At 32.3% G+C, this 229,566-nt stretch overlaps 8 protein-coding genes and 1 long non-coding RNA gene across 18 annotated transcripts; 8 read left to right on the top strand and 1 right to left on the bottom strand.

The window, feature by feature from the left end:
* The first annotated feature begins 8,804 nt into the window (after window positions 1-8,804).
* LOC128192074 (uncharacterized) lies at window positions 8,805-19,126 on the top strand. Its single transcript, XM_052864508.1, has 10 exons — window positions 8,805-8,888; window positions 9,037-9,076; window positions 14,403-14,462; window positions 16,719-16,799; window positions 16,911-17,159; window positions 17,256-17,339; window positions 17,980-18,093; window positions 18,266-18,463; window positions 18,722-18,820; window positions 18,956-19,126. Exons 1-10 carry the CDS (start codon window positions 8,881-8,883, stop codon window positions 19,037-19,039), a joined length of 1,017 nt encoding a protein of 338 aa, XP_052720468.1. The 5' UTR covers window positions 8,805-8,880; the 3' UTR covers window positions 19,040-19,126.
* A 12,129-nt stretch (window positions 19,127-31,255) lies between these two features.
* LOC128191463 (uncharacterized) lies at window positions 31,256-37,368 on the top strand. The gene is made up of 8 exons (XM_052863542.1): window positions 31,256-31,366; window positions 34,051-34,131; window positions 34,235-34,483; window positions 34,584-34,688; window positions 35,036-35,149; window positions 35,428-35,625; window positions 36,562-36,660; window positions 36,764-37,368. Exons 1-8 carry the CDS (start codon window positions 31,364-31,366, stop codon window positions 36,839-36,841), a joined length of 927 nt encoding a protein of 308 aa, XP_052719502.1. The 5' UTR covers window positions 31,256-31,363; the 3' UTR covers window positions 36,842-37,368.
* A 7,710-nt stretch (window positions 37,369-45,078) lies between these two features.
* LOC128191944 (uncharacterized) lies at window positions 45,079-70,800 on the top strand. 4 transcript variants are annotated; one of them, XM_052864324.1, is made up of 18 exons: window positions 45,079-45,232; window positions 47,025-47,090; window positions 47,219-47,257; window positions 47,392-47,463; window positions 61,912-61,950; window positions 62,105-62,170; window positions 62,297-62,350; window positions 62,441-62,488; window positions 63,743-63,829; window positions 65,649-65,714; window positions 65,826-65,910; window positions 66,049-66,074; window positions 66,253-66,291; window positions 66,399-66,485; window positions 66,657-66,770; window positions 66,952-67,149; window positions 67,356-67,454; window positions 67,581-70,800. In XM_052864324.1, exons 2-18 carry the CDS (start codon window positions 47,052-47,054, stop codon window positions 67,659-67,661), a joined length of 1,239 nt encoding a protein of 412 aa, XP_052720284.1. In that variant the 5' UTR covers window positions 45,079-45,232; window positions 47,025-47,051; the 3' UTR covers window positions 67,662-70,800. The 4 variants fall into 4 exon arrangements, with proteins under 4 accessions (XP_052720284.1, XP_052720282.1, XP_052720283.1 ...); XM_052864322.1 differs by having other exon boundaries at window positions 65,826-66,074; window positions 67,581-70,799; XM_052864323.1 differs by lacking the exons at window positions 45,079-45,232; window positions 47,025-47,090; window positions 47,219-47,257; window positions 47,392-47,463 and adding an exon at window positions 55,079-58,249 and having other exon boundaries at window positions 65,826-66,074; window positions 67,581-70,799.
* Window positions 70,801-80,422: 9,622 nt separating this feature from the next.
* Window positions 80,423-82,637, top strand: LOC128191947 (uncharacterized). 2 transcript variants are annotated; one of them, XR_008244483.1, is made up of 5 exons: window positions 80,423-81,332; window positions 81,668-81,743; window positions 81,833-81,945; window positions 82,170-82,261; window positions 82,553-82,637. It is a non-coding gene; the product is annotated as an uncharacterized LOC128191947 (long non-coding RNA). The 2 variants fall into 2 exon arrangements; XR_008244484.1 differs by having other exon boundaries at window positions 81,814-81,945.
* Window positions 82,638-92,530: 9,893 nt separating this feature from the next.
* LOC128191941 (uncharacterized) lies at window positions 92,531-144,121 on the top strand. 6 transcript variants are annotated; one of them, XM_052864314.1, is made up of 18 exons: window positions 92,534-93,029; window positions 94,413-94,488; window positions 94,600-94,674; window positions 110,443-110,508; window positions 110,980-111,033; window positions 111,246-111,305; window positions 111,394-111,432; window positions 111,581-111,628; window positions 111,847-111,894; window positions 112,058-112,105; window positions 112,269-112,316; window positions 140,389-140,448; window positions 140,544-140,792; window positions 140,895-140,981; window positions 141,154-141,267; window positions 142,389-142,586; window positions 142,838-142,936; window positions 143,045-144,113. In XM_052864314.1, the coding sequence occupies exons 2-18, from the start codon at window positions 94,468-94,470 to the stop codon at window positions 143,237-143,239; spliced, it is 1,509 nt and encodes a 502-aa protein (XP_052720274.1). In that variant the 5' UTR covers window positions 92,534-93,029; window positions 94,413-94,467; the 3' UTR covers window positions 143,240-144,113. The 6 variants fall into 6 exon arrangements, with proteins under 6 accessions (XP_052720277.1, XP_052720274.1, XP_052720275.1 ...); XM_052864315.1 differs by having other exon boundaries at window positions 92,896-92,968; window positions 143,045-144,115; XM_052864316.1 differs by lacking the exon at window positions 92,534-93,029 and adding an exon at window positions 93,506-94,323 and having other exon boundaries at window positions 143,045-144,116.
* LOC128191945 (THAP domain-containing protein 10-like) lies at window positions 94,990-96,594 on the top strand. The gene is made up of 4 exons (XM_052864326.1): window positions 94,990-95,639; window positions 95,969-96,079; window positions 96,210-96,330; window positions 96,438-96,594. The coding sequence occupies exons 1-4, from the start codon at window positions 95,205-95,207 to the stop codon at window positions 96,446-96,448; spliced, it is 678 nt and encodes a 225-aa protein (XP_052720286.1). The 5' UTR covers window positions 94,990-95,204; the 3' UTR covers window positions 96,449-96,594.
* Window positions 96,438-99,245, top strand: LOC128191943 (uncharacterized). The gene is made up of 8 exons (XM_052864320.1): window positions 96,438-96,513; window positions 96,655-96,868; window positions 97,067-97,586; window positions 97,717-97,903; window positions 98,040-98,300; window positions 98,410-98,581; window positions 98,686-98,834; window positions 98,942-99,245. The coding sequence occupies exons 3-8, from the start codon at window positions 97,110-97,112 to the stop codon at window positions 99,106-99,108; spliced, it is 1,413 nt and encodes a 470-aa protein (XP_052720280.1). The 5' UTR covers window positions 96,438-96,513; window positions 96,655-96,868; window positions 97,067-97,109; the 3' UTR covers window positions 99,109-99,245.
* On the bottom strand, window positions 99,105-100,303 carry LOC128191946 (P2X purinoceptor 7-like). Its single transcript, XM_052864327.1, has 3 exons — window positions 100,087-100,303; window positions 99,534-99,749; window positions 99,105-99,261 (listed from the first exon to the last, which is right to left on the bottom strand). Exons 1-3 carry the CDS (start codon window positions 100,299-100,301, stop codon window positions 99,105-99,107), a joined length of 588 nt encoding a protein of 195 aa, XP_052720287.1. The 5' UTR covers window positions 100,302-100,303.
* Window positions 144,122-199,855: 55,734 nt separating the features above from the next.
* On the top strand, window positions 199,856-201,395 carry LOC128155848 (protein IMPACT homolog). Its single transcript, XM_052817725.1, has 2 exons — window positions 199,856-199,878; window positions 201,056-201,395. The coding sequence occupies exons 1-2, from the start codon at window positions 199,856-199,858 to the stop codon at window positions 201,393-201,395; spliced, it is 363 nt and encodes a 120-aa protein (XP_052673685.1).
* Window positions 201,396-229,566: the final 28,171 nt, after the last annotated feature.

Below are 229,566 nucleotides of genomic sequence, written 5' to 3'. Positions count from 1 at the left end.
GTTGATAATTGATGCTATTTCAGGTAGAGATAACCGAGGACTCGATTTCTGAGGACAGGAAATATTAAATATAATCGAGAGTTATCTCTCTTTTGCATATGTTTGCACATGTAGTCATGCTGTCTTTCTCTATGTCAATTGTAGATCAAGATGGAAAAGAAACGTACAAGAAACCAATACATCGCAAATTTTGGCATTTAATATAAAACATTGACTTTTAAACAAATACATAACGAAAAATAGACAAAGCTATGAAAGCCAACAAAGATATTAGTAAAAAAAAATTATCTGAGCACAAGTAAATTTAAAGTCGCTGTAAATGTAGATTTTGTTTTAATATATATAAATTTTTCTGACAGTTGTAAATGCACTACAAGTTTTGTAATTTGTTCTGTGTGTTTTGATTTTATTAACGCGTATTTCCAGTGGTTAAGATTCATTTAAGTAATTTTTCCTATGTGTTTATATGGAAATTTGAGCTGAATTATTAATGTCATTTGAATTTTCAATAGTCCATACATGATATAAATTTGAAGAGAGGACATTTTGACCGAAAGATTTTTTTGATGTTAAAAAATAACAAGCCTTCAAAATCCCACGTGTACCGTAAAATAAGACAATTTGGTTTTTTCTTCTAAGACTGCCCTATAAATAAAACGTAATTATTTCCTCTTATTTAATGATACTTGAGGAACTGAACAAATCAAAACCAGTTTAGAGCTCGAGATGCAACAAGAACGGGGAATTAAAATTGAAAGAAACTAGAGACGAGCTCGTTGCAAGCAACGATTAGGTTTTCCGTCGTAGCTGCGTCATACTTGTGACGTATTACAAAAAATTGATAGCTGACCATAGTACAATATTAGATGTGTAAACACTGAGAAACAAAGTATTATATTTCTGTGACCGCGTAGATTTTACGGTGATAGAGAATTCGTCTGGATCTGCATCGGTCGTGTGCAGTACGAACCGGGTGAGGAAATGTTGGCGTAAAGTGTATAAGGTAAAAGGTTAGGGCGCGCTGTGGGCCGTAAGCTAAAACGAAGGGTAGGTTTGCCGTATTCCCGAAGGTCCACCAGTATACAGTTCCAGAGAAATAAACAGGCAATTGATGCAGGATTCCACATTATTGGACGAGACTCAACGATGGCAACATTATAAATAACAATTTAACAGACGGACATGTTACAAACAAGTCGGATATGGCCAGAAGTGGCCTCCGGATTCAAGACTCTGGGAGAGTCGGACGTGGCCGGGGCTGGCCGTCGTATTCCAGACTGCACATTGAAAATTGTACATAACTATTTATAAGAATCTTAACAATGAGTATAAATTGCAATTGACAGGTAATGATATAAGTAAGCTGAGTGAAAGGTTCACAGATATAAAATAATTAAATAAACTCAATGAGTCTTTGATGTCCAAGAAATGAAACTCTAATAATTGCACAATGTTGTTTTAAGAGATTAACAGTCCTTGAGACATGACACTCTGTCTCTTTGAAATCACATATAAAGTCTGAAAAGTGTCAATCACTAAATAAAAAACGTAACTATGTAAGAAATAAATTGTGAGAAAAAAATACGAAACAGATGTTGAATTTTACAAGTAAAGTTAAAAAAAATTATAATTGAACAGTGCATTTTGCACGATGATACTACATGTTTATAAGCAAATACAGATCTTAACACGTTGTCTCTAGTTTGATTCGCTGCATTTTATTCACAGAGTGGGACTGTGGTTATGCCCAGTACGAAGGTAAAAAGACCATTGGCAAACGTTTTACACGCATTTTTATCGAACGCAAGCGCCAATGAATCTCTTAGTATATATGCGCTCTCGGTGAGTATTGCGTCCGCGTACGAAAATAATGGCAATTTTCAAGAAATTCGGATGGACGATCTGTGTCCTAGGTCGTCCATCCGATTCTTTTTCTGACTAAAAGCTACAGACCTGCAGTTAGAGATTGTCAAACTCTTATTGATTATGTCAATTTGTTTGTCTCAAAGAATCATTTTTTAAATCAATAAAGTTTTACCTTAAAAAAAAGAAAGAAATCGGGCACAATTTTCAATGTTAGCATTTATAATTGTATGGTCTAATAAAATTTTAAGAAACAACTCTTCATTGCTTTATCCGAAATATTGCATGAAAAAAATCTACATCGCATTTTTTAAATTACAAAAGGATATTTAAAATGAACTTGGATTAACCGTTAACAAACAGGCATAAAGAGAGACTAAGAACCAATTTCTTCTCTATTTTTTACATCAAAAGAAATTCAAAAATAAATCAAAATATATTTTTTCTTTGTATGCGTTAATGAAAATGTAGATCAGCAAGGGGTTCTTTTTCGTGCAAGCACCTATTTAACAGATTGTTACACGGGTCTACAACGTTGACAAATATCGAAAAGGCAATATTGTGGGTGAAGGATGAATATGTAGTTTGTTTTTTAAGTTTATTTTTGATACATGTAATTATATTTATCTGGATCGGTTATGTTTGTTAGTTTGTTTTGTTTATTAAAGAGGGGAATAAAGAAATGAGTAATTTTCAAGCACGTAGCATCGTTTTGGAAAGTGTGGGGCAAACTCATCCAACAAATCTTGACAAGCAAATCAAGATTTTATTTTTTGAATTTTCCACAATTTTCAAAATTTCACTCATATTTTCATGATTTTCATACCATTTTTTTTTACATGCTACCAAAATGGGGGAGGGCAACTCCATGATACTTCAATTTTTTTTTTATGTAAATTTTATAAAAATAGTTGCTTCGAGAAAAAGTGGGGAGAGGACATCTTTATGTCATATAACATGTGAAACTGATTTCATTCCACCCACAAGCTTGAAATAATGAAAACAATCTAAATAGACGTCATAAATCCCATATCAAACGACATATTACCACTTCATTCTGCGCGTCATTTTAATGAATTTATAAACAGCGGCAAATTCTAAAATGTTTTTTTTTAAAGGTAATGTTAGCTGCAAGTCTGTAGACCTTGTATGAAAAATTTCGGATGGTAGTCAATTTTTCCGGGGTACAGACCGAGCGGTACATATATGCAGCTAAGGTAACTAAGAATGATTCCAATAAATTACTTTGTTGAGTAATGCAAGCTTTTAAGAAAGCAATACTTATATTTGTTTAAAATATAACACCCAAATACTTCGTCTTACATTCGCTATTTGTAGAACAAGCAGTATCAGTCTGACCGGCCTCACCATATACATTGTTGGGATTTTATTGTCCTAGCATTGCATTGCTCTGCATGTACACAATTTCTTTTAAAAATTAAACACTTAAAGTGTTCATCTATATGGCTACACATAACGTACACACGTGACTCAAAATAACCCAGACGGAAAACGGTAAAGAATTCAGTCATTGAGTCTACGTTAAATAGAACTTGTAAGAAAACACATTGCGGGTCTGAATGTTTGTTGATATGTCAATCTATCAATATACAGTTTGTTAATTATTTTCGATTGCTAAGGCTACAGCGTATTTGATAAACATTGAACAACATTTTTTCCATGCCACTTTTTTCCATGGAAGATAGCGAATACAAGTATAAAGCATTTATAAAATTTATTTAATTACCTCTTTAGAATTGTGTATGGAATAAATAATTTATAAGTTGCTGCTGAAGGTTGTTTGGTATTTCCGTTTGTAGATGTTTTGCAAGTAAAAAAACCTGAAACGCGGGGCAAGTCATAATTAATATCCCTAATAACCGTAACTTAAAACTAGCGGCTTTGGATTCAAATATTATCCTATACGAATATTAAGTTCACTTTTTAAAATCATCTCCACGATGATAATTATATTATATCCATCGCAAATCAGTATATTTTTTTTTTGCTTTAAAAGAATTGTTCTATCGGGAGCAATCCCGCGTTCGTTTAAATTGCCAGCGTACATTTGTCATGTCAGTAATTCACATTGTGCTTTATATGACGGCCGTGTATACGTATTGTAGAAAAGTTGAGTTTAATTACCATGCATTGGAACCATTTTATTAACACATCTCCCAGTACTGAAACAATTCAAAATGTATCTGTTACAGTAACACAGTGGGGCGTTAATCGTGTACGTCCAGCTCTACAAGCACATGCGCTGTCGTCTAGGCGACGGCCTGAATACAGCTAGCGACTCTCCTATCGATCGGTTACCTGAGTCTTGTAATGCATCTAAATATAGACAGGGGCACAGTTATGAAACAAACAACAAAAATAAGGTCAAAGAGGTTTATCTATATGAAATGAAAATGTACATATGTATAAAATCATTTGGGAATTTTATGTGGAATTATTTTTGCGCGCTACATGTATCAGTTAGTGCATTACAAGAAGCCCTTTCATAACCTCATAAACGTGCGCACCCCCACACAAATGGAACGAACTGACAACAATTGTTTCTGCAAATACTGACTATAAATTACGAAAACATTAAATTGAATACTATAGAAGGATTGAAAATTAATTTCTTTACAACTTTGCTTCAATAATGCATTAGAAATGTTTATTCCTTTTTAAGTTATTAAGATGAAACTTTGGATGCCTCTAACTCCCTAATTATAAGGGCCAGTCCCTTTTTCGGTATACCGAATGAAAGGTCTGGGTAAGACCAAGAACTTTTAATATACATGTTATAACAAATTTTTATCAGGTAGAAAATTAACTCGGAAAATACGCGAATTTTTTTGATTGTTTTTCTTTCCTTTGTTTCAACATATATACCACCCCTTTTATTTGCATTTAAATAATAAATAAAATATATCTCGCACAAATTCAATGTATTAGCTTCCAAACCAGCCCATCTTTGAGACTCTGCCAGTCATCGTTAAAGCTAAACCCCCTGGACAAAAGAAGTCGTTAAATTTTACTAAAAGGGGAATAACTCAAAACCGGATAGGGATTTTCCACAACTAAAATATGCAACGACAACAACACGCGGCATTTTATCAGTCCTGAAAATTTCAAAACAGTCGGTGAACAAACGAGCGAGATATTAAGGATCAAAGTTGGCGTCTAGAAGAAAAAAAAAATAATAAGAAATTTGAAAATTTTTCAGAATAATAGTAAGGTTTTCCGCTGAGAGCGGAAAACCTTAATAAACCTTTATATCAACAAAACCATCTAGCATATATCATAATTTCAAATTTAATATTCATGCACTGAGTACTAGGAAAACATGCAATTTGATACAATCCATAACCCCACATATTAATTTCACAAAAAATCTTACAAGTTGTTTACGATATAAAACAAATAGCACATAATTACCCTTTAAAACAAATTTGATCCAATTTTCAACAATAACTTTTTTTTTCATTTTTTACCATTTATTAATACCTTACAAACAAGAATATAATAACATGTTCACGATAATAACATATCAGTACTACCACACAACATCGCAAATGGTGAAAAAAGATTTACAATATAGATCACGTTTTTATGACATGAAAATGTAACATGTACACTATACATGTTTAGGTGTTTATCAGAAAGAAAATATATGTTGTAAAAAAGATTTACATACCCGATATATATCATGTTTTTATGAAATAAAGATTTTACATGTACACTTTACATTTATATGTGTTTATCGAGGAAAAATGAAAAAAAAATCTTGCATTGATAATTTACAGTGCATCATCGTAAATACACAGAAACATTATTCATACATATGCATGTGATTTTTTCTGGCCTACATACATCAAAGGGTTTCACCACCATCTGTCAAAGTCAGTGTCCATGTTAGAAACCCTTGGTATATAAACAACTGAAGGACTGTCTCCCTTGGAGGGTGGGCGTATATTTATACATAATAGTTATAAGTATAAATACATATTCATAGCATAATAGAAAAATTTTGAAACAGATTTTTTCCTTTCATTTGAGGTAAAAAAGCTAGAACTGAACAGTATGACAAAGCATTCTCTTTAATACACATTCTCAACGATTGACTTGTTTCTTATAAATTTTCAACTCTACAGATTATTTTATATTTGCAAATTCTGAATGCAATAAACGAGAGGAAGATATTATAAAGCTTTGTTGTTTCGTTGTCATCTACCAAAAAACCAACAATAATTAAATTTGCCTCGTTATCCTAATTTGATAATGCTTTGTGAATCATTTTTGGCATCAAAACATCTTAAAAAATGTTCATGATATTTTCAGAAAGAGTCATTTATCTTTTTTATTGCTTGATCTGAATTTTTTTTTGAAATTTAATCAAAAATATCTAATAATCCTAAACTTCACTTAGGAATAATAAATTTAAGCATCGACACAGTAGAATGAGTTTTCTATATCAATCCATGGTTAAAATATCATCAACGTGTTGAAAGTGCTATCATATGAGGTAATTTGGTTTTAAAATTGCAAGTCAATGATCATCATTATTTTTTTTTCGTGTTTCAAGGTGTCATATCTATACTGATTAGATACTAGCCAAGTGATATATTAAGCAAGGCCACCACTTTGTAATGTGTTCTAAATAACATATTTACGTCATTCGAAATGCAATAAATACCAAAATACATCATTTTAATAATGTTCCTTAAAAAAAAAAACCCTTAATTCTTGATGAGAACATATTTTTATGAATAAGTGTCATATGACTAAATTCTCAAAACCTGAAAATAAGAGTAATACACCCGAGTTACTCTTCTATATATTGTTAACGATATAAATAATAATTATTCAATTAAGAGTGTAAAGATCCAGATAATGAATGTCGATGTCATGTGTGGTAATATTGCCTCAGAAAAAAGTAATAGGAAATGTAAGCTGAAGGTAATAAATTATAAGAGTGCATTGTGAATTGAAAATCGTTTTAAAAACTTAAAAACAATTTAATTTTAAATTTCAAATTTACAAACAACTAGAAATGCCTAAAAGAAGATATTATTCTTCACTTGAAAACTAAAACGTATACCTTTATGATCATTGTAAATAATCTAAACAATGATTTGTGATAATTGAATTACAGTTAAAAAATGATAACTAATTATGATACTTCGTTTAGGGACTTAATCAACAGAATTAACTAAAAATGTTGTAAATACAAAGTGAAACACAAAAGATATAAACTGGAAAATATGTTTCATTTGAAAGGTTTGTGCTTTTATCTAATTTTTGCGATTTCATTTCTTGTAAAAGAGTCTTTGAGTATATAATTCGTTGCTAAAACAGTTTATTTATCTACTATTCAACAAATCCTGTTTTAAATATGTTGGCAAAGGTTTAATTTGTTACTTAATTTTCTTCCTGTTTAATTCTTTTATTTACTCTCACCAATGCACAGTTTCTTAATCACATCAACAGCACTATAGGGTTTGATAGTTGTCCAGGTACATTATTGATTTTGATTTGAGTTATACAATGCATTGGCTTTAGACGGAAGAAATTATGAACAAAAACTGTCAGTAGAAATTGAAAAAAGAATCTTTTGATAAAAATTCTGTACTATTAGTAGTCAATATGAAATACAATTTACAGGAAAAAGGTATAATATCTTATTTTCTCTCTAATTATATTTGCCTTATGCATGGTAATCACATAATATATATCTAATATAAATGTTTTTGTGCACAAAATCACAATTAGAAATGTTAAATGGTTGTCATCCTTATTTAAAATTGGAAAGCTACAGTCATATCTAGTATATTGTGATCAAAATTTGTCGCTGTTTTTATCGTCATAAACGTTCCATTTTTTCTTCTTCTTTAGATCCGCTTAGTCAATTTCGACCAAACTTGGCACAATGCATCCTTTTGATAAAGGAATATATTGTTTATTACAATAAAGAGGAACGCCCTATTCAAAATTAATAACACCTATTTAAAAATTATTGGTACTTGTAAAAAGTTAAAACTTATATGGAAGCATCTTCAGATAAAGTTGGTTCAAGTATATAATAATATATAATATTATATAAAATGGCCATATAGTGAAGGCTTTTAAGTCTCACAAAATTCTCGTTAACAAACTTTCTTTTTACTCATTGACAAGCGACCATTACAGGCCTACAAGTTTGCAATTTGTAACTCCTGAGGAGCAAGGGTATTAATTATTCGAGATTCCTTCGACTCTTGCACCCCCGCCCCTTTATGGGTTGATAGTTGCAAACATCAAATATTAAAAGTGGAAATTACTTTAACAAGCAAGTATTCTAACAAATATAAGCTTTTTTGCAGTACAAGTATTTCATATTAACTAAATTATTTCAGGATTAAAAACAGATTTGTTAAGATTGTATCTAGAAATACAGAGATTTGCAGGTATATTTACGAGTGTGGGATAAAGATACTACAATAAGTGTTTAAAGAATGGATGTCTTTCCTGCATAACATGTAATTCATATACATATATATGAATCAACGAGCGAAAATGATGTATCTATCATTTCTCTGATTAGGAATGAAAAATTCAAGATTTAAAAGAATTATACCTAGAAATATTTCACTTAAAGTATGCAAACCGAAATTCAGGAACCTCATTTGAATTCATTGATATCGTTTGGAATATATTGTAGAGGCCAAAAATGTCCTCATGCTTCATATTATGCCAATAAAGGTAATATATGAAATATTATTTTTGTTTTAAATAGGTTAGTTTTTAAATACAAACTTAAACAAATGAACTAAAGTTCCAACCTCCTCAATTATTTATTTTTTTAATGGATATGAGAGACCTCTGTGCTGTCTCTCACAAGACAAGTTGTTCACAACAACAATAACGAAATCAAAGAAACTTGAAACAAATTGATCTTATTTTACTCTTAGCAGGAATTTTTTCAAAAAGGAAACTAATAATCATCAAAGCACCGAGACAGTTAACAAACCTTGGGATTTAGAGATGGAAAAGTAAATTATTTTGTATGGATTGCCTTTTAACTTTTATTAACGTTTTTATTAATATCGTGTTCTAATTTGCATTGATTGATACCTGTAAATAGATTTCATAGTTTTTAAACAGGATGTTTTTATGATAGCATTTTGTTATAACCAACAGAGCACTTAAGAACGCAGCACTAGGCATGGCAAATGTAAAGGTATGACTTATTTTGATATAATAATTTAATCTGATTTTGATTGCTTTTTAATGCCTGCTGATAGTATGTCTGTCTTCATCTTTTATGAGTGTCTGTTGAAAAATATAATTATTGACCTTTAACAAAAATATTATTTATACTTTCATGTTAAATACTGAAATTTAATTGGTTAAGACGCATTTGATAATCCGTTCTATTACCCTCAGCGTTAGCAACACACTTGGCAACGGGTAACACAACAAATTGTTACATGCGCGTAAACTATGCACGTACGGTTCGCCATAGAATTCATGTCATTCAGATATAAAAGCAGTTAAGTTTTCTTTAAGAATTAAGACATTCAGTATAATAAAAAAAATAGTGCCTGTTTAGGAGGGTAAGAGTTGAAATTGACACCCCTCAAAAACCATTGTCAACCTCCGCTTCGCGTCGGTTGACAATGCTTTTCTCGGGGTGTCAATTTCAATTCTTACCCTCCTAAACAGGCACTATTTATATAGTGTTACACTATCCTGAGCAAAACATTTGTATAATATGATATTTTAATGTCATGTAATAAAATCAAAGCATCGAAAAAAATCACTGGACAAGAAGAATGAAAAAGAAAAGATAACATAATCTGAAAATTAAGATTTTGACAACTTCCCTTATATCAATACCCACTATTTTATAATGTATGTCGTATTTTTCTTCTTAACATTCTAAAAATAAGTTACATACTATCTTGAGCAAGATAATTCTATTATAAGAGACAAAATCAACAACAAGATACATATATTTCTAAAATAAAATACACCAAAACACAATTAAAATAAAAACGAGCGAGGTTAAGACTTGTTTTACCGTAAGAATTATTTTCAGCCTTTAAAACGCCTACTATTTTTTGCATTTTTAACACAGTTAACACGTGATTTAGTTTTTAGTTTTCTTGGGTCAACAACGAAGTTCATAGAATACTTTTTAAAGGTGCAGATCAAATACATTATAACACTTGGACATTGAAAACATTTGTATTGTGATAAAAGTGCATTCATAGAAAGTTTAAACCACATTCTTAAAGAAAGTACTTTTTGTTTTTTCAATATCTCACTAGCGCAACATCCCCCAATATCTAACGCCAAGCAGTTTCTTCTTTAAAAAAGAAATATTTATACCAAAGTGTACAAAAATCTATTAATTATTCTCCAAAAAAGAGATATTTTTTTAATCCGAACTATATTCGTCTTTCCATATTAATACATTCAAGTTTCAAAATGTTTGATTGCATGTTCCTCGTGTATCTAATTCATTTTCATATATCAAAAATATATCAAAGGTTTTCTAATACACTTAGATTTAAGTCTTTTTGTGCTTTCAAAATCAATATTATAGTCTCAGTCATGCTGAATAAAATTAAAAATAAAAACAAATGAATTTTGTTGCATTTGAAATTCAATTACCTCTAACCCTAATATAATGGCATGAATGGAGAGGTTTTGTGATAAGTATACGTGTCACTCACATTTAAAGGATATATTTGATGATCGTCAATATCTAATCCCTTTATCATCATCATCATCATCATCATCATCATCATCATCATCATCATCATCATCATTATCATCATCATCATCATCATCAACATCATCATTATCTTGCACATATAGAATAAAAAAAACCTCAAAAATTTCACAATTTCTTTACACTTAATTATGTATCTGATATCATTATGCAATCATGAAGTATAAAAATGCTGTGGTCCTAATCTTTATAATATCAAATTTGACTTGTAAAATGCAGATGATGTTTATCCTTGTAGTGAATTTTTTCATTCAAAGAAACAAAACTATTTTATTAATTAGTTGTGGACTGGGACTTATTTACGGTCTGACGTCGTTAGCTTGGAAGAAATGTGTCATAGAAATATTTTAGCTATTACTAATAGGTAAACATGACGAAGTCTTACATTGTATGTAATACTGGCTATAAGATTTTATAACGGTATTCAAAACTTATTATATGTTATAATATGTTTATGAAAACTTGTAATATGGTGTTTGAAATAATATAAAAAAACCTGTAGATTTGTGAGAAAGAAGCTTCCTTAATCAAGAACATACTTATTAGTAAAATGCTGACATTGCTTGGTAGTTAATGTTGTTGTTCCTTATCTGCAATACGAGTTTTAAAATTCTCACACCACACCAGTGATAAAGTCTAGGAAAGTTTAAATTTACATCTAAAAAGGTGTCACTCAATAAAATCACACCATGTGCTAATTATTTGTTAGTGTTCAAACTTAAGAGGCCAAATACCGGGGTATTTTAACCTAATCAACGAAAACATATTACATTTGTTAAAAAATTTACTTTACAACAAATAAAGATATAAATTATAATTTAGAAAAATGATATTTGTATTTGATTTTTGAATGTAATATCCTCTTTGAGTGTCACGTTTTTCGAGAAGAAAATTCTAATTTAAAGCTAGTGTTAACTTGCCTAGAAAATTTGGAAGAGATTCAAGAGCTATATTTTATTTGTTGTTTGGAGGGAGAGGTGCTTTAGTGGAAGTCTTCTCTAGTATTCTGGAACATGTTTAATGACTGCAATAATATCCATCTTTTATTGCATTAGACTCTCGATCAAAATAATAAGACATCTACCTAAACGGATGATTTAATGTGCAATATGGAACTGCGTTACCTTGGATGTATGTCGCCGTCTGTCTTATAGTTTTCACGAAAGTCACACCTACCACATTAACTTATGCACCACCATTTATTTCGTTGATATGTAAAGTTTCACTGCAATTGTTTAAAAGGGATTTTTGTTACCCGATTTAAAAATCAGCATAATTTGTCACCACAGAGCACGGTTATGTGAAAACACGACTTAAGGACGTTGGATCCTGCAATCAAAAGTCTCTAAGTTTTTTTCAAAAGTATTTTTTAAATATCTACACACATATCTTAACCAAAATTCAAAACAAAATTTTGGGGTCTATATGCTCCTTTCGGTGCTACGGTGTATTTAATATGACCTTTCTGCACTGAAAGTGCAAATTGCACAGAAATCGCTTTTTTCTCTATAATTTTTTATCGAAATGAACCATGGTATCAAATACAAATTAACATTATTTAGAATTAATCAAATTAAAATTATCATAATGAAAAAGTTTGCAATTTCTTCACCTTATTGATATTTTGACCTTTTTGCACTGACAAAATACTATTTTTATTCATAAACGATTCAACATGCAATTAAATAATTTAAAAGTCTCAAACTTTTTCTCAAATTATGACAGACTTGTCAAAAGAAACTTAAATATTCAGAAAATAAAACCAAAAGTATGGGTCTATAATGTAAATTTTTAGAAATATGGCATGAAATAAGTTATTTTGGGGGGGGGGGGGAATTGGAGTTGATTTTTTATTTACTTTTATGAATTATCACTTAAACATGCCAATATATGTCGATAGAAATATTGAAATATTGTTGAAATATGTTTTTTGAAACAATACGAAGATATCCCAATGCATAAACTATCTGAAAATTTGGTCTGCACGGAAAATAAGAAAGCTAAAATTACGGTACTCTAAATCAACTGAGTTATGAAAAATGTTCATTTTCTTCTTAAAAACCTTCCGCCACAAAATATAGTCCCTTACTACACTCTCTAAATATGGAATTTTTTCTTCACTATTTTATTCAATAGAGTTTATTTGGCAATGTAAAAAAGGAATTTACAAGTAGAATTCATATATGACACAGAATTTTCAGACTAGAGGTGACACAAAATGGCTACCCAAAATCACAGGATCGAACCTCTTTAATGACGAAGTATGTGCAGTCTATGAAATTGCCTCATCTTTATTTCATGATTAATGTCTTGTGTATCTTCCAGTGTATATTAACATTACTCTACACTACATGATATCTTATTTGCTGACAATTGATTTAAAATGAGCCATGTGTATTTCCTTGTTCACAAAAGAGGAAAGCCTTGAACGTAAGAGGACATACTGTGGAATCATTTTTATTCGTTGTGGTCAATGTTCGTTGGCAGCCAAAATTTTCCTGGTTCGTGGGGACGCATATTCGATGGTAGTGCAATCGGGATAATTTTAATAAATATTAAATAAATGATTCTGTATAGGTTGGTAATTCGTGGGCACCCTCGAAAGCCACTAACTTTAGTCCACACCAATATTGATGATTCTACAGAAATTAACTATTCGGCAAAATATTTACTTATATTCTAATTTCTTTCGGGCTCCTGTGATGTCCGAATCACAGTCTCCACCACCTAAAAAGTTTATAAAATAAAGGCACAAATGCGAAAATTACTTTTTACATATTATTTTCATCAACGTGAATTCTAACAGCTTTCAGCGGTGTTTTTCAGAGTTGTTCTCATAGTTTTATCCCTTTTCTGCCCATAATAAACGATGTCTGTTTAAATAAACAATGTATCCTATTATAATTTGATACATAAAATATCATAATAATACTCAGTTTGATGTTTAAGTATTACATGTATTCTATTTTAGGCCCAAGGTTTTAAAAATAAGACTTTCGATATTATATAATTTATTGTTTCCATTCCACAAAAGTTGACTGTGCGCCATGGCTTTATTTTTGCAGTTTTTCAATCTGTATAAAATCTCGATATAAAAGGATATTTTTAATTTTGTGAGCTCAAGTAATTGAAAAAATTATTGCTTTTTATGCCTACAAATTAAAGTTTGCAGTTTTCCAATCTGAATAAAATCTCGATATAAAAGGATATTTTTAATTTTGTGAGCTCAAGTAATTGAAAAAATTATTGCTTTTTATGCCTTCAAATTAAAGTTTTGTTATTATATGACGCTAAGTGAGTAAGATACTTCAAAAGTCCTTGCATTTTTTTGTACCCCGTATTCAATTAAAAGTATTAGCACTTTTGTTTATATTTCTTGTTTCAAACTGCTATATTATATCTTATTTCAATATTTTTGTTTAGTTCTTGTATATTTTTTCACATTGTATTTTATTTAAAAATACTAACCTCAACTCTACCATTCAATATCAAGGTGTCACAGAACTTGCTGATATAAAACCAAAAGTATGTAAACTATTTAGTGTTGAAGTTAATTCTCTTAAATAAGTTGATTCATTCGGAAGCGAGCATTTCGTCATCATTGTTTAAAGATTTCCTTTGTTACAAAGTCAGACCTGTGCAATACTTCTCGACAATAACTGGAAACTAACAGTCATTGCGAACGTAGATAAAAGCTTGGTGTAAAGTCATCTAAAGACTTTAAAGTACTTTTTGCACAAATGACGCTCAAAAGTTTGAATTGTAGAGACCCCTTCCAGATATACCAGTTAGTACAAAGCAAAAAGAAGAAACTGCAACCCCCAGGGTAAATATTGTTTATTACCTCTTTTAAGAGTTTGCATATGAATAGCACACGCTTAAAGAAAAAGAGTTTGTTGAAATGACATCTGAACACATTAGTGTATATTTTAAGAAATAACGCTCAAAAGTTTACATTGTAGAGACCCCTTCCAGAAATACCACTTAATACAAAGCCAAAGCAAGAAAATTCAACACCCCAGGTGAATATTGTTTAACTAGTATTGTATGCTCAAAGAAACAATGTTTGCTGAAATGACATATCCAGACATAAGTGTATATTTTGGTAAAATGATATAAAAATATGACATTTTAGAGACTCTTTTCACAAACACCAAACGATAAACAGCAAAAACAAGATAATTTAACGCTCCATGTGAATATTGTCTCGCCTATAGAAGTTTGTATAGAAATATATCATTTATTTTAATCACAATGTTTATATAAAACGATTTTCCAGATACACATTCCAAAAGGAACAAGATCTCACGCACAAAAGCCTTTAACAGAGGTCAATAACTCTTATTTTGTTTTGTTTAATCACACAAAACACATCTCACGCCATGTTAATGAATTGTTAAATTAAGATAAATATGAAAGATTTAGATATATATTTTCAAGAGCTAAAAACATCATGGGAAAGTTAGAAAGTGAGTCAGTCATAGATAATTAAATGTCAATCAATTAATGATCAATTCTAATCATAACTTTTTATAATTCTTACTAATTATTGTTTTAAGAACTTAGTTGAATTTGTCACAATAGGCAAACAATTTATAATTATATAGATTTATCTTCTAAATGACATATATCTACTGATGAAGAGCGTGTTTTGCTAAATCAAAGCCAAAATCAAATATATATATGTATAAAACTATGAAGACATGCAATTTATGTCATATTTTCTTGGAAACCTTTTGGAATTGATTGGTTTGTAAGCCTAGTGATATTTCTGTAAACGTCATTAAAATTATTTAAAAAAAATAAAGTTATGTCACTATACAATTTTTTCCCGAAAATATCGAGATACCAAAATAAAGATTGAAAGTTGAAGTTCCTTACACAAAGATCGTTATTTGTATTCGAAATAAAAATATACTAATAATATCCAATTAAGGGCCCTTCCTTAGATTATCAAAACTAAAATTCAAACGGTAGTTATCCCGTTCATAAATTCATGCTTGATAACTATTATTATTTACAGACTAATGATTGAATAAATATATATGATTAAGGTGGCTCGACACACAAATAGTATCTTTGATGAATGTATCGTGTATTTAAAAAAAATGATATCACAATTAAAAGACCAAATTAAGCTCTTAATTATTCATATGTATAGTAAGCTATTCATGAAACCCATTTAGATATTCAATAAGTGCTATTTATCGATAATTGATTTCCGTATGAAGGGGCTATAACTTATGTAGTTGACGTACATAATTGATTCCGTATGAAGGGGCTATAACTAATGTAGTTTACTTGACGTATGACCATCAGATTCATCTTTCAATACATAATATATAAACAAAACAATACATATTATATGTTGCTTCTTTCCACAAGCGTGACTTGATTTGTTACATAACAGTGTAACACTGCGTAAAGTATATAAATTGATATTACGTAATACTACCATTGAAATCTAATTAAATTATGTCACAATTCTGCATTTGATCTTAATATGATGTAATTATAATTAATTTCGGAATAGTAAATAATTATCATATACAAAAATGACTTTTATTAATTGGCTGTATCGAGAATCGTTATGTAATATCGTCAAACAAATTCCTTGTGGTCTGAAAAAGCCATGTACAACAACAATAAAATGCATGAATGAAAAAAGAAGAAAAAATGAAAAATAAAGAAAATGATATAAAAAATTAACACTGAAAAGGTGGAGAGGAGGTAATTAATTTTTAAAGAAATGGTCCGAAGGAACAGAATCAGTATTCAAAGGTGTTACCCGAGCGGCGTCCTGAAGGAAAGTGAATAAGCGCGTCTTTCTAACCAAAGAGAGTCGCTAGAATTCCCGTGTTTAATTTCATTGGTCAAATGATGACACCAACGTTACGTAACCAAATAGAGCACTCTCTATTTCTTGATAATATACATTAAAAGTGCGATAACTTGTAAGGCGAAAAAAAGTAAAATCAATATAAGAAAGCATTTTTATGTAGACTAGTATTAATGGAAATCTGAGCGGTACTGATTTTATTCAGCAATCATTCTCTTTTTAAAACTATCATTGAACTTTCAGCAACACTACATTTGGAATAAGAACAACTCAATGGAAGGCAAAGCATTCTCCATCATATTGGCTTTTAAAGGCATAATTATGGTACATTTCCATCGTTCATATTTTTTTTGTTTCTTTAGAAAGGTCAAATTTCCTCAATACTATTATTTATTTATTCCTAATGCCGTTCATAATTTGTTACATTTTCTATAGGTTGCAACTATTGTGTTAATATCATTAAGCGAGGAAATTGCCAGGGCTAAATCATGTGATTTAGAGAAGGCTCTCAAATCAATCAGTTTAAACTATGATTTTCCCTGTAAATACCACGACATAAAGGATAATTCTACAACTCTGCGTAATTTGGGAATAGCATCCTTGGCTGTTGACTTCATATTTTCCCTTTTGATCTTGATTTTCCCGTTGCTGTTTTCAATATGCAAACTGCTAGTACGCACATTTGTAAGTAATTCTTAAATTAATTTGTGCATTTTTAATGTAAATTTATTTTAAAAAATATAATTCATAATCTAATTGCTAAATTTACCCTTTTTTCAGCTTCCGCTCGTTGCAATATTTTCGGTATTCATGATCATGGAATATAATGATATTCTTAACTCAAAAACAGCGGAAAAAAATATGGTTTGTATAATTTTATACTATGTTAAATTGTTTTCTGCATATATTGAATTGTTAAATAAAAACATACTATATAAAAATTGATACTGAGTGACACCATACCAATTAACAAGGAACCTGGCTCTAAGAAAATTTATTTTTGATACAAAAGTTTGAATGAAATCGATATTTCTGATTTGATAAAACTAGTTATCATTCACATTTGACATGCATATTTCTGTTTTTTCTTCCCGTCACTCTCTTATTGCCTTTACATAAACGCAATTTAAGCTGCATTCTTTCACTGCAAAATTGTGTTTTGTTTTTAAATGAAGAAATTGTTAGTGGTTTATTAACTTATCATGACATATTTTCCTTGTAAAATCTATTATAGGACCTAAATGAGCAAACATAGCATTATTTTCGTCCTGTACAAAATTGATCTCCTTTATACAACACATTTATCTTTATTTAGAAGAAATGTAACGATTTGTTTTTATATTATCAATTAAAAAAAATTAAGTTGAATCCACATACAGAATTATTATAAAAGAATATTATTGCAGCAAAATACAATTTTAAAAAAGAAGTTAATATCGATTGAATATCTATTTTAGATACTTTGAATGATTGAATGAAATTGAAAGGTTGATTTGATTTTCAGAATTATGTTCAATTACAATCAGATCTGACAATTTGGCTTGAGAAACATTATACTTCTGATGATATCAGTAGTAGTGATGAAATATCGAATAGCTGGAATAAGTTCTTTATTGAGGTAAGATATTCAAATTCAAGACGGATAAATATCATGATTGCAAATCTTTGTTATTTAAAGAATACTCAAAATGTTAAAACGAATAAACCACGATGTTTAAATGTATTTAAAGTACGTGAGATTAATTGTTCAATATTTATATCGCTTTTTCAAAATAACCACTTTTTTGAAGTACGACTGTTGTGGTATAAACCAAGTTCAAGGAACGACCAACGACTTTGACAGCACTCCATGGTGTACAACATCAGGTTCATGTCAGGCAACATCATCCCAGATCCCAAAGACCTGCTGCAATGATGTCTCGGAGGACAATTATGGAAGTGCACCAACATTCTGTCATTCCTCTGTAAATCCTGGGACTTTTAAATCGGTAAATTTATACTTTGGGCTTTGTGAATATTTTTATATGGCAATCATATGCAAGGTAGTAGATATGTCGATGAAATTAAATTGATAGATATAATTAAAGAAAACTTACTTGGTTATAATGATGGAAAGATGAAATTGTGAATGAGATGGTATAACGTTTGGTCGTTAAAACAATTGAATGTATTCCTTTGATACATAATGAGCTACATACAAGAAAATTTCTAAACAAAAAACATTTTCTGAACAATTTTTTATGTAGAACTGCATGATCCCGATCAGGATGCTAAGCGTTGTAGGCATTGAAGAGTACCATGTAAGCCTGCTTCTGGCCTTCTTACTAATTATTGGGACTTTAAAAGTAAGTTTTATTGATAACTAAGTAAGTGATATGGGTCACGGTGCCATTGAATTATCATTTAACTCTAAATAACTCATCTATTTACTATACTGACATTATTTTTGTCATAAGAAATGTCTCTCTCTCTCTTTACAGATAGCTGAATTACTCATTGAATTGTCGCTGATATCAGTACATATTTACTTTTTGGTCGTTGGATTTGAAACAAAATCAAAATAAGAGAAAGAGAAGATATACACTGAAAATAAAACGAATTGAAAAACAGAGTAAAGTATGTAACTTGTATGAATGCTGATTTTAATGCATAAATGTGAAAATCAACTTGCTTATTCATTTTGAATGTTTTATAGAATAAAAACCCTAAAATGTATACTGATGTATTCAGATTATGCAATCTACATATTTAAAGCACTGCAAAATAAGAAGAAATTAAACTGAGTATATTACACTGCAAATGAACTTTTATTTCACTTATTGCAACTATTCAGTTATCGTAATAGATATATTTCCAGTCAATGTTTATATTCTTACTTTTAATTTTAACGAGTTGAAAAATCTTTAAAGGGGCATGGTCACGATCTGGTCAAAAATTATTTTTCCGATTTTAATATTTACAATGTTTAAGAAAGTCATTTTTAATAGGCAACCGAAATTTGAGTGTCATTTGTTGAGTTATAATCGAGTTACAGAGCTTGAAATTCTTTGCTATGTAAACAAAGCGTTTGTTTACACTTTGAACGTTGAAGTAAAAAATTCAGTTTTAATTCTAAATCGAATGTTTGAAACGTTAGGAACTGTTTATCTATGCTTAAGATGAATAAAAACATAGACAAATAAGGTGGAAAAAGATTTTTTATTTGTATATTGAACCTATGTTAACAAAAACAGGGCACGAGCCTTGTTTATATGATTAAGAATTGTTAGTTCTATATCTTGCTTATAATTCTACGATAACTCTCAAATTTTATTTTTGATCATTAGAAATGCATTTCCAAAACTTTGTAAATAATAAAAACATACAAACAGTATTTGACCAAAATCGTGGCCATGCCCCTTTAATTAAACAGAACAAAGTTGATTCCTTCTGTAATGAACAACTTACATCTACATGCGATAGCACAGATGACTCATTCAAGATTCGACATTTTATATACGGAACTCGAAATACGAAATTCGAGATTCGAAATTCAATATTTAATATCCAAAATACATGTAACCAATCAGTATGATCACTAGTATCCTAGCGACACCAAACTGTTAAAAGATCATCCGTACATGGACTTACAAATAAATGCTATTTTATCCCTTGTTAAATGATGACTTGTACGAATTATTTCAAACAAAATAAATATCATTAAATTAGTACGAATACTGTGTGCATCGCGAATCCAATTGATGTTGCTCGCCAGATGTGTAATTCCCCCCATGTAAGTTATAATCCTGGCTGTGTTTCACCCTTAGTATGTATAAACCCGGGACACATTCGCCTTAATTGTGCAACAATGTGGAGTATGAAGAGTTATTTCTATTTAAGTCTGGTTTCAGTAATAAATCTAAACATTATTTACCATTTTAACGTCTCTCTCTCTCTCTCTCTCTCTCTCTCTCTCTCTCTCTCTCTCTCTCTGTTACATATCATGCATATACCTCGATGATAAACGTTTATCTTCACATATCATTGCCGCGTTTTTATATTGGAGAAGTCTGACGTACTAGTATCAGGCGGAGATCCAGGAAAATAGAACACAAACGTTCCGTTCATTTACAAGCTTCTTGTTGTTAACTAACACAAAGACAAAAATGGAGGAAACTACAGTGTAATTGAGATCAACGTTTATTTCATACAAAGATGTTTTTATAATATGTATCTGTAAAAGCACTCTTATATACAATAATTAACACGATGCATAATCTTCAAAGAGAATCAAACTGAATACATATTATCATGTACGCATGTACCCCAAATATTATTTATTTTTATTATTTACAATATTATATATTATCAATCCGTCATGTACTTATTCTTTAACGGTGATCGGTGATGACAGTGCTACAAGGATGCATCTCGAATGACAAATTTTTTGAACACAAAAGTACTATCTTATAATGCAAATACTATTTACTGATATATTAAAATAAATAAGAATCAATGACTGACTCTTCTTTTTCTTTGTATTTAGCAGAATTATTTTCAAGTTTTCTTTTAAGAAATACGCAACATAAACCTATACCTGAAAACACTCTCATGGATGATGAAATGAAGGTTTTTCCGTACCCTACCCCTTCCATGAATAAAAGGTTTTTACCGTCTATATTTTCAAATATAGTTTTAATTTGTTCTCATGACTCATGTGTAGAATAATACATGAAAGTTAATTCAACTATGATTCGTATTTTCATAGTATTAGATCGTCACTTGTGGTCCTCAGATATAACAGATTTTATGTTTTTGCTTCTTGACAATTTTTCTCAAAAAGTATCAAACTCTCAGCGATTGTATGTAGTGTTTAGCCACAGTGCTATTGTATATATGATGTCCGCTGTCACTTCCAGTCGTCACCAGATGGCAACAAGGAACCCTACTTTTTTACTTTAAAACATTTTTTTAAAAAAATGTTGAAGGTCATTTGAGACGCGTTAACAAACGAAGAATATGTGATTTGTTTAAGTTCGATCAAAGCATTCACAGGATTTTGGGGTTTCTGCAGTGAGAGTTCCCGTGGCGTAATAGTTAAAGTCGTGGACGCGCCAAACCTGGGTAAAATTCCTGAGGCCAAATGTTTTTTCTTCCTTAATTGTATTTCAATTTATGCATTTATTTTTGAAATGATTAATTTTTTTGTATGATACCAAGACTGACCTCTAAAATAGGGGCCCAAGAGACGCATAAATTTAATTACAAATAACTTTAAAACAATTAAGACTTTGAATTGCATTTGATAAGCAAAGTTGTTGATCGTAACATTATGTTGAAAAATCACTTCAATATCCATTTATTACGTAATTAGGGGCTTAGGGGCTGAAGTCCGCATATTTTGACTCAATCTATCTAGAGAAAACAACACATTTTGTTACTCATTGTAGAAGAGGGAATGTTTGTTCTGATGATAAATCTGATAATCGATTTATCTAATGAAAACACCAATGTCCGTCTTTATTAGGAATCTACAGAGCTGGTCCCTAAAATATTCCTATAAAAAATGAACAATAATTTTAGTTAGGCGTTATAACAACAAATGTTAATTGTTAGCATTCGAGATAACTTTCGTATGATAACATAATAATGGACTGGCCTCTTGATACAATAATTATCTTATTGTCCATTCATTACATAACTGGATATATTTAGGAGACTAACATATTCAATCTTTATTGTGCCGCATGTAAATAAAATAGAAAATACTCTGTTTAGCATTATAAAAGAGTTGAAGATCCTATGCATTATTAAAGTTGGGGCGGGGATTTTCTTTTCATCAATATTGCATCGCATCATTTTTGAAAAATCGCACGGGAGGCCTACTCGTTACTTGTAACGAGATAATATCTGATAATATTATTGTTATATTACTTTTGTTAGAAACTTGAGGGTCGAAGGAAATTTTCAGACTATAGCTTCTGAAAAAGTTTTATTATAATCAAACAATACCATTGTTATATTGGGGAATCAAAAATACGTTGTATGTTTTAGTAATTTCAGAAAATTTAACACTATTTTAATTTTGTAATTCAAAAGTTGATACATATTTTTTGAATTCAAGTCGTCAAGTGTTGGCATATTCTGCACGTTTATTTGAATCTGAGAAATTAATAAATGAGACGATTTATGATGGGTTATCACGTACAGTACCGATCAGACCCAAACTAACACCAGAGTAAACCCCAAATAAACCCTGGGTTTACTTTTTGGGTTTACTTGGGGTTTACTCTGGGTTTACTTTTTGAAAATTTGGGTCCACTCGGGGTTTACTTTGGGTTTACTTGCGGTTTACTTTGGGTTTACTTTGATATTGCTTTTAAGGTCAACTGTAAGCACTGGAGTGTGAAGCAGACAAGTATTTTATCTTACCATCCTACTGCCTGTAATTCCTACCCTTTGTATATTCCGAATACACAGAAAGCGTCTGCTTTCAGGGGTATACTTCTGACTGGGTTTACTCTCTGTGTCCACTCTGGGTTTACTTTGGGTTTACTCTGGGTCCACTCTAGTAAACCCGAAGTAAACCCAGAGTAAACCCAGAAAGTAAACCCAGGGTTAAGTTGGGGTTTACTTTCCGTTAGGTTGGGTCTGATCGGTACTGTATCTCATGGCTTATGCTTCTTCGCAAGTATATAAAATCTATCGCTTTAATAGCGGAATAGTGTCTGTAAATGTATTATATTTAACATGTATGGTATTTTGGCAGAATGATTTTGCAACAAGTTAGCGTTGATTTATGAAGTGCATTATAAAAAGTACCTATTTATCTATACACAAGTGTTCACTTTGGCAATGTTCTTGATTTGGCGGAATGACATACACATCCCACTGTAGTTTGAAAGAATTGCTTTTCCGATATACTGCATTAATTTGATAATAAAAGAATTTATGTTTAGGATATCATTCAAAATGGTAGTGCTCTCTTTTGTGACTTCTTTTACTGTGGAAGAACATGTTGGACTATTGGCGAATAAGAGACGATAACTCCTTCGTGTTAAAACTCTGGTTCTATCAAACAGTGGTTGTTGTTCTTTGTTAGATTCACTGTGTCCTGTTACAGAATTAGTTTAATGATACCATGGCTCCCCAACCTTGGCATTAAACTTAGAACGATATTTATGGGGCAATAAAAAAATTTTCGAAAAAAAAATATTCTCTTTCGTTTTCTTGCTTTTGGCTTTAGACTAACGGTAAATGAAAAACTTCTTTTGGAAAAACATATATTTTATAAAAAAATAAACATTATTTTGTTTGCCATTAAAAAATAAACAAAATAGTAATGAAGAGAGCTGGTGAATGTTAAGCATGTACGCAATACGTCATATAAGCCTATGGTTAGTTAATTTTCAAGTATTTTACCGGTATCATCTCTATGTATGTTTATTCTCCCTGAGATTCACCTTTAATTTTTATTCCTTTTTACACATTCCTTTTTTAAACAAACATTGAAATAACAGGAAGTTGTGAAGTAACAAAGTCCAATATAGGCAAACTTACATGAAACATACCATTACGGAATAAGCCACATAAAGCACATTATATATTGAAAAGCTTTTATGTCATATTCTTTGAATTTGTATGCTAATTGGTTATTTTACTTAGGAACATGGGGTAAAATGCATTCACTTTTAGGTAGTATTAGCTAACTCATTAGCCCAAGAACTAGGCGAAAGGATGATATCCAGTGTTCAACAAGTAAGTCTTTACGTGCATTATTTAAATAAAACGTAAAAATGAACGAGTATTCCTTTTAAAGCATGATCGGCAATAATGATATATAGATAGCTAGAAGCAATCAACATGATCATTTGGATGTAAAAAAATTAAAAATGTACTGTATTATTACAAAATATAGAATATTTTGAATCTGTACACCATAATTTCATCATTATAAATCGTCAACAAATTTAATTTTGAAATAAATTTGGGGAAAGCCGTTCGTAAACTCCTTGTCTAGTTTTATATTTTTAACACAATTATTAAATGTTAATGTATCTTCTATTTCTTCAGAATACTGAGTACGGCTCTTAAAAGAGCATTAACACGTAGACAAAGAAAGAGTTGTATTAAAATAATTTAATGCGACTGAAAAACATCGAGTGCCATCATAACTTGCTATTGAGGTCGCATTATAACGTAACCTTGTTTATAAATCAAGCCGTCTTCCTAGCTACTATTATGCAACATCAATAGATCGAGGTCAGTTCATGGACCATCTTCTTATAATCGAGGTCAGTTCATCGAGGTCAACTGCATTATTGAATGAATCTTTCGATCAAAATTCTTACGTGTGAGCCAAAATGTGTATTCTTGAATTAACAGGTTGAACTGTATTTAATGTATGTTTGCATCTCTTAAGGTAAATGAATTGAAATAAAACTGTGTAAAATATTATATAAATACTAAACCAAAGCTTTAAGTTTTTATAAGAACAACTAATGCAAGCGGAATGTGTGTGCACGTGGAAGCATTTGCCGGATGCCTCATATGGACACAACAGTTCACAAAAAAAAAGAAAACAAACTTATTACTTGCTTGCTATCTTCGATAGTTTGAAAGAATTGCTTTTACGATGTATTGCATTAATTTGATTATAAAAGAATTTTATGTTTAGTATATCATTCAAAATGGTAGTGCTCTCTTTTGTGACTTTTCTGTTACTGTGGAAGAACATGTTGGGATCTTTGCAAATAATAGACGATAACTCCTTCTTGTTAAAACTCTGGTTCTATCAAACAGTGGTTGTTGTTCTTTGTTAGATTCACTGTGTCCTGTTACAGATACATATCTAGTAAAGTGTTATTTTAAATGTTTTCATCAGTGTTGATTTTTGTTTTGTCATTAGATATTAAATAATTTTGGATTTTACAGGTAACGCAATTTTTTTTTTTTATAATTTATTTTTGTTTGTTTTCATTTTCACAATCATATATGATTTCATAAAGAGGTATTATATATAAGAATTATTTGGCATTCTCACTTTCACACTCTTTCTCTCCCTTACATACTACATTCTCTTCAGAGCAAACACAAAGGATATATATATATATATATATATATATATATATATATATATATATATATATATATATATATATATATATATATATATATATATATATATATATATATATATATATAAAATTTAAAAATGATAAATATCCAGAATAAAATCACAAATTGATCCTATTAACCGCAAACGTTTTCGCCATTCCTGGCTCTTCAGGCAGTTATGTACAAAAAAGGTACCTTTTTTTTTTTTTTTTTGTACATAACTGCCTGAAGAGCCAGGAATGGCGAAAACGTTTGCGGTTAATAGGATCAATTTGTGATTTTATTCTGGATATTTATCATTTTTAAATTATTTAAAACTGTGCCGATTTATTTTTTGTTGTATTGGGAAATTATATATATATATATATATATATATACACAAAAATATAAATAGAACAGTTGTTTATCATGTTTAAAATTATATCTTAAATATGTTTTTCCAATTTTCCCAGAGTTTATTAAATTTTGTAATCTCACATGATTTGATAGCTATATATTTTTCAACTTTATATTTGAATGACAGATGATGTAACATTCCAACAATGTCAGGTTTTTTGTCTTGTTTTGAGCAATTAAAAATGTATTCCTTGGAGTACAGAATTATAAAATTAACTACTTTGTTGTAACCACTGAATGGAAGTTCATCAAATAGTACATATTTAATATTACAGCCAACTCTATTTGAAGTTTTTCTATAAATATACATACTAAGATTATTCCATATAGGAAGTATTTCTGAACATGTCATAAATACGTGCTGAATTGTTTCCACATTTTCCTTACAAAAAGCTCATACATCATATGAAATAACATTAATCTTTTTCAAAAAATAGTTTGTTGGAAGAATTCTGTGAAGAATTCTGTATTGTAGCCATTGTATTGAAGTATCAGTAGTTGTCTTAAAACAAACTTTAAAAAAATCTTTCACAGAATCATTTATATCTAAGTGAAGTGATAGTTCAGTGTTCCATTTCTGAATTGCTTTGGGAACAATATATTTACTATTAATAAGTTGATACAAAACTTTGGAATATTTTTCATTCAACAGTATATATTCAAAATAAAAAGGAATAAATGGTGGAAAATCTTTACTCACTGACATGGTCTTGAAAAATTAGATATTGCACTGATAACACAATTAACGCAAAAGTTATGATTCCAACAGTATGGGAAGCTATTGAAATGCTTCTATTGTTCTTGATAATGAACGCAGTATAAAAATTGGTGATCATATACCAGCAGTTTAAAGGTGTATAAACCTCTCAGAAAATATTTTTTCTACCTTACAAAATTTTTGTATTAAATCTTTGATAAAAATTGAGAAGTACAATTCATTGACGAAATATTAATGACAATGTAAATCATATACATTCACAATATGTTATCATAACTTCTATGCTATTTCTTATATTAGAAATACATGTGAGTATTTACTTGAACTACGATTTGCTCTGATTGCATTGATGAATACAGTGTTAGAGGAATACAGTAGAACTGTAATATAAAAGTAGAAGAATGGAATTTTTGCGAAAATATGATGTATTACTTGCTCAGAAAATATGTTTAATTAACATGATATTGGGATTACACTTCCTGGGATGATGCATATTTTAAATTTCAATATAATGATAATTGTGCATAGAAATTTTATGCATAGAAATCTATTCAAATGTTTTTGTACCATATAAACTGCTATTGAACACAATGATAAGAGGATCAATCTAACATAAGTACATGTATGAATGTCAGATGAATAAATTCAATAAATACGAACTAATCAACCCATTGATCTGTTGCTTTCTTTTTGTGATATAATTCTTAACTAGTATTGGATTTCTGAAGACATGAATGTTTGTTGTTGATCTTGAATATTTCAATATTTACTAGTTTTGTACATGTCATTACGAATTGGTTGTTTAAAGTATCACATTTGTTTTTGAAATAGAAACCTCTCTAACCTTTCAATTTGAATGAGCTGTGTTTAAATATAAGTTCTTTGATAAGGAAATAAATTAGCAGTGCCTACCATTTATTTCTTTAAGAGTTGTTTTTTCATACAATTTAAACATTATTTAAAAAAAAGCTGCATTCATGATCGGTTTAATTGCACTAGATATGGTTGATAAGCATATGAGTCAGTCACTAACAACAATGATATCAGATCCTCAAAGCAGAAATTGTGCTCTTATCACGAAACCGGTGCATAGTGCCGCGGAAAATAGTTATACAATAGTCAAATACGCAATGGCTTTTCTTGGAGTAACTTATTTTTGTTGCATATTATGGATTACAGATATTATATATTAATTGCGTGAAGGAAATATGAAGATTTATTGCTCCAAAAAATCATGTTTCCTGAGGGCTTTGTCCAAGGGAAATAAAATTTTTCTTTGGGAATAAATCTTCATATTTCCCTCAAAATCATGCAATCTTTTTTTTATATTACCGAACGCCGAGAGATAATACAAATACACCGGGTTTTAATTGTTTATAAACTCTAGTAAATCTATAACGAAGTGAATGTTTACCGGTTTCTCTCTGTGTCAGTGTTCTGATATAAAAAGGATTTAAACCAATTTTTTAGAAGAATCAATCATTTAATCACATCGTCTGCCCATCCTTGGAATTTTTCATAAGCATGGAATGAAAATTTCGAAGGGCTGAGATATGATGAAATAAGACGATGACAGGTGAATATGAATTTTTATTGCCCTGTCATGTGACTGTCTAGAACCAATCAGATGTCACAGTATATAGTTTAATCGTATAATAATATTTTTTCACTGTGAACAACAAAATTGTTTTTCTCCTAAGATTATTAATGAAATACATAGTTAATATAATCTTTGCAATAAATTCTTGGCTCTTAAATACAATTGCTAGTTCAAGGCCTACTGAAATTGATTTTATCATTGTGACCACACGAACAAATTGCTGCTATGGACACTTTTATTATTTTTATTGTGGACAAATAGTACTAATACAGTCATTATGAACGAATTGTAATGTAAATGTAATGAATTACATTGTAGACCTAAAACAACGGTTGCTAATTTGTAAGAGATTAACCTTCAATGTACTGATCTTATTGCCAACAACATATGGACCCTGTTTGAATCAAATTTGCTCAAATGATACATGTTGTTACATAAAAAAACTAATGCTATGGATAATGTAACCTACATAAACTGGGTGTGTCATTTACAAAAACTATTTAATCGAACTTTTCACAGATTATGCATAATAAAAGTTATAATTAGGATGTTGGGATGCTGTTAGATAATTGAATAGACAAATATGAAAGGTCACATTCCAAAGTATCTGTTCGAAAATATTTAAACAGAATATATACATATGATGCATCTAGAGTTGATTTGTAGATAATGCATGCAACATGTCTCTTTTTTAGAGACTAAATGTTAAAAGAAGGTGGTTTACTCTCGACTCCTACCGTATCATATATTTATTAAACATGCTTCGTAAAATATGTAAGATATATTGGAAAATATATGTGGAAATAATAGTTATTTCATGAAAATTTTAAAATGTGATTGATTTATCTTCATAAAAAAAAAAAAAACATTATTATAAAAAACCCCAAGAAAATCCACTCTAGAAACCCAATACCAACATTAATACAACAATTACTTAGAATGTATTCGAATACATTAAATTTCTATTATCATTATACCTGACTGATATTTAGGAACCAAGTGTTCAGGAGTAAAATGTAATGATAAAAAAAAATAAAAAATTACCATTCATTTAGAAACTAACCTTAATTCTTAATAGAAATATTTTGACATATAATGTAACTTCACGGTTAAGTGGCTTATATTTCTTTAATGTTTCATATTTACATGTATACCTGTTGCATTTAAAAAGTAAAAATTTAATGTCGAAAATCAAAACATTAAAAACATACAGGCACCAACACATTGCTATTACTACAGCTGCAGTTCCATTGCCTATTCAATAAAAATGTTTTTCTCCAATGATGATAAAAAAATTACATATTATTGAATGCAGGTAAACACATCAACATTAATGATGACTACCCTTAAAAACATAAAAAAAGTACTTCTATTAATGATGCTACGTAATCTATTTTCAAATTGAGTTCGGAATCTTTTATCGTTTGTCAATAAAGGGTAATCTGAAATGCTTTTATAAGGTTGTACCTTCCTGGTTAATTCTTGTTTGTACATTGATATACGCGGCATCTAGTTATATGTTTAAGTTAAATTGTAAAATTGTTCCATTAGAGTTCAGATTTATGTGAATGTTGTGCTAATATTTCGTTTGCTCAATTTTAGGTGTTTTAAGAGAAAAGAAGGAGACAGAGAGAGAGAGAGAGAGAGAGAGAGAGAGAGAGAGAGAGAGAGAGATTTGTTTATTTTAAAGATTATATCTTTGTGTGTTTTTGTAAAAAAAAAAAACAAAAACAACTAAAATTCATTTATTCTACATATTTGTATCATATTCGAATTACACAAAGTATGGGCATGAAATGCTTATGTGTGTTTCAATTATGATGAGGTCTCACATTATTTTTTTTCCATAATTGATATTCGACTAAAGTATACACTTCGTCCAAGATGAAATGTCAGAGTGTAAATGGGTTTGTTGCAAAACACAGAAAGAATTAATTGATGGATATAAGCATTGTTGAAATTTTGACATATTATAGTCTAAAGATTTCCAATTAAGGTAAAATATTGTTCTTGATACACTGTGTTTTAAAACATATTTGATCAAAAAGATGTTGTTTTTCCTCGTATGGTTATTAAAAAATCGAAAAAGAGAAAAATATGCATTTGATTTATGTAGAAATGCCGTATCTTTAAAACCATGTCAAATATTCGAAGCAATGACGAAATACATATAACAAATCATTTTTCATGCCTTAGTAATTATCAACACAAGAGTAGTTTGCTAATATAAGACAATCATTTAGAATGATAAAATGAAATATTTAGTTACTACTGGCTGGATTTTGTTTCTGTTCATAACATTAAAAAGTTATAAGCACCGATATCTTCTTTATCTTGTATGAATATGTCTGATCTTTTTGTTTAGCAGAAAATTAACAGTCATAGTTACCTCCAATATGAAGTTTTATTTCAAGGTTAAATATAGAATACAGTCATTGATATGAAAAGGAAACAGAAACTAAACACCAAGCTATTTAATCATTTAATCACAATGTCCTATAACTAATCTACTTATAGCATTTTTATTTACATGCCTTGCTTGAAAACAGCCTTAAAGATGAAAAGTTCACAAGAGTGGAATAGATATATAAAGTATAATAAGAAGTGTTGTATATAATCAAGACACAAAAAATCTCAATTTCTTAATATGTTTGTGATGAAAGAACTCACAATACGAAATAGTTAATTTCCTAAGTCAACGACTTATACCTTTTTTCGAATTTCCATTTATTTTCAAACTCTTATTTCATTTTATACATAAATCCTCGTATAATGCAACCTTCTTCGATATCCTTCATGCATTTAAAATAGTGCATTTATTGTGTAAATTGTGTGGGTATTGGTAGAGAAAAGCATTTAACCTTGAAAAAATATTTGTGTAACGAAAAGTGCTGGTTTTTTCTGCGTAGCCTTTGTTTAAATGCCTGAATTTTACGCCCATTGCGCAGTGCTTGTCTTGTATTTAAAACCAGCACAAACACGAGGCTAACGTGCGTCGTCGGCTTACATAACGGTATTGATTTTTGCAAGTCAAAACAGAAAATTCTGCGCATAGCCAAAACGAAAGTAGCTTATATTATGGTGAGTATTGAAAGTATCGAACGATATCTAACCACTCAATCGTATTTTAGTCAAATATGTAAATGTCATATCCTAATAATTAACAAAGATAATGACTTTTTATTGTTTACATAAGTGATAAAAGTAACAATTACTTTAAAACCTTATATCAGTATTTAGCATAATTGATTTACATATGAAAGCAAAACGGCATTGTTATTCTACGTTCAACATGTAAATGATAGACGTAGTATTGTTTAAAAATAAAAGATCAGAAAACGCAGAACAGAAACATGAAAAAAGATAAACAATGGAACAGTTTATCAATATTTGAAATAGTTCATCTTTAATCAATGAAGTTGTTTTAAAGCTTTTTAGGACTGCTGTATGTCGCGTGTTTAAAGTAAGATTGCTGCTATTGACGATCATGTAAATGATTAAAAAAAGTATGGGTCAACTAAACGACTATATATTAAGTATGAGCAGAATTTTTCTTGAACATATTTTATTGGGAATGGTACTGATATTTACAATTTAAGTGTAAACTATGGTTATTATATAATTATCTTAAAGAGGTTCGCTCCTCGGGTTTTGGGTAGCCATTTTGGGTCATCCCTAGTCTGAAAATTTTCCAAGATGTATTAATTCTTTTAGTGTATTTATATTTTACAATGCCAAATAAACTTTATTGAATGAAATAGTTAACAGAAAAATATATATCTAAAGAGTTTAATAAGCGACTATCTTTTGTGGCGGAAGGTTTTCTAGAGGAAAATGAACATTTTTCTTAACTCAATAGTTTTAGAGTACTGTTACTTTAGCTCCCTAATTTTAGTGCAGACATTACCTCAAGATAGTTTGTGCAGTGAGATATCTTCATGCTGTTCTGAAAAAATTATTTGAACAATTTTCTAGTATTACTGACATATATTTGCATTTTTCTCCAATTAAATCAAAATACTGAAAGTTATTAGAAACTCAAAAATTCAGTGAAATCAAAAAATTCGGGATAACTTTATTTTTTGAAACGTGACCCCAATATTTTTTTACTTTACATTAAACATTAGATTTATGCCTATTTGTATGCAAAGTTCTGGGAAGATGGCATTATTATTAATTTTATTTTTAATTTACATTATAATTTATTCACTCCAACATTTTGTAACAATATTAACATATACTCTTGCGTTCATTATGTATTGGCATATGAAGCACATAGTAAAGCAAGGTTGTTTTAACTTTGACTTAAATGTCACTTTAATATTCACAACATGCCCTCAACTTCATACCGTATCAAAATCATTATCACTTGATAGTTCAAACTAAATATTTGATGGATATCTTCAAATAAGGAATTTCCACGTTGAACATTCTCAAGAGAATTATCATTTCTGTTTGGGACCCCATATTTAAAAAAAAAAATGGCATGTGGCATGGGTCACAAATAGAATAAGTTAACATTGTATGTATCCATCTTTATAGGAGATAGTTGTCGGGTTATTGGCATTACTTGTATTTCAGGTGCCAACCTCCTTAAGCTAAAACCTTTCACCATCACTTTTGTATTTTAAGTATCATACATAGCGACTCCTTTAAAGAAGAAGGTACAGTTTCTTTCAATATTTGCCCTAAAATTCAAAAGTTGTTTAAATCTCATAAAAATACATAAGTACCATCTTGAACACGTGTGTATATAAAGTACCAAGTTATACACTTTTATCTTGTTTCAATAAATAGTTATGACCTAAACATTTTGGCATATTTCTAAGATTTGGTAAAAACTGATGAAAAATGGCATATTTTCATATAGTTTTTTGAAGAGGAAAATGTGTCCGCAGCTGTCGCCCACAACGAATTTAATATATATTATGTGACATCACATAATAAAATTATTATGTGAGTTTCATCGTTGTCGACAGCTGCGGATATATTTTTCTATTAAAAAAACCACTTAGGAATTGGTGTCTTCTGCTCAGTTTTTTGAAAATTACGGGAAAATGCACTGTTTGTGACATCACAATTAAAATTTTGGAAGTCTAATCGGGTAACTATATATAGATTCTTAGTTTATGGGTATGCTTGTGTAAATAAACGTTACATTTCAATTTCTTGTGATATCTTTAAAAATCACTCTAAAACAGGACAAAATATGATTGAAACTGTACCTAGTTCTTTGTTAATTGTCTGGCGGATGTTATATTTTTTCAAAGACAAGATCACTTTAAGTTAGGATTTAGTGTAAAGCTTGCAAAATATGAAATAAAATCAATCAGTAGAAGAGGGTTCTTAGGTAGTTTTTTTTTAAAATAAACATTGACAAGATAGTAATGAATGCATTAGGGAGAATATATTTGTTAAAGGTTAAAAGGTATATTTTAAAATCCTACACACTTTTTTTTGTTACCAAAATACCACATGCAATGAACCAGATTTTTACCAATTATGTAACAAAGCAATACTTAAACACAATTCTTATTTATGTAATGTTCTATTTCATGAAAAATATGATATTAACAAACTATACAGAATACATAAGACAAAAAAATCTTGTTATTTAAGTAAAGTTAGAATAGAGTATATTTAAAGATACAAATAATGTATGAATTTTACTTTATCCAATATGTAACTTGAAATATAATTGCCAATGTCATTGGATCTATCAAGAATTCAATAACATTACAATTACATGTTTTATTTTTCAACAGAAAAAACTTTCAAAGGAATTATGCAGAAGCTTAGAATTCAGGTTATTCCATACCTTGCTTGCTTTAAAAGGAATTCTTATGGTATAATTGAACATTTTTAACATTTTAAATGTTATGATATGTTAAGAAATTTCGAATTATCTTACTGTTTGTTAGTAGTGTGTTGATAAAATGCTTTCTTTAGGTTTTAGCAATTGTGCTGGTATTATCTTCTGAAGAAATTTCAACAGTTAAGCCATGTGAATTAGAAGAGGTGCTTGTTTCTTTAAGTGTGAGCAATACTTTACCCTGTAAATACGATGCCATTAAAAACGAGTCAACATGCATACGCAATTGGGGGATATCTCTTCCAGTTCTGATTTTACTAACTTTCCTATTGATATTGAATTTCATATGGATACCTAAGTACAATGGAATCAGCATATTCATCAGAGTAAGTACACAGAAAATATCAATGACAATACATTATTCATGTTCAATATCAAGAAACCCCAAATGTTATTTATCGGCCACTTGAAATACTCTTTTCAAAGTTTGCAGGAATTATTGTCGTTGGAGTTCTTGCTGTCTTGTATGCAGGCATAATGATATATTTCTACGAAAAAGTGCTTGACTACAAAGAAAAGCAAATGGATACGGTTCGTATAATTTCTTAATTGCATTAAACAAAACTATTTTATTCTCGTTGCATATGAATGTGTATAGTGCACATGGTTATATAATTTAATTTACTGTGTGCCTATGTACATTTATATTTTGATTTCAACATAACTTGTATTACGCTCTTCTTTACAAAAATGGAAAACTAACTTATTTTAATCCGATGAATTCAAAGTGAATTTATTTATGCAATTTTTTTATTTAACGGAAAAGGAAACTTTATGACTTATATCGTTAAACATTTAGCGCCCATTTTCTTTCCACAATGTCTTATGAAAGAAAGTTTATTAATTTACCAACAAAGATTTAGCATGTATTTTTATAGAACTATGTCGAAATAAAAACATCAATGATAGCTCGACTCCAGGAGAGTTATAGTTCGGATAATGTAACCAGCGGAGGTGCAATATCTAATAGTTGGAACAGGTTCTTCATCGAGGTAAAAATAAAACTAAAAAAAATCAATGAAAAGCTTCAAAACCTGAAAACTGTCTTATGTTCCATTTTGTTCAAAACACAAAAAGCATGAAACGATAAAAGACAAACAAAATTCGGTGAACCATAGGTATTTTGATCACTGTCTTACCAACTGTATGACTATCATTAAGTTATGATATCAATTGTTATGAATAAATCATGTTTTTTACTTCAATGCTTCTTATCTGACTCATTAAGCTTTGAATATTAATTTTTTCTCTGTTTTTAATATAAATGAAGTACGACTGTTGTGCTATAAACCAAGTCAAAGGAACAACTAACGACTTTGACAGCACTCCGTGGTGTACCACAGCAGGCACATGTCAGTCAACTGCATCCCAGATCCCAAAGACCTGTTGCAATTATGTCTCGGAGGACGATTATGGAAGCGCACCAAATACCTGTCATTCATCTGTCAGTCCTGGAACATTTAAATATGTAAATCTTTATAACACATTGCTTTTTACTAATTTCTGTAACGGGTGCTTGAGGGCAGGACCGACCACCCCTCCCCTTTCATCCCCTCTCTTTCAGTATCTAGATTTTAAATGAAATGATCCTTTATGACATATTTATATATTAATTAATACATTCATTACACAAATGTATTAAAACAAACTTTCATTTAAAAAGTCAGACTATCTCTATATACAATACAACAAGGTTTCAAACTTCGTCTTCTAGCCGAGAGGCACTGCTGATAATATTTGATGAACTGTATTATCAAACTACAACAATAAAAAAGTGATGACCACATGTCGTAGCTCAAAAAATCAATTCACTGAGTATCTGCATGTGATGACCCTGAAATAAATTTATTGAATAAATTGTGACAATTTCGACTAGTTGCAAGTTTTTAAACAGATAAATAGCTCGTAACATTAATTTCATATTTTCCTTTTTCTCTTCCATGGCATTCTTTTAGATTTTCTAGTACCCAAGAAGATTAAAAATGGTTTTAAGTTCTTCTGGGCTTGTTTAGAATTCGTCCTTATAATAAATGATATTTTTTCCGAGTTTTCCATGCAATTTCATAAAAATCGTTTACCTTTTTTATCGCCTGTACACTCATGACTTTCCCCTTTGTGAGCGGAATTATCTTTCTAGATGGTCTAGATACTTAGGGGATGGGGTGAAAGAGGATGTTAGTCCTGTCTTTCAGCACCCGTGATTTTTGTATCACATTATAGTGTTTTAATGCCTAGTTTACAAAAACGTTGATGAAAGAAATTGACTTCAGTTGTGATTATGAACGAGTTAATTTGAGACGGGTGTGCTATAATGCCTATTAAAGATGGAGTATAAAACGTTCTGTAACTAGAGAATTTGCAATCAGTGATCCATTTGATAACTTTATTAATCTTGAAAATGTAGAACTGCATGATACCTATCAAGTCACTAAGCGTTGTACACATTGAAGAATGGCAAGTAAGCCTGCTACGAATCACCTTATTGACTATTGGGACTTTGGAGGTGAGTTTTTTTTTAACTCAAAGGAAACGTTACGAGACACTCAGTAAATTAATACTACTTTAAAACCTCATTTGATTATAATACGAATTTTGTCTCTTTACAGATAACTGAATTTATCATTGAAGGGATGTTGTTATCATTATATATTTGTTGTATTCGAAAGAAAGTATGGCCTGAATAAAGGTCGATATTAAGAGTTAAATCAATGTAATGAATGGTGAAAACCAAGTACACTTTGTCAATGGCGTTTTTTTAATGGCGTGTTTAAAAAAAATCTCGATTTTTGTAATATAACGACAAATTTAACTATACATAATACACTACGTATGCATGTTTTTTTAATCATTGTCTTTTAAGATTTGTTATCAATGTTATCATACAAATATGATTTTTTACAGGTTGATCGTTTTTTCTTTTTTAATTTAGTTATTTGAATAAAAATAGTTGACTTAGTAAGAAAGTGGCCATAAATGGCTTTAGTCATTTATCATCATATATAGAAATCCATTTCTTCAGAAAAACGTAGTCAAATTTTTCAAAAAGACTAGATGATACCTCGTGCAAGCGGGGGAATTAACACTTTTAACATCATTATAACATAATGCTTAATATGTTGAACTAAACTTTTTTTTTTCATTTTTGTATATACTTTGTCCAAATGTTTCCTTATCTTAATCCTTTAAAATTGAAATAAAAAAACGAACTGCATTGTTTGATATTTAAAGGAGCGGACAGGGATAAAAAATCTAAACAGAAATGGATAATATACAAATGTACATGTACGTGGCCTCAATCCAGTTTGTTTCAGCTGAATTAGAAAAAAATATTATTTTTTTTTATTCAACATGTATTTATTTCAAACCAGTGAATAGGTATTTAGTGTATCTCTTCCTAAATTTGGTTCTTTAGGTCAATTTTCAATATAATTTCTATTACTGTCTCAAATAAGAATTTCAGATAAAAGAAAAACAATCTGGAGGGGGAATCCCCATTAAACATTCCTGTTTTATGTATACATCATTTATCCATACAGTACAGCAATCGCAACTTCATGAGAAGTTGCGATTGACAATATATAGACGTAGAATACAATTGTCAGTTCATTAATGTTTAAGGTTTACAACCAATCTGTCGTGTTATGAAAATGTATAAAATAAAAACACGCTAGTTAATACATTATTTTCCATTTGCATGCATAGTTTAATCTAAAGTTGTCACATTCAAAGTAGCTGGTCAAAACCGGTGGCATGATGTCAAATAGTTCTTTCCATTAATACGAAAGTCGTATTGATTGTTCCATTTTATTTAATAACTTTTTGTATTAGTCAAAGTCCGATCCAAGGTGTCTGCCCGCGATACATGATGAATTCATCGTAAACCTTTCCTTATTTAGTCAATCTTCGTTCTTGGTTACCCGTTCTGGAAAGTTCTATCCCATTCTCTCACCAGGCCGTACTTCGCAAGCGAATGAGTATCAAATCCAAAAATCGCCCACTCAAACAACGAATTGACTTATTTTATTTATTCAACATGTGTAAAATCTTAACTTTTATGTATTCTGTAAATAGGCTCACAGTAAATATATTCACTCTATATTGTAATTAATCAATATTACTTCATTGCAAGTATATATTTTGATGCAAACTATCCCTGACTTGGATCCGCCAAAGCGTGTCCACCACCTTACTCTCTGTTTTGCTATTTCGAGCTTGTTTATCGAAAATGAGAGTACAATAGGTTTTTGACTAATTTCACAATAATAACTTATAAGTTAAAATTCAATTATAACTTACGGACATCATTTCACATGTTTTCAAATACCAGAGGTGTAAACAACTAGTCTGGTGCAGGCATTTTGTAGTTTGTTTGCAAAATGCCTTAATTTATAAGTATAGATGTAGCTAAATCAGTTTCAAATTTTATTACCGATGTTTTATGAAATATAAGATGCAAGATTTGATTTCATGTAAAACTGTGTGGATAAACATTTGCAAAAATATTCTATAGGAAAGCTTCTGAAAGTTCTATTAAGCATAATTAAGCAGTGACGTTGACATAATGAGGGATCGCTAAATACAGTGAATGCTTTGAAAATAAGCATTATGTATAAGCTACTTAAACGCTTAATAGTTTGTATGTTACAAGAAAATTCAAGTCTTAATACATATGCAAAAAGGAAGGTATTGACAGTATGAAATGTATTGAAAAATTAATATTTGTTATTCTTGTTGCAAGTATAATCAACTGACAGTTTGGTACCCTTTAAACGAATTTGTTTGATGTTCATTTATGTTATATTTGAATAACATAGAAACATGAGGTTTTCAATTCTTCTAGTAAAGATAGACTTCTAAGTGTACCTTGTTGCATAAGAAATGTTGAATTAGTTATTTTGTATTACGTAAGATATCTTTATGTTTTTAATGGAATTCGTCATATCATACAACCAATTGTGTAGAATATTTGTACACTTTTTTTGTTTGCTGATATAACAAATTTCTTTATGCTTGGGCTTTTACCATTGTGCATTGGATTTATGTGTATATTTATAAAAGAGAGCGCAGCTTGACGTCGCGAAGTCCAGGAGTTTTCTGTCTTCAGAAATGTACCCACAATTCCGTGTAAATCACATTTGTTTGTGTTTATATGCATATTATTTCACTCAATTTGTTCTGTCCTTTCTCAACCTCACTAAAACACATAAAACAAACTTTCAAGCCATTGTGAATGATTATATACCTATTCTTGCATGTATATTGTAAGTAAAAAAATGTTCCAAAAGAAATGTAGTGTCTAAGAAAGCTGCGAAAGTCATGAATAAAAATATAAATAAAAAAAAAAGATCACACGTGTGCTTCTTTTAAAGTCTATTTACAACAGCCTGATTTAAATGCTGCGATTGGACCAGCTACTCCCAGCTGCAGCCAATCATAAAACAGAGCGTATCAGAGTTTTCGGAATGAGATCTGCCAAAGGGTTATGGGGAGCGGAGTGGACCGAAAACCCTTGGCTAACAAAGATGCAAGCATCCTCAAATGATGTAGATTCATAATTGTTATAATCTTAACATCTGCACAGATACTGGGGCCAACAAGATTTTACGTTAAAAATTTAACATACGGTAAAAGGAATAATAAAGAGATGGATTAAAAGAAAATCTTCTCAAGAATTAAATTGCTACAATTTTTTATATTAATATGTAATCATAAATGGACTATTACTTGGGGCCCCAAGAGGGATTAAAAGTTTCATAGAAATATATACCGACGATGTTTAAAAATCTTATTCTCAACAACTACAATGCTACAGTTACTATGCAAGCATTCTTAGAAAGGTTGTATTCTACATTAATAAAATCATTATCCTAGACTAATGCTGGGGCTCTAAGAGGGGTTTAATGTTTAACATTGAAATATATTTGGAAAATATTCAAAAACTAAAATAGAACGATACAATGAACTGTTGTTCAGGGCAGCGATGTGGCCCATGAGCCTCTTGTTTTATAAATTTATAAAAAATATATTAGAAGAGTAAATACTTGTTTATCTTCAAGGAACTATTTCCGTGTGTAAGGTTGTTGACGTTTTGTAGCAAATGTGTTGTTCGGCTCACAATGATAATGCTTACAGAAAATATTGAAGTTTAATATAATACGTGGTAAAACGTAATTAAAATAATATCTCAGGATTTGTGATTGTATTGATTTTTATCAAACCCTTTCTATGTTTTATATCTTCTTGTCAAGGCTCGGGAATAGAAAACATACAACTCGTTGGATACAAATCATTTACCATCGCCAATCATGAGATATCCTTTATTTACGTGTAATAAGTACTCGCTATTTCAGGGTTATCCGCGATCCCTCAGCTATTGATATTTTTGTTTTTTTATTGGATAATATACACGAAAGTTTCGTGCTTTACTGTCCTATCGATCCAAGCAAGTGTTTGGAAAATGGAAAATACACACATATGTGTACTATTTGTAAGTGGGGAGTGGATAAACACAACAAATAGACAGAATGTATAAATGAACGAATTAAAAAAAAACCCAAATCTATGTAATAGGTGAAAAAATTAAATATCAGATACCTTCATTTATTTGTGAACAATGTTAATGAATGGAATAAAACGTTGCCTATTTTACCAAGATGGAATGCCAATTTTTTTTAAAAATCAACACAGATGTATATCATGTGTTTATAAGTGTCTGTAATACTTTTGTCAAACACGAAGAAAAATTGAAAACTCTACTTAACCTAAATGATTCATTCTGTTGGAAAACAAAACATAATACACTTTTTAAATGCTCAGAAGACAGTAAGCTCCTAAAACTGGACTACAGAAAACTTCACCGAATTACGTATTTATTCAATTGTGAAATAACCACCAACAACAAATGTACACAAATTTCACGAAAACGAGAACCTGGTACTGACTATAGTTAACAATGATGTGAGATATGTGTAGTTCCTGTTTTGCTCGCCCCACAGTTGGTTTGAATAAAAAAAACCTCAACACCGTTTGATGAATACTTAACTCTGTTTATTTGTGTTTACATCATTCGATTTCATCTGTTGGCATCCAAATTCAATATTTATCAAATATTGTGACCTACTAGTAACTTATTTTCGGCAGTTAGTCATCACATTGCAAGACCGCACTATTTCACAATTTGAAATAAATTTTTCATTCATAATAAATATCACATGATAAGACAATAATAACATTTGTAAAGAGCGTAAAATAATTACTCCCTCTTTAAGATTATACCAAAATCAGCACATTATGATAAACATCTTGATTTGATAAAGTCAGACCAAGAAATAGCTAATAATGTATGGACTTTGCTTCAAAAGTCTTTGTTCCACAGAAACACAAAGGTGCTTTTTCCAGAATATAAGAAGCGTATAAAAGCGTTCGGTTGAAGATGTTGATAACAACAACAGAAATACAAAGATGCATCAAATGCGTGTTATGTTATGTTATCCTGCTTATCCTTCTTGAGATAATAGGATTTTAATTGTCTTGATGAGTAATCTCTCTCTCTCTCTCTCTCTCTCTCTCTCTCTCTCTCTCTCTCTCTCTCTCCTTTATAAGCGCATGCAATGAGGCGTTGACAATGCAACTGCCGATATTTTTTCCTACAAAGAGAACTGACGAGTGTGATTTGCAGTCGAATTTTCTCTCTTTTTAAGCACCGTGTTCAATGTTTCATGTTTTCCTTCTCTTTTCACAAAACAGAAAAGCTACCAAAACAAGGCTACTACATGTATGTAAAAATTATAAAACCATTTTTTTCAAGTCATTGAAATAGGGAGAGAACTGTGAAAAGGTCTTCTGTTACAGCTTCAAGTCAAGAAAGGATTGTCAATCAGTCTTAATAAAGCCATCCCCCTTCCCCTTACACTTGACATGGTCTTACAGATATTAATAGGAGGTCATTTTCACACTTTTGACCAATCAGGGCTTTAGAAAATCAATTTGATCTCTTGAAAATTAGTTCATGCCTATTTTCTATATTTTAATGTTACCCCCAGACTGCAGAGTATTAAAGAGTTAGATCTCTTGAAAAAAAAGATAAAGGCATGTCTGTGATAAGTTGGCGATATATTGAAACAAGAAAAGTATTGACTGCTATTTTAAAACACTATTAGGCACAGGGAGCTATTCCCAGTTAGCAAAATGAAAGCGGGTATGCATGTCTTCATGTGAAGCTTTTAACTCTCATATTACGCAATATCCAAACAATACTATATTATAATTAGATTGATAAGATAACGAAGAACAACTTTTCCAGGGAAATCATTATCGTAGCATGTATCGTTTTTTAATTATACAGCAAAGACTTTCAGGGACCTAGATCCCTTATTTAAGGGGCCAGCCCTTTTCTTTTGGTCTCAAATGAAAGACCTTTAATTTATGCACAACTTACGAAGCAAAAACATGAGTAAAAATTAGCAATTTTTAAAACATAGATTTCAATTATATAGTTTAAGTGGTACAATTGGAAAAAACTAAAATACAAAAATCAGAGGACAATATTCAAGGAATCAATTTTAAAGATTTCTAACTTTGGATTATTTGCTACGAACCATTTCGCAGCCTTTGTCCGGAAACGAGTGCCCCTAAAAATTTTTAAAAAGGGGAATAACTCGAACCCGAAAGTTACGATTTCTCATTTTTTTTACTTAAAATGTTAATCTAATTTACAATACAACCTGAAAATTTTAATAAAATCGAATGCCAAACAAAAAAGTTATTAAGGTTTAAAAAGCGTCTAGAAGAAGAAAAACAATAATGAAGAATTACCATCAGAATCAGTACAAGGTCTTCCGTTGGAAACGGAAGACCTTAATGAAAACATTATCACATATACTCACATCAAGAGTTGTGTGAAACACGTATGCTTCCTCCGTTGGAAACAACCTGACCTAGATATTATTATGATAAACTACCAAACTTCATTTCAAAATTATTACATTCCGTTTGCATTGGGAATCTGGGACATTCAATTTGCTATGAATACACCTAGCTAATATCATGCGCCATGAGCACAAATATAAACGTCACCAAGCGTTTTGAGTATTTCTATTTTTGTAATATTAATACAACGTTCAATTTTACATAACCAATTTCATATATACTTATGGAAAATAATTGTTAAATCATATTTATTCGTTATTAATAAGAATTTTCTCAACACATTTCCTAGCACTATATTTTTAGTCGCGAATGAGAGCTTAATAACATGGCTGTTCCATGAATGTTTCATATTCCTGACTCAGAGCGTATATAATGGCTTTTCAGCGATGATACACATTTATTTCTTACAAAAATATACATTAGTATGAATAAAAATATAGAAACTGAATTTTTATTTTTGGATGTCGTCGGTCCTATAATACACCAAGTGATGCAGACAAATTATCATACCCCGCTAAAGCGCGCTTTTCAATTTGTCTGGACAACTTGGTGTGTTATATGATCAATCACATCCAAAAATAGGCATTCAATGCTTAAATGTGCAACCTCTGCGAAGAAAATACACGGAAACTGTTGGTGGACCAATCGATCGACAGAGAGACAGAGGGACAGCAGCAAAGTAATTTTTTCTCCCTTCTTCGAGGTAGGGGGGGGATGAAAAAATTTTATGAGAAAAATACCCAGGAAAGGTTTGAAGACCATTTAACCAAGGATAAAGGTCACATTCTTCCATTTGAACTTTACATATGAAGTTTATTGGAAAATCATTTGGAGAGTATGGGTGATAGAAACGGAAAGCTTTAGCATACCTTATAATTTTTTTTTTTTAATTTTATTTTTGCTTTACTCGATCATCCTGTGCGTACACAGGTTAAAGTCAACAAAATTATCCTAATTTTAACAATAACGAAAACTGTCTCGTGTTCGTAATTTTGTAATGATTTGTGGATCATTTTCCATCCATCGAGTTATCTATGAACCTTTTCATGATATTTTTTTAAAAGAATCATTTGCTATGTTTTTCTTAAATCTTGGTCTGTTTTTTGTTTAGATTAATATATATTAAGAATTTTTTTTATTTCATTCGCAGCATTTTCGGACATAAAAGTAATACATCAAATTCATACACGAGTTCTCTTTATCGATTTGTGGTTTAATACCATCTCTTTAGTATTCAAATCAGATGCTCTTAGAAACTTTCCATCCATGGAGCAAGCTCTACTATGAGTTTTCACTTGGTGTCTTCATTTGCGATATAGCTCTGTATATCTGGATCACTGATGTCCATGTTTGTACTATGATATTACTTGCCAACTTAAAATGTCTGAAATACTGATGATTATCCTAAATTGCCTTGAATAAAAAAACACCGTATTTTTGTAATTTCATATAAAATATAAATAATAAATAACAGCAACATTATAATTACTTGAACTTTAACAAGAAAAATAAATAAAATGCACTTCCATACATTTATTCTACAATTAAAAAAACAGATCGAAAGTATTAATGTTTCTTAACTTTGCTGAAAAATATTATCATTTGTTCATCCGAAAAAATATAAGGAATGCTATGTTTTATTTTAATTTATATAAAAATATCTTTACATCATAAACCTTTGCTACGACACAACTCTCATTACCTTATAAATAAAATAGCAAACGATATAAAACCAGATAATATGCTCTTTGAAATTTGCCAGTAAGAACTAATTTTTGAAATTACATTTTGTGTAAAAAAAAGTCTCTACAATTACAGTTTCAATGACTTTGTAGATTTTTGTTCTCTGCAATAGTATTTAATAAACAGCCCATTGTGAAGTATGTTGGCAGAGGTTTAATCCATTATTGAGTATGCTTCCTGTTAAATTCTTATGTTCACGTTCCATATCGCGCAGTTTTTTAATCACAACCATATAGTGTGGTTGTTGCCAAGGTCAATTACGTCATGTTATTGATTTTGGTCTAAGCTATGCATACAATTTAAACAAAAAAACTGCACAAATACAAAACGAAAGTAGGGAGTATAAAAAGGAGAGAATAAAAGTTTACAATTATCGGAAAACATCGGTGCGATCTACAATTTAGGTAGAGTATACTGAATATATCTTATTTCTTCTCTTTATATTTGCTTAGTTACGTGTTCATTAACTCATATATATTTTCTTATAATGATATTTTTGCCTCATGTTTCGAAAAATGTCAGCCATATTTTGTATACTTACAATTGCTTGTATTTCTTGTATTGCTAGAACTGCACAATACAGTTAGTGAGTTTCATCCAGTAAATTCTCTAGCACTTAATATATTGTATAAACAGCAATAAACCGCAAAAAAATATATTTTAAGCATTTCCTTTGTTAGAACAAAAAACCGGAACGTGAAAGGTTTATTTCTATGAAATTGGTATTTATATTGGTATATTTATTTTGATACATGAATCAATATATTAGAAATCTGAATGTGGATATGCTAATTCTAAACACCTGAACACTTGCACATTTTCTATTATTCAGGCTTATCTTAATACAGATGTTAAATTGCGTGCAAAATGTATTTAAAATTATCATTGCTATTATTATGTATTACTGAATACACTTTATCTTCCGTTCAGTATACTAGTGCATATTTCAGAAATTGTTATTTTCTACCGAGAATTGACATAAACCATGCAATATTTGTATGTGCTTCTTTAAGGTTGTTTAGCGATGTATCAAAATATTTTGAACTTGAATTAAACGCCACTAGATTAAAAATGTTTCGACTAACAAAATGACTAACATGTATTATTACGAGTGTAAAAATGATATCACGGCTCAAAGTCAAAATCTGTTATGTATAATAATAAAGTAATATCTCTATGAATTGGGCTTAAGACCAAATAAAATTTAAACCCCATTTCAAGTATTGCAATGATATTCCATGTACAAAATAATGATACATTGTATCGCTGAACAGAAATCAGTTACTTAAGACAGATTGTCCTCTTTAGACATGTTTGAACAATTTGTTTTTCAAAATTAAATAGAACTAGCAATCATGGCCTATTTTTGTCCTCTGTTTAGAATTAACCAAACGTTGACGTTGCCGAATGTCATGGTGCATTAAAAAGTACATACAGTATGGATAAAACTAAGTAAAAAGCCGATACACACTATGAAAACGCTAAATGGTTCAAATAATAATTGAAAAAGTTTTGGCACATTTGTGTTTAACTAGTACATTTTGTGGGTGTGATGGTAATTGTACTTTAGACACCAAACAGTCCGAAAGAGAATTGGATATCTGTAAATATTTGATCAAACAAATAAGTAACGTCATCTGACGTTCAGAGCTTTCTTACTGTAAACTAAGAAACATATGATAAAAAATGAAAACATAAAAAACTAACTTACTATTGTCGAACAAATGTTAGCAAATAAGATATCAATTGGAATAGTTCAATGTTAAATTATAAGGTGAAAGGCACAAGAGACTAAGCGTGATGTGGAGATGGAGCATTTCTCTAATTCTCTGCTTGAATCATCTTGACGTCATGTTTTACTGTGCTTCTTGATGCCAAAACATGTTATTTTGAAAATCGGGTAACAAAAATGGCGATCCATATATTGGATTGAAACTTCACAAGTCAATAAAATAAGTGTCGGTGCATATGTTAATCTGTTAGTTATGACTTTTGTGAAAAAGAAATGATAGACAACCGCTTTGTTTTCTTAATTTTGATTGACACTCGTATAAGTAGCATCTTTTAAAAACAAATTCTTTTCATTTTCATCGTGCTTGTTAGTTTAATTTCTGGGTTTTTTTTCTTCACACCGAATGCAAATTGATGCATATAGATTAGTTAAATACAACTTTAAATATGATATTTTTATTTTAGCATTTTGTTATAATCAACAAAACACGAATGGACACAACACTGAGCATGGCATATACAGACAGAAAGGTAAAGCATGTACATTCTATTCAATATTTGAACATTTCATTACCTCCATAAAATGCTTGCAAATAAATTATGTACTGAATGATGTATTTTATTATCCTATGCAAGATTTTTTTTTTCTTTTATTATAGGAAGATTTAATGTTAGATAATGAAAACGAAGAAGAAGAGGTAACACAAATTTTAAACTTTAGATTTAACCTGATTTTTGCAAATTCCTATAAAATATAAATGCACTCTAATTCTATATAAGTATAAATGCTTGATATACATGTGTTTATTGTCTCTGAATAATTTTGTTCTAGGAGGGTATATTAACCAACAAGGCATCAAGGAATACATCACCGGACATGGAAAATAAAGTTAAAAAAAGAAAAGTAAAACATTTCTTTTGAATTACCCTGTCTCCTTAAGTATTACCAAAAACTTACTGAGAAGGAAATTCCTTATTTTCCTCCTAACGTGATTTTTTTTGTAGATTCGATGTTTTTATTTGTGTTTCCAATTTTACTTTCACCTTTTTATTATGTGATCACATGCAAAATCAATTGGTTTTGAGGCGATTTCAGGAAAATCTTTTATTATACCGGGACCTATTTCATAAAAGAATTTAAAGCCTTATTAGCCCACCTGAGCCAAATGCTAACTTGAGATGTTTTTGATCAAATTTTGTTTCTTTCAAATATCGAATGTTATGTCAAAACTAATTTACTTTATAATTTTTTTTTTGGTGATTAGAACAAATTTTACTCATAGCATTAAACTTTATAACAATCTATTCTCGACATTTCAAACCCGACTAAGCAAATTCCTTATTATAAACTTATGTGGAAGCATTATCAGGTAATATAGATTCAATTCGTTCAAACTTTGCTCCATAAGAATAGGATGGGGTTACAACTGAGCGACAGGGGATGGGGAGCAAATTTTATTTACGTTTTTGTAGAGAGAAATCGTAAAACATATTGTTCACTAAAAATCCATAAAGCACTCTATAAATACAAGTTGTATCAATCTAATGCTGCATTATGATGCCAAGCAGCCGTTGTGCGCTACAATTGCTGCTCCTAAAGATCCATAAGTACATGGCTAGCAAGCGGCATACATATAATGAATTGGTAAACATAGATAGGTACCTATGGGCAGGGCCATGCACTCCCTCTTTTTCATTAGGTTTAAGAAATATTACATATACAATGAAAATGAATGTCACTGAGTCGTTAATTAAGGTCTTCTGTTTCCAACGGAAGACCTTATTGTTATTGCTTTGTTTCTTTTTCCCTATTATTAGGGTCTTCCGTTTTTTTAGCGGAAGACCCTTCTATTATTCTTCGAGAGCATTTTCGCACAATTATTTTTTTTCTTACAAATTTTGTGCACGCGATTTCTCGAAAACGGCTCGGCCGATTTTTATGAAACTTTCAGATCTGATAGCTACTCATCCGAACCTTATACGTTTTTTTTTAATTGATGACGTCACTTCCGGTTTTTAGATTTTGACGTTTTAGCATTTTTCAGAGGGTCGGTTTGTCCACGCATCTCCTTCTAAACCATTGAAGGTATTGAGTTGAAATTTTCAGGGATGATTGTCAGAATATTGTAGATGTGCCATTAGGCATCCGATTCTGTCTGGCGCATAAAGTGCCGAAGCTCGGCAGGGATCGAAAAATGAGATGAACAAAGCGCCGTGATTTTTTGTAGTTTTCTGTCATTATCTTTTTACTCTGAATTATTTTCTTAAGATATGTAGAACAAAAAAAGTTTATACAGACAATTTCTTTCATTTGCCGTCAAGAAAAAGGGGCTGGCACTTAAAATGAAGGGTTCAGAGGGGTCTTAAGTCTTTCATTGATAGCTCTTTATCTAAGAATATTTTGTTATACATTAAAGAAGGAAAACTGTTCGTTTTAAAGTTATACGCCTAGACATTAAAAACTTTTCTCAAATCTTACGTAATTCGGGATTGAAAGGGGCTAGACGTCCAATTGCCCGCTCTATCATATCTCTAAACGGAGAAATATTTTGAAAAGCAATATTGAGCAAAAAATGCTCAGAATTCTGCTCTTAACAATATTCTTCCTATCAATCTTCAATATACAGCCCCAATAAGTACACGAAAAGCTAGACCCTTAAACGTTCTTCTCCATATATATCTCAAGAGCTGATCATGAAACAGAAATTCTAAACACTTGAAAAACAAAATAAATTTCAAATTAAATAAGTAATCAATTCACATCCAAAGAAAGGGGTTGACCCTTTAAATTAGGGGCCTAAAGGGCTCTAAAAATTATTTTCACATATGAAGTTGGTACTAATATGTAAATCCCGATTTCATTAAAATTTGATTTGTAATCTTTTTTCCGATTATGCTGAAACACTAGAGATAATTTAACAAAAAGCCCTTATATTGACCTTCATCATGTTATTCTCAATGGAGATCATGTCAACGGCCTCAGTCCTTGAACAATTTTTACAGTGTTTAGAATATTTCCGCTCTTTTAAATTTCAATTAACGTTTTAGCCATGGCCTCTAGAAAATAATTCTTACTCGCAACTTATAATATGAAACGAAATGAAACGTTTAGGTACTCTTTCTTACACCATAATCCAACTGTCAGTCAACAATAAATTTAATAGAATACTCTCCTACAAAAAATATTAAGTCCAAACGGCAGTACATGCTCTAATCACCGTCCGTTATGTATAAATTCTGATTGTACAATCGTATGTTCGAGGGCTGTCCCCCCCCCGCCATCAAAAATCGCCGTCTGGTTGTACATGTAATTAATGAAATTCTGACATTTGAAATAATTTTGTTTTACGTATTTCCATTTGCATTTAAAATTAATTTACATTTTCTATCTATTTCCCGTTTTTCCGGGAATCGCTAAATATTTTAATTTACATTTTCTACATGCATTAAAGTGCTCTGTGTGTCAATCGCACACACGGGGATTGTGCATATGAATTGTTTACATCGTAATGAAGTTCGCTTTTAGCATACAAAATTAGCAGCTCACGCCGAAACGTACACGCAGCGTATCTATATTGCACGAAGTAGCACCCTTTTCAGCTCTTTATTTGCATAAATCATGTTCTCAAAACAAATACCCCTTTACGAGACGTAATTCTATTCATTCACACACGTTTCGGGTAAATACAGCTAGGTGTGTATGCTTCATTGACAACGCGTGTTGCGCACCCCATATCTTAATGATCACTCTTGAACACAGGTAATGCATTTCATATTTATCATATTTTTTTTCTTCATCAAATATCATATAAGATATTGTATATCTCAATTTTAAAGAAATTTGACCGGGTCTTTAGTACGAAACTATCTCTTACCATCTATACTTTACTTTAGAAGCAAGCTTGAAAGAATATTATAAATGTGGAAAACAAAATCCCGCCGTGGAGTATTCGTTAGAGTGTTCGACCCCACATCTAACGGTCCCGGGATCGATATCCGCCTTGGGCAGATTTTTTTCAAACAGAAAATATGTTAATGCGCTATTTAATCCATGTCATTTATTTTAAGTGTATCAATGCGTATGTTTATTGCTTAATACTCATTTCTCTCTTTATCTTTTTTTCTTACCCCTTTTATTATTTTTAATTATTTTGATCGACCAAATCTGTGGAAGGGAATTCTCAAAACGGCTTAGTCGACTTCAAAAACAATTGCATAATCTATTGATATTGCTATAAATAACCTTTGTGTATTTTATGATAAAACGTCACTGTTTGTCTAGATAAATGTAAGATATAAAGGGAAATCTCGTCTAGGTACGAATATTAAAGGTTAAAAATTAGAGAAAGATTCTACACAAAAGTTACGGTTCAATAACTGAGATCTAAAGTGAGTCTCAGTTGATTAATTTGTATAAACATTTCCCATTTTCATTAATTTTCTTAATATAATTATACGAATTACATTTAGAAATATATTGTAGTTTACTCTAAGACTCTAAGACAATAACAAAATAATTGATACAAAGTTTCCAACATTTTGTAAACATGTTTTCCTCTTAACAAATCTATACTTTTGAATTAAAAAAATTCGCCAATAAACTACGAAACGCCTAAACCAGAGAAATTGCTTATACCTTTGGAATGTTAACACGTATGCTATGATGTCCATAATCTATATTCAAAGTTTACTATAAAGTTCCTAATAATAACTTTTTTAATATGCTATGAAAGCAATTATCTTCATCGTAACGTTATTTACCTATGCATGCCAATTGTTTATTCCTTTGTTACGTAATTAAGAATTTAAGGGGGAGGGGACAAGACGTTGCAGTGTAAAATTATTTGTCTATGAATTTTTTTTTTTTTAAATACATCAACATTAAGATGTCATCTACAACATATATTATTTTCATGACTACGTTCTTACTTTGCAAGGGAGATATTTTAATAGGGATTATTCCGGATTTTTTTTACATTTCGAATTCTTCTTGACATTTCAACTTTCTGTAATAGTTATTTCATATATGGAATTTATTTACAAATTATATTAATTATTTGTAAGAACGGAAACAAATTCCAAATTATTCACATCATTGGCTTCTTTACATACATGTAGCATTATATTGCTAAAATCAGCACTTAAAATTAGGGAGTTTTATTCTTAATTTGAACAAAATGTGATGGCACATGAAAAAAAATCTCAATAGAATTAAGGATAAAATCAGTAATTATACTTAGCATGTGCTTTTTAACTTCTAAATTTTCATAGCAAATGTTTAGCATTCAAGAAAGAGTCGTTAGAGTTGTGGACATGTGCCCAGGCGACCCGGGATCAAGCCCTGGGTGCCGAATTTTTTTTCTCTAATTTTTTGCTTTAATTAACAACTTTGTCTTAAGAGTGAATTTTATCTCATTTACTCAAAAATCGGACGGAAGACCCACTCGTTGCTCGCAACGAGATCGAATCTAGTTATTCTTGTTTTTTTTTCTTACGCATTTTTGTGCAGGCAATTTCTCGGAGATGGCTCAATCGATTTTCATAAAACTTTCAGATCCGATAGATATTAATTTGAACTAAATACATATTTTTTTATTTTGACGACGTCACTTCCGTTCTTGAGATAATGACGTTTTAGCGATTTTCAGAGGGTCGGCTTGTCCAGGGATCTCCTCCTAAACGGTAAAAGATATTGAGTTCAAACTTTTAGGGATTGTAGACAAGAGATTGTAGATGTGCTATTTGGCATTCATATTTGTCATGCTCAAACGGCGTTAAAGCTCGCCTGGTCCTGAAAATTGAAACTAAAAAAACGTCGTAATTTTTCATGGTTTTCTTAGTTTATCTCTTTTCTGAAAAATATTTTGTTAACACATGTATTGCAAAAAAAGTTTATATTTAGAAGACCTTTCACTTGATATCAAGAAAAAGGGACTGGCCCTTAAAATTAGGGGACCAAAGGGTTCTAAAGTCTTTCATCTGTAGCCCTTTACTGAGGGATATTTTGTGAACAGTTATAGAAGCAAATATGTTTATTTTACAGTTATGTATCCAAGCAATGTAATGAGTATATCATGTGTTACGTAATTAGGGGTTTTTAGGGGCCAAAAGTCCAGAATTTTGATCAAATATATCTCAGAAAGGAAAAATATTTTGAAATGCAGTAAAGAAGAAAAGATGCTCAGAATGATATATTAAATTATATGCAATTTTCAAAATTTCGTTAAACGGCCCCTATAAGGAGTTAAGGGATCAGCCCCTACAATGTTCTTTCCCATATATCTCAAGAACGGTAACGAATTTCTAAACAGTTGTTAAACAAAATGGGTTGGGATTTAAATGACCTTTTATTTGATATCAAGAAAAAGGGGCTGGCCCCTAAAATTAGGGGACCAAAGGACTCTAAAGTTTTTTATCTGTAACCCTTTACTGAGGGATATTTTGTGAACACTTATAGAAGCAAATATGTTTATCTTACAGTTTTGTATCCAAGCAATGTAATGATTTTATCATGTGTTACATAATTAGGGGTTTTTAGGGGCCAGAATTATAGAATTTTGATCACCAATTTCTCAGAAAGGAAAAAATATTTTGAAATGCAGTAAAGAATAAAAGATACTCAGAATGATGTACTAAATAATATGCAATTTTTAAAATTTCGTAAAACGGCCCCTATAAGGAGTTAAGGGATCAGCCCCTTAAACGTTCTTTCCCATATATCTCAAGAACGGTAACGAATTTTTAAACAGTTGTTGAACAAAATGTGTTGAGATTTAATTGACCTTTTATATGATATCAAAAAAGGGGCTGCCCCCTAAAATTAAGGAACTAAAGGGCTTTAAAACTTTTCATCTGTAGCTCTTTACAGAGGGAAATTTAATGAAAGACTATAGAAGCAGATATGTTTATCTTACAGTTCTGTATCCAAGTAATGTAATGATTTTTTAGGGGCCAAGAGTCCATAAACTATGACCAGCTATATCTCAAAAAGGAAAATATTTTGAAATGCAGTGTAGAAGAAAAGATGCTCAAAATAATGTACTATACAAAATGCAACCTTCAAAATTTGGTTCAGCGACTCCAATAAGGAGGTAAGGGACTGGCCCCTAACACTTTATTTCTCAGATATCTCAAGAACGGTGACGAATTTCTAAACACTTGTTGAACAAAGCTCTTATCCCTGAAACAAAATAGTATCTGGCCCTTAGAATGTAGACCCCGTTTTTCTATTCTAAATCATGTTTAGCTATTAAATAGCAAAATCAAGATCGAACATATATCTCAAATTCTAAAATCAGACGGAAGACCTCCTCGTTGCTCGCAACGAGATCGTGTCTAGTTTCTGTTATTATCGATTTGAGCCGTTACTATGTGGTTGTTAGAGACAAGAAATGAAAATTGTTTTTTTTTATTAAGGAAAAAACCGGTGTTGGGATGGTGCACGATTCCATCCAGAAGTAACTGTAGAAAATGTGGATGGAATAAAAATAAAAGTTAAATTAAATTTAGATAATTTTTTTTAAAACAATAAGATGGTCATGATACGTATTGCTTAGAAGTAGGTAGTCCAGTATTCTAGTACGTGTGAATAATGGTTATAGTCTTGCGATTTGGCACAAAACGGCGAAACCGCAGAATTATATATACTCGGTAAAATTAGCAAATGTAAAGTATTAGTTCGACTATACACATTACAAATTAAACAAAAATAAACCAGGCTAAAGATATCAAAATGTGGTGTGTGATATTATATAAATATACGTTATATCTAAATCAAATCTTAATTAAACTCATTATTTAAGTTATAAATAAATTATTTTTTCTTTCAAATACAAGACATAAATTCTTTCTGTTTCACATTCACACAGGTTTTCGAAATTGGAAGAAATGTATATGTATCACTAACAGCCAGGCTTATATTTATTAATCATGAACATATGATTAAATGTCCCTGTTTCCCTGGTTAGATTTGAATGTGTTTAAGTTATCATAACTTACAGATATGAACTTCATACGTGTTTATCCGTGTATTGGTCTTGTTTGAATGATGAATTGAATTGACCGACTCCCATGTAAAGCAAGCGAGGATGATGATGATGATGCGGGTGCTATGTATGAGAACTGTGAGAATATATCGTCTCATAAAATAACTGATGCCTGGACTTTGAAGTTTTGACGGGGAGATCCAGTCACCCCACCATATTAGAAAATTCAAACTTTTTTAAATTTACAAAGTAAACTTACTGAAATAGGCCTTGGACACACACTCCCACAAAAACATAAATTATTCCTCTGATTATCTACTTCTCCCAAGCCCTCCCGTCTCAAAAAATATTGATGTGCACGTGAATATATAAAGACTGGAGCAAAATATCCTGGTGCAAAACATCCCGTATTTCTATTATGTTAAATCATTGTCTTTTTCGTATAGGAAGCAGCAAGTGTAGCGCAGACATCGCCACCTGACGTCATAATGCAACATTAAATTCGTACAACTTGTATTCATTCATACAACTTGTATCTAACTAAATGTAGGAGGAATAACCCTTCACAGCTGTAAATGTATTCATTATAACGAAATCAAAAATAGTGAGAAAAAAAAGATACAAGTAATTAAAAACATTTATATAAAATGCATTATCCATAACAAAAACAAAGTAATGATCAAGATACAAAATAATGCATGCATTATAAGTTTTAAGGGGCATAGTCACGATTTTGGTCATAAATTATTTTTCCGATTTGAGTATTCACAGAGCTTAAGTAAGGCATTTTTTCAGGCAACCAAAGTTTCAGTGTCATTTGTTGAGTTATAAGCGAGCTACAAAGCTTGCAATTCTTTTGGTTTGTAAACAAAGCATTTGTTAACATTCTGAATGTTGAAGTAAAAATTCCAGTTTAAGATCTTAATGAATGTGTTAAGCGCTAGAAACTTTTTGATTATCCTTAAAATGAATCAGGCGATGATAAATCAGGTTGTTAAAGATTATTAATTGGTATATTGAACCTATGTCAACAGAAACAGGACACGAGCCTTGTTTACATGACAAAGAATTGCGAGCCCTGTATCTGGATCATATCTCTACGAATGACTCTTAAATTTCATTTCATTGTTAGAAATGCATTCCTAAAGCTTTGTAAATAATAAAAACAGAAACATAGAATTGGACAAAAATCGTGACTATGCCCCGTTAATACGTGTAATTAATTATGATTGTGCATAGAATGTAACACATTTCATATAACATGTACGCATCAAGTACTGGCATAGGGTTAACATATTGCCTATAACTTTATCTGTATAATCTGATGGTGATTTTTAATGTACATAATGTTAAAAAGCACATTCAATTTTCCATTTCCCTAACTCTTGTACAATTTTAGGATCAATGTTATTGATCCTCTTCACGTTTCGTCCCGATCCTAAATATCGCTTATATTTAAAAAAAAGTAGTCGTGTATTTTGTTTATCCTGCAACATAATATCACATATAACGCCTTTTTGACAAATTTTGCTGCATATCTGCAGTTGAAACTATGACGCCATGGCGTAAAGAAGCAAAAAAAGATGGGGAATTGACCAAATGTAGCTTTGATTTATTGGGTAACCTTTATTCAGACAATACAAGGGGTAGTTGCAGTATAAATTAAAATACCATCCACATATGCCAAAATACGAATGTCACAGCACCTCAACCAACTTTAAGAAATCAAAGGAAACAAGGTTATCACAATTCTATTTGTGGTAAGTACTAACATAGTCATATCTAAATTTAGGGGTCTGACAAAAAATATTTACTTATCTAAAGTCAGTGATCAGTCTTAACTTTCCATTTTTTTAATACAACCAATAGGGGGCACACAAATTGAGTTGTAATTTAAATTGGATATGTAGCCTTTACAAGAGAATTCTTCCACTTTTTCATCAACAAAAGTGTTTTGACTTTTAGACAAAATGTGGTTATCAAACTTTCTAACATTAAGAATTACAGTGAAAGGGATTTGATTACAATTCTTTATCCACATTTAGATAGAGTCAGACACAGACAACCTTGATCAGGCATTACAGACACCCTTGATCAGACATCAATATGCTTTAATAAAGCAGACATCTACAATATGTAAAATGTGTGGAAATATCAAATGATTCTGAATATCAAAATAATATACAGCATGTAATGTACACATATGACCTATTGAAACATGCGTAGTTTTATAAGTTTATATATGTTATAAAGTAAATAAAAACAATTATTTACTGTTGCACTATGCATTTATATCTGTGATTATACTAATCCTGCGTCGAACTCAATTGTGCATCGAATTGAGCGTTGGAAACACTATTCTTCTGTCTATAACAGTAAGATCCAGCAAGAAATTACTTCCGCCTCCACATGCGCGATAATAATCTGGTCGTCACGCGTGTCATGTTCTCCGACCTCTAATATTTTGGCTTCAAACGTTGGCTGTCGATATTGTAGTGGCGTTCTCTAACAAGGCCAGAAATTTTGGCCTTAATCCCGATGTGTTTTTCGGAAGTGTGGGATACAATCTGGCGATGTCTGAATTAAATTGCCCCTGCACTAGTAAAGCAGAATGCTCCTTTTCTAAATGTTGAATTTGTGCAACCTGAACGTGCCACAGATCTAATTAAGTCTCATTACCTACCTCGATCTGTTCAATAGATATCAACTATTTAAACGTTGTCTCAGCGTACCGTTCGCACCTTGGGATAACATTGGCGAATGGTTGATCGGCCGTTTGACACTCCTCGTCGTGCCGGATAGCTTCAAATCCGCTGGAAGTTTAACAACAAGTAAATTCCGATTGAATATCCTACCCGTCGGCACAGTAGTAAGGTACTTCGGAACCGATCGACTCTCTTATACCCCTCTGAGTACGTGGTACTATTCCCTGGCCAAATGGCATAGATCTATAATGGCGACTTCTATTTAAACCCTGCAGTCATGATGACACTGAAGTTTCAACGGCGTTTTTATTCAAAACCTCTTCCTTAGCATCGTTTTTCTGGATACTGTCTTTAATTTCGAATGTGCGAACCCTTTCAAATATTTATCTGCTGGCCAAGTCTGTCTAGTTTTTTATCAATTTTTTCCTCCATCCGGAGTTGATATATTTCTTGCGGGTACGGGTTTACCCCCCCCCCCCCAACTATGCTTCTTTTTGAAAAGTGCTTAATGGTTTTGCGTGATTGAATTCACGTTTAAAACAAAGATAGAAGTCAGAACCTGAATAAGAAGAGAACATGGAATTAAGCAAACCATTAAGAAAAACAAAATCAAAATAAGCATGACTAAGAAAACAAAGTGACATGCAAATGTAAATGTACTGAAGAAAAACGAAATAAGCATAACAAGAATAAAAGCAAGAAAAGCAGACTTTTTGGCGGCGATTCCTTTCCGTAAGAAACATCCTCAAGTAGTGTAGATTCGAGTTTGTTCAAATGTTAATTGCCGAGATAGTGTGGGGCTACAATGAGGTATATTCCTGTTTTTTTTTTAAATCTTTAAAACTCTTTTTTCGTGTATTGAAGTTTGTTCAAATCATGATCTCCAGAGGTAAGATTGGACTACAGTGAGGAGGGAGGGGACTGGATTTATATTACAGTTAAAGCATTTTTCAGGCAGTGTAAATTTTGATTTGTTCAAATCATGATTTCCGGGATTAAGGTAAGGTCACAATGGGGGAGGGTGTGTGTATGAATTTCTGCATACGTATAAACAGGAACTTTTTTTTCTCCAAAACAATATATTCGGCTTGATAAGCTTAAAGCTGTTGGGATGCAATTTTAGGAAGTCTGGTTCTATTGTGAACCTCTGGTTAAAGTTGTATATTGAACAATTGATTTTGAACTTGACGTGTAGCTTTATAATGTCAAACACTATAAGTCAAGTTTAAACTTTGTTAGGATTGATCGACAGGTGATAAAAAAAATCGACTCCAGCTCTCCCAAACGATTTTGTCCTTTGAAAAGATTTTTTTGCATATAATTCAAAATTAGTGGTGTCGGTAAGTACAATTATTAAACCTAAAATGCTTGTTAGTCCCCTACCGACTTTCACTGGAGGGGACTATAGCTTTCCTCTGCGTCCGTCAGTCCGTCTGTCCGTCCGTCCGTCCGTCTGTCTGTCCCACTTCAGTTTTCCACGCTTTTTTTCTTTATGCGTTTGAGGAATAATATGAAATTTGCTGAACAGCTTCACAATGTTAAACTACAGATCAAGTTTACACTTTTGTAGCATAATACATGTAGTAGCAGTAGCACAATATAATGGGATGCCAGCATACATAAGTTTGATTACTTTCACTTTCTAAATGGGATCTCCCTTTTGAACTGTATCATCATCTTTTAATATTTAAATAAGCTTATCATGGTTACATATCCTATCGCATTTGTAAAGTTTTTGTCATTGGAAGGAAGGAGTATTTCTTTCTTAATGTATTATAATGCATCAAATACAATGTCGGTCATGGTCATGGGACTGTTCTGACCCCACGAAACAGGAAAATACAAAATATCTTCTAATGTCAAATTGTATATAGGTTATGCCCCCTTGGAGACACTTTAACATTCTAGAACTAGAAATAATAAAGTATTTTATCTTATTCATATGTAGTGTTTGATCCATGTGGGTAATTCCTAGCCTAATGATGACACTGCTTTGTTTAGGAGACTTTACAATTGCCCCAAATAGGCGAATACACATGCATATAACATTTTGTTTATAAATCTTAAAAATTGAATTAAGCAATTTCCAAATTGTTTATGTGCATCAGGAGAGAAAAAGCAATCAAGAAATGATTTAAAATCTGCTACTGTACACATGTAAGAATGTATTAAGAAGACTGAATCTTTTGAACCAGGTTAGATGGGGGGGGGGGGGGGGGTTAATGTGAAGTATAAACATTTATAATTTGAATCATTGATTGTTATTAATTTTAACTTGTCAACAGTTTATATTTGAGTTTGTTCGGGCGTGGGCGTTCCAAGTCTTATATTTGACAATTTTTTAATGTAATTTAAAATAAGAGTAAGCCATACTACAGTGATGAACATGAATATAGTAGAGAACAAAACACAAACTAATACATGTATATATACATAGGAAGTATTACAAAACATAGATGATTGATCTCTTTCTGGGTTTTTAAATTGAATCATTTCATGTACATATTATATTATTGTTTCTTTGTTCAAGGCATTTCAGATGGTATGTAGGTCATGATCCCAAGTGCTTTTCCTGAAATTATCAAATATTATAAAAACCATTGAGATCCCCACCTTAATCCAAAGATATTATTTCTTCTTGGGTCTTGGCGCATCAGATCATTATGGCATGTAAGTCATGACCCCAAGGGGTCATCCTGACCCCCTTAGAATCAGATATTGTCAATTATCTTTAAATGATTGATGTTTGATGATCGTATCTCTATTTAATCTTTATTATTAAGTCTCCCGAATGAAATTTGGAGAATTATTGTTTCTGTACGGTTCTTAATACATGTATTATTATTATTCGTCTTCTTTTTTTTCTTCTTTCCCGCTCTGAACTTGTTTCTCAGAGATGGCTTAACATAATTGTATAAAACTCTATGATACGATAGGCCTGCATATCTAGTTGTGCACCCTGGTTTGATTTTTCTCATTTTCGGTTAGACAACCACTTTTCGGGTGGGGGGGGGGGGTGGTCAAAAGGGTGTGGGGTCTAACATTGAACTTTTAAGGAAGAATCGTAGACTCTATTGTAAATGGTAACTTGAAAACGGACAAAGATGATAATATAGGGTTTTCATAATCATATATTGACTGTTACTAGCAATATATAGGGTTTATTAGATTTGACCCCTGGGATCATCCCACCTCCCAGGAATTTGAAATTACCATATATCTCAGAAACTGTTATAATCATGACCCCTAAACCATATATGTTCATGTTTCTGATGTCAAGGGGCATCAAATGTTATGTAGGTCATGGGCCATGTGGGTAGTCCTGACCCCCTCAAACAGCAAGTCCCTTAATAGCTTCAAAACCGTGGAGATCCCAATCTTTAAACCATATATATTCTTGTTCCTTGTGTCAAAGGGCATCAAACGGTATGTTGGTCATGGGCCCTGGGGGTTGTCGTGACCCCCCTCGAACAGGTGCACGAATATCTCGAAAACGATTGAGATCCCCACCATTAACCATATATATTCTGATCCTTAAAGGGCATCAAAAGGTATGTAGGTAATGGGCTTCTGAAAAAAGGGTTAAATTTAATTTTTCAAAACCGTAATGCACATCTATGGAACAGTTCCTAACATATCCCAAGATATGATGTGTCTATCCATTAAATCATAAAAGGAGTTCTAGGATCTATGTTTTTATGAAGTGATAAACGTCAATTTTCGGCTACTTTTTGACTCCCTGGATGAAATTTAAATTTTTTAAACCTTACTGCACATCTATAGAACAGTCCCTATCATATCCAAAGATATGATGTGTCTATCCATTAAATCATAAGAAGAGTTCTGGGATCTACTTTTTTTTAGTGATAAACGTCAATTTTCTGCTACTATTTGACTCCCTGGATGAAATTTAAATTTTTAATACCTTATTGCACATCTATAGGACAGCCCCAATTATATCCCAAGAGATGACGTAGCTACTCCAAAAGTTGTAAGAGAAGTTCCGGGAACCATACTTTTTTGCAAAAAAAAGTCATTTTTTGTTTCCCACTGATCCCCTTAATAAAAAAAAATTATGGAACCTGATCGCACTTCAATATGGCACCCCCAATAATATTCTAGAAGATCATTTGGCTACTGCCAAAAAAAAATGACGTTTTTGAAACCAGTTTTTTTTGTAAAAAAAAAACACGTCATTTTTCAGCCATTAAATGACCCCCAGGACAATATTGAAAATTCCGAAACCTTATTGCGCATCTATAGGATACCCTAAAACATATTCCAGGAGATGATTTGTCTACTGTTGAAAATGTAGGAGGAGTTCGAGGAAGAAGGGTTTTTTTGTGAAAAAACGTCATTTTTTACCAATTATTTGACCCCCAGGACTAACAGAGAATTTTTGAAACCTTTTTACAAAACAACATGATACCCCAAATCAAACTCCAAGAGTTCAGTTTGCTGGTTTATAAGATGTGAGAGCAGTTTGAGAAAGTAAAACGTGACAGACGGACGGACGGAACAGGGTAACAACAATATACCCGAAATTTTTTTAGAAAGTGCGGGTATTATAAGATATAGATAATATGATTTGCAATGCTAAACCGTATGTTTTCATATAAATGTTCTACAGTCGTAAATTTCGCGATGCAATTTTTTTTTCAGAAAAAGAAGAATAAATTCAAACTATTGAACGACAACGAGGTATCTAGATTATACATAACAATAAAGTCATTTCTAATTATAAGCAAACTTGTTCTTTTTCCTTATTTCAAACTTCTCTATATATTAATGAAATTTTATGTGTAAAAACTTTGTTTTGTCTTGCATATGTATTGAACATGTTAATTTCTTGAAGATCACTTACTACGACAACCCTAATCAAAACAAATGTGTCATAGAACTCATTGATATAAAACCAGTCGTAAGTATCAGACCTGTTAATTACTTTACAACAATAATGAGAAACCCATAAACTTTTCAAACATAGATTAAAGTTTGTAGTTTGGACATCCGATTAAACGTGTAGTTTTGCAAAAATTCTTTGTAGCCTATACCCGACAAACCACTACGTATAAAAGAAAAAGCGAATCCATTACTAAAGGTGATTATTTTTCCCCCCATAGAGGTAAGATAGGAATTATATGATATATATTTCGTTTCATTTAATCAAAATGTACATATGATATTCTAGATACACCTTCCAGAAGAAAGAAGATATGGCAAACTAAAATTTCGAAGGGTAAAGAATTCGTATCTGTTTTGTTTGGGATCAAGATGTAGTAAATTAAAGATGCTTTAAGTTTTATGAAATTCAGACTATAAATTCTTTTAATAATGCATCATAACAATACCTTTGTTCGACAAGTGTCCCGGGGCTTAAATTTTGGTTAACATGATAAAAAATAGTTTTTAACGGTTAATTTCGAATGTAATATAAAAAACTTACAAATTTTGGACTTTTGTCACTTTTACAGTAATAAAATATATCTAGAATGCCTACAAGCTTTCAAAAACGGCATCAAACAATTATTTGACCTCCTCTTTCAAATCATGCAAAATTGAATATATGTATCGGGATTACTTTTTTATGATTTAATATAGAATGTCAAGAAACTTTTTCATTTTCTACATAGTTCCTATAAATCCGTTGAAAACGGGAAAAAGATTTAACAAATCAATTATGACGTGATAATGGTTCTGGTACCAACAATACACTTTGGAACCATTTTCTAGATCTTGAACCTAAACGTGCATAACACATATTATGCAGTGTTAATTGAATTGTATCATACCTATTATATTTTTATATTTTGTATCTCTATCGGCATAAAACATTAACAGTTAGAAAGTGAGAAAGTGAAAGATAATTAAATTTCAAAACATTAAGTATACCTTTAAAGGTGCATGGTCACGACTTTGGTCAAATCTTTTTTTCTGTTTTATCATTTACAATGGTTAGGGAATGCATTACTAATGATCAAATGAAATTTGAGAATCAGCCGTAGAGTTAAAAGCAAGATGCAGTTCTCACAATTATTCGTCATATTCAAGACTCGTGCCCTGTTTTTGTTAACATCGGTTCAATATAGCATTCAAAAAAATTTTCAAGCTGATTTGTCTATACTCTTTTTCATTTTAAGCATAAAGAATCAATTTCTAACGTTTATCACATTCATTTTAGGTCTTAAACTGGGATTTTTACTTCAACATCTAAAATGTAAGCAAAAGCTTAGTTTACATAGCAAAGAATTGCAAGGTCTGTTTATCGCTTATAACTCAACAAGTGGTACTCAAATTTAGGTTGCCTATTAAAATGCCTTACTAAAGCATCGTTAACATTAAAATTGGAAAAATAATTTTTGACCAAATCGTGACCATGCCCCTTTAACCATTCTCTCTTTGTATTGTTTTAAGGACTCGCGTTCAAGTATATTTTTAATGCTTGATAACTTGCCTTTAAGTCAGTTTATTCTTTACTGAAATGACATTGAAGGGAAACACACCAGTTGAAGTTATTTATACCAAAGACCAAGGCACGATGATGCCAGTGATTTTTACGAAAGAGCAAGATACACAGACGGTAAACGAAATTCAATTGTAGACTTACCTTTTAATAAATATGTATTTAACTATGAAGAGTGCGTATAACTGAGACAAAACTAAAATCAATAATATTCTTTAGAGGTGTAAATATAGTATATGTATATAGACATGTATTTATCATTTTTTTCGTATGGAACTTTCATAAATTGATTCGTAAACAAGCCAAACTGAAATATATGTATATATCGTCAGAAGGTACACCATTAAACAATTTCTATCAAAATACTGAAACGTCAAATGCAAGTTTTTGGTATCTTTTGTTTGTCCGAAGATATTTTTGCTACACATTTAGACGAGTTTTAATATAAATACACATACATGCGAAAGAAGTGCAATCGAAATCGAGGAAATGGAAAATTTGAAAGATAACTTCATTCACAAATTATCATTTCCCCTCGAACGAAAACAGATTTTTAACGGAGATTATAATGGGAAATGTTGACATCTTTTCTCCATTCGGGAGTCACTCGGAATACCTCGCACAATTTTTCAACGTTATCATCCGGGCCTTATTATGGTTGATGCAATGCAAAACCCCCGTAGATTATCTATTTTAGCCGTGTAATGAAACCTCTCAAGCTAGGTGTTTTGAAAGGGAAAACTTGAGATTGTTTAATTTTATTGAATGAACATTGTCTGAATAAAGAAGTATTTAAAAATATCGAATAATTTAAGAAAATATTCGGCAAAAATGTCTTGGGACAGACTATAAGTAAATACTTTTATTCGAATTTTCCTACTTGCGTCCTCAAACAATGGTCATTCTTAAGAAATTAATACGCTATCGATATCCACTTAAGCGTTCGGTCTTAGAGTATATGAACAGTATCAAAATTAAGCCTCGTTCATTCACATGATGACTAATATTAATTGACTGTTATGACCATCATTTAACTGTCAGAGTAAAACACATTGGAAAGCAATTTCAACAATTTATCCCTTCTAATAACTTAATTAAACCACACCTAGAAAGTATTAAAACATTATTTTCATCAATTTTAACAGTGTTTCAAAAAAGAACCCTTATACACGGAAAAAGTATAAAGCACGTCATTTTGACCGAAAAGGTGTAAAACAAACAAAAAATTAACAAAATGTATCTAAAGTAATCGTAAGGACAAAGATAAGTTTAAAGCACGTTAAATTCAAATTATACATGCAAAATCTTCAAGAACAAGTGTTCAGGAGGAAAGTGGAAGAAGAAGAAATATTAGCTGCTTTTAATAATGGCGAGAGATTAAACAAGATAAAAAAGTACTGAATTCTGATCGATTGAAAATTATGTTACATTACACGAATATTTCATAATTGTAATGCAGTTCTTTAATGGTGTTAGTGTCATAAAATGTTGTACATGAAACAATCTAATGAACCATTCACTGTTTATTTAGAAACTGAAATTTTACAAATGCTGGCATTCGACAAGTCGTTTTTACCTGTGAAATTAAGACAACAAATTTGTGTGACTATGTCATTTGTTGTCATTTAAACAAATGACGTATTCGATATTAGTACATACACACATTTGATCGGCTGAAGTGAAAATAAAAATAAAAACTTAACATATGTTTTATATGTAGCTTAAATGATGAAAAGGTCACTCTTCTAAACCCAGATATTAAAAACCAAGCCGGAGAAGTATACCACCAAAGATGGTATTTTCATTTTAATAATCAATGTATTAAGATTCCCAATATTCAGCTTTATAGTAAATGTCGTCTACATCATTTAAGGATATTTTATTCTTTTAAATATCTTTTCCTTTGATAAAAATACCACTATTTTTCTATTTACAGCAACACAAAAGCTCAGTAGAAAAGAAGACATCTTTCATTGTTTTGTGTTCAAAAGGAATAATTATGGTATAATTATATTAATTGTTCATAATTTTGTGTTCTTCAAAAATGTTAAAAAGTTCTTGAATAGTATTTTTTTCAATCCTCATGATATAAGTTATTTCAACATTTTCATAGGTTGCAGCTATTGTGTTAATATCATCAAGCGAGGAAATTTCAAAGGCCAAGCCATGTGAGCTAGAGAAGGCCCTCAAGTCAATCAGTATAAACTTTAATTTTCCATGTAAACACCACGCAATTAAGGAAAAGACTACAAATCTGCGTATTTTGGGAATATTTCTGTTGATTTTGAACTTCATTTATTTTATTTTGATCTTGATTTCCCTGTTGCTGCCTCAAGTACGCAAACTGCTACACCCAAAATCTGTAAGTAAATTTAATTTTAAGTTAAATTTTGCATTTTCAATGCTAGATTACTTTTAAAGAGTTTTTCAGGTTTTAATTGATAAACTCAATTCTAACTTTTTTCAATTGTTTGTATAAATACATTGTATTTGGTGATTAATGTAGATATGTTCACAGATTGCTGATATTATTTTTCAAGTTGATGCCTAAAAAATTAAAAAGAGCATTATTTATTCTTGTGAGTACTACCTTTCTAATTATTTAAGGCACTAATTCTCACTTTTTTAAGTACATTGTATTTATATAAAAACATTTTTTTGTGACGTAATGTATATTTGTTCACAGCTTGCTTGCAATGCAATCATTTTTTCGATCGCAATGGTAGTTTACTACAACGATATTCGGAAAACCAAAGCAGAAAAATCAGACATAGTTCGTACCATTCTTTCTTTCTTTTGTTGTTTTAACTTTTTTGAAGTCAGTTCAAATTAATTACGATTTGTTATGCTTATTGAGATCAAATGCAACAAAATTTTGCTTGATTGGGATCAACAATGCAAGTCAAGAGTCATCTTACTTTAATTTTAATTTTTCTCCGTTTAGAACTTTGTTCAATTAAAGGCAACAATGTTCAATTTGCTGGAGAAAACTTACACCTCAGACAACATCAGCAGTAATGATGCACTATCAAAAAGCTGGAACAAGTTCTTCATTGAGGTAAGATTGCAAAATGTTTTAAAGCACAATCCTTCAAAATTGAGGGACATACATCATTTATAAGATATTAAAATATAAATCATGCAAATAAAATTGAATCTGTATCTGATACCAATTCATATTTTAATTATTTGTCTGATAATGATAGATTTTACAATATCTATGTTGTTCCAAATTTAAGTATGAGTGTTGTGCTATAAACCAAGTTCAAGGAACGACCAACGACTTTGACAGCACTCCATGGTGTACAACATCCGGTTCCTGTCAGGCAACTGCCTCACAGATTCCAAAGACTTGCTGCAATTATGTGACAGAGGACGATTATGGAAGTGCACCGTCTAACTGTCATTCCTCTGTCAGCTCTGGAACCTATAAATCTGTAAATATTTATTCTGCAATTTTTTTTACTATCCATGTTAAATGATCAGTTAAAACATTTATTTTTATTATAATATGCTGCTGTAAAACGAATCGCATACATGTAGTAGTAGGTAATGAAGAAATAAACGTTTTGATTTTTTTAACTAATATTATACAGTAATATAATTTTTTCTTCCATATCTTACTGTTTTAAAAAATTACCAGAACTGCATGAACGTTATCAAGCGTTTAAGTGTTACAAACATCGAAGAATACAAAATCAGCCTGCTACAAGTTTCTCTACTCATTATAGGGACTTTGGAGGTAAGTTTGTTCCAAATGTAAGTAATAGTTCTGATATTTAGTGGCAAATAGAAGGACAATGTTTATTTTTAAAATTAATTTTTGCCAATTAAAAACATTATTTTGGAAAACCTTGTCGATTCACAGATAGCTGAAGCAATCCTTGTGCTGGTTTTGACAACAGAGTTTGCTATATTTTTCAAATTTAAAATATGTCTGAAGATCTAGAGAATAGAAATATCAACTATGTCAATAGAACTACAAGAAAGAGTATTTTGTGGAATGGAGATTCGCCAATTTGTTTGAAAAGAGAGAGAATGAAATCCAAAACGATGTAAATAGATAAACATTTTACTATAACATTCTTCATAATGTTTGGCGCATGGGAAGTACGTTACTTAAGTTTCAATATTGCGTTAGAAATCTTTTATCACATGATGGTTTATTAACCGCTTGCTGTTTACTTTATTAGGTCTTTCCACCTTTTAGGCCTAAAACCTTTTGTATTTCCTTTTATTTCTAGAGATATTGAAACAATTTGTTCTTTCTGTTATTGACTATTAAAAGTTATGGTACCATATGACCCTTTGCTTAATAACTCCCAGAACTTACAAAGTATTGCCCTTGTGTACGAAAAACTTGTTATCGCTACTCCTCTGAAACCATGAGAGATAGAGACTTGGAGCTTTTACCAAAGTCTTCAGTACACTTTGAGGGTTCTCCAGTCTATTCTTACCAAAAGGATCCGATGCCCCATCTACTAGTTATTGCCCCCGAAATTATTCAAATTTCCATAAAATTCCTTCCAACTTTTTATTATCTATCATAGGGACGTCAGACCAATTATTTAATGAGTTTGTAGATCTTTTTTGTTGAGCGGGGTATAGAAAAACTTTTTCTTGGATGTAGTAGAACTTCTTGAGACATTTCAAAATATTACCCTTTAGCCCCTATCTTGAAAAAATTATAGAGTTATTGCCCCTATTGTACAAAATGCTTGTTATCGCTATTTCTCATGAACCGACCGTTAGAGGTAGAGACATGGAACTTTTACCACGCGGGCATGTTAAGGCTTTCCAATGCGATATGTAGAAAGTCACTTGTCTGTACCTCATACGATATGACGTCATAATTAACTTTGACGTCACGATCTGCATTCCTGTCGATAGTTCTCAGGGAATGTATCTTAACGTTAAAAGTGAATTATATAAAACCAGTATAATACCGCATGTTTCCTTTATGTAGATGCTGCAGTTAATTCTAGACGTACAGAATTCATTCATATTAAAAACCAGTATCAAATAATCGGCAGTTATAAAGCTTCGTTTTAAGTAAAAGACTATTTATAAACCAGTGGTTTGGAGACTCTCCCTACTACGTGTAAACAACTGAATGAAGAAATTTTAATGCATGTAAAACCAGCTTGGCGCAGGTGAAAGATCAACACAATTTTAGAATATTTTACGTAAAATTGGTAGAGAATATAAGTACCAATGTGAATTGTGCTTGGGAAACCTACGGATTTACCCCAATTTCTTGTATATCGCTTTTGATTAGTAAAAATGTGCATTATTTTGATGATTTTGTGGAATGTTTCAACAATATCTTCTATAAACGAAATATCTATTTCTTTCCCAAGCAAGAACGTCAAAGTTTATGACTTAACAAAGGATTTTTCTTTAAAATATGTATGATTTAATGTCATTAATCACCTGCGCCGATGCGTTTTAACTACATCATTTGCAATATTAGGATTCGCCTGTCACGTAATTATGAAGTACATATGACGTCACAAAATTGCATCAAATATAATGTTTAACATCGATGTCAATAAATGTAACATAGATTTTAACAAATACTCCCGGTCAAAGTATTTTTGCGATGATTCAAATAATATTGTTTCCAGCCGCATTTTAGCATCGGGACGCCTAAGCAATGCTGCGCAATGTCTTCAGTACACTTAGAGGGTTCTTCATTCTGTCATACCGTCAGGGCCCGAAACCCCCTTCTAGCAGTTATTGCCCCTGAAGTTTCTTAAATTTGTTAAAAACACCGTAAGTTTGTTAAAAACACCTACATTATTTGAAACTTACATTGTAAGGCCATTAAACCACTTTAAATTGTAATGTTGACCTTTACCTGTCAATATGAAATAAAGGTCAAAAGTCAAGGTCAAATAAAAAAAAATACATATTTAAGTGTTTTAACTTATTTTTTTAAAAAGTAACGCAAAGAAAATGTTTTATTAATTATACTCAAAGAAAACATAAAGAAATAATGAGGTGGAAAGACCTTTAATTGTTTGAGAACAATTAGTCTGCTAGTATTTATTTTGTTTTTTATAACGTCATTTTTTGGATTATTTTTCATCTTGATATCATGCATAAGTTATATGTACGTCTTGGAAGGAAAAGGAAAATACGTTTAAATTTTGCATACTGTGAATGAATATTTTAGAATTTGACATCACATTTATCCATTTGTATACCATACGTTAATACATTTTTATACATTTTAGAACTTTCTTATAACAGAATCTGTGCATAAATTTTCGAATTTATCTCGAAAGCAAATATAATGAAAATAAAATTCAATTATTTTTTTATTTACTCGTTTTATTCTAAAGTTAAATTTAAAAAAAAGATACGGTAGCGTTACAGATCACGAATTGTTTATATTTTTAATCTAAATACTGTATAATATATATGTAGTAGTTTGTAAAGTACATTGGGACAATTGATATTATTTTGCTTGGTTTCTGAGGTACATATGAATGTCCAGTTTCAGTGAAATAAGCAAAGGTACCCATTTTAGCTTCAAAAGAGTCTTTGTTTTAATTTATTTGTCCTTAATACTCTTTCATTTATTGAAAACATTAACATTGTAATTTTATTTGTATTAATATGCTTTTGATATGGAACTTATATCCAGTTACCTGGTATAATGCACGTTTTATCAGGATTTCAGAATTTTAACAAAGTATCAGATTTTTACCAGGCAAATAATTTTCCTAGTGTATCAAAATGCAAAATGAGATATCTCTATAAATGCCATTTACAAAATGGTAAACATAAAAGAATCATTTACATGTTTTCAACATAGATGAAATATACTTTAGGTACTTTAATAGTCCTGCTGTCTTTATACTCCATTGTAAGATTCAGTTGATGTTTTTTTAAAAAAGGCTTAGATTACAGTTTGTATATTTTTTTGGATGATTTCTCTTAATTTTGTTTATTATTTTGCGAGCACTTTTAACTATACTGGTTTAATATACCTCATCATTTAAGGTGGTTTTCTATACCAATAAAGTGTAATAACTTTTTTGAATCATTTATTTGTTACCAATTGTAGGCCAAGTATTTTACAATATAAGGCTCCGAAGTTTAACAAATAACTTTTTTGAAAGTTTTAAAATAAAAGGTTTGTTTTAGACAACCCTTTATTTTTAAAATTTTGTACTTTTCTGCTTATAAAGTCTTATAAAATAGAAATTTTATAAAAATTTGAAATAAAAAAAAATCTTGAATTTTATTTGCATAATTTTCATTTATATCCACTAAGATATGAAACTGAAACAAGAAAATTATTTTAAAGCAAACTGCTGGATGAAACTATACAAATTAAATTAATAAAAACGATTTTCACGGGTTTACAAAATGAACAAAAGATTTAAATGAAACTAAATTATCTAAGGAAATACAGATTTGTTACCAAATTTTTGGTATGAAAGATCCTTTTAAAGAAAATTGATCTTTTTCTAAGTTTAAAAAAGTACTTATAACAATGTTGAACCTGAGAGGTTATATTTTTGATTAATGTATTCTATTTTCAATTATTTAAAACAAAAGTTAAGTAGTTAATTGTCACTTACGTTTCTATATACATACAATAGAAATTATATAAAACAGCCATGAGCATAATAACACAAAGATAGTTCCCATAAAAATGTAATTGTGGTGGTCCAAAAATGCCTTTTTTAACATCTGTTGTTCCCTCATTTGGCTTGCAATATTCTTCCACAGCTGTTAGTACCTATAGTTTTTTAAATAAATATACATTAATAAAAATTACAATAACAGACTGTCCACCATCTCAAAAATCTAAAAACGAAATACAAATTCAAAGCAGAACAACACTGACCCTTAAAAAAATAGAGGTACGATCACAGGGCGAAAAACCATCTTTAAGCAAGTCCTTAAAGGTGGCTTAAAGGTGACTTAGAGGAGCTTAAAGGCTATACAACCTTTAAACCGCCTTTAAGTCACCTTTAAGCAAGTGCTTATAGGTCCTTAATGTCCAAACTTCTTTAAGCTACCTTTAAGCCACCTTTAAGCCACCTTTAAGCATCTTTAATTGGCATTTACGCTCTCTTTACACTGCCTTTACACTGTCTTTAAGTCAATATTGATCAAGCTGAACAATAAAAACATATATTAAATGCAAAAGCTCTTTTATAGAGATGGGAGGGGGTCATCCGAGTGATAATATAATTTCCAAGGAAGGGGGGTGGGGGTGTTCCAGGCGGTTTTAATCGTCGCTCCATTAAACACAGATCGCTATCATCAGCACCGCTCTGATGGACACAGATTGCCGTTATAAAATTCTTTATAATTTTTTGGGGGTTTCAAAATTATTGTAGGTATGAGCGCAGTCTCTGTATCTTAATATGTGCATAAAACTAATTAAAGTATATTTGTTTCCTATTATAAATTAATCCGATTCGGTGAAAAAAATCTCTCTCTCTCTCTCTCTCTCTCTCTCTCTCTCTCTCTCTCTCTCTCTCTCTCTCTCTCTCTCTCTCTCTCTAAGTTCATCCGGTTATTAAACAAAATAAAGATAATGAACCAAAAATGCATGATTTAATTTGTTAATCGGTTTAAGGTTTGTATTTTTTTTTCAATTTTCATTATTTTCTAACTCTAGATCTGCTAGATACATGTTAAAGATGAAAAGACTCTCAACTGCCTTTGTTATATCGGGCAGGATATTACTGCTTTGTTTGTCTAGACATTGTTTTGTTCGTTTGTGTATATCTAATTAGAGTCTATTGTTTGTCCAACTTAAGAAAACCCCTGGAACTAACACAGAATATACAAGATATACACAGCAGTTGTATCGTGTGCCCAGGTGCATGTTTGTGTATATCTAATTAAAGTCTATTGTTTGTCCAACTTAAGAAAACCCCTGGAACTAACACAGAATATACAAGATATACACAACAGGTGTGTCGTGTGCCCAGGTGCACGTCAGGGTTTCTAAAGGCGTTGAATCTTAGTATGTACGAGTATACGATAAGTCTAGTGAATAAAAGTTAATTTACATTTGTAATTCATTTTCAAAGTATTATTTCCTAGCTCTGGGTTTCAAAGATGTTACGTCTACAAATTAACGATACATGTATGTAAGAGTAAAATCTTGAGGCTAATTAATTAATGTACCGGTGATCATAAATAGGGGTTGATTATTTAAATATATGTATAAGGGTAAATATGTCAAATATACCCGGCCTGGCACATCATACAATTGTATGTACAAGTCATTTGCAATTGCCACATGCAGTAAATACGTCACCGGTAATTGGTAATTTTGTTTGTTATAGAATTGATAGTTTAAAAATCATGTACATATTGGAACGGCGCCACGATCATGAAAACCGGGAAATTGCGGGAAATTGAACAAATACCCTAATAGTATCAATGCATTTAATAAAAGAAATGATTTCATTTTCTTTCTTACATTTTTATAGCTATAAATTAGATGAACGTATATCTACTCGGTTTAAATTTATTAACTAAGAAAGCCTAGCTACTTTAGTGAACCTAACGGTTTCCATTTAGGTATAATATATTTTTGTTCACTGAAGACCAAGTTCCGTATTTCATTCTAAATACATGCATGCATGTAATTTATAAATTAGATATAATTGATTGTTACAAACTGAATGGTTTGTCAAAATCTTTTCAAGTAAACAAATTCAATACAGTGATTCAATATCCACTGATATATAGGATATAAAAACGTTACACATATGTAAGTTGCCGTGGCGCAGAGGATGTGTGCTGATGCTAGTAAACTAAGGGTCCCGGGTTCAATTCTCGCCGTGGCCGGGTTTTTTTGTGTTTTTTTTTTTCATTTTTCTTTCTAGAACAAAAACCGTTTTAATACCTTTTCTTTCATAAAGTTAATACATTTTGTTGGAAATTAAGCACAATATTGAATTAATTTTTTTTTTAATGGCTTAAAGGTGGCTTAAAGGTAGCTTAAAGGTGGCTTAAAGGTGGCTTAAAGAAGTTTGGACATTAAGGACCTATAAGTTGTCCTTAAAGGTGGCTTAAGGGTGGCTTAAAGATAGTCTTTAAGCTGCCTTTAAGCCATCTTTACGCTTTCTTTAAGCCACCTTTAAGCAATACTTATAGCTTAAAGGTAGCTTAAAGGTGGCTTAAAGATCATCTTTAAGCTACCTTTAAACACCTTTAAGCTATCTTTAAGGAGGACTTAAAGATGGTCATTCATCCTGTGGATCAGGTGCCTAGGAGGAGTGAGCATCCTCTGTTGACCAGTCACATCTGCAGTGTGTTCTTTGTCGTAATCGGGTAAAAAAACCGGAGAAGTCCGTAGACAATAAGGTGATTGATTATGGTCTAACAAATAGTATGAAAAACGTCAGTCAGCATGCGACCCAGTGGAAGATTGCATTTGCTGACAAGGTCATTGTATCGACCATAGAACTTACGAGAAGATGACTTCAAACGAAACTGTTGATAGTACTAGTCCTGTTTTATCGACTTGTTTGTGAGTAACTTGCCTCGCCTTAGAAACTGTTCATACAAAAAGCATGACCTTGTGTATCGAATTAACTAAGAGACACAAACACTATATGCAGGTGATGAAGGTAAATTGCTAAGTAAGGAAAGTTGACTATAGAAAAAAGTCATCGTGTTTACCATAAATTTTTCTTGTTAGGTTACCATCAATGTTTATCTAGTAAAATATCTGTAACGTGTTTTGGGTTCGGTGATTGAGACCAGTCTGGGAAATGTGTTTATTTAATAATCATATATGAATACCGGCATAAACGATCACAAAAATTACGAGTCAATATATACAGATATAGTTGTAAGGATGACCTATCCTTAAGCATGCAAAACAAATGATTCACAAGTTATTTATAAGAGATGGGGCTTGATGCTCTGTTGGTTATAACCCGGGGCTCTATCCGAAGCACAGGTCTCAGCCTCGAGACCTGCGAGATCTGTCCTGATAAGGCTCTATGCCTATATCACATGTACAGGGCTGTATCTCTGCAGCCGACACAAGCTGCAGCCAGGTACACTCAGTTAATAAAATACGAGTAAATATTAACGCTCTATTTAAAGATTAACCCAATACGAACACTGTGCAGTCGTAATAACGTACCTACTCCTTTGACAGCCGAACACAGAGTCAGCTCTTCTCTCGAGTTAGCTCTTATATATAGTAGTGTCATCCGGACTATCCTCGCACATTACCATTAGCATCAAAGATAACACCCGTATGATATAAAAATTATCTGAACCCCAAACCCGATCATTTGTTACATAACCCACGCCTCATTGCTTCATGCGTCCTCGCATGACAAAACGATAACATAGATATATATATATTTTTTAATTTTTATCTAAAAAGGATGACGTATCAAACATGAATAATGTACAAAATGAGTGATGGATGTATAGCACCTTCTTGGGGATGAACATGAATATATAACACATGCAAATAACAAAACTGTAAAATGAAACAAAATGTTCGACAAACACAGTACAGCTACAATATCTAATTGTTTTATTGAACAATTTATTCTGTCACATAATCTCTCATCCAGACTGGAGCACGTCTGTTGCGCTTGGACTCGAATTCCCCAGCTAGTTCATCTGTAACCTCTTCTTTTGACTGACGCTCATCAGTAACCTCTGACTCAAACTGAACATCAAGTTGGCTTTCCGTGCTGCTCTCCAGAGGGGCCTGTAATTCGTCCTCTCCTTTCAAAATCTGCGCTTTGCACGTTTTCAGTCGGTCACAATGTATTACCTGATCTTTACCATTCCGACCACAGTTAACTTTATACAAAACTTCCGATAGTTTTGTGAGTATCTTGAACGGTCCCCGCCAGTAGGACGTGAACTTCGGTGAGCATCCAACTTTGCGCTGGGGGGAAGTATACGTATACATTTTCTCCTTCCTTGAACTTCTCATAGGACATTTTCATGTCATGATAATGTTTCTGACGAAACATTGCACCTTCTGCATGACGTCTGACAAAGGCGTGTGCTCTCTCCATCCGATCTTGCATTATCCAAACCCATTCACTTCTAGGTACTTCTTTCCAAGACGAAGGCATATCATACATGATATCTAGAGGTGTAGCGACCTCCCTTCCTAACATGAGCATGTTAGGACTATAGCCAGTGGATTCATGTTGAGACGCTCTATAAACCATCATCACAAACGGAATGCTTTCATCCCAATCTCGATGATTCTCATCCACGTAGGCGCTCAGCATAGTGGCTAATGTTTTGTTGAACCGTTCCACCATACCATCTGACTGCGGATGATATGGTGTGGTTCTTGTCTTGCGGATCTGGAGAAGCTTACATACCTCAGTGAAGAGAAGGCTCTCGTATTGTCTTCCCTGATCTGAATGGATTGTCGCTGGACATCCAAGCCTACAGATTACTTCATTAGTGACAATCTTAGCTACGGTTTGTGCTTCCATATTTCGCATCGGAAATGCCTCGGCCCATTTTGTGAAGTAATCGGAGATAACGATAATGTATCGATTTCCGTTTTCTGTCTCAGGAAATTCACCAAGAATGTCTGTAGCTATCCTCTCTAAAGGGTAGCCTACCTGTAAAGGCTGCATAGGGGCTCTTTTTGTTTTGAGAGGAGCTTTTCTTCTGGAGCACACATCACAGCCTGAGATATAGCTCCTTACATCACTCTGTAGCCCTGGCCAGTAATAGTTCTGCCTGATTTTATTCAAGGTTTTTGTCATCCCTAAGTGAGCAGAAGTTTTTGCATCATGCATCTGCTGTAAGATATATCTTCGTTGGGATAAAGGAACAACTATCTGATATGTTGTCATGTTACTGTCCTCGACTTCCCACACCCTGCATAGAAAGTTATCCTTAAGGGTTAGCCTGCTCCACTGTGCCCAAAGTGACTTAACTACATAGCTCTCAGAGGATATTGCAACCAAGACTTAACAAGTCTTATGTCCCTAAATTCATCTTGCAATGTTGCTAAATCTGATTCACTATTTTCTCTTATTTTGTCCTCGATTATTCTAACATGTCCTTCAGACACCTCTGACTTGTCCCAGTCATCGAAATAACCGCATTTGCCACATGGCACTCTGCTGAGTCCGTCTGCATTCCCGTGAAGTCTACCAGCCCGATGCTCTATCTCCATGTCATAGGTGGATATAACCTCGATCCAACGAGCTAACTGCCCCTCCGGGTCTTTAAATCGAAGCAACCATTTCAACGAGCTGTGATCTGTTCTAACTAAGAACTTGTGTCCATACAAGAAAGGTCTAAAATGCTTAATGAAAGTGACAACAGCCAAAAGCTCCTTTCTGGTGACGCAGTACATCTTTTCTGATTTACTCAGGACTTTACTTGCATACGCCACAACCCTTTCTTGGCCATCTTGGAGTTGTGAAAGAGCAGCACCCATAGCATACTGACTCGCATCTGTATCTGATATGAACGGCTTCGTAAAGTCTGGATGCGTGAGAATAGGCGCTGATATCAATCTATTTTTGAGGAGCTGAAATGCGTCCTGGCATTCGTCAGTCCACTTGAATGGAACAGACGCCTCTGTAAGTTTATGTAAGGGTTGAGCGATTCGAGCAAAGTTAGGGATAAACTTTCTGTAATAACTGGAAAGACCAATAAAAGAGCGCACCTGTGTCTTGTTTACTGGCTCTGGCCAATGTTTAACAATCTCTACCTTCTCAGGATCAGTCTCGATCCCCTGTTCCGAGATGATATGCCCCAAGTATTTCACCTGTCGAGCAAACAACGAACACTTTCTTGCCTTCAGCTTCAGTCCAGCCGCAAGAAGCTTTTCGAACACAAGTTCTAAATTTTGCAGCATGTCATCAACTGTCTTTCCATAAACGATTATATCATCAAGATATATAAGACAAATCTGCCATTGTAAGCCAGCCAGCACAGTCTCCATCAATGGTTCAAACGTGGCTGGGGCATTGCACAACCCGCACGGCATTACGTTGAACTCATATAGACCCTGTCGGGTGACAAATGCCGTCTTTTTCTTATCCTCTGGATCTAGCTCTACCTGCTAATACCCAGCATTCAGGTCCAAAGTACTGAACCATTTGGCGCCTCGTAGTTGATGCAGAGACTCGTCAATACGAGGTAATGGGTAGGCATCCTTCGTTGTTATACCATTTAGACGTCTGTAATCGACACAGAACCTTGTGGATCCGTCTTTCTTCTTTACAAGCACGATTGCTGCTGACCACGGGCTCTGAGAAGGTTCTATGATTCCTCTTCTTAGCATGTCAGATACGTGATTTTGTACCTCTTCTTGCATATGAAACGGCAGAAGCCTGGGTGCTTGTTTTATTGGTGCATTGACACCAGTCTCTATCTTGTGTCTGACCTTGGCGGTTCGGCCTACATCTTCATCTGTCTCTGAAAATAGAGCTGCGTACTTCAAAAGAAGAGCCTTTGCTTTAATGACATCATCTTTATCTATATAACTTGTGCTGCTAATGAATAGCTCTTGCAAATGAGCTGGGAACTCTCTGTCCACATCTAAGTCTCTATTTCCCTCTGACACCAAAGAAAGAACCTCATCAACGGCATGCAACTTCCCAACAACAGTACCTGGGTAGATGGTCTTGCTATCATCCGAAATATTCATGATACGGAGCGGAATAGTGTCCTGTCTACGGACAAGTGTTTTAGCCAGCATACATGAATTCTGGAACTTTTCAGAGGGTTCTATCAGTCCAGCTTTGGTTGGAAGTCCTCCATCAGAACTTGCACGTATTTGCCCTTCAACTACCAGTTCTGATCTAGGCGGTACAGTCACTCGGTGAATAATGGCCAACTTATAATAGCTCGCTGACCCCTCAAGCTGAATCGGGTGTTCGATACCAGATATTGATATCTGATGCATCCTCATGTTAATGACGGCCTCATGCCTCACTAGGAAATCTAGTCCAAGTATCCCATCTACTGTCAAGTCTGCGACAATCATTTCTTGCTGTAGGGCAATGCCATTCAATGTAAAATCTACTGGAGTTCGCCCAAGCACTCGTAGTACTGAACCAGTAGCTATAATATGCTTCCAGCTCAACAGCTCTCTGTATTGCGTCATTCAAGTTTATGGGTCTAGCCTGCTTTATCTTAAGACGCATTTCCGAGTTATGTAGCCCATCTAAGAACTGTTCAGTAGCTAGTATTTCCCGAACATCATCGGGGGCTGTCGGGTAAGCTAAATTCACGAGTCTCCTTATGTCCTGTCCCATCTCCGGTAAACTTTCAGAAGCCTTTTGTCTCCTTTCCCTCAGCTGGGCTCTGTATAGCTCAGTTTGATTCATAGGGGCGAATCTTTCTTGTAAGGCTTTCACTAATTTCCTATAGTTCTGTCTCTCGTCTCTGGGCTGATTTCCTAACACACCTTGTGCTAGTCCCCTCAGGGATGCAGCCAAATATAGCCCTTTCTCAGTCTCTGTCCAGTCATTCAAAAGACAGACTGATTCGAAATGGGACAGATAATCATTCCATAAACCGGATCCGTCGTATGTTGCAGGTTTTACAAAGTTCCGAGATCGGACCGGTCCAGGATTCGTATTACTTGTTCTTGGGTTTGCGTTGTTCTGCACTGGCGGCCGGTCACTAGGTACAGGATCCTCATCATCACACATGCACACATCTCCAGACACATAGCCACTCACACTGTCTCTCCGTCTCACGTACGGGGTACTGGTACTCATGCCTGGTCTGGGTCTCCGGCCTCGGCCTGGAGAATTCGTAACCCGTAGAGAGTCATGTATCTCTCTACTGAGCCGATTTATTTCCCCCTCTAAATATTCTACATCGGCGTGTAAATCGCGCACGCTCATAATTAATATTATAGTAACAATTTTTAGAAAACAATTGACTGATCAAACTCCCGACGCTGCCACCAATTTTGTAACGTGTTTTGGGTTCGGTGATTGAGACCAGTCTGGGAAATGTGTTTATTTAATAATCATATATGAATACCGACATAAACGATCACAAAAATTACGAGTCAATATATACAGATATAGTTGTAAGGATGACCTATCCTTAAGCATGCAAAACAAATAATTCACAAGTTATTTATAAGGGATGGGGCTTGATGCTCTGTGGGTTATAACCCGGGGCTCTATCCGAGGCACAGGTCTCAGCCTCGAGACCTGCGAGATCTGTCCTGATAAGGCTCTATGCCTATATCACATGTACAGGGCTGTATCTCTGCAGCCGACACAAGCTGCAGCCAGGTACACTCAGTTAATAAAATACGAGTAAATATTAACGCTCTATTTAAAGATTAACCCAATACGAACACTGTGCAGTCGTATTAACGTACCTACTCCTTTGACAGCCGAACACAGAGTCAGCTCTTCTCTCGAGTTAGCTCTTATATATAGTAGTGTCATCCGGACTATCCTCGCACATTACCATTAGCATCAAAGATAACACCCGTATGATATAAAAATTATCTGAACCCCAAACCCGATCATTTGTTACATATCCATATGCGTTATTTTAACATATGAGATACATGTGAAGAATAACCTTGCCATTATACATGTGCAGATCAAGAAAATGTTTTAAGGGGGGGGGGGGGGTTGGATATTTGCGATAATGCTAATATGTAAATTTAATAACTTTTCATTTTGCGGGGGGTCGGGGGGGGGGGGGGTTGGGCCGAGACCCTCCCCCTCCCTTTAGATCCGCGCATGTTATACATGCTTGTAAATGGTTTAAACTTTACATGTATTAAAGAATGGATGTATAACTAAATATGAATTAACTGAAGCCATGTACTCTCTTTATATATTGATTTAATAAGAAATCCGGATTTAATCCGGAATTGGCTTTACTTTTGTCGTTCACAAATATACGTCACATTTTTACGTCATGGAAGCAGAAGATCAAGCTGCAGGGCGAATTAGCTAAAGGTAAGTGTTTTCATTTACTTGCATTTTAAAATTGTATCATACAATGGGCGGTGGTAATAGAGGGAACATACCGAAAAAATTCGGGTTGAAAGACGATAAACGATCGACGGACATCATTGTGCTTAAAAAAAGAACTACTGGAGTGCAACCAGTATTGCTTTATGTTGATAAAAGAATTAAAAGTTTAACGTTAGCTATAGTAAATGAAATAAAAGTGAGTTAAATACAGTAGTAGAATCGCACATTTATAGAATATTTCAGAAAACGAACGGCCGGTTACCCAGTTATTTATAGGTCTTTCAACGTGCTCAATACTGAAAATAATTTTCCCGAAAAATCTCAACTCGGCAGCTAACGGATTTCAGTTGAATTAGGCTAATCAATTCCTATGGGGAGCATAAAATATTTGTTGATCTAAAGATATATTAAAATATAAAAAGTTGAAAAGTGAAAGTAGCAAAAGAACTAGAACAAAGCCTGTTGCAAAGCAACAAGTAGGTCTTGACTTCCATTTGCAGCTAAGGGAACAAAAAAGTCGTCTGAATTAAGTTATAGTCTTATAAAATACTAATTGAATCATTTTTTAAAAAGTTTATAGGAATGCATCAATGAAACGAATGTAGGATATCAACTTTAACTCAGTGACAGATGTGTCTCTAAATTTATAAAATGTAAGTACATATATCATGGAATTTCAATTCAAACATTTTTTCAATAATTATTTTTATATTCATTATAATATATATCTATGCATAAAATATGTCATTTTTAACTGTATTATAATATGCTTTGAAATCAAAAATCGAATCGTTTACCTGTTTGTTTACGTTATTGTGTTCAACCCCCTTACGATTTAATTTTACCGTAGTACAGTTAAGTAAGTTATCCCACTCGAATGATATTCGGTTTTAAGATTTGATTATTCATTTCGAGTACAACATTAATTGATAAAATCATTTAATTCTTATATTTCGTTTAATTTAACTTGCATTCCTATATTTTGAAGGTATGGGATAGGATAGGATAGGATAGAGCTTATTTTCAGGATAGGATGCAGAATACAGGATATAGGGAAGGATAAGGTAATTTTTGTCAACTTTCACGATAGCAGCACTGTAAGTATTCAACTATTTTGTGTAATATATTTTGTAGCAAATGGATGTCATTTAAGATTTGTCTGGAGGAAGTCTGAAGACATTCAGAAGAACAATCTAGGATCAAGACTTGAGTTCAAAGATAGCAGAATAAGCTGCACTGTGGTTGCAATAATTGTGAAAAATAATGGTAAATTAATTAAGGTTCTCACTGTATAGATTAATGTTATGAATTTTATTACATTGACTATTTGTAAGTGTTTAAAATCTCACTTAACACAACAGATTCAAGCTAATTCATTGATAGAAAAAATTTTATGCATAATTTTTTTTTCAATTATAAGATATATTTTTGTATCATGTAGATTTTTAAAAAATCTTATGATTGTGTATAATTTGGAATTAACATTTTAGAAAGAAGTCCAAACATGCCTCTTTAAGGAAAAACATTGAAAAGTTGGAGTTGGGCAGAAATCTGGCAGCGAGGCTGAATATACTCATCAGAGGTAAACGGTTTTACTTTTGAAGTTTTCTGACTTTTCTAAATAGCCAACAACTATCAGTCTGTCTGACTGTCTATCTCTCTCTTTCCTTGTGTGTATCCCTCCTCTCTCTCTCTCTCTCTCTCTCTCTCTCTCTCTCTCATGTATAAAATTTCAGACAATCCAATATGCTTGTTATGGTTATTGTATCACCATATTAATAAACAGCTAGGATTGTTTATTTAAGTATATTTATTGCAAATGTAGATTATATGATGTTTTTGAATTTACAAATACAATTATCTTCTTTTGCAGAAACTGGAAATTTTGAAGACGATTTTTAAGACTGATATTGAAGACTGATTTTGTATTGGAGCTGATTGAAATTAAATTGAATGTGATCTGAACATGTTTGTTATTTAAGTTCTTTGTTCGAGTTTTGTTTTTGTAAAATCTTACTAAGTAATTTAATGTAAAGAATTTTACTTTATTCCTTAGAACATACAAATGGGTAGATTTTAACATATGAAATATATGGTTAGCCACACATGTTAAACATATGGAAATGAAAAACATATGTTAAACATACGTAAAACATATGTAAAAAATGTGTTTAAATACGTATGTGAAACATAGGGGTGTTTTTATACGTTTCACATATGTAAAGAAACGTATGTTAAACATATGTTTAACATAACAAAAACATATGTTGCAGTTTTTGCTGTGTATATCTAGTCGACGTAGGTATGGAAATAACAATTATTAATTGATAATACGTTGTCGACATACCTGAATGTTGAGTTAAAAGCAACAGGGAGTGATTTATTTTTTTCAAGTACATGTTTTTGAATAAATTCTGCTTCATAAGATTACAAAAATAGGTCTGCTTACAATGGGGCACAATTGGTACCCATGGAAATTCCAACAGATTGTTCGAAAACTTGATTTCCAAAACTACATTGAGTTCTATGAGTACTTGTTTGTGAAATCAGAATGGTTTTTAACATATTACTTTTTGTAGATTTCCAGTGACAAGGTAAGCATTTTAACGACTTCAATTTTTAGCTCACCTGAGCTGAAAGCTTTTTTGATAACCTTTCGTCCGTCGTCCGTCTGTCTGTCCGTCCGTGCGTCCGTCCGTCTGTCAACTTTTCACATTTTAAACTTCTGCTCTAAAACCACTTTACCAATTTCAACCAAATTTGGCACAAAGCATCCCTATAGAATGGTGTTTATAAATTGCAGAAAGGAAAGACCGATCTTTATTTAAAATGTAACCTCGAAACTGTAGAAAAAGGGGGGTGTATTTTTAAAAATCTGATGCGCTAACAACATATTATAAATACTATACATTCTATTGGTAATTCGGTACGATATCTACGTTATAATTGATTATAATGCAACGTGTTTCGTTTAGATGCTCTGCATTTTCAGTCTAAACGGATATTGTTTTTGCTGCTAGAAATATAAAGGTATATATATATTATGAAAAATAAATTGTGTTCTTTTTTTTTTTATTACATGCTTCTTCTGTGTTAATTGTTTACAATTTTCTCTTTGCTAACCATATTCAGCTGTGTCAAGTTTCGAATTATAAGCAAGATACAGAACTTTTCTCACAGTTCTGAATAGGAAATACCAAGTTTAAAAATCTTAAGTTGAATGTAACTATGGACAAAAAATTGATTCAAACCAAGCAGAATTGTGAGTTCTGTATTTTGCTTATAATTCTACGAATGGCGCTGAAAATTTGATTTATCACTAGAAATGTCTCACTAAACGTTAAATACTTGTACAGAAGATATGTTGTAACAACTTTTTGGGGTCCCCTCCTTATACGACGAATCTACACCAACTTGGTTGTTAAAATAGAAACGACCTCTTTAAAACAGTTAAAAACATTACTGTTACGGGGATAAATGTATTTTCGCTATTCTTAAGAAAAAATTACAGCGGAAAATCATCTTGATTTGTAGCCTTTTGTTAACGTTGACTTTAAATAAAGGGTGGGCCTTAGTAAAATAGAGCGATATGCCTGTCAATACCTTGCAGTCTGAGGCTCATTGAGAGCGGTGGAGGGAGGCTAGACCTTATCAGAAATCTTGACAAGCAAAAAAAAAAAGATTTTGAGTACGGCTTTGTCTAATATTTGCAAAAAACAAGTAGGGGGACCCCCTTCCCCCTCCACCCAGTCCGACGCCTATGCATTGATTATATATGTAATAGCTCTTTCACATATCACATGACAACATTTTTCATTCGAGTGTATTCATTGATCAAGTGAGTAAGGTTATAAAACGTAGCATGAGTAAACAATAATCGTATTTAATGCGGAGGACCAGTTAAATTTTTGAATGTTTTTAATTTGAGCGCCTTGGGGTACAATTTTCCTCTTTCACATATAGAATTTTTTTTAATAAAATACAATAACTAGCTAGTACAAAGTAGTTGAAGATGAATATGTACCTATATGCATATTCTCATATATAATTTGATCGTTTTATAAAGTGAGGGGGCAGAACTAAACTACATGTAAAGGGAATTGGAAGTTAAGAGTGTACCCCTACCAAAAATTTGACTAGCCATTGTTTACATAACTATGAATTAAAATATGCAATAGAGAAAAACTTCAACCTTCAATGAATAAATCAAAAGAGAATTTCAATTCCAGAAGAAGAGTTACAAAATTTGTGATTTGAAATATTCATTATTCAGTTACTTAAGAATAATAGATAGAGATGAGCAATAAATTTAAATTAAGATAGCTATTGTCATCAATTAAAACATCCATCCTTTTTAGCCAAATAACATCATCATTTAGTACATACAGCGCTATTAGTAAAAAAAATCATTAATTTATACATGTAGCCTTATCAAACATCTATTATCAATTCATACATGTAACACTATTAGACAACTACATGTATTAGTATTACCATCAATTTATACATGTAGCATTAATAACCAAACAACATTGATTAATACATGTAGCAGTTGTCTCGTATATGTCAACACTCTCTTTCCCTCTCCATCTGTTTCAGATCGCATTTGTCTAGAAGCTGTGTGTGGACTTGGATATCCCAAATGTTGATAAGCTGGAATTGCAATAGACATATTATAGTATACTTAAATACAGAGTGTAGATGATTGAAGATTTTGATCCAAACGACATTGTTATCATCAGTTATTCTAATGTTGTCAAGCTAAATAAGTTTTCAGCATGAATACAAACTATATAGCTATTTTAATGGGACAAAGCATTAACCCTTTTAAATACCGTTTGATTTTCAAGACCTTTTCATGTATTTCTGTGTGTTTTCTCTTAAATGCTTCAGACGAGATCCAGATCTGGCATGCCTCCTTTCAATATCAATGCATCTTTTGCAAACACCTATGAAACAACATTCTGATGTGTCCATCATGCATTAATTTCCTCGTAATCGTTGGATCATTTGCTGTTCTTTAACAGAGTTTTTGTTCTCATTTTAAAAACAATTATTCATCAGTGACATCAGGTAAGAAAATTGATATCATGCATGGGTTTATAAAAACACTAATTCATTCCTTAAATAAAAAGAATAGGTTTTCAAAATTGTGTAGGTACATGTATTTCAGCAAGTAAATTTCAAATTTATAGAACACTTTACCACTATAAAAATGTACTGTGCATGTACATCTTTTCCATAGATATCTAATCAAATGGGGGTGGGTGTAATCTGATATTGATGTGCATTAATTTTATGCATAAATACATGAAGTAGGTCCTAAAAATATTTACTGGTACACATAAAGTACTGTTATATGAATATTTTTGGTATGCTAAGAATTATGTCGATACGTAAAGGCCAATTTTTTTTTACCACAACCAGTGAGAACATGCGTGCTCAGCTTCATCCATATCTCTCGGCTTTGATTGAACATAATCCCCCTCGCAATTGTGCCAGATTGAAATTTTTCATGTAGTGGATGACAGCATGTTCTCCTTTTCTTTTTTATTGAATCCTAAATTCTTGCCTGTGTTTAGCACATATACGCCAGCTGAAATCTGACAGCCTCAGCTCATGGACACCAGTGCAGTTAAGAATTATCAATGATTCTGGTATCTGTGCAAAATCTGACTCAGAGGTACATTTAAAAAATCTCAAGTGAGCTGAAGTGTCTTTCTTACAATCTTGAAGTATATTATCTGCCTTCTCTTTACAATTTTCACCAAAACTTCAATTCAAACCATCCATTTTGTTGACATCTGCTTTCTCTAATCATTCTTTCTTCTCTTCTTTACTCGAGACTTCCATAAAGGGAAATAATTTCATTTCTCAAAATTCCGAATTTTAACACCGGAATATAAGCTTAATATTTATTTGCAACCAAATTCCCATTCAAATATAATTTTTTATAGATATTCTATTTTTTTTAAGCAAGAAACTCTAAATTTTAAACATTTCTTGAGTTTTTATATCCTACAATGAGAAGTTATGTGTTTTGGACATTACCTATCTTACTATAATATTAGATCATCCATCTTAAAACCAAAGAATGAATAAAAAAATATCTGTGCAGCAAATCAAAGGTATTAGTATCAGATGTTTTGTGAATCTGACTCTAGCTATGTGTAAACTCTATTCAATACTTAAATGACTATCTGAAACTAGCCTAATTCATGCATGTTATCACGAATGTTGAGCTAAAAATAGAAATTGTTTCATTTTTGGGATTTCAGTGGAGCAGATAAATTTAACCATGAAAAATTGATAAAATTGACAATATACTTTAGATATATCCAGATAAACTATGAAAAATAATCTACCCCTTCATTTTGAAATTTTGGTTTTGCATGGTTCTATCGAAGACTGCCTCTTAAAATTGTACATAGAATTATACAAATTATTATCTGCACAAGTTTAAATTAATTGATTCTCCCTTATTAAGCTTCTGGAAGACAAGCATTGAAACAATCGATCATCTTTTTATGAATGTTTTCATGTAAAAGAACTATGTGGTATTGATGAATGGTTTTAAAATAAATAAGATATTTTCATAGTTTTTGATAGGAAATCAGTTTTATTTGTTAAATTTCTAAAACCAAGCATCTATAATCTGCTCAATTTAGTATCAATTGTCGTTAAATGGTTTATTTTTGCTACCAAATATAACAAAAAACAAAACAAAAAAAAAAAAAACACCTGAGTTATAATTTAGTAAAACAATAATTGAAAACAGGATTCTTCTTAAAAAATATCTGGTATTGAAAACTTGTTGATTTTCAGATGATGAAATACATTGTCAAACAAATTGTGAGAAATGGTTCAAATTTTTAGACATCTGTAATTGTTTAAAGAATTTTTTTCTGAAGTCCTTATGTGACTTTATCATTAGATATATGTACCCCTTCTTTTTATACTTTATTTCTTTTTCTCTCATTCCCTTTTTTCCTTTTTTTCACTTCGTGTCACACTATATCGATAGTTCCTTTTTTAAGGGACGGCGTTGTTTACTCAGTGTTTGAGTTTTCGAATTCTGATTGTTAATTAGTTCTAAACATTAAAAGTATTTATGAAATGAATTATTATTGACAAAGCGTTTGATATTTTTACTATTTTATAGAATTTGGCTCAAACAAAAATAGACTTTTAGCCAAACAGAGGGAATTCGGACTAAATTTTGTAGATTTTGTTTTCCGCTAAAAAATTTTGGCACAACTCTAAAATTAAAAGTTAAGATTTGATATTTTAGTATAATATAATTTTGCATTCTTTCTGTTGGTTTTACCTCACTTATTCATTAAAATAATCTTATGGCACGACCTGCAAACATATTGAAAAATGCTTAAAAACGATAAAAGACACCATCAAATCTTGATCATTGACCTCATATATATTTTATGCCAACAGAATAAGGTCAATGTAAGTATTTCAATACAATAAATGTTTTAGTATTATCATCATTCTATTGTTTGTAAAATTGGATCAATAATGAATAGGAATTTGAAAACTGATAGAGGAAATTCGAACTGGAATATATTTTTTTAAATTGTTGCTGAAATCTATATGCTTTGTATCTATTTAGTGCCGCTATTATTCACAAACTTTTTTTTTAAAGTGTTTTCTAATTTGTAATATTTTTCACAATTAAGAACATCTCAATCGTAGTGTAAAATGTTATGGGATTTTTCTTGATTTTTCAAAAAATATTCAATGGCCATTAACTCATAATGTTGGTCATTGACCTATTTTTTGAAAGTGAAAAATAACACTACAATCAAAGATCTATAACATTCAATTGGTGGTTTTTTCATTATCATCAGTGGATTTTTTTTTCAGTGTGTATTGCAGCTTTATACTGCGTCATTAGCATTTTTTCATTATTTTTTTTTTCTTATTTTGACGTAATATTGAGAATTCCGTCTTCAAACCAATTATTTCTTTTAGGTGCACAAAATATCTGCGCATACTGAATTATGTCCGCCGTCTTTAAGGAGATTGGGCGGTAAACAATTTAACCGTCAAGTCTACCTGGAATGAAAACAATGCTTTGTTTTGCTTTTATCAATTAATTAATTGTGGTATGAGACACCTGTCGATATTAATGCAAAATTAAAAAAAAAATCAGAATACTTTCACTGAAGTAGAATTTTTAAATTTCATATTATTTAAAAATACGAAAGCCGAGAAGGATCATTCGAGATTCGAGATTCAAAATACGAGATTCGAAATACGAGATTCGAGATTCGAAATTCGAGATTCAATATCTAAATTAACCAATCAAATCATGGATCTGAAACCTGTATCCTAGCAACATCAAACTGTTCTAAATAAAGATCATTCGTACATGCTCATTCCTACAAATAAATGTCTTAATAGCTCTTATATTGTGGTTATAAAATGGTTAAATTAACATTGATAAATTGACCCCACACAGGATAAACAATTAAATTAGTGATAACACTGTGGGCTTTGCAAATCTATGTGATTTTGTTTGTCCTGTATGTATCCCCCCCCCCCCCCCCCCCGAACCATTTTAACCCGTTGTGTATTCGCCCCAACTGTGTAAAAATCGGCTCGCGAAGAAAGATCTGTTTAATCTAAATAATAATCTGTGTAGCTCCATAACGATGCACTGTAGATAAATGATAAATTATGAGTAGTTTTACTTTTGATAAACAGGTACACATCCGTACTTGATTTTTAATTTGACTCTTATAATCGGATTTAATATTCCAATAAATATAGGGTAGGAAAGAGTAGACGGGACATTTTTGCGCATATCCTACTGTACCATTCATTCAACACAGGTATTAGCACTCATCGAGTTCGACTTGCTTTCCTTTTTTTCATCCACTGGATTTAAAGCTATTAATTTTTGAAAATATTTTGAATTTATGGCCTGATTATATATAAATTAGAGCTGCGCTGGTGCATCTATTTACCCAAATGGACCAAAATATAACCAAATGAATCTAAAAATTTGACAAAATTAGTTTTAACCGTACGACTCTTTTTCAATTCTAATCGGGTATGTCCTTTAGAAAAATCTTGAACCACACACATTTTAGCAAATAAAACGACAATTGTTTCACTTTTTTATGGGGAGGGAGGTGGTGCCGGTAAAGGACATGTATTGCTTGTGGCAGTTGTGCTATACTCTCATTTGTTATAATAGGTAATACTACATATTGATATAAAATGAAAGTTTCCAATTACACTGTACATAGCTTCTATCATGCATTTTGACCCGTGCGATAGTTTAAAACAATTTTCAAAGCATTTAATGTAATTCAACCGATCATTTTTGAAATTTAATTTTATGGATCCCCGCCTGATACGTCCGCCTTCTTGTATATTAGAATTACATGTACGTTGACCATATGTACACATTAACTTTATCGGCTATGTTATGGGACGATAACATTTTTTATCAATGTTTTTGCAGGATATGTAACAAATAACAGCCTATTTGTGGGTTTTTGCACTGATTATTTGAAATAATTTGCCGCCATCTTTTATGCATTCCACACACCACTCACAGTTTCTTTATTTAGTGTTCTGTGTGTATGGCGACAAATTGGTAAATTTGCACCACTCACCCCTTGTAGCTTCATCCTGACTACATTTTATCTAGCTAAGTGTAATGTAGTAGTATATTAAATACACACATCTTTATTGCAGTGCTTATTTACATCTTTAGATCTTTACTTACAAAAAAAGTAAACATTTGTATGACTTATATGTAATTATTGTCAATTTTGGTGCGGGGGGGTGGGGGTAGGAAACTACAGAGAAACTTAACTTGGCTGTGAAACATATGCTTTTATTCTTTCTTGTTGATAAATCAATGAATGAATTATAACAAAAAACATGTACAACAATTCATTTTGAAATATTCATGCACAATCAAATTTTTAAAAAGTTTTACTGTTCTCTGCACAAGAAATCGGCAATGTGAACAAATTGGCACCCTATCATCCCTACCTTTAATTGTAGAGAGTAGATATCCTTCTATATTGAAAACAATTCCAAAAGTAAGACTCATAATAAGTTGTTTACTGAGGAAAAGGAAAAAATGTATTTATTAATAATTCCGTATGATGTGATAATATCTCAATGATTTGTTCATAATCATAGTACTAGTGTATCACTGTATGCATACATAAAAACGATAAGTAATGCTTATATTTATTAGTGAAACAGGACAGATTATTTATATTTAGATTATTTAGATACATGTACTAATCTTCATGCGGGGATCTAGAAAGGAGGGGGTCAGGGGATTTGGACCCCCTCCTCGGGAAAATTGGAGCTTATTAAATTTACATAGTAAAAATTTTTAAAATTGGCCTAGGACCCCCTACAGAAAAAATTAGCTACGCTTATGAAGTTGTCTACCATAACCGCATTCTTACACAAAAGGAGTGAATAAACTCGGGTTTTAAACTATTACTGGTGGTGAAATACCCCAGGGTTCAAACGCATCAGGTGGAAATGCACCAGGGCAAACAAAATCACTTAGATCCGCGAAGTACACTGCATTATTACTAGTCTACTTAGATATTCTGTGTAAAAGTAAATACAAATAATCATTTAGTTAGGTAGGGAGAAGTGAACATAGCATTTATTTGTAGGAAAGAGCATGTACGAATGATCTTTATTTAGAAGAGTTTGATGTTGCTAGGATACAGGTTTCAGATCCATGATTTGATTGGTTAATTTAGATATTGAATCTCGAATTTCGAATCTCGAATCTCGTATTTCGAATCTCGTATTTTGAATCTCGAATCTCGAATGATCCTTCTCGGCTTTCGTATAAAAAGCTAAAACTGTGTTAAAAGTTTATGGAAAAATCATAAAGATTATAAAATCCCAAGCCAGGATTTAACTCATTACTTACATGTACATATTCCAACCCACTTGGTTAGCAAACGAAAAAAAAATTATATTCGATTTATACTTATTTCTACAGGAAGTGCGTCACAATACTAGCTTAATTAGATAAACATTTCAAATGTTTTATTTTAAATTTCTTTGAATGATTACCTTTATCTCTATAATAACTAGCTTTGTAAAGTCTAGAAATGGCAACGACCATTCAGCACTTTTGACAAACGAAATTGAAAGTAACAAAACGTCGCCATTTTGGCATTCATAATAGATCATTGGATGTCAAATTACTGCACAACGTAACAGAGACCAAACTGTGAAAAATTGAGATTAGTATGCGATATAGAAATAATTTACACACGGTTAATGTAGACTTTGTTGAAATACTCCCGTCAAATTCAATAATTAGTTTGGTGATTTTTTTCATTTGTGATTTCATTAAACGCGTAATTTTAGTGCTAAAAATTGAATTAAGTCAGGTTATCTTTAGTTAAGTTATATATATATATATATATATATATATATATATATATATATATATATATATATATATATATATATATATATATATATATATTACTCAATAACACCTTCCCTATTATAACTTCCTCGCTAATGCATCAACAAAAATTTTTTTGCTCCAATTGTTGTTGACATAGTGAAAGTGATTTGTTTTGTTTGTGAGTTCGTGACTATTGCAGATCATTATTAAGAAGTGTTTATAAATATAACAACTAGAAACATGTTCTTTTTTAAACTGATTGGGTACTTGGCAAATTGAATCTCTAACGATGCATGGTGCTATAAATAGCTTGTATATAGATAAAAATAAACACTGAACCAAGTACCGATGAATAAATACCAAATATATATTTTTAAATGATTTGGTGACTTTCGGTTGTTGATTTGTAATGTGAACAGATACGGAATAAACAAACTCACAAGGTTTTAAATAGATATAACACAAACAATATAAAAACAAATACTATGCTTTATTGAACTATCAGTAAGACCTATTTTTGCATTTTATTTGTTAAATAGTCCTCGAAGATGTAATATGTCGTTATCTTTTTTGTCTGCATTTTTTGTTTGTTTGAATCTATAACCAGCACTCCGTGAAATATAGTGACAAAGGTTTAAATTATCATTGAATCATGTTTCTTTTTTTAACTCAGGAGTCACTACTGCACAATCTTTAAATCACAACAACCACAATATCGTGTTTGGTAGTAACTGTTGTCAAAACACATTACGTAAAACTATTGATTTTGATCTAGCTATAGGGAAACTTAAACGGAACAAATTTTGCACAACTTCAAAACGAAAGTAGGATATAAAAAAAGAGAAGAATCTTTTGGTAAATAAGTATTATGTACCATTAAAAGAAAAAAATCAAGAGGAGTCTTAGGAATACTAGGGTATAGTATGAAACATTCATCTCATTGCATGTATTTCTTCTGTATTTTTGTTTTGATGTGTGCTGTTTCCACAACAAAATTATGTTTAATGCATATTTTGCGCATCACACTACCATTTAAAAACGTAAAATGGTCGCTAGCCGTGTTATGAATAATAACAACGTAATCTTATTTTTCTTGTGTTTGAAAACTAATTTCACACCACGTCTACAAACCCTTTTTTCGCGTGGGCAAAAAAATATAGCTGTTTTAAGAACAGAGAACTGTTTCCTATAAAACTGAATCAGTGTATTGGAAAGCTGGATGTATAGATGTTAAACGCCTGAAGACTTACACATTTTAACATTCAAGCTAATTTAAATCAAGATTTTTATTGCTTGCAAAATTTACTTCAGTCTAATAAATAGACATTTTCTTCATTATAGTAGAAAAGGAGATATAAAAAAAAATCATATTTTTCAACCTGGAATATACGAAAACAATTTAAAAAATAATAGAATTGTCGTATTAGTTTTATTCATCACGAGTGTAAGATACTATTTTCAAGACCAATAAGTGTTAAATAAAAACCTATTATCCGAGGTTATCAAATTAGAGAACTAAAAAAAGAGTCAAGGTGAAGTAAATTGTATCTTGAATATCTTTATCCAAAACTTGTAAATTGTAAACTCAAAATTTATTTTTTAAATTCACGCAATTAAAATTCCGTTACGTGTTTAACATATCTGGGTCAGTGTTTGATGATTTATTGCTTAGCCACATCTCGTGTTTGTATACACAGTACAAAAAACCACGTCCATACTTTTTTACATATAAGAACGCATGAATCTGTAAGAAAAATTTTTTTATGTTGAAAAGACCATACATGCGATATTTACAGTGAAGGATATTACCGTAATACACGGTACAGTTACTTAAAAGTATTCTGTTTTGAGGAAAAACAGTTAAAACTCCGCGAAAATAATCATTTTGAAATTCGAGTTTACTCTCAATTTTGAACAATATCTGATTGCAGATTATGTTGTTAACATTTTAAAGTTATACTGAAAGGCATTGTAAATCGCACTTAAGATAGAACAACATCAAACTGCTGCCCCACATGGGACGATGTGATTTCACAAAAATGATAATGCGTCAAGAGTGAATTGATTTCATTAGACAAAAAGCAGGATATATTTATAACAGGAGGCTGTAATAATCATCAGAACACCAAGAACAATTAACAAGTTATGAAGCTTAGAGATGAAATAGTAACAAATTTTAATTGGATTTGCTTTCACTACAATCAATGCTGGTCGGTTCATTTATATCTTTCTTCTGAATACTGATAACTATTCATCAGTTTCAAATTAAATGTATTCTGAACAGGATGTTTTATTTTAGCACCTTTTTATAACCAATAAAGCACAACAGTGCACAACAGAGCACAACATTCGGCATGGAGAATAAAGAAGGAAAGGTAACAATTAGACATATTTCAATATTGAAACATTTCACTAACTATTTAAAATGCCTGTTAATAAGACAGTAACTGAAATAAAGATTATCCTGTGCAATGTATTTTTTATAGGATAATTCAATATCAGATAAGAAAAACAGAACGCCGAACAACACTTCAACAGACAGGAAGAATAACGAGGAAAAGGTACGTAACACACATTTTAAAATGTATTATTACAATCGGGTCCGTTATCGGGTTCGTGTTTTAACTGTATGGTGTGATTTGGGGTACAGAAAACGGTAAGAAATGTTGTTGTGCATTACAGTGCATTTTTTTCACAAATTTATACTATCGAAAACTTAAAGGGTATATGCAATGTCAAACGATTTTTACTACAATAGAAAGATCTAATTAAACTGAGCATGTTCCGAAAATTTCATCGAAATCGGCCGAGTAATAACGGAGATATTCCGATAAAACCCGAATTCTTACCTGAACCGTTTACTGAAACGCGCGCTTTTTTGTATACACAGGCTGTGACGTCACAACGAGGACAGCCATGTTTTGAATAACGGTAAACAGTGAGAGAAAGCGCTGTGATTTTATCGTCTTTACGTGTATTGTGGTGCTTTTTTGTGTAAATATGTGGACACTAAGGATATACGACAGTTTGTAGATATAGTACGTAGCTTTAGATTATTAGTTTAGACAGTGTTTATGAACATTTTGCCATCATGGATGGAGTAAATTCTGGCGGCAAAGGACGAAGGATGTGTGTTGCTGGAGGTTGTAGCAGAAGAAAATCCGATGGTGTGAGCTTACATCAGTTTCCATTCGATCGTCCTGCTATTCTTCGACAGTGGACGGCCTTTGTGCACAACTCCCGGAAAAATTGGAACGGTCCTACGAAAGCATCTGTGCTTTGTTCTGCCCATTTCACGGAGGATTCTTACCCAGCCAAGTATCGCCTAATGGAGTCGGTTGGAGTTCCCGTCCAGCGGAAAGAGTTGGAAAGAGACGCTGTTCCAACTATACAGACTAAACGTCCCCATGGAGATGAAACACCTGTATTGGGAAAACGTAGGGCTGAAGACGACATATCCCCTGCAATCCTGACCAGCACACCCAAGAAGCCAAGGAGAGCTTTTCTCAAGAGGGAATCTCAGCGGGTATATTTACTAATTTAGTTTTATTTTCTTTTTTTATATAGTGACCACAACTTATAATATTGATTATATTATATCTTTTACGTTATTTCTTCATTGTATTAATTTATGAAATAATATTTTACACGTGAATTCAGACTTTATAGATAGCTCAATATTGTCTTTCATAGTCAGTAAAATAACGATTTCCTCATTCAGTCATTGTGAATTCAGTCATTACATAGGTTTTTTTTCATTTTTATGACTGGTTATCTTCATTCTTAAAATTGATTTTAAGATAATTTCTTAATTATATGCAACTTGATTTTTGAACACTTTTTATGTGACTTCAGATTTTGCTGGACTTCGAGATGCAGAAGGAGAGTGCTCTTGCAGAGTCTAATGAGGATCCTTTGCAGACTGATGGAAGTGCAGAAAACTTTTTGTCTCAGATTATAGACCAGGTATATATTTTGTTTTAGAAATAATAAAACATAATTTTTATTGTCTAATAATGAAAATATGAAATTAAAATAGCTTTATTAAACCAAGAGACAAAGAAATGATTACTAATTTTTCTTCGTTTGATTTTAGGTTGCAGATACCCCAACTCCCCCCAAGAAGGAGACCAGATCTGTCGGGTCTCAACTTTCTATGCCAAAACCCCAGAGAAGATCACTTTTCACTCAGACAAAGTGGAAGACTTGTGATAAAGGTATGTTAGTTTCTAGATTTTAAAGTAGAATTTTATTACATGATATTTTGACATGTGTCATCTTATTTTATCCGATAAATTGTTTTTTCTTTGTTTAAAATTTCCAGATCTTATTTAATAATGAAAAACAATTTCTCTGAAGTTTGATACCCAGTGGAATAGATGGAAACCACTATTGACTTAGTATTTTCAAAATGATTTCTTTCTCTCTCCCTCTCTTTCTTTCTCTCTTTCTCCTAAAACATGTTGTGTGTATTCAGTTATATAAATATTATGTTCATGGGTAAGCAAAAAAAAAATCTGAATTTTCTCTGACTTTTCTAGGGGTACAAGCTGTTGAAAAGGTGACAACGAGAGAAATAGGAATAAGTTGTAATCTACTACCAGCCCCTCCTTTAGGAGCACAACCCATAAATGTTCCAACACTCGACGAGTCGTTTGCTACTGAGGAAACTGACAGCATCCAGGATGAGGTAGAAGATCCTGATGAATCCTTCCAGTCCATCGAGTCTGATGACACTGACGGAAGTGATCTAGGGTAATCTTTCTCTCTTTTTTTTTGATTTTATGAATGCTTATTTTTAAAAAATTTCTAATAAAGGAATGGTAACATTGAAATATCATGTAAAAAAATTAATCTCAGGCTAGAAAAAGAGATTGTGTGGTACATATTTGGTTTTTTTTATTCCATGCAAATTGTTTGTACTGTGTAATAAGAATGACTTTTTCTTCATAGGAATGATCGTGAAAGAAAGTTTCTTGTTTATGAAGGTCAGCTCATGGACCTATTTGGAAATTGTCCATCATGTGCACAACCAACATATGGGGAAATTCAGCAGATAAAGGGATCATTCATCACTATCACCCAGGATTGTGGATTTTGCGCATTCCAGAGAACTTGGAGCAGTCAACCCTTCATTGGTAGCATTCCTGCTGGAAATTTTGAACTGTCGTGTGCATTGCTGTTCTCGGGATCTTTACCAAGCAAAGCAACCCGGATGTTCCAATTTCTGAACATGGCGTCCATTTCCTACAGAACATTCATGTATCACCAACAGTGTTATCTACATCCAGTAGTGATTGAGGTGTGGAGAGACCAGCAAGCATCGTACATGCAAGAAGCACAGAATTCAGGTCGACATGTTCATCTTGGTGGTGATGGAAGGGCAGACACACCTGGCCATTGTGCAAAATTCGGAAGTTACACCCTAATGGACCTTGAAAAGAACATGGTGGTGGATCTGCAGCTCATACAGGTAAAAAGCAATGAAAGAATAGCTTTATAAGATATGGAACCTACTCTTAAATAAGTGCTTACTCTGCAATTTTAGAGTTGAAACTAAAATATTTGTTCGGAGTATTCAAGCAATTGTATCTTTTTATTAGAGTAATGAGGTTCATGGAAGTTGCAACATGGAGAAGGAAGGACTGATTAGAGGAATCAATTACTTTGACCAGAATGGAGTTCCAATTGGCCAAATCGTCACTGACAGACATCTCCAGGTTGCCAAGTGGCTGCGGGAAAACTTGCCCGAGACAACTCACAATATTGATGTCTGGCACGTTGCCAAAGGTAACCAAAAAAAAAAAAAAATACCATTCATCCTAAAATTAATTTTTTACATCTATTAATTGAAGAGTATTACTCATCTATTGATTGATATAGAAAATATACAGGTTTTATAATTTTTTCTATGAATATTTGTCAGGTTTGAAAAAGAAGCTCCTGGCTCTCAGTAAAGAAAAGGAGTGCGAGGACCTGAGGGACTGGATCAAGAGTTTAGTCAACCATTTGTACTGGGTGCCTTCCTCCACACAAGAAGATGAAGATGATGAGTTGAAATGGGAAAAGTGGACAAGCATAACAAACCACATCCAGAACATACATGATGGTCATGGGGAACAGTTTCAGCAGTGTGAACATGGGGATCTAGACCCAACTACTAGGCGAAAAAGATGGCTTAGACCAGGTTAGATCAACTCATTTGTTTGTATTTACTTTTAATCTTACTATTCACTTGTCACTAAAAATTTCACTCTGAATTAAGCTAAACAAAGCTAATCAATATTTTATTTCAGGAACAAAGGTGATGGAAAAGTTGGAACTTATAGTGAACAGCCGACAAATGAAGAGAGATATCCCAATGCTTTCACCATCATTTCAAACATCAAGTTTAGAAGCGTACCACTCCATCATAAACCAGTTCGCCCCAAAGATGTACAAGTTTTCATACTTTGGAATGCAGAGTCGGTATGTAAATTTTTTGCACTTTTATAAACATTTGTTAATATTTCCTTTTTTCAAGAAAATTAGTTGATTTATATTCATGTAAACTGGCTTTATGTTTATTGTAGCCTAACACTAGCAGCTCTTCATTATAATGAAAACTCGGAAAAGGCCCAGGCAGCCACCAGAGAAGGGAATCTGCAATACAGCATTGTGTTTCCCAAGCAAAAGAAGGGGGAATTCACCGTAAAGAAAGTCAAGACTCGGAGTACTTATGGTATATTTAATTAATATAACTTATCATGATATCACAGATATGCACATACATGTTACAATGGTAATTTATTCAGTCAGAGTAAATCAACTTATCATTTCAAAATTCAGATTATGTTGCTGTCCTCATGGACGCTGCAAAAAGCCGGGCCAGGGACACCAAGATGCCACACTGTGATGACGTTGGAGAGGCTCCACCACCACTTTGTGAACAGTTCTTACATCCAGAGAAAGAAGATGCAGTAGATCAGATGCTCACACGTTACAGAAGGAATTAAGCCATGTTGAATCCCTGGTATACACCGTCTTCTGCCGGATATGTGTTGCGGATCTTTTGGACAGCACAGGCAGGAAGTGGTACGCGAACATGCTTCCCCAACCATCCCCAACACCATCTGGCAAGCTGTCTGTACCCGATGTACCGCATGCGCCTGAAAATGTTTTTTATGTTTAAATATTCATCAATGCTTTTCTGATATCATTGTTACTTATTGCAGAGTAGTTTGTTTTTTTTCAAATGATTTTTGATTTTCTCTTACTGAGAAATAAAGATGAAATACTGTTATATATATTAATGAATAGTTATAATCGTGAAAGATATAACATGTTACTATTGCTACATTCATAAATGTATCTAATTAAATTGTTTCATAAAGCTACTGAGTTTTATGTTATACATTTTCTACCAAATAAGTATACATACTGGTTGGATTCTGGCAAGTTGTCATAATGCTGTCTGTAGTTGTAGTACGCCGTACGCAGACTGGAAGGGTGCAGACACACAGGTTCAAAGCCATTGTGCTCTATGATGCATGGCTTTCCAGGATCCTCCTCCAAAACTGTCATGACTTGAGGGATCTCATGACAGCACACTGACTCCTCAATGGTTGACATTGGAGGGCAGTTACCACATGAGCACCTATAATAGTTGTATCCACATTAATGAGAATAACATGTACATTTAATTACAATTAAAGATGTTTGCCAATTGAGGGCTCAACATAATCTGGATGAGTTACCCTATCTTATTATCAAGATAATTACCGCTTCCGATTGTAAAGGCTAAATTGTTGGTAATTAATGACGAAGTTAGCAAGAAGCCATTTTGAAAATATTTGTATAAATGCAATTGGATATGTACATACCAACGTTATGAAGAAAGAAACTGATAAATATTTAATTAAAAAATATTGTATATGATTAAAAGAATGATTTATTGGCAAAATATATGCGCAACGGGGTTTTTAAACACATACCAATCGGTGTTTCCCAGTCGGTCTTCGTCGGTTGACTCTGGGGAAGATTGCTGGTTAATTTCTTCATCCGAGCTGGCCTCAGGTTCAAACAGATAAGGCTGTGTGCCTAGGGGTACATTGTCTTCCATTTCTTCGAAACTGGACGACCCGGCTTCCATCATAAGGTCTAAACTCTCGCTGCTTTCGTCGCTGTGTTGACTTGTATTCGCCGCCATCGTCCTCGTTGGGACGTCACACAAGCAGAGCCACTATATCGAGTGTTTCGTATTTGGCTTAATTGGATTTCCGGTTCAGGTATAAATAGACGAATTTGAAGCGCTGTAACTCCGTTAATATCGAACGGATTTCGATGCGGTTTTTTTCTATCGTCTTATTTCTTTGAGTGTAACAAAATATAAAAAAACGAGTTTGCATTGCATATACCCTTTAAAGGACTTGGCCAAATTACAGGATGTAAAATAAAGATTATTATTTTACTTACTTTATATAGAATTTCGATATCAGATGTATAGTTTGAATTTCCTCTGTTCCTTTTTCTACTATTAAAAAATAACATCTCGTTCAGAATAGTTTGAAATAGTTGTATGCTTTGAAGTTGTCATAAAATAATAAAATCGGTAGGAGACATGTATTGCCTATGTAATACTCTCAGAATACTTGTTTCAGATGGTTTTACCTTAACACTTGATGGTATCATAAGAGAATTCGACTTTGAAGAAAATTTATCTGGTCTTAAAATTAATTTCCAAAAACAAAAATGCTTGGATAGGTGGCAAGAGATTTTCTAAAGATGATTTTAATCATTCCCGATGGAAGCAAGACTGGAACAACACAACATTTTACTTCGGAATCAAATTAATTTTCAATCAATCTTGAAGAAATATCTGAGCTAAACTATACCTCTAAATTATAATAAATCAATAAAATATTGAATCAAGGATAACGTAGAAAAGTAATATCTATAAGGAAACTTAAAATAGTTAAATCCTTAATTTTACCAAAATTAAACCCCTTACATTGTAGTATCAAGTTTCCCAACCCAAGTACAAAACTAAAATAGAGAAAAACACTATTATACAAGATCACAAATATGGATTGATTACCCAGCGTTTATTACTGTTCTAAAATCCGTTTGCATTAAATGATTAATTAATTAATGCTAATGCAAACTGGGTAACACTTTTAAAAACAAATTTTGAAATTGAAATATCAAATGTATGGAAAAAAAAGGATTAGATTTTACTTGTGAAATAATTAGAAAAATACCAAATTTATTCTGGAATGATGTGTTACTAAGGAGGGCAAAAGTACTTAAATCAACAAGTAAGCAAACTGAAAATCAATTTAATACTAAACTTTAAGGAGACAACCCAAATATTCAGAAAGGTAATTCATCAGTACTTTTAAAAATATATTTTTTAGAGCAAAGTTTAAGCAAATTAGTGATCTGTAATTTGAATTTTCTTAGCATAAAAATATTAAATAACATGAAATTGAATACAAACTTTATTGAATACGCAGGTTAAAAAAATATAAAAACACATAGATATTACTTGCATGAGCAAAGAACATGGACGTAAAATTTCAAACTCTATATTTTTTTTGTAAGGATACAAAAGGATGTAAGGAAATGTATAACACTTTAATTGCAAACAAAAGAGAACCAATGAAAATAAATCAAAGTACTGAGAGTACTGAAAGACAGAGTCTTGAAAGTTTGAATTTGTAATTTTCCACGTTTTACTCGAATATGCTTCCAAAAACTTATGAGTTTGAATTAGGTGTTTTATTCTATGTTAAAATTTGGCTTTTTCAATTTCCTTTGTCTAAATTATACTAAATTCCGGCCGGGACCGTCTTTCATAATATTAGAAGCTTGACACAACGGTATTTAGTTAAAAATAGGACTCTAAGGTAAAATTAAAAAAAAAAAAAATACAACCAGCAAAATAAAAACAATTTTATCTAGGTAGATAATTTAAACCATTAGATTTATTTAATTTTGTGATCCAAGGGAAAATCCACAAGTCGGTATCCGTTATACAAATTGAAGGTTAATGAAAACTCCGAAAACTCTCAAACTGCTGAATTACCGAAAAAGTAACATTTGTATACCAATAACATACTTGAAGACAGGCACCTGACGTTGGAGATTTCTTTTTACAATAAGATTATTCCAAGTACTTATACAATAGCAAGGCTCGTCACGGTCGCCATTTTGATTTTTTAGACCGACTTATCTGACACGATTTTTGTTGTAGCGATTCATGTAAAATTAATTGGTAAAAAAAAATCCGCTCGCCACTTACTACATTTTGTCTAAGCTCGTGCATTATCTACACGAACTACGATAGAACCTTCCCTTTCATTAAAAATCATACTCCAAATTCAGTCTACTGCTTTTGAAATCGATAAAAGTAGAAAATGGAGATTGAAAGTGAATGAATCACGTCATAATTAGGGGTAGACCTTTCCTGATTGGCTGATATATTTGTCGTTACAAATAAAGCAACAGAATGATAAAGACATCAACTAATTAGATAAATGAACAGAGATACGGCAATTAAAGGACTGGTTAGAAAAAAATGATAAGAATGTCCAGATCAGTCACTTAGTGCCAATGAAAGAGAGAAGATGTCAAGTCTAAGAAAAATATTCACACGCCGGTAATATGTTTTACTGACAATTGATAAAGCAATGATTATTATTTGATGATTTTAAATTGTTCATTTTAGCTATTAATTCAGAATTATTTGATTTTAATTGAGATATTGATGAAGAATATTTTAAATCATGAATGTGACTGGTTTTGTCCGTCATAAAGTATAGAAAAAAGTGTAAACTTATATACATGTCTCATAACATGTAGAAAAAAATTTAATATAAATTCTAACCGGACAACATTAACATTAACATTGAACTTGGTTCTTCAATTGATAAGATTGTATATATTATTAGATGTATTGGTCACCCAAAATGTATAATCTACATAGATTTTGCGTACAATGCAAAATTTAAATCCAGTTCAATTAACTAAACAGTCAATGCACGAGAAGACAAATATTCAGACCTGTTATTATTTTCTATGTACAAAATTCCTTTAGAGGTGAACAGCAGTCATCCCCCAAGTAGACTGGAAGCCAATGAAACACCTACTTAATATGTAAGACAGCTGTGTATAACCCGTCCAGATTTTAACTTCGGCTCGCGCATGAAGTTCAGGAGTATTCAGGTGATAGATTGCTAGAATAAAATAAAATAAAATTCACAACCTTTCAGACATGGCACATTTTGTTTGATTTAACCTTCAACCCTTCTAAAAATTAATGAGCTCGCTCACCAACTGAATTGTCGACTGCGTTGTTCATTCAGTTACGTAACTCATTCCACAAATCGCTACAACTATTGAATCCGAGCAAGAATATTGTGATCAATAAAACTATTTGTTCATTTTCTTAATAGAATTGGTGTATACACAGAAAGACTTAAAAAGATTTAATGCATGTTTTTCTAATATATATTTACTGAAATGCATGAAAAATTCCTGTACTCTTTTCTTAAGCGGAGACTCAATTCATGTGTTCTTCGCGTGCCTTTCGGTTTGAGACTTCGACTGACAGTTAACTAATAGACGGGGTCAAGTGACCCCGTCTAAAAAGGGTGTAAGGAAATGTATAACATTCTTTTGCAAACAAAAGAAAACCAATAACGTTATCAAATAAATGGAGAGATCTTTAAGATAATTTTACCAATTTAAATGGAATGGAATTTAATATATCTGCTTTAAAGCTGCTCAAGAAAGTAAACTCGACTGGCTCCAATTTTTACGTTGAATTAGACCTACACATTTTTATCTGCACAAGTTAAAATTAATTGATTCTCCCTTATTTAGCTTCTGTAAGACAATCATTAAAACAATTGATCATCTTTTAATGAATGTGTGTTTTGTAAAAGATCTATGGTATGGTATTGAAAAATGGTTTTTAAATGAATAAGATATTTTCATAGTGTTTTTTTTCTTTTATAGTAAATCAGTTTTGTTTGTTAAATTTTTAAAACCAAGCATCTATAAAATGCACAATTAAGTGTCAATGGTTGTCAAATGGTATATTGTTGCAAACAAAAATAACAAAAATTCGAACCTGAGTTTGTTTTAGAAAAACAAATGATTAAAAACATGTTTCTACTTAAAATATATCTGTTATTGAAAACTTCTAGATTTTCAGATTATGAAAACCATCAAACAATTTGTGAGAAATTGTTACAAATTTTATGACATCTGTAATAGATTAAATAATTTTTTTCTGAAGTCCATATGCAGTTTTATAATTTGATATATGTACTAATTCTTTTTACAATTTATTTTTTTCTTGTTCTCTTATTTCCTTCTTTCCCCTTTTTTCTCTTTGTCTACTATTATTTCACATTATATCGATGATTTAATTTTTTTTACAATCAATTTGAAATAACAAAGTTTAGAATTTTAGAATGTATGAAATATGTTTATACATAAATGTGTGAAAATGAATATAAATAAAATACAAACATAAAAAATCGAATCATTTCTTCAGTGGCTCAAACTTTGTAAACTAATTTATGAAGGATGGACTTGAGCAATATATAACTTGCTATTGAACTTTGACATTCCTCAAAGAAGTTTTTGTGTTAAATAATGTTGAAAAGCGTATTTTAGTGTGTCAAATAATAGCAAAGCACTACTCGCACTATATATAAAGTGTGTATTGATGATTTAGAACAGCTTTATACTGCATAATAAGCAATTTTTCATTTATACTGCGTAATAAGCAATTTTTCATAATTTGTTTTCCTATTTTGACGTAATATTGAGAATTCCGTGTTCAAAAACAAGTATTTATTTTAGGTGCACAAAATATATGCGCATACCGAATTAGTTCTGTCGTCCTTAAGGAGGTTGAACGGTAAACAGTTTTACCGTCAAATCTACCTGGAATTAAAAAAAAAATTGCTTTGTTTTGCTTTTATAAATAAATTAATTGTGACATGAGACGCCTTCAGATATTAATGTAAATAAAAACAATCAAAATACTTTCACTGGAGTATAATTTTTAAATTTCATATTATCAAGATAAAAATATGTTTCAAAAGTTTATGGAAAAAAAATAATTAATATAAAATCCCAAGCCAGATTCGAACTCATTAATTACATATTCCAACTCAATTTGCTACGTTGTTTGGGTACAGAAAGAAAAAAAATATAAAAATATATTAGATTTTTTTTTATGCTTATTTCAATAGGCAGTGTGTCACAATACCAGCTTAAGTAGGTAAAAATTTCAAATGTTTTATTTTAAATTTTTTTAAATGATTACCTATATCTTTATAATAACTAGATTTGTAAAGTCTACAAATGGCAACGACCATAAAGCACTCTTGACAAACGAAAAGGAAAGTAACAAAACGTCACCATTTTGGCATTCATAATAGATCATTAGATGTCAAATTACTGCAAAGCAGAACAGAGACCAAACTGTGAAAAATTGAGATTAGGATGCGATATAGAAATAATTTACACACGGTTAATGTAGACTTTGTTGGAATATCAAATTCGAAAATTAGTTTGGTGATTTGTTCCTTTGTGTTTTGATTTCATTCAACGCTTTATTCTAGAGCTAAAAATTCAATTAAGTAAGGTTATCTTTAGTAAAGTTATTCAGTTATATCCTAATAAGTAATAATGTGCTGTTCCTGAAATTATCAAATATCATAAAAACCATTGAGATTCCCACCTTAATCCAAAGATATTATTCCTCCTTACGTCATGGCGCATCAGATCATTATGGCATGCATGTCATGACCCTAAGAGGTCATCCTGACCTTAGAATCAGAAATTGTCAATTATCTTTAAATCATTTATGTTTGAAGATCCTATCTTTATTCTTACATCTTCCGAATGAAATTTTGAGACTTATTGTTTTTGTACGTTTCTTATTACATGCATTATTGCACCCTGGTTTGATTTTTCTCATTTTGGGTAAGACAACCACTTTTCCGGGGGAGGGGGGTGTCAAAAGGGTGTGGGGTCTAACATTGAACCTTGTAGGAAGAATCATGGACTCTATTGTAAATGGTAACTTGAAAACGGACCAAGATAATAATATAGGGTTTTCATAATGATATATTGACTGTTACTGGCAATATTGAGGGTTTATTAGATCTGACCCCTTGGGTCACCCCCACCCCACCCCACCCCCCCCCCCCCCGGAATTGGAAATTACCATATATCTCATTATATGTTATAAGCGTGACCCTTAAACCATATATATTCTTGCCTTTGATGTCAAGGGGCATCAAATGTTATGTAGGTCATGGGCCCTGTGAGTTGTCCTGATCCTCCTCGAACAGCAAGTCCCTTAATATCTTTAAAACAGTTGAGACCCCCACCCTTAAACCATATAAATTCTTGTTCCTTGTGTGTAGGGGCATCAACCGGTATGTAGGTCATGGGCCCCAGTGGTGGTCGTGACCCCCCTCAAACAGGAAGTGCACGAATATCTCGAAAACGGTTGAGATCCCTAACCCTTAACCATATATATTCTTGATCCTTAAAGGGCATCAAACGGTATGAGGGTAATTGGCTTCAGGGTTAAATTTAATTTTTCAAAACCGTAATGCAAATCTATAGAACAGTCCCTATCATATCCCAAGATATAATGTGTCTATCCATTAAATCATGAGAGGAGTTCTAGGATCTATGTTTTTTGTAGTGATAAACGTCAATTTTGTGCTATTATTTGACTCCCTGGATGAAATTCAAATTTTTAAAACCTTAAGGCACATCTATAGAACAGTCCCTATCATATCCCAAGATATAATATGTCTATGCATTAAATCATAAGAAAAGTTTTCAATTTTCTGCTACTATTTGACTCCATGGATGAAATATAAATTTTTAAAACCTGATTGCACATCTACAAGACAGCCCCAAATTATATCCCAAGAGATGACGTAGCTACTTCAAAATTTGTAAGAATAGTTTTGGGAACCATACGTTTTTTGCAAAAAAAACCCGTCATTTTTTGTTGCTCATTGATCCCCTTAATAAAAAAAATTCTGGAACCTGATCACACTTCAATATGACACCCCAATCATATTTTAGAAGATCATTTGGATACTGCAAAAAAAAGGCGTTTTTTAAACCAGTTTGTTTGGTAAAAAAAAAAAGAAGTCATTATTCAGCCATTAAATGACCGCCAGGACAAAATTGATAATTCAGAAAACTTATTGCGCATCTATAGGATACCCTAATACATATTCCAAGAGATGATTTGTCTACTGTTGATAAAGTAGGAGGAGTTCGAGGAAGAAGGTTTTTTGTGAAAAACAACGTCATTTTTTACCAATTATTTGACCTCCAGGACTACCAGAGAATTTTTGACACCTTTTTACAAAACTACATGACACCCCAAATCAAACTCCAAGAGTTCAGTTTGCTGGTTTATAAGATGTAAGAGCAGTTTGAGAAAGTAAAACGTGACAGACGGACGGACGGACGGAACAGGGTAACAACAATAACCCGAACTTTCTTTAGAAAGTGCGGGTATAACAATGCATGGTGCTCTTGTACATAGATGAAAATAATTTTGAACCATATAAAGATGAATAAATACCAAATATATAATTTTGAATGATTTGGTGGTTTTCCGTTCTTGCTTCGAAATGTGAACAGTTACGGAATGAACAAACGCATTTGGTTGTAAATAGATAGAACACAAACAATATAAAAACAAATAGTCAAACTTGTATTAAGCAGTCCCCTGCGGGAGCCACCCAAAGTGACCTCTTAACAGAGGTGACCTTTGAATAGAGACTTTTGAATTTGCCAACATCAAATTCCTTTTTAGAACAATTATTCAATTTTATTTTAATCATATACTTGATATTTAGCATAATGTATCAAAATGATAGATAGAGTAATTGATTTGATGTTTTTATAGTATCTATTATATTTACAAATAAGTAAAAATACATTACAATGCATTGTGCATGCAATTTTTATATTTCTTTAAATTATTCAAAAAAGTCATTACGTGGTAAAACCTTGTCGCCGACATTCTCACAATTATTACACTATTTTCATGAGTGCCGTATATAAAGAAAACAAACTTTTTAAATACAAATCAACAAACACGTTTTAAACCGACCGTATCTGAACTTAAAATCATAGTAATAAATCAAGCAATTTTCTCTTGCCTCGCCGCGGACATTTTTGACACCTGTATTTCATTCATGTTTATAAAACAACCATACTTGTTTAAACAATTCACTTGATTCCCATTCGTATTTGATCTGCCAATTATGTATTATAAATACATCGATTAATTTGGTTTCTCTCGCCTCTAGCGTATAATTATTGTTTACATTCATTACCCGACATTCGGCCATGTTTAAAATCCCCGGGTGTAAATCATGTGACCGGCCAAAATGGCCGCCTAATGCATGTCGACTGTACAGTTTCGGATCAAAATACGATGACCGATGACCGCGTTAGACAGATGACCGCTCTTTACAGGGCAATTATATAGGATTTTTCATCGGGTGGAAATAAAATGACCGCATACGAAAGGTGACTGCTTAATAGGGGTGACCGCTACGGCAGTTTTGACTGTAATATGCTAATCTACTGAACTATCAGTAAGTCCTGTTTTTGCATTGTATTCGTTAAATAGTCCTCAAAGATATATAATATGTCATTATCTATTTTTTTTTTTATTTTTTTTTTTGGTCTGCAGTGTTTGTTCGTTTGAATCCATAACCACCACTCCGTGAAATATTATGACAAAGGTTTAAATTATCATTGAATACTGCTTCTTTTTTTAACTCCATGGTCACTTCTGTGCAATAATATCGTGTGTGGTAGTTGTCAAGACACATTACGTAAAACTATTGATTTTGATTTAGCTATAGGAAAACATACACGGAAGAAATTTTGCACAAGCACTAAACGAAAGTAGGTCATCAAAAGAAGATTCTTTTGGTAAATAAGTTTTATGTACCATTAAAAGAAAAAATCAAGAGGGGTATTTGGAAAACTTGGATAAAGTATGAAACATTCATCTCCTGGAATGCATTTTCTCTGTATTTTTGTTTTGATGTGTGCTGTTTCTACAATAAAATTATGTTTAATGCATATTTTGCACACCACACTACCATTTAAAAAAAACGTTAAATGGTCGTTAGCCATGTTATGAATAATAACAACGTAATCTTATTTTGCTTGTGTTTGAAAACTAATTTCACACCATGTCTACAAACGGTTTTTTCCGCTCGAGCAGAAATGTAAAAAGAAAAGCTGTTTTAAGAATAGATAACTTTTTCGTTTAAAACTGAATCAGTGAACTGCATGTATAGAATTTATTTGTAAACATCTGAAGACTTGCACATTTTACACTTAAGCTTATTTTAATCAAAATTTTTATCCTGTGCAAAATTTAATGAAGTTTAATAAATAGACATTTTCTTCGTTATAGTAGATAAGTAGATTTCAAAAAACTATACCAAATTTTGACCTGAAATATACGAAAACAATTAACAAACTATTTGTTTCGTCGTACCAACATGCATTATTACGAATGTAAGATACTGTTTTTAGAACAAATAAGTGTTTCATAAAAACGTATTATCTTACATTATCAAATAAAAAAAAATATAAAAGAGTCAAAGTGAAGTAAATTATTTCTTGAACATTTTTATCCAAAACTTATAAACTGTAAACTCAAAATTTGTTTTTTTTAAAATTCCAATTAAAAATCTGTTACGTGTTTAACACCTCTGGGTCGGTGTTTGGTGATTTATTTGAGCCACATTTATTGTTTGTATACATTGTCAAAAACATGTTCAGACTATTTTTGCATGGCTACAAAACGACTTTCCCTTTTTACATACATGAATGCATGAACCTGTAAAAAAAAAATCCCTATTTATGTTGGAAAAACGCAAACAGATGATATTTACAGTGAAGGATATTGCCCTAATATACCCAGATTATTTTTAATAACATTTTAAAGTTTTAATGAAAGGGTTTGTAAATTGCATTTAAGACCTATACATTATCAAACTGCTCTCTCACATAGGAATCTGTGATTTCACAACAATGATAATGATTCAAGAGATAGGAGGCTATAATAATCATCAGAAACAGCTAGAACAATTAACAAGTTATAGAATTTAGAGATAAAAAAGTAACAAATTTTATTTTTAATTGCTTTCACAATGATCAACGCTTGCTGGTTTATTTATTTCTCTCTTCTACATACTGCTACTTATTCATAAGTTTCAAACTACATGTATTCTGAACAGGATGTTTTTTTATTTTAGCACCATCTTATAACCAATAAAGCACCACAGAGCACAACATTTGGCATGGAGAATGAAAAAGGAAAGGTAATACGTAGAAATACATGTATTTCTATATTGAAACATTTCACTGACTGTTGAAAATAACTGTTAATTAAAAAAAATAATTTACTTATGACTATATTTCTCTTCAAACGGACTGTTGACAAGGTACCCCATTTCTCAATATCTTTTTTTATGATGTGCAGAGATTTTAGGGATTTTATTTAGAAATAATAGGAATATCAGAGGAATTGCTATAGATGAAAAAATGACAATAAAAAACCATCAATTATCTTAAAATTCAATAAAAACTTAAATGGCAGGCATCGTTCAAAAACTTTAAAAAACATCAAACCAGTAATCGAAAGAATGAGAAATACAAATAAAATATAGATATATATGGAATTGTAAGAACATCTGTTTATATTTCTTGAGTTTTAAACCAATAATCTTTTCATTATGTCAAGACATTGTTTACTTGTCGCAAATGTATTGAAAATGTTGTCTTCCTTGAAGGACCCTACCAAGGAAGACCTAAGTGCCAAAGAACCGACAGAAACGACACCAAAAGTATGTATGCTATTATGTTTTAAAAAACTCTCATATTTTGTTTAAAAACGAGCAGATCGACGTTCCTATTTAAGCTTAGCTACCTTTTACAAAACCAGACCCGTGAAATACTTTACAACAGTAATTATTGTAAGCAACCCAGGGACTGAAATTTAAAAAATGCTAATCGACGTCTCAACATATATGTGTAATATGTGTATTTAACATTGTAGAGTCAACTCCATGGAAACACATCACCTATTAATCAAAGAAAAAACAATACACTACCTCCGGTGAATATTTTCTTATTAATGAAAAATTGCGTGGGTATCTGATATCCATTTGTTTTATTATTATCAAAACGTTTATATTATAATCTAGATACAACAAGGAAAAGGATCTACAATACCCTCCTCAGAGGTCAGTAGTTCCAGTTTACTTATTTTAAAGACACAATACACATATTCTGCAGTGTTTACTAAATATTATTATCAAATTGATGAACTTAAATTAATTCATAGGCAGAAACACTGTATGTTTAATTAATTTTAATGAAATTATTTTGAAGAATGCTCAAACTAAAAATCAAGATAAAGTGACGAATCCGCCGAAGAAGGTAAATAATCTACAATTAAATCTTAACCACTGATTAATATAAGATACTATGACGAATTTGCCAAAAAAGATAAGAATTTACAAATAAAGTCTTAACCACTGATTAATGTTAAATCACTAACGGAGATTATAATTTGATCGAGACAAAACATTTGAAGAGTATATCATAAGCATGAGCGCTTTCAAGCTTAATAAAATTTTCATGAAATTATTTTGAAGGATACTCAAACTAAAGAGCAAGATACAGTGACGAATCAGCCAAAGAAGGTAAATAATTTACTTTTAAATCTTAACCACCGATTAATATAAATTCATTAACGGAGATTGAAATTAGGTCGAGGCAAAACTAAAATCAGCAAACATTTGGAGAGTATTTCATAGGTATGAACGTTTTTAAGCTAAATTAATCTTTAATGAAATTATTTTGAAGAATACTCAGACTGAAAAGCATGATACAGTGACTAATCCGAGGAAAGAGGTAAATAATTTACAATTAAATCTAAACCACTGATTAATATAAATTCACTGACGGAGATTGAAATAAGATCGAGGCAAAACTAAAATCAGCAAATATTTAGAATGTTTTTCATAGCCATGGATGTTTTTAAGCTTAATTAATCTTTAATGGAATTATTTTGAAGGACACTCAAACTAAAGAGCAAGGTACAATGACGAATCCGCCGAAGAAGGTAATTAATTTACAATAAAATCTTAACCACTGTTTAATATAAGTTAAGTGACGGAGATTGAAATTAGATCGAGGCAAAATGAAAATCAGCAAACATTTGGATAGTATTTTATAGGCATGAACGTTTTTAAGCTTAGTTAATCTTTAATAGAATTATTTTGAAGGTTACTTAAACTAAAGAACTATAGAGCAATTTAAAATACTATGACAAATTCGCCAAAAAAGATAAATAATTTACAATTTAAGTCTTAACCACTGATTAATATGAATTCATTGACGGAGAATAGAATTTGATCGAGACAAAACTAAAATTAAAAAACATTTGGAGAGTATTACATACGCAATACGTGTCCCCTACCCTTCTCCTAATTTTGAAACAAGCGTTGCAATTGCAACACTTAGTGCTATAAATTATTAACAGTTGACAACTCCAACTGTTAATGATTAATCGTCGCTTAAAGATAGAGTGGTATATTTATGCGTTAAAAATGCACAGCGTAACGCTTAATTAAACGAGCAACTACCTAAAATTACAACCGCTTATGATACAAACTTTTTATCATTAACCGTTGCAGTTGCATCATTAAATGATAAAATACAAGTCTTTTATGAAATAACACCTTTTTATTTACCTAAATTTGCTTAGCATTAGTATTATTTTGTTTTACCAATTGCATGTACATGTACTGTTTTTGCACATATTCTTTGAAGAATGTGTTTATAAGCAAACGTAACAAAATAAGTTGTAATATTGCTGCAAGTGTTAACATTTGATGGTCTTTATGTGGATTCATCATGGTTTTTAAGTGTTCTACCAAATATGTATCCAAAAACAATACTCATATTATAGAATGTACGAATGACCTTTAACATTACAGGTTAAACAAAGTAAACGACGGTTAATTTAGCATATCCAACTGAATGCAAACTTAAGATTAAAAAGCTGTTTTGAACACATAGCACACATTTTACAGTTTATGCTAAATAGGATTCAGCCTGGTACATGTAGCAGGGAAGGCTTAATCATAATCAGTACTCTAAATCAGCTGTAATCGATTACAGGTTGCTTAGTAACCATGAGTAATCAGTAAATTAAATCATTCATTTTCTGATTACAAGTAATCGTAATTTAATCGATTACTCTGAAAAAAAGGCCTGTAATCATGATTAATTTTGGGTTCCTATCATGATTACAATAGTAAAGAAAAAAGGATTTAAAAAATAGTTCATAAATATAAAAAAATATTTGGTGAATTAAGTTCAATTTTTGATATGGTTTCAGTAAGAAATGAGTGTAAGTCTGTATTAAACAACTAAGATGTTACATGTGTGCTTTAAGTCAGCAATACAGGTGTGTTTTAATTTAGCTAAGATATGCTTGTTCCCATTTTTTTTAAACTGTGAATAAGAATTCATATGTGGCATATTTCAGTAGCTGAATATAAAAAAAACAGGACTGTAATATCAGAATTAATTTTAAAATGTTTCAAGAATTATTTTTTTTTTTAAAATCATGAATTTAAATAAAGTACACCACTTGAATACGTGTACAGTATAATCACTCAACTCTTCTTTGAAATGCATTTAAAAAAAAAAAGTAAATCTCAGGTAAAAATTGTTATCAATTGTTATTGTTAACAATTCACACCTATTGTTTTGTACCTAATTATCAAATGACTGTATGCAAAACGGGAACACACTGTAAGATAATACCGTTATAACAACAATGATAAACCGAGGTGTTCCTAGTTAATTGTAGTAAAAGCCTGTATTAATGTGTAGTCTAAGTTCAACACATATTAATGTTTACAGTCAATTATGTGTAAACGGTTTTCTGTTTAATCTATACAAATAAAACTGCATCTTATTTGATTGATGAATTAGTCCTTTCTGTTTAGAACACAAAGATATTTATGCAAGGCAAGATATTTAATGATGATAAAGTGTACTAAAAAAGCTTGTAACAATTCATAACTTGACATTAGAACTAAACCTCCTGTCGAAAATGCATTTCTCTTTTCAAAACATTAAACATCAAAACTAAGGTTAAAAAAAAACAGAGACCCCCCCCCCCATTATTTAGTTAATTAACAATAATTCAGTTAATATCACTTACTTTCTACGATTGATTTTTTAATTTGTTCACAGAAATATGTAAATATAAATAATAAAACGCTTTCTTTGATGATTCATGCGAGTTACTTCTGAATGATGTCTGTGCGAAAAAAAATTCTATAATCCGCTAAAAGCAGGTGATGCAGTTTTTCTACAGTCTTCATTTCCGCATGAATCACCAGAGAAAGCAGTTTGTTATCCACTCGCACAAATTGTTCCAAAGGGGATATAGCATCGCTGCTGTGCGTATGTATGTACACATGTGTGTGTTTTTATTGCGTGTTCTTGCGTGTGTGCGCACGTGTGTGTGTAGGTAGGTAGGTAGTTAGGTAGGTGGGAGGGTAGGTAGGTGGGTTGGTGGGTAGGTTCAGCTTATGGGCAAGATTTAAAGAAAACCCTCGCACGAATGTTAATCAAACTATGTATACTTCTGTGTCACGGTAAAAAGTACGTACGTTATTGATTTTAAAATATAATAGGTGTGTGTTTATTATGATATCGTTAAAATACCAACATTTTAAACATGTATGTACCGTATGTAACGTCAGCTTATGGACAAGATTTATAAAAAATCCAGTGTATCTGATTGCTCAATGAGAAAACAAGTTGCTGTCCTTTAAAAAAGGACTGCAATACGTGGACCATTTGCATGTGTTTCCAACGAAAACATGAAAGCCTTAAAATTATCACAGATTCCACCTACTCTAGCCCCTGCTTTTAACCACTAAATTTGTACGTTTTATTACGTATATACATGTATTAGTTGACTTTTAGTCCCAGAATTTAAAGGGTTCATACTTCTAAAATCATTTGATCTATGATAATGAAGATTGCATGTATAGTATCAGGCATTCGGCGAATTCTACTATTTGCGCACACATTACGATTTACTTTACTTTGTTAACTACGTTATGCAGTGACAGCTATACTATAAATGTGTAAATCAATTTCATTTTTTGATGCATTTTTCTTGAGATTTAAACTTTTATACAGTGACATAATTATTCAATCATCTATTATACACAGTCACATAATTATTTAATCATACTTAAATGCTTTAAATAATTTTAATCGGGAAGTACTCTAGCCTCGCCTTCTATAAAAGTAAAGTTACTATAGTAAGCTACATGTGTATTCGGAAAACAACAAAACATTGCAAATTATTCTATTTGATGCATGTTGTAGTTTCGGCATAACATTACCTTATTTCATAATACTGACAATTTATATCGCAATTTTACAATTACAGCGCCTTTGAACTTATATGTGCATATTGCATGGAATCCCGATCCCGATTTAGATAAACCTGTGCTAGCCTGGTTCCCTGAGCTACCATTACGCACAGGAACCAGGCTAGCTCATGCACAGGCTGAATTTTCCCCATTGCATCCGGTTTAACCTCGCTTATATATTTTCTGCGTGGACCTCAGGGTCCACGCAAAAAAGGATGCACACCATGCCATGCCAAATTATTTTAATTGTCAGAATTTCATCAATTACTTGTACTACCAGAGATTTTTGATTGTTAAAAAAACCCCTCGAACATATGAAGTACAATGAGAATATATTCCCCACGGACGGCGATCAGAGCATGGAATTCATTCTCAGGACGAGAGAGGAGTGCCGTCTGGACTTGACACTTTCTGTAGGCGTGTATTTTTTTTAAATTAATTGTTGACTGACAGTTGGATTAGGATGTAAGGAGCAGTATTTGTTTCATTTTTGTAACTTGCGAGTAAGAATTATTTTCTTGAGGCCATAACTAAAACTTCAATTAGAATTTAAAAAGCGGAGTTATTCTAAACCCTGTAAAAAATCTTACAAGTATGATGCCATTGGCACGATATCCATGAAGGATAACATGATGAATTTAATGAATTTAAGGCTGTTAATATAAATATGGAATTTTTAGGATAGGTAGACCATAGTTTGAAGTTGTGCAGAATGTAGTTTTTTGGCGCCAGTGGCGCCATTTCCTTGAGCTCGCCTAGGCTCGAAAATTGGATACGAGTTTTGCATCAAAATTTTCATACTTTTGATCTGTATCTTTTTATCAGTTATCAATATTTTGTTATATAACAAAAGTGGTAGATAATCAAAAGTTCTTTCCGACAAATTCAACAAAAAGGGGCTGGCCCCTTATATTAGGGACCAAAACACTCGTACACTCTGTTACAAAGAACTTAAAAACGATTAAGATTTTGTAATGCATTATAGAAGCAAAGTTGTTAATCGTCACAATATCTATCAGGTAAAGTCATTGCCATGCCCATTTATTATGTAATTAGGGATTTTAAGAGGCCAGCGTACTCAAACTTTGACGCAAAATATCTAGAGAAGGAGACGTATTTTGCTAAGCATTGTAGAAGAGAAAATGCTTGCATTGATGATTCTAATCGATTCCACTAATCAAAACACAAAAGTCAGTCCCAATTAAGGATCTCGAGGGCTGGCCCCTAAAATATTCAATTATTTGTATCTAAAAAAAATGAACAACAATTTAAGCCATGTGTAAGAGCAAAAATTGTTTGTTCATTCGTGAGACCTTTCGAATGAACTCAAAAAAAGGGGCTGGCCCCTTATATTTAGGGCCAAGACACTCGTTAAGTCTTTTACACATACCTTTAAAACGTTCAAGATTTTGTAATGCATTATAGAGACAAAGTTGTTGATCATAACAATATCAGTTTGTAAAACTCATTGCCATACCCCTTGATGACGTAATTATGGATTTTAGGGGATTAAAATCTTAAAGCTTTAATGTGCTGTATGTGAAACAGCAAAATACTTTATTAAGCATTTTAAAGGATTTTGACAATCGTATACATTATCTGAAAGGGAGTGGTTGAGGGGGAATTCTAAAATTTCATTGATATTTCAATCGTACAGTTTAAATATTGAACGGTTGACCTACTCGTTACTCGTAACGAGATCGTATCTAGTTTCAGTAGTATGTTTGTAGTTGTACAATGAACATTAATAACAGACAACATTGAGATGGTCACCATGTCAAGAGGCCCTGCTTAAATAATGGTTAATAGAATGAAAAGAATTTCAAAGAACTTTGCTTTGACATCAACCCATAAGTTAAAAATTTTCCAGCTGGCTAAGAACGTGTCTTTTCAAATAAAGATACCTGTTCTAGACGATTCAATAAAACACATAGATATAGCCGACGATAGGGAAAGAAAAGGACCATTTTCCACAAATGATTCACTTTTATTGCCTGAGAAAGCATTGCCTGAGAAAGCATCGTAGCAATGTGTTTTTAAAACAAAAATAATTTGGCAGATCACATGCATGTGAAGCATACTGACAAACGTGTTGATACAGCTCATCTCCATTTTTCAAAATGAAATCTATATCTCCTGAAGTCCATTCCAGAACTCCCTTTAAATTTAGATACTTGTACTAAATACTGATGAGAGCATTTGAAACACACTGCCTTCCTCGACTCCATTCTGGAAAAACAGCTCGTTTCAAAATACCAACGATTTTTCCGCTTGGTGACAGCAAATGTTTACGTCAGCCGCTCGCCAGACTCAGTCGGCCGGTAACTTTGCCGGCATCAAAAGCATGCCGCCGCCACAACAATGCTTGGGTTATAAAAGTGCAATTGCACTAGAGATAGTACACTGCAAGTAATGTTTTCTATTTATTCTAATTGTTTGTATCATTTATATGCATGTTTTAATGACTTTATAGAAATGTAAGTTTCACACATTAACACACGCACAGAGAGAGAGAGAGAGAGAGAGAGAGAGAGAGAGAGAGAGAGAGAGAGAGAGAGAGAGAGAGAGACGCTGACGAAAACAATCACCAAGTTATGGTAGCATATCTCTGCCCCTTGTGTGCAAGTTATTTTTCTTTTAATTATGTTGACATGCAAGATAAAGATGTTGACATGCAAGATAATTTTGTTAACATGCAACATATTTATGTTGACATGCAAGAAAACTGCAATCAAACAAGAGTTATAAAAAAAATCTCAAATATCGCCAACATGTGACATCCAAGATGCTAGATACGCTACCAATTGATGTCAACATGCAATTATTTATATTAACATGCAACTTCTTAATGTCGACATGCAACTTATTTATGTCGACATGCAACTTAGTTTTGTTAACATGCAAGATACGTATGTTGACATGCAACTTATCTATGTAAACATGCAACTTCTTTATGTCGACCTGCAACTTATTTATGTCGACATGCAACTTAGTTATGTTAACATGCAAGATAAATATGCTGACATGTAACTTCTTTATGTCGACATGCAACTTATTTATGTCGACATGCAACTTAGTTATGTTAACATGCAAGATAAGTATGCTGACATGCAACTTATTTATGTTGACATACAACTTATAAGTTGCATGTCAGCATATTTATCTCGCATGTTAACATACGTAAGTTGCATGTCGACATAAATAAGTTGCATGTCGACATAAATAAGTTGCATGTCGACATAAATAAGTTGCATGTCAGCATACTTATCTTGCATGTTAACATAAATAAGCTGCATGTTGACATAAATAAGTTGCATGTCGACATTAAGAAGTTGCATGTTAATATGAATAAGTTGCATGTTGACATCAATTGGTAGCGTATCTAGCATATTGGATGTCACATGTTGGCGATATTTGAGATTTTTTATAACTCTTATTTGATTGCATTTTTCTTGCATGTCAACATAGTTATGTTGCATGTTGACATAATTATCTTGCATGCCAACATCTTTATCTTGCAATACGCCCTTCCCTTTTATTGATGTGTGTCAGAATAATAACTGTACTAGTCCCATGTCCCTGATTTGCATTAGATTCCTCATTTTTGAAAGTTCATCTCCAGAATGTTCATCTCTTTGTTTGTTCCATTTATCATTGAATGTTTAACTCTACGATTTAATCTCAATGATCAATGTCAATTTTTTCATCTCCATGTTTTTTAACTCTTGATAAGTTCTTTATTCATTAAAATTAACATCATTTTTTTTGGTTCAACCATACCTGCATTTGTTGTAAAAGAGCAAAATTGAGTAAAATTTGTAGTATATAAGGAGTTTCAAATCAACTTTCTTTTATTTCACGGAATAAAAACCTGCTGCCTCATAAAACTTTGCCTGTTACACCCTGCAGCACGATGATTTCACAGATCACTACCGTGTACAGACATAGTCAATATAATTGCACAAATTAATAAATTCCACCGAAACATCAACGTCGTATTATTTACACACACCCTCAATCATTGTAAAAAGATATTTACTATCGAGATTCAGTGCACTCAAGACTTCAATTATTATTAACTTTCAGTTTCGCAGACTAACAAAAACACTAAATATAAAACACACATATCACGACAAAAGTTTTTTTTTGCAGGTTTTTTCTAAATAATGAAATAAAAGATTCTTATATCATAGACATACACGTAATCAGAAGATTTTATATAAACCTTATTTTACCTAAACCACAAAACGAAAAACACGTGAACATCGAACATCTGCTTGAACATGTACAGCTCTAATTTAACTTAATTGCTGATTTGCTGGTGAAAATACGAATTCGTGCAGTAAAATGTTATTTCAGCATTTTTCTTGACTTTGATAGGATTTGACAAAAACCTGATTTTCTTTTTTTCTCCTATAAGCAGTTTTCTTCGATCTTCTTCGAGTGTAATCAAAACTTGATGACGCTATCGTGTATCAATATTTTAGTGTACGAGACTTATAAACTTGTAAAACTTATAAATTTTCACACGAAAAATTGTAAGGTATTCGTATACAATTTTTTTTTAAATTTTAACTCAAGGTATCTTACAATTAAAAGGTATAAAACAAACAATTGGAAAGCTGTTTCGCGCTATCGTGTCCGTTTTGTCAAGAGCACTACATGTACTTTTAAAAGCACGTTTCGTTACAAAACAAAAACAATAATTCATTATACTCCAGGGGCCCGTTTCTCAAAAAGGCTTAAATCTGGGCCTAAGTTAGTCCGACTAAGGAAGTTACGCCAATATTTAGTCAGGTCTAGGTTGCGTTTCTGAAAGAGGCGTACGTTAGGGTTTAAATGTCGAAGAACTTAGACATCTCCGCTGAGTACTAAGCATGCGCATATCGTATTTTGTTTTGCTTTGAGGCTATGGTTATATGTGGTGGATCAATTTTCCATTTCATATATATAGTACATGTACCCGAAAGTACGCACGTTATTCTGTACCACTGTGTATAGTTCAAGTCGTTCATAACAGTGTATATTTATAAAAGTAGAATAAATGCCTGCACACTTCTTAACATAATGAAATTTTAGAGAAAAAAGTTTATATGAAAAAGGCATAAGAGGTTTCAGAAACCAAATATTATGTGACAATTCAATACATTGTACATGTAGATGATGTTGAGGCACAATCGTACATATTTATTGAACAAAACAATACACAGAAATTAAATCCAATGTTCGTGTAAACTTCAAATATTTGTAGAATGCAGGGACAGGGTACAGTAGATATACCCGCATACATCTGCAGAATGATAAGTATGCTTCATATAGATATATTTAGACACTTTCTGATGCTGGGATAAGGCTTGATTCTTTTTTACCATATCACTATATTATTTATAGAAAATGTTATGACCATGGGTTATAAACAGCAAACAACTGAAATCGAAAATATTTACTGTATAACTAACATTACATGAACCTTGTCCATGTCTACAGAAGGAAGAAAAGTTCCATCCTCTGTTCCAATATTGAAAGAATGTAGACAATGACATGGAAACGATTCTTGATTTTCTGCGATTCAAATGATAATAGTTTTGAAAGATATTGTCAACAATTAACAAGACACAAATTATCAACATTTGTGGCCGGGGTCTCCCTAACTCCCTTTCCTATTTTTGGTTTAATCGATCGATTGTTTTGTTTTGTTTTTTTCGGGGGTGGGGGTTGTTGAAAGTAATATATACTGTATACAGGGAATTATTCGCCCCCGTTTAATTTTCAATCATTTCACACTCGTTTTCAGCGGGTGAATTTAAGACCTGTTGATTTTCACTGTCTAATATTAGGTAACTTACGTAACAACTGTGACTGGGCGAATTCATGACAGAGCGAAACTGTTTGCAAGTGTAGAAGGGCGGAAATTCCACGGGACCAAAATAACCCTGTATACAGTATCTTGATTAAAATAAATATGACAAATGCACGTTAGTTAAATAGATATTTGTAAATAATGCACACTGTTGTAAAACTGCTAAAACAACGCTTTTGTATTGCAAGTCGACAACTTCGAAATAAAAAAAAACACCCCTTGATATACATACATCTTAAATATGATGAAACAAACCTATCATGAATTCAAGTAATTAAAGATCAGTTCAGTTAAATGAGTACAAATAAACAGCACATATGCATATGCACGAAGATCATCGATAGTACATGTAAACCATACCTATTTAAAAGAATTACAATCGATGTTTAATATGAAGGCAATTGATCACTTAATCCTAGAATTAATAAGATTAATGAATTTGAGCTCCGAAAATTCAAAGTGTGCAAGTGAAATTTTAGAATCTTCAAGAACCTTGACAAACGCTTGTCAATAGATCTAGAATTGATACACAATCTGCACGCTTCTAAAACATATTTTTAAGTAATATTTTAACAAAAATTGATTGTACATGTATCTAAATGCGAGTTCATAAACATTCAAAATACATGTAGCTTTCATACGGTTTTGTAACGATACTAGGAGTAAAAAAAATGAAAATGAGAATGTATACATGTTGTAAAGTTGTAAGTAATATACATGTAGGTAAAGAATATACAACAACACACAAGGACAAATTACAACTGTAAACGTTTTGAGTTGCTCCTATTCAAAGGAGTATTCTCAATATTTTGAAATCAGTTTCGTTTCATAGGTTCAAATTTGATTAGAAACATTAAATTCTAGTCTATGCTTACTGAGTATTGATTTACAAATCAATAATATATTCGTACTTATGTATACATCTATCTTGTTGGGGAGTACTTGTTTAAAATAGAATTATAGCTTTTTTTTAAATTATTGTGCTTATATCATTTATCGGGGTACATGTATACCCATCTTTAATTCTTCATACTTAAAGTAGATATCATTAACGAGTAGTAATGGATATTATATGCGTTTAATAAGGTAAGCCAATTAATTATCAAATTGATTTCATCTTATTTTATTTAGAAATAGGAACATTTATCGAACAATTGGTATTTTTTTAGTTATACGTACATGTACAAATATTTCAATAAATGTGAATGTTTTCCTTAATAACACGTAAAACAAACCAAAAATTAAAATTCCCTGTTTATTTTGCCTTAAAAACAAAACACTCGCCATTTTTGTGCACAGACTAAGGACTTACGCCTACCCATAAGCAGGCGTAGATTCAAACCCAAATTTAGTCCCGACTAAGTTTCCGCCTTTTTGTGAAACGCAACTTAGTCTGGTTTTGAGGTTTAGTCCCAGATTTAGTCCCGAGTAAGCTTACGCCTGGACGTAGGCCTTTTTTGGAGTTGATTTTAATCAACTCTCCTATGCACTTACTCGGGCAAAGCGAAAGTGAAACAGTGTTTGGACCTAAGCACAAATCAATACCGCTGACAACACTTAGTTCTTGAAAATAATCGATAAATTCGATGCTATGTATTCTGAAGCATTGTTTTTCAAGAAAACTTATTTATTAATACCATGAAAATAGTAAGATTTTAAATTGTACATACAATTAAGATATTTTTTAAACTCGTATGTAGTCCTACGCTAGAGTTCAATGTAGTCTCGTTCAACCAGACGCTTGGTTGTCTCCGTTAATATCCGACAAAACAAAGTCTCTCTTGCTTGTCGGAGATAAACGGAGACAGCCGAGCGTTTGGTTGAACAAGACAAGAGTTCAATCTTGCCTGGATCCATACAATTTTTCTGAAATATTACTGATACTACTTGCCATGCAAAATCACATATCGTTGATTTTGAATAAATGATAATCGATAAAATCAACTCCCGTCAGTACTTCAGTACTTTGATTGAGAAACGGGCCCCAGATATCAATCTAGAATTTGATAAGAAAATATGAAATTGATATTATTACATCATATTCATCTATTCATGTATTTTATCAACATCGATTTACACGGATTATTTGAACGCGGAATAAAAATTTGACATTATATTGATTAGTTTGCCCTACACAAATTATTCTTGCGCTGAGTGTACGGGACTGCCTAGGGGACACATTGCTCACCTGAGCAACAATAGCAATAACTTTATGCAATATCGTTGCGGGTAACTATTAGGTCCTCCATACGAAACGAAAGAAGAACATTCCTTTAAGAATTAATTTAATTCTCTACCGAAAGCCAAATTTCCAAAAGAATAAAAATGTATAATGTAAATGTTAGCTCCCAATTTTATTAGGGTCTTCCGTTTTCAACGGAAGACCCTCTTGTTATTCTTCGGTTTCTTTTTATTATTATTAGGGTTTTCCGTTTTTCAACGGAAAACCCTTCTGTTATTCTACTGTTTCTTATTATTATTTTTTTTTTTTTCCCGCAAATTTTGTGCACGAGATTTCTCGAATATTTTTTGTCTGATTGCTATGAAACTTTCAGGGTATGTAGATGATATTAATATCTCTAGACGTTTTTTTCAAATTTTTAAAATTCACTTCTGGTTATGAGTTATTGCCCTTTAATTGAAAATTGGGGGGTCTTTTGTCCAGAGTTGATCTCGGGAACTACAGATGATAGATGCATGAAATTTGGCGAAATTGTCGGTAACATTTTATAATTTTGCTGGCATGAAAATTTTGGTAATTTCTTTGTTAGTTTTTGAGCTATTTGTCGCCAAAGTTTAAGATTTTTTCGGGGCTGAAATTTTGTTGCTTTTTGTATTATAACCTTTAAACTAAAAATATTTTGTTAATACATATAGAACAAAAGTTGCTTAGAATAACGAGAGCTTTCATTTAAAATTAAGAAAAAAGGGCTGGCCCCTATAATTAGGGGTCAGCAGCTCATACACGTATTTTTCTGATAGCAAAAATCGTTATCATTTTATGAAAAAAAATTAATTTAGTTATTGTTAATATATTAAATAATGTCATTTGGTATCAAATTAAACAAGTTCTGTCCTATATTTTTTTTCAAATTTCATAAAACAAATATGTGAGAATCGTACATGAACGAGTTAATATGTCTACATACAAATGCCACATTAAGGCCCAGGCATTTACTGCATTACGTTGTGTTGCGTCTTAGATAAATTGTTGTGATTCAATTTCATTTTTTTCATCTATATCATTTATGAATTCAATGAACACATATTATTTAAACGTTCTATGTGCAACTATTTGTCGGGGCGCCCCTGTTTGTGACCCCCGCGCGCGCGCGCCGAATGTAAACAGTAACGAACGGCATTGTAGAAAAGAGAGAACCGTAATGCAGAAGAGAAGTTGTGTATTCTTTCGGTGTACACATGCATTTTCAAGTTACTGTGAAACATATGAACATGAACAGGGAACAATACTACATATTTGTTTAAGGAGGATATTTTTCTCGTGTGAATCGTTTACGAGGAAATTCTGACAGCCACACTTCTGTCGACGATCAGCCGTTGATAAGCTACGAGTAATAAAGGAGAAAAGATGGACATTAAAGTGTGTGATTTATGTGGATGTTACTGAAGAAGGTGAGGCTTTTACTCCTTTTAAAGTTTCTTGTTAACTGGTTAAAATTTAGTATATAGTATAGGTGTACATGTAAGTACGTGCACACTGTTAGATGTTTTTGTTATGGTGTGGGTGTTTGTTTACTAACGTGTAATTTTTACATGTTTCATGGGTGTTTAGACTCGCTCGAGGTTCATGGGGGACTGGAAAGGGTAACTGAATTTATCTATTTAAAAAAATAACAGATTGTGAATTTTCAACTCAAAATTCAAAGCAGGGTCTAATTGGAAACATATCATATATTCTTGTGCAGAGGACTCCAAATGTGGTCATGAATACCCTGTAGACATAACTTCAAGTAAATAAAATTGTATACTTCAGACTTCAGAGTTAAAACATGACTTTAATATCTTTATGATGCCGATCATTGTATCATTAAAGAGGTATAGCAGACCAACGGGTACCCGGTACATGTACTTGTACATGTAGGTTACAAGTTAGAACTATGCCTACCATTCTACCAGTTCACATAATTTTTCTTGTTTAGCAGTTATGATGTGTACTTAAATTGTCCTTGTTAATGTTTTAAATGTAATTTTTTATTCTCTTTTTTTAATCTGACTACTGGCAGTACTGGCGTGCGAGCAGTTCTCGCCAAGGACCATTTCTCGTTGGTGCACTGTTACATCATATTTTCGTATATAATTTTATGTGTTGATAAAATGACGTAACAATGCACTGGTGAGAAATGGTACTCGGCGAGAACTGATCGCACGCCAATTTTGATTAATTACAGACAAAAACTGAAGGTTGCGAGTGTTATTTTTAATTGAACAACATTGTTTAAAATAATTCTTTATATATGTGACGATCAGACCGGTTTGCATACCAGTGCCAGATAGCTCAGTTGGTAGAGCACCTGACTAGAGATTCAGGGGGCCCAGGTTCAAATCCCTTCATTATTTCTCCCATCCTGTTACAATATTGGTGTTGTGACCAACCCCTGGAACTAACAGGTTAACTCGATCCTGCCAGGGATGATCTTTGAGGGTGAAGATCATTTAAGGGGGAGGAATGTGACGGTCAGACTGGTTTGAATACCGGTGCCAGATACATGTAGCTCAGTTGGTAGAGCACTTGACTAGAGATTCAGAGGGCCAGGTTCGAATCCCACTTTGTTCCGTCGTTATTTCTCCCATCTTTTACATATACATGTATATCAGATATATGACAGATGATTAAGGTCATCACATGTTTTGCAAGATGCAATAAGTGTTAAAAACCTTTACTTTACAACAGAATACATTTAAGTGAATATTTATGTTTCTTGTTATTATTTGGTGTGGTTTTCTTGACAGTGTTGCATAAACAATTTACCCGCTCCTAAAACACAAACTTTCTTTTTGTGGATTCAGCTTACCGCTGATTGGCTGCTGTTGCAGCAGACAAATAAGATATGCACGCACAAAACACAATGAACTTATCAGAAAATGAGTTGAGTTTATTTAAACTGTTGGAATTTGGGTATTTTTTTTTAAAATGTATACTTGTGACAAAACATATATGTGGTACATACAGCTGTAGCTTTATGAAGAAAATTTTGGTTAGACCATATATACCTATCATGCAAGTAAATGATATTTACAAAAAACTTGCAATTTATGGCGCACGAAATATACGCTAGTTTTATAAAGATTGACATACATGTAATGTACCACATTCTTTGAAAAATAATCTATTAAAAATTCTTCATTAAGTTTACTCATACATGTTTTATGCTTATTACACGTAGTATTGTTTTTAAAACATGTAATTTATAAGAAAATAAACAAAAACCCTCGCTAAATTTATTTGCAAACAAAAAATACACAGTAGAATTGATAAAAAATGGTATACCAGAAGCTAATACCAGTACATGTACTTTGACGCTGTTCGGTGGGTAATATTCGTTTGTAATTTACGAATTGAAATATTGACTGTTGCACTACAAGTATGGTAATAAACTCTCTCTCTCTCAAACTCTCTCTCTTTCTCAATTTGATAAGTGTTTATACCTATGAAATTTTTTTAATATTATATTATGACTTGATATGCAAATTTTTGATCTTGTACTGCCTAAATGTTATGTCATGTATTGGGATATGCCATACTTATTACACTGCATGGTCAGTGTATTTTTTACAGAAATACTATGCATATGTTAATGTAAACACAGCTATTACTAGTACATGTATGTAAACACAGCTAATTATTTTTTTTATTTATTTCAGCTCAAAACAGACTCTTGTTACCACATGGCTTTTACCGGTACCTGTTGATTCTTGTGGGTCAGCTCCTGAGATTAACCTGTCACCTCTATCCACATGCATATTCCTTGTGTTCTACAGACTATTTACTGGTAATTCAAATTAAATCCGATAATGCATGAACAATAATGGAACTTGAAGAAAGCATCATGCCATGTTGTGGTTTGTGTTTGATAAGAAATTATGAAAACAAAATTAAGGCTGTTTAAAGAAATTCATAATTGCTGTGAAAATTTGTTTTTCAATAAAAGTATACAATTATGTTTCCTTTATTTTTTATTTCATAAAGATATTTAGATGTGTTTACATAATTGAAACAACCCCCCCCCCACCCCTCTATTTAATTGTCTGCATTAAGATTACATGTAGGATATGTAAATGTACATTTGACTTTGAAATAACATCTGCTATGATAATTACTTTTGAAATGAACAAGAAACAACCTATTTCTACCTTTCTAAGGTATATATGCATAAAAAAGTAGAAAAACATGTCAAATTTGAACATTTTTCATTGAAATCAACTCTGTCTCCAGCTACCTGGGTGTGTTTGAATTTAATTCTAATTTAAGGCAGATGTCTAACTTGTAGGTTGTAACTTACTGTTTTAGCATGGTTAGAAGAAGACTAGAAATCAGAATAGATTAGATATTCACTAAATATGATTGTTAGCTTACTTTTTTCATGAAAACAAGAAATCACAAGCAGGACAGCTGTCTATTTGTTAATTAAAATGGTACAAATCATACAATAAACAAATAAAGATCACATTTTAGAATCATTGATGATTGTTTTCAAATATGTGTGAGAAATGACTCAAGGAAATTGTCACATGTTTCATAAAATTAGGTAAAACATTTCAAACCATGACTTTTTATGAAAATCAAAAGATTGGGGGGTGGGGGGTATACATGTAAGGGTATTTCTAAGTGATGTGAAGCTTTTATCATGATTATATCATGTAGGCATATGTTGTATTGAATAAGGTTTCTTTTTAAAGGTGGTTGAACAAAAGTTGACCTCTAAAAGGTCAGATAAAGATGTTTTACTATGGAGAACCCTGTAAATCTGTGTTTACTAAAGGAAATTGGAAATGGTGGGTTCACTTAAATGGCTATATTTTTATTAAACCTCAATGGAATTGGCAATATGTGGTATTCTTTTTCTCAGAATTGCATTAGCTTTCTTATTCTAAGACAAACCGTCTTTTCATAAAAATATTAGTGTACTAAGTTAAAGATACAAGGAACAGTTTCGGATAAAGTACCGTCAATATTTTTGTAAAATTGAGAGTGACTGTACTTGAAGGTTTATCATTGTTGCGTAGATTCATGAAATGAATTTTAATGATTACCAATAGTTAGAGGGATGTCTCTTGTTGGAATTGGTAAGCAATATTAAGGCCCCTAATTTTAAGTACATGAGAAGCAGAAATAAATTGTGAAACTTGCAGCTATGACAGATATGTTGACTTTACAGTGAAATTGAAGGTTACAAACGGGAGGTTATATAACATGAAATGTAGGTGGATGGGATATTATATGCCTATTTAGTATTTACTGGGTATAGCAAGTTTATTGTCCCCCAAGACACCAAATATTTAATGAGGCAAAGCCAAGGGAAATAGTAGCTGTTGAATGGGACAATAAACTTGCTATTGTTCGAATAGTCAGTTAATTGGTATTTCATTATACAGAAGAAAACTTTATTTGTCAGCGATGCAGAATTTCTTGATGATAAACAAATTAGAGTTAAATCAAACTTTGTATTTAATGCGGCGATCTTATTAGGTCAGAGGTGTTCCGAGTTTAAGGTGATATGGGACACTTCCATGTTGTGACGTATTGTTTATCGAAATAAACAATAAAATAAAGTGTAATTATATAAGTACATGTAGTTTCTTCTCAAAAATGGTCACCTAACTCCTTAGCACAGTGGGTTAGAGGGTTTACTAGGAACCTGTAAGTCATGAGTTCGAATCCCGCTGGGGTTTTTACAATTTTTACCTTTTCAAATATTTTTAAAAGCTATATTTTGGTTAAATATTGTAAAATTTGAAAATTCTAAACCGGTGAAAAGTTTTCAATTATATAGTACTTTAATCCACATTAATATCGACAGATGTCCCATACCACCTTAAAAAGGAGGGAAATCAAATTCTGCTAATGAATGGTTTTGATGACTATTCACCATGGGCAGATAGCATGGATACTATTTTAGATAAAAAGGCATGTTTATGCGGGCGCCTTCTAGTGATCAATTTGTCGGTCTGTCCATCCGAGATGGCTTGACAGGATCATAGCTTCTCTCCCCTTGGCTCAATCTGGCTCATAACTCATCCACAGGGTTCCTTTGGTTGAAGGATGTGCAGTGACCTTGAACCATGTTTTTAGGTATAAGGTTAAGGTCATAGCAGAATTATATATATAAAATCCTTGTCTGGGGCATATCTTTTTTCCCTTTGGTCCAATCTGGCTAATACTCACAGAGTGTCTCTATGATTAAACGATGTGCAGTGACCTTGCATGAAATTTCTAGGTAACGGGTGAAGATCATATCGGATCATGCAAAAATCCTTTTTTGAGAGCATATATAATTTCTACTAACCCCTATTTGGCTCAGACTTCACATAAGCAGAGCTTTTGAGTAAAGGGTGAAAGGGTGTGTAGTGACCTTGAACCTATTTTCAGTGAAAAGAAACTGTGAAGGTCATATCAGAATTATATTTTTAAAAATCCTTGTCCGGAGTATATCTTCTCTCCCTTTGCTCCATTCAGCCTCATACTTTACCCACATGATGCCTTTGTTCAAAATATATGCAATGACCTCGAATGATATTTGTAGATGAAGAGTCAAGGTCGTATCAGATCACACAAAAATCCATATTTTAAGAGCATAGATATACTCTCCTTTTAGCCCCTATTTGGCTAATATTTTACCTTTACAGAGTTTATTGGTTAATGGCGTACAGTGACCTTGAACAAAGTCTGTCAATGTGAAGGTCATAGCAGATCTTTTTAAAATTAGTTTTAAATAGTAGATTATTTTCCAAATATGCTTAATCTTGGTCAGATTGAACAAAAATGCATGTATGTTAGGGGGAATGAAATTGAATTAAAAGTTCTATGCCAGCTGGAAAAATTTCAAGTTATAGGTCAAGGTCAAAGCAGAATTCTCTGAAATAACATAAGCGGGGCCCTTTGAAATGTTCACCATTTCAATGTTGTCTGGTTCATAGTAATTTTACATAGAAAATATTCACAGAAGTACAGTAAAGTAAACTTAACATCGATAAGTTTCTGACAATTAATGACGCAACGAGCACACAGTACGAACGGTCAACCTTTTGAAAAGCAGTGAAGAGGAAAAGTTGCTCAGAATTATGTTTTAAACAAAATTGATTTTTTACATAAATTTTAATTTTGCATTCTGGGTTAAGAAAAAAGATGTTAGTTCAAGGTAAAGTAAACTTGTACCTAAAATGAAGTCAAATTGGTTAAGTCGTACTTAAACACATTGGTTTTTTTGTTAAGTCGTTCTTGAAATGGTTAAGGGTTTTTGGTTAAGTCGTACTTAAAAACATTCGGATCATGTTAAGTTGTACCAAGAATCATTCGATTTTTTTTTATCTTTTTGTACTTAGGTTTCTTTGTTACTAGATTAAGAACTCTGCTTCTTAGACGTACTTCTAGCGTTGCTTTCGACATGAGCGGAAAACCCACTCGTTGCTTTGCAACGAGCTTTGCTCTAGTTTTTTTAGGGTCTTCCGTTTTCAACGGAAGACCCTCTTGTTATTCTTCGGTTTCTTTTTATTATTATTATTATTATTCTTTTTCTTTTCTTCTGACTCCTTTTTTGCTTCATAACTCAAAAGGTTTTTAACCGATTTTGATGAAATTTTCAGAGATTTTTGCAAGTTGGCGTCCCTCAAAAGTATTAAAATTTTAAAGACAACGTCACGTCCGTTTTGACGTGACGTCAATTTTAAAAATTTAAAAAAGTCATTTTGTCCCGGACTTTTCTCGAAAACGCTTTAAGATAGAGGCTTGAAATTTTCAATGGTTATGATTTGGTCGATTTACCTCTGTAATAAGGCTCGAAATGAAAATCTATCACTTCCGGTCCAAACCGGAAGTGAAACAAATTTTTCGAAAAAATGAATTTTCTGATCAAATCAAAAATGAATATGTGATTTGTAGAGCTTATTTAGCTGAATCTAACACTGAAAGCCGTTTTAAAATCGGACGATGCATTACAGAGATATCGGGGTTTGAAAATCGATTTTTCCGGAAATTTTGATTCCGCGTCCTTGGTTTAAAAAATAGCGTAATGTTCAAAGTAAAGTTAACTCGTACCAAAAATAATTGTTAAGTCGTACTTGAACACATTCGGAAATTTTTTTGTTAAGTCGTTCTTAAAATCGGAAAGGTGTTTGTTAAGTCGTACTAAAAATCATTCGGATTTTGTTAAGTCGTACCAGGAATAATTCGATTTTTTCATCTTTTTATTTAAGTTACTCTTGTTATTGGTTTAAGAGCTCTGCTTCCTACAGGAACTCCCAGCTTTACTTCCGACATTAACGGAAGACCCACTCGTTGCTTTGCAACGAGCTTTGCTCTAGTTTCTTTTTCTTTTTTTTCTGACTCCTTTTCGGCTTCATAACTCAAAAAGTTTTCAACTTATTTAAAAGAAACTTTCAGGGATTATGTGCAATTATAATGCCTCAAAGATGTTAAAGTTTCCATAACAACGTCACTTCCGTTTTGACGTTACGTCATTTTTAAACTTAAAAGAAAGTCATTTTGTCCGCGACATTTATCAAAAACGCTTTAAGATAGAGTCTTGAAATTTTCTGTAGTAATGAATTTGGCAATTTACATGTGCAATAAGGCTGGAAATAAAAATCCGTCACTTCCGGTCGAAACCGGAAGTAAAACAAATTTTTCGAAAAAATAAATTCTTTGATCAAATCAAAAATGAATATGTGTTTTATAAAGCTTATCAAGCTGAATCTAACACTGAAATCCGTTTTAAAATCGGACAATGCATTACAGAGATATCGGGGTTTAAAAATTGATTTTTCCGGAAATTTTGTTTCCGCGTCCTTGGTTTAAAAAATAGCGTCATGTTCAAAGTAAAGTTAACTCGTACCAAAAATAATTGTTAAGTCGTACTTGAACACATTCGGACTTTTTTGTTAAGTCGTTCTTGAAATCGGAAAGGGTTTCGTTAAGTCGTACCTAAAATCATTCGGATTTTGTTAAGTCGTACCAGGAATAATTCGATTTTTTTCATCTTTTTATTTTAGCTACTCTTGTTATTTGTTTAAGAGCTCTGCTTCTTACGGGAACTTCCAGCTTTACTACTGACATTAACGGAAGACCCACTCGTTGCTTTGCAACGAGCTTTGCTCTAGTTTTATTTCTTTTTTTAATAGTTCTATATTTTTAGATACATCAGCTGGATCAAAAAGATGACGTTCCTACCTTTTCCTAAAAACTCTTTATTTAACACCACATCCAACCTTAGGGTTTGTAATTTTAAAGAAAGCTTATTTGTATTCAAATCTAATAAAACATCCACCCGTCTGTCAAATGTTTTTACGTTCTTTATTTTCGAGATATCTGATATCATGGTTATAGGGCGACAAGTGATGTCCCAAAAGGGATCGTTAACTAAAGCCTTATTTTGACGGTAGCATATTGTTAAAAACAATACACTGATAATGATCTCTTCAATGTTGCTTTTCAAAATATTTCTCTTTTTAAGATATTGAAGATCTAATACTGTGTTCTTCGGCCCCTTAAAAGCCTTTTAACGTGACATGTGAATAAAAGTATTGCAATGTTAAGTTGTGTAAATGTAAGATAACATTTTTAGTTCCATAAAATAAAACAAAATATTCATCAGTAAGAGATATGGATAGCCAGCCCATATTTCATGACGTCAAGTAAAAGCTTGCACACGTTTTCACTATCCGAAGATACTTCAGCAAAGGTTATAGCTTTTCTGGCCAAATCAACCTTGTTAAGTATCACACTAAAATTTTAACAAGTATCCGTCAATAATTGTGTACAATTAAGAGTTGCTGTTACTGAAAGCTTATGAGTGTTGCTATGAGGTTAATATATATATATATATATATATATATATATATATATATATATATATATATATATATATATATATATATATATATATATATATATATATATATATATAATTATAATCAAAAAAAGAACAGATATTCAATGTTTGTTGAGATTTGGGAAAAATAATTTAATAAAATAGATCTCTTTCACAAGTCTCATGGCAGTTGAATCGGTTTTAAGTTTATAAAATGGGAATACTTCATAATCTCCCTTAGCACATCTGTCAAAATGTTTACTGCAAGGGGTGTTTCGAGTACTGGGGTCATTGATCTGTTGGCGATGGACGCGCATGCGGGTGGTAAGTTGTGTTCCGGTTTGGCCGATGTAATCTTCGCCACAGTAGTTACATGTAATACAGTAAAGCAGATTTGTGGATTTACACGACATATTTTCATTAACATAAAAGTCTTGCCACATTTAAAAGAAAAAGAATCTCCTGTCTTTAGATAAGGACACGTGCAGCACCTTGAATCTCCACATTTGGAAACAAATGCTTACTGTAAAGAAAGGTATCCATTGAACTTTACATACACGTTGAAAGTATTGCAACTTTAACTGCCAAAATACACTTTATTGTCAATGCAATTTAAATAAAGCCAGTAATTAAACTGATAAGTAAAACATAAACTAATATAAAATTTACATTAAATGCCACGGATATCGATAGGATACTTATAACTGAAAACGTATACTGCTCTAACCATATCAGTATGCAATTAAAGTATGCCATTGAAAGAGTCAGCAAGATTCCAGTTCCCTGAGAGCAATTCTATTTTTCGATGCAAATCCGAGGGAGTAGGCTAGCTTGAGGACACCTAGAATCTTGCTGATTCCCTCAGTGGTATACTTTAACTTTTTTATTGTATTGATACAAACAATCAATCAGGAAAAGTTCAAATTAATATAATTCTTCGTTTATCCAACAAGTTATAACGTCAAAATAAATATAATAAAATTGCACGCGCGATGTACTGTGACAAAGGCAAGTTATGCTATACGAAATATGAATACGTATAGCCAATCAAAAAGGACGTTGCAACTATAATCAAATCGTATGGTTATGAATATTCATGATTTTATTCGGAATATTTCGGAACCTTTCCTTTGGTTAAAAGAAATTACTACGTGTTCCGAAAAGGGGTGTATCAGTTCATAGAACTGAGGTACCTTTTTGCAGGGAATCAGTCTGGTTTGCAGGGAATCAGTATGTTTATATATCAAATTACTCTCATTTAGTGAAAAATAACTAGAGGTATAATAAAATTATATGTAACATATGTACATATAGCTTCAATACTGTTGGTTAATACGAACCAATAAAATTAAAAATATGAAAGAACTCAACCAAAATGCGCAATAAAACTTTGACTAGCATCAACTTAATATTGTGTTGAACAAAACGAAAAAAAGCAAAATACAAAACGAATAATGAACATAGATTAATATTTCTGTTATCACACTTTGAATAGAGGCAACTTGATAACTATTTTTCAATCAATATCGTACATTGTTTTTATTAAGGTGTTTATTTACATAACCATTTACCCAAACTGTGTTCTAAAAAGCAGTGTTGCCTTTTTCCATTTGGGTAAAAATTGAAGTGCTTAGTCGACTGTAATATGAAAAACAAATTTGTTAAATCGCACTCTATAGATGTATATCTTGAACTTACGACTCGTTCAATATTTTGTTAAGCGAGATACTGTAAGAACAAGTTCGGAATACTTTAGGACTAGTTCCGACCAAAAAAAACCCGAAAAATGTTCTTGGGTTTTTCAATAAAAATAACAATGTGTTTTAAATTAAGGTTCAGGAAAACGTGCTTACAGTGTTTAAGTGTAGTTACGCCACGGTATCTCGTATGATTATCGTTATAAATTAAATTCATTATAGTATGTAAATTGCAAATTTATATAAAAAATGCACACTTATATACCTGTTTTGTCTAACAGGTTTAATTAAAATCAAATCTGTTTCCCCATGTTTTGAGTAATTCACGCAACTTGATTTAATCTTCAATGTTTTATTTAGAATGCACGTATGTTTTATATTAAACACAACAAACGATTCCTTAGTACCAATTCATAAAATAATACAGAATCCTATGTCCATGTTATCATTAACTTTAAAAATTATTTATGAAATCGTAAAAGTAGGCCGATATGGATTTTTGCACTAAACTACAATATCAAAACTCTTTATTTGGGAATTTTTAAGAAAATCTACCTAATTGATTATTAATAAATATATCTAATATTAGAAAATCTACCTGATTGATTATTAATAAATGTATTTAATAAAAGGCTGAATTTTGTAACATATAAAAGAATTTCACGTGATATTTTTCACGTTAATTTCACGTGAAAATAACTTAATTTTCACGTGAAATTAACATGAATTTCTCGTGAATTTCTTGTGAATTTCCAAAGTTTTATTTAGCCTTTTCATAGGTTTTAACACTCAAAAATAGTAACTACATATCATTAGTTGTTTTGTCATTAGTTTTTGTAAAGCATTTGTACTGGGTTTTTTTTTAATTTCAACTCTATACAAAATAAGGGCATTTATATATTTAAATTCTGACTCTTAATCAAGCTTTCCCTGTTTTGATCGATAACTCGAGATTAGATTGTCTTATCTTTAGGAATTATAAAATACGATGATGCAATCACATACTGTGCAACTGATGTTTATTACTTTTAGTGTTGATATTACAATTAGTTGGTAACTTGTAATTTAGTTCATATTTAATATCCCAAATTAATGCTTAAATAATCATAATAACCGTTTCTTTACATTTATCTTCAAAGAAAAAAAATTCCTCTACATAACGGTTGCAATTGGGTCAAAGGGTTGGACAAGTACCTCGAAAATACACAGGAATACAGAGACTGATTTTATAAGTCATTTAGCTAACACAATTACAAAACATTTCATCCATAAAGTGCATGAATACATACAAATTGAATTTAATAAATTAGTTCTAATCTAAATTATTAATGGCACTTAACAACAATTTTTATTCTATATAATTTTAGCTCACCGAGACGAAGTCAAGGGGAGCTTATGCTATACCCTCGGCGTCGGTGTCGGCGTCCAGACCTGGTTAAAGTTTTTGTTGCAGGTCCTGTATCTAATTTATTACTTGTCGTATCTTCACCAAACTTGCAAAGATGATGCATCTGGACCTACTTATGGACTTGAAAGACTTGGATGCTGAATCTGGGTCCTAAATTTCAGATGCTGGAGGAGATTAAGGTTTTTGGAGCAGGTTAAAGTTTTTGTTGCAGGTGCCCTTTGATAGCAATATCTAATTAACTGCTGGTCTTAACTTCACCAAACTTACATGGATAGTGTGTCTTATGATGCTGATGCACCAGACAGGCTTGAATGCTGAATCTGAGCTATGGGTTTCTGATGCTGGAGGAGATTAAGGTTTTTAGAGCTGGTTAAAGTTTTTGTTGCAGGTGCCCTCTGATGATTATATCTTAGCTACTACTGGTCTTAACTTGACCAAACTTGCATGGATGGTGCGTCTTATGATACTGATGCATCAGGCAGGCTTGAATGCTGAAACTGAGCTATGGGTTTGATGCTGGAGGAGGTTAAGGTTTTTAGAGCTGGTTAAAGTTTTTGTTGCAGGTGCCCTCTGATGATTATATCTTAGCTACTACTGGTCTTAACTTCACCAAACTTGCATGGATGGTGCGTCTTATGATACTGATGCACCTGACAGGCTTGAATGCTGAATCTGAGCCATAGGTTTCGGATGCTGGATGAGGTTTTTGAAACAGGTCACATGTTTTATAGATAATAGCTTGCATAGTTGATTTAACTGTATTATAAATGAAATGCAGATGTAGCTTCAGATGCAGAGCCTGATCTCCATTATCAAGGAGATGAAAAAATCTTCTATCTCACTCAAATCTGTTTGATAGATGTGTTTGTTGTTAAATGATATAACATGATTCCTATGATAAAATATTGCATGATATGATACACTATTGTTTAATATGATACAATATAATATCATATGTTATAATGGAAAATATTATATGATACGATATGGTATTTATCAATTATTTTGATATTTTATGATATGATATTGTATCATGATATTGTTATGTATAGTATAGGATATCATGATACAATATTGTATAATATGATATTATATTATTTATCTATAATATTTTCACATGATACTGTTACATATGATATTGTGAATATAGAATATTGTATCATATGATACGATAATTTATATTATTAAATATTGTATCTTACGATATTGTTTGATATGATATTGGTTTCTATAATATAGTATTATATCACATGAAATTGTATTATATGATATTGTTATATTATACATGATTATATCACATGAAATTGTATCATATGATATTGTAATATATATCATTGTATCATATGATACAATTTGTATAATATAATATTGTATTATATAATATTTTACAATATCACATGATATTGTATCATTTGATATGATACAATGTTGTATCAAATTATGATATATCATATGATACAATATCATATTATGTATCAAATATAATACATCATCATACACTACAATATCTTAAATTATACAATTTGATATCATATGTTACAATATTATGATGTATTATGTGATATGATATTGTATTATATAATACTATATTGTATTAAATATTAAGGTATTGTATTATGTGATAAAAACAATTACTCATAACACAATACAATGTCATATCATATGTTACAATATCATATCTCATCATTGTTTATTACAGTATTTTATTGTATTATATGATCAAAATTGTAAGTATGATAGAATGCAATATTGTATTTTATACTATTGTATTGATAAACATTGTATCTTATAGTACCGTATGAAATGAACATATGATCATCATACAACTTTTTAACAGATGATTTACAATATTGTGTCAAAACAGTATCCATGAATATGCAAGATCATAAAGCATGATTTTCATATAATATGATAAAGGTGGTCTCATAAAGGTGATGCCTCATAAAGGCGATGCCTCGTCTCGGTGAGCTTAGTAATCTGTGATTACCTATGTTTATAATATACGCTAACTTCATTGTGAATATCAGTGGGCCCCTGAGAATTATTGTGGGCTTGTGTAACTTGAAAAGTTGGGAGCCCACATGGCCCCTAGGTTTGAAAATGTGAATTACGCACATTTTATAATATGAATTTTCGGACTTTTCTGAAAAGAATTTTGAGAAAACCTCATATGTTGTTAAACTTTTTAAGAAAGACTTAACTCCCTTTAACTATGTATCGGTAATCGAAATATCTTTAAAAATTGTATAGATTCCAGCGATATTGAACTCTAGTTTCGTTCAACCAGACGCTCCGCTGTCTTCATTTTTCTCCGACAAGCAAGAGAGACTCTCTTTTTGTCGGATATTTATGGAGACAGCCGAGTGTCTGGTTGAACAAGACTACATTGAACTCTCGCGTTGGAATACAAACAACTACAACAATTATAAATCGTTCGTATTATTTAAAATCTAACTATTTACAAGGTATTTATAGATGAGTTTCCTTAAAAACAATATTTCAGCATATTTAACGAGAACTATGTCTTGTCAATGTTATCTAACTGCACAATTATATTTTACATCTATTGTTATCTAACTGTACCTTAAATAAATACGTTTATATGAAAAATATCGTGTTCATTCTTCGTTAAATTTTTAATTTTTTTTTTAAATCAAACCCATACAGCTTTACCTTAGTAATACGTAGAGATCTATCCGAGCAAATTCGGATTGTTAGAACTACCGATCTTAGTTTAGTTCTAATTATTTCACATAGTAATCTTTAGATTACTGTTAATAACTTATTTTATTTGCGTAATGAATTTAAATATCCTCATCATCATCACGCAATAGATGTAAAATATAATTGTTGGCAAGTGTCGATCGCGTCGTCGAGACAGTCAACCATGTTCAAAGTAAAACCGAATTCTCACGGATAGAGTAGATAAAACACTCCAACAAGATCTATGCCGTTACTACTCTATTTGTTTTTTTTAAATACAGCTTAACTTGCAAGATTGACACCTAAGTAACACTAGTCCACAGCATAACATACACAGTGTAGTCCGTCTTCTGCCTCAACCTGTAACGTAAAAATGTACGAGCACGACTAATTCTATAGTCTGTCCCAAGTTATTTATGCTGCACATTTAGACGATTTTTAATAAAAATACAGAAGTGCAATTGGAACCGATGAAAGGGAAAATTTCCACGATAACATCATTCACACATTATCATTTTTCACCCGGAAAAATTCAAAGGAACGAGAGTAGATTTCCTACGGAGATTCATGATGGGGAATGATGACAACTTTTCTCCATTCAGAAGTCACTCGGAATACCTCGCTCAATTTTTCATCGTTATCATCCGGGCTTAATTATGGCTGATGCAATGCAAAATCCCCTTAGACTTTCTAATTTTAGTCGTGTATTGAAACCTGATAAGCTAGAGGTGGCGTTTAAAAAGGGATTTTTTCATACTATTAAATGAACATCAACTGAATCAGGAGGTATTTATAAATATCGAATAATTTAAGCAAATATGCGGAAAAAATATCTGGGGACAGACCAAAAGCCAATTCAGACTTTAATCCGGAAGACAGTATTACAAATCACTTCTAGAACTTTTCCGAGACGATGTTTCCACGTGTTGTACACAAACTAAAAAAAAGTATTAAAAAATCTTATATCAGCACATGTCTATATATTACATGAGTAAAAGTCATGATTTTCCACAGATGCCTCAATGGAATGCTGTAGAAACTTATGTATTGCTGGCTTTGACTGGGATACTCATGGTATAACTTAAATATTCATGAATTGTATGTTATTTATACTGCTCGACGTATTTTATATACCATTTCCTTGATCTTTCCTTATTCTGATATTGTAGGTGGCAGCAATTGTGTTGATATCTTCAAGCAAAGATATTTCAATGGCCAAACCTTGTGATTTAGATAAGGCCCTCGATTCACTTGGTCTAGACATAACCTCCCCCTGTGTTTACAACGACATTAAGAATATGTCTATCTGTCTACGTGATTTGGGAATAGGAATTCTAGCTGTGAATTTGTTTTTCTTTTGGATGATACTCTGTTTAAAGTGTATGCCTAAAGAGTTAAAATTGACATTTTTCATTCTAGTAAGTATAACTTTTGTATCCCACACAGTTATTCTCACCTTTTTATTTTTTTTTGTATAAATATACATTTTATTCAGTGACGAAATGTTGACTTGTTTCCAGATTGCTTTAGCTGCACTTGGTTTTTTCATCACAATGATGATATTCTACAATGACGTTCTGGTGACCAAAGCAGCAAAAAAAGACACAGTTCGTTACATTTCTTTATCTATTCAAAACAATTATGAAGCTAGTTCTAATTGAAATAAGACATTTTCTTTATTTAATATGTTATTTACATCAAATGTTAAAAAAATGCTTGTTTACGATCAACAATACAAGTCATATATCGATTATCTTTGAATTTATTTTTTCCGGTTAGGACTTTGTTCAAATAAAGACAACAATGTTCAATTTGTTGGAAAAAAATTACACTTCAGACAACATAAGTAGTAGCGATGCAGTATCAAATAAGTGGAACACGTTTTTCATCGAGGTAAGATAACAAACGTTATAAAACACATACCTTCAATTTTCAATTGGTATGTGAAATTCATACGAAATTTAAACACGATTTGTATCAATTAACCAACTAAAGTTCCGTGCCAAAATGAGTTTGCAAAATGGCCGCCGTTCAAAAAGGAAATAAAGGATATTTACTTTGAAAATCAGAATTAGAAACTTGTCCGATGATTCTAGATCTCCGACTTTTTTCTGCTTTCACCGACAGATTTAATTTTTTTGATTTACTAGCTATCTTTTGGTAAACAATTATCGTCCACATAATTACATAGTGACGAATAAGATAAAAAATATGGGAAGACAGAGAGTCGTCATATAGATGTCGTATAAGTGGAAGTTGAAACGAAATAAATAGCCGAACTGCTATGTAAAGCTTAAAACTACGAAGGACCATAGTAATGCTAGAATTGTAACTGGAAATGAAAGCTGTTAAAAAGGTAACCGAAAAATAACTGAATTTCATTTCAGGGTTCCCAGAAACAATCGAAAACTAACTTTGAAAATCAAAGAGCTTAATTCACAATAAGACCAAAGTCTAATGTTTAAAACTATATGTAGACTGCTCCTCACCATTAATTATTCGACAATCTACAAATCGCTGATAATTTATTTTAAAAAAATTAAAAGTATTCTAGGCCCCATTACACAGAGCAGGAAAACAATGTTGACCCAATTTATGGCATACATAACGTACATACATTAATAATATACAAATGTATGAAAAATGTTTATTAAACGGTTACCAAGGTAAAAGAAAAGTGAGATTTTTTGTGACACAGGAAGAGCTGTTCACATTTGGAGTAGTCTTCCTTTATATTGAAAAAGAAGCTTAAAATCGTTAAACGAGGAATTAAAATTCAAATAATACTTCATACCCAATGATTTAATACAAAGAACCATATTCTGTAGTTTGTTAAGTCATTTTACTTTTTTGTTAGAAATAGTTTGTCCAAAAACTTCAGGTGATGACGAGACCTACGTCAAAGTCGGACATTTTGCGATCTCTTAATTGGCCACTACTGTATATTTTATTATCCATCTTAAAATCTTCATATACATCTTTTTTTACCATATCTGTGTGGTTTTAATTATCAGTACAACTGTTGTGCTATAAACCAAGTCCAAGGAACCACCAACGACTTTGACAGCACTCCGTGGTGTACTACATCCGGTTCCTGTCAGGCAACGGCCTCACAGATCCCGAAGACCTGCTGCAATTATGTTTCAGAGGAAGATTATGGGAGTGCACCGACCGCCTGTCATTCCTCTGTTAATCCTGGGACCTATAAATCTGTAAACTTTTGTATTTTCTTTTTTTTTTGGAGGGGGGTGGTAGTGGTGGTGGTTGTGAAATAATTAAGATTCATTCACACGTTTATCTCAATTATGAAAACTATGCTTAAGAAAAAAGAAAGACAAACTTCTAACCATGAAAACTGTAAGCGACTTTATAAGCGCTAAGTATTTTGAGAGAAAAAAAGTTTACATATAGTACATAGTTAAATAAGTTTTTATATCTAACTATTTGAATAAAAAATTAACAGAATTGCATGATGGCTATTAAGCTGTTAAGTGTTACAAACATAGAGGAATACAAAATCAGCCTCCTTGAAATTTCTCTACTCATCATAGGGACCTTGGAGGTAAGGTTAACTAAAATTAAGTTTAGGTTCTGGCATTTGGCGACGATCAGTTTGATAATGTTTATGAATTAACGAATTTTTACTCATTTTAATTTTTTTTTTGGAAAGCTTTGTCGTTTCGCTGAAGCCATTCGTGCGCTGGTGTCGGTAACATGGTGTGATTGCTGTGTTGGCAGAAGAAAAGATAAAATATACCCGAAGCCGAAGGAAGACGAGGAAAATGGCAACCAAAACGATGTTATTGAAACTACAACCAAGAAACCTAGTGATTCAAGTGATGGAAACAAAAATGTAAAAGGATAAACATTGCGTCTTAAATCCATCATGCTATTCGAAGCAAGAAGTACGTTACTTAGTCTCACATAAATCGCTAGATATGTTTTCATCAGTATATTATCTGATAACTGTTGTCTCTGTATTTATTTTGTATTTTTTATATTGTCATCTGTTACATTTTTGTTCATTACAATTTAGTGTCTATTTTAGAAGAATTTGACTTCTCATTTATCCATTTGTACAGGGTGTCGAAGAATACCTGATAGCATTTGAATTGTGACTCGATAAAAGAGAAAAATCTTTTCATTTTTTCTACAAAAAACGTGCTTTTATTTGAATTATGATGTCACAAAGTTGCAACATGTGTTTTGTTTGAATTGAATTTTAATAAAGATAAATCGGACAGGAGAGCGGGCATCTTTCGTTTTAAAATGGTATTATCAAACACAGACTCTAAATTTATCTGTACAAGTCATAAAATCAGAGTATTCTGGGAAAGAGCGACTAAACAAGCAACACATTCTTTAAATTATCAGAAGATTAAAAAAAAAATAGAATCCGTACAGTAATTGTTGTGAAAACTTTTAATTTGTTGTTTTTATAACAACGCTCAATTTGTGTATTTGTTCTTTTGATGAATAAATTTAACCAAAAGTTATTCAAAGAGTAAGTGGTATCACTATTGGTATTATGAACACACTACTAATATATTTTGATGCATTTTAGAATTTTCTTATAAAAGATTTTTTTCTTGAATTTGCGGATTAGGCTAAGATGCAAATATAATCATATTTTGTTTTTTAATCAATATTTTTGTTCTTCAGTTTAAAAATTAGAGGAAGATACGGTAGCGTTACAGATCACACATATTTTTTTCCATGTTAATGCTATGTATGATAGTCATTTGTATAATAAAGTTGTAAATAGATATTACGTATTTTGGCGCAAATGCAAGTGTCAATACTTTTGAGCAATTAAATTTTTTCGGATACACTCTTTAATTAAAAAGTTTAAATAAAAAATGTTCTTGTATAATCAACAGTGTCGCTCAGATTTAATTCAGTGTTCACTCAAGCACGTTTACAAACATAGCGACTGTGATTTCTTACTCGCGTACAAGATAAACCGTCATTGGGAACAATGCACTTACTATTGTCAAAATCATCAAAAGATAGTTATAAAAACTTCATTTATGGGCGAGGATGTGTGATTTATGTTGGCAAACACATAAGTTTGAGGGCATTTAGAAGTTCGAGTTCTATTCCCTTTTCGCTGTTCACTATTCGAATAGCGAATAGAATTCTGTGGTTGGTTCACTACGCCAAGCTTGATGGAACCACAACTAACGCGTTGTATAAATGCAGTGAAGTTTATTTAACTGTCAGAAAACACCAAACTGATTACAAGTATGGCGCCAGAAATATAATACACAGAATGTCGAACCCGACTGTAAGTAAATGTGGGTTAAATATAACACCTGTCTTGGCGCAACTTCTCTTTTCTCTTACAAAAAAAGGAATAATCGTACAAGGGAACTGATCCTATAACTAAATGTATAACATATGGGTGCATTTGACACATTATAAAATGTGGCCTGATAAAATTGACAGCTCATAATAAACTTCAGAATAGAGGTGAACACATATAAATTCAACGCATTCATCACAGGAGAGACTTTCCTCAGACTACTTTGGGTTTATTCTGCCCCTTAAAATATGATAATTTGTATTTAAGTGATTTTACATTTCAAAGCCCTTGAATCTGCTGGGTAATCGTTTGGTACGTTGGGGACGGGTAGATGTAGATAACTGGCTTGTAGAGCATAGAAGCTCTTCTAGTGGATCCAAAGTAGCCTCTGGAACCTCAGGGTCAATTTTGTTGTCTTTGTTTGCGTAATTGTGAGGGAGAGAGGACATGATCTCCAATGGGGTTGGTGGTATATCATCGGGATAAGAGATAAGTTTCTTTGGTCGAAGGTCTTGGTGATGCGAGACTTCAATGGGCTCCTCTTCTTCCAACTCTGTGTCACTGGTATACGGCAAATTGAGTATAATAGGGGGATAAAGATAGCATTCTGATCTTTTCACTTTGTATGAAGACTGTCGTAGCTAATTACCAACACGTTTTCTTATTTGGCACAACTCTCCGTCAGCTGATGCAACAAGATACCGGTTTCTAGCTTTTGACTCGTTTCTGTCACAATATAGGTACACAAAGTCTCCGACTTCCATCAAAGGGGCCAAGCCCGTTTTAACATTAATTTCAATGTAACCATAAATAAAGAAAGGGGTCGAACTCTGACCCAAACAAAAACTACCAGCTTGCTTCAAAAGCCTAATAAATCAATTAATTTTTATAACACTCGCAATATGCATGTATTTTTCATAAAAGTAATGTCCGAGATACACTCATGCCGAATTTCAAGTTGATGGGTCTTAAAATAGCAGAGATATACGTCATTATACTTACATCCTTAAATTTTGATAAAATTCCTTAAATACTCTCCAAACTGAACTTTTATTCAGCAACTACATTGACTTGGACAGGGCTAGCCATTTTGACGTCTTCGAGAAAGACTGATTCTGGTTGGACCATCAGGAATATCAACCAAAGAAACTGAGTTTAACATTAGGTATCACAATGGCCGATCTGGTCAGCTATTGGAATATTTATGGGCTGTAGTGTTTGAGTGCGGTTCCTATTGACAAAGCCTCTATTTCACAAGGCAGCCAGGACACTTGGCACTTTCGCAGTTTTGCGCTGAAAAATTCTGAAAGTAGTAGTTTGTTGTCCTCTCTTGAAATGTATAAGGTGGCTCCAATCCCAGGATTACGCAAGGCACCATCTGTTACTATTCAGAGAGTGTCCTTAAGATAGGGTATATGAATTGTTTTAGTGTCCTGTAGACCTTGTTGTGTACGTTGGAATGCTTGAACTAGATCATCTGACCACGATACTTCGTCCATTGAGTCCATCCCACCTATAGCTTTCTCAAGTTGTGCCAGCAATGATCAGCAGCCAGGAATTACTCGAGATAACACTTTGTAAGCACCTAGGAAGCTACGCATTGCTTTTACTTTGGTTGGCATTTTACAAGATGCTAAGGTAGCTTTACGGTGATGGCTGGCACTGAGGGTTTGTTGTTGCCAAATACATCCCAGAATTGTTGTCTTACGTGGTGCAATAACAGTTTTTTAGGCTGACAACTTGAGGTCGCATTTATTTAAAGAAGCTAGGACCCTTGAAAAATTAACAACCAGTTGCTCTGGAGTGTCTGCCCCGCAAACAAGATCACCCGCTAGTTCAACAAGTATGCCCTCTTCAAGTAAGTCGCCCAACATGTGAGTTCTTCCAAAACTGTCTCAGACCCAGGCATTCCCATGACTGAGCGTGTGTATACTCTTACGCCTCGAAATGGTGTGACAACACTACAATACTTCATGGAATCTCTAGCGAGAGGGATTTGGTAGAATGCCTTCGTAAGATCTGTCACAGTTAGGTACTTCCATTGGCCAATTTTCCTGAGCGTGGAATCATCATCGGGCATCAAGGATGGTTGCGGTTTGCAGTAACGTGCTACTTCAGAAAAGGCAGTCACAAGGCGGAATCCACCGTAGCCTTTCTTAACGAGAAATGATGGGTTGAGGTACTCAACTGTGACTCCAACATCTTCAGGCTTCTGGAATATGCCCATTGATTTAAGTTGTTTGAGCTGGGCTTGAATTAGCTCCAATTGTTCAGGAGAATATTGAGGTAGCCGTCCCTTTCTCTGTGGAGGCATTACTGGCCCAATGTTAACTCGAGCTTGGAATGGTCCTGCCTGTCCATTATATCCGCGGGAGACAGGGCTAAATACTGTGTCATTTCTAGCGAGGGAATCATTCGTAGCCTGAACAGTTTCCAAGTAAGAATGCCATCTGGATCAATTGTGATTTGTGATGAGTATGGAATAGATGGCTTGACATGGGTTCTTGAAGTGTTCTTTGTGCCAGTATGTGAGTACACAGGTTCCGGGTTTGTAGAGGGAACAAACAAAGGACGAAGTTGACAGAAATGTTTATGTTTGCGTAGGCTGACTAGGTTGCACCCTGTGTTTTCTTTGAGGATCTTGTTTCCCACTTTTGTAGTATCGAAGGTACACCAAAGTGTCCAAAGAGGTGCGGTTCCACAGCAAGTAGACCTTCACGATCAAGTACGGATTTCGGAACATATACTTCGAGGTAGTCCCCAGGCCAAATGGTTGTAGAGGCTACAGTACGGAACACATGAGTTTTGGGGTCACATTGACTGATGTGTTTTGGGAGAGAAGTTCCATAAGTGTATATGGTGTTATCACCAATCAGCACCTGATGTGTATATGGCCCGACCGAAATGTCATTTGACTCCATAAAGGGAATTCCAGCAAGGACATCAACATCAAGGTTTTTTTATCAAGTCCCTCAAGGAAAATGGAGTATGACTCTCTAGAGAAATGTGAGGTAGTCTCTCCTACAACTTTTAAAGCAACCGTCAGCTTGGTGGACGGACTGTTTTGTTTGGGAGCATTGTCTTCATTCCGGCAAGTGTCTGTTGATGCTCTGATCATATTGCCAGTAGCTCCAGAATCAATAGTTAAGCGTATGTGGGTGTGCTGATAGAAGACGTCCAAATACGGTGACTGTCTGATGGACACACGGTTGTTAACTAAACTCACGGTGGGCTCAAAGATAGATGTCTCCTCCGTGTCCTCAATATCCGAGTCCGTGTCGATAATATTTTGGATCTGTCGAGCTTTTGCTAAGTGTTTGCGATCGCTCTCAGGTAGATTACGGCACTCACTAAGAAAATGGCCATTCGAACGCTTTGCCTTCTTGCAAAGAGGACAGGAACGACTCTGCTGCTTCCCGGGGGAACGCGGAGCAAGTGGCTGTATGTCGGCTGTTATGGCCACTTGCTCCTGTCGGAATCTAATGAGCACTCCGAGCAGACTGTTGTTCAAATCTGGGCCAGACATCAAGACAACGTTCAAGGATAGTCCACGAAAGGTAGCCGAAGAGTCGAACACTCCTCTTATCTGGTCTGGCTTGCGAGGGTGATATACGCCGAAGACAGGTAGATACCAAACTTCTTCCTCCTTGTCAACAGGTGGAGCTACCTCGACATGCTTATGATCAAAGAGTTTCTGCATGAAATCAATAAAATGTTTTCGTTTTATAGGATCCCTCTTAAGGCTAAGATCGAATCTGTTAGCTCTGTCCAAAGCCATGGAACAGTTATTTGGTAAATGTGGGCGTTGGCTCTTAAACGGAAGTGGGGCCTCCCAGTTACCGTCCGAGTTCTTTCTCAAGTTTCTTTCCATTTCCTCTAGAAAGATTCTATCTTCTGTAGATAATCCTGGCTTATTGTCGTCTGGAGTAAGTAAAAATATCTTATCATCAAAATCCAGAGGTTGCTTGGTACAACTATTTGACATAGGGGAATCTTTAATCATGAGTTGGTTCTCGCATGGTTGTAATAAGGACGGTCGTCCATTGGATAATACAAAGGTCTTGTATACATTGACGTCACTACTTTGATGCAGAGATCTGAGGCACACGTCACCAAACACAGTCCATCCTAACGGGGATCGAAGTCCAATCGGCGCATCGGGATGGCCAGTTTTCTGATAGAGAATGCGGTGTACATACGGTACGTCTCTGCCGATGAGCAACATGATTTAGCACTGGTCATCTAAGCGGTCAAGCTCAATGTCACTAAGATGTGGATGATATCTCGTGACATCCGGTGATGGAATGTTGTTTGGTATATTGTCACATTCAATGAGAACAGGTAAGTCTATGCGCACATGGCGATCGCAGGATTCCATCACAAATCCCGAGGCACGTCGACCAGAAGTTACGAGTTTTCCATTTCACGAGTTCATGATGTATTCCTCGGGTGGTGAACAAATCTTGAACATGTCGAAGAACAAACTTCTGGCAAGAGATCGATTGCTTTGGTCATCGAGAATTATGTACATTTTCACACGGGTCCTTGGATCTTTGCTATAATGCACAAACACAGGTAAGATTTTGGCACACGACTTCCCATAGGTCATATTTCTGCAGATCTCGGTGCATGATGACTCTACCATAAGTGGACTGGATGTACGGTAGTTCTGTAGGTGTTTCTCCCTGAATGTGGAGTTCTCTCCCCGCCATGAACTTAAGAGGGGGTGTCTCCATGCATAACTGTCACATGCTTGTCACTATCACAAATGGTACATTTAATCTTTTCCCTACAGTGTCTGCTTTTATGCATGAAGTCACAGCACTTAAAGCACAACCCCTTTTCTCTGAGATAAGGCCTTCCGGGCTTCTAATGGTTTAGTCTGGAATGCGCGGCACTCACTTAGTCGATGGCTTGTTCCGTGAATAGTACAGACCACAGGGCGAAAGACAATCTTTAAGCATGTCCTTAAAGGTGGCGTAAAGGTGGCTTAAAGGATATACCATCTTTAAGCCACCTTTAAGTCACCTTTAAGCTGAGCTTAAAGGTGACTCTCTCTCTCTCTCTCTCTCTCTCTCTCTCTCTCTCTCTCTCTCTCTCTCTCAGTTCATCTGGTTATGAAACAAAATAAAGATAATGAACCATAATGCATGATTTAATTTGATAATCGGTTTAAGGTTTGTATTTTTTTTTTCAATTTTCAATATTTCTAGGTCTAATTCTAGATCTGCTAGATACAAGACTCTCAACTGCCTTTGTTATATCGGGCAGGATATTACTGCTTTGTTTGTCAAGACATAGTTTTGTTCGTTTGTGTATATCTAATTAGAGTCTATTGTTTGTCCAACTTAAGAAAACCCCTGGAACTAACACAGAATATACAAGATATACACAACAGGTGTGTCGTGTGCCCAGGTGCACGTCAGGGTTTCTAAAGACATTGAATCTTAGTATGTACGAGTATACAATAAGTCTAGTTAATAAAAGTTAATTTACATTTGTAATTCATTTTCAAAGTATTATTTCCTAGCTCTGGGTTTCAAAAATGTTACGTCTACAAATTAACGATACATGTATGTTAGGGTAAAATCTTGAGACTAATTAATTAATATACCGGTGATCATTGATAGGGGTAAATTATTTAAATACATGTATAAGGGAAAATATGTCACATACCCGGCCTGGTACATCATACAATTGTACGTACAAGTATATGTGTACATCATTTGCAATTGCCACATGCAGTAAATACGTCACCCGTAATTGGTAATATTGTTTGTTATAGAATTGATAGTTTAAAAATCATGTATACAATTAAATATTTAAACATACTAGAACGGCGCCGCGATCATGAAAACCGGGAAATTGCGGGAAATTGAGCAAATACCAAAATAGTTTCAATGCATTTAATAAAAGAAATGATTTCATTTTCTTCCTTACATTTTTATAGCTATAAATTAGATAATTGACTAAGAAAGCCTACTAGTGAGCCTAACGGTTTTAATTTAGGTATAACATATTTTTTTTCACTGAAGACAAAGTTCCGTATTTCATTCTAAATACATGCATGCATGTAATTTATAAATTAGATATAATTGATTGTTACAAACTGAATGGTTTGTCATAATCTTTTTAAGTAAATACATTCAATGCATTGATTCAATATCCACTGATATATAGGATATAAAAACACCCGTAAAACTGTAAGTACCGTGGCGCAGAGGAAGTGAGGTGACGCTAGTAAACAAAGGGTACCGGGTTCAATTCTCGCCATGGGCGTTTTTTTATTTTTATTTTTTATTTTATTATCTAGAACAAAAACCGTTTTTACATTTTCTTTCATAAAGTTAATACATTTTGTTGGTAAATAAAGCATAATATTGAATTAATTTTTTATTAATGGCTTAAAGGTGGCTTAAAGGTAGCTTAAAGGTAGCTTAAAGGTAGCTTAAAGGTGGCTTAAAGAAATTTGGACATTAAGGATCTATAAGTTGTCCTTAAAGGTGGCTTAAAGGTGGCTTAAAGATAGTCTTTAAGCTGCCTTTAAGCCATCTTTACGCTTTCTTTAAGCCACCTTTAAGCAACACATATAGCTTAAAGGTGGCTTAAAGATCGTCTTTAAGCTACCTTTAAACACCTTTAAGCTATCTTTAAGGAGAACTTAAAGATGGTCATTCATCCTGTGGACTGTGTTGTCCCTCGAATCTGAGAAAATTTCTGTCCTTGCAGTGGTAATTCGAGTCTTAACAGCTAAGGGAAACGAGCGATTGAACCTTTGCGGTTTGCTCATAGTTTCGGTGAAGGAGAAACTTGGGTCATTCCTGACGCGGCTCATTTCCTTTACAAAGTCAACAAAAAACTTAAACGATGGAAAGCACTGCTTGGTCTCTTTGTAGTTGTAGGCTCTTGAGATCCACTTTTCCCTCATGTTGTGAGGTAATTTTTCTATGATTGGATATGTCCAACCGAAGAGTCGAAATATGCTAGAAGTGGCTTGTATGCTGTCTGTTGCTTTAAACTTAGAATTTCTGTAAGCAGTTCAGCAAGTTCAAAGAGTTTCTGTGTATCCTTGATGCTAAGTCTAGGAAATTTGGTAAACTTGTCCTTTAGAATGCTTTCAATCATTTCGGGTGCACCATATCTTTGGTCCAACCTCTCCCATAGGAGACGCAGAGCTTTCGACGGGTTGTCTGCATTGGCGGCCCGGATACTCAAGGCATATGAGCTGGATTCTGGCCCTAGCCACTTCACCAAAAGGTCAAGTTGCTCAAAATCAGAAACTTGTAAGTCGGCGAGGACATTTTTGAAACTTGATTTCCACACAAAATAGGTTTCTGGTTTGTCACAAAATTGATAGAGTCTAGACATTAACAGTTCTCTCCTCAAGAGGAATTTGGAAATATCGGGAAACATTTGAATGTTTGGGCGCGTGACAGGCAGCATCTCTGCGTTTGTTGTAGCTGGTGTTTGCGGACGTAGATCTGATTCAAGAAGGTTACGATACGTATCTACAGCGAACCAAAGTAGTGCGACATTGCTAACAGCGTCTGACTAGCGTGTTTTAGCAAGTGAAGCAAAAACCTCTTATACAGAAGAGTTCTAATTTTCTAATAACCTGTACATGAACTGATTCGTATAAGAACGATATTTATAAAACAAGTAACAACACACTAATACTATCATTATTATCGCCTTGTTTCTATTATATTTTGATTGATAAGAAAAAGAAATATGTTTTTTTTTCTCCATACTTTATTTCTATTGTTACCATTTAATACAATAGTTCTATATATAAAGACAAACACACCAAAAAGACAGAACACAAACTTTCACTCTCACACTCATTCTAAATGTACAGTTACCACGGTTACTAATGGTTTACTGCAGTGTATGATGCATGTCAGAATAACATGTTGATATAGATATATGTGTAATGCCTATTAGAGCAAGTAAGCATATGGAGATAATTATAGATAATTAAACATGAATGTTTGTAATAAGATTCTCAATAGTTTTCCACCTAGTAATAAATTCATCACATCTCATTTTTATTGCAAACAACATTTTCTCTACCAAATAATATGCCAATATTGATTTCAATAAGTCGCTAATATGTAGATCAGAACTTTTCCTTGATTTGTAAAAAATATATTGTTTTGTTAATAAAAATAAAATCAAAATATTAACAATATCATTTTTTTCTCTTGTATAGCCAAATATTACTTCACTGAATGAGAAGTTTATATCAAAATGACAATAAAATGACAAAAAATACTCTAATTGCACCCATAATTGTTTACTCTTATGACAATAAAAAACAAATGTTCAATTGACTCAGGTTCTTTTGTACAAAGATTGCATTTGTTATGTAATTTTGGATGTAATTTTGCAATTAAATAAATATTTGTTTGTTCCTAGAATTCTATGGAATATCCTATATTCCAACCATAATAGTTTACTCTCTTTTATACAATTAAAAAGTGCATTATACTTTGATTTCCAACTAAATGTATCATCTAACTCAAGTAAAGTTTCCCATTTATGTTCATGTTTAGCACAAAAATGGATATCTTGAATAAACACATTATACACTTCCTTGTAATTTTTTTGTAAAATATTTATAGATGCTGGTAGGAGAGGAAATTGCTTATGTGCATAATAGTTGTCATTAATATGTAGACACATGACTTTTTTTTTTAATCCAAGTACAGTGGTAAATGGCAGCTTAACACCAAATTCATCACGCTCGATAAACTCTCCAAGATCATTAAAAAAATCTGACAAATACATAAAGCCTTTCTTATATAAACTTTCAAAAAACAGTGATTTTTTTATCAATTTTGATTTGAGGATTAAACCAGACAGGAATGTGTTGTGCATCTAATGATTTATGTACAATGTCAATGTAATCACTATATGATATTAAGGTTTCTTTCCAAAATAAGTTGTTGATACTATTTTAGAGATTTTTTGGATAATCAGGTCCTAATTGCAAAAGTTTAGATATTGTACTTCTCTTTATTACACTATAGAGAGTACTCAGTAGATTATCTTTTGATTGTAAAATTCTCCTGAACCAAGAAAGTTTCAGTGATTTGATGTAAGAATCTAAATGTACCATTTGGAGCCCCCCATCAGTATACTTCTGAATTAATAATGCTCTTGATATTTTATCATTTTTTCCATTCCAAATGAAATGGAAAAAGTTTTTTTTCCAGTTGTTTTAACCACTCTTTACTTGGTGTATGCAACGCTATGAAAAGATGTGTCAATTTAGGTAGTAATATTGACTTTATAACAGTTATCTTTCCTAAGGGAGTTTACTGCCTTTTATTCAAGTTATTAATTTCCTTGATTATCAAAGAAAGTTTTTTTCGTAATATTATTTAGACTTGAGTTGAATTTAATTCCTAATACATTGAAATCCTCGTTTGTCCATTGTATTTTAAAACTAGAGCATTAAATATCCTTGTTTCCTAACTTTGACCCTATCCAAATGGCCTTGGTTTTTCCAAAGTTTGGTTTTAACCCTGAATATTTTGAAAATTGAAAGAGAAGATCTAAAGCTGATTTTAAACTTTTTTCTGTTCCATCTAAAACATAATTGTATCAACAGCATATTGAAACAAACAGAAATCTCTTTGTATGTGTATTCCTTTGATATGTCTATTTTGTCTTATCATAATACCCATGATTTCTACACATATATTAAAAAGATATGGGGAAATAGGATCTCCTTGTCGACATCCGCGCCCAATATTGAAAAAATCTGAGAAAATTCCATGCTGAATCACACATAACTTTGCATCTGTATAAAGTGTTTTCACCCATCTAATAATATTTGGACCAAAATTGAAAAAATTAAGTGCTTTTAACATAAAAGACCATGATATCGAGTCGAAAGCTTTTTCAAAATCAATAAGTAATATCATTCCAGGAATTTGCCTTATTTTTGTTTCATTAATAATATCATAAACAAAACGGGTGTTTTCTCCGATAAACCTACCCTTTAAAAAACCCTTTTGATTTTCATTTATAATGTAGTCTAGTACTTGTTTTAGTCTGTTTGCGATACATGCTGATATTAGTTTATAAGATACATTTAAAAGTGATATTGGTCTCCAATTTTTTAAATATTCTCTACATTTATCTTCTTTTGGCAAGATAGATATTATTCCTAGTGTCTGAGTTGTTGATAGTAGTCCCTTTTCAAAGCCTTCATTAGCAGACATTAACCAGAAGTTGCATATATCTTTCCAGAAAAATTTAAAAAATTCGGTGGTAAAGCCATCTGAACCTGGTGATTTATCGTTTTTCATATTTGTTAGAGCTTCTAAGGCTTCTGTATAGGTTATTTTTCCTTCAAGTTTTTCACGCATATTACTATCAACTATGTTACCAAGCGTTTATCTATAATTTTTTCTATATCAACATCATTCAAGTCTTTATCTTTATTGCTATATAAGGTTTGATAAAAGTATTTAATTTCATTAAGTATTTCTTGTTGATTTGTGATTAAAACTCCACTGTCATTGGCAATTTTGGATATTGTTTTGTTTATATAATTTCGTTTTTCAAGTGCAAGGAAATATTTAGTAGGCTTTTCGCCCTCTTCAATCCATTTAGCACGAGCTCTTACCATTAAACCTTTCATGTGCTCTTTTCTGATTGATTATAACTCATTTTGCAAAAGAATAAGTTCATCATAATTAGTTACATATTCATTATTTCTTATAGTTTTCATCTTTTCTTCTATTTCTTTTTGCTTGGTTACTCTATTTCTTTTTTTTTTCTCTCGAGCTGTACTCAATTGTATATCCTCTAATATGGAGTAAGATCTGCTCAAAGAAGAACTGGTAATCAATAGTTAGAGATAACAGGGCATCAGGTATTTGTTCTATAGCTTCCAGTGAGTCTGATTTTTCTGCATACTGATGTTTTAGAGAAACTATAACTTTGTTCACCCCAACTACATATTCGTTATCTTTCAACAGAGAATTATTTTAAAATTTCCAAAATCTCTTCCCTCTGACAAAATGTGAGAAACAATATCAATGTGAACAATATAGTGGTCTGACCTATACCCTATATCTATTTTTGCTTTATGTACAAAATTTAACAAATGTGAAGAGACCAAAAATCTGTTCTGCTTTTTTTATTGGATGGACCAAACCATGTATACTGTTTTTGATCTCCGTGCAAACTTCTCCATGGGTCTTTTAGGTTAAGTTTTTCTATTAATTCTAAAACTATTTTCCTTGCTTTTTGGATTTCCTATGAGTTTGTAGTTGTAATAATCTAGAGATGTTTCTTGAACTAAGTTAAAATCCCCACCTTTAACAACAAAGTCTCCATAAAAGTCTTCAACCTTACTTTGAATATTTTCAAAAAAAAAACAGGTGAGTCACGATTAGGGCGGCCATATATATATTGATAAGAAGGATATTGTATTTTTCTATTCTTAGATCAATTGCTAAATAATTACCAATTTCATCAGTTGTTACTTGAATGATTTTGTATTCAAAATTATTATTAGATAAGATTGCCACCCCTCTAGAGTCAGTTTTACCTGATAAACAAAATAAATATGTTTATGCATCTTTTGGTTGTAATGTCGAGTTTCATGGAGTACGGGAACACAAATGCAGATGCTAATTTCACGGTTTCGTTTATACTTATTCAAATCTGAAAATTTAGGAACCCCTGAATGCTTCGCTGCTAGACCTCCTGAACAAAGAGCCCCAAATCCCCATCCCTCTGAAAATCCCTGAGAGCGAACATCTACTTTATGCATCCAAACTTCCCATAACCCCTCCCTACTCTTTTAAAATGTTTCTGGATCCGCGTCCGTTTAAACCCATTCCTTCCTTTTCACCCATGTTTGCTGGAAATGTTTTATTCGCATATTTATTTTATAAATTTGTAAAATTTGTAGAATTTCTGGTATTAATTACATGACTGTCGATATATAGGCTAAACTGATCAATGTAAGTAAAAAACGTTGAACACATGTATGTTAAATTTAAGATGTGATTAATCTGTTAACTTTTTTGGAAAAATTTAAGATATGATAAGTTTTTAATATTTGCGTAATAGTAAATTTATTTTCATTGATGATGTCTCGATCAATAAAGAATACACTCTGATGAATAAGTTTCTAGTCGACGCCGATTAAAGACACCGATTTACCACATCCGTCCATTAAAGTTTTTTTCCGAACCATGAAAGCGCCAAAGATAGGTACTTATACCCAGTATCCGTGGTGCAAGTGACAACCATTGCCCCTCACCCCTGACATCTGTCTATCGCAGATTAACTCTCACCGTAAACCGTTCCCAATTTCAGTTGGGTGGACTGAGATATTGTAGATAAAGTACTTTTGTTTTTAAAAGTCAAAAAAGTAACAGCAAGAAACATCGAGTGACAGCACTAAAAAAGTTTTACCACACGCGATCAAGTAATTCTAAGCTATTCATTATCAATATTGATTTTAACCTAATACATACTGGGTACAATTTTTACATATCTTTAAACTAATTTTGTTCAGGACGATATTGAATGCTGATTTTCCAAGTGTCTTGGAAATTTTGAGTATTTTAATTTTGGTTAATCAATTAAAAAAATGAATAGAAGTTTTCTACAACAATATAACTTCATGCATTATACAAAATGGAATAAAATCTTAATCTTTCGGAATTCAGAAGTTGGATTTATATTCGCTTTTCGCTATTCACTATTCGAATAGCGAATAGAATTCGGTCGGTTTTGTTATGGGTCAGAATAACCCTATATTCCAGCAAAGATCAGTCACAAATGTAAAACTTTTTTTTTTTTTTTTTTTTTTATTTATTATTTTTTCATATGCATACAAACATTTTAATAATATAATTCAAAGCCATTTTTTTATTCATCCACCTACACATTCATGCTCACATTTTCCCAGATTTGGCAGTGGTTGCTTGTTTAATAATGGCAAACAATTAATATTAATAACAAACAAAGAAGAAACAAAAAATGAAATATTACTGAATTGTAACAATATATGTTTCCATACTTCCCAGTTGTAGGTAAACTATGCATTAGAAATTTCTGACATGAAATATTTTTTTCAACTTTGTATTTGTTATATAGATAAAATAATAGCCCTGATAGACTAGGCAGTATAACTTTTTTAAGACAGCAAAATAAATATTGTTTGGTATACAAAATTATAAAGTTTAAACTTTTATTGTCTTTTGACAATGGGAGTTCACCCAATAAAATATTAATAACATTGAAACCAATTTGTATAGAAGTATATTGGTAAATATGCATGCTCAGGTTGCTTTAAATTGTTGTTATTTTTTCACAGTTTATAAAAACATGTTAGATTGTCTCAACATCAGGTTCACAAAAGGAACAGCAATCAGAAAATACAACATTGATTTTTTTCAAATAGTGATTTACAGGAAGAATTCTATGAAGTAATCTGTATTGTAACCATTGAATAGATGAGTCATTGGTTGTTTTAAAACATACATTAAAAGCATCATAAACACAAAATTCTACCTCATATTGTAACAATTCTGAATTCCACTTTGGTATTGCAGTTGGGGTTATTTTACAGGCAATTTGTTGTTTGTACATAGGTTTTGTACATTTGTTTTGCAAAAGAAAAGGTTTGTAATATAATGGAATATATGGAATAAAGAATCTCTTAAAGGGGCATGGTCACGATTTTGGTCAAAATTTTATTTTTTATGTTTTTATGATTTACAATGCTTCAAAAATGCATTTCTTATGATCAAATAAAATTTGAGAGTCATTCGTAGAGTTATATGCAAGATACAGGGCTCACAATTATTTGTCATGTAAACATGCCCCGTGCCCTGTTTTTGTTTTCATAGGTTCAATATACCAGTAAAAAAAAATTCTACTTATTTGTCTATCTTTTTATTTATTTTGAGCATAGATAAACTGTTCCTAACGTTTAGCACATTCGTTTTAGGTTTGAAACTGAAATTTTTACTTCAACGTTCAAAATGTAAACAAGCGCTTTGTTTACATAGCGAAGAATTTCAAGCTCTGTAACTCGCTTTTAACTCAACAAATGATACTCAAATTTCGGTTGTCTATTTAAAATGCCTTTCCAAAGCATTGTAAATATTAAAATCGGATAAACAATTTTTGACCAAAATCGGGACCATGCCCCTTTAAATAAACATTTGATATGTACCAAGAAGAAAGGATTTTAGATATGTTGATATAGCACTAACTATACTGTTGTATTGCATTGTACAAATATGCAAATTATTTTTTTTTGAAAACTTGCATGTGACAAAAAATTTCCATTATCATTTAGGAAATTATTAATGACCTTTACACCTTTTTTATACCAACTTTTTATAAACAATATTTTCATATTAACTTTAATATGACTATTGTACCAAATAGGCATAAATAAAAAGTTTTCTTCAATATAATTGTCATCAAAAGATTTTATAACATAGCGCATTTTTCCAAAAATTATTATTTTTGGGAATAACACATTCAGTAATAAATGGAATCACCAAAATCAAGTAACAAGTTGACAAAGTCTCCACCATTAAGGGCCTTCAATATGGAAGTCCATGAGCTTTGTCCAACAATTAATCTTTTAATTCATGAATATTTTAATGACATAATAAACTTGTTAATATCCAACATTTTAAAACCTCCTTTTTGATATTATTGAATAACTACTGCACGTTTTATTTTATCACATTTGGCATTCCAAAAAAAAATCAAAAATATCTTTGTTCAATGTGGTGATTACCCTTTTAGGAGTAGGTAGAGACATAAATAAATGATTGATTTTTGGAATAACTAGAGATTTTACTATCGCCACACGTCCAATTGGTGTAAGGTGTCATCTTTTCCATTGTTGAAGCATACTTTAATTTTTGGAACTTGTGTAGAAAAGATCGACAGAAAAGTTAATACCCAGTAAACAAAAAGTTGTTGAGCCCCAATCTAGTTTCCATCTCGTGTGGTGAAAAACCTGATTTGAGAGCCAATTCCTATGATTTTTGTTTTTTAAATATTTTATATATTTTATTTTCAACCCAGAAATGTTCGAATAAAAGTCAAGATTATCTAAAAATGCAAATAGTGAAGTAGGTGAACCATCCAAAATAAGAGATGTGTCATCTGCATATTGACTTATTTTATGTTTTTTACTGCCTATTGTAATACCCTTTATTTCATTGTTTTGTTTAATAAGAATTGAAAGTATTTCAGCACAAAGGAGGAATAAATAGGGTGCAATAGGGTTTCCCTGTCTACAACCTCTTTGGATAGAGAGGTAATTAGATAAAAAGCCACTTTGTAACACTAAAGCCTTAAAATTTGTGTTTAATATTTCAACCCACTGGATTATATAATTACCAAAACCAAAATAGTTCAAGACTTTATAAATAAATGACCAAGAAATGGATTCAAAAGCTTTTTGCAAAATCAATTAGGACCAACAGTCCTGTATTTTCTCCAATGAATCTTCCTTTTATAAAACCTGACTGGGTATCAGAGATAAGTATATCTAAAGTAGATCTTATTCTATAACTAAGACAACCTGAAATAAGTTTATAGATAACATTTAATAGTGTAATAGGCCGCCAGTTTTTTAAGTATTATCTGGGTTAATACCCTTTTGGTAGAAATGAAATAATTCCTAAACGCTGAGAGATAGGACGTTCTCTCTTGGCGAAAATACAGTCACGTGCAAAAAGTATTCGGTCACAAAATGGCGGCGTGTTTACATTGGTGACGAATGCACAAGAATAAAACAAGCTTAATTTCTATTAAAACTTATGAAATAATTAAAAAAAAACTACTTACGGTTTAATATTTTGTTAGGTGTCCTTTAAGTCTGATGACATGTTGGATACGATTGGGAATAGAACCATATAAACTTTTAATGTAAGCAGGCGTAATTTGAGTCCAAATTCGCCGAATTTCCTTGATCAAATTTTCCTTTGATGTAATTGCGCCACAGCGTGAATGAAGTTTCCTTTTAATGAAAAGCCACACATTTTCAATAATATTCAAGTCTGGTGACTGGGCAGGCCAGCTTAAACAGTTGATTCGATTTCTTGCAACATATTCTTGTGTTGATCTGGCTCGATGGACGGGGGTGTTGTCGTCTTGGAAAAAATATCCATTTTGGGGGAAATGTCTAGCAAGAACAGGCCATAAGTTTTCCTCTAAAACGTCTTGATATTTGGCAGCATTTATGTTTCCTTCTACCGGCGTCATAGTCCCTACACCTTCCCAACAAATGCACCCCCATATCATTACTTCATACTTCGCCTGTGAATTCCGCTTCTCAACGAGGTCGGGTCGCCATCCTTCGTCTTTTTTCCTCCAAATCCGAACCCTCTCGTCATGTCCAATCATGATTTTACTTTCATCTGAAAAAATTACACGTTTCCAACTCTCAACTGACCATAGTCTTTTCCCCCGACACCACGCAAGCCGCTTCTTCCTATTGTTTTCCTTTATAACAAGTTTCTTCTTAGCAACACTCCTCCTGTAATTATTTTTATGTAAATTATGTTGAATAGTCCTTCTACTCACTGGTTCAGGTCTTTCCTCGTTAAATTTGGCAGTTATATCTGACAGGGAACACCTCCGATTTGTTTTTACAATCCGTTCTAGCTTGCGATAATCCCGCGGCTTGATTTTTGGAGGCCTGCCGCTTCGCGGTTTGTTTTCTAGGGAACCCTCTGAAAACCTTTTGCAAATGTCAATAACTGTTGATTTTGGTATTTTCAACAATTCACTAATCTTTCTCCGTGAAATTCCACTGTGCATTAAATCCACAATGACTTTTTTGGCGTCCGCTCCCGTTTCTTTTCCTTTCCGACCCATGGCTATAACAACTACGTTTTCTTTATTTGTAAACAAGCAGACGATAAACAAAATGTCACGTGATATACCACGTGACTAATTTCTAAATTTAAAAAATTCTACTTCCTGTAGTGCTAAAATTGTCGGACAAGGTCGTTTATTTTTTTACTTTCGTTTTCAAGCGTAAACACGCCGCCATTTTGTGACCGAATACTTATTGCACGTGTCTGTACATCTTATTGAGTTCAATATATTTTTTAGGTCTACCCAAATAAACTAAAAACTCAACAGTATATCCATCACTACCAGGTGACTTATTATTTTTTATATTTTTAAAACAACAAAAACTTCCTTTTTCGGTTATCTCTTTGTCTAGCGACTCCGATAGACATTTGTCCAACTTTGAAATTTCATAATTTTGAATAATATCTTCAAGATCCAAATCTAAGAGTTCTTAATCTTTTTCTGTATATAAACTTTGGTAAAAATTTTAACTTCATCAAGGATTCGTGCCTGTTTATAGATCATACCATTTCTATCAAGTTCTAACTTTTTAAATGTGTTATTTAAATAATTACAGTTTTCCAAATTACAAAAGTATTTAGTGGGTTTCTCCCTTTCTCCTACCCATTTAGACCTAATCAAATGTACTTCCATCTTTTATTATGTATATTTTCTAATAATGACCATTTTTTTTCTCACTTAGAGGTAAATTAATTTCTTCCTCAGATTCCAATTTACCTATTTCTTCATTTAATGACTTTACTGTCAAGTTTCTTTCCTTTTTCCTATGAGAGGAGTAAGAAATAGTGATACCCCTTATTTCCATAAGGAGAACTTCTAAAAATAAACTATCGTCTACTTCATCGTGTCACCTTGTATATGTTGCGTAGAGAAGTTCTGTATGGTTTCTTTCACTATCTGTACATATTTTTTTTTTATCAAGAAGTAAACTATTATTGAATTTCCAAAGCCCATGTCCCCATTTTAAAAGAGTTAAATTTTAATTCTACAATGACAATGGAGTGGTCTGGTCTATAACCAGGTTTAATTATGCATGACACTACAGAGTTAGAAAAACTTTCAGATATTAAAATATAATCTAAACGCCCTTGTTTTAAGGGTTTCTCTTACGCCATGTATATACCTTTTTGTTTTGCCTCGGACTAGAATGTCGGGACGTCATTGAATGAAACGCGTCACGTGGCTGCCTTACAAATTTCTTTAGAAGGCAAGCGTCAAAATTTATAGGGCAACATGGCGGACGTAACATTATTTGAACTGATTTTCTACACAAATATTTGTTTGCATATCAAACTTTAGGTCCTCGACAAAACAAAACACTTATTAGGTTTGTTACTGACTGTTTAAAGAAATTTGTGGGGTCGGTAAAGTCCATAGAAGGCTCGGCTTCGCCTCGCCTTCTATGGACTTTACCGACCCCACAAATTTCTTTAAACAGTCAGTAACAAACCTAATAAGTAATATTGTAAGGATTCAAAGTCGGGAAGTAATCTAATTGATTTAAATCATCCATAATTTCAAGTAATTTTTCTCTTGCCTTGGGGTTATTAATTGTACCATAGTTTTTTGTATCAATAACAGGATATAAGGCAAGATTAAAATCTCCAACTAGTATAAAAAAAATTCATTACCCAGTTCTATAAAACAAATCTCGTGAGCATCATAAAACTCAGGATTATCTGTGTTTGGACCATATATGTTAATCAAAGTAACCATATTTCCCTCAATTGTTAAGTCCAAGGCTATTAAATTCCCTGCTTTGTCCTTTCTTTCTTGATGAACTTTAAATTCGAAGTTATTATTAAAAAAATATAGAGACACCTCTTGCATTTGATTTGTAAGAGTTGAAGTAACATTCAAAAAGTAACATTTATAACCCCACATGGCTTCTACACATTGCTCAAATTCGGGAATAAAGTGTGTATCTTGAAAACATATGATATATTAACCCTTGGTTTTATAAAAATTTAAGACATCTTAGCGTTTTGATAAAGTAGCCAAACCCTGACAATTAACTGTGGAAATCTTTATAAAATCAACCATTTTCAAACGAAGGAAAATTTGTAAGCAACCACTTACCACTACCATATGCATCCAGATATATTGGAGTTAAATTGAAAAAGAAAATGAAAAGCAGTCTCGCACCCTGCCTCTCACCTTCCGTATCAACTGTAAATAATTAAACATCGAACCCGAAGCGTTTATGGTTTTCCGATCCCGATCTTCGCAATGTAACAAAACACACACGTAAGAAAAGTTAGCGCCGTTGCTTTGGTTTCTCGGTGATGTCATCAAGGATGTCGAATTTATGTCTATTTCCCTCGCTGTCCAACTTACCAACTTACTTAAGATGAAACTTACAGAAAATTCAGAGAAAATTTGTGGAAGAAAAAATTAAATACTTATATGCCTTTTGGTATCAACAAAAGGGAACATTATTGTCTTTAGACTACATTATTACTAGTTTGTATAGACATTTCCTTTATTTTATGTCCCGTTATCTATACATTTTTCATATATTACTTGTTTATGTACTAATTACGGCTATCAATGTGCTTTCTATAGACTCTCACCTATATTTCATATGTTTTTGGCGCAACATTGTTGTATGACGTCACTTGCCAGACTGTATTCACATTGTGACATCATAGTATATGTTCTACGTTGTGTTGCTATAGACAATAAACACCGACTGATGAAGACCGGTAACACGGTCGAAATATTTTGAAACAGTGTTTTAAAAGTTTTTTATTATATATATATATATATATATATATATATATATATATATATATATATATATATATATATATATATATATATATATATATATATATATATATATATAAATACAACTTACACTAAGAATACTAACTAAAGAGTGTCCGTTACAATCTGCCGAACGGATCAAATCAATATCCCAATAAGTAGAAAACTGTTCTAAGTCTAATGTCTTCGAACAAAAGTCCAATGAGAGTCTATCTTATAAGAACTGTTTACAGGTTATTTATACTTAAATATAAACGTAACAAAAAAAATATGTACAAGAAGTTATATGAATTACCTGGACACTTAAGAATGTTTAAGAAAGAATAACTGACCACTTAAGAATAGTCCAGAACATTTTATTATATAAACCTACTATATATAACACCTCCCTACTTAAAGAAAAGTTTGAGTGCCAATAAAACTTGTATTGCCCAATTTGTCATATACAAAAGTACAACAAATACTAATCATCTGCAATAACATTGTCTTTTCCTTGATATGTTTGATAATTATAGTATACTCTTGTAAAACAAACTCCATCTAGTTGGTCTTTGATTCTTGTTTGACAATTCATGCAAAAATGTTAGGGGTTGTGATCTCTATATACGAGTATAGGATGTACAGTAACATTTAAATATACTTCAAAATGATGTAAAGCTAACAACAAAGCAAAACATTCATTTCTATGGTAGAATATTTTTCTTGACATTTGGTAAGTTTCTTAGAAAAATAAGAAACAACCTTCTCCAGACTATCACTATGTTCTTGACACAAAGCTGCCACGATTATTACATCACTAGCATCAACAGTAAGCTTAAATTGCTTAGAAAAATCTGGAGTTAAGAGAACTGGACTACTAATAAGGACAGGTTGTATTTTAGAAAACGATTTTTCGCAGTCTTTTGTACATTCAAAGTTAACCCTCTTTTGAAAAAGATTAGTGAGTGGATTAACTACAGAGGAGAAGTTTTCTATAAAATATATATATATAATTTTTTTAATATAATCCTGCCATGCCCAAAAATCTTATTAATTCTTTCTTGTTTGTAGGAATCGGAAAGTTTTCAATAGCCCCCACTTTAGCCATAATTGGAGTAACATGACCTTGACCTACTTTATGACCTAAGTGTTCTACATAAGGAAGACAAAAATCACTTTTTACAAGGTTCAATGTAAAGTGTGCTTTAGATAACTTGTCAAATAATACACACATGGTTTGAAGATGTTCCTCCCATGTTTTGCTGTATATGATGACATCGTCAATGTACGCCTCACATCCTTCGAGGTCCTGGAGAAGGGTAGGGATCATTCTTTGGAACGTTGCTGGTGCTTTTTTCATGCCAAATAGCATTACTTTATAATGGTAAAGTTAATCTGTGATTACAAAAGCAGAAATTTCTTTTGCTTTTTCTGTTAATGGAACTTGCCAGTAACCCTTCAACTGGTCAAATTTACTAACAAACTTGGCATTTCCTATTTTGTCAATACAGTCATCAATTCTAGGAATGGGGTAGGAGACAGTTTTCATGACGGAATTTACTTTTCTAAAATCGGTGCATAATCGATACATACCGTCCTGTGTTTGTAGAAGAATACATGGTGAGCTCCAGTTACTTTTATTTGGCTCAATTATGTCATTGTCCAACATGTATTGTACTTCTCTTCTTAGGTACTGCAACTTTATGGGATTTAGTCGATAAGGATATTGTTTGATAGGTAAAGCATCGCCCACTATGACGTCATTACAAGCTGCATTTGTTTTTTTGTTTTTGGGACATCGGAGAAAAGTTGACGATTTTCATCCGCCAGCTTTTTAACTTTGGTGAATTCTCAAATGTCTAACTTTGGTGTCAAAATCAGCAAAAATTGTTGAATTTTGTAAACGGTCACTCTGATTACAATCTTTCCCATTTATATCAATACCCATATCACTTTCAATACAATTTTGAACTTTCCTAACATTTGCTAAAGTGGAAACTGGTTTGACAAGATTTCGGTCACACCTTTCGTGGTATTCTTTTAACATGTTAATGAGACACACTTGTTTTTGTTTTTGTCTATCTGATGTACTAGCTACATAGTTTACATCACTAATCTTACTTTCAATTGCATAAGGGCCATAATATCTGGCCAGTAAAGGATGCCCAGGAATAGGTTGAAATACATGAACCTTATCTCCTGGCTTAAAATTACGATTTCTAGCATTTTTGTCATACCATACTTTCATTTTCAATTGAGGATTTTTTAGATTTTCCTGTGCTAATCTACAGGCAGTGTAAAGTTTTTCTTTAAAATCAGACACATAATCTAAAAGATTAAGATCACTAGTCTCAGTCAGCCACTTTTCCTTCAGCAACTTCAAAGGACCTCTAACCGTATGACCAAACACTAGTTCAAAAGGACTGAACCCAAGAGACTCTTGAACAGCCTTATACTGGGAACAATAGGTCTTCAGCATTGTTTTAAGTGTCTGATGAAAACGTTCCAACGCGCCCTGGGACTATGAATGGTAGGCACTTGATTTATACTGCTTAATTCCCAACTCATGCATAACTTGCTGGAACAATCCTGACATTAAATTCGAACCTTGATCAGACTGGATTGCCTTAGGTGGTCCCACAAAACTACAAAACTTGGTTAGGGCCTTAACTATGGTCTTTGCCTTGATATTTCTAAGTGGTATGGCTTCTGGAAATCTTGTCGATGTACACATGATGGTAAGTAAATACTGGTTTTCGGATCTAGTCTTAGGCAAATAAAGGTCTTACACAATCCACCAATACCCGGCTAAAAGGCTCTTCAAATGCTGGAATTGGTTGGAGAGGGAATCTTCTAATTTGGTTTACCTACCATCTGACAAACATGGCAAGACTTGCAAAACTCAGAAACATCCTTTCGCAACTTAGGCCAATAATAATGACTAAATATTGTATGACAAGTCTTACTGACATCTAAATGACCTGCCAAAGAAGTTTTATGAACTCTAGCCATGATGTCCCTACGATACACAGCTGGGACTTTTTCTGGTAAACAACACACCACACTTTATCAGGGGAAGCCTAAGGTGGTCGCCATTTTCGCATAAGAATACCATCCTTCAGGTAAAAGCATTCTCGGACTTTGATGACCTCTTCTGGTGGAAGGGCTCTTTTACTTAATTGAATGATATCAGGGTCTGTATGTTGTTCAGCAAGTAATTGCTCTCGGCTGAGGATGTCATTTTCTTGTTTTGACGGTAGATTCAACTTATCATCATTGCCGATAAATCAAGAAAATGGGGTATTTTTGACCATTTTTCTAATATTTTGTGGTTCGGTGCTTGTTTTATAATCATCTATATTGGAAAAAAGTGTCATTTAAATCAATTTCAGTCGAAGAATCGTTCGTTACTGCATCTGTAGAATGGTCAGCCTCCATTTCTCGTCTTCTGGCCATCGCTCTAGTAAGTGCACAGACTGGATATAAATCATCATCTTCATCATCTGATGCGACACTGTACGTAACTCCAGTAAGTAAATTTGACCTCAAACAAGATTTGTGCAGAGGAATATTAATGACGCAGAGCTCCATACACTGTTTTAAAACTGTCCTACCAGTAAAGGTCTGCTCAGACAAAGGCAGTACACCATCTAGCAATAAAGTATGTGCAGCCCCAGTATCTCTCAAAATCTTAACAGGGTGAGGTTTGCTGGAGTCATCAAGTGAAACAAATCCCTGGGACAAAAAGGGCTTGTATTCCTTCATAGAATCAGTAGAACTCGAAAACATTCACTGATAGCAATAACTGCAAGTAGGAAGCGATCCTACTCCAGAAGAACCTCCAAAACGGCCTGGACCGCATATAGAACCACCTTGTGGATAGACTGGGAACTTGTGGAATACGGAGACTCTAGAACACTTTTGTTATAAGAGTCTGGACTTTAAGAATAACTGTTATTTTATGATCTTGTAAATAAATTCTCTTTACGAGAAAGAGTGAAAGTATCCGATATGACTGCTGCCTCCTCAAGAGTTTTTACATTCTTATCTTCTAAATGTGTTTTTAAATCTTGAGGAACACAATCCTTAAACTCTTCTAACAGAATGACTTGACGTAAATAAGAAAAAGTTTTATTAAGTTTCTTTGACCTAAACCACTGATCAAACATGTGAGAATTCAACACATGTTTGATTATCAAACTTTTTATACTTTCTAAACTTCTGTCTATCCGCTTCTGGTACTAATTCATATGCCATTAAAATAACTGACTTGACGTGTTTATAGTCTGAACTCTCAGCTATCCCATGAGCAGAGTATACCTGAGATGCTTTGCCAGTAAGTACACTTCGTAGCATAGTTTACCAAACCTTCTTCGGCCATTTAAGATTTTCTGCTACTTTTTCAAATAAAGGGAAATATTGGTCTACAGATTTTTCTTGAAATTTTGGAACTAATCTAATATTTTTAGCTGCATCTAATTCGGCCCTAATAAATGAATGTTCTATTGTGTGCTGTAATTTCAGTTTCTCTAACTCAAAGTTCAGTTACGCTCTTTTTCTCTTTAATTTTTCTAATTCAAATTTTCTTTCACGCTGTCGGTCTTCTCTGGCCAATTTTTCTCGTCCTAATTGGATTTTTACTAACTCTTCTTTATAAGTTTCTGATTCTAATTTAATTTTTTTCTGAAAATCACGTGTCTCAAAAAAAATTGTCCTCTATTAATTTGTTTGCAACTTTAGTTTTAATTTCTTGCTTCTTCATTCTTCATCGAAACCAAAGTACAGACCTAATGCAATCAAGTCATCCTTTTTCAAAGTTTCAAAAACCTTAACCTCTGGCGAGGCAAGAAGGTCTGTTACAGAAAATACCATGTTGATTTCTGCTGGATAATTAAATTATTGATTTAACAAAACAACAAAATTAAACTCAATCTGTAAATTAACGAAATTCGATATCACAGACGAGCCCCCATTCTGTTATGGGTCAGAATAATCTAAAATCCAGCAAATATCAATCACAAATGTTAAACTTTAAACCTAATTTATTTACAGTTATATATAAATAAATTCAAAAATACAACTTACACTAAGAATACTAACTAAAGAGTGTCCGTTACAATCTGCCGAATGGACCAAATCACAATATCCCAGTAAGTAGAAACTGTTCTCAGTTTAATGTCTTCGAACAAAAGTCTAATCAGAGTCTATCTAATGAGCACTGTTTACAGGTGATTTATACTAAAATGTAGCAAACTCTATAAATTATATGTACAAGAAGTTACATGCAGTACCTGGACAGACACTCAAGAATGTTCTAGAAGGAATAACTGACCACTTTAGAATAGTCCAGAATATTCTATTATGTTAAACCTACTATATAAAAAAGTTCGCTATTCAAAATTCCGTAAAAATGCTAATAAACATATATTCAAAAGTCCATATAAACTTTTTTAATCAAAAGAACAAGTTACATAATATTACTTTTTGACCTGACCTGAACATTGGCATGATTAGCTAGCCTGGCAAAAAGGTAAGACATTTATCATATTCTGTTGCATTGGGGATATCTTTCGAGGGGCTGACAGGCACAGTGTATCCCGTATTTGTGCCTTCATATTAGATGTAGATGGCCATGGGGCCCCAGGACCCTAAAAAGAGTTGGTTTAACACGGCCATTAACACTGGCTACCACCTTGTATCCCATAATTGGTGGGGGTTGGACCATGGGAATGCCAACTCGACTCTCAAAAGGAATTGGGTTTAAACGGCCATTAACAGGCTTAGCTAGCCTGGCGAAAATAGGAAATTTCGTAAAATACAATTATAATGGGATATCTTTTAAGGGGCTTGCCAAGACCCTGTATCCAATATTAGGGCCTTTATATTTGGTGGGGATGGGGCTCCTAGAATGCCCAGTCGACGCTCAAAAGGAATTCGGTTTACGCGGCCATGGACAGGTTAAGCTAGCCTGGGGAAAAAAGAAAATTCTGTATATCCTTAAGTACCCAAACTTCGTCACCATAAGCAGAAAACATTCCGTGTCTCTCTGTAAATTATTTTTTGCGGTTTTTATCATGTGCAATCACTAAATATAATCTGAAACGTTATAATTTATAAAATTATAAACAAAAATATTTTTTTTATTATTCAAATAAGCCCTCTGAATACGACGTTTATCACACGTGCTATCATAACTTATGAACATAACTCCGTCATCCACATGATCTATGATACGCCAGGGAATGAAGACACATTAACAATTTAGTTTAAACTCAACTTGTGTCTAGGCCAAGTTATAATAAAAAAAATCAGTGTATACAATTTAAATTGTATTGAACTTCATCGAAATAAAATGATCGCAAGAATAAAAAATGGATCTTTTTAATAACAATCACAGTGTCCTTTTCATAATGCATCGATGTCGTTTGAATATTCTCCTTACATATTTCAAATATATCACATCAATAAGGAATATATTAATGATAATATTATTCATTTATCACATTTTTAATAAATATAGCATATTTTAAATACCGACATACCGTATATATCTGTAACTCTGTAGAAGGCGAAATTGCACGATGAGCGATTCGTTGTTATCATCAAGTGTAGTGCATAAACGCTATTGCGGACTGAAAAAAATGTATTAATAACCTTATTAAAAAATAAATTACATGTGAAATGCTTCATCTTGACCTCTCTTTAAATGACTGACCACCATAAATCATCGAATGGGCCCGCATGTCAGAAATATCGTTATTTTAGTGCACCCGTGGAAAATGGTTAGCTGATTTCACGCAATTATTGTTGCATAAGATGAACATGGTGTAAGTTTGTTATGTTTGAGTACATTCTTAAATTTAACTGTTGTAAATTGTTGACATTTGATTGAAGATTTTTGACATGAAAAAATGACGTCATAATCGCACTTGATTTCAAACGGCGAGGAGTTTCCCGAAAGTGACGGAATTAGAATAGTGACGGAGTTAGGGGGCTATGCGAAAATACAATTATGATGGTATATCTTTTAAAAGGCTGACAAACACCCTGTATCCCATATTTCGGCCTAAATATTTGGTAGGGATGGGGCCCCTAGAGTACCCAGTCGACCCTCTAAAGGAATTGAGTTTACACGGCCATTATCAGGTTTAGCTAGCCTAGCGAAAATAGGAAATATCGTATAATACAATTATAATGGGATATTTTTCAAGGGGCTAGCTAGCACCCTGTAACCAAAATTTTGGTCTTCATATTTGGAAGGGATGGGGCCCCTGGAATGCCCTGTCTTTTGTTGTTGTAAGGATTAATTATAAATCGAAAATAAATTATTTACACCTTCTTTTACACGTTGTTTTGTACATGTAGTTTGAAATTTTTTTATTTCATATTTATGTCTGATTATTCTTTTTTCTTGGCTGAAATATTGATATTAAACTTTAATTTGAAAAGGAGAGGTTTTTTTTATATGTGGAAGAAATTTGAAGCAGATACTGGACGCATTTATGATTAATTTTTCAGTGGATTTCTAAATTTGTTTAAACTGGTTTAAATGTAGAGGAGACATGGTCAGGACTCATTTCAGACACTGCAGAAAAAAATGTAAAACTTACATAAAACTTTTATGTAAATAGCCAAGGTCGATCTCAAGAGTTTTTGAAGATTTGTCCCTAATTTGCTTTTTTGTAATTTACGTAAGTCGCATTATACTCTCCAATCCCGGACGATTCCAAAGAAATACGACTGGATTGGCAGTTTAATGTTTATCAATGAAAATATTCAACGACATGCAAATATTCAATGATTTGAAATCTCTCACGTTCACATTCACATTCATAAGTGAGATTTCATGTTCCGATCCCCCCTTCTCTTTCCTAATAAAATCGAAAGTAAAAATAGAGGTCACAGTTAAGCATCTGAAGTGGCATGTTAATGACATAGACATAAGCTCCTCTATCCAAAAAATAATTGAAATAAATGTTCTAGGAATTTATACCCCTCAAATAACCACCAAAATCTCACTTTTACCTAAAGGAAATGTTCCATTTTTGCCAGGCTAGCTAAGCCTCTTACTGGTCGTGTAAACCCAATTCCTTTTGTGGGTTGACTGGCCATTCCCAGGGCCCTATTTTCAAAAAAATATGAAGGCCAAAATATGGGATACATTGTGTTAGCCAGTCCCTTGAAAGCTATCTCATTATAACTGCATTATCCGGAATGTCCCATTTTCGCCAGGCTAGCTAATCCTCTAAGCGGTCGTGTAAACCCAATTCCTTTTGAAGGTCGACTGGGCATTCTCGGGGCCTCATTCTCAATCTCAAATCCCATTATAACTGCATTGTATGAAATGTCTAATTTTCGCCAGGCTAGCTAAGCCTCTTACTGGTCGTGTAAACCCAATTCCTTTTGTGGGTTGACTGGACATTCCCAGGGCCTTATTTTCAAAAAAATATGAAGGCCAAAATATGGGATACATTGTGTTAGCCAGTCCCTTGAAAACTATCTCATTATAACTGCATTATCCGAAATGTCCCATTTTCGCCAGGCTAGCTAATCCTCTAACCGGTCGTGTAAACCCAATTCCTTTTGAAGGTCGACTGGGCATTCTCGGGGCCTCATTCTCAATCTTATATCCCATTATAACTGCATTGTATGAAATGTCTAATTTTCGCCAGGCTAGCTAAGCCTCTTACTGGTCGTGTAAACCCGATTCCACTTGAGGGTCGACTGGGCGTTCCCGGTGCCCCATCCTTAATAAATATGAAGGCCCTATCACAAATTGGCCGTGCTTGTTGTCAGAAAGAATAACCAGTTGAACATTTGACTACATTTTAATACTGTATAATAGATTTATCTTGTGTTTCAGGTTTTACAGAGAAAATATTAACAAATTTTGGTCATTTATTTGCTGGTCCGTAATGGCGGCCTCGGTGGGCTCCCAAAACATTCGGCCATTTTAGGCAGGTCAAAGTTGATAAATCTGAACTGTTTAATGTTTAGGGTGGTTTCATTGTCCTTAAATACGAATACTGAAGTATTGTAGTTCTGCTATATTGTGATACAGGGGGTTCTAGTTTTGTATTATACGGTTGCATGTATCTTTTTTTATTTCTTTTTCCCGAGTTTTATCTTGCATTTTTTCTTTTTTGGTTCATATTGTGTTTACATCTGTGTAAATATACGCTATGTCAATTCTTAATATTCTTAATAAAATATAGTTTATTTCAAAAAGAACAACCTAGCATTAACAATGTAAAAAGAATCGACGAATTTTTCTTTATTTCTGTTTTCTTTTCTTTTCTTTTTTTTTTTCGTTTTTTTACGTGCATTTTCTCAATTTTCAAAACAGTTCCTTTCTTCAATCTGTCAGTGATTATATAATGATAAGACAATAGTAGAACAAGTACTAATACGTTTCAGTAAGATAATTTTTATATCAATGTTACAATTAGGACATCTTGTAATACATTTGAACTTTCAGTTGATATTATGCTAGATGACTAAGAATAACTAAGTAATGTGTTAATCCCAATTTTAAATTATTCATTTTTAAGAATAATGATTTTTATGTTTGCATGTGATATATATCAATGTCAAATCTGCAAAGCGTCTAACTGATTAATAATTACAGGTGTACAACTAGCTGATTAAAAGCGGTAAGCACATGTTAGAGTATAACTATTAAATGCTGTCGAACTTTTTAAATAGAATATAAAATAAAATTCTTTTGAGTTTTTTTTTAAAATTAAATTAGGAAAAACCATAAAGACAAAATTCAAAACAAAAGGAACTTTTTATAAAGTTTATGTCGAGTAAAAACAAGCCTGGGGAAGGCATAAATCATTAAAGGTACAGTGTAGGAAAATTCAGGTCCTATGAATATCGCAATTGAAAATAAAAACATTAAATGAGAAAAGTGACCATACAAATTTATTTATATTTTCGTTCCTTTGGAATAATTATTGGTATTGCTGCTGTGTGATGTTTGTAGTACGTTAAAGCCTATTTCTGCTTATGACTGTTTTGCACAGTTTGACAATTTTCTACATTTTAAACAAACTTTTTTCTGTGTTGGGTAGAAGTAATGTAATTGAAGCAAATAAAGTATATATTCAACTTATATTCAAAGTTTTTTTAAATTATATATTTTATTCAGAAATATGCAACACATTACAATATCTGATTGCCCCGGGTCATGACAAGCAGTTAAATCTTAACTAATAAACAGATAATAACAATCGAATAAGTTCTTATATTTTACCTTTTTTGTTTTTGAAAAATTTAACATCAAGTCTATTTCTTTCGAGAGAGACCTTTTGAAAAAATTCAAAAGCGTGCTACCTGATTGAAAATTTTCTTTCATTCTACGTGTCATTTTATATTTATAAATCACATATGATACATTGATATAATTGTATTTAAAAATACAGTTTTGAATTTTTTTCTAAATAGAATTCTATAATGATGTGTTTCCAGCATACATCGAAATTCAAAATACTATTCAATTTTTGCCACAATCTTTGTACAGATAGACAATCAAATAAAAGGTGCTTAATGTCCTCCTTTTCACACAGACAGAATTCACATTTTGCATTTGACCTTGATTTAAATTTGTATTGAAAGGAATTTCAATTCAAAATATTATTTAACAACTTATAATTAAATTCACTAAGTCTTTTGTCATACATGTTCTTAACCTTTCTTTCATAAATATCTTTCCAATTTTCTCTACCAATATTAAATAAATTGTTCAATGCATATTGGTAGCAAGGTGGTTTGAATTTTTTATGAAGCAAGTTTACATAGTAGAATTTACATCTCTTATCGAATATATCAAATGTTCCCCTATGAAAATTATAAACATTTCTTTTCAGTACTTTTGTATAAAAACAACACTTCATATCAAAACGCTCACTTTTTCTCTTAATTACTTCCTTTAAAATATTGTATTCACACAGCCAATTATTTTTCTTCTTTAGATCATTAGAAAGTTCGTGTAATGTTTTGAATTCACCATTTTTGTTGAATAAATCTTTAACAAACAAAATTTTACTCATTACCCAGTTTTTAAAAAATAATGATATTCCATTATGTTCGAACAGAGTATTATTCCACAGTGGTTGTTGTGCAAATGTTACATTTGAAAGTTCAGATATATTAATCAACCTTTTACATTCATTAAAACAACACAGCATTTCTTTATACACAGTAGGTAGATTTAACAAACATACAAAATTTTCAACTTTTCTTTCAGACATTGATAGTATATAATCTATATCTAATCCCGTGTTTTTTATTTATCCTTGAAATATATTATTAAGCGAGCAAGATTCATCTACAAGTCTTTTTACCCATGATGTTTTTATAGCCTTAAGTTTCAGTTCTATATCTACTAGACCAACGCCTCCGTCCTCCATTTTGCCAATTATTGTATCCCGTTTTATTCTATCTCTTTTATCCCAAATAAAATTAAAAATGCTACATTTGATCTTTTTCAAAAAATCTTGATTAGGGAGGGGTAAAATTGACCCTACATAATCAGTTTTGAAAGAGCCAGAGAATTTACTATACAAGTTTTTCCAAAATAGTAAGTTTTCTTTTATCCCATGATTCAAAAAGTTTTTCCACATCATCGTAATTTTTTTTCCAGTTTAAATCAAAACATTGTTCTTTAGCATTTCCAATAAAAATTCCTAGACATCTTACAGCATCGTTTGTGACATTGATCTCGCCAATATAAGAATGTTTATCTTTAAGTTTTCCAAGAAGTAAACATTGTGTTTTGTTTAAGTTAACTTTAGATCCAGCATGATCACAAAAAGACTTTACTGTTTCAATGGCTTTGTCTAAGGAAAGCATGTCTCTAAATGCTAAGGTAACATCATCTGCATGTTGTAGATTTTTAATTGCTGTACTCATATTAGCAATTTTTATACCCTTTATATCATTATTAGTTTTAAGTTTTATAGCTAAAATTTCTGCAATAACGCAGGACAGTTAAGGCAACATTTTGCTTTTAAACAGCAGTAAAAGGAGGTCGTTTTGCTTTTGTCTATTCATTTCTGCATAATGAATAGTTCTAAACTGTTTTGGGTGTTATTGTAAAGATATGGGTCTCCTTACTTGACCATGTCTAAATTTGTCGGTCACGTGACTTTTTAGGGTCACGTGGGCGTCTTTTAGACAAAAATCGTTAATGCTAAAATGAGACAAAAAGTTCAAGGGCAAGGCAAAGAAATTTAAGAGTAAGTAATATGGCAACATATTCAAAATTATCCATACATCATAGAAATCAATGCTCATTCAGTTGTAAAGTTTACTAGTTATGTAAATTTCTTTAAAAACTGGCTACTTGTTCCTAAAATAGTGCATTGTATATTTTCATTACAATTACAAAGTAAACCTTCATCTCTCAACAAATGAGCATCAGTTTTTATAAAGAACTCGTAAAAGGGAAGAAAATCATACCAAGTTTAATAATATCTATAGCCGTCTTGCACTTGAACTTTTGCATTTAATTTCTCAATCTAGAAGTCCTCTCTAATCAATACACATTTCAAACGCACAAGTGATCCCAAAAGGGAAGGTAACTCTTTGAGCGATAACTCTTCTGATATAGGCGCGATGTCATTTTATCACATAATCCGAATTAATTTTAGGATATGTTTCAACAGTACATTATGTAAATGGTTATTTAAACATAGTGCTTCTGTTTTATTTATTTTAAAAGAGACAAGATGGTTACGATGAATCGTCCGCATTTCCTCTGTTGTATCATGGACGTAAACAAAAAACCGTTGTGTATCAGTTCTCTTGGTTAACCGCATTCGCGGAGTTATTGGTTTCTTAATATTTTTTTAGTAATGGGAGAAAAATATATAAGAGCTAATTGTACACCATTATTTGAGGGATTAGATGTCAACAGAGACAAATGAAGCCCCTGATATTAATAAACTCACCTAAATTGTTCTCATAATATATATTATAAAAAATAAGATATGGAGTATTTTTTTCATTAATTATGTGCAACCTTTGTCCAATGACTGCATATTCTATAGCACTGCTTGGGTCTGTTAATATTATTCTGGGGAGGAGGTTCAAAGGGGTAACTTTATTCTGTTTGCCAGGGGCCAGGTACCATGATGTTTTACTATGTAAATTGTGAATTAAATTAGAATTTGCCACGGGGACTATACTTGTAGATCTGCCCATGTATGAGGCCTTTTCCCATCCCCCATAAGCAATCAACAGTATTCACCTTTGTATTACACATGTTACACTTGTAATTTAAACACTAATTAAAATTGACTTTTATTTTTATTCAACACATGCAGAATGATTAAGATTAAGGAGAGGGGGGAGGGTTAGCATATCTATTCATTCACAAAATAAATTCTAAACTCTCATTTCTCATTACTGAGAAAGGAAAGAGAGTGCATGTGTAAATCCTGCAACAAGGCGATCAAAAGCCATTTTTGGTTCACATCAATATATTGAATTTAAATAAGTCTGAATTCTCCTATGTGAGAGACTCTCTCTCCCGCCCATTTACATACCATCCCCTTTCCACTTCTCAAAAAAAATTATATATATAGAAACAATTATATTTGGTTCATTTGTTTTATTAATTCAAGAAGATAAAGGGACTTTCTGAAAAAAAATTCTGTTACAACATTTAAACCTGACATATGCATGCAAACTCAAAATTGCAATTTCTTTTTATGATGTCAATGTGTTTATTGTATGACTTCTTAGTTCTGGTCCTCTTCTCTCTTCAAAAACACAGTCTTCCTGTTTCTAAAGTTCAGGTTTTTCTTTCCATCATTTCATCTTGTTTATGACACCAGGATAAGGGTGCGGGTAAATGATCACCAATAAGAACATCATTTATGTAAATCTCAAGACAAAGCAGGTACCAGCTAAAATGAAAATTATATATATTTCAGTAAGTTTAACTTGTTATCAAAATGGCTGAAAGACTGAAATGGAGGATTTTCTACAATTTGATAGTCAAAGGAATTTATTTATCTTAATAAACATTTCATTATGTTTAGATGTGCATTTAATTTTGCACAAATTCAAATACAGCTTTTCAGTTTGATCGATTTGAAATTACTCGCATCATCACCCCTGATATGTGCATGATATTAGTTTAATTGCACCCCTTTATTTTACCCGGCCTGACCTTAAAAATGCACCTCCCCCCCCCCCTCTCTCTCTCTCTCTCTCTCTCTCTCTCTCTCTCTCTCTCTCTCTCTCTCTCTCTCTCTCTCTCACAACTGATTTGATTGATTGATATTATATTGCTGGTGCAGTCAGTGTGAATTAAAACATACCATGTTGATTTGTTGATGAGCAATATTCAAAATTGTAGATTTATAAATAACATAGGTTTATATCAATCATTTTAAAACATTAAATGAAACCATTCGTACTTGAAAATACTTTTTCTAATTGAATTGTCTCATAGAATAATCAGATTGGTCATTATTTCAATGATAAATTATTGAACTTATTTAAGAAATGAACTCAATGTCTACCCAAGTTATACTCGTATAACCTGGGTTGGGGCAATTTACGCTTTATAATCCGCGAAGCGGATTATAAAAAAGCGTAAATTGCTCCAACCCAGGTTATACGAGTATAACTTGGGTAGATATTGAGTTCATTCCTTATAATTTAATTTTCTGGAATTTGCTGTACAAATTGAGTCCGTTTTACTTTTAAAAATGATATAAATCTGTTCAAAATTCATACGTAACGTCAAGTGAATTAGTACGTTGGTGCATTGTGACGTGTCTTGTGACGTGCAAACCAGGTTATACAAATTTAACTAAATTTTTCTATCCAATCAAATGCCGCGTTACAACCAGAATTAAATTATACATGTATGTTATTTACTTACATTTTCTTCCAGCCTTTTTTTTGTCAAATCAGTGTGACACTTTTCAATTACTTTGCAAATAACAAAATATAATTATGAGAAGTCATACAATTTAAATTTACATGCATATAAGGACATGTCAACAGTAATTTGAACATTTTTGTGAAAGGTCTACATATATTATGAATGGATGGGTAAAATGACCAACACTTCAAATTTTATTTGAAAGTTACATATGCACATTCTACACAAACAATACCATATATGACCATGAATGTAGATTCCTCATTTAGAGAAAATCAGATGGAGACATGCAGTCATTTGTTTATTATTATTTGGTTTTTTTTTATTACCAATAGTACAGCATCATAAGTATGAACCCAGGTGACAAGATTTCAAACAGTGTTATGGTAGTAATATACTGAGTTCTAAAAACAAACTATAAAAATTAATGTGCATAAACAAATTAATATATCAACTGGATGAATGTGTAAACAATATAAATGAACTGTCATGGAAGAATTTTGAACACAGTAGAAAGGTGTTATTGATCAGCTGTTCATCAATTTCCAGAAAATGAAATCAGCATCTTTTAGCCTGCACTGTACTGATTTTCAGAAAATCAAATCAGCTGTTTTCACACAGTCTTTGTATTGTTTACTTACAAATTGAAATAAAAACAAACAGCTGTGTAAAGCTAAATATTGTCAGCACAAGTACTATGAACTGATTCGTGTCGATTAGTGAAAATGATCAACAATTTAACGGACTGGCAATAAAGCTACATGTACATGTACATTGTATAGGCCTAAATGTAAACAATGCAGTCTCTCCTCATGTTTTGAACGAAACAACACATTAAGTCGATCAGAAATGCATCAACAGTATAAAATCACAATAAAATAGTTATTGAGCTATCTGGTATATTACAAGTACACTGTATATCTAATCTACATACCTGATAAATCATCAAAAGATCGCCATCATCGGGAATACCAGCTACACGTGTTTACATCGTCTGACGAGCGCTTTTGGGACGCAGATTCACACCCATACGACAGATGCGTTATGGAAATTCTTCGTATATTCTGATTGTTGTAAACTTATAAAAACACACATGAGTGTTTCGTAGTTATATTTTGCTTATGAAGTATTAAATCAGCCGTATTTTATGCTTAAACTGCTGTTTTCGGTATATATTCTATATATGGTAATACAGAGGCGGGGCGTATATTATGACGTCATAACTCATTATCCCTTCATTAGCATATCAAAACGATGTGTTGCCTTATCTGTCCTGCGAAATAAATACAATAAAGCTGAAATAGGACATCCCTGTCTTATACCACGCGACATTTCACATGTTTTTGAAATCCAGCCATTGTTTTTTATTCTAAAAATTGGATAAGTATACAGTATTTTTACCCATGAGTTAAAATTATCTCCAAAATCAAATTTTTAGAGCACTTTTTAAAAAAAAGTTCCATTTTACCGAATCAAATGCTTTTTCGAAATCTAAAAACAATAATAATCAGTCTTTATCATTCTCCATGCAATACTCGTAAATATCTTAAATAGTCCTGGCACTGGCGCCAATAAAACGTCCTTTGATGTATGCAGTCTGTTCGTTACCGATTGTATTATTAATAACTTTTTGTAGACTTCTTGCTGATATAAACGCAATAATTTCGTAGTCAGTGTTTGTCAAACTAAGAGGTCTGTAATTCTTTAAATTTCATTATCTCCTTTTTTGAAAAGAACAGTGATTAATGCTAAACGTTGTGAAAATGACAGTTCTCGTCTTTCAAACATTTGCATTAGCACATCATAAAATAAAGGACTGATAAGTTTCCAAAAAACATTTGTAAAACTCACTTGGTAATCCATCCAACCCAGGAGAATTGTTATTTTTCATGTTATCTATAGCTTCTTTGCATTCTGCGAGTGTACGTCTAGAATTTAGTACATCTTTTTCATTCTTCTTTAATTTTGGACAGTTAAAATCTTCTTAATAATCACATATTTTTTCGTCATCAATCTCTTTAGTTTGATACAGATTTTCATAAAATTGTGACATTTCTTCTAAAATATCAGAATTAGATGTAACGGTTTCATTTCCTCTATTCAACTCGTATATGGTATTATTTGTTTGATGTTTCTTTTCTAGTCCTAGAAAGAAATTTGTATTTTTTTCACCTTCACTTATCAATTTTGATCTAGATCTAACTTGTGCCCCTTTAGCTATTTGATTATATAATGCATCTAAATCTGATTCCAGTCTTTTTAAATTCATGTCTATTTCTGAACTAGGTAAGTTTTCAATATAATCTATTTCTTTTTCTGTTGATTTAATCTTATATCTCAAGTTGTTTTTAGACTGTTTGGAATATATTATGAATATATTATAGAGAATCCCGAATTTTTACTTTGAATAGTTCCCATTTAGAAGAAGCGTCTAGAGAATCATCTAACTAATTAAAGACAGAATTAATACCTTCTTTATAATTTTTTTCTTCTAAGTGAGAGATATTTAATTTCCAGAAGCCTGAGCCTCGTTCTAATGTATTGAAATTGGCACATATTTTTAAATATCTATGGTCACTCATTCTTGTGTTATTATTATGCGTTCCCGGTACGTGCCTTACAACAAAAGTTTTTATCTGGTTTAGGTTAATATTTTTAGCAAATATATAATCAATTCTGCTTTTGGAGGTATTCTCGGAATCACACCACCTGCGTCCATCTTTATGCGGATTTTTAAAATGCCAAAGATCTTTAAAATCAAGCTGATTTAAAATTTCTAACAAACGTTTCGAAGATTTATCATTTTTCTTTTCCATGCAACAGTTGAAATCTCCACATAAAAATGCTTTACTTTCTTGTGGTATATTGCATGTGATGAAAGCTTTGAGTCTATTAAAAAAAGGGTATTCTGGCATTATCACTATTTGGTGCATAAATGCTTACAAAACTTAATATCTCGTCATTTAATTTTACATTTACTAAAACTTTACGTGCGTCTTCTGATTTATGTGTATTAAGTATTTGAACATTTAGTTCTTTTCTAAAAAGTATAGAGAAACCTCTACTGTAAGCGGAGTCTGAAAAAGCGTGTATCGATTTACCATTCCAGTTAGTATCATATTTTTCTTTAAATTTGTCTATAAAATGTTTTTCTTGTAATAATAAAACATAAATTTTACTTTGATTAGCCCATGTAGAAAATTTGTTTCTTTTATCATAAGTGTTTAAACCTCGTACATTGACAGAAGTTATATTGATTTGCAGACAAAAAAAACCCCAGTGATATTTAAATCAAAAAATTAGAATAACGCCATTTCGTAATATAATTGTCATAAATAATAGAGTTCTTAATTCACATACCGATAACAATCACAAACAGATTATTTCCCTTCATCGGAACTGCTATCAGAGTATGGGTTGCAGCCGGAAACGTCACTGTCTGAAGCTGTTCTCAGTTGCTTTAACATCTGGACGATGTTGAGCTGCCTTGATTGGTCCCGATTCGAGTTTTTTTTTTGTTTGCGGTTAAGGCTATCTCTAAGTTTTCTTTTCCTGACATTTTTCGCGATCTTTTTCAGAAGTTGACCAAGTTTGTTAGACCCAGGCCAGTGTTCGGGTTTAGTGTTCAGGGTACCTTGACGTTAATTGACTTTGAATATAAGCTGATTATATACTTTTAAAATTATATACCGTTCAATGCCCCTGATAAGTATAAAAATTACTGTTTGACATAATTATGTATTAATAATGTATTAATTCTATACCTTTAAACAATCTGCTTTAAATATGCTTCATTTAGTTAAGACCAAATCATAGAGAGATTTTAATTCATTTTTACTCTGCTTTCAAAGAGATCAATTTGCGACCATTTCCATCATATTTATACTTTTTCTTGTCATTTAATAAATACCAGTCTACCAATAAACCAAGATCACTGATCTTTAGTTAGATTTATCTTGTATACCGTAAAATCAAACCTGTCATTGTATTTTATTCTAAAACGTTCACCCTTTTTTCAAAAGAAACTAGATGCTGTCATTAGACAGTAATACCCGCACCAAGTGTTTGCCCAAATAACACTGTTTTGTACCAGTTTAATTAAAAATGAAGGCTACATGCAAGCTCCGGTAATACATTTAAAAATTATAATTTTCATAACTGAAGGATGAGATCCCTTCGCATATGATAATACACATGAGCAGCGCTTTATGTGCAATTTGGGGTTGAACTGTTTGCAGTGAATTTTCAGTTAATCAATACTCTTAACCTTTCATGTCATAGAAAGTATAATGGTCTATATAATTATTACAAACAAAATTAAAAATTAAATTATGCCCCCTCCCCGTGACGGTTTCCGGTTTTAGATTTCCTTCTGTGTGCCTACATGTACATCATCGTGTGCACAGATTTAGAGAAGGGGTTTGAGTGAGGGTTCGAGACCCTCCTCCCCATGAAAATTCATTTATATCAATAGCAATATTACCAAACATACACCTTGAACCCCAATGCTCTTACAGACTTATAAACGCTCTAACCCACTGCGCTTCAATGTTAGGTAACATTATTTTGGGGGTAAATATTTAATTAATATCTATAATTTATTGTTTATCCCAATAGGAAGTATACATCACAATATGCAGGTGTCCTGCACCACCTTAAAACTGTTATTTAGCTAATAAAATAGGGCAAGGGTTTTTGAAGAATAGGTCATAAAAATACATGCATGTTACAAAGAACTGATCTTTGTCTGAAGTTACGTACACAACACAGGTCGGCAGGTCGCATTAGCGGGTACTAGTTTTACCCAGCTCTTCGATTAGATGGTTTCACATGTTTACATACATGTATGTGTTTTCCATATGCAGAAAAGGATTAGTTAAGATCAGCTGAAGGAATTCATTATTGTGCTTTAATTGGATTATCATTATGATGTTGACCAATATAGGTAAGCATAATACATGAAGTAGCAGTAGCACAATATAATGAGATGCCAGCACACATAAGTTTTACTTTCACTTTCTAAATGTGATTTCCCTTTGACAGCATACTGTATCATCATCTTTTAATATTTAAATAAGCTTATCAGGTGTTGTCTTTAACCACTCCTTTATGAAATAGGAAATGATGATACACTGTATATTTTGTTAACTTCTGAGATCCTCATCCCTAAACCATATAATTTATTCTTGCTCTTTGTGTCATTGCGCGTCAAATTGTATACATGTATAGGTTATGCCCCCTTGGAGACACTCTGACATTCTAGAACTAGAAATAATAAAGTATTTTATCTTATTCATATGTAGTGTTTTATCAATGTAGGTAATTCCTAGCCTAATAATGACACTGCTTTATTTCGGAGACTTTACAATTGCCCAAAATAGGCGAATACACATGCATTTAACATTTTGTTTATAAATCTTAAAAATTGATTTAAGCAATTTCCAAAATGTTAATGTGCATCAGGAGAGAAAAAGCAACCAAGAAATGATTTAAAATTTGCTACTGTACACATGTAAGAATGTATTAAGAAGACTGAATCTTTAGAACCAGGTTAGATTTGGGGGGGGGGTAAATGTGGAGTATATACATTTATATTTTGAATCATTTATTGTTATTAATTTCAACTTGTCAATGAATATTAGTTATTGATCCCAAGGTAGAAATATGACCTCTGATCATATCTCAATAGATCATTTGTCAAGTATGCAAGGTGTAATGTAATTTTTTTTAAGAATAACATTTTTTACCAGTTTTTAGACACCCAAATTATATTTTGATTTTAATAGATCATTCGACAATTAAGGGGGGGGGGCAGTTTATATTTGAGTTTGCTTGGGGGTGGGGGTTCCAAGTCATATATTTGACAATTTTTTAATGTAATTTAAAATAAAACTAAGCCATACTACAGTCATAAACATGATTTGTATAGAAAAAACACAATCTAATACATGTATATATACATAGGAAGTATTACAAAACATAGATGATTGATCTATATCTGGGTTCTTAAATTGAATCATATATCATGTACATATTATATTATTGTTTCTTTGTTCAAGGCATTTCAGATGGTATGTAGGTCATGATCCCAAGTGCCCTTCCTGAAATTATCAAATATCATAAAAACCATTGAGATCCCCACCTTAATCCAAAAATATTATTCCTCCTTGGGTCATGACGCATCAGATCATTATGGCATGTAAGTCATGACCCAAGGAGGTCAGGATTATCCTGACCCCATTAGAATCAGAAATTGTCGATTATCTTTAGATTATTGATGTTTGATGATCATATCTCTATTTAATCTTTATTATTAAGTCTCCCGAATGAAATTTTGAGACTTATTGTTTTTGTACGGTTCTTAATACATGTATTATTACTTTCCCGCTATGAACTTGTTTCTCAGAGATGGCTGAACAGAATTGTACAAAACTCTATACGATATGATAGGCCTGCGTATCTAGTTGTGCATCCTGGTTTGAATTTTCTCATTTTGGGTTAGACAACCACTTTTCGGGGGTGGGGGGTCGTCAAAACGGTGTTGGGTCTAACATTGAACCTTGAAAGAAGAATAGTAGACTCTATTGTAACTTGAAAACGGAAAAAGATAATAATATAGGGTTTTCATAATCATATATTGACTGTTACTGGCAATATATAGGGTCCCCACCCCCCAGGAATTTTAAATTACCATATATCTCAGAAAATGTTATAATTATGACCCCTAAATCATATATATTCATGGTTCTGATGTCAAGGAGCATCAAATGTTATGTAGGTCATGGGCCCTGTTGGTGGTCCTGACCCCCTCGAACAGCAAGTCCCTTAATATCTTCAAAACAGTTGAGATCCCCACCCTTAAACCATATATATTCTTGTTCCTTGTGTCAAGGGGCATCAAACAGGATGTAGGTCATGGGCCCCGTGGGGTGGTCGTGACCCCCCTCGAACAGGAAGTGCACGAATATCTCGAAAACGATCGAGATCCCCACCCCTTTACCATATATATTCTTTATTAATTAAAGGGCATCAAAGGGTATGTAGGTAATGGGCCTCAGGGCTAAATTTGATTTTTCAAAACCGTAATGCACATCTGTAGAACAGTCCCTATCATATCCCAAGATATGATGTGTCTATCCATTAAATCATAAGAGGAGCCCTTGGATCTATGTTTTTTTTTTAGTGATAAACATCAATTTTCTGCGACTTTTTGACTCCCTGGATGAAATATAAATTTTTAAAACCTTACTGCACATCTTAAGGACAGTTCCTATCATATCCCAAGATATGATGTGTCTATCCATTTAATCATAAGAGGAGTTCTAGGATCTATGGTTTATTTAGTGATAAACGTCAATTTTCTGCTACTATTTGACTCCCTGGATGAAATTTAAATTTTTAAAACCTTATTGCACATTTATAGGACAGCCTCAATTATATCCCAAGAGATGACAGAGCTACTCCAAAAGTTGTAAGAGGAGTTCTGGGAACCATACTTTTTTGCAAAAAAAAGTCATTTTTCTGTTGCCCACTGATCCCCTTAATAAAAAAAAATTCTGGAACCTGGTCACACTTCAATATGACACCCCCAATCATATTCTAGAAGATCATTTGGCTACTGATAAAAAAAAATAAAGTTTTTGAAACCAGTTTTTTTTTTTTGAAAAAAACAAAAACAAAAACAAAAACAACGTTATTTTTCAGCCATTAAATGACCCACCAGGACAAATTTGAAAATTCCGAAACCTTATCGCGCATTTATAGGATACCCTTAAACATATTCCAAGAGATGATTTGTCTACTGTTGAAAATGTAGGAGGAGTTCGAGGAAGAAGGTTTTTGGAAAAAAAACGTCATTTTTTACCAATTATTTGACCCCCAGGACTAACAGAGAATTTTTGAAACCTTTTTAAAAAAACAACAGGATACCCCAAATCAAACTCCAAGAGTTCAGTTTGCTGGTTTATAAGATGTAATAAGCAGTTTGAGAAAGTAAAACGTGACAGACGGACGGACGGAACAGGGTAACAACAATATACCCGAACTTTCTTTAGAAAGTGCGGGTATAATAAAAGGATTTTATAAATATATGGAACAAAGATTATACAATCGTCTTGCATTAAATATTTATTACAATGCACATCATGCATAATACACAGCATTTTATTAAGATTGCAATAAAAAGTGCAAATTTAGTTTTTATGCCAATGTAATGATAATACATTTGCCACTATTTGCATGATTTGCTTTTTTACTTTGCTTTGATTATTTAAAGTCTTGTACCGATTCACACACTGAATTTGCATTGAAACATCAAATTTAGATTAGAATAAGAATTAAAAAAAACTTTCTGTTCATTCAGTTAGGCGAATTATTGAGTGTTTTCAATTCATAACAGTAGAGTGCAATTCAGTTGAATTCTAATGTACTATCTTTGACCGTAAAACAAAAATAGTTTGTATTGTCTGGCACGTGTTGACTGTTTATTCTGGAGGGTCAGTTAATGCTCTTTAGACAATGAGTTTTTTCATACTTGCATGGAAATCATCCAATATCTTATATTGCTTTTTTATTTGTATTTAACAGTTGAAATCACTATCGTGGAATTAAATCTTAAGAAAACTGTGTAAAACAGTCAACTACGAGTAAGAAGCCCAATTTGTCTGTATAAAAATTATATATCCTATACATATACGCGTATACTGGCAAAGTCCTGGAATAGTTTCTGTAAAGGGTTTCATGTAAGAAGTATCCCACTCAAATCAATTAGATAAGGGTTTTATGATATTGATGTAAATACATGTATAAGTGCAGGTAGAGTTGGTGACCTTGTTTGAAATAAAAATTTCATAACCGATTGCAACTATTTGTGACCAATTTTTAAAAATTGTTGACCAAATATGCCATTGGTGCATGTACTAATCTGATTAACTCTAAATGCAACTATGTTTACTATATTGTTATCATATTCAGTAATTTACATTGCAATAATAGCTACTTGGTGATTGTTTTGTTAGATGTATATATTCCTCTTTTACAGAAAAAAAGATATATTATTTAATTTACGCGTATACCTAAAAACATGCACAGAGTATTGAGAAAACAATGCAATTAGAACAAAGTATAAGTTAAACATATGTATACTTGCTTCAGATAGGAGAGGAATCATTATATGATAGTTTAGAGAAGAAAAAATAAAACAGTTTGCTAACGGCACGACGAAATATACATGTAAGAGTGTAAATTTAATTAAAAAGAAAGATGTCGAAGGGAAAAAATACATCTCAACAGTTAAGGAAATCTGATGTACAAATAGCCTTTTCATAAGATCTTATTGATTCGAACATATATTTTTATATAGGGCTTAAAAAGAAACATAAGTTAAAGCGTAAATAGTAACATTGTAATAAATGTCTTGACTTTGAGTGTACACATGTCAACAATTTATTCAGTTAAATGTGCTGCATGTAGATAAACTTGCACAAAATTACAATAAGGAAACTAAAAATATCATTTAAACAATAAAATGCTTTTTTAGGTGATTTATGCGGGATATGAAGGTGGTGACATTGCAGAAAAAATACATAACCCTACGTATTTCATTGCTTACACTGAAGATTTTTAATTAAACATGAGGAATTAATTTTGGCGTAAAATCGCGAGAAGCAATCCTCGCGGATTTTAAAACTCGCATCTTTTTTCAGACTTTTTTTTTGTTTCTTTGTTGTATATATAGATAACAATAATACATAAACAATACAGGAATAAGTTAGAGTTACATAAATCTAAATTTGACGATTAATACATAGACAACTTGTATAATATGTCGAAAATATTTTGTGTTCAAACAATAAATATACATATATTAGATAAATTATTTTTTAACTTAAATATTGCATGGTATAAGTATAAAATATAAGTACTGGGATAATTTGACAATTATTGTCCACCAGGGTCCTTACAACACAAAAAATCTAAACACTCCCCAATGGAGGACGCTCCTTGAGACTGTTCTCTAAAAGTAGCTAATTACATTATAGATTTACAATGCATCAGCAAATTTTGGGAAAAGATGTTGTTATGTTGTTTAACACTTTTCATAAGACGTAACATAGAAGAATATTGGATAAGAGCATTTTTGACACTTTTACACACATCTATTTCAGTTTCTTGCAGAGATTCAATTCTACAATACAATTTGTATTTATATATTTTATAAACATTAAAAGAGATCAATAAATTCAAGACTCAATCTTGTCGTTTTGTTCTAAATAAAAGCCTAAAATAATATGTTTCCATTTTATATCGATAAATAAAAAGAATCCTAGTTTTCTCCAAATATGTTCAACATTTCTACAATCAAATAAAAAATGTTTAGTGTTTCAATTGTTTTGCATATATTACAGTTATCACCCTTATCCTTTATCCATTTACTTAAATATGCATTGTTGCAGAGAATATTATGTAGCATTTTGTAATTAAATTCAGCTATTTTATTATCATTTATATCTTTTATGATTCTAATGTATATATTTTTCCATATATTTGAAACATTCACCGGCATTGCAAACTCTTGAGGAAGTTTAGTTTGATAACACAGTTTAACAAATTTCTTATGTACTAAGTTTTTATAAAAGAATTGGCATTTTATACCATTTGGGCATGGCACCCCTGTTGCGAAATGACATTTCATTTCATTTTTAATGTTCAAATATATAAACATTTGTAAAGTCATATTTTTTTACAAAATGGTTTTATTACTGATAATAAAGTTTTATATTCACAAAGGCAGTTAGACTTTGTCTTATTAACAGTGAAAAGCACTTTTAGTGTTTTTATATTCCTGTTATCATCTGTTAAGTCTTTTAAGTCAAGTATATTACTGTTAACCTAGATGTTAAAAAATAATGTTTTTCCCTTTATTTTGATATTGTTATTATTCCAAATGGATTGTTTTCATATGTCATTACGTGATATGTTTACACCTATGTTTACATTCCATAAATGAATTTGTTTGTGGAAGTTTGCCTATTCTATCCAGTGCATTTAAATTAGTTTCAGTTGTAAGACGTAATTAAGATTTAAATTAGCCTTTTCCAAAAAACTCTCAAAGATTTCAAATAGAGCGCACTTAGAAGATAACAATCGTGGTATCCACACTGCTTTTAGAGCCCTGAACTCACTTTCAATATCAATAATTGATAAACCTCCATCTGTTATATCGGCTATCAAGGTATTTCGTTTGATTCTTTCAGATTTGTCCCATATGAAATTAAATAAGAGTCTTTGGACCTTACAGATATATTCATTATCCGGAATACATAATTTACCAAACAACTTTAGTTTTCTACGTTTCCACGATTCAAATAACTTTTCAATGTCGTGATATATTTTCATCCAGTTTTTATTGTTACATTCTTTTTTATAATGTCCTGTAAAAATACATCGATACCTGAAAGCTTTTTTTTTGCTTTAACTCCATTGATTTCATCATTCATATCTTTAAGTCCCCCCACCCCCACCCCCCCCCACCCCAATAGAATACAATCGGTCTTGTTTATGTTGATTTTTAATCCGACATGATCGCAAAACTCGTTTATAATTTTCAAACTCAAAATCTAGAGAATTCTTTTCTTTAAGAGCAAGTGTCAAGTCATCTGCATGTTGTAAATTAATATTTCTTTATCATTTATGCTATTCCCGATATTTTTGATTCGTTTGTAATTTTTATGGACAAAATTTCGGCTACAAATAAGTTTATTAAAGCAGATATTTGACATCCATGTCTGATACCTCTTGTCACACTACATGTTTTAAATAACCATCCATCCATTATTCTAAATTTACAGTTTTTATATAATATCTCTACCCATTTAAGAAATTAATCGCCAATATTAAATTTTTTCAGTGTTTCAAAAAGAAAGTTCTATTCTACAGAGTCAGAAGCCTTTTCAATTTCAAGAAATAATAATATGCAGTCTTTGTTCTCCGAATCGCAATATTCAAATATATCCAATATTAGACGACCATTTTCACCAATGTTATCTGCCCTTAACATAAGCCGTTTGATTTTTATTAATTGTATATGTTAATATTTTTGTAATCTTTTAGTTATAATTCAAAAATCTGTTTTTGTTAAGCTAATTGGTCTATAAATTGTTTAACCAATTGTTTTTCGCCTTTCTTGTATATAAGTGAAATCACAGAGAGCCTTTGAGATTCAGAGATTTCTTTTTGTTTAAAAAACTTCTTTAAGTGCGGCGTAGAAAACTGGTCCAATAACGTTCCAAAAACATTGGTAGAATTCAAAGGGTTCCCATTAAAAGTCCAGGAGACGTTTCTCCTTTCATTTCAAGTACGGCGTTTTTGCATTCTTTGAAAGTAGGGAATTCATCTAACATCAATTTGTCTTTCTCGTTCAACATTGGTAACTCTATATTGTCTAGATAAGTCGCCACTTTCTATTCATTTTGCTTTGAACGTATTTGTGTCTCTTTAATTTTTTTGTCATAAAACTCATTCAAAGTGGTATTAAGTGCTTTCAGATTATTATAATCAATATTGTTATTCTGACTATTTTCAATAGTTTCTATCTTTCAATTTAGATGATTTTTGGGTCATATTTTTTCGTTTGCTTTTTGATGTATGAAAAATTCCTTAACTTTACGTTTAAAAAGTTCCCATTTATCTATTAGATTTTGCACATGATCTACTTCATAAACCAAGTTTGCAAAAAAATCTTTGTATTCCTTATTTTCTAAATATGTAATATTTAATTTCCAATAATTCGGACCTCTGGAATTTTTAGAGATATTGAAATACATTTTTAAATATCTATTATTGCTCATTCTTGTGCCGCAGGAATGAATACCCGGTAATTTTCTTATTACCTACTTAAAAACAGAAATTAATAGATATAGTCTATTCTACTGAAGGGAATATCTTGGGCATTACACCATGTGTCACCTTTCAATTCAGGATGCTCTCTATCCCAAAAATCCACCATATCTAGCTGTTTTAACAAGTTTTTCAAATAGTTCTTACTTTTATCTTGTTTATCATTGACACGACAGTTAAAATCACCACACAAAACTATGTTTTCATTTAAACAATTTTTCGTAATAAATGTGTGCACATTTAATATTTCGACACTTAAATTCTTTCGAAAAAGTACTGAAACACCTTTACGTTGTGACAAATCCATAAATGAGTGAAAAATTTTCCCCTGCCATCGGGCATTATATTTAAGTCCATTTTTTTTTCAATAAAATGTGTCTCATGTAATAAAATAACATCACATTGAGATAATTTGAGCCATTCATACAATGTTTGACGTTTTTTTATAAGAATTTAGCCCCCTTACATTAACTGAAATGATTTGTAATTTTTCCATAACATCTATACTCTAGGTAAATAAAATACAATATGGTAAGTGAAATTCAAGTATTAACATACCCGACATCGTAATCGTGAGTTTCAAAAGAGTCTGTCCTTGAGAGCATCTATGTTTTCTCGTCATCTCCATCCGTCTCGGATGAGAGGTCACCTCCGGATGCGGAATGGGAATCGTGCTGACGGGCACGTATTTCACTGAGCATAGCCGATATGTCGCGCTGCTTGCTGCTCTGCTTTGAATTCTGCTTCTGTTGTGGACTGCTCCATAATCACTCTTTTTGCGCTTCCATATCTTTTTTGCGATTTTGGTTAGGATTTGACCTAAGAGGGTATTACCTGGTCATGCTTGCTGCTTGGTATTTCCTGTCTTGTTGAGCCCGGTCCCTCAGGTGTCATTGTAGGTAGATACAGCTAGCACCACGTTTCGTTTGACCGATCTTAGTTTTTCCCGGAACTGCTGAACTTGGACGCATTTATTTTCGATCAATTCGGTCATGACGGCTTCACAGGTAGTGGACCACTGATTGTTGATATTGTTATTATTCCAAATGGATTGTTTTCATATGTCATTACGTGATATGTTTACACCTATGTTTATATTCCATAAATGAATTTGTTTGTGGAAGTTTGCCTATTCTATCCAGTGCATTTAAATTAGTTTCAGTTGTAAGACGTAATTAAGATTTAAATTAGCCTTTTCCAAAAAACTCTCAAAGATTTCAAATAGAGCGCACTTAGAAGATAACAATCGTGGTATCCACACTGCTTTTAGAGCCCTGAACTCACTTTCAATATCAATAATTGATAAACCTCCATCTGTTATATCGGCTATCAAGGTATTTCGTTTGATTCTTTCAGATTTGTCCCATATGAAATTAAATAAGAGTCTTCGGACCTTACAGATATATCCATTATCCGGAATACACAATATAGATGCAATATAAACTAGTTTAGAAGTTGGTTATGTTTTGATTATACATAATTTACCAAACAACTCTAGTTTTCTACTTTTCCACGATTCAAATAACTTTTCAATGTCGTGATATATTTTCATCAAGTTTTTATTATTATATTCTTTTTTATTATGTCCTGTAAAAATACATCAACACCTGAAAGCTTTTTTTTTTTTTGCTTTAACTCCATTGATTTTATCATGCATATCTTTAAGTCCCCCCCCCCCCCTAGAATACAATCGGTCTTGTTTATGTTGATTTTTGATCCGACATGATCACAAAACTCGTTTATAATTTTCAAACTCAAAATCTAGAGAATTCTTTTCTTTAAGAGCAAGTGTCAAGTCATCTGCATGTTGTAAATTAATGATTTCTTTATCATTTATGCTTTTATTCCCATTAAAAGTCCAGGAGACGTTTCTCCTTTCATTTCAAGTACGGCGTTTTTGCATTCTTCGAAAGTAGGGAATTCATCTAACATCAATTTGTCTTTCTCGTTCAACATTGGTACCTCTATATTGTCTAGATAAGTCGCCACTTTCTATTCATTTTGCTTTGAACGTATTTGTGTCCCCTTAATTTTTTTGTCATAAAACTCATTCAAAGTGGTATTAAGTGCTTTCAGATTATTATAATCAATATTGTTATTCTGGCTATTTTCAATAGTTTCTATCTTTCAATTAAGATGATTTTTGGGTCATATTTTTTCGTTTGCTTTTTGATGTATGAAAAATTCCTTAACTTTACGTTTAAAAAGTTCCCATTTATCTATTAGATTTTGCTTAAAACTCATTCAAAGTGGTATTAAGTGCTTTCAGTTTATACTATTGTATGATTTTTTTTTTTTTTAAGTTGACAAAAAAAGGTTGTTTTTGGTCAACTTCATGCAGTCAACTATTTTTTTAGTGTTGGTAAAATTAGCAAGCGTGATGTGCTTTCGCAATTCCAAACCTTTACATTTTAACTGTTTTTTCTCCCTTTTATTTGCCCCCTTTCTATTCTTTTCGGGAACCGTAAACCTTATAAAGCATTTATATAGACATGGATGATAAAGTGCATCAAAGCTATCTAAGCATATTGACATTAAATTGCCAAGGCTTAGGTGATATCAATAAAAGGAGGGACATTTTTAAAGTCTTAAAATCAAAAAATTATAATACATACTTTCTTCAAGACACTCACTTTGTTGAAAAGGAAGAAAGCTTGATAAAGGGATTATGGGGTTATAAAGCCTACTTTAACTCATATAAATCAAATTCTAGAGGAGTAGCTATACTAATCAATAATAACTGTGATATAACAATACTCAATGAACATAAAGATAGTGATGGTAATTTTCTTTTATTAGATGTTACCATAGAAAGTCTTCCATTTTTATTAATAAATATATATGGACCAAATTCGGACTCACCAGGCTTTTACATAAATGTCCTTAATAAGATTCAAGATATTTACTCTAACCAGCATATAGTTATTGGTGGTGATTTTAATTTAGTTTTTGATAAGGACTTAGACTCCATGAACTATAAGAACTTAAATAATACCAAAGCAAGACTCGAAGTCTTAAAAATTATGGAAACACTTACTCTGAAAGATGTATATCGCGAGCATAATCCAACTCTAAAAAAATTCACTTGGAGGAAAAAAAACCCAATTAAACAGGCTAGACTTGATTTCTTTCTTATATCAGAATCTTTACTTAACTTATCTCTCCATGTAAAATATGAAAACAGTTACCGCTCTGACCACTGCCCAGTTGTCTTGTATGTAAGAACAAATGAATTTCTTAAAGGAAAGGGTTTTTGGAAATTTAACAACTCTCTCCTTAAAGACAAAGAATATGTATATCTAATCAAAGAAAAAATAAAAAATGTAAAACAGCAGTACGCCTGCCCAGTTTACAATTTAGAAAATATTGAAACAATAGATGATAATATACAATTTATTATAAGTGACCAATCATTCCTAGACACATTACTAATGGAAATTAGAGGAAAATCAATATCCTATTCAACTTATAAGAAAAAGAAAACAACAGAACGAGAAAAACAATTAGAGCAAGAGATTTTACTTCTTGAACAGAATTTTACAGTAGAAACAAAAGATGAATTATCAAATAAACAAACAGAATTAGAACTTATTAGAAAAAACAGATTGCAAGGTCAATGTATTAGATCAAAAGTAAAGTGGATAGAGGAAGGTGAAAAGCCATCAAAATATTTCATTAGCCTTGAATCGAGAAATTTTTCGAGCAAAATTATACCAAAAGTTAAAAAAGAAGATGGCTCCACTGTTTTTAATCAATTTGAAATACTAAATGAATTAAGAATGTTCTACGATAACCTTTATCAAAAGAGGGAAACTATAGACTCTGAAAACATTTACGAAAAATTAAAGTTGTATGACATTCCCAAATTAAATAAACAAGAATCTGATCTTCTTGAAGGCCCATTAAATAAATTGGAAGTCTATAACTTTTTGAAGAATATGAAAAACGATAAAAGCCCAGGGCCTGATGGGTTTACAAGCGAATTTTTTAAATTCTTTTGGAACGACTTAGGCAGCTTTATAACAAGAGCCATAAACAATACTTACGAGTTAGGACACTTTACAGAATCAAATAAACTAGGTGTAATAACATGTTTACCAAAGGCAGGAAAACCAAAACAGTTCTTAAAAAACTGGCGCCCAATTAGTCTTCTTAATGTATTATATAAAATTGCTTCAGGTTGCATTGCTAATAGAATAAAAACTGTATTATATAAATTAATTAATGAAGACCAAACTGGGTTTTTAAAAGGTAGATTTATTGGAGAAAATATTAGAATGATATATGATATAATGCAATATACTGAACAAAATCAGATCCCTGGCCTTCTAATGTTAATCGATTTTGAAAAAGCTTTTGATACTATCTCTTGGAAATTTATATACCAAACACTGGATTTCTTTAATTTTGGGATTTCAATCAAAAACTGGATCCAAACTTTTTATAGTGATATTAAATCTTGTGTTATACAAAATGGAATTGCCTCTGATTATTTTTTTCCTCAGAGAGGATGTAGACAGGGTGACCCAATTTCCCCATATCTTTTTCTGCTATGTGCTGAGGTTCTAGGGATTTTGATTCGAAATAATAAAGAAATTCGTGGAATTGAAATTGATGGTGTAGAATACAAACTTTCGCAATATGCTGACGACACTTCAATAATATTTGATGGATCACCTCAGTCCATGGATGGTATTTTAAGAGAACTTGATTATTTTGCATGCATATCTGGTCTAAAAATTAATTTCTCCAAAACTAAAATGGTATGGATCGGAAGTAAAAAATTTTCAAAAGAAGTTTTTCACCACTCGCGATGGAAGCTTGACTGGAACAATCCCACTTTCGATCTACTCGGTGTTAAATTTTCTGTTAATTTGAATGAAATGGTAGAATTAAATTACCAATCAAAATTTTTGGAAGTAACCCGTTTGATAAAACAATGGAAATTAAGAAATCTTACAACAGTTGGAAGATTGACTGTGATTAAAACTCTGATAATACCAAAACTTAACCACTTAATCCTAACTATACCAAAACCTAGTGAAGAATACCTTCAACAGTTTGAGAAAGAAATTTACATTTTTTTATGGGGAGGCAAGGTCCATAAGGTAAAGAAAAACATTATAATTCAAGATTACAGATATGGGGGATTAAAAATGATAGACTATATGGAATTTGTTTGTGCATTGAAATCTACATGGATAAGAAGACTTATCCACTCTAATACAAAGTGGGTAAAACTTTCTGAATCAGAATTAGGATTAAAAATAGAAACCCTATGGGAAAAAGGTTCAGACTTTATTACCAATATAAGCAATAAGATAAGTAACAAGTTTTGGAAAGAAGTTTTATTAGATTGGGTAAAAATTGTTATGTCCTATAGACAAAATGACATAAAAGTACTTAATGAACATATATGGTTTAATCCTAATATTAAAATTAATAACTCATCAATTTTTATTAAGAATTATTTCAACTGTGGTTATAAATTTAATAAAGATTTGATGACAGAAGAAGGCAATTTTGTAAGCCTTGAAACTCTTGAAAACTCAAATGTTAAGACCAATTTTCTAGAATATAGGAGTTTGAAAGGAGCAGTTTTTGAAAGATTAAAAGCCTTAAATAATAATAAGGTAGAATATGGACCATTTATTCCAAATTCTCTCAGTATTTTTTACAAACAAAGCAAAGGATGTAAGGATATGTATTATGTACTCATCGATAACAAAAAAGAATCAATTCGTTCAGTAAAGAAGTGGACAGAAAGTGGATTTGCTTTTACAGAAATAGAATGGAATAATATTTTTGAACTCCCATTTAAAACCTCGAAAGAATCCAAATTTCAATGGTTGCAATTCCAGATTTTACATAGAATTTTGCCAACAAATGAGTACCTTTTCAAACTCAATATAATTGATTCACCAGCCTGCTCTTTCTGTAATCAAGACATAGAAACTATAGAACATTTATTTGTGGACTGTTTTCATGTCAAAGAAATATGGCTCTACTTTGAAGAATGGTTAAGAAGGAAGTTTAATTTTTTAATGACCTTTGATAAAAAAACTATACTTTTTGGTAAATTCAAAAACAGAAATATGTATAGACTTCAAAACATATTGATTCTTACAGTAAAACAATTTATTTTTGCCAGTAAGTATAAGAATGTCCCAAACCTCTCGACGCTCATGTTAAAACAAACAGTCACTGATAGAATACATATTGAGAAACTACTGTTGTTGAAGAATTGTAAATTTGCTGAGTATGAAAAGTATTGGCAAACTATTTGCGATTTGTTATAAAATGTGTTTATAATAGCTGCAAGGAAATTGTAAGCAAATATTGACCAAAAAAAATTTTAAGTCTACTTTTATGTATCCTCTTGCATATATATGATTTTTTGATAGATAGTGTTCCCCTCTCTTTCTCCACCCTCTTTCACCCCCCCCCCCCCCACCTCATAACTAAAAATGCTCCAACTTTCATGGGTGATAAAAGCAAGTTTTCAAGATTGTTTGTGCATATATATGTCTGTCTGTCGGTGTATACACCTGTCTGTACGTGTGCTTTTTTATGTGACTGTGTTTATATTATACTTATATCCTCAAATGAAGTGAATATGTGATTTGTATGCACTGTAAACTAAACATATAAGAAGATGCAAATAACTTGTACATGAAAGTTTGAATAAAAAAAAAAAAAAAAAAAAAAAAAAAAGTGCTTTCAGTTTATCATAATCAATATTGTTATTCTGGCTATTTTCAATAGTTTCTATCTTTCAATTAAGATGATTTTTGGGTCATATTTTTCGTTTGCTTTTTGATGTATGAAAAATTCCTTAACTTTACGTTTAAAAAGTTCCCATTTATCTATTAGATTTTGCACATGATCTACTTCATAAACCAAGTTTGCAAAAAAATCTTTGTATTCCTTATTTTCTATATATGTAATATTTAATTTCCAATAATTCGGACCTCTGGAATTTTTAGAGATATTGACATACATTTTTAAATATCTATTATTGCTCATTCTTGTGCCGCAGGAATGAGTACCCGGTAATTTTCTTATTACCTACTTAAAAACAGAAATTAATAGATATAGTCTATTCTACTGAAAGGAATATCTTGGGCATTACACCATGTGTCACCTTTCAATTCAGGATGCTCTCTATCCCAAAAATCCACCATATCTAGCTGTTTTAACAAGTTTTTCAAATAGTTCTTACTTTTATCTTGTTTATCATTGACACGACAGTTAAAATCACCACACAAAACTATGTTTTCATTTAAACAATTTTTCGTAATAAATGTGTGCACATTTAATATTTCGACACTTAAATTCTTTCGAAAAAGTACTGAAACACCTTTACGTTGTGACAAATCCATAAATGAGTGAAAAATTTTCCCCTGCCATCGGGCATTATATTTAAGTTCATTTTTTTTCAATAAAATGTGTCTCATGTAAAAAATTAACATCACATTGAGATAATTTGAGCCATTCATATAATGTTTGATGTTTTTTTATAAGAATTTAGCCCCCTTACATTAACTGAAATGATTTGTAATTTTTCCATAATATCTATACTCTAGGTAAATAAAATACAATATGGTAAGTGAAATTCAAGTATTAACATACCCGACATCGTAATCGTGAGTTTCAAAAGAGTCTGTCCTTGAGAGCATCTATGTTTTCTCGTCATCTCCATCCGTCTCGGATGAGAGGTCACCTCCGGATGCGGAATGGGAATCGTGCTGACGGGCACGTATTTCACTGAGCATAGCCGATATGTCGCGCTGCTTGCTGCTCTGCTTTGAATTCTGCTTCTGTTGTGGACTGCTCCATTATCACTCTTTTTGCGCTTCCATATCTTTTTTGCGATTTTGGTTAGGATTTGACCTAAGAGGGTATTACCTGGTCATGCTTGCTGCTTGGTATTTCCTGTCTTGTTGAGCCCGGTCCCTCAGGTGTCATTGTAGGTAGATACAGCTAGCACCACGTTTCGTTTGACCGATCTTAGTTTTTCCCGGAACTGCTGAACTTGGACGCATTTATTTTCGATCAATTCGGTCATGACGGCTTCACAGGTAGTGGACCACTGATTGTTGATATTGTTATTATTCCAAATGGATTGTTTTCATATGTCATTACGTGATATGTTTACACCTATGTTTACATTCCATAAATGAATTTGTTTGTGGAAGTTTGCCTATTCTATCCAGTGCATTTAAATTAGTTTCAGTTGTAAGACGTAATTAAGATTTAAATTAGCCTTTTCCAAAAAACTCTCAAAGATTTCAAATAGAGCGCACTTAGAAGATAACAATCGTGGTATCCACACTGCTTTTAGAGCCCTGAACTCACTTTCAATATCAATAATTGATAAACCTCCATCTGTTATATCGGCTATCAAGGTATTTCGTTTGATTCTTTCAGATTTGTCCCATATGAAATTAAATAAGAGTCTTCGGACCTTACAGATATATTCATTATCCGGAATACACAATATAGATGCAATATAAACTAGTTTAGAAGTTGGTTATGTTTTGATTATACATAATTTACCAAACAACTCTAGTTTTCTACGTTTTCACGATTCAAATAACTTTTCAATGTCGTGATATATTTTCATCCAGTTTTTATTATTATATTCTTTTTTATCATGTCCTGTAAAAATACATCAACACCTGAAAGCTTTTTTTTTTTTGCTTTAACTCCATTGATTTCATCATGCATATCTTTAAGTCCCCCCCCCCCCCCCCCAATAGAATACAATCGGTCTTGTTTATGTTGATTTTTGATCCGACATGATCGCAAAACTCGTTTATAATTTTCAAACTCAAAATCTAGAGAATTCTTTTCTTTAAGAGCAAGTGTCAAGTCATCTGCATGTTGTAAATTAATGATTTCTTTATCATTTATGCTTTTATTCCCATTAAAAGTCCAGGAGACCGGTTCGAGTCGCACGCCACGGCAGTGAATTCGTACAAACAGGTCAAAGAGTCGCTGATCGAAATACTCAGGCTGCCAACAATATCCAGCGCAAGTCACAATGTGTACGCCTACCGGTTCGCAGGCAGTGATGGTATGGTACATGAGGGTTCTGAAGATGACGGCGAGCATGGGGCGGGGAGAACTCTGCTTAGCGCCATGAACGACAACGGAATCCAGAACGCGCTGATTGTGGTCTCCAGATGGTTCGGAAACAAAATCGGTATGCGTCGCTTCACCCATATCGTTGATGCGGGTTTGAGCGCCGGGAAAAACATAAATCCGTCCTAGCCAAAATGTGTTGACGTTGAATGCAAGTTCGTACACTGCTACATACATGTACTTACATGCGAGTTTTTCTCTTCGACATTCCGTTCACTGATGTAATCATATTTTACGTGCTTTGGATTTATTAATTAATTCTTCAACTGATTGAAATCGTATTTATCTATTCATATATATACTTTTTCTGTATTTATCTACATGTATTAATTTTCTGAAACATGTTTTTGATTTTTCAAAACATTCCGGAATTTAATGAGCTACTTTTTATCTACCCGTGAATTGATTAATTAACTTATAATAGAGATACTCATTTTTTGTATTTCCGAATTTACTAACCATGCTTCTGATGTTTTTTTTCTTCTTTTTTTTAAACAAAATTACAGTCCGGAAATTTTTTGGTCTATGGGCTTGTTCGGTTTTGTATTCCGGAAGTATTTGTATCGGTTCTATTTTTACCGCATACATACCAACATCCGGTTTGATTTGCTCTAACGAGGTATGATTTCTACCTTTTTTTATCCATTTCTATTTGTTTATTAAACCTTACATATTCAGCCACTAGTCCTTAGGTGGTAGAAAATACATTCTCCTTTTCCGAGTTAATTATTGACTGTGCATTTTTATTTTTTTTTACTCTATTACTAGATTGATAGGTTGCAGGATTGTAAATTTGCACTAGCGTTTGCATAGGATAATATTTTATACAATGCAGCCTGTCTCCCTTAAATATATTCTTATTAAAATAGGAGGGAATGTATTTGATACTTCCTGTCCGTTTCCATAAAATGTATTATTTTTCAAACTTTTTTTAACTCTACCTGAACATAACTTCAACATATACAGGTTTATCGGCAGCTGTATAGCATGCCAATGTTTACAAATGATAAACAAAACCAATTCATGCGCCGAATCAACACCTTTGCTATGTCATAGCACTTTTTTCTCTTCTATACACTATATATCTCTTTTAACTGTCTTCTGCAGGGGTAAAATATTATTAAATAATGCTAATGGACAACAAAGCACTTAAAGAAAACAAGTTAAAAATACTATCAGTAAACTGCCAAGGGCTTAATGACTCCCATAAGAGGAAAGATGTTTTCAGAAATCTTAAAATAAAAAACCACAATATTTATTTCTTGAAAGATACACATTTTAGTGAAAAAGATGAAATGTTGATACAATCTCAATGGGGAACTAAATCTTTCTTTAACTCATTCAGAACAAACTCTAGAGGGGTGGCAATTCTTTTAAATAACAATTTTGAATGTAAAGTACATAACATAGATAAAGATGATAGTGGTAATTATCTTATATTAGACACTACTGTTGAAAATATGCACCTTTTACTGGTAAATATATATGGCCCAAATTCAGATACACCAAATTTTTACTCAGAATTAAGGAATAAAATTGACTCTTATCTTAGTACACAGCATATTATAATTGGAGGTGATTTCAATTTAGTAATGAATAAAGACTTAGACTCTATGAATTATAAACATCTGAATAACCCAAAAGCAAGAATAGAAGTTTTGAAATTAGTGGAGACATTTAATCTTGTGGACATATTTCGGGAAAATAATGCAAATTTAAAAAGATACACATGGAGAAGGAAAAGTCCTATAAAACAAGCCAGATTAGATTTTTTCCTTATATCTGAAACTCTAACAAATAGAGTACCACATGTTAAATTTGAAAATAGCTATCGTTCAGATCATTCCCCAGTAATTCTTGAATTTAAAGTAAATGAATTTATGAATGGGAAAGGCTTTTGGAAATTCAACAATTCCCTATTAGTTGATACAATATATATTAACTCTATAAAAAAAATAATTAGGGAAGTAAAAAGACAATATGTTTGTCCTATATACAATATAGATAATTTAGATAATATAAGAAATGAAGATATCCAATTTATAATTGATGATCAACTTTTTATAGATATTCTTCTTACTGAAATAAGGGGTAAATCCATTTCATACTCTGCTTTTAAGAAAAAAAAATCAAATGAAAGAGAAAAGGAATTAGAAAATGAGATTACATGTCTTGAGCAGAACTTCACGGAAAACTCCTTAGATTTACTATCGAACAAACAAGATGAGCTTCTCAACATAAGAAAAAATAAATTAAAAGGTCAATGTATCAGGTCAAAGTCTAAATGGATTGACGAGGGAGAAAAGCCGTCCAAATATTTCATTAACCTAGAGACTAGGAACTACATAAGTAAACAAATACCAAATATTGAAAAAGATGATGGGTCGGTTATTTTCGATCAAATGAAAATATTAAAAGAAACTAAATCTTTTTATGAACACTTGTATAAGAAAAGAGAAATTATAAATGAAGAAAGTTTCCATGAAAAGTTAAATAAAATTAAGTGTCCTAAACTTAATAGAGAAGAGTCAAATACCCTTGAAGGTCCTTTAACTGATACAGAAATTCTGAATTTCCTTAAGAAAATGAAAAATGAAAAAAGTCCTGGCCCTGATGGTTTTACAAGTGAGTTCTTTAAATTCTTCTGGAGAGACTTAGGAATATTTATCACAAGAGCAATAAACCACTCTTTTCAAATAGGAAACTTTTCAGAAATAAATAAACTAGGTGTTATTACATGCATTCCCAAATCTGGAAAACCTAAACAATTTCTGAAAAATTGGCGTCCCATTACTTTACTAAATGTTATTTACAAGCTAGCTTCAAGAAGCTTAGCTGAACGCATGAAAACTATTCTAGATAAATTGATAAATAATGATCAGACTGGATTTTTGAAGGGAAGATTTATTGGGGAAAATATAAGACTTATATATGACCTTATGTATTATACAGAGCATTACAACATACCCGGCCTTTTAATGTTAATTGATTTCGAAAAGGCTTTTGACACCATCTCATGGAGTTTTATCTCAAAAACACTAGACTTTTTTAATTTTGGACCCTCCTTCAAAAATTGGATAAAAACATTCTATAACGGAATTAAGGCATGTGTGATTCAAAATGGTATAATTTCAGAATACTTTTATCCAGAAAGGGGCGTTAGACAAGGTGACCCAATATCTCCATATCTCTTTCTTCTCTGCGCTGAGATTTTAGGAATATTAATAAGAAATGAAAAAGACATCAAAGGTATAAATATTGATGGGGAAGAATACAAAATATCTCAATACGCAGACGACACATCAATTATAATGGATGGTACACCACAATCATATGATGGCATTCTTAGGGTTTTAGACTTTTTCGCACAAGTATCAGGCTTAAAAATAAATTTTACAAAAACAAAAATGGTTTGGATTGGTAGCAAAAAATTTTCAAAGGATGTATTTCATCATTCACGATGGAAACTTAGTTGGAACAATTTAAATTTTGAGCTTCTAGGTATCAAATTTTCAGTTAAATTAGATGAAATGGAAGAATTAAATTATTTACCAAAATTGACTGAAATTAGAAGATTGATAAATCAGTGGAAGTTACGAAAATTAACACCAATTGGTCGAATTACGATAATCAAGACACTAATAATACCAAAGCTAAATCATTTGATACTAGCATTACCCAACCCAAAAACTGAATACCTAAAAACTTTTGAACATGATATTTTTCATTTCCTATGGGGCTGTAAAGTTCATAAAGTAAAGAAAAGTACAATTATACAAGATTATAATCATGAGGGTCTCAAAATGGTTGATTATGGAAATTTTATCACAGCACTCAAAGCTACCTGGATGAGAAGACTAATTAAAACTGATACAAAATGGGTAAAGCTTTTAGAATCAATTTTGAAAATTAGTATCTCTGAAATATGGAGAAATGGTCCTGATTATTCGTACCTTCTATGTAAAAAATTAGAAAATTCTTTTTGGAAAGAAGTGCTCCTCAGCTGGTTAAAAATAATTGAACAAACGCCACTTAGTAGACCCCAAATTATAAATGATAATATATGGCACAATCCCAAAATCACCATAGACAATAAATCAATATTTATCAAAAGTTATGTTAATAAAGGATTTATTTTTGTTAGTGATCTGCTTAATATAGATGGAACATTTAGAAACTTTGATGAATTGAAACACATTAATCCAAAGACAAATTTCATAGAGTATGCAAGTTTAAGAACTGCAGTTACAACCAGACTACATACACAAGATATACACTTACCAAACCTACAGAACACATTACAATATGGACCAATTGTCCCTAATCATATTCTATTGTTTATTAATACTTGTAAAGGTTGTAAACCCATGTACAACATACTATTAGACAAAAAAAGAGAAATATGTACATCAATATCAAAATGGAGAGAAAAGGGTTATAACTATTCACAAACTTCTTGGAGTAGAATTTTTGAACTCCCTTTTAAGTGTACACAGGAATCAAAACTACATTGGCTGCAATATCAAATACTTCATAGGATTGTCCCTACAAATAAATATCTTTTTAATATAAAAAAAGCAGAATCTGCTGTTTGCACCTTTTGTAAAAAAGATGAAGAAAGTATTGGTCATTTATTTTATGAATGTAATATAGTAAAAGAATTGTGGTGTGATGTTGAAGAGTGGATTTTTACACAGTTTGAAATCTCGATTACATCTGATATTCAATCAGTTCTTTTTGGAAAATACAAAAATAAAGAAAGTTATAAATTTTTTAACCTGATAGCTCTTATTGTGAAGCAATATATTTTTTCATGTAAATATAAAAGTAATCCGACACTAAATATACATGCCTTGAAAAAGGTCATAACAGAAAGAATCTTAACTGAAAAATATTTGCTGTTGAAAAGATGTAATTATAAGGAATACGAAAGCCACTGGCAGAATATCTGTGAAAAATTGTAGTTATAGAGATAAGTTTAATTTTTCTGTTTTTTGTTTTTTTTTATCAATGAACCCTCATATCATTTCATTTGTTTTCAGTATAGCATAGTCTATACTTGTATTGTAATCCACCTGCATAATCTCTCTCCCCCTCTCTCTCTCTCTCTCTCTCTCTCTCTCTCTCTCTCTCTCTCTCTCAAAATCAGCTTCACTTCATATGAAATATACAAAACTGTACTATTAAGTAGAAATAGTATAAAGACTATGTAATATGTTTATAAAAATGTTACAATCATTATTATGTTACATATGTACATATGTTGTGAAATGAAAAACCCAATAAAAAAAAAAAAAAAAAAAAAAAAAGTCCAGGAGACGTTTCTCCTTTCATTTCAAGTACAGCGTTTTTGCATTCTTCGAAAGTAGGGAATTCATCTAACATCAATTTGTCTTTCTCGTTCAACATTGGTACCTCTATATTGTCTAGATAAGTCGCCACTTTCTATTCATTTTGCTTTGAACGTATTTGTGTCCCCTTAATTTTTTTGTCATAAAACTCATTCAAAGTGGTATTAAGTGCTTTCAGATTATTATAATCAATATTGTTATTCTGGCTATTTTCAATAGTTTCTATCTTTCAATTAAGATGATTTTTGGGTCATATTTTTTCGTTTGCTTTTTGATGTATGAAAAATTCCTTAACTTTACGTTTAAAAAGTTCCCATTTATCTATTAGATTTTGCACATGATCTACTTCATAAACCAAGTTTGCAAAATAATCTTTGTATTCCTTATTTTCTAAATATGTAATATTTAATTTCCAATAATTCGGACCTCTGGAATTTTTAGAGATATTGAAATACATTTTTAAATATCTATTATTGCTCATTCTTGTGCCGCAGGAATGAGTACCCGGTAATTTGCTTATTACCTACTTAAAAACAGAAATTAATAGATATAGTCTATTCTACTGAAAGGAATACCTTGGGCATTACACCATGTGTCACCTTTCAATTCAGGATGCTCTCTATCCCAAAAATCCACCATATCAAGCTGTTTTAACAAGTTTATCAAATAGTTCTTACTTTTATCTTGTTTATCATTGACACGACAGTTAAAATCACCACACAAAACTATGTTTTCATTTAAACAATTTTTCGTAATAAATGTGTGCACATTTAATATTTCGACACTTAAATTCTTTCGAAAAAGTACTGAAACACCTTTACGTTGTGACAAATCCATAAATGAGTGAAAAATTTTCCCCTGCCATCGGGCATTATATTTAAGTTCACTTTTTTTCAATAAAATGTGTCTCATGTAATAAAATAACATCACATTGAGATAATTTGAGCCATTCATATAATGTTTGACGTTTTTTTATAAGAATTTAGCCCCCTTACATTAACTGAAATGATTTGTAATTTTTCCATAATATCTATACTCTAGGTAAATAAAATACAATATGGTAAGTGAAATTCAAGTATTAACATACCCGACATCGTAATCGTGAGTTTCAAAAGAGTCTGTCCTTGAGAGCATCTATGTTTTCTCGTCATCTCTATCCGTCTCGGATGAGAGGTCACCTCCGGATGCGGAATGGGAATCGTGCTGACGGGCACGTATTTCACTGAGCATAGCCGCTATGTCGCGCTGCTTGCTGCTCTGCTTTGAATTCTGCTTCTGTTGTGGACTGCTCCATAATCACTCTTTTTGCGCTTCCATATCTTTTTTGCGATTTTGGTTAGGATTTGACCTAAGAGGGTATTACCTGGTCATGCTTGCTGCTTGGTATTTTCTGTTCCTGTCTTGTTGAGCCCGGTCCCTCAGGTATCATTGTAGGTAGATACAGCTAGCACCACGTTTCGTTTGACCGATCTTAGTTTTTCCCGGAACTGCTGAACTTGGACGCATTTATTTTCGATCAATTCGGTCATGACGGCTTCACAGGTAGTGGACCACTGATTGTTGATCATTGCCACCAAGGTTTGGGAGACAGAGCATCATCAGCTGTTTGGTTGCTTGGGCTGCTTCGAGGTCACCACACCGCATTGCCATAGCATATTGAAAGGCATGCTCTGCCGATTTGTAACAAACCCCGTAGAGATTGATCTCGCACGGAAAGAAATTGGACAGCACATTATCTTCTCCGTTGAATGCGATCACATGTTGTTGGGGCTCGTAGAATTTGCATTTCGGGTCGCCAGGAGAATAATCTTACTCCAAACACACCTTGCATTTAGGGTTGTTTTTACAGTTCGTTTTGGTGAGATCTGTGTCCCAGCAGTTGGTGCACAAAAGTTTATTTTCATGTTTTGGCTGCCCATAATGAAAAATGAGGCATTTTAGACCAGCGCAGTGATGTACTCTAGCAAGAGATGTTCCTGGAGAAAGGGGTGCTATGTAAACGAAGCAGTTGCCATTCATCACACTCGTCATTCTTTTTGTGACTGGGTGTCTGATTTTTTCATACAAGATTTTCCTTTTCAAATCTAAATTCAGATTCTCTAGAAGTTCGAGCACAGGAATTTCGAACACCGAAAGCGGTAAACCACAGATTCGGATTTTCAGTGTTTTTTTTCATTTGGGTTATGGTTTCCCGAAGAATACGGGTTAGTCTCAAAAAAGGACAGGGAGATTTTGTTTATCTCGCATCCGTCAGAGAGAAGTTTGTCCCTGCTTTCTTTGATTTTTTGAGATAAAAATACCACAGGTTTCTATCTTGCTGTAAGTAATGTAAGGAATTGCCCACTACGCCCATAACACTTTCCATGAGATCAAAGCCTGTGATCCGACCTTTGTCTTTGCATTGAATATCTGAATCCTTTAAAATCCTTTAGATATAACAGTTTTATCGTCGGTTCTTAGAGCTTCTCAGCCATGACTGTACTCATAATCTTACAGGTATATAACACAGGTAATACAGGTGAGTGGATACTCACACAAAATCAAGAAAACAAGCATAATTTAAACGTCTATCAAAAGTCCAAAATCAAAAAAGCAAGCGAAAACTAGTAGGTTAATTGTTCTCGAACAATTAGAGGTCTTTCCACTTTAATATTATTTAATGAATTGCTAGATTGCTCAATAAGGTATACAAAAAATTATCATATCTATGATACATGTTGTATTTTAAAATGGGAAAACCATAAAGCCATAAAATGATAAAGGATGATTTTAAAGATACTTCTTTTTCAAGCCATTTCTTTAAGAAATCCATGTCGTTTATATCGTAAAAATTAATTAAATAACTTTTCTGAATTTGTTTCCACTTACTATGAACAAAACTAAGCCAAGTGAATATTCTTTACACAATCATATAAACAGTAAACCTAACAATAGAATAGAGTGCTCTAGAGGCTTACTGTCTGTGTACAAAATGAATGGGTTGACTGTAAAAACAAGTTCCACTCGAGTAACCACAGGACTTGATATGATACCCTGCTGACCCAAGTGAATACCTTCTTGCGCAATCAAGCAAGCTATTGAAACTCTTTATGATAGATAGAAAAAAAGTTGAAAGTTGGAAGTGATTTTATCGAAGTTTAAATACTTTCAGGGGCAATTACTACTATAAAGGGCCTCAGATCCTTTAGGTAAAATAGATTGAAGAACCCTCAAAGTGTACTGAATACATTGGTAAAAGTTCCAAGTCTCTTTCTCTTATTTTCTCTTAGTTTCAGAGGAGTAGCGATAACAAGCATTTCCTTCTCAAGGGGCAATAACTCTGTAAGTTCTGGGAATTTTTTGACACAGGGTCAATTGGTACCATAACTTTTAATGAGCAATTTCATAAAGTTTAAATTGTTTGGATGACCCTATTAACAAAAAAGTGACCCCGAGGTAAGAAGAAGAAGAAGAAGAAGAAGAAGAAGAAGAAGAAGAAGAAGAAACATAAAAAAATTGGTCTTTTACCTGAAAGGTGGAAAGACCGAAATAACATATGTACAAAACAAGGAACGATTCCTGACACCTATGCAATGAAAATGAAAGATCCCAACTCAATAGATTTGCGAAAATTGTCAGAAGACCCCGGAGCACGGTACAGCGCGTCTACCTTCTCCTGTGCCACGTGACATTCCTATATTTACTATATTTTCTTAAGAATATTAAGAATTGACATAGTGTATATTTACACAGATGTAAACAAAATATGAACCAAACAGGAAAAAATGCAATATAAATTTCGTGTAAGACAAATAAAAAAAATGATACATACAATCGTATGATACAAAAAAAGAACCCCCGATATATTTAACTTGATGTTGTAATGGTTAATGCCAAATTTTCATTGTTATTATATAACTTACCTCCATACAGACTTAATATTGGTCTGTGACTAACATACCTATTTGACGTATTAAATGACGCTCGGTTAAAATCAGCAATATTTACCCCTAATTATTCCAAACCAGTCTTCAAAATAAATAATTTTGAACATCCCCAATATTTTGTTCTTTTTATCAATGTTTTAACAAGGGCTTACATTTGTTTGAGATATGTAGGGTCAACATGATTAGTTTTGTAATTAGGACAATGTCGCCGAGTTATAAATATTTTTCTTAATTACATCTGCGTAGTCGAATTCTGCCGATATTTTTATGCTACACTTGATAACATAAATAATAAGACATTGCATATATCAATATATATTTAGATACTTAAAATTGTAAAACCTGTATTGAAACGTACTAAAATATCTAATCTTCGGTGTAAAGGATTTTGAATTTAGGTTGGGATCAATTAGTCATATGGGTATTGTCCACTCATGCATTTTCCATAGGCGGTAATGTTAACTTCAGGGTTCATAGCTCCGGCCCTAATTTTCGTTCAGCAACGAGGGACATCTTGAATGAAAGCTAATCAAATTGTCTCTTTCCCTCGTAAAATTTTGTGGTGTGATATCAGATTCGTTTTCCGGCAAAATGCGGAAAGCCTTTTCTCGTAATTCATCCTGAATTACGAGAAAAGGCTTTCGGAATGAAAGTCCACCTGATAAAGAATAAATACATCTCAGGGCATCAGTCAGGATTCCATGGTCCCTTTCGTGAATTGCAATCGGTTGCCATTTCAACAGAAATTTTATTTTACACTACAAAAATAAATGTTTGCATTTTTAAGAATTTTATAATACTGCAGATATATAGAGGTACATGTACGCAGATTTTCGGTGTTTTTGTTTTTAAATATGCCTTTTTTTACCTTAACCCTAACCCTAACTTACTTTACACGTTTTAATTTTTAATTTGATATTAGTCTTAAATTACTTTTATTGTTCTATTAATGGTAATGATAAAAAATACATGATAATTGACAAGGAAAGTTCGAGTACTTTTTATGTGAAAAATATATAAGGAAACACACATAATACTTAGAAAAATATTATCCTCTTACAGATTTTAAAACACGTTTAAGTATTTTTCACGATTTTCTTTTTCTTTTTTTTTTATATCTTTTTTAGTTTAACTGTTCCCGCTTATTATTGATAATGATCATAATATCTTTTAAACTTCTCATTTCCTAAGCACTTTATGACCAACTGGCAAGTCACTAAACAACATTTGAATGCAGATTTAGAGAGATTGAGACAACTTCACGAAAATCATATTTGTATATTTAAAATATATTAGCGAATTTTTTTTTGCCTTAGTTAAGTAATTTGTTGCAACCAATTTTAAATCATGAATATGATCCATGGTCATACTGGCATTCGAAAATGCGTGAAAAATATTTTTAAAATTCCTTCCAGTTTCATCCTGAGTGACAGCAACATTCATTAGAATTCTGTAACTGATGCATGCCTGTTTGACATATTCAAGGACATTTAACTGTAATTAACAATCGATGGATATTTCAAACCAGCCATATATATATTTTGTATTTGTTTTTCCCCCATATTTTGTTCTTTATGTCAATTATAAAACAAAAGTATACGTTGTTTTCAGTTATGAAAGGTCAAAAAAGTGATTATTCTGATAATTATGTTAATGTCACCAAAAAATAAATCATCTTCCAAACCACATCTGCGTTCCCGGATTATGTCGATATTTTTGTGCTACACATTATATACCTACCATAAAATATCAAACATGGCATGGATCTTACTAGTACTGTAATAACAAAAATACTATTCCTGTCATGACTGTTAAGTGTGATACTTATTGTCATTTGAGCTTATATGATCGGAAGAAAAGGAAGGTCATCTAAATGGATGTTAGAAATTTTGCGGATGTCATGACCATGAGTTTCTAACTGTCTCCTGAGTTGAAATAAAATGCAATAAAAATGAGTGCCTTCAAAAACCTAAAATCTTAATATTGCCTTTATTATATATAGGATTTAGGTTCCAGAAAGTTAACGGCTTGGCTTTTATTTTAGCATATTGCAGTGATAAATTTATCACAGAAGGGCGGATTTACATTTACAATTTTATTTATTTCTAAATAAATAATCAATTTTGTGATGCTTTCCATACTATTTCAAAAAGTTGTCTTTGTTGCAACAGCGATGAAATATAGTACAACATGAAATTTGGGATGTATCTAAAAGGGCATTTTAATTCCAATGCACACGTTAGAGGTACAATATGTAAATGTTGATTCTTTTATATAATATAAAAATACTCTACCATTTCTTAAATTAGTTTAATCATTCGTCTGTATTTTGTAACAGCTTAGATATTGTGAACATGAAAAATTGTAACTAGATGCTGTCATTAGACAGTAATACCCGCACCATGTGTTTGCCCCTAAATAACACTGTTTTGTACCAGTTTAATTAAAAATGAAGGCCACATGCAAACTCCGGTAATACATTTAAAAATTATAATTTTCATAACTGAAGGATGAGATCCCTGCCCATATGATAATACACATCGTGACATGAGCAGCACTTTATGTGCAATTTGGGGTAGACCTGTTTGCAGTGAATTTTCAGTTAATCAATAATCTTAACATTTTATGTCATAGGAAGTATAATGGTCTATATAATTATTACAAACAAAAATTAAAAATTAAATTATGCCCCCTCCCCGTGGCGGTTGCCGGTTTTAGATTTGCTTCTGTGTGCCTACATGAACATCATCGTGTGCACAGATTTAGAGAAGGGGTGGGAGTGAGGGGTCCAGACTCTCCCTCCCCATGAAAATTCGTAAATTACCAAAAATACACCTTGGACCCCAATGCTCTTACAGACATGTAAACGCTCTAACCCATTGCGCTTCAATGTTAGGTAACATTATTTGGGGGGTAAATATTTAATCAATATTCAACATTCTTTATTGTTTATCTCAATAGGAAGTATACATGTACATCACAATATGCAGGTGTCCTGCACCACCTTAAAGCTGTTATTTACCTAATAAAATAGTGCAAGTGGATTTGAAGAATAGGTCATAAAAATACATGCATGTTACAAATGACTGATCTTTGTCTGAAGTTACGTACACAACACAGGTTTGCATGTCTCATTAGCGGGTACTAGTTTTACCCAGCTCTTCGATTAGATGGGTTCACGTGTATACATACATGGGTGTTGCTAAAACGCGGAACGGAAAACGGAACGGAAGGAAAACGGAAAATCTTATCTACTGTTATTTACCTCATAGATTTGTTAAGTATGCTAAAACGATATACTTTATGTACCTTTTTAATTTTTTTTGAAAGATAAGCAATATTAGATTATTTATTCAAGAATATTTATTTCCTCAAAATTAACAGTACATGCATTGACCACTATATTCTGTCCCAAAATATCCTCGATTCACTTTTTGCTGTACATTTATATATACCTCAGGGTTCAAGCGATTCTCTTTTAGAAGCATTAAACATTCTCATTATTCTTTCTTTAAAACGTCCTCTCTAGCTTATCAGCTGGTATAAATACACGGCTAAAAATAAAGAAGTCTACGGGGTTTTGCATTTTAACAGACCCGGATGATAGTGTTGAAAAATTGTGCAAGGTCTTCTGAGTGACTTCCAAATGGAGAAAAGATGTCAACATTTTCCATTATAAATCGTCCAAATGTGCTGCATGAATATTTTGGGATCGACAGACTATAGTCCCAATATATAATCGGAAAATCAAACCAGGCAACGTCTAGAGCTCTGTATTCGGATCATATGTATATAGCTGCTGGAATAAACAACTGCATGCTTTGTAATGCAAACGTAAACAAAATTGCATTGCTAAAAATACTAGTTTCACAAATTACTAGTTTCACAAATTACCGGGTATTTTAATGTTTACTGTATTTTAATTTTTTAATGTCGTCAGTCCTACAGTTTTTTTCTTCCATCTCAATGATACTGTATCGTCTGTATGATAAAAGATCGTCTAGAACACCGAAAATTCAATTTTGATGTAAGTATATACATGTACATCATATTTGAAAATAATATAAAAATACTCAAAACACGCATAAAACGCTTTCACTAACTGCGTACGTTACGCTAATATGCCAGCAATACCATATAAGAGAAATAAGTAAAAAGTTATAGCTAATTTGCTCGTTTAATCATGTTAATGTTTCACAATTCGTATACATTTGATTTTTCCGTTTCGTACTCAACTAAAGCCGAATGAATACAATGCTATAATTGATAGACATTCATATGAATATTAATAAGATAGCAACATGTTGATAATCATTCATTAGATATAAATAAAAGATACAAAGTAAATCGTTTCTGGCCAGTCTATACCCTTTTTAAGCGATAAACGTGATGATATTTTCCATTCTGTTCCGTTTTCCGTTCCGCGTTTTAGCAACACCCATACATACATGTCTCATTGTCTGTGTTTTCCGTATGCAGAAAAGGATAACGGTAGTTAAGATCAGCTAAAGGAATTCATTGTTGTGTTTTAATTGGATTATCATTATGATGTTGACCAATTTAGGTAAGCATAATACATGTAGTAGCAGTAGCACAATATAATAAGATGCCAGCATGGGATTCCTGCCAGCATACATACACATGTATATAAGTTCTACTTTCACTTTCTAAATGTAATCTCCCTTTGGCAGCATACTGTATCATCATCTTTTAATATTTAAATAAGCTTATCATCGTTACCTATCCTATCGCATTTGTAAAGTTTCTGTCATTTTAGTTGCAAAAGTTATTTTTTTCATTTGTCAGACTGCATGCACTGTTGAGTTGACCCCATATTGACCCTGTATAAACAATTTCTTATTAAATTTGTGTATTACATATGTAAGTAAGTGTAGACACTTATATTTTTTATATGAGTAATAATAGGAAGGAAGGAGTATTTCTTTCTTAATGTATTATAATGCATCAAATACAATGTAGGTCATGACCTTATAGGACTGTTCTGACCCGACGAAACAGGAAAATACAAAATATCTTCTAAAGTCATTATGATGCATCAACTGGTGTAAAGTACATTAATGACCCCCAGGTGTTGTCTTTAAACCCCCCCCCATCCCCCCCCTATGTATTATTATTAATTAATTTTAACTTGTCAATTAATACTACTTATTGATCCCAAGGTAGAAATATGACCTCTGATCGTATCTCAATAGATCATTTGTCAATTATGCAAGGTGTAATGTAATTTTTTTTAAGAATAACATTTTTTACCAGTTTATAAAAGTTTTTAGACACCCAAATTATATTTTGATTTTAATAGATTATTCGACAAGGAAGGGGGGGGGGAACAGTTTATATTTGAGTTTGTTTGGGAGTGGGGGTTCCAAGTCATATATTTGACAATTTTTTAATGTAATTTAAAATAAGACTAAGCCATACTACAGTCATGAACATGAATAGTATAGAACAAAGTACAAACTAATACATGTACATGTATATATACATAGGAAGTATTACAAAACAGATGATTGATCTATATCTGGGTTCTTAAATTGAATCATATATCATGTACATATTATATTATTGTTTCTTTGTTCAAGGCATTTAAGATGGTATGTAGGTCATGATCCCAAGTGCTCTTCCTGAAATTATCAAATATCATAAAAACCATTGAGATCCCCACCTTAATCCAAAGATATTATTCCTCCTTAGGTCATGCAGGCGCATCAGATCATTATGGCATGTAAGTCATGACCCTAAGGGGTCATCCTGACCCCCTTAGAATCAGAAATTGTCAATTATCTTTAAATTATTGATGTTTGATGATCCTATCTCTATTTAATCTTTATTAATTATTAAGTCTCCTGAATGAAGTTTGGAGACTTATTGTTTTTGTACGGTTCTTAATACATGTATATATTCTTCATCTTCTTTTTCTTCTTTCCCGCTCTGAACTTGTTTCTCAGAGATGGCTGAACATAATTGTACAAAACTCTAGGATATGATAGGCCAGCAAATCTAGTTGTGCACCCTGGTTTGATTTTTCTCATTTTGGGTTAGACAACCACTTTTCGGGGGAGGGGGGGGAGGGGAGGGGGGTGTCAAAAGGGTGTGGGGTCTAACATTGAACCTTGTAGGATGAATCATAGACTCTATTGTAAATGGTAACTTGAAAACGGACAAAGATAATAATATAGGGTTTTCATAATCATATTTTGGCTGTGACTGGCAATATATAGGGTTTATTAGATCTGACCCCTGGGGTCATCCCCACCCCCCAGGAATTTGAAATTACCATATATCTCAGAAACTGTTATAATCATGACCCCTAAACCATATATATTCATGTTTCTGATGTCAAGGGGCATCAAATGTTATGTAGGTCATGGGCCCTGTGGGTGGTCCTGACGCCCTCAAACAGCAAGTCCCTTAATATCTTCAAAACAGTTGAGATCCCCACCCTTAAACCATATATATTCTTGTTCCTTGTGTCAAGGGGCATCAAACGGTATGTAGGTCATGGGCCCCGGGGGTGGTCATGACCCCCCTTGAACAGGAAGTGCACGAATACCCGAAAACGGTTGAGATCCCCACCCCTTAACCATATATATTCTTGATCCTTAAAGGGCATCAAAAGGTATGTACTGGTAGGTAATGCGCCTCAGGGTTAAATTTAATTTTTCAAAACCGTAATGCACATCTATGGAACAGTTCCTTTCATATCCCAAGATATGATGTGTCTATCCATTAAATCATAAAAGGAGTTCTAGGATCTACTTTTTTTTTAAGTGATAAACGTCAATTTTCTGCTACATTTTGACTCCCTGGATGAAATTTAAATTTTGAAAACCTTACTGCATATCTATAGAACAGTCCCTATCATATCCCAAGATATGATTGTCTATCCATTAAATCATAAGAGGAGCTCTTGGATCAATGTTTGTTTTTTTAGTGATAAACGTCAATTTTCTGCTACTATTTGACTCCCAGGATGAAATTTAAATTTTTAAAACCTTATTGCACATCTATAGGACAGCCCCAATTATATCCCAAGAGATGACAGAGCTACTCCAAAAGTTGTAAGAGGAGTTCTGGGAACCATATTTTTTTTGCCAAAAAACGTCATTTTTTGTTGCCCACTGATCCCCTTAATTAAAAAAAAATTCTGGAACCTGATCATGCCTCAATATGACACCCCCAATCGTATTCTAGAAGATCATTTGGCTACTGCTTAAAAAAATGACGTTTTTTAAACCAGTTTTTTTGTAAAAAAAAAAACGTCATTTTTTAGCCATGAAATGACCCCCAGGACAAAATTGAAAATTCCGAAACCTTATTGCGCATCTATAGGATACCCTAAAACATATTCCAAAAGATGATTTGTCTACTTTTGAAAATGTAGGAGGAGTTCGAGGAAGAAGGTTTTTTGTGAAAAAACGTCATTTTTTACCAATTATTTGACCCCCAGGACTAACAGAGAATTTTTGAAACGTTTTTACAAAACAACATGATACCCCAAATCAAACTCCAAGAGTTCAGTTTGCTGGTTTATAAGATGTAAGAGCTGTTTGAGAAAGTAAAACGTGACAGACGGATGGACGGACGGACGGACAGACGGACGGACGGAACAGGGTAACAACAATATACCCGAACTTTCTTTAGAAAGTGCGGGTATAAAAATCAATTTAATACAGATAATCTGTTCTTACGTTAAGTCAACTAGGGTATAAAAAAGGTGCCAATTTGACAAGAAGTGGTTCACTAGTTTGTTTCATCTAGACATCTTCACATAGTTGACTTGTGTCAAGATAACTGTTGTATAACAAAGTTCGTATTGCAAGAATTTACTAAGGGTGCAAACAATTGTACATCTTTGAAATTAAAACTTAAAGTACAGACATGATGATGAGCTGACCAGGTTAAATCATGTTAAATAAAACAGTAAAGGAAAATGAAACGAAACGTGCTGGAGTAAGCAGAGGTGTATTCGGCATTCACTAAAAAACCAGCCGCTGTACACAATTGGCTGAGAAATGGACAACATGAATGAAGTATGTAAATTTCAATATCACTATGGTTTGTATAGAAATACAAGACAACGCTTCTTTGACATACCATTCCTGTTTAGAAATTATAAATTAATGCAGACAATCCCTATGAACTTGAATGGCGTCTCAGCATACTAAACCTTTCACCTCTATAGCTGTAAATAATACCTCAAGTCCTGGTATATATCAATGAAGTAGTAATGAATTAATCCAACCTGATTATTTGAATAATTTTGCAATTTGCAAGACATACTTTAACGCCATTAAAAAAAGAAGGTCGCAAGCTGGTAATGTACTTACGATATCTTGAATCTTCGCCGCAAAAATAGTTCATTTTCATTAAAGTTACTCTTGAATCGTTATAAATGAACCCTTATTTCTCCTTTCATTAAATTTATTAAGGTGAAATAAATTTTTTTTCAGAAATTAAACGAATCCCCTTTTTTAATCTTTCTTGTTTAAAACAACATCGTGAAGTTAATTTTACAGATCTTAAGTTCAAAACCAAGGAGTGCTACAAATCTTTGATCGCCGTTTTATCTCAGGTTATAACAGCAATTTTATTTGTTTGCTAAGATTTAAGATTTTCAAAGTAACAATATATAAACCAAGAAAAAGGATTTATTGAATTAATATATATATATATATATATATATATATATATATATATATATATATATATATATAAAAAGAAAATGAACAGCTCCAAAGTCTCTATTCACTAGCGCTTTCTGGATTTACATCTTTCTTCAGGTGAACGTACATAAGTTACGAAATTGTATTCCATAGAAACGTTAACTATGACGTCATGATCTAATACTGTGTGATATCATCTTTCACTCTTTTTGGATTATGTTACGGATTCACACATAGAAGAAATGGCAGAACCAAATACTGTGTGATATCACCTTTCACTCTTTTTGGATTATGTTACGGATTCACACATAGAACAAATGGCAAAACCAAATATTGTGTGATATCACCTTTCACTCTTTTTGTATTATACACACACACACACACACACACACACATACGTGTAAGCGGTGCCAATCCAACACCTGCATTCCCCACCCTCCAAATGGACACTATCATTTGTACTCACTCAAATTAAAAACGAAAAACACCATTGAACTCATTTTTGTTTCAGGATTGTTATTATCGGTTGCTATTTCTTCTATTTTTACTTTTCTTTACCTTGACTTGGCGCCTGCTAAATAAACACTAGATTTACACATCCAATTGAACACCTCTTAAACACACGTTCAAGTGAACATCTTTTATACACACTTTCAATACAACTCCACAAATCCATACACACCCATTCAATTGAACACTCCATTAAAACTCGTCCAAAATCTCTATATCACATATATTCCAGAGTATTGCATTAAAATGAACTTTATTTATTTTACAACAATTGATAAACAATTTATATCATTATCTGTTGGCACGGATGTAAGCATGAGTGGATAATTGACGTGGGAGGAAGCCGGAGTGCCCAGAGAAAACCCACATGTCCAAGCGGGCGACCGCCATACCCTTTCACGTCCAAACACTGTCGATCATGGGGATCGAACTCAGGTCGCAGCGGTGATAAGCAAGTGCATTGTCAACTGCGCTTCTTGGAAAGTCAAATATTGCATTAACAACATTAAGAGCTGACTATATGTATGTGTACTCGTTCATGCTCCCTACATACATGTAGTCTTAGAAAATGTATTTGTTTTTCATTAGCAACATCTGTATATAAACATTTGTCTCTTTTCACAAAGAATTTGATACATGATAGAATTCACTTTCATTTACTATATTATGTAACTTTTTAAAAACATTTGCAAATTAATATCTCAATTTAAATATCAATGATAACATTAAACAAATGTATCAACCTAATATGGAAAAATAAAGAAAATGAATAGAACATTGATGGCCATTCCGTATACCTGTAAAGCCCCTAAAAAATTAAACCTTCAAAATTAAAGCCCCTTTCACAGTTGGCGCACGAGCTGAAGCGACGAAATATTCAAGCGACCCAAAAAATAGATATAGTTAGCCAAACTAATCGCATATGAAAAAGTACTCTATGAAATACGAACGATTCGGAGCGACCGTTGAGCGATATAAATGCATCGAATCTTGCGATATATCTTGCGTCTATATGCAAGTGTTGTACAATGAAAGGGAGTGTTGTAAGAATTAGTAAATTAGACACATCGTAAAAATTCTTCATTTCAAGTCAAATCCGGTTAACCCAAGCCCCCCCCCCCCAGGTCTTCGACTAAATAATTCGCCGCCCCAATACGAAGTACCTTACAACGCTCTCTCTCTCTCTCTCTCTCTCTCTCTCTCTCTCTCTCTCTCTCTCTCTCTCTCTCTCTCTCTCTTGTACAAATACTTTATATATGTTAAGTACTTCTAAATGTAGCATGCGGTAATATTGCCAGTGTTTAAAATCGTGTATTTCAATTTTTATTGATCATTGATTGTCTTGTCTCTGATACGAAGTCTATGATATAAAGTACTGTGTATGATATACGATGTATTGTCTCCTTTGTGTATAAGTACAGAACACATTCTTTTGTTTTTCTGGGATCAAGAAAAACCTCGGAAATAACAGACAAGGCTTAGACAATACACGCGACAGAGTGACCGCGGCGAGGTGTGAATATTGGCCACCTGTGTATATGTCTTGTAGTATCAAAATAAACAGCTGCAAACGGCTGGGAATTACGGTTCACCGGAATTACACCGTAAAACAAAGGAGTTTGAGATTTTATGTAAATATAAAAAGTGATTTCGCCCGGGTCTACATGGAAATCAAATCATAGTAAAGGATATGAATTTTGAACAAGGACTACATTTATAAAGTGATCGCTCAAAATCGGGATTTAGGAAATATGTATTGTAATAGCGATCAAAATCAGTTTATTCCATATTTTATTCGGGTTTGTAAATGAAGTTCTATTTCGTTTTCCCTACCTACGAGAGAGAGAGAGAGAGAGAGAGAGTTATTTTTAACACCTCACACCATTTTACTGTCTAAGCATTAAAATAGTTTACCGATCTATTTTTCCCCCATACTGTACAAGAATATGTTAAATATGATATATATCAAAATACATCTACGCTGTCTTGTTTCAAATTAGAAATACCGGTAATTGAACCTATGAATGCTCTTTAGTCAATTATGTTCTGTTAGGGCGACTAAAATAGTTAATAAAATGAATAAAAATGGACACGATTTTTTATTTTAAAAACATTACATTTTACGGCCGACTACTATTTCATTTCGGAAGAATACTTTAAATGTAAGCGGCTTTTTTAAATTTTTAAAGGATAAATTTACTAGTATTTAATTAAAACATGAGGTCCCTTGCTTTTGGCATGTTAACCAGTATACAATGTACATAGAATTAGTACAGAATACATACTCATCCTTTCTGTTTACAATTAATTAAAGATGCTTTTTAAATGAGAAAGTCTGATCATATGCAATTGCATCATTTAAAAAAAAATTATACCAAACGAATGCAATGTTACTAATGTTTATATTTATTTTTAACTATGATTACGCCAATTGTTGAATAATGAAGGATTTTTTAAATTTTCGTATTAAGTGCCGACCTCAGGGTTTCTCAGGGTTTTCTCAGTACCCTCAGTGCCGACCTCAGGGTCTCTCAGCTCTTCCTCAGTACCCTCAGTGCCTACCTCAGGGTCTCTCAGGGTTACAGCAGTATTCTCAGTGCCGACCTCAGGGTCTCTCAGGGTTTTCTCAGTGCCACTCAGGGTTTCCTCAGGTTTTTTTTATAGTCTCAGGGTTTTTTCATTACAGTAATGATATATTGATGTAATGCAAATACAAAATATTCCTATGTTGACTTTGACTTGAGTGAATTGTGAACAAAGTTACACTTTCAAATGGGCATCACTTTTACACACGTTCAACTGAACACTATTCATTTGCAGTGTAATTAAAATGCTTCTGACTATTATGATTATAAGGATAATCCATTCAGATTTTCAAATTAGACTAGGAATCGTGTACCGACTTAACCATACTCATTGCATGTGAATATAATGCAAAATTCCCAATTAACTTTGGGAAAATGACAAAATAAATTTACACTTCCAAATGAGCACCTCTTTTACACACGTTCAACTGATCACCTCACACACAGTCCTCAGGTACACGCTCACAACTGAACACTTCAACATCAAACCTATTCATCATCAATGAAATCATTGAAATTGCATGACATATATTATATAGCTAAATAATTCACTGCTTTAAGCTCCACACAAACTCATAAGATGCCCGAAAATATTCGTTCTATATGCAAACACATGTAACCATGTGAACAGATTAATATCGCTGCCTCATTACATATGGGAATGAGTTATTCCTCAAAAAGATTATTGACATATGTTTGTTTTTGTCATGTATGTTTTTTTTTTCATTTGATAGATGTATCATCCAATATTGAATATCTTTAAAACAAAATATTAAGAACATTTCGCTACTTTTATCAAATGAAGTTTGTTGCCTTGAAAAAGATAAAGCAAATCCTGATTAGTTGATTCAGATAGAATTTAAAGATACTGGGGAGAGATACTAAACTCGCTACTTTAATTGAACGAATTAACGTAACAAAACATTTCCCTACCATTATAATATTTCATTTTAAATATCGATGATATTACTAAACAATTGTATCAATCAAATATAAAACTAAAGATATATAAAACCAATCATCGATGGCCGTGTCGTAGACATGTGCAGTCCCTAAAACATTTTACTTGCCCATTTGAGCTGTGAGCAGCAGTGAACAAACTTTAAACTTACGATGAGCACACAATTCTTAAACGATGAACGGAATTTGATGAGCGGTTGGTAAACGGTGACCGAAGGCAGACTGTGAACTAAGCGCAAATGTACATGTAAGCGCAAAGTGAACCTCTAACGCACAGTGAATAAAACAAGATGAGTGATTTGTTCATAATAATTCGGGAATTATTTCCAGATTACAATTATTTATCAAGAAAATAGATAAAACTTAAGTTTCGTTTTGTTTTATTTACGGAATTAAACGAGAAAATGTGTTTTTGAGTTAATAAATGAAATTTGGCTAACCCAAATTTATCCATTCGAATGTTCATATAGACTGCGTCGTTCGCAGATTGATTTTCTTAAGTTGGAAAAGGATATTCGAGGCATATTGATGTAATGCAAAATTTAATACAAACTGTGTCTATTTTGACTCAGACTTGAGTGAATTGTGAACAAAGTTACACTTTCAAATGGGCATCACTTTTATGCACGTTCAACTGAACACCATTCATTTGCAGTGTAATAAAAATACTTCTGACTTCAATAATAATCAGGATTAATTGTTCAAATTAGACTAGGAATCGTGTACCGACTTAACCATACTCATTGCATGTGAATATAATGCAAAGTTCCCAATTAACTTTGGGAAAATGACAAAATAAATTTACACTTCCAAATGAGCACCTCTTTTACACACGTTCAACTGATCACCTCACACACAGTCCTCAGGTACACGCTCACAACTGAACACTTCAACATCAAACCTATTCATCATCAATGAAATCATTGAAATTGCATGACAGAAATTATATAGCTAAATAATCCACTGCTTTAAGCTCCACACAAACTCATAAGATGCCTGAAAATATTCGTTTTATATGCAAACACATGTAACCATGTGAACAGATAAATATCGCTGCCTCATTACATATATTACATATGAGAATGCGTCAGTATTCTCTCCAATAAATCATTGACAATTTTTGTTTGCCACACTTGCTTTTCATTTGATAGATGTATCATCCAATATTGAATATCTTTAAAACAAAATAATAAGAACATTTCGCTACTTGCTACTTTTATCAAATGATGTTTGTTGCTTTAAGAAAAAATGAAGCAATTATTGATTACTAATAGATGATAGATACATGGGATTTGAAGATATTGGGGAGCAAAACTAAACTCGCTACTTTCATTGAACGAATTAACGTTCCAAAATATTTCCCTACCATTATAATATTTCATTTTAAATATCGATGATATTTTATTAAACAAATGTATCAATCAAATATGAAACGATAGATGCTCAGTTTTGAACCAAATATCGAAGGCCGTTCCGTAAATAAACATTTAATGAGCTTGTACTTGCCCATTTGAGCTGTAAGCAGTATTGAACAAACTTTAAAGTTACAGTGAGCACACAATGTTTAAACGCTTAACTGAATTTAATGAGCGGTTGGTAAACGGTAACGAAGGCAGACCGTGAACTAAGCGCAAACGCACGGCAAAGTAATCCTTTATTGCACAGAGAATGCAAGATAAGCGAAATTGTTCAAAATAATTCGGGTATTATTCTAAGACTGCAATAAAACAAGAAAAGAGATAAAACAGTGTGTTGTGTTTTGTTTTATTTACGGAATTAAACAAGAATATGGGTTTTGGATTTTAATGAAAAAAAATCGGCCATATCCAGGTTTATCCAATCGATTGCTCATTTTAGACTGTGAGTCGTTTTCAGATTTTCTCACGTTATAAAAAGCATATCTAAGACATATGAATATAATGCAAATACAAAATGTTTCTATTTTGACTTTGACTTGGGTAAATTATGAAAAAAGCACCACGTTTACACACGTTCAGCCAAACATCGTTTAAATGCATGCAATCTTATTAAAAAGCCTTTGATTTAAGTAATAATCTGGATTATCTATTTCATTGTCTATACCAGACTGTGAATTGTTTACCGGTACATGCAAAATCTAAATATTCCAAGTTGTTTTGGGTAAATTATGAGACAAATTACCACTTCCAAATGAGCACCTCTTTTACACACTTTCAACTGAACACTAATAACCCACAATTCCAGTACAAGACATATTTTGAAATATCTCACGCTAAAAAACAATATCGATGATTAACCTAAACAATTGTTTGAATCCACTTTGTGTTACGAACCAAAGAGCAATGCATCTACCATGGTGGCGTCGTAAGCAAATTGAAAGGAGGATAGACCTATACAAAAATCTTGACAAGCAAACAAAATGGTCTTTGGTTCTGGTTAGGTATAACTTTGCAAAAATATGGTTGGGGGGAGCCCTCTCCCCAGCCCCTCCCTCGGTGTCCTGACGCCTATGTACCGTATACATCCCGTGAAATGTTCCACGTTCCCACTTGCACTTTGAGCAAACGGTGAGTATCGATGAGCGAATGCAGAGCGATCGGTGACCGATGACTGAACAGAATATGAAAAGCGTTGATAATGAATGGCGATTGAATGCAGACTCTGAACTGAGCGCATGCGCGGATCCAGAAATTTTTTCCAGGTAGGGGGGGTCCGAATTGAAACTTGGGAGCTACACTACTCATCAAGCCAAAAAAAAAAAACTAAAAAGAAACTTATTCCCAAAATCATGAAATTCCTAATCTGTAGGAGGGGTGGAGGCGTAGTATACCTAGACACCCCCCCCCCCCGGCCCCCTCTAGATCCGCGCATGGAGCGCAATCGCAAGTGCAAAGTGAACCGTGAACGCATATTGAATTGAAGATGACAGGTTTGTACCGACTATTTCGGAATCGGAAGTTATCCCCATCTTGTATATTGACAATAATACATGTTAAAGCTTTTGGGGTTGTCTTCATTCATTTGCATATTTTAGCAAAAATATGAGCTTTAGATTTAATGAATAAAATTTCGGTCATACTATTGTCAGGTACATGAACATCCATCTGACTGCGCAAATTTCGAAAATAAAGTTACACTTTCAAATGAGCCTTCTTTTACACACGTTCAATTAAACACCATTAACACAATCATCAATTCAATTTCTCAAACCCACACACAACTTAAAACTTCAATAACAAATCGTTTAACGACCTCTGATTTATGAACAACTCAAAGATTTGATAATTTTCCATACCGTTAAAGACCTCTTGAAACATTGTTGGAATACGGTGAAGGGCGAACTGAGCGCAAACGCAAGCGCAAACTTAAATGCGAATATTTGAAAGAATTATCAGTTCGTTGATATTCTTGTTTTACAGTATCTTATTCACTGTAGGTAATGTGTTCGCCTTATTTCCATACCTTCTTAAGATATCAAACCTTTTTATATTGATTAAGAAACGTGCTATCATTATTAGAATAAATACCATAGCGTCGGGGAAATTAGCCGCAAATATAGGCATAAAAATTAAAACAGAGTTAATAAAATTACACGCTTTCCTGGTCTAAATAATTTTCCTTATTGTAATTCTTAATTATGCAAAATACATGTATTGACTGACTTGACTTATTGACTTATTCCTGTTCGCTCCTTGGGGAGCATAGGGCCGCAGATGTAATACATGTATTGGTCGGGGTCAATTTCCGCCAGTGCATGCAATTATCGCTTTTTATGTCCAATGTAAGTTTCATAGGTTAGAATAAACAATGAAGTATATGTAAATATATTAGAAACAATTTAATGTAACATGTAACAACGAAAAAAATTCCCAATTTTTTTGGTAAAAATACAATAGTCCAGTTCTGTGTACCTGTGTTCACAGGCGTGGTTGACAGTCGGTACCTTTACAAAAGCATGAGGAAATGACTTGTACGGGCTACCAGCTTTTTTATTCAATCCACGACGATGTTATTTTTGTAGTACATTAACGACATTTTACTTATTAAAATATACATGTATTTCAACACCAGGTGTATGTGAGCGCAATTAAAGCAAAGAGCACAAAAAGCGGAAGTTGAACGCGCTTGAGCGCACGGCAAATAATTCGCACGATGAGCGAATTGTGAGCTAAATCAAACATATGAGAGTAATTGCGTTTTAAGGATTGTAATTCAAACGGAGTTGATTATTTACATTGATACATTTATTATTTGATTTCTTCGATATTTTCCGTATGTATTAAGCACGAGTGTTATAAGGATTAAGCAGAATTTTTAAAGCATTGAACAACAACGTTTATAAGAAATAACACAAATAAATTAGATTTGCTTCAATTTTCCAGTGGCGTCGGAAACAAATTGAAAGGGGGACTTTACTTTTCATCAGAAGCAAAAATATTTTAACACGTTAAATTTAAAAGTATCCCCAAATCATTAAATTTCTAATCCGTGTATGTGGGGATGGGGGGGGGGGGGGGGGGGGGGGGGGGGAGGTAGTTCAACTATCACAGCCATTTTCAATATCACTCTTAATTTCCTTATTTTCACCTCTATTCCTTACATGCTACCAAAACTGTGGGGGAGGCGAGCAGATTTGTGATACTTTAGCACCTCCCTGATGCTACGTGCCTGATAGTTATGTCAAACTTGGCAAAAAAAGTGTGTGTGTGTGTGGGGGGGGGGGGGGGGGGGGCTCCCCTCGGTTCCGACGCTTTTGCTTTCCTATGAGCTAGACAGTTAGATATGTTACAAAGGATATTATTGTTATAGTAAACATTTTCTCCTTTTAAATGAAAAGAAAGTTACGGGAAACTTAACACACAGTGTAATAAGAACTTGATACATGTATATCATGTATATCATGATCATCGATATCTTGTTTCAAAATATCATGAAGTATCGTTAATTTATTTTAAATTAAATGTGATACTCAGCCTTTAAAAAAAACATCGTAAGAGTAAAACCCGTTAAATCATGTTGTTATTGTTTTCAATTTGACTTCAACGGCTACATAAACACCCCAAATATGCTAGTCTTTTACACACGTTCAACTGATCATCTATACATTCTCTCAACCACACACTAATTTGCATAAGCAAAATAAAAAGCTGATGCGATCCCCACTCGTAAAATAACTGTTGAACGCTAGATTAACACGTCGAAAGAAAATCGCAAAGATGCATACGCATTCCAAATTTGGTCAGATAAGTTATACAGAGGAATTAAATCCGTCTTTTGATGAAATCATACCAGTGTTAATGCGGTTGTGTTTGATGTCTCGTCTGGTCATTTGACAGAGTACACCACCAGGATACATTGTATATACATGTACATGTATGTATGTATGTATGTATGTATGTATGTATGTATGTATGTATGTATGTATGTATGTATGTATGTATGTATGTATGTATGTATGTATGTATGTATGTATGTATGTATGTATGTATGTATGTATGTATGTATGTATGTATGTATGATATACCTTGAAAACCTAGAAAACTAAAAAAAAAATTGCATGTAATCTTTACTTTTATAAAAAGATCATGTGGAAGATAATTGATACCTCTTGGAACCGATAAACATGTACATGTAAGGGCCCATTAATATTGCTTATTAAAATTCCTAGTTCAATTTAATTTTAAAAATAGTCCGTCCTCATTATGAAATTCCATCAACATACAAGAGCTGAAACATATACACCTACTTAATATTTAACAGGACATATTCAGACAGGATAATGCTCCAAACAATATGCAACCTTGATACATGTACTGCCGATTTGTTTCAGAGGTTGTGATATTTACCGCTACATGTGCCCCCTTCACTGGATATGTACATGTACGTTTGAGACCTACACATAAGGAACGCAATGCTAGTGGCATATACATTGCATATGAATCCAACAGTAATATCGCTTGAAATATTGAACCATCAAATCAAATATTGAATTTTGAGATTTAAAAAAAATGTCCGTTTTACATGTAGGATTCAATTCCTGCTGTAGAATGTCTTTTGAAAAAATTATGTTTGCGATATATCGAGAACCTTCTATTTTTTATATCCTATAAGAGAGGAGATACAAACTATTTTTCAATGCGAAATGTTGAATCCCCTTTGATTTTTAATTCTTAACGAAAAGAGTCTACGATATTAAGTATTTTCACCCCCTCTATTCCGTTCTGGGTTTTTTTGCGATAAAAGGAAGCTTGAATTTTTTATAAATTTGCTTCGTGTCATCTCTCAGTCTCTCACATCAAATCTGT

Source organism: Crassostrea angulata, chromosome 7, assembly GCF_025612915.1.
Source record: "Crassostrea angulata isolate pt1a10 chromosome 7, ASM2561291v2, whole genome shotgun sequence".
In the NCBI taxonomy this organism is placed as follows: Eukaryota; Metazoa; Mollusca; class Bivalvia; order Ostreida; family Ostreidae; genus Magallana; species Magallana angulata.
This window is presented reverse-complemented; position numbering and strand designations above follow the sequence as displayed.

Coding starts and splice junctions, on each gene's coding strand:
- LOC128191943 (XM_052864320.1), top strand. CDS start 97,110: ATGGACCTATTTGGAAATTGTCCATCATGTGCACAACCAACATATGGG. Junction 98,301..98,409: donor AAAAAGATGGCTTAGACCAG/GTTAGATCAACT, acceptor ATTTTATTTCAG/GAACAAAGGTGATGGAAAAG. Junction 98,835..98,941: donor CAAGACTCGGAGTACTTATG/GTATATTTAATT, acceptor TTCAAAATTCAG/ATTATGTTGCTGTCCTCATG.
- LOC128191945 (XM_052864326.1), top strand. CDS start 95,205: ATGGATGGAGTAAATTCTGGCGGCAAAGGACGAAGGATGTGTGTTGCT. Junction 95,640..95,968: donor TCAAGAGGGAATCTCAGCGG/GTATATTTACTA, acceptor ATGTGACTTCAG/ATTTTGCTGGACTTCGAGAT. Junction 96,080..96,209: donor TGTCTCAGATTATAGACCAG/GTATATATTTTG, acceptor GTTTGATTTTAG/GTTGCAGATACCCCAACTCC.
- LOC128191463 (XM_052863542.1), top strand. Junction 35,150..35,427: donor GGAACAGGTTCTTCATCGAG/GTAAAAATAAAA, acceptor ATATAAATGAAG/TACGACTGTTGTGCTATAAA. Junction 36,661..36,763: donor TGACTATTGGGACTTTGGAG/GTGAGTTTTTTT, acceptor GTCTCTTTACAG/ATAACTGAATTTATCATTGA.
- LOC128191946 (XM_052864327.1), bottom strand. CDS start 100,301: ATGGCGGCGAATACAAGTCAACACAGCGACGAAAGCAGCGAGAGTTTA. Junction 99,750..100,086: donor CGACTGGGAAACACCGATTG/GTATGTGTTTAA, acceptor CAACTATTATAG/GTGCTCATGTGGTAACTGCC. Junction 99,262..99,533: donor AACTTGCCAGAATCCAACCA/GTATGTATACTT, acceptor AAACATTTTCAG/GCGCATGCGGTACATCGGGT.
- LOC128192074 (XM_052864508.1), top strand. Junction 9,077..14,402: donor TAGGCATGGCAAATGTAAAG/GTATGACTTATT, acceptor TTTGAATTGTAG/AGACCCCTTCCAGATATACC. Junction 16,800..16,910: donor CTTTTAAAGGCATAATTATG/GTACATTTCCAT, acceptor CATTTTCTATAG/GTTGCAACTATTGTGTTAAT.
- LOC128191944 (XM_052864322.1), top strand. CDS start 47,052: ATGGACACAACACTGAGCATGGCATATACAGACAGAAAG. Junction 61,951..62,104: donor AACTATTGAACGACAACGAG/GTATCTAGATTA, acceptor AATTTCTTGAAG/ATCACTTACTACGACAACCC. Junction 62,489..63,742: donor GCAAACTAAAATTTCGAAGG/GTAAAGAATTCG, acceptor ATGACATTGAAG/GGAAACACACCAGTTGAAGT.
- LOC128191941 (XM_052864316.1), top strand. CDS start 94,468: ATGGAGAATAAAGAAGGAAAG. Junction 94,675..110,442: donor GGAAGAATAACGAGGAAAAG/GTACGTAACACA, acceptor TTTTTATTTTAG/CACCATCTTATAACCAATAA. Junction 140,449..140,543: donor CTTTGACTGGGATACTCATG/GTATAACTTAAA, acceptor CTGATATTGTAG/GTGGCAGCAATTGTGTTGAT.
- LOC128155848 (XM_052817725.1), top strand. CDS start 199,856: ATGGGAATCGTGCTGACGGGCAC. Junction 199,879..201,055: donor GGAATCGTGCTGACGGGCAC/GTATTTCACTGA, acceptor TCCCATTAAAAG/TCCAGGAGACCGGTTCGAGT.